Source organism: Boleophthalmus pectinirostris, unplaced genomic scaffold (assembly GCF_026225935.1).
Source record: "Boleophthalmus pectinirostris isolate CB_2022bp ecotype Guang Dong unplaced genomic scaffold, ASM2622593v1 HiC_scaffold_23, whole genome shotgun sequence".
Taxonomy (NCBI): Eukaryota; Metazoa; Chordata; class Actinopteri; order Gobiiformes; family Gobiidae; genus Boleophthalmus; species Boleophthalmus pectinirostris.
In genome coordinates, this window is record NW_026571207.1 from 18,286,427 (window position 1) to 18,547,179 (window position 260,753).

The 260,753-nt window shown below is 38.9% G+C and overlaps 15 protein-coding genes, 1 long non-coding RNA gene, 1 other non-coding gene and 1 pseudogene across 19 annotated transcripts; 13 read left to right on the top strand and 5 right to left on the bottom strand.

The window, feature by feature from the left end:
- Nucleotides 1-28,897: 28,897 nt before the first annotated feature.
- Nucleotides 28,898-39,222, top strand: xpnpep2 (X-prolyl aminopeptidase (aminopeptidase P) 2, membrane-bound). The gene is made up of 20 exons (XM_020923548.2): nucleotides 28,898-29,605; nucleotides 29,935-29,987; nucleotides 31,433-31,543; nucleotides 31,639-31,702; nucleotides 32,239-32,343; nucleotides 33,562-33,648; nucleotides 33,730-33,873; nucleotides 34,983-35,084; nucleotides 35,758-35,839; nucleotides 36,102-36,303; nucleotides 36,627-36,716; nucleotides 36,971-37,080; nucleotides 37,319-37,396; nucleotides 37,468-37,539; nucleotides 37,607-37,667; nucleotides 37,741-37,810; nucleotides 37,949-38,053; nucleotides 38,143-38,279; nucleotides 38,357-38,446; nucleotides 38,792-39,222. The coding sequence occupies exons 1-20, from the start codon at nucleotides 29,563-29,565 to the stop codon at nucleotides 38,990-38,992; spliced, it is 2,007 nt and encodes a 668-aa protein (XP_020779207.2). The 5' UTR covers nucleotides 28,898-29,562; the 3' UTR covers nucleotides 38,993-39,222.
- Nucleotides 39,223-40,527: 1,305 nt separating this feature from the next.
- On the top strand, nucleotides 40,528-46,805 carry sash3 (SAM and SH3 domain containing 3). Its single transcript, XM_020923441.2, has 8 exons — nucleotides 40,528-40,813; nucleotides 42,059-42,154; nucleotides 43,283-43,417; nucleotides 43,690-43,822; nucleotides 44,165-44,316; nucleotides 44,409-44,621; nucleotides 45,450-45,594; nucleotides 46,007-46,805. The coding sequence occupies exons 1-8, from the start codon at nucleotides 40,757-40,759 to the stop codon at nucleotides 46,264-46,266; spliced, it is 1,191 nt and encodes a 396-aa protein (XP_020779100.2). The 5' UTR covers nucleotides 40,528-40,756; the 3' UTR covers nucleotides 46,267-46,805.
- A 395-nt stretch (nucleotides 46,806-47,200) lies between these two features.
- Nucleotides 47,201-66,887, bottom strand: zdhhc9 (zinc finger DHHC-type palmitoyltransferase 9). The gene is made up of 10 exons (XM_055158982.1): nucleotides 66,828-66,887; nucleotides 66,109-66,713; nucleotides 60,374-60,534; nucleotides 57,032-57,190; nucleotides 55,002-55,139; nucleotides 53,676-53,724; nucleotides 53,223-53,325; nucleotides 49,936-50,039; nucleotides 49,769-49,850; nucleotides 47,201-49,346 (listed from the first exon to the last, which is right to left on the bottom strand). Exons 2-10 carry the CDS (start codon nucleotides 66,270-66,272, stop codon nucleotides 49,164-49,166), a joined length of 1,143 nt encoding a protein of 380 aa, XP_055014957.1. The 5' UTR covers nucleotides 66,273-66,713; nucleotides 66,828-66,887; the 3' UTR covers nucleotides 47,201-49,163.
- A 1,112-nt stretch (nucleotides 66,888-67,999) lies between these two features.
- Nucleotides 68,000-68,998, top strand: LOC129410518 (uncharacterized). The gene is made up of 3 exons (XR_008632896.1): nucleotides 68,000-68,100; nucleotides 68,638-68,725; nucleotides 68,843-68,998. It is a non-coding gene; the product is annotated as an uncharacterized LOC129410518 (long non-coding RNA).
- A 5,477-nt stretch (nucleotides 68,999-74,475) lies between these two features.
- Nucleotides 74,476-76,395, top strand: trmt12 (tRNA methyltransferase 12 homolog). The gene is made up of 7 exons (XM_020923603.2): nucleotides 74,476-74,667; nucleotides 74,782-74,950; nucleotides 75,027-75,216; nucleotides 75,284-75,434; nucleotides 75,507-75,616; nucleotides 75,691-75,848; nucleotides 75,921-76,395. The coding sequence occupies exons 1-7, from the start codon at nucleotides 74,615-74,617 to the stop codon at nucleotides 76,320-76,322; spliced, it is 1,233 nt and encodes a 410-aa protein (XP_020779262.2). The 5' UTR covers nucleotides 74,476-74,614; the 3' UTR covers nucleotides 76,323-76,395.
- Nucleotides 76,396-76,736: 341 nt separating this feature from the next.
- sytl4 (synaptotagmin-like 4) lies at nucleotides 76,737-84,772 on the top strand. The gene is made up of 19 exons (XM_055159012.1): nucleotides 76,737-76,858; nucleotides 76,947-77,022; nucleotides 78,017-78,168; nucleotides 78,328-78,546; nucleotides 78,644-78,756; nucleotides 79,225-79,339; nucleotides 79,408-79,578; nucleotides 79,665-79,672; nucleotides 79,723-79,775; nucleotides 80,807-80,891; nucleotides 80,957-81,051; nucleotides 81,160-81,255; nucleotides 81,873-82,051; nucleotides 82,731-82,833; nucleotides 83,071-83,232; nucleotides 83,587-83,686; nucleotides 83,769-83,874; nucleotides 83,956-84,164; nucleotides 84,259-84,772. The coding sequence occupies exons 3-19, from the start codon at nucleotides 78,053-78,055 to the stop codon at nucleotides 84,405-84,407; spliced, it is 2,079 nt and encodes a 692-aa protein (XP_055014987.1). The 5' UTR covers nucleotides 76,737-76,858; nucleotides 76,947-77,022; nucleotides 78,017-78,052; the 3' UTR covers nucleotides 84,408-84,772.
- Nucleotides 84,773-84,902: 130 nt separating this feature from the next.
- Nucleotides 84,903-90,483, bottom strand: srpx2 (sushi-repeat containing protein X-linked 2). Its single transcript, XM_020923517.2, has 10 exons — nucleotides 90,296-90,483; nucleotides 89,283-89,354; nucleotides 89,011-89,202; nucleotides 88,760-88,936; nucleotides 87,539-87,662; nucleotides 87,344-87,465; nucleotides 87,100-87,279; nucleotides 86,436-86,572; nucleotides 86,243-86,364; nucleotides 84,903-85,301 (listed from the first exon to the last, which is right to left on the bottom strand). The coding sequence occupies exons 1-10, from the start codon at nucleotides 90,339-90,341 to the stop codon at nucleotides 85,121-85,123; spliced, it is 1,353 nt and encodes a 450-aa protein (XP_020779176.1). The 5' UTR covers nucleotides 90,342-90,483; the 3' UTR covers nucleotides 84,903-85,120.
- A 916-nt stretch (nucleotides 90,484-91,399) lies between these two features.
- Nucleotides 91,400-95,025, top strand: tspan7 (tetraspanin 7). The gene is made up of 8 exons (XM_020923499.2): nucleotides 91,400-91,665; nucleotides 92,383-92,568; nucleotides 92,647-92,721; nucleotides 92,802-92,897; nucleotides 93,861-94,016; nucleotides 94,093-94,176; nucleotides 94,279-94,363; nucleotides 94,447-95,025. The coding sequence occupies exons 1-7, from the start codon at nucleotides 91,579-91,581 to the stop codon at nucleotides 94,345-94,347; spliced, it is 753 nt and encodes a 250-aa protein (XP_020779158.1). The 5' UTR covers nucleotides 91,400-91,578; the 3' UTR covers nucleotides 94,348-94,363; nucleotides 94,447-95,025.
- Nucleotides 95,026-95,824: 799 nt separating this feature from the next.
- On the top strand, nucleotides 95,825-97,488 carry mid1ip1l (MID1 interacting protein 1, like). The gene is made up of 2 exons (XM_055159640.1): nucleotides 95,825-95,964; nucleotides 96,336-97,488. The coding sequence occupies exon 2, from the start codon at nucleotides 96,411-96,413 to the stop codon at nucleotides 96,900-96,902; it is 492 nt and encodes a 163-aa protein (XP_055015615.1). The 5' UTR covers nucleotides 95,825-95,964; nucleotides 96,336-96,410; the 3' UTR covers nucleotides 96,903-97,488.
- A 6,604-nt stretch (nucleotides 97,489-104,092) lies between these two features.
- bcorl1 (BCL6 corepressor-like 1) lies at nucleotides 104,093-122,802 on the bottom strand. 3 transcript variants are annotated; one of them, XM_055159445.1, is made up of 12 exons: nucleotides 122,664-122,802; nucleotides 113,481-113,560; nucleotides 110,857-113,400; nucleotides 110,335-110,431; nucleotides 108,882-109,322; nucleotides 108,604-108,773; nucleotides 108,146-108,409; nucleotides 107,866-108,032; nucleotides 106,975-107,120; nucleotides 106,803-106,880; nucleotides 105,928-106,099; nucleotides 104,093-105,595 (listed from the first exon to the last, which is right to left on the bottom strand). In XM_055159445.1, exons 2-12 carry the CDS (start codon nucleotides 113,484-113,486, stop codon nucleotides 105,241-105,243), a joined length of 4,440 nt encoding a protein of 1,479 aa, XP_055015420.1. In that variant the 5' UTR covers nucleotides 113,487-113,560; nucleotides 122,664-122,802; the 3' UTR covers nucleotides 104,093-105,240. The 3 variants fall into 3 exon arrangements, with proteins under 3 accessions (XP_055015420.1, XP_055015421.1, XP_055015419.1); XM_055159446.1 differs by lacking the exon at nucleotides 122,664-122,802 and adding an exon at nucleotides 115,177-115,322 and having other exon boundaries at nucleotides 108,882-109,316; XM_055159444.1 differs by lacking the exon at nucleotides 122,664-122,802 and adding an exon at nucleotides 115,177-115,322.
- LOC129410757 (5S ribosomal RNA) lies at nucleotides 106,277-106,394 on the top strand (annotated as a pseudogene).
- trnav-uac (transfer RNA valine (anticodon UAC)) lies at nucleotides 122,207-122,279 on the top strand. Its single transcript has one exon. It is a non-coding gene; the product is annotated as a tRNA-Val (tRNA).
- Nucleotides 122,803-123,004: 202 nt separating the features above from the next.
- Nucleotides 123,005-128,556, top strand: cstf2 (cleavage stimulation factor, 3' pre-RNA, subunit 2). The gene is made up of 13 exons (XM_020923395.2): nucleotides 123,005-123,106; nucleotides 123,819-123,897; nucleotides 124,025-124,194; nucleotides 124,264-124,400; nucleotides 124,536-124,655; nucleotides 124,739-124,861; nucleotides 124,945-125,056; nucleotides 127,158-127,257; nucleotides 127,332-127,531; nucleotides 127,681-127,805; nucleotides 127,901-127,957; nucleotides 128,163-128,301; nucleotides 128,375-128,556. Exons 1-12 carry the CDS (start codon nucleotides 123,013-123,015, stop codon nucleotides 128,286-128,288), a joined length of 1,443 nt encoding a protein of 480 aa, XP_020779054.1. The 5' UTR covers nucleotides 123,005-123,012; the 3' UTR covers nucleotides 128,289-128,301; nucleotides 128,375-128,556.
- nox1 (NADPH oxidase 1) lies at nucleotides 128,281-133,637 on the bottom strand. Its single transcript, XM_020923394.2, has 13 exons — nucleotides 133,357-133,637; nucleotides 132,650-132,745; nucleotides 132,452-132,562; nucleotides 132,263-132,347; nucleotides 131,694-131,839; nucleotides 130,984-131,177; nucleotides 130,764-130,887; nucleotides 130,575-130,667; nucleotides 130,241-130,482; nucleotides 129,807-129,969; nucleotides 129,464-129,610; nucleotides 129,260-129,384; nucleotides 128,281-129,152 (listed from the first exon to the last, which is right to left on the bottom strand). The coding sequence occupies exons 1-13, from the start codon at nucleotides 133,399-133,401 to the stop codon at nucleotides 129,026-129,028; spliced, it is 1,698 nt and encodes a 565-aa protein (XP_020779053.1). The 5' UTR covers nucleotides 133,402-133,637; the 3' UTR covers nucleotides 128,281-129,025.
- Nucleotides 133,638-133,961: 324 nt separating this feature from the next.
- xkrx (XK related X-linked) lies at nucleotides 133,962-140,419 on the bottom strand. Its single transcript, XM_020923424.2, has 3 exons — nucleotides 139,519-140,419; nucleotides 135,537-135,796; nucleotides 133,962-135,395 (listed from the first exon to the last, which is right to left on the bottom strand). Exons 1-3 carry the CDS (start codon nucleotides 139,881-139,883, stop codon nucleotides 134,545-134,547), a joined length of 1,476 nt encoding a protein of 491 aa, XP_020779083.1. The 5' UTR covers nucleotides 139,884-140,419; the 3' UTR covers nucleotides 133,962-134,544.
- A 2,940-nt stretch (nucleotides 140,420-143,359) lies between these two features.
- On the top strand, nucleotides 143,360-146,841 carry arl13a (ADP-ribosylation factor-like 13A). The gene is made up of 10 exons (XM_055159474.1): nucleotides 143,360-143,403; nucleotides 144,340-144,447; nucleotides 144,591-144,661; nucleotides 144,841-145,093; nucleotides 145,256-145,361; nucleotides 145,439-145,644; nucleotides 145,731-145,839; nucleotides 145,912-146,170; nucleotides 146,251-146,367; nucleotides 146,455-146,841. Exons 1-10 carry the CDS (start codon nucleotides 143,384-143,386, stop codon nucleotides 146,511-146,513), a joined length of 1,308 nt encoding a protein of 435 aa, XP_055015449.1. The 5' UTR covers nucleotides 143,360-143,383; the 3' UTR covers nucleotides 146,514-146,841.
- A 1,763-nt stretch (nucleotides 146,842-148,604) lies between these two features.
- Nucleotides 148,605-150,675, top strand: tmem35 (transmembrane protein 35). The gene is made up of 2 exons (XM_020923552.2): nucleotides 148,605-148,842; nucleotides 149,552-150,675. The coding sequence occupies exons 1-2, from the start codon at nucleotides 148,723-148,725 to the stop codon at nucleotides 149,915-149,917; spliced, it is 486 nt and encodes a 161-aa protein (XP_020779211.1). The 5' UTR covers nucleotides 148,605-148,722; the 3' UTR covers nucleotides 149,918-150,675.
- Nucleotides 150,676-150,862: 187 nt separating this feature from the next.
- Nucleotides 150,863-158,679, top strand: cenpi (centromere protein I). The gene is made up of 20 exons (XM_020923545.2): nucleotides 150,863-151,133; nucleotides 151,528-151,665; nucleotides 151,754-151,872; nucleotides 152,573-152,680; nucleotides 152,778-152,826; nucleotides 152,898-152,944; nucleotides 153,024-153,113; nucleotides 153,201-153,317; nucleotides 153,418-153,561; nucleotides 153,939-154,059; nucleotides 154,289-154,383; nucleotides 154,459-154,576; nucleotides 154,786-154,850; nucleotides 154,953-155,062; nucleotides 155,309-155,444; nucleotides 155,529-155,653; nucleotides 155,998-156,046; nucleotides 156,654-156,872; nucleotides 157,536-157,577; nucleotides 158,135-158,679. Exons 1-20 carry the CDS (start codon nucleotides 150,965-150,967, stop codon nucleotides 158,276-158,278), a joined length of 2,205 nt encoding a protein of 734 aa, XP_020779204.2. The 5' UTR covers nucleotides 150,863-150,964; the 3' UTR covers nucleotides 158,279-158,679.
- The last annotated feature ends 102,074 nt before the right edge of the window (nucleotides 158,680-260,753 follow it).

Below are 260,753 nucleotides of genomic sequence, written 5' to 3' on the forward strand. Positions count from 1 at the left end.
AAGCTCACAGACGTCTGGCCTGATTTAACGCTGCTTAAAACGCTCTATTCCCTGGCATCATAAATAAACATTATACACAACAGTAACGTGATGCTGAGACATGCATCCATATGTAATATTGGAGTATGAGTGTTAGATCCATGTGATAACCCTGGGGTGTACATGTAGAAATGCATGTACAATGGAGGATTTCATATACACCAGCACTATATTAGATTACATGGAGGAAGCACAGAGTGCATATTTCATTTCCTGACAGCATTTTGCTCACAGTGACTTTCTGTGTGTGTAGGACTGTCACAATAACACATTTTGAAGTGCGATATACTGCTACAGAAAAACATCACAATAATATTGAAACTTTGCCACTGACATAATAACCATAAAGCCTGAGAATCCCACTTAACCCTTTTCTTAAAGTGCACTGTATCATTAAAATATGAGGAACATCACTTGGTTTCCTTGAGTACAAGGAATGATGCAGCTTTCCTATTTAAGAGAGCACAGAGAGCCAAATGCAGGAACAGTGTGAACAGAGCAGACCCAACAATGTCATTGCTGAGTGTTCTGGCATTTTATACTAACCAATTTTCTGGGTACTATTTGTGAATGTTACTTCCATAGCTCAAATCTTACCATACTACTACTACTGCTACTACTGTAAAAAAAAATCCTCACTAGTACAAAGAATCAAAAAAAAAAAAAAAAAAAGATAAATTAATATAGTAATTATTGTGTCAGGCCTATCTGTGCCTACAAAAAAATCATGATAACTTTTTCATGTGTATGTGTTATAGATCTGTTTCTTGAAAATTTGAGGAAAGCATGCCTTTGAAACATTTACTTAATTTCAATGCTTTGTTGCTGCTGATCAAAGTAAAAGTGAGCCTTGTGATGCTGAAACAGGTACGCATCACATGATGCAGCCCGGGGGCACTCTGTGAGGTGGGTGGACTCAAGTTTGGTGTGGGCCATCTGTGTGTTATTTAGTTGGGTCCCAGCAGTCATGGCTGCTTCATTCAAAAGTGTCAAAGAGTGTCATTAGGTTCAGCCATTTAAAAGCTTCATATTTCATTAATCACAGGAAGTCCACATTACCCTGCAGATTAATGTCAGCTTTTGTGGTTAAAGGCTACATTGGTGCAGAAGGCCTTCTCCTGTTTTAACAAGACATTAATAACATTATGAAGGATTTGAAAGAGTGAGACTTATAGAGATTTGCATCAACATACAATAATTGATTATGTTTTTTATTGTGCTTTATCAGATAGTTAGTTTCATGCTGTTTTCTAAAAATAACATAATTAATTGTGGGTGGTGGAGGTGACGCGTTTCAAACATATCAGGAAACCACCGGCTCACTATCTGGAGGAAGACAAAGTGCTGAGTCAAGTTGTAAAGAGATGTCCACAAAACCATTAGTCCATGAAGATGAGCCAAGTCCTCATGCCTAGTTTTTCCTCCATAACATGGGCTTTTCATGGGCCAGCAATGTCTGGCCTGTTTCCCTGAATAATTAAAATTACGTTGTGTATTTTTTTTGTCAAACTTCCATGTTCTTTGTTTAATAAAGAACAAAACGTTGTCGTCACCCTAGAATAAAGGAGACATAATGGAGCTGCGTGTAGCTGTCTCTGTAGTTTTGCTACATCATCTTGATATCTTTCCAAGGCCAGAGGCTGTGTACCCCAGAGGGGTGGCCGCTCTGTATGGAGGGGTCAGTACACCTCTGTGTTTCATCACTTCCTCATTCATCACAGTGTCAGCTCAGGCCTGTGTCAGGACGCTGTGTGCTTTACCAGGTGTGAGAGGCGTCTCTTAATCAGGAAATGATTGCAACCAGCCATGATTCATGGTGTGGTCTGGCTGTCACACTATACATGTTGGGTTCCAGAAACGCGTCTTAAGTTTGAAATGTAAACCCTGTCTTCAGAGAGCTGTACCTGTGCTGATGGGAGACCTCAGAGGCACAACTGTGAAAATGTTTGAGAGACATTTTGGACTCTTTCTGTTTCATCTTTTTTGCTTCACACAAAATGTGTGCTCTGTTATTTTTCTCTGTCAGCTTGAGGGAAGTTGGACCTTTGCAGAACAGCCCCATGGTACTGCTGTACTGCTGACTGGAGTCCAGTTTATGCATTTAACACTTTGTGTATGCCCGGAGACCAGTGTCCAGTGGGCCCTGAAATAAGCACATAATCTTTTAAGTGGCAGGGAGCCATTGCAGGTTAATGCACAGTATTGCTCAAGTGCAGCTTAGTTGATATCTGTGTGACAGCAGAGGATGTTAGCCTGTGCGCCTGCATCTAGAGGCTTTGTAAACATGCAGTTTTGAGGACAAAATAACAGAGCTAAACTTTCTAGTTATTTAGTTTCTTGTTTCCTTTGAGCACAAATGTAATTAATGAGTATTGAATATGTTCAAAGCATTATCAAATACTGTGATACTACTCAGTTGTTCTAACTTTTGGAAACAGGTACATGAATTTTGATTGTTTATTTTTTTCTACAGAATAAAAATAGCTTCATGGCTTCACTATCACTGTATTTCTTTCGAAACTTCAACCTGCACAGAGAAGGAACAGCAACTAAATAAGAGTATAAATAATGTAATTTCTGTGGAGTGGTTATTTTTATTTGATCTGCTGCAACTAGATGATGGAGTGGGAGAAGACAATGTTGTGAACAGAAAGGACCTTGACCCACTTTAAATAACAAAGCTGTGCTGTGGGAAATGAACAATGGATGGATTAAAATAGAGGTGAGAAGAAAGAAAACAGTGTAGTGCTGCTGTCTTTTTATCTTACTCCAAAGTGTCGCCAACAAGTAGTGTACTGTTCACAACAGTGGAAAATTCTAATGATGACTACGCTTAAGTGTGAAGAGCTTATTGAGTTTTCCCTGGGAGGCCTCCCCGGTGCATCGTTTGGAGCTGTGCTGTAGGCAGTCACTGTAGAGACTCCAATTACTGACCAAGTCCCACTTGGCTGCTTTCTGACTGTGACCAGCAAAACAGAAAGTGAGCGAGACATGAGAGAAGAAAGAGGTGAAAAGGCAGAACAGAAAATTTGGTAGCAGAATGATAATGGCCTACAGGAAGCCCTGAGAGACAAACATCAAGTGGAGGCCAGATAGACATGCCTTTGTGCAAGTGCTGGACAAGCTCCAAATGTCCAAATCCAGATAAGTCAGATTTATCTGCATTTCTGATTTTTAAATGTGCACTACAGAACTTTTCTGGTTAGGAGAATGTCATTTCTCACCTTCTCAAAAGACCTGGAGAATTATCTCATAAATATTTATGAACAGGTTGTGTAAAAAACACCTGTGGCATCCTGCTGCTCAGCTGTTACCAGAGGTCAATATAAGATTTCAGATACTAGTACTGAGTCAACAGTTAGGAGTACAAATGGTTTCCAGTACTCTCACACTGTCTGTTTAAAAATCAAATATTCCACATGGATTCACATGCAGCTGCTTTGAATTGAAGAAGAAAAAAAAAAAAGACAAATATCTTACTATTACAGTAACTTACTACTGTTCTGTTTCTGTTTTGACGTTGTATCACATTTCTCAAGACGAGGTAGTTTTCCAAGAGGGAGTGCCGCATTTGACATTGAAGCAAGATTCATTGGTTCCCAAGCAGATGTTAAAAGGGACAGTTTGTATGGATTTCCACTGCCTAGAAAGCAGAGCAAACAAGATGTGCCTTCATCACAACCTTGTTTTGGAACAGATATGATGATGCATGCAACAGTATAATATAGTGAAATGAAAATTTTGCCACAATTAATTGAGCAAAAGAGGATTCTAGCAAACTGTTTTGACTTATCAGTTTTTAATCTAAGTCTTTAGTAAATAGATATGATTTGTTAATGTTTGTGATCAGGGGTTATATTTTGACTTGTTTATTGTGGTAAGTATATTCTACTTAGATCTACTAAATCAAAAAGGCAATAAGTCGTGGAGGTTTTTCCTCCAGTGTATAGCAATAAAATATAGCTATAAAATGCTGTGATGCTTCTCAATGGCACGTTTGATATTATGTATTTCAACAAAATAAGCTAAAACATTAACCTGAAACACCTGTTTCAATTGAATTGAATCTAAATGTCTTTCAAACCCTTTGTCAGTATTTGTAAGAAAAGTGTGATTGTGATGTGAAGAGGCAGTATTTTTTTTACAGCAGCTACAGCAGTTTGACTGAGCTGTCAGAGCTGACCACTCTGTTGGCATGCACCTCTGATGAAAACATCCGATTGGCTCCTCATGCATGGCTGCCTCTGTAGCCTCACAGGTCTCTCACTGTGTATGAGTGTGTGCACGCATGTGTGTGTAGGTGAGTGTGCAGGTCTATGTGTGTGATAGTGTGCTCAGCATGTCAGTGATGGACTAGGAGTGACTTATGACCCCTGAAACCACCAGATTAATGGTTGGATGTGAACGGTAATAAGGACTTCCACTGCATCCATCTGCCTTGTGCAGCTGCTTCTCCAGATGTGGACACACCTGTAAAAGCCCATTGGTTTCTGGTGGTAGTATCAGCAGATTTGACCAAAAAATGACTTGCTCTGGTCCATTTTGATTTGTGCACAGTACTTTTCAGTCAAGGGCACTTGGTTATCTGAGCATTAACCATTTTCAGTGGAGTGTAAGGTAAATGCCATAAAAATTAAACTGTGTCAGAAACTGTATAATTGGAATGTAATGTTATTACTTTTTGTTTTAAAACATATTTTTATGATCAATTTAAATACTTGAATGTCAATAAATCATCCACAAAGTGACACAAATTGGTTTTACAATAACATGTCTTACATTTTACAGAATTTGCTTTTTTGGCATTTTTTCCCATAGATTATGACATTTAGCTTCTAGTATGTGTATTATCTAAATGGTTACAACTAATTCCCCTCCTTGAACCGTCACCTTATCGTGGTGGAGGGGTTTGAGTGCCCGAATGATCCCGGGAGCTATGTTGTCGGGGGCTTCATGCCCCTGGTAGGGTCACCCAAGGCAAACAGGTTCTGGGGGACAGGTCAGACGAAGAACGGTTCAGAAGCCCCACATGCGTGTAGTGAGGGTCTGTTGGGAACGTCTGGCGAAGGCAGCTGATGGGTACCTGCGGGCCAAGCGTGCTGCAGCTCGCGAGGTTGCGGAGACAAGAACTCGGAGCTGGGAGGAGTTCGGGGAGGCCATGGAGGAGGACTATCGGATGGCCTCAACGAGATTCTGGCAAACCGTCCGACGCCTCAGGAGGGGGAAGCAGTCTTTCACCAACAATGTTACAGTGTGGAAGGAGAGCTGTTGACCTCGACTGGGGACGTTGTCCGGTGGTGGAAAGAATACTTTGAGGATCTTCTCAATCCCACTGTCACGTCTTCCGAGGAGGAAGCCGAGGCTGGGGACTCAGAGGCGGGCTCGTCCATCACCCTGGCTGAAATGACTGAGGTGGTTGGCAAGCTCCTTGGTGGCAAGGCTCCGGGGGTGGATGAGATCCATCTTAAGTATCTTAAGTCTCTGGATGTTGCGGGGATGTCTCGGTTGACACGCCTCTTCAACATCACGTGGCGGTCGGGGACAGTGCCTCTGGACTGGCAAACCGGGTTGGTGGTCCCTCTGTATAAGAAGGGGGACCGGAGGGTGTGCTCCAACTACAGGGGAATCACCCTTCTCAGCCTTCCCGGTAAGGTCTATGCCAGGGTACTGGAGAGGAGAATCCGGCTGATAGTCGAACCTCGGATCCAAGAGGAGCAGTGTGGTTTTCGTCCTGGCCTTGGAACACTGGACCAGCTCTACACTCTCCGCCGGGTGCTCGACGGTTCATGGGAGTTTGCCCAACCAGTCTACATGTGCTTTGTGGATCTGGAGAAGGCATTCGACCGTGTCCCTCGTGGTGTCCTGTGGGGGGTGCTCTGGGAGTATGGGGTTCGGGGCCCTTTGCTAAGGGCTGTCCAGTCCCTGTATGACCGGAGCAGGAGCTGTGTTCACATTGCCAGCAGTAAGTCAGACCTGTTCCCGGTGCATGTTGGACTCCGCGAGGGCTGCCCTTTGTCACCAGTTCTATTCATTGTTTTTATGGACAGAATTTCTAGGTGCAGTCAGGCGCCGGAGGGGGTCCGGTTTGGGGACCACAGGATCTCATCTCTGCTGTTTGCAGACGATGTTGTCTTGTTGTCTTCTTCGAACCAGGACCTGCAATGTGCACTGGGGCAGTTTGCAGCCGAGTGTGAAGCGGCAGGGATGAGGATCAGCTCTTCCAAGACCAAGGCCATGGTTATCGACCGGAAAAAGGTGGCTTGCCTTTTCCGGGTGGGTGGAGAGTCCTTGCCTCAAGTGGAGGATTTCAAGTATCTCGGTGTCTTGTTCACGAGTGAGGGGAGGAGGGAGCATGAAATTGACAGGCGGATCAGTGCATTGTCAGCAGTAATGCGGTCGCTGTATCGGACGCTGGCGTGGCTGGGTGGCTGGGCGCCCGGAGGAAATCCATCCAGACACCCAGCCACGCCAGGGGATCGAACCCAGAACCTTCTTGCTGTGAGGCATGAGTGCTAGCCACGAGAGGAGGCAGGGAGGGAGGAGCTCGGAGTAGAGCCGTTGCCCCTCCATATCGAGAGGAGCCAGATGGCTCGGGCATCTGTTCTGGATGCCTCCGGGGTGCCTTCCTCGGGGGGTATTCCGGCATATCCCACCGGAAGGAGGCCCTGGGGACATGCTGGAGGGACTATGTCACTCGGCTGACCTGGGAACTCCTCGGGGTTCCCCTAGAGGAGCTGGAGGACGTGCCTGGGGTGAAGGAAGTCTGGGAGTCCCTGCTTAGACTGCTGCCCCCGCGACCCGGCCCCGGATAAGCGGAAGAAAATGGATGGATGGTTACGACTAATTCTTAGTTAATCATATACCTTTGGTGAAAAGCTACACAGAGGACCTGGAATGGCCCAGCTTTCTTTCCTGTATAAAATGTGGTCAAACACTGTCTATGGGTCCAGCCTCTGTGACTCTTTGTGGTTTATCCTTGTCATGCCGCAGAGGTCACTCTGTCTGGGTCATTATTAGAGAGTCTTTGGAGAAGGTCTGTACTTCATCTTCACTGTTCACTTCTGCTTCATTCGCAACTGTCAGCTTTACATCAGTGTAATGAGGCTTACTTTGTTTTCAGTCTACCTTTAAGACATTATGTTAGTGTGTAATCTTTTTTCTAATCTTAAGTATTGCATTCGTGAGTGGTCTTAATCTTTGGACCAGTTGATCCCTCTTAACTAGTTAATTGTGCAATTTTCCAAATCCACACTGCAAATAAGGAAATCTAAGTCAGCTTCTAGTAGCCATAGGACAGAATCTCCACATCCTGAACCTTAACGCTGCAGTGGTTTGCACACATCCCCATCCCATTGTAATACACAAGAGCATATTTGGCTAATGAGGCACATCATGACAAGCCCTTTTCACTCATGTATATATCCTAATATTCTAGTACCTCTGTGAGAATTTGAGAGATCTGGAGCCGATAACAAAGTGCATGTTGAAGGACTAGGATGTTAGCATTTTGGTATTTCACATTAGTATAGCCACAATAACTTTAACATTATCATTCAGAAGGTTTGAGCTCATAAAGCAGGTCATATGCAGAGGAATGGCACTGTATTAGACACTGAATGAATGAAAATGTGAGATTTCACAGTTGTTTGGTCATGGCTCATGGTGTCAATAATCGTGAATAATCTTTAAGAGGTGATGATGTTTCCTCTCACAAAACATTCAAATGATGACATCCCTACCACATGCATACAGTCCAAAGCATATAAAAAAAAGCCTAGGCAAGATCACTTTCCTTCAAACTGCCCATCTGTCTCCTGTCTGTCTGATGTGTCTCGTGTGTGGTATTCTCTCAGAAGAAAAATGTCTGGCACGGGTTTTCACATACTGCCGTGCTATAGGGTTACAGATAGCGTACAGAACCAGCATTATTGAATTTGCGCTAGTACAACAGTTTGTTTTTGTCCGTCTTTCATTTTAAAGCTGTCAGGCTGTGTGAGTTTCCCATGAAAACACTGCAAGACAACAGGGAGGACACTCAACGGCACCAGTGTTTAGGTGACAGGACCAATGCGTAACTGGCAGATCATTTTCTGTTTGTCTACGTTACCCAAACAGCACAGGAATGTTATGAGAGCAGCAGGGTCCCATCATTCAGCCTTTTATGAGAGGACCCCACAAAGGGCCGAATCACTCTTCTTCTCTGTTTCTGCTGTCACCCTCGGGAAAAGTGAGCTCACCGTAAATCACAGTGGCAGCTCTGTGTTTTGAACTGACACACTGTTCGAAGCCAGCGTCATTTTATAGGATGGTATTTCACTCCGTGTTGCAGCCCTTAAAATCATGTTCCTTGTGATGCTGATGCTTGTAGTCATGAATACATAGGAACTGGGATAAATGGAGATCGAGGTTCCCAGAGTGCAGCTAAGAACCCCTGTCCAACCTTTGTCCAGGCTCTGAACTTCATGGAATTCAGCCGATTCCTGCAGTTTGAAAAGAAGAGGCTTTAGTGCATTCTTCAGGACGTGAACCTGAACATAGCCGTGTTAACTTGCATTAACGTGTGTGCTATATACAATGAATCACTTTGTGTGCGGGCTCATACAGGAGGTTTAAGGAGGGGAAAATGTGTTTAGACCAGTCTAGGCAATGTTTTATTTTGTTTTTTATTTGAGCAGCAATAATAACACTTGTTATATGAATAAAAAAGATCTAGAGACCAGAGAAAACAGAGATCCCTTCAAAGATGAAACTACCTCCATATTTCCACATTGTCTTCTATTGTCAGATTCTTCTCGCAAGTGGCTTCAATTAGCAGACTTTCATGTGCTACTTTGTTTTGATCTATGAAGCCTGCTTTCAGGATTGCACACACAACTCAATACAATAGTAGATTCACTGTTTGGGTTTATCTTTGCAACATCAGACCACAACTTCTAAACTTTCTAGAAATGATTGATGAAAACTGGAGGTATTGAGAGGTAGAAATCAATTTTTCATGCGCTGGACTTGACTGTCAAACTTTTGAGCAGTATAGAGGCTAAGGTTCATTTTATCTTTAAAGGTGCACTATGTAACTTTTCTGGTGGGGTGTCAGCCACCTGTTTGTCTCCTTGGATATCTAATTGCTTTGCCTGGTCTGTTCTACATTATATAATTAAAATAATGTATCTTACATTTATTCAATAACAGTTGTTTCTATTTCTCATCATCATTCTGTGAGTGAGGTTGCCTCTCCACAGACCTGACCTGTAACTTGGCCTAGTGGTGTCACCTACTTATATCCATGGAGATCATGTTGATTGCTATACTTGGGAATTTGGTATATTCATGGCAAATTAATCACATCTCCATGGAGATAAGTATCTGCCAGATATCAGAGAAGTTACCCAGTGCACCTTTAATTGAAAAAGAACTAAAAACCTTTTTCATACATTGTTTCTTTTAATTATTTTAAATGTGCAATTAGACACCAGAACTGTGTAGCGTAAGTGTGCGCATACATACATGCTTAAGTCTGCACAAATCCCCTAACAGCTCCTTGTGTGCTCCCGCGAGCCGGAGTTGGATTATTTCCCCCTTATGGCCTTTGTTTGAAGACAGAGGTGTTGAGTGACAGCCCAGCACCCAGACCCTACCGAGGCAGGGTTCAGTGAGGATGCCTGACTAATGAGGTCGACTACAGGGATTATAATCAGGCTGGGAATATTAGTATGCTCCTATGTCAGTCAAGTGGGAAAAGCCTCCCAGTGTTGCAATGTCAAAGAGGGCTTTTCAGCTTCCGATTAGTTCATGTTTACTATACAGCAGTATAGAGGCATGTCGCGAAGTCCCCAGGGCGGTCCAAAGACAGCTTTGCCTCTTGACACTTAATGGAGGGAGGAGTTATGGTGGGAAATAACACCATGGGTCCAATTCTGAAGCCCCAGCAGATGCAGAGGGCAGTCGAACATACAAATTATCTCCTGTCGTGCTTTTGACCACTTAAGACCATGCCTGTCTTTAACCTCATTACCATCATTCAGCCAAAGAAACACTTCAAGTTACTCTGTGTTTATATAATACATATATATATATATATATATATATATATATATATATATATATATATATATATATATATATATATATATATATATATATATATATATTAACTAGTGCTCCGTATGACCCTCGACCACATTCACCTCACACTCCCTACACAGGTCATTTTAAAGAGCGAAACAGAGCCAGAGATGAGAGATGGAAAGAAAAACATTTTAAAGTGGAACAAGCCACTAGAGTGATACGACATTTGAAAGTCATCGTCGGGCCAAACTTGAGTTGATATGGACAGTTGTGGCCTGCTGGCACTTACTTCCCGCTGGGCAGGATGGGATTAATCCAGGACAGAGGATCCGTGGAATTGCAGATAAGAGGTGTCAGGCAGAGCAGGAGGGGACTGTGTGGTGCTGGCATACACAGAAAACAGGTGCTCTGGGGCTCAAGGCTTCAGCTGGCTTTAACACAGGCCTGTTTCTCATGTTTCTCCTTAAAACAAAAGCCTTTACACAGATAAAACATCAACACCACTTCCTCTGTCTGCAGAAGGCTGTAAATGTGAGAACCAGCCTGATACTGAGAAAAAGAACTAGGGTATGAGTTAGCCAACAGAGTGAACAATAGTTTCTTGTTTTGGGTGGTTTGTTTTCATCACAATATGCATTCATCGAAAATTATACTATTTGTTTTTACTTGTTTTTTGTATGTATTAGAATAAAAATGAATATTATGAATACTGATTTACCTTTACCCCAAAACTACAAGATGTCTGGATGAACTGTTAGCTCTGCCCACTCAGTCCCTTCTCTCGTTCTAATGTTACGCCATTATTGAGAAAAAACTGTCTCGCATATTCTAAGACAGTTTCTTGGATTTCTTTTAAACGTTTATACTTTATGGTCTTTATGGTCTAATGTATATTTTCATGGTGCTAAATATATTGCTGAACTAGAAGAAGTAAGCATACATATGACAATACTTTCACTAAGGAAAGTCTTGCCTAGTTTTTTCTAGATTTTTCATTTTGGTTTTATAATATTGTTTATCCCTAGAAACCACATGTTGCTACGTAAAAATATTTGATTTATGTGGCATGATTTATGTTTGGACCTCAGTGACAGGTTTTTGGCCAAATTAACAAACTGGACTAAAACTAAATGAAAGGCATAATTGCCGGAGGAAATTGGCGTCTCATCCTAATTTACATGTTTGTTTTGCTGTGTTCGCCTAAAGGAATTCATTAAGAGCATGTTGTTTTAGGCATCACACTTAAGCAAGGAGGTAATTTTTTCTGCCTACGTTTATACAAGCTTCATACCTTGGTTCACTGCAGATCTAATCAGCAAGTTGAATGAACTTTCCCTCAGGTGATGTTTTTTTTTTACCAAAGGCGAAATAGTAGCAGATATTTGAGTAAAGTTTTTTGAATCCTTTTAACCTCCTCTTTTTTGCTAAAATTCACAAACAACCTCATCCTGTTCCATTATTTTACTTTATTTTTTGTCTGTAAAAAAATTCATTGTAAAGCGGTAAATATTTTTATCAACCCTTTTCAGTGGACCCCTGATGTTCAACTTTGGAGCTGTATCAATCTGGAACAGCCTTTAGCGTTTCCTGCCAAACACGTATACCCAGTTGTCAATGTGCTTATGTTTGAATATTACATTCAAATGAGTGCCAATAATTAGGTTCCTTTTTGAATTTCAAACAGCACAATGAATGTAAGATTTAATTTTGTGTGACGGAGTTGCTAGCTCTCATGGGTCAACACATCTCCACATTGCCCTGGGGCCAGAAAGGTCATGACCTCTGGATTCAACACCTCACAGTCCTCCACACCTGGGATTTATTAGTGAACTGCTTCTGACAAGAGCTCGTATCTTCTCTCAAAAAACTTTCAATCAGTCGCTCCTTTTTTCTTTTTCTACCTGCATTTCGTTGTCCTCCCTGGCGCTCGTCCATCTTCACTGGTCTTGGGCTGAGGAGTGGGGGGAGTCTTTTGAGCTTGACTAATGTGGTTGAGATAGCGTGCGGTACGGCTATGGGGGAGCACCTTGATGTGGTCCATGCCTTGTTCTTTTTACTTGCTCCACTCAAAAACATATTCAAATGGAATAATGGCTGTCTGACTGCCTTTCAGCATGGTTAGCTGCAGTCAGGATCACTTGGGCTCTCACGACTTCTCACATGATCCAAGTTTACATACAAGAAGAGATTACAACTGGTACTCAACCCTCTTTTTGTGTGTTAACAAAAATATTCCCAGTTCAACATTAAATAAAAAACATGATGCAACAATGTCAAAAGATGTTTGTTATCTATTTTAGGAACATATAACTACGTTCATGACATCTAAAGAAAGTAGAAATCATCTCAGTAGTACCTACTTGCTGTGCAATTTTACCCCCTTAACAGATTGCCACATAGGCTTCCCTTTTAGAGTCCTTTTAAACCAATAGTGTCATGTGTTCTTTTTAATATTAATAGTACAAAAGACCAAATTGATCTGAAAGCAAACTAGATCAGGGGAAAAAAGAAATGTAGTTATTACACACGGATAAACTGATCACATAAACAGTGTAAGTGCGTGTGTTCCGTGACATGTTCTTCAGGATGTGCGCCTTGACATTTCTGGACATTTGCTTCATCATTTAGACATTTGTACAATCAGTGGCTTCTCTTATCCTGAGGAAGTATTTCAGCTGGAGATATCTTTATTTTAGTTTATTTGTGGTTTTGAGGCTTTTTTGTGTATTTGAAACCTAGCATTAAGAAAACATCCGCAGATTGGGAGGGATGGTTTTGCTGCGCTGAGTACAGCCTGAGGTGACACAGCACGCTGGGGTACAGTAATGGAGTCATCCATCAACAAGGTCTATTAAAACACCTTGACAAGCCAGCTGAGACCACTCCAGTGACCATGGTGACCAGTGGAAATGCTCCTGTTTGCTCTCAAAATGGATCTGGAAAAACACTTAAGATATGGTCCTGATTAAAAATTCACAGGGCAAAAAATACTGGAAGTTATTCTCAATTACTGTCCCACGAAATGTCATCTCAAAAGGTTAATTGTTGCAAAAATGTTAAATAACAAAAATTTCCTCACCAATTTGCTTTTGGTTCAGGTCACAATTAAAACTTTGAGTATTTTCCTTCCACAAACCAGTGAAAGTTTTTTAAATAATAACAGTAATAATAATAATAATAATAATAATAATAATAATAATAATAATAATAACAACAACAACTCTGGACTTCATCAAAATTAAATGTGGAAAATGTGTCATATAATTCCCCCCAAGAGATTGAGACAAAAAGGTGACTTTCAAGTGCACTATCGGAAGAATACACTTGATTTCTCTGCTTTTTGTTTAGGCCAAAAATATCCTACAGAGCTGTGCAAGACCGGTGCACCGTATAAAGGACTAAAACCTGAATGGTTTTTGTGACTCCCTGGTGTCACCACAGTTAAAATGTCTGTTTCCTGTCCTTGTTTCTGCAGAAGCCCTTCATTGTTTGCTCTCTGCCTTTTAAGCCCTTAGAGAATTCACTCAAGCCGAGATAGAGCAATTATGTGCAATTTCAGCTCTCATGCAGCCCATCTACTGCAATCACCATGGCAATATTTAAAATGTGTTTTGAATTAGGCAGCAGTGTAACATGCAGTGATCACTCCAAAAGTTGATTCAGTTTCATGACTACATTTCTGCTGCACATATTAAACTTAAGAAGCGGCTGAGATTGGATGAATCTGACATTTAAATGTAGTTTACGTATGACGGTTGAAAAGGCCCAGGCCACCCCCAGTATCTACAGTATCTGGGCTTAGTGATCAAGACCCTATTCATGAAGGCCTATCTTCTCCATCTGCAGCGTGTCGACAGGCATCCTCCAGCATTCTTCTCTCTTTGTTTTGGAGGGAGGGGAAGGACATTAACGGGTCCTCCATTCACTTCGACATCCTTGGAAAGTCCACCTCTGCCTCGCACCTGCCGTCTTCAGGACTCAAGAATCCCCTCTGCACCACTGCCGAGGATGTGCTGTTTGGAAACTATGCGGGTGACACGGAGGCGCAGCATGCAGCAAGGAAACATGAGGAATGTTTACCTGGTCATTGCAGTACATCCACCAGGAGAGCCAAGAATTCAACCATTGTTTGAGATAAACAAAGCCTTATTATCTTCATATATTGAGCACCTGTAGAGTCCATATACTTAAGGTCCATTGTGTTTCTCTTCCTTGTTTTGACTGTGATGTTGGGTCCAAGGCCAGAAGGTAACACTCTGATGGCTCGTACATGATGAATTGCTACTGTTAGACATTAGTATGGGTCTTAACGGTTCAGAAATTCCAAAGGAGAGGCTCATAAACAAGGAAGTCAAATGTCAAATGAATGAATGCCACCACTATGTTATTCCATGTTTAATCTCAGAATTCTTCCTGTTTTTGGCATTTCTGGACTACTGGCGTCCTGTCTCTCTACATGTGTATCTGATAAGAACTTGAAGCACCTTTTAAATCTATAAGTGGGTCCTCTGTTTGGATTCAGTTGCCTATAGTGGCTATGGTATATCCTTTTGAAAATATTACAGCTTTCGACACTTGCTAAAATTTTTGAAGTAAAATATAATAGTTGCACCACTGTTGATTTTTCCACTTTGCATTTCTAGTCTACAGTCTGGAAATGCATTTTAACTCCATATGTAAAATGAATAAAGGCCTCATGTTCGTGCATAATAAAATGCTACCACTTCAATGGGAGCATACTTTCCTCTGCTTTGAACATCACTCTCTGTCACGGCACACGTCCTCTGCACAAGCCAAAATCATGTTCCTCTCTGCGGGACGTCTCCGAGCTCCGCTGACAGCTCGGACATACAATCAGGAAGAGTATGAGTGAGTGGACTGTTGCAGCAGCCCAGCAGGTACAGTGTCTCAGCTCTCCCTTTTCCCCTAACCCCTCCACAGAATCTGGGGAGAGGAGCTCCTATGGCCTCCTGCCAGATATATATGAAGACCTGGCTTTGTTTGGTTAAGGCACCTCTGCTTATTTTTGATGTATTCGTAGAGACTTCAAGTTGAGATAATGAATCAACAGGCAGGCTGCAGACTGAAATGATGGGTCCTCAGAGAGTCTCTGGTCACCTGGTTTCCACATTGGGCATAGTGCATGTTTACATTGTGTTTGCAGAATGATATCAATGGCAGCAGTGGGTGTATGAAGTAGTAAGTAAAAAAATAATATTGGCTTTGATGAAAGTGTACTGCTCCAGATGAAGTGATGCCAAACTCTTAAATCCTGTATACATTCACATTTTATTGTGGGAGCTCACGCCACATACGGTACAGTCATCCAGAAGATTTATATTGTAGAACATAGTTTAACATGCATAATCTTTTATTAAGATATTCATAGTTATGATTATTGTATCGATGTGTTAGGTAAATGGAAATTAGGTTTGGTTGGGACAGCAATGTAATTGTTTGCTAAAATGTTGTTAATTTTGTCATTTATCATGATCATGATGTCAAGATTATTCCATTAGTCCCATCTGTCCTTAAAATGCCCCATGTTTCATATATGCTGGCACATCAAGGCTTATTCTGTCTTAACCTACATCAATTCTTCTGACAATGCTGCCTGTAAAACAATTATTCACAAAAAAGACTTTCTGATCCTTTTGAAATGTATCATGAATGCAGATGATTCTCTCATCGTCCCTCTCTATTCATCATACAATGATACGCTTGGCTTGTCAGACTGACAGGAGTTGACAGTTTCTTTAGGGCTAAAATAACATTTTTTCACAGCAATAAAATCTGGATGTGGGCTGGTGTAATTGCATTCGAATGTATGATAAGGGTACAGTGAAAGGCCATAATAAACAGTGCGCTGCTACAACTATAAATAGTGTTTGTCATAAGAGCCGCTGGATGGAGGTGAGTGAGGCTGGGTGACATGTGTCTGAGGTCAGAGCGTGCGTGAGGAGGAGATCTGCTGTTTTTCCATTGGCCAGTGCTGACACCCATAAAAGCCTTGCACCGCAGGGCCACAACGGCGTGGCCACAGCACACTTATGTTCGTTTGATTCCCCATCCAAGAACAGTTTTAAGATCACTGCCTCGAGAAACAGTGATGTGGACCAAATATCCTATAAATCGAAGCAGCCCACCAGAGCAAAGTAACAGCTCCAGCCAAGTGCAAGTGCAGTGATTGTACTTTTATTATTCTGTGCGAGCTCTAGCCAAAATGTGTTGGATTTCTGCTTAATGCAATGCCATTCATGAAATTACTCCACAGTTCTCTATAAGCTATTGGGCTCCTTCATGATGAGTGAGAATGCAGCCTGCCAAGCAGAAAAAGTTGGCGTTGAAAAGATTACATTCTATCCAAAATTGTTATATAAACCTTTATGTATCAAGTGTGTTCATATAGACATTAGAAACATAATCTTCCTTCCATTGTTTCACTGTTGTTTGCCGAGCATAAAGTAGTATGAGGTGGCCTTTCTGGATTCCTCATCTAGTAATGGGGTCATAGTGAGCAACACTAGAGCCCTTTACAAGTGTCAGAAGGAAAGAGGAATTTGTGGGGACAAGGGAAGGGTCTTAGCTATTGAACGTGGACAGCCTTATTCTCAGGGGTCAGGGGTCAAGTTAGGCTCCACACTAATCCTTTCAAAAGATTTTTATGAGCTCCTGACTGTGTGGACATGCAGCACACAGCGGCAGTTTAAGTCGTAAGCCAGACAAAAACTTAGATAAACTCTGAACAGACTGCACTATGCTCTGCTTTTCAAGTGGACAGCATTAAGTTCTTTGTGATTTTGAAAGAAATACTTCTTTGAATATTTTTGTTAATTATTCCCATTATTGTCCCAGTATAGGAAATTTGTCTTCTGCGTTTTCCCCACTGGGACCATCTCCTGATTGGGAGTTAGGATTTTGGTCAGGTACAGGATTAGACTGCTGGGCATGTTTTGGGTTGATGAGTTGTAAACCTTCCAGATTGCACAATGAGTGGATGTCAAATCATTAGGGCTGTTTATAGCTGAAGTGTCAAATCTAGTGAAAAGAGCATTTAACCCTGATGTCTGTTCAGTCCAGTCCAAATCTACAGATCAGGTTAGTAACTATCTTGGTGGGGTCTGTGTTAATTACAACTGTTACATGTTGGTGTTATCCAGCAGAGGTCCATGATAGAAAATGTAGCCATCTGGACAATGTTTTTGCTGTCAAGATTGTGACCGCCACCTAGATGGAATTTCCAGTCTGAAGATACTTGACTGAGAATGTTACACATGTTACATAATTCTAAGACTGACAGACTCAAAAACTGTTTCAGTGGCATGGGCAGATCTGTGTACCTCACCAAAACCTAATTTAAACCTGTGATTGTTGATCTGATACTAATGCTTGTAAATGTCCTGTGAAACTAGCGTGACTCTGCTATCTCTCTGCCTGTACCTCAGCCCATGCTCCAGTCACAACACACAAGCATTAGAGATGAAATACTGTGCCGTTCCAGAGATCCTCGCTTTGATAAATGAGCATTTGTCAAACCTGAGTCAGTATGACAAATATCATTTCAGATTTTGCTGTAAATATTCTATAAGTCATTACCTTTACACGCACTTTTCTGGAGCAAGTAAATGATAGATGCGGTTTATAGTCTATATTGGTAATGGGGCGTTTTTGGCTCTGCAATCATTGTAATCCAATCCATTACAATAAACCCAATGAAAAGCTTTGTTATAGCAGTGTAAAATGTAATGTCTCTCTGGTTCATGATTCAGCTCTTACTCGTTGCACATACTACAGTCATTTGATCCATCATTACTATAAGAACTATTGATTGTAGCCGCTTACAGCAGAAGTGCGCCTCATTAACCTAGCAGTAAGCAGATGCTTCCAGTAATTTCTAATTAGATTTTTCCCCGTTTGCTTCCAACCTGCTGTCGCTAATTTAGAAATCAAGCTCTTATCCGTGATTAGGGATTTGTTTTGGGAGTTTAATACATCCACTGCTAATCAAGCTGGTGCGCCCATTTGTTTTTCAAAACCAAATAAAGGCATGTCTGAGACTGCATTAGCCTAACTGTAGAGAACGATCAGTGGATGTAGAGTATAATACATAAAATGTTGTGTGAATATTGTATGCTATTTTGACTTTGACAAGCAATGTGAGTATGTTTTGAGCAATAGATGTAATGTTTTGCTTTATGGGTTTGAGGTCAGACTGCATATAGACTTTCTGTCTATAAAATAAAAACTATAAAACAGGGTTGAATAAAATTACATTCACATCATAATTTAAAGGTGCACTATGTAACTTTTTGGTTGGGGGGTCCGTCACTTGCTTTATTCTATGGATATGTCACCGCTCTTCCTGAAATGTTCCACAGCATGACATTAAACAGCTTTACCTTACATTTATTCAATTACATTTGGTTTTATAGCTCAAAAATACCTTGAAAAACAGGCATTCTGATTCACAGATTCATTCTGTGAGATCTAGATCTGACCTGTAACTTAGTCTGGTTTGGTCTCAATGAAGCTAGAAATACTGTGAAATATTCCAGACAAACCAATAACATCTCCATGAAGAAAAGCATTTGACAGACCCGCCACCAGAGAAGTTACACAGTGCACCTTTAAATGCCATAACAAGTTAAAATCTGATTTCAGTATGTGTAATAATAACAGCTCATATGTCCATTTATCATGCTGTCCAGTACAAAGGCATTCTTCCTCAACACTGTAACATCCTATGATGAGAATAGACTGGATTCTTAAGTGTAATACATAGAGGCATGCACGCGCAAACAGGCACCAACACAATGACAGATGAAGTGACACACAGGATATCCAGAAGTGAGGAAGCTGTTGTGAATCAATAGGAAACAGTAGCGCGAGGCGGAGTGTGACCCGGAGCTGAGCAGGCGCGGTGCACTCGACCCAGCTGCCTTCCTCTGTATATTTTTCCTGTTTATTGTGCTACCGCCTGCTTGTTTGTCTGTTTTCTTTTGGTCCCTCAAGTCAATACCTTCCTGGTCTTGGCAAAGGTCATTAACAGGCCCAGAATATCAGCCAAACGGGAAGTGAGCTGAAGTCCGCTGTACAGCATTGTTTGTGGATTCACGCTGCTTTGAACTTCTAATTGGAAATACAAATGTTAATTTATATGGCCTTGATTGTTTATTAATGGTAGTAATTGAGTGTGTTTTTATGGGACTGCGTACTACAACTTTATCTTAGCTATTGTAAGAAGGTCAAAGTCAGTTCAACTGTGAATGCACAATATACACATACATACAGTACACAGAAACAAACACGTCATATCATTTCCATGCGTCAGACCTTTAAGTTGCTCTAGCAGTTCTAATAAACTTACAGGAGGCATCCCAACAAATGTACAAAATGTGCAGGGATACTATTAGTGAACATAGAAGGATCTGCAATGATCTCTGTCAAATTCTGGATGCACCAGTTCGTCACAGGCGAGCAAGAAGGCTATGGACGAGACCTGGAGAACCAGTTGATGGCGGGACAACTTTGTGGAAAGATTGGCTGATGAAAATGCATGGTGTGATAGACTTGCTTATGACCAAAGATGCAAATGAATTCCACACACTTTTGCGTCACCGTATGTGTGCAGATTTCCTCCCCAAATTGCTCTTCTAAACGCGGAATAAAAAGTAAAGACGGAACACCACTTCTGCATCTTCTGTTCAGACCATCATCATGTAAACGTAGTGACAAGTGACTTTAACCAATCACAGTCCAGTGGGTCTAGATAGATATGGGAATGTATTTGGACATAGTAGCTCACACATCACAGTATATTATAATTACTTCCTTTAAGCTTCAAGACATTTCAGTATAAAGATACTTAAAATAAAACTGAAATGATAATCTGTCTCCCCCACTTACTCTGACTTACACAAACCATATTTTTGTTGTTTTGTTGTTACTTATTTTGTTTTTGTTGTTTTGTTGTTACCTATTTTGACTGTTGGTGTCTGCTTTGATGAGTCAGATACTAAATATCTTGCATCTGAACAATTAAGGAGAATGGCACTAATTGAAAGAGCAGTACATTATCTTTTGTGAATTTGAAATATGTATTCATTCAAAGGAGAGTTAGATGCAGTCCAGCGATCGCTGCCTTGTTGTTGAATTCATGCTGCCTTAGGTCTCAGTTATTTCTGGAGCCGCTCATCAACTGTATTCAAAGTTGTTATTTTCCACCCACGCCTTCATTGCCAAATCAAACAATGCAATTCCCAAGGACGTCCTTTAAGTTTACATTCATTTCCTCTCTCCAAAGGGCTGTGTTTGTCACTGCCACAAACTCTGAAATGTTTATGAGATCGTAAATATGATAAGTGATGTTTTTCTAGATTAATGATTTTACTAAGTGGAGACAGTTTTTTATTATAAATGGTCATAATAGCTATCAATAGCATTTTCATAAATCAAATACATGAGTTATTTTGTGGTTAAATAAATATGACTTTGTTATATGCGGGCTTCGGACCAACCTTTTCTTTGCAGAGTGAAAGTGGTGAAATTATCTTATGATGTAACTGGAACAACACCAAATTCATTAATTTATGATCTGCCGAGAAGCGTAATCATTCTGTGGTTGAATTAAACAACTTTTTTCATCAGACACACATCATTTTAAAGATTGGAAAATAATATTTTGATTTTTGATTCCAAGTTAATCACACATCTCTCAGTAATTTCACTCCAACAATTCCATTGTGTTGCGTTTATTCTCTGAATGGTTGTTTTTTATGGATTGAAGGATTTGTAGCATATGTTTAAACAATTATATAATATAAATATTCATGTTTCTTAAATGATGGGCAATAGAATTGTGTTTTGGAGTGGTGACAGTGATACCTCTCTTTTATTTTACATTTTTTTGTCACTTTATAATAATTACCTAACAACTAACTAATAATGAATTAACATTGTGTGTTTTCTAAGCAAAGGCATCGATAAAATTATAAAGGATTCTTGTGTGTTAATTGTCAAGGCATCAACAAAAATAACACACTTTCTACTCATTTAACAAATTTTCTACTCATTTGTTCAGAGTTCAGCTTTGGGCCTGTATGTGAAACCTGTGTAGGACAGCTAGAATCAGCGCTGATTGAAAAGGCGAATCTCTCATAGCTTTTACTGTCCCTTCCAGTTGTCTTCTGGTTGTAATGTGGCTCACATGTCTTTCACACTCTGATCACACACCTTTACTGTAGTAGGCCTCTTGTTCAAACTCATATCAGACACCATCAGGACATCACAGAGCACATGCCCACACACGCACACACCCAAATACACACCGCAGTATTTTCACATACCGTCGCCTCTCCCCATCACAACACAGGCTGATAACTGGGGATTAGTCAGACCCTCTGCTCTGGTCTGCTAACTGTTAACATGTCATACACTCACTACAGCCTTTATCAACACAACTGTGATGGCAGCACATCTACTGTATACTCCAGCCTTCGTCCTGGTAAAAGACGGGCTATTCCCTCAGAGCTTTGGTATTTGACACTGTATATTACATGCAAGTCTGCTCACACCACTATGTGTAAGACAAATGTACCCATCACCTTAAGAGGGAGCAGTGATGGGAAGAATACGTTGAAAATGTATTTAGTTACAGAATACCGAATACCAGCATTAAAATGTACTTTATAACATATACATGGTCCAATCAGAGTACTGTATTCTGAATATGTAAAATACTTTTACACGGAGTTGCACGTAAATTATAGTGTGAAGATGCAACATAGTGTTAAAAAAGGCTTAATGTTTGTTGCACTGTTTGTTTTGCATTTCCTATCACTAATTAGAGAAGAAGAAATTATACATGCACACCATCTAAGTTTTCTATTTTTCACTAATTCAGATTTTAGAAAAGGAACTGTATTCTGAATACCACCAAATGAAAGTAACTGCACAACTGTACCGCAATACAGTTTCTCATAATTAGTATTCAGAAACGTATTCTTGATACATGTTTTCAGTTACTTCCCAATACCAAGGGAGTGTGTCCTTGAATGATCTATCAATAAGATTTTCTGTAAAAGACAGTGCTGAAAATGTGGGTAAAAGTGATCCTCAAGTATAAGTTTGATGTAGTTTTTATCTTTAGCGGCTGTGGTTATTGTATACAGCCTCAGAATGTGCCCTGATCTCATTTCCCAAAATGGCTCCCCACATTGTGGCTGCAACAATTGTCAAACAAACCAAAATGAATGTGTTTCCAAACCAGCCTGACCACGCGATGCACCGCCGGACATGTCATGAGCTGCTCTCATATTTTATCACATACAGGCCAGGATTCTTTTTCTCATTTTATATACCATTTTTCTGTGTAACTTTTCTCATGGGAATATGCTACTTGTTTGTTCCCATGGAGATGTTACCGCTTTACCTTGACAGTTCCACAGTACAGCATTACATTTCTATATTGCATTTATTCAATTAGTGTTTTTATTGCTCAAACATACCTTGAATAGCATTCATTCTTTCTTTCAGCGGCTTCTTCTCTCCGCTGATCTGATGATTAAGATAAGTTGATGGTGTGCTCTTCATCAGAAAAATTACAGTGTACCTTTAATACCTGCAATTTTTATAGATCGACACATACTGTATAGTCATTTAGACTCTGTGGTTTGTGTGAATTGGGAAAGTGAAGCAAATTTTTTGTTGTATTGTCCTTTTTATGATGACTTTAGAAATCCTTTGTTTGATGTAATGTTCATCCAGTCCCTGATATGTTCTGGTGTAATGATAACGACAAGATGAAATGGTTGTTTAATTCTAATGTTTATAAGTTGTCATTATTTCTTTGTGAAGCCTAGAAGAAGCGGCTAGTTTGTGTAAATGAATCAGTTTGTGTTTGTAACACACATCTGGCAACTGGCCGATTGTATTTTGTTTGTGGTGTCTTATAAGCCCATGAAAGAGGTGGGTATATTTGAATGCAAGACACAATAATAAAATAAATTCATTCATTTTATAGATCAGCTTTCCCTGACGTTCAATGTTAAGTGGCATAGGATCTTTAACTTAGCAAGTCATTAAGTGTTTATTGCCCTCTGGTCTCCATCACTGTTACTTTCCTGGTTACAGCTTTGTTATTGATCATAAATGAATCATTCCTGTGTTAGTCTCATTTGTCTCAAAGGATTTTAGTGACCTTATTCTAATGCTTTAACTATTATGCGTCTTCTCCCTAGTGCTATATTTACACTGTATTCATGAGGGCCTATTGAAGTAGCAGATCGCATGTGATGGTCTTGTTAAGGAGCAGAACTTAAAGCTGTACAAATTGCCTCTGCAGTGGATGTCAGAGCCTTAGCGTCGATTACGTTATTGAAGACAGACATGAGGCATTACAGACCGGACCTTTTGCTCCCCCGAGTCCCATGCTTTGCTGTACTGTAAAACATGATACCTCTTCATTAATCCTGCTGATTGGACCAGCTCAAGTGTGGAGGTTACACTCTGGGCTACAGCTAAGTGAATCAGAGGCGCCTTCCACCTTTCAATGGGCTGGATTCAAACGACCTTCCACTTATGTTAGTATTTCTCACTTTTTCCCACTCACCCCAGCCAGACTGTCGGCATGTGACCACTGCAGCATCAAAGCAACCCCTCATTCTTGTGCAGCCGTTTGATGGACAGGTGCACTCAGAACTGTGTCACTGACCAACCTCAGACCTGACATTTCTCTATCTGCAGTTCTGCTTTAAATCCCTGCACTCAATGGGATGTCATCCTCAGATAGGTTCAGAGGCTCTCTGCTTTGGATCAGACACTTTTGGTTCCTTTGAATGTTCTTCATATTCATTTTATCAATAGACACGCAGTGGAGAGCTTCACAAAAAGTTAAAGGATTCACATTGTAATGAAACAGAAAGATTTGGGCTGGCAATCCTCACTATACAATACAATAATATCACAAGATGGTGTTATGTGATTCGGGATATATTGCACATGACATTATTATTATATTATTATTATTATTATTTTTAATTTTTTTTTTATTTTTTTTAACTATTTTTTTTATTTTATTTTTTTTTACACAACATTATACTTTTAAAAGGAACAAATGTATTTTTACAACTGTATTTCTTTGTTAAACCACCACTTGCATGTTCTGTTTATGAAATACCATACTTTTATAATCCACATTTAATAATTAAAATAACAGTGAATATGCTGATTGCATTAAATAAATATGTTTACTTTCTCTAAGCAACAAAATTGCAGTGCTGCCATAACATTGTTTTGTGAAATCTACCCAAAATATTTTTCTGGCAATATATATCCATACTTTATAAAAAATATATATGCATCACGATATATAGATTTTTTGTAACATCTCATAATCATTATTATTCAGACAAATGTATCCTTCCTGATTTGAAGGATTTTGTAAGGACTTTTCACCATTCAAAATATATGAAACATTCAGAGAATGAAAATCATGTTTGTCTCATAGCAAGAAGGTCCTGGGTTCGAATCTTGTTGTCGAGTTCGAGTCTTGTTGTAGAGTATGCATGTCCTCCCAATCCCTGTAATCTCTGGGTTGTCATATGAAGCAGAAGAATATTCTTTATCTCCCATTTCTAGCCACAGTATGCAACTTTTCTACAGTTTTTGCAAAAGCACTAAACCTATAACCCAAAGCTCAAGTAGGCGGAGCTTAGTTTCTGAAGTTACCAGCATCCTGGTGAGGAAAAGGGTCAAAAGTTGTTCATAGTGAAAGAAAACAGAAGCAAAACATTTTATATATAAATAAGTAATGACTTCACCCAACATAACCTGCCGTGAGCTATCAGTGGACCCAAAGAGCTCGGGTCAGACTATTACGCGCAGTGTCCTGAACTGCCTCTGTCCATTCAAACAAAACATCAACAAAGCACTTTTCAAAGGGGAATTTTACAGATACAGATAATTATAAGAGGAAGCTAAAAGGTGTTCCTCCCATCTAAAAGTGAATCTCTGGCTCCTGACTGAGCATTGCCTGATTTACACGTATTATCTACTGCAGCCTGTATCTCACTGAACAATCTGGTTTCGCTTGGATTCTCAGCCCCATTTAAGAGCACTCTGTCAACACATGAGAGATAGCATTACTCCCAGACAAAGCACCCAAAATTGCATATTGTGTCATAAAATTTAACAAGCGCTATTTTACCTTTCTAAGGACAAATTTCTTCAAGATGGATTTGATTGAATATTGGATTATGATGAAGTCAATGACTAAATTTTCAAGTTACAGACAATACAGACAATACTAACACAGTACAAACCACACTACAAACAATACTAATAAACTTTTGTATTATGTAGACCTTTTGTTTTGTAGAAGTACAACCACAGACCTTCATGTGTTGATTATATAACTAGTGTACCTTTATTACTACAATGACTTTGTATTTTGTAGTTTTCACAATACAAAAAAGTATAAAGCATTCATATACAATCGCAGCCTTAATTAATTGGTAAAATACTTATATGCTATATTAGACATACACTTAGACAAACTTTATTGATCTGCAAGGAAAGAAAGAAATTATTTGGACACACACAGCTCACACGTCACAATATATTATAATAGTAAAGTGCAGAAATATAAATAGTAATAATACTAAATAATAATTCAAAATAAGAGCAAAAATAACAATAGACTGGTGTCAAATAAGGCATAATTATATAAATGTATGCATACAAGTAAAAATAGAAATACAGTATATCTCTCAGCTATATACTGTACAAGAGGAGAAAACATATTGCAGCTGAGTTTTAAAAAACATGCTCTCCTTTGTCTTGAATTTTGAATTTTCGTTTGTTCAGTGGCCTTTGTATGTTGGAGAAAAAACATAACTGTTGCACTACATGACTGCAATCTCAGACGAATAGTGTGTGTGTATTGTGTAATCAGTTTGAGCTCAGCCATGCCACAGCAAACAAAGGCAGCTCAAAGATTGGAAGTGAGTGACCCCAGCATGGTCGGAGCTGTTTACTTAATACAGAAACCAACGCTTTTACTGAGTATACGTGACAGAGGGCACAGGGGCCTCCAAAACACTGCTCGACTGCTGCGAATTATCCCTGTACTACTCTTGCATACTTGTTGTCTGATCCTTTGTCTCATAGTTTCCTCATTACAATGCATCTCTCTGACTTACAGTATTGCCCTCAGAGGACCACATTACAGCAGAGAGGAGATGTCTGGGAGACGGCCTCCACTGTCTGCTGATGATCTGTACGTGATTTATACCTGCTTGATAAACCCCAAAAATCCATCGCAGGCATTAACACACTTTAAAAATATCACAGGCTCCTTGGAGATACATGGGAATGCGTGTTACGACTGCAACTCCCATCAATCCCAAACAGCACCGGGAACACCCAAGATGCACTCGCTCCATGTTTACTGAGCTATAATCCTCCACATTGTTTAAACCGTGCTGTGCAGTCATTACAATAGACCGCTTTGGTTTGAGAGTTGACTCAAAGCAAACACTGAATCTCTTCTAATCTATCTAATGATTTTATAATGAAGTGAGTGCAGATGTGGAAGGTGCCCTGCCTTTCCACTCTGACTCCCTCTTGAACGCTGTTGCTAGGGCTACCGTTTATCCATACAGGTCCATAACTGTGGCCTCTTCAGAGCGACAGCAGTGCGGCTGAAGGATGACATAGGAAATACAGCTGATTATAAACACTAGACATAAACACAGAGCTGCTTGTGAATGAATGCACTTGTAATGGACACAGCCAGAGAACAGGGTGTTCACTGAAGGAGTCACTGTGCCATGTGTTAAGCACTACTGACCCCTAGTGGTTCTGATATAGACTATATGAGAATTCTTTGCTATAGTGTCAGATGTTTGCATCTCCTCACATAATAAAAATATGAGAAAGTATGTTCAAGCTCAATTCAACACACCTCAATACAGATCAGCGGGGTGTATATATAATGTAAAATGCTGTTTTTACTATGAAGTGTGTGTAATGGCAAAAATTTACTCAGGAGACTCCCAATAATATTGTGTTTTAAAGTGTTTTTAGATTAATTCGTTGAAGTTTTTTTTGTTTTGTTTTTTCCAAGCATCAGACAAATGTAAAATGTAGATTGCTATTTCTGCACTAATTTTGCAATTTCTTTCTTTTTTCAGTCTGGAAAGATTAACAGGAGACATGAGTGTAGCAATGAAGAGCGATGAACCTGGGGACAGTTGATTCCACTGATGAGGAGATGGAGAGAAGGAGGATTGCAGGAGATTAGAAAATTTCAGTGGAGATGAGAGAAACCTTCTTTTAAATTGCCTGCAGAGCTGTGATCAGGAGATGAGATGAGGGAGGAATGACAGGCAGATATGAGCAGGCTGATCCGGGCAGGTGAGGAGGAGGTGAGACTACAGGGTGGTGGTGCTGCAGGTGGCGCTACAGGGCAATGACGAGCGTAAAGGCTGAGGCAGGAATGAGGGAGTGGACTGATGTGACGAGGGTCAAAGCTGTTACAGAGCAAAGGAGCGGTCTTCTAGATGTATTTTGGAACGATTTTTAATCTGCTCTTTTTGCAGCATTTTTAAATGACACTTTTTAATACTTGATATTCAAATGTTCCCTTTTCTTCTTCAAAACAACATTCATATTAATATTAATAATATATTCATAATACCATATTAATTTACTAAATGTTAGCAATTGCAGTTTTAACCTGCATTTCCCTTCACTGAGTAAAATTAGCTGATTAGTTGTTCAGATCATAAAGAAAGGCCTCTTGAGGCCATCATGATTGATTGCAATTATATACTAAATCTATGAGCACATGACATGACATGAATCTGTGTATAGACCAGAGGATGATTATACGATTACTAAACTAATACTAAGTTTATTTCTGTAATTGACGAGTTGTGATTAATAAACTTTTTTTTAGTTCAATAATAATATACCAAATAATGTCATTACTTTATAATTTGTGTAAAAAATATTTGAGAGTTTGCATTTGGCATATATACACATCAGGAAGGAAGTCATACAAACCTTTGTAATGTGAAGCTAAATCCTTTTCTCAAAATCTTGGTGTGGATTATTGGCACCCTTGTACCAGTGCAGCTGTTACTATCATTCAACAAATGTTTGGACAGGAACTCACATGTAGCCTACTGCAAATGTGTGTTTGGGTAGTATTAATTTAAACACACATTTTATGAAGGTGTTTTGAAACAAACTAGTATTTTTATATCTTTATTGTACATAGCCACAATCTGTGACTATAAAACACAAACACCATATGCCCTCTAGTGGTCACTCTGAGACATACATTTCATCAAATACTTCTATGGTTTTATAGATTTCACAAAAGCAATTAGCCAATATTGCATTGTTGACCAACAATATTATTGTACCATATATAATTAGTACAGCTGTCCTCTGTGTAAACATGATCAATTATTGTGTGGAACTGCTGATAAAATTATTTCTTTAATAAAGTATAAAAGTAAAAAATGATAAAATAGGACTTCCAATTATATTTATTTGCAATTAATATATATGAAGAAAAATGTGATTTTTAAATGAAGGCGAAGTAAAGAAGATGCTACTTGGTGTTTTGGCCGATTATTTGACTGTATAATTAATGAAACATCTAATCAAATTAGGTATTTAATGCAGTCATCTGTTTAAAGTCTCCAAACCTGAGAGACACAGATCCCACAGGTGTGCATGGGTGAGCTTCATAACAACAAGCCCACAGCCTCTGATTAAGCACCTGCTGTACTGGGAAACAGCTCAGATACAAGGCTGTGAGCCTCTTCTCAGAACAAGGCCTAATATTTACAATTCAATGCAATATTCAAAGAATTTCAGCATAGATCATGCAAACATGTATTCAAATATCAAATCAAATAAGCACAAGAAAAGCAAATTGTCTGACTCTTGTCTTTATCCTACAGTGCCATCTCCGTAGTTTGAATAGGAGGAGTTAAGAGCAGAGTTCACTTGAGAAGTCTGTGGTTTATGTGGTTTCTAAGATTGTCCAGCCCCCAAAATCTCTAGATGTGCAATCCATAAACAGAACTGCTTGTCAAATTTTGCCAAGGCCACATTTTAAACTCTCCTCAACGTATTAAATAGACAGACATAAAGGTCGGTGTCCAGAGCTCTTCTTTTTTTATATGCCTATTAGCCTTGGGGTCCACCTCCAAAAGCCACTTCCACTAGATGAGTATCAGGAGGCCAGTGGGAGCTTGATAGTGAGCTGCAGCTGAGGAAGAGGAGGAGGAGGAGGAGGAGAGATAGTGGGGAAGAGACAGAGAAGACAGTCATGCACTTCACAGGCAGCAGACACTGACACACTGCCACACACCCACATTATTTCTCCTATACGTCTCATCGGAGCACCTGCTACTACCACACCACGAGGACCTGGAGAACATGCTTCCTTGGCTGCTGGCTGCAACTCTTGCAGCGCTAACAGGTAAAAAGTTATACTTATCACTTAGATTTTAGATTAAGTTATTTCCTTAGCCGTTTGTACTGTGTTTGTACTTCTTAAAAGTATGCAATTGTAATTCATTGTCTTGCCGATTTTGCTTCTTAACAGATTGTGTGTAATGGATGATTTAGTTACAAATCTTATTCGTCTTCTTATTTGACATGTTCCACTTAATGTGATTAATATCCCTTCTGCCTGGTGTGCACTTACGAGCCAAGTGCCCTCTACACAATGTGAATGATAAGTGTTTCCAAGCCTTGGCATTGATTTTTAGTGGATACGTGCTCTATGAGTTTGCCTTGTGTTGGTAGGAGTCACTGCTGGCTATGGAGGCACTGAGAGGAACTGCTCCATTTCTCCACCTGTGAGTACTTTTCATTCAACATGACATTTATGGCCTGTTGTTAATGATTATAGTGCGGTGTAGACAGATAGTTGACACAGGTAGTTCTGAAAAATCTTGTTTAATTAATGCACAGAAAATAAATATAGAACCGTATATTTTTATTTTTGGTATGAATGTAAGGGTATAGATACAACAAGTTGACACATGTGGACTGATTGATTGATTCATTGATTCATTCATTTTTATTTCGAGTTTGTGCCAAGAGAGAAACGATAATCATGTATACTACATATACATTGTAAACAACAGAAAAGCACATTTCTCGAAAAGGAGTGGGAAGAAGAAAAACTTATATGAACCCACCCCTATTTATGACATAGTTTAAAAAATTATGTGGTAGTTGGACTGGTAGTTGTTTGAAAACAAGAGAGAGTAATTTTAGTTGTGTGCCATTTTCAGAGAGATTAACTAAACCTTTTACCATCTTCAGTTTTTTAAAGAAATTTAAATGTTAGGGGATTGGTAGATTAATTGAAATACTTTTTATCCCTCACCCAAAAGATGTACTTTAAGATAGAAGTACACTGTTTAAAGGTCGGGTATGTGGCCTGCGCTCTGAAACTGGGTTGCCACTGCCTTCACCTCCACATAGAGGACACGTATAGTTCTTCTCATTCTCAGTATATGGACAGGCCATGTTTCATGAGAGAGCTCAGAATTCAGTCTTGGAGCTGCAGAGGCTGCACTAGGTCTGATTCATGATTGGCTGTAGGTGCTGAGCTTTTAGTACTGCATATTAACAAGAGAGGATGTACCATGTGCTTTTCAAATGTAATAAACGTGACCTATCTCACATAAAGATACAAGGTAAACATGTTCAAATCAAACTGATAACAATTCATGGTGCTTTATTCTTAAGTACGTGATGTTCAGTTTTCTGATATTTTCATTTGGTATTTTGGTTCTTATGTGCACATAACCATGAGACATTTGGATTACCAGATCCTATGACTAAAACTAGCTGGAAATGAAAACCTAGACTCTATGAACTGAATACTCACTATCAAAATCCTGACCCCCACACTCAGTCAATCATTAATCAGTACTAGTGCAGCCTCTGCAGTTTATCCTTTAACACAAAGCATGGCCTGTCCAAATGCAAAGAAAGAGAAGTCCATATTTGTCAAATACAATTGTTAAGCAATGGCAACCAAAATTCAATTATGATTATAGTTTGTAGTTTCTTTTTTTTAACTGCTAAGAACACAGGCTACATATCTTAACTTTTTAAAATCAAACTAACCCTTTAACCTGCCCAGGGAAAAATGTGCTTATATCTATCTCTGCAATGGGCAGTATCTTAATAGGCAGTGTCCCTGTCAAATTAATAAATTAGTAAAATGTGAAGTTCCTTTACTTAACAATTTCTCACACTACTGTATTCCTTGTCTATCTTCGTGCAGTATCTCCCCAGTACAGCTGTCGATAGCACTCGTCAGTTACAGGAGCTCCGAAAGAAAATGCTCCCCTTGAAGATGAATGCGTACATTATCCCTGGCACTGACGCTCACCTGGTACACAACCCGACCAGCCTCATAATGAATTCACATGAGATCTGAGCACCTTTTTGACAAAGTGCATTAATTATATTTTTCCATTTCCATTCCAGAGTGAGTATATTGCACCACGTGACGCTCGGATGACCTTCATGACCGGTTTTAAAGGCTCATCGGGTACAGTGCTCCTCTTATTTTTCTGTCCTCCTCCTCCTCCTCTCAGTGACTCAACTCCCCACATTCAGAGCAACTTTCATCCCACATCCAAACTGCACGGGTTTCAGGTCTTTTTCTCGACGACTCTTGTCCTAAACCGCTTTCTGTGTTATAATCAGAATTAATGACCATTTTATTTCATTTCATGCATGATGGAGAAATGGTTCATTATAGAGTGAACCCAAGATAAGCTAAATGCAAAAGTTCTTCATTTGATAGAACTGTAATTATCCGTTTACATGTAGCTTCTTTTTGTGAGCTGTTAATAATTTACTGTATATGACACCAGTGTACTCTAGTGGAATGATAATATTGAAGTTAGCATGGTTTATGTAAGCACCACACATTTTTGCTGTTTTCTTCTAACCTTTCGTGCCCCCACACACATTCGTTGCACTGTTTTAGCTGCTCAGTCACGCCTCATAGCAGGACTTTGACATTTACAAGTGTTTGTGATTCACTGCCACTATTATATGCTGTCTCTCTTCTGCCCATAGGCACTGCAGTGGTAACAAACACCAAAGCTGCCCTCTGGACAGACAGCCGCTACTGGGTTCAAGCCGAGCGAGAGATGGACTGCAACTGGGAGCTGCAGAAAGATGGTGAGGGGTTCTTGCGACAACATGTGATGCACAAATGGAAGTGCCAATAGGCTATTCAGAAAATATTTAATACGGACATACCAGCGTTGGTCTCGTGATGATTAGGTAGTTGTCACACAAAGAATCTGATTGTGAAAATGATCATGAAGCACAAACTAGATAAAATTTAATGTTCTTACTGGCTACTGCTGGCAACAAAATGCATCTCAAAATCTAACCAGTTGGAGATGCACAAAGTACAAACTATAGTCACAAAGGGTTACAGGCCAAAAAATCCAGTGTGCTGCAAGCTTTAAAATAATATTTTGGCCATAAAATAGGAGGCAGAAAATGCTTAACTAACAATAAACGTATACATTTTTATTCTATCACTATGGCAAGTTAAAAGATAAAAAGCATCACTGCCTCATAACCTACAATATGTTAAATAAATATGTTACGCCCTTTAAATAGAATACAAAAATATCACCACTTGAACTTATCAGCCAGTTAAACACTGTATGCAGATGTATCTGTCATCAAACATGTTTTAATGCATCTCTTCATTCATCAAAAGCTGATTTGATTAAACTTGCTATCAAATATTCAGTCATTCTGCAATTTATTCTAAATGTGTGTACCTTTACACTAAACATAAAAGTACTTCTTTATCTCTGAATCAATCTCCTTTATAAGTTCAAACCCAGCAATTACTGTTGATGTTGCTATGTTAATAAACACAGGTTTATACGAAGGGTGGTTTAAAGTCCTGACGCTGACCTGAAGCATACAGAATGAGAATCCAGGTGCATTGTGGGAATCCAAACCATTAATTATTTATTTATGTGACAATAAAGAATCATTGAGCTCATATGTAGACTTTTGTGCCAAACTTTAGCTGCTCCGAGCTGTTTTTAATGAGTTCTCCTTATAGTCTTTGTTGATCAACCAGTCACAGCCCTTGCATTCACTGAGTAGTAACTTTCTGGCCGAGATGCACGTATGCAGCACAGCAAATACCCTAAACTTTCTGATCGACTTACATGTGCATCAGGGAGCTCTGCGCCACCTCCCCGTAGATTTCAAGGTGGACCATAAACCAACCTTAATATATATAATAGAATATCTGTACTTTTTTTATTCAGCATAAACACAAGCTCGTCAATCATCTTACACAATTTACTGCATTAGATCAGATCAACATTAAACAAATCCTTCTTGCTGTGGTCTTCTCCTCAGTATCTGTGAGCTCGATAACCGAGTGGCTCATGGCGGAGGTCCCAAAAGATGGCGTGATCGGCTTTGACCCCTTCCTCTTCTCTCTCAGTGAGTCTACTGTATAGATGACTTCTGTTTGTTAACTCTAGATTCATTGAGCGTAATCACCTGCCATTTCCCTTGTTACAGATCGTTATGAGGAGTTCTCCATTATTCTTGAATTGAACAATCGCACCCTCAAGTCGCACCCAAACAACCTGGTCGATACGGTGTGGACTAACAGACCTCCTATCCCATCAGACAAGCTGATACGGCTGCCGGACCGAATAATACGTAGGTCTATGAGTCTGAAGTGCCATGGTGCCATTTATCTTGTGGTGAAGAGTGCACACAAAGCTATAAGCCATTAAGCATCAATTTATGTTTTTACAACTCCCTTAAATATCAGATACTAACTTCGAGACGACAAGACTGCAGATATGGAAATTGCCTAGGCACCAATTTGTTTATGGTCAAAGAACAGGCAAATGGACCAAATGGAGAGCAATATGAACATAAGCAGTCAGGCAAAATGACCACTGATGAATTAAGTGAATTATTGGGGTTGTTGTTGTTCATTGTAACTGCTGTTAGTGGAGAGTTCAGAAGTGATAGGACAGTTGTTACAAGATGGGCAGAACATGCTTAATCAGAGCTCCCAACATTGAATCCTTTAAGGTACTGTTAAACGATCATGAGTGGCCCAGCTAACATGATGATGAGCAAGAGCTAAAAGCTGAAACTAATGCAAACTAAACCTACAAATCACCATGAAGCTTAAAGGTTCTGTCTAACTTTTCTATTGGAGGGTTTGGAGATGTTTCACAATATGTCATTAAACTTCCATTTTTTCCATTATGGGTGTTTAGTTGCTGATAAAAAAAAAATTAAAAGCATGTATTCATGTTGAGTGAGGTGATCCCTCTCTACAGTTCTCCCTGTAAGTTGCCCTGGTGGATGTTCTTGTCTTCATGGAAATACTTGGTAAGTTAAATGACATGCTGTGGAACATTCCAGGCTAACCAATAAAATGTCTTCAAATCACTAAAGTCACTAAAATCACTAAATGTAATGTAGTAAATAAAAACCTCCAGAAAATACCTGGTGAGTGTAATATTAGGAAATGCTTATGTGAAATATAATATACATTTGTTTTTGGAAAAAAACTTTTTTAGAGCTGCTTCAAAGCTGATATTTAATGCAGGTTTTCATAATCTACAGTGTTTTTGGATCAATAAAGAGACTTATTCCAGGCCAGACTGAAACTCCGCAAAAGTAATGGTGTTACTGGAAGTGCACTCAGTGTATTAGAAAGCCACTACTTTGCAAGCTCTTATTGGAGATGCTGGTATTGTCTGAAGATGAAACCCATATTTGTGTTAAGCCTGACTCATTGTTCACAGAAAGAACCTGGCAGGACAAAGTGGAGGACATCAGGAGGCAAATGAGAGAGACCCCAAACCAGCCCACCGCAGTGCTCCTGTCTGCGCTGGACGAGACTGCATGTGAGTGGCTCTTTGAGTTGTACAAGATGATTTAATAAAGAGGACCACTGATGGTCTTGTACAGAGAATGGCTTATGAAAAATATAAAGAAAAGACTAAGATTAAAAGCCATGTCAATGTTCCTTTCAAGTAGGATAAAGTCTGACAGGTAACACTGAATTGTCCCTATTAGGAATCAGTGAAAGTTGCCATCCATTATTTATCATTTTCAGCTGTTTTTGTATCATTGTTGGTACTAGAGCTAACTTTAAGTTTCTTATCTGAAAAATATAAAACATAAATATCTAATGATGTTATTTCATCCCCAAAAATTTGACAATGTTAGCTAATTGGTCGTACAAAGATGCGTATTATTTCACTCATGAAATGCAAAACAGATGTAAAATAAATCTCTATTATTGAATAGTGATGTCATGTGTGATGCTGTCATTTGAATGAATTTCCACATTGACAGGAAGATACCTACGGGAAGTTGGTATTTGTTTTTTCATAATTCAAAGCTGACTATTCAAAACAGGACCTGCAAATCCAAGCTTTACCGTGATTCTGAAAGGAGCATTTTTGTTGTTGCAGTGTGGTGGATAATCAGATGCTTTACAGATAGTTCTGATCATGTGAATGATAAGATGTAGTCATTCAATTGTGATAACATAATCTGTGCCTCTCTCTGTAGGGCTGTTCAATATGCGAGGCAATGACATCCCATACAATCCCTTCTTCTACTCTTACACATTTGTGACCATGAATGAAATCCGGTAAGCTTTTTTTTTCTGGATTGCAGGCAGTCCTTCAACACTACATTTATTTAATCTAATTCATCCAATCCTGAAATATTTTACATTGCTCAGATGAAAGTTATTTCAACGTCTCCCTGAGGTTTTCAAGTTTGTGTTTGTTAAATGTATCCACATTATACAATTTACAAAGACCACTTCCCAAACTCCAAATTGGTATTGGCATCGTATCCATTTGAAGTTTGAGTATTAATTTAGCTTGAGTTAAAATGGATGTCCACAGGCTGTTTTTGCACATTGAGAGGGTGACTGATGACCTGAAGAAGTACCTGGACACATCTTGCGGAGGACCACTCTGTGTGCAGCTGCTGAGCTACGATTCTGTGCTGACCGAGGTCCGCAAATATGTGACCAAGCCCCAGGTCAAAGTGTGGATCGGGACAGAGTACACCAACTACGCACTTTACGAGATTATTACACCTCAGGTACAGGACTCAGGATACACACATGTAAAACGGCCTTTTTTAAGTTATGTGTAATGCAAAATGATCACACTTCTTTTAACTAATGTTATTGTTTTTCTATCTGTCTGTGATGTTTGTGTGCAAAATGAGTTAAATCATGTAGAACCAAACCCAGTTTATGTTTTGGGATCCAGTAGGCTTGTCCTTGACTGCCCTCTTGTGGCCAAAAGTGTGTGCAGCAAGTCTTTCAGTGTAGTAGCTTTTTTATTTTATTCATGCGAATTCATTTTGGTTTCTATTTGATATAATGATGTTTTGTCAAACATCCTTATTTTCATTTTCAGGACAAGCTCCTGGTGTCCACATACTCCCCCGTGTTGACCACAAAAGCTGTAAAGGATGAGACAGAGCAGCGGGGCCTAAGAGAAGCACATGTATGTCCCATAGACGCATACACACACAAACAGTCCCATTAAATCAGTTGACTCTACAAGCTTAATGTGGACAGACGGCAAAGGCTTTTATAGATGTTTCTCATTAGCTCAAACACTTCAGTGAGCTCTTGCATTTAGAGGCAGTCATTACTTTTCTCAAAGACATCTTATGGCCTCTGTGATGTTCCAGTGCGCTGTGCTTGCTGCTGTAGTCTGTCTGACTCACTGTCGTGGGTGTGCGCGTGTGTGTGCAGGTGAGGGATGCAGTAGCTGTGATCCAGCTGCTGATGTGGCTGGAAAAGGCCGTTCCTGAAGGAAAGGAGACAGAACTGACTGCAGCTCAATATGTCAATAATTGTCGCCAGTGAGTAGACACAGTACGGACATGCAGTACATGGGGAACCCTGTATTTAACATTTGCTTGTACGTACATATAGCTTTGTATTTAACACAAGTACATTCATAAGTGGAAAAAATCTTAATTTATTGCTAATTCCACAGAGAACTCAATACTGTGACCAAAATGGCATATACGGTAGTCACAAGATCAGATGATGATTAGATTTTTGTCATACATCTCAGAGTAAAAATGTTATTTTCAGAAAACAAAAGGACAACAAAGGCCCAAGCTTTGAGACCATCTCTGCCAGTGGCCCAAATGCAGCTCTTGCTCATTACAGGTGTGTTATTGTCATCACATCAATGATCCTTTCTGGGTGCAACATTCTGAATATCTGTACCCCTATTGCAGTCCTACAAATGAAACCTGCAGGAACCTGACAGTGAAAGAGATGTACCTGGTGGACTCTGGAGGCCAGTATCTGTGAGTAAAAACACACATTCCATTTTCACTTTTTCAGTTTGACGAGTCATGTTTGTTTCCCTTTTAGAGATGGGACCACTGACATCACACGAACAGTCCACTGGGGAACACCCACAGCCATGCAAAAGGCATGAAACACAATTAACTCTGCTCACATGTCAAATACTACAATAACCCAATGTGTTATGTCTCACTCTACAGGAGGCGTACACGAGAGTGCTCATGGGGATAATTGAACTTTCTACCACCATTTTTCCATCTGGAACTAGAGGTTTGTATGAACACTCTTCACACATTCTCATGTATGGCATTTCACATCATCACCACAAGGTGGCTTTGCATCTCAAATTTAAATGAATGAATAATTTTGTATTACAAGAACATGTATATATATATTTTTTTATTTTAGGTGCAAATATGGAAATGCTGGGCCGCAAAGCATTATGGGAGGTGGGATTGAATTATGGCCATGGAACAGGTCATGGTATTGGGAACTATTTTGGAGTTCATGAGTGTAAGAATTATACTCTTATAATGTTTAACATTTGTCATTTAATTTAAAAAAAACAATCAAATGGTGTTGACGTTATTTCTTTTCTCTAGGGCCCGTTGGCTTTCAGAGCAACAACATTCCCTTCACAGCAGGCATGTTCACATCGATAGAACCTGGCTACTACAAGGACAACGATTTTGGGATTAGGATTGAAGACATTGCTGTGATTGTGCCTGCAAAAACAAAGGTGAGATGACAAACACATCCAAAATTTAATCCTGATGCAATTCTAATTTTAATGTTCTCTGCTTGTTCCTCTTTAAGTTTGGTAACAATTATCTGACATTTGAAATCGTGTCTCTGGTGCCATATGACCGCAAACTGATCGACACTTCACTTCTGAGCCCACAGCAGGTAAGACTCACTGCAGTTAGTTTACCTGAAAGTGAAGTCATTAACCAATCCCTTAAATGGATCTATTAATCTGAGAAATGACACACAGTCAACTCATTATATTTTTAATATACAACACTATTTAGCTATTGAGGAAAAACAAAATAAGTGTGCAAAAGTTGAAATTTTAACCTAAATGTTGCATTTGCATGCTATTTTTTTTTTTTTTAAACATTTGCATTAACGCTAACATTGAGACAAGAAGGAAAGCAGCAAAAAGTCATTAGTGTGCACTAATGGCATATCCCTTTCCATGGGGGCATTGATTTACATGGAGTAATCTAATGCTATGCAAACTCTCCCCAGCTCCAGTGGCTGGACACTCACTACGAAAACATTCGGAAAGTGGTGGGCCCGGAGCTGGACCGTCAGAAGCTGACTGCAGTGAAGGACTGGATGCTGAGGCAGACCGTATCAGTCAGAGGCACTGCATCTTCATTAAACATCTCTTCTTCCTCACTGCCCTTCCTCACTTTGATGTTTGCTCTGATCCAAAACTTCCTGTGAGCGCCCCCTGCCTGTTAAAGCAGATTTGCACTCCAAGCATACATCTATGCAGAGTCTGCTAAAAATGGGCAGCTACTTTCTACTTTTGATGTCTTTTCAACCTAAATAAGGATGTATGCAATAGTTTAGTGGAAGGTTTGATGTTTCTTAGTGATTTAAGACTTTTAGATGTTTTCAAACTGGATTTTTTAAAGACCCACTATTTTATTAAAGTTTTTAAAGACTTTGAAGTGTGGATCTTTTTTTTTTTTTCCTCTCACTCACTCTTTGAAAACTGTAACAGAGGATTGAGCTTTACACTTGTAGAACAACTTTTTTAAAGGGGAAAATTCAATGAGAGATGCACTTCCTCTTTTTCCCTCAGTTATCTCGTTAAAAATAAATTTGCCCGATCCATATAACTACATCAAAAATAAATGAGGGACCCCTTCATTTAGCACAAAATTGTAAACTGTGAAGAAAGACTATTTGAACCTAATCTCTTATTGTCAGTTAACTGTCCTGTCAGCACATCTGAAAGGTGTCAACCGTCCTTGGCACATACACCCCACTCATGTCCAAACTCATATTTATCTGTTTTGCATTGATGGTGCGGTCAAGAGGCCTTTCAGTAAAAGGGAAGTAAAGTCTGAGATCACTGTTTAGTGAACTGCTCTACTTCTACATATTACAGTTTTTTTTTGTCATTATCTACCTTTACAGAATTTAGAAACAAGCACAGCCTGCCCATATGTTTAACTGTGATTAAGTTAAACAAGAAATCTTACTAAATATTCAAAAGCTAAAATTTACAGATACTTCCTGTAATAATCACTGCTTTCCAGGTGGTTAGTTGCTATTAGCAGCAGTCAGTGGGTTTTGAGGTTACTATTCGTGTAAACAAATTCTCAAACTTATAGCTTTTGTCTTTTCAAGTCAAGTTTGATGCCAACCTTTATTCAGTTGACGGGAAACTAAACTGGGGCATCCTTTTATCATGTGGTTAGCTACCTCACCAAAATAACAAGCTGCTTATACTGTACTTCCCTCTTTTGCCTCTGCCGCCAATGTTTTCATCCACTCTGCATGACTACAGCTATGTTAGTCTGTGTCTAACGTTTTTTACTTTGCTTCCTTAATAAATATGATGAATCATTACAGCAACTTTATAACACACTTTAAAAACAACACAGGTTGACCAAAGTGCAACAAACACAATTTAAAACAAACAAATAAAAAACATGTATAAAAACAAACGGATGGGAAAAAAAAATAAAGTCAATCTGCTGAAATGTTAACATCTCAAACTGTGTCAATGGCCAAAGTGAACAAAGAGGCCTGTCTGATGTGCAAACACATCTTTAGCAAAATTATTGATGCAGGGTATGTAATATTATTTTGCACTGGTGTAGGTACAGCATTCAGTTTTTTAGTACACAAGAGGGAAGTACTTGAAAAAAGGTAGGTCAATGTCTAAAGTTACTCCTACAGATGTGACTTTCTGTTCATATTGCATATAGCCCTGCATGTGACAAAACTCCCTTACATGCATCATGCTACCTCAGTGTGCACCACCAAAAACAAGAGTTACTACCTCCCTGGTGTCTCTCAGACCATGTGACTTCCTCTCAGCTTCTGCTCTTCTTTCGGCTGCTTAGTCGCCAGCCGCAGCCCTCTGTTCTCTCTCACACCAAAAAGACAGTTGGGGACCAGACAAGCCTGAGTATCAGTGGAGTTTGTAAAGAAGGTTCTTTTCTGAGGTCCAGAGAACAAGGGACCAAAACGATGCTGCGCAGAAGGCCTTCTAATGCCTCTGAGAAGGAACAGGTGCAAAAGAAAAAGGTGAGTGGTGTTTTTTTATTTATTTATTTTAAGTACATATACCTTCTAGACAATATAATGAAAATTACAGTAATCATTTAAAGTGATTTGTTGTTAAGGTATTTTTCTTGCATCTGAAGGTGAACATGTTGTGCAGCTGTTGTCTTGCAGGTTCAATAAACAGGATGTGGTTAGAATTTATATAGAGTTTAAGTCAGTCATGCTGTATAAAATAACAGTTTGTGTACACATTCATATACTACTGGAGTTACTTGAACACTTGAACATGTTGTCCCCTGTGTTTCCAGTTTCTCTTTGTACATTTCATCTGTACATTTCCAACGCTTTCACCTTTGTTGGAGATCTACAGCTCTTGACAAGGATCTCTGAATACAGGCGCCTGATTGACTCAACTTGAATCATTGTGGCTTTTCGAAGTTGAGTTCTGTGCTGTGTTGTGAGTCACCAGCATTAGCCAGAATAGGTTCCCCTCGCAAGGGTTTCATAATTTTAAGAGTGCAGAGGCAGTGGCAAGAGTTGCAAAGGTGCAACAATTGGTTGACAGCAGTTGCCCAAGCTCTGCCTGTTTCCTGTGGTTTGAGTGAGAACAGTGAGATAGCAGCAGTCCTGTAAAATTTAAGTGGCAACACAGTTGCAAATTGAAGGTTTGTTTGACTCCACTGTTGCTTATAAAGCTGGAAAATTTGACACATTTCTTCTTTTTTTCACACATTTAACTTCCTTGTATAGTGCTTCTCTATACATGCAAAATCACTTAAAAGACATACTGTAGTCATTAACTCATACACATGATTATGGTAAGCATGGCTCCTGCCAGTGACCTTGACCAAGGGCACATTGGCAGTATGCACATCAATTCATGCTTGACCTTTGAGATAACTGAAAACCATATACCTGTTATTCATACCAAACAAGAACACATATAAATGCAGCATTACTGAAGTAAAACTTTACTATCGACTATCTTTTAACTTTTGAAACAAAAATCTACCTCCCTCCCTACCTTATCTCTGCTTTATGATGACAAGTAAATGGAATACATTACTTATGTTATATTTATTAACTACTATATACTGCAGCTGTACATCTGAGTCCCACCTGTGGCAGCATTTATGACCCTCACTGATGCAATCAGAGAAAGAAGGACATGCATTTTCATCTGGTCTGGTTACAGTCACCTTGTGGAGTACCAGTGTTAAATGATGTTGTCATATGTGTCCTTAATAAATGTATTTCTTGTTTCAGCTCACGTTACAAAGGTCAAACAGCTTCAAGGATTTTATGAAGCACAAACCCACGTCCCCTATTGCTCTGGACAAAGAATTCACTTTGGAGGAGTCTGTGAGTTTGATTATCTTCCTGAATAACTTTTGGTTCTGTATTTGAAAGTGCCACTTCCTACTGTTGTTGCATCAGTTTATTTACAAGGCAGGCATAATGTCTGTAGCAGAAAAGATGTGCTCTATGTCCCACCCCTCTGCACATCATGTCATTATGAGTCTATCGACAGAAGTGTGACTTCCTCTACAGGGGTGGAAGTTTTAGCTTCATATGTAAAAAGCTGAGGAAGTCAGGCATGAGGCCAGAGGACAGGACACAGGACTTCCTCTGTGTGAGGCAGTCAAGCACAGAGCCGCTGTTTGCTAATAATTACAAATACAAATACAAATCAATACACAAGACTCAAAATCACCAGCAGGGAGGAGTATTTACTGAAAGAAATACTCTTAATTGTATTCATTTGTATTGCATTTGTTTGTTTCATTTCTTTCTTTAGCTCCATGTATGCTCTCTTCTAATTATTTCTGTTCAATACTCTGGGGCCAGTATTTTAATATCTCAGTATCTTAGTCAAGTCAGTCTAAGTCTGGTGAGTTGGTCAGGCTCAGAGTTATCAATAAATAATGTGTGGATATGATCAAGCACTGATTGCAGTAGGCATGGACTCCTGATAATAAATGCTTCCTTTAGTTGGGTGGTTAAGTTCTTCTTCTACTTAAACATTTTAAGCCATTTACTACTTACATACTACATACTTGAGATAAGAGAACCTCTATTTGTCTCACAATGGGGGCATTTCAATGTTATAACACAGAGTACAAGAATAGATGCAAAATGTCTTTATTCTTGCTTACATATTCAAAAATATGACAATAGATTTAACTTTAACCATTTAACTATATGCTATTAATCACATTTTCATTGAATAGAGCCATGTACTTTCGCATTTGGCTACTATATGATCACATATTTCTCATTAGACTACACTTCCACCTGTGTGCTACAGGTTCACTTGTGCGCACTATCAGATGTGCGCTGTGCACCTGGCACGTGACTTTGTGGTTATGAGAAATGTGTGTGCCACTTTACCACAAGAACCCTGAAACGAAAGAATAAGAAAGTACATTTTCAGTCAGGGCTGTGTTGAAACCATAGATGCTCAATGTTTGTGCGTTTTTTCTGTTCCAGTCGGCAGAAGGAGCGCAGGTCGAAGATGTGGGGAAAAGCAGCATCAAACTCGGCAAAAAGTGGCGCAACGTCATTTCACGCACCATGACCCGCAAAACGTCCAAAATGGTGCAGAAGGCCCTGGCAGAGGAAGGAGTAAGGAATTATTAATGAACATGCTCTTTGTAAAGAACAGACCAAAAGTAAAGACATTCCCACAGTTTATGCAAAACCAAACGAGCTTCGAAAAGAGATACTTTGACGCTTCCTAGAGGACAAACATAGAAACTGCAATTTAAAATATTTCCTGTGCTTTTCGTTACGATTTAGCCTCGACTAAAATGCTGTTTCTTCAGGATACTGTATAGACTCATGGAGGAGGCTAATGTATGTATCAGTTATGAGGATACACATATTGTTTTGTTCAGGCTGACAGCTGTGAGGACCTGTCCCCCGTCTCTCCAGACTTTGTCCCAGATCTGAGTTTGGGACAGAGGACGTCCGTGTGCTCCACAGGATCAGAGGACACTGTACCCAGCCCCACCAGGCAGTTATCTGCCAGTGAGTCTTTATAATAATCACAATTTAGATATTCACATTCCAATACTTGGGCTCTATCTCAATTAAAGGTCCTGTATTACACAAAATTGATTCTTGTGAGCTTTAAGCCATGTCAGAGTGCTGTTACCTCCCAAAAACATACCTTTAGTTGTGTTTTGTTTCCTTAAATATGCAGGCTTTGTGTGAAAACACATGTGAATGAAACAAAACACAACTTCAGGTATGTTTGTGATGAAGAATCAACATTATAACATAGATCAGGTGGGGCCCTTTAGGCTCTACAGACTCTTTGGATATTGCTAAAAATGTCTTAATCCTTCTTGTATTTCTGTCCTCCCATAGACAGTGACAGGCAGAGCTTGGACAGTGGCTACAGTCAGAGAGACAGTATGAGACTGGAGGAGAGCTCCTATAATGGGCCTTTCTGTGGACGCGCTGTAGTGCACACTGACTTCACCCCAAGCCCCTATGACATGGAGTCACTCAAATTACAGGTGAGCTTTGGTCCATTCTTCATCCTGTTAGATTCTGTTTGTGGACTTTGTTTTTATTTGTAATATCTGATCATTGTGTTTTACTTTTGCAGAAAGGAGATATAATCCACATAATAGAGAAGCCTCCAGTGGGGACGTGGACAGGAAAGCTGAACAACAAGGTGGGATCCTTTAAGTTCATCTACGTCAACCTGCTGCCAGATGAGAGCCCCTCCACCAAAAGACGACAGCGCAACTGCAGGAAAACCAAGAGCAAAGCCAAACCCAGGAGTCTGGAAGAAATACTGGACAGCATCGGACTCACTGTGAGAAGCTCATTATTCACTATTACAAAATAAATGCTTTTCTTCTGTTGAAATGATAGGACACATTGAGTTTGAAAGGAAAGGTAAAATGGTATAGATTCTGCATTTACCTTTTCAACATTCCAACATTCTTCTGATAATCAGGCCTAAAGTAAAGCCAATCGAAATTTGTCATGTCATAGAGAATTTGATCCAGTCCAAAGCTGATTACATGGAAGTTGAAAATGCTTTTACTGGTTTCCCTTCCTAATTCAAACAAATGACCAAAACAAAATGATCGGGGTTAGGGATACAATACAGAATAATTTCTACAGGAGATGCAAGAAATTTCCCAAACTTAGAATTCATAAATGTTCAACATTAGTATTATTTGTTCAGGATTAGTTCCACAAACTTTCCATATTAATCTTATGGTTTAAAGTCCTTTCAGATGACAATAATAGAACTACTTTCCTTCTAAAGCTAATGTGAAAAAATAACTTTGACCTGTGTTTATTTGCTTTGTAAATATGATGTGACAGCCCTAAAATGTAATACACACGTGCAAACATTATATTGGCTTCCTTTTTTGTATGTGTGTTAGTCTATTCTTTTGTTATGTCTTGTTTTGTTTTGTGTTTTGTTATATTTTATTATTAATATGCTGGGTGTGCATACCCTCAAAATGATCAAAATGATACACAAAAAAACTTTGTTCATTTGTGTTGACAGAGAAAGCTTTGAAATTGCCCGCTTTGGTTTGTGGATCGGCCGATTTTTTGTACTTTTAATGTGATGTTTCGTTCCCCCATAAACTGAGATGACAGCGTGACTGTTGTGTGCCTGCAGGAGCTGAGTGCTCTGCTGTCCATGCACGGTTTCCAAAGCCTGGAGGACTTCACAGGTCTGAAAGAGTCCCACCTCAATGAGCTCAACATAACTGACCCAGAGCAGCGCAGCAAGATCCTCAACGCCACAGAGCTCTGCAGAGACTGTAAGTGCAACCCCTGGTTACATATTCTGTGTCAGGAGGTTTTATGTGTACATGATGGACAAAATATGAGAATTTGACTATTAAATAAAACATATTGTTCTAAAGAATGATCTGAAACTGATTAATAATAGAAACGGGTCCATTAATCGTAAGTGCTGAGCTGTGCGGAAGATGGAGGGTGCGAGAAATAAATGTTTGCAACACTCAAATGCAGGACAAGATAGGATTACTCAAATATGCAAGAGTAATTTGAAATACAACTTTGAGTGAGATAGGGAATCCAATTGTAATTCAATGTGTGTGATATATACACCATACACTGTGTGTGTGTCTGTAATATGAGTGTATGACTAGTGTAAGTCTGGTCTCCCTTCTTTGTCTCAATAAACACAGTCATTTTTGTTTCCTGTAGCTGATGAAGAATCAGAGGACGATGAAGAAGAATCTGTGAAGGACACGAAGGAGCCCAGAGATTCAGGTTGTTTTGAGAGCTCAGAAAACTTGGACAAACCCAAAACAAACCCAGAAGAAACAACAGAAAACTCCACAGATCAGGAGAAAGATGTGCCAGAACCAGAACCAGAACAGGAAGCCCCCACAGTGCAAGAGGAGACCAGCATAGAGGGACAGATGGAGGAGCTGACATTGAATGAAGACTCAGATCTGAACTGATTAATGAATTTAATAGACTGTGAAAGAAAGGCTCTAACCCATAAAACAAACTGATGCCTAACATTTTTAAGTTAGCGCAAATAAATATGGGACTAGAAAGTACAACGTTAACAGACTCTGTAGCACTGTACTTGTACAACTGGAAAAGAGAGCCACATCTTTACTTGATTATCAGTTAAATATATGTGTTTTTGCCTGTTAGTATTAGAAGAGGATGGATAAATCAGACCAAACCCAAGAACACAATTTTGGGACTATGAGAGGCCTGGTTGTGCTTGAAAAAAAGCATGTATTGTCATGCCAAACCGTACCATTGTACCTTTTTTGTTTATCTTATCGTTCAGAGTTGGTAAAACATGTAGCAAGGACAAATGAAAAACAGATGTCTTGTAGTTTGTAATGTGTCATTTTGGTGTCATAACTTGCAACAGGAGGGAGCTGATGAAACAACTGTAAATACCATGTCTAACAATGGATTCTTGTATTTTGAAACATTACCTTGACATTTTTTAATAAATATTCAGAAATTTGTACGTCAATATCAATAGAAGAAAAGATTTCAGCTTTAGTTCATGTGTTCTGACGTGTGTGGATAGAAATTACAGAGATATTAACCATAAACCTGCACCATTTGCATCTCCATGACAACCAAGCCACCCCTGCTGATAAAAGCAGCAATAGTTGGCGCGATCATTGGCGCCGGTTGGTTTGTAAACATTTGTTCATGTAGAAGGTGCTCTCTCCATCTGTGCTTTACACTCTAATAATAGACTGTGCTGAAAGTGACACAATATGAAAAACACAAAGGAGTTCTTCACAAGTGTTGCAGATTGTTGGATTCCACTTATGGGCTGCAGACTGTCCTCATGTTACAAAACCTTCTATTTCAGCCCCACGGTTCAAAGGATTTGGCATTCATTTACAGACACACTGATAATGTAAAAGAAGTGAATTTAATAGGATGAAGTACACAGAATCACAGTGTTGAGACTAAAGGTGGAGAGTTCAATCAACAAGTTATTATTTCAGAGTATTCGGGTTTGTTTACAACATGGTGGCACCCACACGACTGTTTACCAATCCCTTTAAATGTGCTCCAAAATATCCCTTTAACAGTGTTACATTCTTGTTTAGGTACTGACTGGTTTGGGTACCGACTTCAGTGAACAGTTTTATTCAAATGTGTTACATTTCTTGACATCACACAAACGTGAAAAATTTACAGGATATTAGAAAAGAAACTGGTTTAAAGTCTATCAGCTAAAACTGAATACAAAAAGTAAACTTGATCGATGAATGTAGAGTGACATTTTGGCTAAAATGACCAATGACAAGCATCTACACACAAAAGAAAACACAATTAAAATAAATACATTATACATTATTAATATTATTGGGAGCCATTTGCCTTTAACCAGTAGTCAGTGTCCATTCAGATACATAGCCCCGGTCATCACTCAACAATCATTAACTGTATAAATACTTATTTACATAGCATAGCTAAATACTTAGTAATTCCTCATTTTCTTTCTGGTTAGTTGGAAATTCAAATTCTTTTCAATTCTGAAGAAGTGTCAAATTGTGAAATATTTGCTGTGGTTTTGAAACTGATGCAATACTATTGACACACTGGGTTTCTACTTGATATAATACTTCACAAACACTGTCTTGCATACAAAACACAGGCACTAATACAAACTCTCTCTACCAGCTAATATCTTTATAGTCTAAGTGGCTTCTCTTGTCCCTTGTTTATCTCTGTGTGAATTCACAGCTGCTCTGCTGCGAGCTAAAGGATATCTTCCATAACTGTAGAAGGGGCTGAATGAGATGTGAAAGACATGGATGAAGAGACAGAGGTCTGTCAGGAAGATCTGCAGATGGAAGTGCACGTCAAAACTAACATCGGCTGTAAATATATCAAAACATGCGCCTATCTGTTTCACCACTCATTGGCCGAAGACTACAACTTTATAAACTATGTACAGTTTAACAATGGCTATGTTTTTGCTTTGTTTAGTCTAGATCAGTGGTTCTCAGCAGCAGTAACAGGCCACAAAGAATGCATTTTGGCATCACTGGGTTGATTTGAACATTACGATACTCAAATACTCCCAGAGAAACACAGATGTTTAACTGACTCTAACAAGATGATATCTGCCAGTTCTATTTTATAATACACCAGAGGATCCACTGGACTAAACTGTATAATGTTGCCGTTTACTCTGACTGAGCACTGGTATTGAAGGTATGAACAGGTGGTGGATCTTAGTTGCATTGGACAGTGCAACTGCAACAATAAGGCACTGTTTTAAGTGTCTGCCGTCATTTATGAAAAGTCTTCAATAACACTCCAATGGTCACCTGATTTTATATTTTTCATCAAACTGAAGTATCAAAATGGAAGGACTGTTTTGATCAGTTCGTGACAGCATTGACTGCAGCAATAACTTAAAAAGCCCCCTGCTGGACATCATTATGAATTTACCTCACTCAGCTTCCTTGTGATTTGCATAGCATGTAATATGTGCACAAAAAAACAACAACTTTGCCAATGGCTCGATTATACTTTCACAATACACATTACTATGCAATTTTAAATAATGGACAACAGTCACATGAGCTGCTCCAAAGGAGGACCTGTTTTTGTTGTATCCAGCACAGTCTTATCCATGCAGTGTTAGGAAACAGGATACAGCTCACATCCCATCATGTCCTCCATCTTTCCATAAGAGTTCATATTTGATTAAGAGGTCTCTGTAGGAACCGCTGCATTAACTCTTGTGTTACCAGGTGATTGAATGATGCGCACACCAATTGTTCAACTGTTTATTTCCTGAGTGCGCAAAATGCTGGAGGAGGTGGGGCAAGGACACAGACTCCGCCCCCTGATAAAGTTAGTGGGGCTTGTCCTTGGCGATGGATGTCTCGGCGTCAGTCTCCGGGGAGGCCAGTGGGGGCAGTTTGGCGGTGGGCGGCTGCTCCTCTTTAGGAGAGTGGCTCTTCTCTCCTGCTGAGCCAGCACTGGCCTTGGCTTCGTCAGGAGTGTGCTCATTTGGGATGAGTGGAGCTGTGGTTTTCTGTGGGCAGAGGACAGGATGCTAAGACATGGTGCTAAGAGATGCCAAGAGGAGCAAAACTGCATACCTAGGCAAAAACATGATCAGGTTGAAAGGCATGTCAATTCTATATGTAATATTAAAATTAGAGTTTGCACTGAGCTTTGGACTATAAACATTAAAACTGACAACAATGGAATACTGAATTCTGTATTCAAAACAATGTGTAAATTTAGAAATAATAAAAGGCATGGCTTCTAACAGCTGTCTTTTGCTGTTGCTGTTTTCAAGATTAAAAAAAAAAAAAAAATGTCTAAAATTACTTGCATTAATGGCCTAAAATGTATTTCCGTTCTTCTTGCACTGTTAAATATTTCAAAAGCCAGAGATCTACTAAACTTTGTCCCATAATAATCCCATTAAAAAGAGTAGATGTGGCTCACCGTAGTTTGTGGTGCAGTATCGTTGTTAGCAGAGGGAAGAGCAGCCAAATCATCCTGCATCAGACCTCTTCTGTCCAACACACTGAAGTAAAACAAGATATTAAAAGAAATGATCAATATGTGATGGTAAAAGCTACACTGTGTGGTTGTAGCATGCGCATAATTACCTAGGATAGGTGGGCCCACAGAGCACCTCACAGCAGTTTTTGATGATGTTCTTGTGACTGTATGGATTCTGGACCCGGTTCTTCCCTGACCACGACCCTTTGATCTGTGGAAAAAATGTGAATAACCTATTTACCAAAACATCTGTTATTTCACATTCAGTGTCCTTCAACCAAACAAAAAGACTCATAACTCTTTCAAATGCTTGTTTCCATATCCCACAGGCTTGGTTATGGTCGTCTACAAGCATCCAAACTGATCATTTGGAGTTTTGCATCACAATGTGTACATCAATTACAATACGCAAGGCCAATGCATCTCTACCAAACATCAGTGTTAAAGACAAAAGAGGCAGCACAGTAGCTGACACTTTGCAAATGTACTGGTGGTGAACCATAAACAGTTTTATTGTACAATTTAACAACAGGATCTTTAATTAGAGCCTGCACCAGACATGAATCCAACTTTATTTGTTTATTCTATAACAGAAACTCACAGAATCAGTCTTTAAAGATAGACTACATGATGTACGTAATGAATACAGCCGTTATTTAGCCACAACCCAAGAAACCACATGCTACCTTCAACCTTTGAACAATTTATCTTTTTCCCCTAATTTTAGCATCTCAACATTGAGAGGGGCAGATATTAAAACATGTAAATGTACATATATTACATATACATATACATGTATTTATATTTAAAATGTATATTGTGTATATTGTTTATGGTAAAAAAAACACATTAAAAGATTGTTTGGGCACATTTCTATTGGACTGACAAAATATCTTCTGATTATCATACTCGCAATAAAAGATATAGATATAGATTTGTATCAATATTGCTCACTGTTACTTGTAGACATAAATAAATAGTCAACCTGACTTTGTCACACAGCACAGACTTGTGGTTTTACGATAAACAACCTAAAACCACAATGAGATCATACAGAATGATCACAGCACACAGACTACCATCACTAGTATGACTATTACTATTATTAAGAGGTGTTTCTATGCTCAGTTCAGCCGTACAGAGTCACCTCAGAGTGCACTGAGTGACCCAGTGGCACTGGAGTGGAGAACTCACTGCAGAAAGACTTTGGTTTGTGAAATGTAGGTCAAAGCAGCTCTAGGTGCTGTAGCCTGTGTGTGAGCGGAGTACAGAGCATGTGCCATATGGAGCCCAGCAACAGCCCTCCAGGAGCCTCTTTTTAGACAGCATTTTCTGCTGCAGTTTTCCACTTCACTGTGTGTATGCTAAGCCCCTCTCCTGCCTCTCCCTCCTTGCAGTGTTTTGGCGGTGTGCCCAGCCCTGCAGATATCGACGCATCTATTATTAGTCCAATCACTAATATTGAAGCAGAGGGTCTGACAGCCATTGTGTCAACTCCTGCACCAGCGTCACACTGTGTATGCTCATCACTGAGCTTCATTACTGATTAAATGTACAAAAATGAGGCCAACATCCCACAGGACACAACCAGAGGGATTATGAATTAATCATTACAAAGTATGAGTGCATGCAGTAGCTTTCAGGCATATAGGACCAGAGCCTCCACTGCTGTTGCTTAGTGTGAGAGCCCCTGCTGTCAGACGAAAGCTCACAAATACCTCAATAAAGTACACAGGCTTTTGAAGTACTATACACAGGCTCAGAGACTTGGCATACACTGTCTATTCATCCACCTGCACAGCCTGCCTCCCATCAGGCCTCTGTCCTCAGAGCAGTGACTAAACAGTGACTCGATTCTAATGTGCTCAACAAATCAATACTTTCCCCTCATTTAGCCTCAGACGGGAAGCTCACTCCTCACACGCTCAGTGGGTTTAGACAGGAATTATTTTAGGAATAAAAGAAGCCATTTAAGCACTTTTTATAATGCAGTCTATTTCAGAGCATAAAATTGCTGCTATTAGCATTTCAAGAGAAGCTTTTCTGTTTGACAAATTATGACATAATGTACAATGTTTGGCTACATTTCTCTTGTAATTTGATTAGTTTAAGAGGACAAAAAGGCAGCTTGGGTTCAATATACTGCTCTTTGTCTGAGCAAATGTCTCATTTCTCCCCTCTGCCTCTCTCTTTAAGATAACCACAGCAAACTATCTGCTTTCTATCTGTACTTAAGTTTGTTGTGATCCTAAAATTGCTGCTTGTAACTAGAGTTCAAAATACACTGATTTTGAAATCAGCATAAACCCTCCTTTTGGTGGTTCTTATCAAAAACATGAACAGTTTTAGTTTCTTTACTCGATGTCATTGGATGGTAGTGTTGTCTTTAGTACTTAAGAAAATCACATAAATTGGAGCAAATTGTGCCTTTCGTGAATAGTTTTACAGTGGTCTTGATCTTTATCAGAGGTAGTACAAAACGGTAACATAACAATAAAACCACTATTTTCTGTCATATATTACATTATATTGTCTAAAAAATTAGCATTTTTACCATTGTGGTGTCAAAACTGGTATCAAGTACTAAGCGTTTTCCTCACTATCAAAACTGAGCTTGAAAATGTTGTAATGCTGTGACCACAGACCGTATAAAGAAGTGGACTAAGGAAGTGTGATATCACCCATGTGAAGCTCACGATGCGAACAGTTATAGGAGTGAATTTGGACCAGAGTTCCATATTTCATATTAGGAATAGTAATTTATTTACATACAATATAGAGAAATAAAAACACAAGGATCATGTAGAGCAGGTTAATACAAATATTTTAAGACCAAAATGACAAGGCTCACTGCAGCAGTTCCAGAGAGAGGGGTGACAATTTTTCACTATAAAGTCAATTGGAAAGTCAATGGAGCTGGAAACGCTCCCACGGTCACTTACTATTTGGAACATGGTGGCTTGCGGGTTGGCCATGTCCAATCATATATACAGTCTGTGATTGTGACAAAATAGGTGGGGCTCATCTTTTCAGAGCTCTTGTATATAGCGATATATTTTTATTAGTATATTTCTATATTTCATTTTTACTTGTGCATTTCTATAATTATGCCTTATTTGACACCAGTCTCTTGCTATTTCTGCTACTTATTTTCATTCATATTTTTTTTCTCTTTGTTATTATAATATGTTATGATCTGTGTCCAAATAATTTCCCTTGTGGTCCAATTAAGTTTGTCTAAGTCTAATTGTTGAAGTTTGCAGCTAAAGTCATGAGTGCATTTACTGGTACATTGAGCAGTTCATTGTTGTAGTGTTAAACCTAACCAAACAAGATGCAAAGTGGCAGAGATCAGATGTGACTATGCAACTGTTGTGAGCTGAAAAGCACTTACGTCTTCGTTGGTTGTTTGGTTCAGAGAGATTAGGTAAGTGTGGAAGCCTGTCAGTCCCACTACTGACCACAAAGTGAAGAAACACACCAACAACTCGATGACAGTGAGGAGCAGTTAAAGAAACAACAGCAGATGTTTAGCAGTTATCAATGCTATAACGTGACAACACAGAGATTAAACATTGACCAACAGAGAAAGGGAAAAAAGACAAAGAGGAGGGGCAAAGGACAGGGAAAATTATGAAGGAACAGAACATAAGTTATTCAGTGTCCACGAGTGAGGGCTTTAAGGGTCACACTACATCAAAATTATAACTGAACTCAGAAGTAAATCTGGACTAGACCAGAACTAAACTAGGACTAGTGGAGGACCAAACCAAGTCTGCACCAGGATTACACTGGGACCAACGTGAACGCACCCATAGTGTGCAATAAAACTAATATAAAAGGATATGTGCCAGGTGTTTCCTTCAGTGTGTTCAGAAAGCCACTGACCACAGAGCCTGAAAAATAAACAAGTAAAATTCAATATCAAAACATGACATTCATATTTATTTGCAAAATACATCAAATAGTAGTTTTACAACAGATTTACATATTCTTTTACCCCATACTTCTACTCATAACTTGTTTATATGGGAATGTATAGTGTGTATGTGCTTTGATGTTTCTCTAATTTTGACTTCATTTTTAATTTAACTTAATAAATTATAGTTTTACACCGATCAAGAAGCTATTTTTGAAGAAAAGTAAAAAAAAATATGTTGAAAATGACAGGAAGTAGCATGCTCTAAAACAGGGGTGCTCACACTTTTTCAGCATGCGAGCTACTTACAAAATGACCAAGTCAAAATGATCCGCTCTATGCTGTAGACCTGCTTTGTGCCAACACTGCAACACAAATTTAGACTCGTTTTTGCTTCACGTTTCGTCTTGCTCTTCTAATCAGCGCACACTGTGGAAGGGGCTTGTTTTCGCTGTACGCAGGAAGGAGCGAGAGCGTGAAAAGGCGAGGGGCGGCGTGCTGACGTGAGCCAGATGGACAGGTAGGATGTTTAGGAAGTTGAACCTGCCCTGTGATGCACGCTGGTACACGAGGGCACACGCTGTTGCAGACAAAGCCGTGCATAGGGAGCGTGTGTGTTTGTGATGTGCCGTAGAGTCTCCGCGGGTTTCAAATGAGCACACAGGCTGCACTGAGACGCCCCACACGCTCCTGCACCCCGGTACAAGTTTATTGCCAACAGCAGTGGCTGTAATGAAATATAATCGCACTTGTTGAGTGTCAGACCTTGAGTGAGAGACAAGACTGAGTCCAAACGCGAGTCCGAGACGAGACATGGCGATCTACTCACACGACCTTGGCGATCGACTGTTAGATCGCGATCGATATATTGAGCACCCCTGCTCTAAAACATCACACTGGGGGAAAATCCTATCAAAAAGTTAGACACAATTTACACAAAAAATATTTTTTCTGATACTTTAAAGACAGTTTTAAAAAATATTTGTATTTGTCAGTTAATAATTTCCATGCACATTATAGAGGGGTTATGCTGGGTAAGAGTTATGGTAATGTGATGTCACAATTTCCAGGAAGGAAGTAAAATTTCAAACCTAAAAAATGTCCAAATTGGGAAAATGAGTGAACTTTTTGCAGAAGTCTTAAATATGTTAATTTTAACTATGTTCTAGAAAAAAGAGAAGTCAAACCTGTCATAGCCCTATAGCAACATTTTCAAATCTGAACTTGCTCTGTGCTGGAGACAGTATTACTTACGCATAGCCACGTGGACAATATCGAAAGTGAAGATGTAGATGGTGAGCAGGGACAAGGAGAGTGTGAACAGGTAGAAATATCTGTAGTTCCTCTTGCCCACACAATTGCCCACCCAGGGACAGTGGTGATCAAAGCGGTCTGGTCACAAGAGACAGAACATCTGGATCAATTATACATCAGTGTTAAAAATAAAACTAAACTGCCCTGTGTGTCACTGTTGTCCAAATATAAACCTTTATGTCATTACTTCTCTGCTCTCATTTGGAAGGGACACTGATAACATCTAGACACATTCAATAAAGCCATGATTGATGATTTCTCGGCATCACACAGCTCTGCAACATAATTATATTTGTACTGTGATACGTAGACCAAAGTTGTTTTATGTAGTTGCTTGTACTGAGCTACAGTGTAAATACACTGAATCATTCACAACAGAAACACATATTAGAACATGCTGATTATATTGTATTGTTACGTATAATATTACCTTATATTGAGAAAAACAATTCAGAGGGTTTGTACTAACTTTGTCTTGAATGAAGTGAAAATTACATTCTATTAAGTTAAAATCATTATATTTCAAACAGACAACAGCTAGTTAAAAACATTTGGCTGTACTTTCATTCCCAACCTATATTATCTTATATAATCATAGTATAATCTTATATTAAAAAGTGATTGGGGAATTCTGTGACACCAGATTAAAGTGAACCTGTCGACAGCATTTGAACAAAGAAATGGCAGTCTTCAGGATGACTGAGCATTTCTCTCTGAGCTGCCTCTGTGCACTCCCATATCACCTGTCAGTCTATAAGCTTCAAACACTTTCTTTAATCACAAGCCAAATGGAGTTAGACAAAGACATTTTTAGTTTTAAAAGAATCTCTTAAAATAAAGTTAAGACATAAATAACAGCTATTTTCACCTATTTTTTCTATTTTTGGACCAAACACCTGCCTGTCTCTAAGCTTCAAATGCTTTCTATTATCAGGAGCAAAATGGAGCGTTCACACTTTACAACGACTTACTATACTTTCATTAGATTTGAACAGACTGAACTCACAATGAACAAATCGTTGTCAAGAATGATTCTGGCTTAGTAATTACTTTATTAATACTCTAACCCCTAATCTTTCTGGAGTTGGCATGTCCCTGCCTGGTTCCAAGAAAACTGGAGTTGAAAACCATCCTTCAGAACATTCTCCATGGAGATAGATATGTTTTATTAGCCAGGCTGGTGCCACCTAAGGCCTCCGCTCAATTTCCTTTTGCTCCAGCGACTAGGTCAGGAATCAGAATACACTAGATGGTTCACAAAAAACCCTGGAAGTAAGAGTTCGGGCACCAGCAAATCAAGCGAAGAGGCATACATTCTGTGTTGGCAACAATTCCCGAGACTGAGGATTAAAAGCTGGAACAAAGAGAATGTTTGAGGAATTTTATCAAGGGGAAAGACGTTATTGCCCTTCTTCCTACAGGATTTGGGAAAAACTTAATATACCAGTTAGCCCTGTTAACATAAGTCACAACCAAATAGCAGCGACTGGTTAAATTTAAAAAAAAAGTACCCGCCTACCATCAAGCGAAAAAATTCTGAGAGGTCAGGCGATTTCCACAAAGTGAAACCGGCTGATGAATCAGGCTAAGGTTTTATGCCATAATGTAGAAAATTATAGCTAAAACATTTCCATGTAAACAAGCAGGAGGAGGCGCTCTTCCAGGCCAAATAAGAGACAGGGTCGATGAGCTGGAAACCTACTCGGACTAAGTAAGGACACCTGTTTTTCTAAGTTTTCAGTGCAATAAAAACAACCAATATGAAAAAACACAATATATTTTTTTGATTAAATTACATATTGCGACTTTAAGTAGTTACTAAGCCTGAGTCATTCTTAATAAACAATTTGTTCATTATTTCAAGGGCATTTCAAGGCCCTCACTTTTCCTGCACAAGCTTTAAAAACAAGCTATTTTCTCCAGATTTTTCTCTTTATAAACAAAACTCTTGAGCCTTATTGTTTCCTCACCGACGCAGTTGTCACAGATGCTGCAGTGTGAGGCCCGCGGGGGTCTGAAGATCTTGCAGGTGTAGCAATACTTGAGTTTGACAATCTGGTTGTTGATTTGCACGTTGCGGATCCTCGGTGGGGCGCGTTGACCGGGTGGCACGTTTCCGTTGGCAGCCTCTGAATAAAACACACAAGGCACTTTTATTGTTAATACATAAAGTTCATTGTCTGAATGACTAGACTTTGGATTAGGGGAGTTACTGGGATCTTCCTCCTGCATATTTTGTGAAGAATGAGCAAGTGTTGACAATGGCTACAGAAAATGAGGTACAAATCTGAACAGGTGGACCTTGAAAACTCAATACAATATTTATGTTGGGGTCTGAGCAGAAATGGGCTACTGAAATGAATTTATGAGTGTTCATTCCTATTATACTAAACCCCACAGCGATATACACACTGCTTCTTTCTACATACATTTACCTCTTTGCCATTATGTTACTCAGCAGGGGTCTGGAGCACAGTGAGGCAAGCTAATGAAGAGCAGGCTGCAAATGTACTGTAACATACTATAGAGGGTAATCGAGGGGTTAATGGAACATAACAGTAATGTGTCTTTTTCTAGAATGGTTTCTGAGAATACAGCTCCGGAAATCCATGATACATTGAGACCTGTTTAGAGGAAACAAAATGGAGTGATTTAAAACATTAAGAACACACAATAAAACATTACATGGCAATATAAAACTGGCATGAATGTGGTATCCCACGACTCCATCCCATTGTCAATGTACATGCGAATGTGTTCTTAGATACTTATTTTATTGAAGTTACTTCAAGATTCTTGAGGGGCAAGTGTTTCACAGACAGTCATAACAAACAATAGACAGCCTCTATAAAAGTTATGGTAATATATAGTATAGTAATGTAAAGTTTATTTCAGCAAAAGATTTGAATTAATAATCTGCTGTAGTGTATAAACTTAGAACAATAGTATTTGGAAACGTTCAGTTTATCTGCGCAGTGGCTTGTGGGATACCTCAGAGCTCCTTACCACTGGTTAGAAACATGGATCTATTCAAATAAGGAACCTCCCGAGCTTACTCTGCTAAAGGAGCTCATGGTTATGGTTATCGTACAGTTAACAGCGTTAACGCAAAGATGAGTCTGACTTGATTTGTTTTATTTTTGAATGAAAAGAAGGCAATATGTATAATGTATTCCTTTATTTTAGTAAAATTATTATTTTTGTATACAGGTGCAGAAGCACTTTGTTGCTACATGAATTGTAGGAATAAACTAAGACCTAAAAATAAAAAAGACCTTGTGGAATTTGGCATATTTGTTTTTGCAGTAGTGGTGGTGGTTGTGGTGGTGGGGTATTTTTCCTGTACAGATATGGAGATATATACAGTATATATCGAGATATTGCAAAATATATAGAGATATATTTTTTGCTTCATAATGCCCAGCCCATTGTATTGCTATTAAATGATGGTTTAAATTAAGATGTATCAAAGTATTTAGTCAAATCTAAAAGTGAACTGTATCCCATGCCAGAAACTGCTGCTGAATTTGTGTCTGGAGGATTAGACAGTGCAGAATGAATGAGTCATCTTGGGGGATAATGGCTCTCTCATGGGCTGGGGGAGCAAAGTCTGCTGTGGTATTACATATTCCAGGAGGAAGCTTGTACTCACATTAACACCCCCCCATGGGACCAGTGTCTAACAGGCTACAGCCTTACAGCAGCATCCACAGTCCCTCTGCAGTCACTGTACACATGGTACCTGCCTCAGCCCTCTATTAGCTCGCCCACATCTGACTGTAGCAATAACAAAGACACTCCAGGCCTACACTTTTTAACAGCTCAGAATGAAAAGCTGGGGATGGTGAATGGTGAGATTTTTGTCATTTTTTGTTACTCCACAGAAGGCTACAAGTGACCCAGTTTAGGGCGGTGAATGATGAATGTCTGGCTATTTCAGGTTTACAGTTGTCAGGGGGAATGTAAAATATGAAACTAAAAAGGGAAGCCATGACCACTTCTGTTCAGGGAATGAGGGCCTCAGTCTAATGAACATAAAAGGTCAAGAAAAAGACAGACATAAAAACGTACTGAAAAATAGTGCTGACTAGTGAACTTGTTAAAATTCTCTTAAAATGCATTCAAACTTATAATGCAATATGAATACACAACAGATAAAGCCCACCTAAATCAACAGGGTTGTATGAATGGTATCCAGTGTAAAATACCAACATTACCAAACACATTTTTTCTTTTTTCTTTATTTTGTATATTTGAGTGTGGTCTTTTAATATCTATGGACTATGGGAGTGTCCCAAATATAGATTTAATCACAATACAACAAGGATGTAGGCCTTTTGTCTACCATTAGTCATTGTAGCTACATTATTTAATTTAGATAAGGATTTATACAGACAACAAGAGAAAGAAAAAGTGCAAATATACAATTTAGCATACTTTTCTTGTCTGGTCAGTGCATTTTGGGTCAAATATTTTGTTGGATCAGAGAGATTTTTGAGAGTTGAGAGCTTTTGCCAATTCCATGCCCCATTTAGTTCAGTAATTGGCAAGCCTTTAGCTGACCAACAAATAAAGGGTCTTGTTTTTATAACAACAAAAATATAAAATACACAAACTCATAAATCGTCTTTCAATTCATAGCAGCCAGGTATATGTTTGAGTCACTATTCTTTGCAGTAAAGCCTCAGTCTCGGTCATACGTGAGTCAGAGCTGTGATGAGAGAAGTGACTCTCAAAGGACTTCACACCCTTTTGAGATCTGCTCACCTCTGACACACACATGCACAGTGACTATAACCAGTTATATCTGATACCACAAAAGAGAGCTGGGAAGGAGGGCATAAAATACACATGAAAATAATTCTGTTTGTTTGTTTGTTTGTTTCTAGCAAATAACCATCTTTATTTCAGATTCTGACGGGTGTAGATTGTTTTATAATCCCACCTGCTCAGTACAAAATGGCAGCTTTAACTTCATATATTGTACACAAAAAGCAAAAGAAGAAATGCATTGAGGAATAGCATGTTTGCACAACTGACCCACTGAGTTCTATTGACTTCACCATTGAATAGCTGTAGATAACAGGGTGTTGCCAGGGCATTGTTATCAGCACAGACTAAACACATTTGGAGGTGAAACAGAGGCGCAATGGTAAAATCTATTCTCATAAATTATTATATAAATTGGTGGAGACATTTCAGTTCCAGTGTTTAATAACTAACTAAAGAGAAGTGTAGATATCTGGAAAGTATTTTCAATGACATTATAGTGTTTATTCCTATTGTGGAAATGCAATAATCTTGTGTCTTACCAATCTCCATCTCAATGAAGGTGGCTTCATCTGGGAGAGCCCGAGGCAGCACCCCAGGGTCACTGAAGCTGGTCCTCAGCAGCATGGCCATGACAAAGAGGAAGAGGACAGCAGCGAAAACAGGGATGGCAGGAGACAAGTGGACAGCTAGGTATGGACACCTGCAAGAAACACAAATACAAACATTTCATTAGTTACTTCAGGCAAGGCAAGCACAGTTTGTACACAAAGTAATTCAAAGTGCTTTACAGAATAAGAAATATGACATTAAAATCATAATACAAACAAATCAAAAACATAAATAATTATAAAATTAACATTAGGCAAAAACTAGTCAGCTGCACAAGTATGAAGAGCAAAAATAATTTCCGTTTACAGTTTACAGTGCACATTTTAAACACACCAAAAGCAATAGCATTTGAGAAAAGATACAATTTTAACTAAACTAATACATTTCATAAGTTCATAAGAGTTCATGTCATTCTCTAAACTAAAGAGTTAGCAGATGTTGTTGTTTGCCAAGGGCATTCCAAATAATTACAGTGATTTAATAACTGTATCCATTGAATTTGATCAGCGTTTATAACTAGAGAAATAAAAAATATAAAAAGGTCTTGTATTAAGTGCAAGGTTGTGAACTTTATTGATGGTTAAGCACAACTGAATAAGAAGCGGATTTCCACAGTCTCCTCACCTTCTTGGCGAAAGGGGAGACATTTTCTAAACCTAGGGGTCGAGTCTAAAATCACTAGGGCACAAGGGATAAACAGAGCGATAAACACTGCACAGTACAGAACAGCAGCCCTGGCTTCTGCATCCCTTAATAAATAGTTAAAACCTGACTCTGTATGATCTGCTCATATTCATAATGCATCACTAATGTCCACTGCAGACTTCATACAAATTAAACGCCAACTAAAACTTGAGATTGTATTGAGTTCTCACTTGGATGCCTATATAAATATTCACAGTACATCCATCATAATTCAAGCAATGCCTTACAGTACATAAGATATGTGCGTGGAGGCTAATTATTTTCCATTAACATCGAGAAGACATGCTTTCAAGGTTTTCCCAGAGTTAAACACTAATGTATCTGCATTCATCAGCTTGGCAGAGAAGGTTTGAGTGGCACATCCTACACAGAAAAAGCAGTGACACAAACTCATTTGTCATAGTGACACTAAAGCAGAGGTGCTATTTTCAGTATGTTCCACAATGAACCTGCTAGAGCTGATACAGTTTTCTGGGATGTATGTCATGAGCCCCATAAGCCAAGGAGTTTTAACAGTATCACATAACAACAGATGCTATAGTATTACAACACAGAGAAGTGCCTTAACAGTTTAGAATAAAGTAATATTCACATTATGACTATTATTAGTATAGCTTCTATTATTATGATTTGTGAAAATTATTTTATTTGCTTGTAGCAGACCTACATATATCCAAATATGACTGTACAGTGATATTAACCTTTTGTAGTAAAATGCTGTAGGAAGGCAAAATGCTATGACAACCTTTTGTGCAGTCATAATTCATTAAGGCTGAACACAGTAAAGACTAGGTTATTGTTCCAACTGAATTTCTGTAATAGAGCAAAGGATCATGGTCTATATTGTCTCCTATTACAAACCACACATCTAATGTACTGGCTCATACAGTACTATTCCATATACACTGTTTTTATACACATGACACAGTACAAACCACTCCTGTCTGCCTTCCCCTCCACGTGCTCCAGTCTGACAGCATACCTGTGGCCACACACACACACACACCTGCTGGAAACACACACACCTGCTCAACCCGTCTGAGCTGTTTCCTGCACTTCCTACTGCACTCTAATGGAAACAACAACCTGCAGAGTTCAGATCGATGTCAGTTTCCAGCCAACAGGCCTGTGAGTTATGTGTGCACTATTTGTGGTGCAGAGATGTCGACCAGAGAAGGAGGAAGGCAGCCTGTCGATGCAGTCTAATCCCCATAATGATGACTGCTTGGTATTTGAAGGCACACTCTATCATTTCTTCCCATCAGCCCCTTGCGTCCTTCCTGTGTGCGACCATTTCCTGAAGTGCAGAGGAACAGGGAGGTGCTGTGTGTGTGGTCATCATCACAAACTCCACTCAGTCAACTCCAGACCAAGTCCATCAGGTCAAGCAACAACAGAGCACCTTGTCCTCATTCAGTCATCTGCCTACTTCTATGATAGTTCAATTATCAAATTAAATCTAGTGTCAATAATGAAAATGTGTATTATGCTCCATAAGTGTGTTGGGACAAGCCTTTGGAAATGTAGTTACGTTTTTAGGCTGTTAGTGTTCACACAGAATGAACTGTCTTATTATGATGTCAATAGGAACCACAAGCAGTATAACGAATGCCTTAACTATTTGTTTTGAACTATTTAAAGTATGTGCACAGCAGTGGAGATTACACTTCTGAAAAAATGATCAAATGAATCAAATAGCTGAATGGTCAGCTGTTGCTTTCTGTTCCTTATAGCCACAAAAAGCTGGGTAAGAAAGTCTTTGTCCACTCAGCTCCTTTTGCCAGGAACATGTTGCAGAAAGACTGGAAATTGACCGAGCGCTTGTCCTTAAATCCTTTTAAATCGAAGGTGAAATCATCAGAGATCCCCTCAATAATGTGCATTTGTTTTCCTAACCTGTGATCCATGTAATTTTATTGTTTGTATGTATGTTGTAATTTGTAATTGCTTTATTCCCTGTTTAAATAAAGGTTAAATAAAATGTAATAAAAATAAAAAGATCACTGACTAATCCACACAGTATAAAAACAGCTTGAGCAGCTAAAGGCAAAACAGATAACATAACTGTAGGAATTGCATAAGAATGACAAATCCTTTACTCCCCTAAAAGCGTGAACAGACTTCATTTGAAAAAAAAAAAAGCACAACACTGCATTGAATTACATTAATGGCTTCCTAATGAGGTCATGGGGCTATCCGGGATTACAAGGGAATGTCATTATGACTCAGGACTTTTTCTTCAAGCTTTTTATCTTGTGATTTTATTAATACTTAAACAAATGTGAGCTGTTGTCAACCTGCACGAATCATGCCATCAATGAATTATGTACGGAAACATTTGCACTCACTGGCCTTTTTCCACCAGGTTTATGAGTACTGTAGAAAATAGAGAATTCACTTTCTTTTCAATACATTTCTGTAAAGAATACATATTGTTTTCTATGTAGTATTTTATATGATCATTATATTGTCTCTTTGATGATCTTATAACTAGAAAAACAAGCATGACGGTCTTTACACATGTGCATTCTGTTTAAAGCTAAAACATATCGTCCAGACTAAGTCACTCTTCATTATGCAACCTTTAAATACCACACAAGAGACAAAATGTCAGCAAATGTCTGTATTCTGTAACTAGGATTAAAGCTGGGATTACTGATTACATCACTCGTCACTATGTCCACATGTAGGGGGAGTCAGAATTATGAATAAACTAAATAAAACAACAAAATGGCTCTGATAGAAAAATATTAGCATTAAACAAATAATACAAATATGGACAAACTATAGAGACTGAGCTGGCCTAGTGCCTTCCACAGAACAAAGCACTGCACAAAGCTCACTGTAAATGGAGCATCTAGTCTCAGTGGGCATAAATCATGTTACCGCTTGTTTAGCTGGGACCAGGAGCTGCCCCCCATTGGCTGGTGAAGAGACAGGGTGGGAGCTGCGAGGAGCTAAGGGCCAGTGAGGCACCACATACAGCTGTAGTGCACCATCACCACATGTGCATATGTGCTCCTGCATCCTGGGCTCTTTTACTTTAGTGGCCCTTTACAGTAATCCACTCAATCCTGTTTGTTATAATAGAAGATGATTAGTCTAGCTGTAAGGTCGCTTTCCACGTAGATTTTATTTGTTCCTAATAGTTTTTTCCCGTTTATGGATCCTTGCTTCCGCTGTTTAGCACAAATTAAACCCAGCAAGAGCTCCGTTTGCTTTATGCTGATGGCTAGTGATAAAAATGATATATGAGCCAGTACAAGTACTGCCTTCTATATGATGACCAAACTACAATTAAAGTACAGAAATAGATCATTGGGCTCAACCAAAATACATGGGTATTATGAGAATTCTCAGCACCAAAACAATCAACCTTTTAAGGATAATAAAACAGTCAGCATTATTAGCTAAAGATATTGTTATAGTGATTTAGCAACCACAATTTCAAAACTTGTCAAACAAAATTCATGGCAATAATATTATGGCCTTTCAACTGACATATTTACACTAGTGAAATTGTGACCAAATTAAATCATTAAGACTAGATTTAGTCTTGATTTTATAAAAAACTCTGGTTTTGCCTAACGTGTGTCTTTAACAGAGCATTCACTCATTTAACACATCCATTAAAAATGAGACTAAACTGGGACTAAACCTGGACTAGTATAAGACCAACCAGTGAACTGGGCTGAAACTGAACAAATTTTAATGCACCCTAAATCAATCCAAAAAGCAAACCAAATCATAATGTCACACAATCATACTAGCAAACCTGCTGCTTAGATTTGAGCTCAATGGGGAGCTTGGGCCTCACAAGATGCTTTGTCAGATATGATGAACTTTGAAAAAAGAAGCCAAAGTTGACTGGTCTAATCTCGACAATAATATCATCCCTGATAGAGATAATAAGGTTCAGTTGTAATATGAACAGAGTCGACCAACAGCCTGGCAGCCATTAACCCGCACACAGCCCTGCTCGACCATGGTGCTGAATCTGAGCCGCCTCTCTCTCTCCGCTCTGGACAACAGCTACTTGTGTCTCAACTCAATAATAGTGCAGTGCAAAGAGATGGCAGGGCTTGGGTAGGGCTGAGGCTACACTGCCTTAAATCATATTGCCCTGGTATCATTTTACACACACCAGTGAAGGCCATATGTACAGTGTGGCAAGATTGTGCATCATTATATTCTGTCAATAAATCATTGTGGGTAAATGGGGCAAATAGTGCAACCAGCAATCAGTAGTGATTGAATGACCGCTTGTAATTATTGCTCCAACACATTTAATCAAAAGTTTGGATAGAAGATTATTTACAGTGCTTCTTTTCTAGTAAAAAATCATATAGGAAATTCCCTCTACTTAGGTGTAACTACTAAGGAACTAAGAACTGCTTGGCCAACAGCATAGCTAACCTTTCTGAGCAAATATGAGGCTGAACAGCTAAAGTCATTAAATATTTAACATCTCCACAAGGGATCAATCACATACATTTTCTTCTGTGGAAAGATTTGCCAGTAACTCAGCAGAGCCAGGCTTTCAGGGCAGATTTGTTACTAATATGTCACAGAGTAGGCCACAGGTCACAGGAGTCAGAAAGCACAAGCGAATGTTGATTGTACGTATCATATTACCTTTACAGATGCCATAAACGACTAATACTGATAAGGGCAGAACTCCTTTAAAGCTACAGTAAGGAGGGATCAGCAGTGTCAGTTACAGATGGGTGAAGAGTCACTGAGCAGGGGCCTAATATAACAGGCCTGTTGAAGCCTGCAATGTAGCCCTAAACTTGTTTTAAATTTGGCACATTTTAGGCCACATTTGAAATTAGGGTTAAGGGTTTGCATTTATGTAGACCCACCCATTTATTTTTGATATTTCCTATTGAGGTATACACAATTAGGCCTGTGAACAGTAAATCTTGCTGCTAGGATAAGATATGTTTATAGTACTTACTCAAATGCGAAGAAGAGAGAGCAGGTCCCCACGATGAGGAACAGGGTTAGATAGAAGACTCCCTTTTGCCGGGCCATCATCACCCTGCCGTCGCAACAGAAGCTGTTCTTGCCCGGGAGCTTCTCCCATTTGCGCACCTTCCTCGTTATCATCACCGCCGACATGATGCTGCCTCCAACGGTCGGGATGTGGAGGATGGTGTAGCCTACTGCCGCAGGATAACCAGGGGAGTGCTCAGGAAATAGAACAATGTCCTCAAGATTGAAATGACAATTAAGTGAAAACAAAGAGTCCAGTTAATAATACCGAAACAGCGTGAGCAAAATCAAGGCTGTGAACCATTTTCCTCGCGTAGTAGTGTCGCAGTCACATCATCAATTTATTTAATCCGTAGCCTAATATTCCCGGGCCGTTTCCCGTCTTACTGCAGCATGTCATTTCAACACTAATGCTCAAAAACACGGTTTCGGTCCGTCTCTGTTGAGGAGAGGCACGGAGCGAGCGCAAAATCATCCGAAAGCCTGCGACAGATGTTTCCCACAAGAGGCAGGCGAAGACTGCATGAGAGCGGACCTTGACCGGCTGACATTCATATCATCTCTAATCTGCAAAAATATGAAACAAATACTCACAGAAAATGCCCAGTAAGGTTGTCAAAACGCACGGATAAAAATGAATACAACAATAACTACAATACTTAACAAAAATAGAGAAATTACAGTGGTGAGGGCGCTTGCGCTGCTTAATGTGGTTTTTCCTGCAGATAGCAGAACTCGCTTTTAGTCAATGGCAGCAGAAAACACGCCTAGATTGAAATGTCTAATCTTAAAGGGGCAGAACAGGTTGAACAAAAACACCAACATATGACAAACCGTAAATTCATTTTTATATAGATATATTAAAACAGCTGTCTCAGTATTTAAGGGTGTAACAAAACACACAACAAATAGATTATATTACATTAACCATAAACTTTCACTTAGCTACGTGAAATAAATGTAATTTGACCAACTTCGTGATATTTTACTGTACTATGACACTGGATTAGTAATAGCCTAATATTGTTGTTAGTGCCATATGCTCCTGAACCATCTCACGCTCTGAGGACCTCAGGGGCCAGCCTCCTGCTGGTGCCCAGAGTCAAGACTAAACATGGGGAGTCAGCATTTCAGTTTTATGCAGCTGAAATCTGGAACAGTCTTCCTGAAGATGAGGGACACCTCAGCTCTGACAATGTTTAAATCTAGGTTCAAAATTGTTCTGTTTAGCTGTGCATATGACGATTTTCTTCAGCACTCGTCTCTTTTAATGTTGCCCTGCCTATTTAGACCCCATTTTAAAAGGCACTGTTTAAAGTTCACTATGTCATGTTGTGGTGGATGGTCTGTCACCTGCTTGTCTCTGGGATGTTATTGTTTTGCCTAATGTTCTATTGTAAGGCATCAATTTTGTATATTGTATTTATTCAGTTACAGGTGTATTTATTACTGAAAAATACCATGCAGAATGTGTATTCTTACTGTGAGCTCGCCTCTAAAGATCTATAACTTGGGCTGGCGGTCACCTCTACATCTCTGTTACGTGCCACGGGAGCCTAGGGGGTGGCACGGTAACTGAAAAAGGTGTTAAAATGAACCGGGTGTGGAACAAAACGGGAAGCGTGGTGAGGTGAAAAAAAAGAAGGATATTTATTACAAAAACGTAGATCGAGATAACACAAAAATAAACAACTAAAGATCACTGCAGCACAGGACCCACTCGTCCCACTTCTCGGGTTGGCTCCGGCTTTTATACCCCCGCTGATTAGTAGGACCAGGTGAGGCAGATCAGCGGGGCGGATCCGGGGTGGGTGGATCTGAGGTGGGGTGAGGCAAGGGAAAAAAAAAACGAGGACGGCATCCGTCACAATCTCCATGAGGATAGATGAGTTTAATGCCATACTGGGGAACATTTTCATGCAGATGAGTAGATAACAGCGCCTCCACCAGAAAAGTTAGTATCATCTTACTGTCGGCTCCAGTGGTGAAAAATTTAAATGCTGAGAACTTCACCTAACAGATGAAATAAATACATGATTAGACTTGAATAAAAGGTTATTTAACAATCAACTATCAACAGGATGGCTGGATCATAAAAACAGGCCTATAAGATGTGAGAATTTCCAAGTTGACATAGCTTACTTCTTGTTGAAAGCTGTTTACGGTCCATATATGGGCAGATTCATTGATTGATTGTATTTAACTGACCTTGGCTATCAACTGTTCTAGCTGTTTTTAGCCTATGGGTGTTAAAAACAAGTATGAAAAATGCATCTGATGTAGAAAAGAGCTCGTTATAAACATGCGCCATGAGTCTAACGGCAGAAGAACCTGTGTGACTCCAGAGCACTTCAGAAACGCATTTACAACTTCATGAACAGAAAAGACACATCAGCCTTAAAATAGAAGACTAGAGACAAGTCCACACAGAGTGTTCATGTCACAAGACTGCACGTGTATGTGTAAGTGTGTATTCTCTTGTCTCCTGCAGCTGTCCAGCTCCCCTGTCTGAGCCCTGGTCTGACTCCACATGTTAAAGAAGAACCCAACATCAAACAGGAGGAAGATCAGCTTCAAGTGTGAGTCTCAGACACTTTCAAATAGCAATTCTTTATTTTGTTATTGATTCTTCTTCATTTCTATTACAAATATTTAGATTGGGTTTGAAATATACAAATGTATCTTATGTTTTTCAGGTCTGTCCCAGAGTTTAGTGCAGTGAGCGTAAAGACAGAAGAGTCCCCACTGCTTCTACAAAGACAAACTGAGCAGAGAGAGAACACACAAGAACAGGACATCAGCGCAGAGACACTTGTTCATAGTGAGGACACAAAGGGAGAGACACTCAGAGATTGAGGGAGACACAGAATATGTATGTTAACATCACATATGAACAATTTGTCAGATAACTATAGCATAACCAACAGAACATAAGTTTACCAAATTCTCCATCTCACTCCAAAACACTAAATCCATTGAATCCATTGAATCCTTCATCCACTGTGTCACTTCTGAGCAACTCCACACAACTTCAAGTCAAGCTAAACATTATGATTCCTGTCGGGAGACATGGAGAAGCACTGGTTATATTTTTATAATGGAACTTTTATAAAATGGATGCGTGATTTCGGAAGCAAGTGAATTCTCAGAGTGCCAGAAGAGGAAAAAATTAGACAGGATTTGAGAAAGTTTGGTACATTTTAGAGGGTTACTGTCAATCAGAGGTGGTTTAGTCCTGGTTTAGTTCTGGGTTGAACCATAATAACTTTTGTTTTAGTCCTAGTTTGGATCTATTTTAGTGCAGCTCTTTTTAGGTTTTGTCAGTCTGCAGCGGTCAGTATCTTAAATCCTGGTTTAGTCCTGGGTTAGACCTGTTTTAGTCCTGGGTATACCCGTTTAGACCTGGTTTTGGACTAGGTTACACCTGATTTAAACCTGTTTTAGTGCTATTCTGTTCTAGTATTCTGTACCTGCAGTGGTCAGTAGGGTTTACTCCTGGTCTAGACCTGGTTCACTCCAGCTCTTGAGGGTGTTCTCAGTCAGCAGAGGTCAGTCTATATCAGAGGATCTTTAGACCTGGTTTAGACCTGAGATAGGTCTGGTTTAGACATGGTTTAGGCTTGGCTTAGGCCTGGTTTAGACCTGGTTTAGTCCTGGTTTAGACCTGGTTTAGACCTGGTTTAGTCCTGGTTGAGTCCTGGTTGAGTCCTGGTTGAGTCCTGGTTTAGACCTGGTTTAGTCCTGGTTGAGTCCTGGTTTAGACCTGGTTTAGACCTGGTTTAGTCCTGGTTGAGTCCTGGTTGAGTCCTGGTTGAGTCCTGGTTGAGTCCTGGTTTAGACCTGGTTTAGTCCTGGTTGAGTCTGGTTTGACCTGGTTTTGGTTTAGACCTGGTTTAGTCCTGGTTGAGTCCTGGTTGAGTCCTGGTTGAGTCCTGGTTTAGACCTGGTTTAGTCCTGGTTGAGTCCTGGTTTAGACCTAGTTTAGACCTGGTTTAGTCCTGGTTTAGTCCTGGTTGAGTCCTGGTTGAGTCCTGGTTTAGACCTGGTTTAGTCCTGGTTTAGTCCTGGTTTAGAGTCCTGGTTTAGACCTGGTTTAGTCCTGGTTGAGTCCTGGTTTAGTCCTGGTTTGAGTCCTGGTTTAGACCTGGTTTAGTCCTGGTTGAGTCCTGGTTTAGTCCTGGTTGAGTCCTGGTTTAGACCTGGTTGAGTCCTGGTTTAGACCTGGTTTAGACCTGGTTGAGTCCTGGTTTAGGCCTGGTTTAGACCTGGTTGAGTCCTGGTTTAGACCTGGTTCACTCCAGCTCTTGAGGGTGTTCTCAGTCAGCAGAGGTCAGTCTATATCAGAGGATCTTTAGACCTGGTTTAGACCTGAGATAGGTCTGGTTTAGACATGGTTTAGGCTTGGCTTAGGCCTGGTTTAGACCTGGTTTAGTCCTGGTTTAGACCTGGTTTTACCTGGTTTAGTCCTGGTTTGAGTCCTGGTTGAGTCCTGGTTGAGTCCTGGTTTAGACCTGGTTTAGTCCTGGTTGAGTCCTGGTTTAGACCTGGTTTAGACCTGGTTTAGTCCTGGTTGAGTCCTGGTTGAGTCCTGGTTGAGACCTGGTTTAGACCTGGTTTAGTCCTGGTTGAGTCCTGGTTTAGACCTGGTTTAGACCTGGTTTAGTCCTGGTTGAGTCCTGGTTGAGTCCTGGTTGAGTCCTGGTTTAGACCTGGTTTAGTCCTGGTTGAGTCCTGGTTTAGACCTAGTTTAGACCTGGTTTAGTCCTGGTTTAGTCCTGGTTGAGTCCTGGTTGAGTCCTGGTTTAGACCTGGTTGAGTCCTGGTTTAGTCCTGGTTGAGTCCTGGTTTAGACCTGGTTTAGTCCTGGTTTAGTCCTGGTTGAGTCCTGGTTTAGTCCTGGTTGAGTCCTGGTTTAGACCTGGTTTAGTCCTGGTTGAGTCCTGGTTTAGACCTGGTTTAGACCTGGTTGAGTCCTGGTTTAGGCCTGGTTTAGACCTGGTTGAGTCCTGGTTTAGACCTGGTTTAGTCCTGGGTTAGACCTGGTTAAGTCGTGGTTTAGGCTTGGTTTAGACCTGGTTTAGTCCTGGTTGAGTCCTGGTTTAGTCCTGGTTGAGTCCTGGTTTAGACCTAGTTTAGACCTGGTTTAGTCCTGGTTTAGTCCTGGTTGAGTCCTGGTTTAGACCTGGTTTAGACCTGGTTGAGTCCTGGTTTAGTCCTGGTTGAGTCCTGGTTTAGACCTGGTTTAGACCTGGTTTAGTCCTGGTTGAGTCCTGGTTTAGACCTGGTTTAGACCTGGTTTAGTCCTGGTTTAGTCCTGGTTGAGTCCTGGTTGAATCCTGGTTGAGTCCTGGTTTAGACCTGGTTTAGTCCTGGTTGAGTCCTGGTTTAGACCTAGTTTAGACCTGGTTTAGTCCTGGTTTAGTCTTGGTTGAGTCCTGGTTTAGACCTGGTTTAGACCTGGTTGAGTCCTGGTTTAGTCCTGGTTTAGACCTGGTTGAGTCCTGGTTTAGACCTGGTTTAGACCTGGTTGAGTCCTGGTTTAGACCTGGTTTAGACCTGGTTTAGTCCTGGGTTAGACCTGGTTAAGTCGTGGTTTAGGCTTGGTTTAGACCTGGTTTAGACCTGGTTTAGTTCAGCTCTATTGGCATTCTCCCTGTCTGCAGTGATCAGTATCGGAGGTGGTTTAAACTGGGTTTTGTACTTAATTAGTCCTAAAATAAACCGTGCTTAGACCTAGTTTAGACTTTGGTTAGTCCTGTTTTAGTCCTGCTTTAAGGCACGTCAGGGCAGTTTGTAAAGCACAGTTTGTCAATCAAAGTGCTTTACAGAATAAGAAACACATTAAAATCACAATACAAACAAATCAAAACCTAAATAACCATCATAAAATTAAAAAAGAGAGACATTAAATGAGAGAGAAGAGTCCTGCTTTAATCCTGGTTTAGCTCTACTAACACATTGCAGTGGTCAGTATGTGTTAGAGGTGCTTTGGACCCTTTTTTGTGAGTTAGTCCAGGTCTAGACTTGGTTAGACCTGGTTTAGAGCTTGGTTAGACCTCCTTTCTTACTGGATTAGACACAATTCAATTTCGGTTTAGTCTATTGTCGTATTCCTAGAGTGCAGTCGTCAGTGTCTATTTGAGCTGCTTTTAGACCTTGGGAGAAAATCATTTGTTCCCAAATACTTGTTCAAAAATTTCTGAAATTTTGCACAAAATTCCATTTTGGCATCCTGATCTAAAAGTCAATGACACCCATGTCATATTTTATGGCGTTGCCATAGCGATGACATAAACTCTCCATGTTATTCCATTGGTAAAATCTACAAATTCTGGCACAAACTTTGGCCGATTTCACTCAAATTTTAATCGTGGGTTCATAACTCGATCCTGAACAGACTGATGTAAGAAAATACAAAAATGGGTGCAATAGCGCCCCCTAGAAAATTTGAATAAAACAATAACATTTTATTTGTCATAGATACACAGAATTTGGTATCCACATTTGTGACATGGTCTCGATTAAAAAACTCAATGACGCCCAAACCCCATTTACATTGTGTTGCCATGGCAACAAGTCAAAATTCTGTCCTTGCCATTGGGACGTCCTTACATAAACTTTGGCATATTCAAACCAAATTTGGTAGCCAGATGCAAGATGGCAATAAGTACAAAAATGTATATTGTGACCATGCCCCTTTTCAAACTGTAAGTCCGCCATCTTGATTTAAAAAAAAAATAATTTAATTGCAGGGTTAGATTAAGACTTGTAGGGCTAGGCTTAGGGCTATGTTTAGGATTACGATTAGGGTAAAGTTTAAGATTAGGGTTATTAGAGTCAGTGTGAGGCGCGGCGTTTTGAGGGGCACAGCGTTTGCAGGGCGCCTGTTTGCGGGGTGCAGCAATTGCGGGGCGCGGCGTTGGCGCGCGCGAGGGCCGGTCATTGCCGCTTGCGGCTATATTTATTATTATTATTTAAAAGATGCCTAGGCCATGATGTTTAATAATGTGGACATTAACAACCACGCTAAATATCCAGTGTGCCTTATGGAATGTGGATGAGTGGAGGAGTTCAAGTATCTCGGGGTCTTGTTCACGAGTGAGGGAAGGACGGAACGTGAGATTGACAGGCGGATCGGTGCAGCTTCGGCAGTGATGCGGTCGCTGTATCGGACCGTTGTGGTGAAGAGGGAGCTGAGTCGAAAGGCGAAGCTCTCGATTTACCGGTCAGTCTTCGTTCCTACTCTCACCTATGGTCATGAGCTCTGGGTAGTGACCGAAAGGACGAGACCGCGGATACAAGCGCTCGAAATGAGTTTCCTCCGCAGGGTGGCTGGGCGCTCCCTTAGAGATAGGGTGAGGAGCTCAGTCACACGGGAGGAGCTCGGAGTAGAGCCGCTGCTCCAGTTGAGGTGGCTCGGGCATCTGTTCCGGATGCCTCCTGGGCGCCTCCCTCGGGAGGTGTTCCGGGCATGTCCCACCGGGAGGAGGCCACGGGGAAGACCCAGGACACGCTGGAGGGACTATGTCTCTCGGCTGGCCTGGGAACGCCTCGGGGTCCCCCCGGAGGAGCTGGAGGACGTGTCTGGGGTGAAGGAAGTCTGGGAGTCCCTGCTTAGGCTGCTGCCCCCGCGACCCGGCCCCGGATAAGCGGACGAAAATGGATGGATGGATGGATGGCCTTATGGAATGTTGAGAGGAGCCTAACATTCTATTGATGTTCTGGGCCTGTTGATGGTAAAGAAATCATCACAGATCCATTGATTTTGGTTGGATTTTTATATTTTTTTCTGTAGAATGAGTATACAGTTTGGTGAAAAGAATGGCATATTGGCTGATGTCAAAACTTGGGGGAATAGTTGATTGCCAATGAGGTAAAGATGAAAATATTGGAAAAAGTGAAAAAACGCGTTATTTTATTTTATTTTATTGCATTAAATTAAGACAAAATCATGTAGAAATGTGTTTTAAGAATTATTTTTTCCCTGAATGTTGTCACCACATGTGTTCTTTGCATCTGGAATGCATTTATTGACAGCTTACCCAACCCACTGAGGATTTCAGGAAATTTTTCATTTTTCAAAATTTTTTGTCAAAAAATGAAGGTTACATACACTAAAATGGCCACAATTTTTTTTTGCGATATTTCCAGAGCCTCCAATTATTGGTCCTCAGGGTCACAGTTAACAGAAAAAACACAAATAAAAAGTATGGCAGTCGATGTCAGGTTCAACCCATTTTTGAGACTTTGGCTCCCTGACTACCACGTTTGAAGCACATAAAGACAAGGAGCTGATGGCGGTTCAGTGGCGCCATCTGTTGGAAGCTGATGGCACTACAGCGTGTGCGCCGTGGAATGTGCTCCGACTTGAAACACGCTGCTGAAACAATACAGAAAGCAACACCAAATAATTATAGTACATTCCGTGGTTAATTACGTTCTCTTGAGCTCTGGATATTCTTACAAAAATGGAAAACGTACCATGTCTTCGTGTCTCGCAGTGTTGTGCACAGCAGATCAGGTAATCAAGGAGGAGTAAAGTTGCTAGCGTTGCTAAGCTTGCCGCACTAGTAACCCACACACGTTTGTAATAAGTTAATATGGTGATGGGAGGACATATCTCTTTATCTTACAGGACATATTTACAGTCTCAGCATGTTTTGGACACTAGTTTCCGTCTATGTAAAGACACAGATGAGACTATTTTGCTGCCTATCTTGCCCAGTAGTATGTCACAATTAGACACGGGACATCTCCAGTCCACTGTGGCATCTGGCAGCATATGTGAAATAGTCTGGAGCCAGGTATTTAAAACGTAATTTTTACCCACATCAAATCACCATTCCTTTGACAATGCTCTCACTTTGTGTAATTTAACAGGCTTTTAAAAATAAGAAAAAACAAACAGTTGGAAATAAATTAGAGGTAGTCCTTAAGAAGCTTTTGGAGTCAGCTGGGGAAGAATGGACAGAGGAGCTTAGGAGAGACCTCCCACGTGGGTTTGAGAGACATGGAGACCTTATACTACTTGCTGACAACTGTTTCTCGCTGTCAATATGGAAGAAATCTGGTATAACTTACACACCTGACTGTTTGTTCTTCGTAGCTGTTAAGTAACTTTTCTCTTACCCCCATAGGTTGCACTCTATGGAGCACGGTGGCAGCTGTGCTTGGAAGTGCTCGACTTGCAAAAAAGAGTTGTGTATCCAATAATGGATTTAGGTCTCCTGTTGTGACGATGCTTCATGGAGAGCACAGCTGGGTGACGCATGTTGATAATGGCATCAGGTAGCTTGCAACCTTTATTCACAATATCTAAGTAATCTATTTATTTTATACCCATTTTCCTTTTATTGTCAGGTATGATTTTGATGTCACCAGATGTATGTTTTCATCAGGGAACATTACTGAAAAACTCAGAGTTGCCAGATTTAATTGTAAAGGAGAGACTGTTGTGGATTTGTATGCCGGTAAATATCCTACAACATTTAGGCTATTTGTTGCCATTTACAGATAGATCTCTTTAACCATATGTGTACTGTAGGAATCGGGTATTTCACATTGCCCTATCTGGTTCACACTGGAGCAGCTCATGTTCATGCCTGTGAGTGGAACCCTGATGCTGTTGAAGCTTTACGTAAAAACCTAAAATTAAACAAGGTGTCTGAGCGTTGCACTATCCACCAAGGGGACAATAGACATGTAAGTCATTATATTTTTACATTTTTGTTCTCAAACTTTCAAAAGACTGATTAATTTGTGATGTTGTCTTAGCTCCAGCTGTCTGATGTTGCTGACAGAGTAAACCTGGGACTCATACCAAGCTCTGAGGATGGCTGGCTTGTTGCCTGTCGACTGCTGAAAAGATCCACTGGGGGCATTTTACACATTCATCACAATGTTACTTCTCCAATGTCCAATAGTGACACTTCCCTGGACATCCGCAGTGACACTCAGAGGTTTTCAGTGAAGAACAATGACAGAGGAGCATGGCAGGTTTGGGCTGATAGCACAGCTCAGCGCTTTAGCTCTCTCCTAAACGACACTACTGGGACAGACTGGAGGACACATGTCCAACACATAGAGCATGTGAAGTCTTATGCTCCTCACGTCCATCATGTTGTCTTGGACCTGGAGTGCAGACCATTGTTAGGGGAAAACACACAACAGAGATGAAGAATGGAAAGTGTATGACAACAGATGATTTAAAAATGAATTTAAAATAATTTATTCTGTGTAATTGGTGTCAGCTCTGCTCTCTTCTTGTGTTTTACTCACTTATTCTATTCTTATTCTTGTGCATTTCTTATTAAAAGTAAAAGTATGTTTATTATATAAATATACATTTATACATTATAAACTAAATCAAAACCATGCAACAAGTTGAGACAATAAAGTTTATACTGTACTACTGTCAATGGCCGAACCTCCACTTCCAGTTATATCATTGTACTCTCAAAAATAAAATACAAAAGAAAGGGAAATGATGAACGTGACAGTCACACTCTGTTCTTGTAGTTTGTTTTGGTTATAAATTCCCATGTCTAATCTTTGTGGAAAACTAAGGCACCTGGAAAATGTGGAGAGGATCTAGTGCCGTTTGTGCCTCAAACTTCCCTTATCTTCCGGTGCGTCGGGACCCAGAGCGCACTAAGTCAACACTTTTGGAGAGGGAGCCAAGGAGAAACATGCGGATATGCTTCTTGTCACTTGTAAGGCGATGGGACTCGGATTTCACCGTCTTTTCTCCCACAAAATACCAGCTATCGGACACTGTTATAACGATTTTGTTTTGAGCAGGATTTGGCGGTGGGCTGTGGTGCCTCGGACTGAAGAGCACTCGGAGGAGCTCAAGGAAAGCGACTCATGACAACAGGTGCGTCCCGCTTTGCTCGAGAGTCTTTAGTACAGCTCAGGGTTCAGAGCGCCTTTGTGCTGCCAAGTAAAACCGTTAATTTAGGAAAATGCTAAACTCACCTTTGATATAACCTCATCTTGTTTAATGAAAATGAATATAGGTCACCACAGCTATCTGTAGAGTGCTTTATGAAACGTTTTTCCTTTATTTAACATTCATTAATTTAATGATTATGGGCTGAGAGAGTGGCACTCAGGTCTAGTCTAGTATGCCCAAGTGCTGCCATGTAGACACAGTTAAAAGAACAAAAAGCAAACAAGCTTCAGTAAATTAAACGTAACAGTTAAACTGTACTTTCCCACGAATACCTTCAATGTTAAACTGTTTCTGCATCAAGTAAGCTTTACTGTCTATGCCATTTCCTAATAGTTAAATACTGTCTGCAGGTATTAAAGTCTTGCTAGATTAGGTTCTAGGCATTTAAACAATGAGGAAAAGGGGCCTTTTACACGCATTTCTGCTTTTTTGAGCATTAACCATGTGCACAGAACATGCTGTCTTTGAAGTAGATGAAATGAAGTGTACACTTTTAGACAGAACATGACAGATAATCCAACTTTGGACTGAAACACATGAACTCCTGATCTCCATCCGCTCTCTGTATCCTTAAAGGGTGGGAACCACACATGGCATGTTGTTTTTGCTGCTCCTACAACCTTTCACCAGGGCACTGACCTTCTGTGGGATTTTAATTCCCTCCAACTGTTTACCCTTAGTACATATTTATCAAGAGCTCCTAACAAGTAGTAATACTATTCATCATATATTATATACTTAACTCAATTAACCCTTGATGGTGTTAAGAATTGAGACAGACGAGCCTGTGTCACTGACCCCCATCATGCACCTCACTTGCATGATGCAATAGCAATGATGTGGTCAGAAAGATGACCACAGTCATAAAACCCTGAAAATTTGATCACATCTTTGATCTAATTTGATATTTCTGCAGGTTTTGTTGTACTGGTGCGTTTGACCTGAGCTTTACATGATGCTTCAGGGTGGCATAAACCTAAGCTTTCTGTCTCACTCTGAGCGGGAGCTGATCCTGGAGGTGCTGAGGCGAGATGAAGAACTGCGCCAGGCCGAGGATCAGCGCATACGGTATTCTTATTGTTTACTTGGATGGAATGTCTCCTGTTTATCTAGAAGACCACACCATAAAAAATAGCTTTGGGACAAACTTTAATAAATGCCTGTATTTAGCTAACTCAACAATTACACATGAATGATTTCTTCCAGTGCTATTTTAACTTCTTTCAGGAAGCTGAAGACTGAGTTGCTGGATATTAAGAGGAGAGGGGCCAAACGTGGCAGTGGAAAATACAGTCAGCGTGTCTGTGGTCGCTGCCTGCAGCCTCTGAGCAGACTCTTGGCCTTTTCCAGTCCATGCAGAATGTGCCATCATTATGTTTGCCACAGCTGCAGGGCTCCTGTCGGCCCAGGGGGCTCCTGGCTCTGCAGTGTGTGTGCCATGGAATCGTAAGAGCCTCCTTAGTCATACCTCTGTGAGCATTATTACTGCAGGGATGGTACAAACTGACTATTTTTGTATGCACCTCTTAATTGTTATTTACAGGGACCTAAAAAAGAGAACAGGTGATTGGTTTTATGATCAGAGGGTCAACCGCTTCTCAACAACTCCTGGACATGACCTTGTGAGAAGCTCTATGAAAATGAAAACTGCTCCAAGTAAGTACAGGAAGAGGAAGTGGGCATCAACAGTGCAACAAAAGGAACAATTTATTAGGAATGCAAACTGCACTTTAGTGTTGGAATATGCTCACCAAAGAAATGGTGCTATACACATAGACATAATAATTAAAGATCTGAAAAAAATACATATTAAACTGTATAGCCATAGACAATCAGACCTAATACCAGCCATGTTTGTGCCATTTACATTTATGTGAATACAACAACATAAAGGGGTTAAACAAACAAAATAAAGGTAGTATATTACTACAAACAAAGCAATATCAATTTTATTTACAATGTCTACCCAGATTACAGTGCACAGTTAATCAGAATTAACTGCACAGTTCATCAAAATTAGAAGCATCTCCATCCCTTTTGCCGCTACAGTGCATTTTTTCAGCTTAAAAACATACTCCGAACATCAAGTCCTGGATATAAATTTTTTGCTTTTGTTTTGTTTAGTAAAAAAGCGTGGTGAGACTACAAGTGAAGCGCTATTAAGAAGTTCAGAGGTAATTCTTGAACTTCCAGCTCCTATCTCTCAGCCAAGACTCAATGAGGAAGCCACTCACAAAAGGTTTTGTCAGTATTGCATTATTTATTTGTTGTGTTTTTTGAGTAATTCGTTCTTATTTTTTTTTCTAGTAATGCTTCGAGTGAAAAGTCTGGATCCATTGCTTCAAGGGAATCTTTTGAATTGAAGGAGGATGTTTGGAACAAATCAACCCAGAGTGACACAGAATCTGCAGAAGTTATGAGTTTGAATAGCAGTAGAATGGCAACAGAGTCTAACCACTTCACACCAGAACTGACAAGGTAAGCTCAGTAGGGAAAAGGCAAATAATAATAATGGCTTGCGTTAATTTGCAATGTGACTAATGTAAATGTTATGTCAATAAAAGGAAACTGAGTCAACCTCCACAGTCCGTTTTGGCAGAATCCAGTGTTTCTAGTCTACAGTTGCCGGTGAAATAGATATCACGGATTACAGCTCGAAAACTGAACATGACTGTGTAAGTTCAGTGTTGTTACAGGAGGTAAAATGTTGACTTATTACTAATGTTACAATATTTTACTGATGTTGCAATATTTAATCAAATACATTGCTTAAAGGTTCATTGTGTAACCTTTTGGTTGGGGGTCCATCACCGGCTTGTGTCTATGGATATGTCATTCCTCTGCCTGGAAAGTTCCACAGTATGACATTAAACAGCTCTACCTTACATTTATTCAATTACAGGTAGTTTTATAGCTCAAAAATACCTAGAAAAACAGGTATTCTGACTGGGAGCAGCGTTGCCTCCCCACAGGTCTGAACTGTAACTTAGACAGAACTGAGTAACTGTAACTAAGATAGAAAGGTTTGATACCATACTGTGAATCATTCCAGACAAAGCAGTAACATTTCCACGGAGAAAAGCATTTGACGGACCCTCCACCAGATAAGTTACACAATGCACCTTTAAGGGTTCTCACTCAGAAAGATGAAGTTTCATTCATGCATGTTCTTATGTTTGATTTTCCTTCCAAATAAATTATCGCATTTAATCTCGAAAGCTGCATGTTTTCATGTTTAGTCTTTCTCTGATCACTTGGCTCTTGAAATGAAAGTCAGTAGCTCATTGATCTACAAGCAGTCATCTTGCTAAATATAGCTGCTTCAGTTTTTGTCTCATGTGCTTCAGTCCCCACTGTAGCCAGCTCAGCATGAAGACACTAATAAAAGCATTCTTTATAGAAACTCCTATACTTTTTTCATACTTAAATCCTTAACACTTAAAAAAATTGTGATAGCAATAACAGCAATAATAATAATAATAATAATAATAATAATAATAATGCATGACACATGTACTTTCTGAATAAGATTAAAATACATCAAAATAAAAATACACAAAACACAGAAATACTCATTAAAGGCTTATAATAGAATGTGTTTATTCACAGCTGTCAGTGGCAAATTTGCAACCATTTGGAACAGTTACCAAAATGTACAAGAAAAGTGTGTGGAAAATGTTAAATATGTGTTAAACTTTTCCTCTAGGAGATCAGAGAGAGCAATTTATCTCCTGAGATGGATGTAGATCGACTTTTCAAGAAGAGTGTCAGGCGCACACAGAGGACTTCTGGTAAATTGGCACAATCTTAACAAACATAATGATAAAAGCTACATTCTCCTCTTTCTTATTTTTAGAGTATACTTCGACTTTGGACCTACGCAATGAGCCAGTTTTTCCTTCAGCCTCAGTGGTCACCAGGAGCATGTCTGTGCCAGGACTGGATGTACCAGTATGTAGCACATGTTTATGCAAGATCAAAATCTGTGTCGATAGTGTATGGTTTCATTTCACATGAGCGGAAGGTTTAGTGATCAAAATGATTATGATGATGCAACAGGAAGAAGAAGAGGAGGAGGAGGATGAAGATATTGACAGCCTGGTTAGTTTCCATAAAAGGAATATGGCTTCTAGCACCTCCAGCCTGAGTTCCAAGGTAAACTACTGTTTTGGTCTGTACCAGTACTGAAGCCTCCCACTGTGCCTCTTAAAGCAGACCATGGAATGACTTTTAATTCCATGGGTTTTCAAATGAAAAGTCTTCAATATCTCACCAACAATGGGAAGCTGAAACCCATAGATAGAAGGATATGGATAATATAAAACAGTTCTGTTTCTGTAATAGTATATTAGTGAAATATTTTTCTGAAAATATTAAAGCTTCACCTTGTAACTTTTCAGATGAATGATCTGCCATCTACTTGTCTCCACAGAGATGTTAATGCTTTTCCTAGAATGTTCCACAGTTTGTATTAATTTTGCATTTGTTGCTACAATACCTTGAAAAACACGCATGCATTAAGCAGGGTAACCTGTCCACAGATCTGACCTGTAACTTGGTCTGTTTGTTTTCATGAAGATAGAAGTTAATGCCATACAATATGAAATTCCAGGCAATACAATAGCATCACTATGGAGACAAACAGGTGGCAGTTACATAGTGCACCTTTAATGAATCTTGCACTGGAAAGATCCGTGCTAACACTACTGTAACATAAGGTTGCGTGCGCTCAAATATCCCAGTATCAATATTTGCTTTGTACCACACTTCAGGGCACACTCGGCAGCACGATGAGCATCTACAGCGAGGCAGGGGACTACGACAGCGTGGACGTGAGTGGAGACCTGGTCTTCTCCATCAGATACGACGAACACACCCAGAGCCTCCATGTCTTCATCAAGGAGTGTCACGGCCTGGCTCACGGAGACTCATCCCACCATCATTCTAACCCGTAACTATCAACTATCATGCGGTGTTAAAGAGTACATTATGCATTTTGTTTATGCAGTATTAAACTATAATATGTGTAGAGGCTTATTTTACTTTTTGTTAACTGTAAATGACAACATTGATCTAAAATGGCTCAATAATTGAAACAGGTTAATTGACTTCCTCTTCAAAACTGCAGAAGATTTTTACACATTTTGTATTTATTTATAATTGTAAATGAATACAAAGAAGTGGATGGAGACCAGGGATAGGCATAAACACAGGATTACACAAACATGATGTAATTAATTAAAATACAACTCTGGATAAGCTAATCATGAGGGAACACAGTGTAACATGGTTAAAACTGGTTAAAGTCGAAGTCTAAAGATTTTACATAAGAGTCTCTTTTAAGTGTGCGTCTTGGCTTATGAATTGTGTTTAACCAAACCACAGTAGGCAGGGGATCTTTCTGAGACTCATGTTTCTGCCTTGCATGCCCTCTGTGATGTTAACACGTCTTTGATCTGCGCTGATAGGAGCTGCTATGTTTAAACATCCTCGATAATCACATCCTAGGGGTGCTTACTCAAACTGAACAGGAAATTGCAACTCATCAGATATTTAGTCAGGAAATGTCAGACACGTATCCTGTTCACTGTTTAACATGTTCAAATTCAAAATATTATTGCCTTCCTTAGCTATGTCAAATGCTACCTTCTTCCTGAAAAATCCCGTCAGAGTAAAAGAAAAACCAGCATCAAGAGACACACAGTTAATCCAGTCTTCAATGAAACTTTGAAGGTACAAGTGCTACCATGACATTTCACACTAATTATTGACTTTACATTGTTGACTTACTGACACTCCCAGACCAGGGACCTTACGCCACTGCAAACACAGACAACACCTAGAGACTGTCCACATGGATGTTGACACTGTACATAAGATTAGATATTACGTTATATGCCCTAACAGTATGCAGCAGTAATCACCATTTACAAAACTTTGCTATCGCTTTATGCTTTCTTGTTTCTCCAGTACACCATCAGCCGAGCTCAGTTGTGCAATCGCTCTCTGCTCATATCAGTGTGGCATCATGGCCGCTTGAGCCGCAACACTTTCCTGGGTGAAGTTGAGATCGCTCTAGACTGCAGAGACTTGGACTCCCCGACAGAAGAAACCGTCATCCTCATGTCAAAGGTTATTATATATATAAAACGGAATAGGATTGACTTGCCGGTGTTGCCAAAAATGTGTGTACAGCAGTCAAGTTAGTTTTATAATATCTTTTGGCTACATCTTACCAGAGCACCTCTCATGACCAACTGATGCTCAAATTTCTAAATTTTTTCCCTGATTTCAGATTCAGATTTTTTTTTTTTAACACTAAATATTTTCAGTACAAAACACATGACCATAGAATTTTGATGTTGAATTTAATCTTTTTTTTTTTTTTTTTATCACATTTTAAAACATTTTTCACTTTCATTTTTTAATTTAAATTTTTTAGTTAAAAAAGTATTAGATGATACAGATAATATTTGTTTTTCACAGAAAACATCTTCAGTACCAGTTTTTGCTCAGTATAAAGGGGAGCTTGTAATTTCTTTAAAATACGTTACTCCTAAAACACAAACACCTGCAAAGCTAAAAGGTAAGGAGGAAGCTCGAAAAAGATAAGAAACAAATTGTGTAAAAGCCTTCATGGATTCTTATCCGTGTCCTTTTGTGTACAGGTAAAAAGGATAAGACTGAAGAGGGTGAGTTGCATGTTCTCATCAAAGAGGCAAAGAATTTAGTAGCGATCAAAATGGGAGACACAGCAGACAGCTTTGTAAAGGGGTGAGAAATACCATGACAATACAACTAATTATTAATGCTTTCTGCTAATTAGCATTAATAGCATTCTTTATTATTATCAAGGTACTTGTTACCAACTAAAGGAAAGTCAACTAAGCGGAAAACCCCAGTTGTGAAGAAAAACCTGAATCCTTATTTTGATCATACATTTGTGTACAAAGAGGTGGGTTTAGAGCAACTAAAGGAAATGTGCCTTGAGCTGACTGTGTGGGACAGAGAAGCTATGTCCAGCAATGAATTTCTGGGAGGAGTGCGCCTCAGCTCTGGAAAAGGTAAAAATGCCAAATAATCCAATTTAGTGTCTTGAAACTGATGAGTACAAGTTGAGACATGTCAATCATTTCTTTTCTTTTTTTACCTGATCAGGAACTGTAAAAATAGGAAAAGAAGAGGTACAAATGGACTCTGTTGGAGAAGAACTCAGTCTTTGGCAGAAGATGATGCAATACCCAGACTCGTGGGCAGAGGGCACTCTTCCACTGCGTTCTACAATGGGAAAGTCCAAGGAAAAATGAGATCTCTTGAACTGATGACTTGATCTTAAATTCCTTAGAGATTTTCAAGAGAACTTGGAGGGTAATATTAACATGTCAGCTGTATGTTTGTGCCATAAATACTGGCTTTGCAGGAGTGCCTTATGACAATATTAAATTGTGAACTGATTTCACTGTGGTGTTCTCAAACCAGCATCTTCAGCACTTGACAGTTTCACAATTTACACTAATTTCACCACAGGAGCTTTTGTGAACTGTACCAAAACACTAAATTGTCATTACTTTTGTACTGAAGCAAATATACAAGATTTATTTTTAAATATAGATAAATAATATTGAAATCTAGCACTTATTACTATATTCAGGCCATTTTATTTGTACATGTTTCAACGTGCTTATTGTAGATTTATGAAATTGTTTTTGTTTAACTGCTCTTAACTTTAACTCCTCTTATTTCATCTCGTGTAGTGTTACTGTAGTGCTATTGTAAAATACACAAATAATGCATGTTTTTAAATAGTTTATTCCAAAGTATATTATTAAGTATGTGCAATAAACATTTATTTGACCTGAATGCCCCACTGTCTGGCGTAATTCACACTAATGTATAAGTGCCTGTGACAGAAGAGCTGCTGATACTGAACAGAGTGCTTTAGAGAAAAATAGAATCACATTTTAATAGGATATTGTTAGTTGTTTTCAATAGTTTTATGTCTTCAGCTTTAAAATTATGACTACTGGCAGAGGTTTCTGTGTTTCTCCAATCTCTCTCTCTCCTCCTCAGTCAACACAAAGCTGTCTATGTAGGAGAAAAGCTCGTCAGATGACACAGGGGTAATGAAGCGCTCCCGGTCCAGTCCCAGCTCGTCCAGAAGCACCATGCTGAAGTACGACCTGGAAATCCGAAACGTCTGTCTGTAATAGAAAGGCAAGTGTATTACTTACCCTGGAATGATGATAAACGTAGTTAATATGATTAACTGAGATTCAGGAGCAGGACCACGCCTCAGCCGCCCTCTCCTCTCACCAGCGAACCACAACTCGCCTCGACCACACCTCTAATTTCCCAGAAGCCTATATGTAGTAGCCTTTCCCATCATCCCAGTTTGTCTCGGCGAACTCGACCCCACCCTCCCATCCCCTATTTTGTCTTTCAGTCATAAGACCCCTACAAGGGGGGGCCCGTTCCGGCTGGGCCAATTGCAGATTGAGATGGAGCCCCCACCCATAGTCTCAACCCAGCCATCTCTGCCTCGCTTCCTACATTATCAATAAACTTCTTCGTACTATGTTGTTGTTGGCGAGGTCCTAGCTAGTGAACACATATTTACTGTGTGTAAAAAAAAAAAGAAGTGAGACAAGTTGAATTGACTGCCAAAAGCAACTGATTTAAGTTAATGTATATTATTTGCATTATGTATATTATGCTTTTATTCACGTAATAGAGTTCAGTGCGTAATTTTCAACAGGACTGAAAACAATGAAAAGTTCTCAAAACGATGTTATATAACTACTGGTTAAAAATAATGCCACTTGCACATAAAAACCAACTTGCCTTTTTGGGGCAAAGTTGAGATGACCTTTTGTTTCCAAATGAGAGTATGGGTAAAAAATAAAGTTTTATTTTGAATCGTTTGAAAAAAGCCAAATACACCCAGGTCTACTATAGTGGAATATTTGCTATTTTTAGCTGTGTTTACTCTTAAACCACATTCTTTCCATTTTAAGTCAATGTGAAGGTTTTGATTTTTTTATTTGGAGACTTAGTTTTGGAGACCTGTGGCCATCTTAATGAGACACTTTTAACAGTATGTTGATTAAACTGTAGCACATGTATTCAGGAGTGATAGAGTTACCTTAAACCCTCAATGACATCATCTGTGAGCACGTCTTCTTTGATGCGGCCAGTCTCACGTGGCGGAGAACCCAGCAGCTCAACCACTGTCACATGTCTCAGGTCTAAGGCACAGTCAGAGGTCTGACAAAATATAGATCTAGTTAATTTATGCCCACAATAGGCTATTGAAAGCCACTGTATTGTCAGCTCACCTGTATCATCATATTCTGCAGCTGGTAGTCTGGGTCAGTTACGTTTGGGGCGGAGACGATGAGAAGTCTCTGCTTCTCATAGAACTGGTCCAGGAGAGAAGAGGCTGTTTTTAAATGTGAAGATTTGAAGTCTAGAGCTAAAAGGAAAGACAAAAGCAAGTACATTTTATACTGAAAATGAAAACTAATACTGAAGCATGACATACAAAGATGTAAAATGTATATAGTCTGTATATAGTCTTCTAGACCAGTGTTTCCCAACCAGGGGCTTTGAATGTTTTCTGATTTCAAAAGGTGAGACTGAATCACATTTAAAGATAAAATATTCTTTAAAGTAAAATTACTTGTTACTATTAAATGTAATAGTGGTCTAATCATTCATAGTAATAAAATAATTATTATATTACCATAATTGAAGTTAGGCGGTACTCGGAGAGTGAGAGAAAGTTTAGTTTTTTTTAAGACTACAAGTATTGGGGACCACTATTTTAGGCTTGCGAAGGGCACAGAAACTGGTGGCAAAGATGCATTGCATTGCGCAACACCAATAAATTACCTTCAGGCACTTTTGAACCAGATGCCCTACTGCATAAACCCTACCATGGCATTAACAAAACTGGTGGATGAAATATGATTGCATAGTAAGTATCCATTCTTTACTTACGGACACACTGCGCAGGCTCGCCCTCCCAGTTTTGGTTAAACTGACACACACGACTTGACACCCCTCTGAGCTCATAGCCTCCGTCACAGTGGTACTCACAAGTCGCTCCATAATTATTTCCATCAGAGGAACAGGTGAGGTAGCCGTGCAGAGGCGGAGTCAGCTCAGGACATCTCCTCACTACAGAATATATCAGTGACAATTCATGGAAAACTACATGACTGTGTGGGTTTCATTGGCTTACCTTCAACACGGACTATAAACTTGCAGGCAGCTCTGTTTTTGGCCATATCATATACTTTGTATCGGATAATGGTAGGTCCTTCTTTAAACTCAGTGCCTGGCTCTGGACCAACAAGTATAACCCTGAATAATAAGAAATATTTGCCCACTGTTTGAAGCAAATTGTGTAAGAAATGAAGAGGGAACTGTGGCATACTCAAGTGATTTATCAGCAGTATCGGAGGCCACTGGTCGATCCCAGGAGACTGTAGCCGTCAGCTTACCTGGCTGAGCAAACTTCAGTCTGGAGCGAGGACACTTGATTTTTGGAGGATCCATGTCTGCAAAGGGGAATATAAACACTGTAATAGTAATTTCAAAAGCACAGAGGAAAGTGTTTCATGTCCAAAATAAGTTAAAGGGGAATCTTTGTGTGAGCAAGACTTGGAACTGAAGAAACATATATGGATTTGATTAATGCTCAATTGCAACAGGCATGGCTGTCCTGAATGGAGCTGGGGAGGCTTCAAATGCAAATTCTCCTATCACCCCAGTACTGAAGTCTCTGCACGGGCTTCCTGTGAGCGTCAGGATAGATTTTAAAGTTCTTTTACTGGCTTATAAAGCTCATAATGGTCTTAGTCCTATTTATTTATCTGATCTGGTTTTATCATATGAACCCTCTCTGACTGTCAGGTCCTCAGGTAGTCTTCTTTTAACTGTCCCAAGAATCCAAACAAAAACTCAAGGTGAGGCGTTATTCAGCTTTTACGACCCCCGTTTGTGGAACAGTCAACCTGAGGATCTGAGGTCCACTGCTGAGTGTTCATATTTTTAAAAGCAAACCCAAAATGTATCTTTTCAATTTAGCTTTTAATTAATTAAATTACAATTCATATTTTAATAATAAAATTATTATTGTTGTTGTCATTTGTTTTAAACTAAACTTGTCATTACTATTTTACTTAGTCTTCATCTGAATTTAGCTCTCCATTGTTATTATTACTACAATCTTTTAAGAGCTTTATGTTTCTGTTTAAATTGTTGTATATATGGATGAAACAAGGGGGTGGGGTTGCTTTTAATTATTGTCATTTTTCTGTTGCATGTGAAGCACTTTATGCTACATTTCAAATGCATGAAAAGTTCTATACAAATAAAGTTTGACTGACTGACATGTACAAACTATGGCACATCCTCACGCCTGGCAAAACAGTAGTAATAAGGAGTTAATAGGAAAGTGTTAGCAAATGTTTAATTAGCAAGAGAATAAGGTTATGCAGAATAAGATATCAGTAAGTAATGGCAAGTGTACTAATTAGTAATTTGTTAGTTGCTCATAAGGGTACCCTAAAATAAAGGGTAACTGGTTAAACTGTAAGGACCCTCTCAGTATAATATGCATAACTAAAGAGCAATGGTTAAAATAGCAGTATACCTGAACAGACTGGTTGGACCCCACTCCACAGGCCAGTCTTCAGACAGGTGCGTGAGTGCTCCCCTTCGAAGCGATAGCCAGGGTTACACCTGAAGTCACACCTGGAGTCCACCATAAAGCCCTGGGTACAGGTGTATCTTCCATGATGAACAAGGGGCAAAACATGGCACCGCTTCTCTATACACATCACAATAAACACACTTACTATCACTATGTGGGTAAAAAAAAACATGTGCTTTCATAGGACTTACGGCGACAAATAGCTGTTCCAGACCAGCGGCGGTTGGCAAGGCACTGAATGGACTCCCTTCCTATAAGTCTGTATCCCGGGTCACACTTCATGTCACAGCGGGTACCAAGGGTGCTGCGGTAGGATGGTCCACGAGGAGAGCGACAAATCACCTCCCCATTGGTCAGGCCCGGAGAGTGGCACCAGTAAGGGTCTAGCCATGGCACAGATCTCTGACTGTATGTTGTTGCTTTAATTTATTTTTCAGATGTTGAAACAATTTGGATGTCATACCTTTGTAGTCGAGTTGTGGAGTATAGTCTTCCTCTACAAACTCACTGTAGCTTTCAATGGTTCCAGAGCCAACTGTAACAGCACACAGCAAGTCAAACATGTGGAGACAGTAGTCAAGTAATCTCTTCTATCTCTGCTAGCCGTGCCAACAGTTAGTGGTGTGATTTATGAGATTTAGCAGATGTTCAATATTAACAGATACTAATGCAAATAATTCCACAAATACAAGCAGATCCACACAACTATTTGCGGTTTCCTTAGTCTCAACAACATTCCTATATAAATACACCTGGATTTGTCATCAGAACATTACTAACAGCTCCTCCTGTTTTAAAGGAAGCTCTCAGTGAGAAAACATGAAAATGTGAAAGGACATTACAGCTTGTGCAATGGTCCAGATGTTGTTTATATCTTATTATGACATAATGTTTTCATTATGCTCACAGACGTAACTCTTCAAACAATAGCTGCAAAAATGTAACTTTTTGATTTGTACACTGCAACTGACAACCAGATTTTGTGGGGTTTTTTTTTTAAAAGCAGACTAAACCATTTATTTATAGAAGATATATGTAAATTACACTGCAACTTACAAGCTCTCGGTAAACCTTAACTTCATGACTGCGAGGTCACGTGATTGTCTTAAAGATTATTACTGGGCTTTAGCGCTACAAGGGGAGTCAGCAATTAACTGTAACTGTACTGTCCCCTCCTGATATTAAACTTGGTTTGGCACCTTTGATTCCATCTCACAGTAGGACGGCTGCGGCATGTTTACACAGAGGAGGAGGCCAGTCTGTATTGGCTCAGTCATCGTGAAATTAATCGCATCTGGAATTAACAGAACTGCTGAGAAGGCATTTCCATAAACAACGAAGATCCACCACAGCTCGGCTTTCCCACCATATTGTCAAAAGAAGGACATTTTCTGTCTTAAATTAATTTCGAAGTGAATCCTAGGTCATGCTAGACTAAAATGTATAGGGCATGCTTTTAAATAAGATGTTTCTCACCTCTAAAAAGTAACGTGAAAACAGTACTAATGTAGAAAAGTCCCATGTTGACATCTGTAGGTAACACCTGAGCAAAAAAACACAAAATAACTTCTGTATTCCAGAGCAAGAGTGAAAGGGTGGGCCGGTTCAGCTGGCCCCAAACGTCCGGCGTTTCGTCGTGTCGGAGGGAGCCAAATAATCCTCGTCTCTTCAGTCAGAGCAATTTCTGTTCCAAAATCTGAAGCCCCTGCCCATTTGTCCTGCGCAAGGTTAACCACTAGAGGGTGCTGTAAGGGCGTACTTAGTCTGATGCACTTGATTTCTGAGTCTAGTCTGATTCACAGTAGAACTAGTTTTGTATTTATGTATTTGGCAATGACATATTGTTCTATTAAATAGAGAGCAAACACCAAAACAATAAGCCTTTAGTTCTTATGTGCTTTATTGAACAAATGCAATGTTTGCATATTTATAAAATATTTCAAATAACATTCCTAAGCCCATTAAAGGTGTGTACTTGGTATTTCCAAATTATTGGTCTGAAATTAAGAGCATTCACTAAATGTATCATTATATGATTATCTGCTATTTAACTAATTTGTCAAACTAAAATAAATTTAAATATAAAAGTAACTAGAAAAGCACTCAGAGAGCGCAGACCTCCGCCAAGGACTACCCCCATTTTTTATATAAATTGCGATAAAATCTTCTTCTTCTGGATCAGATCCGGATCAGCCTTTGGAATATGAAAGAGGATCCCATTGTCCATCCCTGAGTCAAATTTCATGGGGTTTGGTCAATAATTTCAATTTCAATAATGAAATTTTTGGCCCCATTTACCACAATGTTAACTAAAATTTCAAAGTGATCCAAAATCCAGGATTTCTTCCGGATCACCCCCAAAATGAAATCAGTTCTTCCTTTTCACATTTCCAACAAATCCATAACTTTTTGAGTTATGTTGCTAATAGACAAACAAACAAACAAACAAACAAACAAACAAACAGACAAACGCCGGCAAAAACATAACCTCCTTGGCGGAGGTAATGCAGTGAGTAAAAGGCACTGCCCGTGCGCCATGTGACATTTTTCGTTCCTTGCTTAGGTTGTGGTTGTAGGTGGTGGCTGCGCTGGGCTGGTTTTTTTTTTTTTTTCCCTTCAGGAAAGTGAATGTGGGTTAGTGACGACACTTCCCCCCTTTCCTTGGATTCACCTCCGAAGATTTTTTTTAACCCTGCCTGCCCGAGTTTTTCGTGAAGTAAACTTTTGTTTGCCTTTTTGTCTCTGGTCTCAAAGTCACTATGCCGTCACCCTCTCGAAGGCTTCAAACGAAGCCCGTGATTACCTGCCTCAAGACTTTTCTCATCTCCTATAGCCTCATTTTCTGGGTGAGTTTGTTGTACGTGTTTTTGGAGACAACAGCCAGAGCAACAAAGGGAGAAGCGGCGATACCAAACGACTGCACTCTGTGGACAAGTGTGAACAAGGGTTTTTAACTTAGAACGAAATACGGGAAAGATGTTAGAAATGAAAACAAAGTTGACTTCAAATGTTAATCGCAGAAGGGCAGGACTTTCTATTTGGGCTGACGTGTCCCCTAAAGAAAAAAATGTATCCCATTTTACCCTTCTTATTTCGAGTCTTTGCTTGGTCTTTGTTGTTGTAGTTAAACGTAGGCCTACTAGACAATACGCATATTCCGTTTTGTAACTAATACAGTAGAGTCTGCTGCTCTGTATTAACTAGTGCCATTAATCTTTGCACTGAACCCACAGCTGCAAACACAAAGTTCAGCTCACTGCTTTTATCTGGCAATTTATGGCTCCTGGCAGCTTGTCCATATGCCTCCCCTCAAGTTAATGACTTAAGTGGACTGTGAAAAAGATGCTGGGGTAAACTACTGTAGGTCTGATCCAGGTGTGCTTTTGAAAAGGAAAGAAACATCTCTACTTTTTCTGGAATAATAAGTGTCTACATTGGCAACGGCTGGTCATGACTCTCAAAGACAATCCACAGTATAATTTCATTTCAAATGAAATGTGTAAATTAATATTGTTTGTTTGCTGTTCAGAAGATGGCCAGATTGATGTTGTTTGCTCTTCCAGTTCACTGGAGTGATCCTGTTGGCCGTTGGTGTGTCAGGGAAGGTGAGCCTGGCCTATCTGTCTCTGGCCTCAGAGGAAGGCACCAATGCACCATATGTTCTCATTGGAACTGGGGCCATCATTGTTATTTTTGGGCTTTTTGGCTGCTTTGCCACATGCCGTGGTAGTCCATGGATGCTAAAACTGGTGGGTGAACAAATGAAGCAATAAATGAAGCACTGGACCAACTTGGCTGACATTTTTCTAAATACTTTCATTTTTCAGTATGCCATGTTTCTAACTTTGGTTTTCCTCGCTGAGCTTGTGGCTGGCATTTCAGGATTCATTTTCAGACATGAAGTAAGAACTGCAGATTAACAAATTTTATCAAATGATGCAAAATATTATTCAACTGTATTTTTGTCTTTGTATTTGACAAGATTAAAGCTACTTTAGGTCGTGCCTATAGAGAAGCAGTGAAGTCCTACAACACCACAGACACCAGAAGCACTGCTGTTGATACCATCCAGAAAACTGTAAGTGCATTGTTTGTCATTACACTACTGATGTTTATTCTGGCTGTGCCCAGTGTAGGACTGAAACAAATGATTATTTTGCTAATGAATTAATCTTGATAAATCGAATAGTTATTTAAAATGAGAAAGGCTATGAATATGAGACTTTTACCAAATTCAAACAAATTCAAAAATACTGCATATACATGTTGCTCCTGTCAGTTTCATGTATTACTGCTCTGTCCAAGTTCTAAAACATCTCAGCTTATGGCATGTTTTGAATTCTCTACATAGACGAGTTGACGATTATTCAGTTACTAAATTAATTGATGATTATTTCAGTAATGGATTAATTGCAATGAATCTGTTGCAATGAGTTTGTAACAGCAGTGTAAAATTACTTTAAGGTGGCATAGTGTTTGTTAGCACTCAAGTCATATATTTAATGCCCTTAAATGGTCCATACTGTGTGGGGTTTGTGCGCTCCTCATGTGTCTGCATCTGCCTAGCGTTCCAGTCCCTCTTATTTTCTTTCGGAAAGCATGAGGGTCTTGTACCCTCTTCACCGCAATTCAAGGCTCCTAGAAAATTGGTGCAGAACCAGTCATTTATCTATTAATGCGCCATTCAATTTCTTAATCACCCCACTATCATTCAGAACTTTAACCTCCCTCAGTTCTGTTTAAAAGTATTTTGTGCTTCATCTGTTGATTTGATGCTGTTTTTACAGTTTGTGTGATTCTTATTTGTTTCAGACATTTCTTTATACTCACTGCAGACACTATGTTGTTAGAGCAGACTTAGAGAACATTTATTAATTTGGAGAATTTATTAGAGAAGCACTATCAATCCTTCCCATCAGTTGAAAAGTGCAAAATATTCACTATAACTATTGATTATTCTTATTAGAAACTAGTTATTTAAAGTTTTGACTTGTCACTTGACTGTTTGTTGTGTTTGTTGATTGATTTATTTTTTTTGCAGCTTCATTGCTGTGGTGTCGATAATTACACTGACTGGACTGACACTCCATACTTCAAAGAGAATGGCTTTCCTACAAGCTGCTGCAAAGACATCGCCAACTGCTCTGCAGAAACTCTAATGTTCCCAGACAAAGCCAAAGCTATAGTGTACAACGAGGTACGTATTACCTTTCAGATCAAAATAATACCTGCCATTAGCTACACGGGCAAATTGGGATTTTCTTTTGTCCTAGGGTTGTTTTCTGAAAGTGACCACAGCAATGGAAGCAAACCTGGGAATCATTGCAGGGATCTCTTTTGGAATTGCTTTCTTCCAGGTCTGTTTGACCCCATATCAAGTTTTCATGTTTTTACATTGTATAATCGAGCATTCTGAAAGTACTAGTAGTACAGACAGTAATTTTCTTCTCTCCCCACAGATTATAGGAATTTTTTTGGCCTGTTGTTTGTCCAGATACATAACCAATAACCAGTATGAGATGGTTTAACTGTGATCTTTGACAGGTGAGTTGTGTTTTCACATTCACGATTAGGCAGGCTATGACAATAATCAATATCAACAACCAAAAATGTTTTCATGTTGTCAGGTTGCTGTTTGGATTCAAAGAAACTCCTGTGATTTTATGCATCTGGCATTTTAGATAAAGGGATTCCTTCAGACGCTGCTTTTTAAAATACAAATTAGGGAAAGGAAAAGGTCTGGGTATTGTGAGTGAGACCAAAATGAGGGGAATTAGAGCGTTGAATTCCACAAGGGATATATTCACAAGGCATTACAATAGTATTTGTATTTTCCCCTGTTATATTTTCCAAAGTGTCTGTCTGTATTAGCTTTGCTGTCTTGTTCTTGTGGTTTATTTTGACACTATCTTAAGTTAAGTAGGTTTTGCCTTAGTTAAATCAAGCAGCACTCAATTGATTTTGTTTGAGGTGCCAGTCCAATATTGAGTGCTGCCTGTTAGAACTCATATGTGCCTTTCTGGTCTGCTCATATAGTTCAGTTATCAGTGTTAAAGCTCATTTCTTTCTTTCCTCAGCATGTAAAATACTTGAAAAATAAAAACAGACTCTGAATTAGATAATTTTGATAACCAGTGTCTGTGTGTGTGTGTGTGTGTTCCTCATTGTATATATAACCTGTTAATTAAAATAAGTTGCAACACCAATATGCTATGTTATCCTTTTGATGTACAGTGCACACACATACATGGCTAGAAAGGGTTGACAACTTAATTTCTCTCTCTTGATTATTAAATAAACCTTTGACCTTAGTATACTGATGGTTTACAGATTCTAATGTGATAACATCGTTCTCCACTGCATAGTATTTTGCCATGAAATATCTAAAATGCTTAACCTGACTATTTTTATGAGTGAGAAGACCCACCGACTTTTTGTATTTCAACAAAAATCTGCTGGCTCCATGTTTTATAATCGTTCTCATTCATGTCGTTATTACTAGGCCCAACAACACGATCAATCGTCATAAAAATAAAAAAATCAGGCAGATTTTTCTTGGTGACACCAGAGGGCAGTGTAGTACAAGAAACACACGGCCAAGACTACGGGGCAGCGGTCTTCATAATAAAACACAAGGAAAACCGTAATTTCCTAACAAACTACACATTATGCCGAAATTTGCATTGTGAAATATATATATCCACTGTTTAGACACCGTGTGGAGTTTTAATGTGCACAGGCTGACCACAGACTATATATAAATCATATATAGTCTGATGCTGACATAAAAAAGTATCGGAGCGGAAAACGTGACAAGTGCACCGGGTCCGGCTGCGGCCCTGGGTGCACCCTCCCGTACTCATATGTTTGATTGACAGCTGTGGTGATTGGTCAGCGTGGATCAGACGCTGTTAGACCCGCCTACAGGGTTTATGGTGGCCAATCAGCAGAGAGAAAACGCTGAAATGGGAGGGTCTATAGTGCGCCCCCCACCCTTGAACCGGCTGTCCTATATAAATACGATTGCGCCTGTCCGTTAGCTGGGGAAAATTTCGGCTTTCCTTCCTGGTGGGTGGTGTGAGGAGTTTGGATAAAACGGGGCTTTGAAAGCACGGAAAGATCCAACCTGTTACCTCGTGGTCCAGGTGAGTCCATATAACGTTATGTTTGTGTGTCCACTATCAATAATGCCAAAATGCTGCGTTGTACATTAACTTAAATTCTGATAAATGTTTTGAGTTCCTGTTCCTGGTTGTGAGAACCTCCTTGAATTTTGGTTAAACGCTTCAATAGCTGCAAACATTACGCATATTTAGCCTAGCTGTAAATCTACTGTGGAGAATGAAGGCTATACTTTTCTTTAGCGTGCGTTCGTGCCAATGTATTATGAAGCCTAACCCATTTCGCTCAAAATGACTGCTAGCGTTTTTTTGTTTGTTTGTTTTTTGCACTGTTTAATACATGCATATCAAATATTACAAAGTACAACTGTTGAGTTTGTTTATTCTTTGTGCAGATCAGCCACCAATCAGCTCTGCCTTAACTTCACCTGCCAGCCAAACTGTAACCAAGCGGAACTTAAGCCTTCAAAATGATGCAAATCAACAGCGACTCCGCCTGCAACAAGCACTCCCTCATCAACGTCATGCACCGCTTTATCGCAGCTGCCAATAACATGGATGAGACCATCATGGTGCCGAGCCTGCTGCGAGACGTGCCGCTGGAGGAGCAGGTGAAGAGCGAAGTGGAAACTAACAATAACGAAACACCATGTCCTAATAAGCAACGGGACATGTACGAGCACTACCTGCTGCTCAAGTCCATAAAGAACGACATGGAATGGGGTTTGCTCAAGAGGGAGATTAGCAGTGGAGCCAGCTTCCTGGAGATGGCGGTGAAACAGGAGGAGGAGCAGCAGCCAGTCATGGGAGAGCTGAATCTAGAGGTCAACGCAGACCTAGAGCACCAGTTTCATTATCACCTCAGGGGACTGTTCACAGTCTTGTCCAAGCTCACTGTACAAGCAGACCACCTCACCAACAGATACAAGCGTGAGATAGGAGGAGGAAATTTCATGAGATAATGGGCGCACCTGTCTGAACTGGTTTACACTTTGGGTTGTTGAGAAGGTGGCATTCTTCCCAACTGGTTTCAATGGACGGATAAGGACAACCACTCTGAATTTTCTAATTCAGTTGCACTCCAGACCCCCGTGCTGCTCTCCTGATTTCCCAGTAAACTCCTTTTTAAAACCAATGATGCCTGCATGGATGGTTTTGCAGCAGTATCAGTGCTTGGCAGAGGTTTGAGTCAGTCCAGATGAAGCACAGCTAAAAACAATTAGTTTAATTTCATATTTGACAAATGTCACCCTACTGTGGTCATGAATAAAAGGATCCTAATAGGAGAAAGATGAATGCTGGTTATTCGGTCCCTCCTCTTTTAAAGGTTTTAAAGCTGAGCTGATGGCTCTGAGCAGTCATTTCCACTAAGTGTTGCTGTAACATGGCGTGCCTTGACTTTTTGTATGTCATCTTCATGCCCTGTTCAGTTTCCTCCCATGTGGTTACAAATGTCTGAACTTTTAAGGTATTATCACATGTTGTTTTAAACTGTTTTATATTTTAAACACATTGCAGTTAAACTGAAATAAATAATTTGAAAACCCATTGCATCAGGTCAATGATTTTGATTGGACCGGCGTGTGCTCTAACATAGGACACCTTTGGTAATCCTAGTGCTGAAGGACTTAGGTGCTTTATTAAGGAGGGCTTTGGCTAAAGAAGGTTAAGTTGAACTAACTAAATGATCATGGAACAATTTGATTACTGAAAGACATGTAAATTCAGTTTGTCCCAAGTGAAGGTGGGGATTTAATGGTAAATGAATGACTGTTAAATGAAATCCTGATGTCACAATTAAACATGTCACACTCTGTTTTAATTTATTCCAGAGGACCATATATTCTTTATTGGTGTTATTAAGGTTTTAGGAGACTACCATTTACCTAGTAGTTAAAAAGGTTTGTATATCTGACAAAGTATTTGCCTGAGACTCCAGAACACCACTGCCCTAGCAACAGCTCCACCCCCACCAGCCAATCCGGTTGCATAGATTTTTTTTCCTATAAGAGTGATTAAGAGATCACAGTGAAGGGCATCCAGAAAGTGAATGAGGGCAAACACATTTGAACATTAAACAACTCAGAATGAGGCATATTTGCATAAATCTGCACTGTTTGCTAATATTTTTAACAATGGACCAGAGAAAAGGATGCGAAAGTGACACAGTTGGTCACTGTTGGCCCACTTTGATAAACTGGGTCAGATATATCAGGAACAGCTGGTCAGTCAATGCAGACTGGACTCTTCTGTTCTGTAAGGGGAAAATCCACAAAACTAATCCTAAATTCATTGATTCAAAGTATATTGTACTGAAGAAGTCATTTAATTTATTACAGTGAAGTGTAAAGAGTGTTAAGAAATTGTAGTTGTCTAGACCAGTGGGGTCACAAGGCATGAAGTGGGGATAGCAAGATTAGGATGAAAAAAATATGAAAATGTATTTAAACTAATGAATAGTTTGTGTTATCGGGCCAATTACAAGTAAGCCATTCTAAACCTGATTTTATATTTTATATTTTACATTTCTGCCCTTGAAACCTCAAAAGTTTGGAAACCCATAGTCTAGACTACCTTATATCACATAGATATCATAAAGTTTGTTAAACGTGCATATTTTTAATATTTGGTTTATTCTAGAGACTGACTGTGCAAATAGTTTATCAGCCTTCTGTGTGTGAGAGTACACATGTCACACTGAATATCTTGGGAGCAGTAGACTATTGCAACAGAATGTCTGATGATCTGATGTGTCTGGAGATTAAGATGTGCACAGTGTGCCACTCTTGTGCTCATAATTGCATAGCACATGCAGACATAAAGTTTAATCATTGATCCTCTCTTGATAGATATATATTTGGTGTGCATGAGCTCTGTGTGGTTGGTTTGGTCTCACGTCCTCCGGAGCATGTTGTTGTGTATGTGACCTCACCAGTGGTGGATAAGAAGTGCACTCTCCCTGCATGGGCAGTGCCCTCGCTACCACTGCTGCACTGTATGCTGCTCAAAGGCTATAAACTGTCTGTGACAGAAATAAATCTCATGACTTTGTAAGCCAGGTTGAGCTGACCTGATGCGAGTGCTGACGTGTGAGGACCAAGATCTTCTCAGATCAACTAGCTCAATACACACTCAGCCCTGGGCCACACCTTCAGCATGTTTGCTCTCACCAACCGAGAGGTGACACCTCTGTGATCCTTTAGCAAATATATGCACTGAGTACCCTTAACATTGTTTCAGTAAAGTCAAGAGAACTGAGGCGCTGTGCATCCAGGCTAACAGGAATAGGGAGGAATCATAAGTAGTGAGGAGGAGGTCTGTCTGCATTGTGCTGTGGGCTGAGGTTGCTAGGCTAACTGGTCTCATGTGGAGCTCCTTGCAGTCTGCATGAATAGTGCCTTGTACTGCAGCAGTAATAAGAACCTGCACGCTCACTCATATCATTAACATTTCTGTTTCAGTGTCTCCACAACAACAACATGTTTGCACACAGCACGGCTCAGGAACCCCTTTGGTTATACATACTGACAGTGAGCCAAGAATTATGTAAAACATCTTGGATGTTTCAATGTACAGAGTGTGCTCCTGCAATCATACTCAGTAGTTTTTACTGAACAGTACATAGTGTTATGCCATTTGCATAGGAAAGGCACAAGAACACTGCACAATTTGAACTGCCACGTTTTGTCATTTAGACAGTCTCTGCTCCAACCAGTGCAGTGTGGAAACCGCATCTGTCTGCTCTCTCTGCACTATCAGCATCAGCTCTTTTGTCTCGGTGCTGAGGAGACGGCTGGGAACACCATGTTCTCGCTCAATCTGGGAGTTTCAGCAAACATAGAGCTCCTAGTATTAAACCTCAAATTGTTTTTGAATACTGAAGCTAATCACCTTGGTGGGATAGTGACTTCTGCATGATGGACAATAGATCTTACATGTTTGAGAAACTCAAAATAACACAGTAATAAAGAAATACATGTAATACATAAATCCCTTTTTGATTTGCTTGTGCCAAAATGCCGATCATATGACCCAAACCTGCAATTATTCTTTTGTACTTTCTTTGTGCAGAGTATGAGCTGTAGGAGGAATGTATAGTACCCCTGTGAGGTTATGTAACAGGCCAGTGGGCGTGTGGTCCTGCCAGAGCAGCTTACAGCCTGACACCGAGCGTCTCCCCCCTCCCCCACACACACTGTCCCTCTCCTTTTGTGCAGATTACAATATTTAGGTCAGTCTTCTCTGGCACATACATTGTGAGAAGGCATCCGGTCATGAGGTTAGTATGGCAGCAAGGGAATCAAAACAACTGGCCAACAGCTAAGATCAGGAGCCAGATATGTGAGATTTTCTAACAGTACAGCACAACATAACAGAATAAGCTTGAGGAGCTAGTACAAGCAATACATTTTTATTTCTTTACTCACCTATATGAGAGATTTAACTACACAGCTATGGGTTTGGTGGATGGCATCAGGGGACATGTTCTCTCAATTCCCGAGATTAGATTCCCCATAAGCACATGTTCATTTTGGGTACCATAACAAGCTGCTACCAGCTGCTCCGCCACTGTGCCTCCCCTCAACTCCACCTAAATATGTATTGAATTAATTAAAGACAAAATAGTTTATATTTTATTATACTTTATAAGTAGTTAGCATCCAATCAGTAGTATGAAAATGTTTAATGTTTCAGTGTACTGTGCGTGAGCTCTTGCAATCATATTTTACATTTAACTATGAAGAAAAACATGTCCACAGTGTGCATAAACACGGACCCCTTGTGTGGGAAAAATTGTTAGAGCTTCAACTTGACTACATGAAGGTCCAAGATCAGCAGAAACACTGACCAATGTACAAGTATCAAATCCTCTCTAACAGAAACTTCTAGTGCTGAAGTGAGAGGAACCTTTGTACCTGGTGGCAAAGAAAAACAGTTTCAAGGCACTGGTTTGACTTTAATCAGAGCTGTGATACTATCAGATACTAAAAGTTACTAAAGATACTAAAGTTCTATGTTTGTGATAGGAACGTGCCCATGGCTCCATTTTATCTAATCTGCATGGTGAGGGCAGGACAATGACATTGCTGTTTAACTGCAGAACAGATCGCATTGTCTCCAGACATTGGGGGAGAGTGAGAAAGCACAGTTAAACATAATACACTTCTTTCAGTATTTGCTTTCCATTCAACATCCATTACAAAGTGATGATAATCTCACGTGTGATAAAACTAGATTAGGTTTCAAACTTGAGGCCCAAGGGCCATTTGCTGCCCATCTCCTCCATTGTTTAGCCCATGTAAATAAAAAAATTTGATTACATCTAACAATGTGACTCAAAAGCATGCTTATAAATATATATTTTATTATTATTATTTCTTGAAGACATTTTGCTAATGTATGAGAATAATCAATTTGTGGTACTTTTTGACTTGCTAATAATATCACATCTCCGTATGCAAGAGAAGAGTAAGGATTTTAGTGACCAAGGCCAAATTACGTGACTATCAATCGAAGCTTGGGGAGTTCAGATCTTAATGGCATGCTTTATCTTACCCATTACTCTCATTATGCATTTAAGCATGGAGTGGGCCAGTCTAAGCGCAAACAGGAGTAACATCACTCTTAACAGATTAGATAAGAGGTGGTTGAACTTTTAATTTCCATTCCACAATCTAAACAACAGACCATAGACTGTATGCTATAAACCATCTAACAGTATAGTTTTATTTACCAATGTTATTAAAAAGTTCAAATTGAAGCAATGTTGATTTCTATCATTGCAGGTTCCAGATTGTAACACATGTTTACAGCAGTGTTGTGAAGCAAGAGCTGTCTCCTGTAACATCCAGCTGGTATTGCCTAGCTGTTTTCTCCAAGGATATATTTAGATATGTCGAATGAGGGAGAGGCCTAGCAGCAACTTAAACATGCATGGTTCGTCTCATCTATAGAACTTAACACCAGCACTTGAACCAGATGACTTAGAAGTAAATGTATGAGGTGACTGCTGAAGAAAACAGGAAATCTCAAGAGGATGCTGGCGAAACCATAGTGTTAATTTGCTGTTCACAACAAAAGCCTCAGCTCTCAGGTCTCATAAGAGGTAAATCTGCTGTCTGATGAGCAACAATGCAGAGACTTTTGAAGACATTTCTTGGGGGATTCTAGGGATATCAAGATTATTATGGTAAAAAGCCAACTGTACAGTCCTGGCCATTTTAGAAGAAAAAATGTAGTTATTTCAATTCAGTTTAATCTCCGAAAATGTAAACCTAAATATATTGTGTTGTTTTTTTAATGTCTATTTATATCAGGTTCAACTATTTACTTTACTTTTGCATTAAGAAAAGTTTGATTTTCTAACAAAGGCCACGCAGGTGGTGGTGATTTCACTGTTTTGTTCTGTGTCAATAATGGTGTTAAATTGTGATGTTTCTTCTAGCAAAAATTATAACACTAACATTTTATATATTGTGACATCCCTACTAGTGGCACATTTTATATAATTGTTCACTTGTTTTAACATAAGAAAGGGAAGTATCTAGGCTACACTTAAGATGCAAGCGAGCAGGACATGAACGTTACATAAGCTGATTCAACTGCCATTAAGAAAACAGAAGTCCTCTCTGAACCCACACAGGTACACAAAAAAAAAGCTCATTTTAATGACTTAATTCTATTTAAGAGCTATTCCCACAAGAGAGTGTTGTGCAGGTTAGACAGGACTCATTTTTCAACAGTATGGGATGTTGTTATGGAAAATATGCCGCACCCTGCTCTTCATATTCTATCTCCATATACGAACAATGGGGAACTCCTCTAGACTGGCTGGCCTTCCTGTTTCCATGTCAGTCTGTCAGTAAACCCAGTACAGACTTGCCCTCCTTTTGGTCCAATCATGGGGGTTGGTCTGGAGCAGGAGTCCAATGAAAGGCAAGGACCCGCAGAGGCTTGGTGAAATGGGAGGGTCTTGAAAAACTGAACTTTATATTATGTAATAACTTTGATTTACTGGACACAAAGAAATATGATCCAGTAACTAACTACACTAGTTAGGCTAAAGTGACTAAGCAATATGTGGTAAATGCTGCTTATGAGTAAACTGAAATATGAATGAACTATGTTAGTTAATATATATTTAGATTGTAACCCCCTTTGAAGTGAATGAACTGCAGTAACCCAGTGCACTGTAAAAACCTGCTGCACTCTGTGACCCTCTGCCTGGTTGTCACGTCTCACAACAATAAAATAATAACCTTTCTAGGTCAATTACGGTCCATGGTTTAAATTACACATGTTCAAAATCTTAAGCTGCCAAAAAGAGTTTTCATCTCAACTTGCCACGGTTTACCCATAGGGTATTTGTTTGTCCTAACATGTCCTATTATGATGTTACCTCTTGGTATTCAATCCAGTGACTCAACCCATTTCAGTGGTTACAACAGTCTTTTAGAAACCAAGGAAATCATAATCTCTGTGCTTGTCATAGCGCTTCCATGGATTTCAGAATGATGAAATATTAGGACAAGTGCCATAACAGTTTGAAACAAATATGATCTTTTGAGAGGAAAAAAGTCCTCAAAAATGTTGCATATAGCACGAAGTTCGAGCCTATGAATATACATTGCATAAGTAACAGTAATATTACTATAATGTTACTCAGTAAGTACATGAATAGATATGAACATGTAGCAGGTGAAAGACGGTTTCCTTTTTTCCACTAGAGGGAACCATCTTTCACCTGCTACATGTTCATATCTATTCATGTACTTACTCATGTACTAAACATTTTCTTTATTTTTTTTATTCAAGCGGCAGAGTGAACCAAACATTCACATCTAAAGTTTCTCCTTTGTTAGATGATTATGGTCACATTTTGCCATAGTGCCAAGATTGGCAGGACAGGACTTGTCTGTGTGGAAGTATCAAGGTGCAACTAGCATAAAAATGATTCACTATTAATTACAACCTGCTTAAGGGTTGTGCTTACTTATATCACTAGCACGTGTTTTAATACTGTGGCATTTAGTTATATTTACCATTAAGTTTAATCCATATCTACAAAGTTAGCCTAATAATAACACTAATAGACATAGGATAAGCTTATTGGATTCACAACCATGCTTTATTCTTGTTGATTTCTTAAAAAAAAAAATCAAATAAAACTTTGCACTGTTTTTCAGTCGGCTTTTTTCTTGCTTTCTTCAGCTTAACAATATTTTCTTACATCTTTAGTCTCTTCATCTTAAATATTTAGTTTGTGACTTCAAACCAAAACTTCATTGATTGTCAACACAAAATCTTTTTCAGCACCAGTACACTAAAACTGTACTTTTAGCCTTCTTGAAATACTGTTTGAACATAGGAGCAAAGCAATTCTAAAAAGCACATTTGAAAATGAAGCACCAACCATACAAATGTCTCAATACACTTGTCAGGTATACAAGAGGTCAAATATATTAATGACTATTAAATTAAGCACAACAAACAAAGTAAAGAAACACTGCAACACAAAGCACTCCTCCTTCTCCAAACACTTGAGGAGATGAGACAGTCGTGACGGCATGTGCACTGGACTGCAGAGATCCACAGGAACTAAAGAGTTCAGAACCAGAGTGGAGGACTGTGCCACACCTCGCACCACAAACACTCACATATAATTGACTTTCACAAACGACTGCCTCTCATTCTGTAAGATGTGGACAACATAATGTTCCCTAATGTCAAGGACTTAATGAATGAGCAGGATTTAATGGAAACCATAGAGGCCAATGAGTAACCAGTTTGAATACTATGCATCACAGGCTCTTCTTGCAGGGCTCATGTCTTGAAGGTGGACAGAAAACCTCAGGTCTGCAGTTTAGCTCACCTAGCAGGCCTCTAAACAAGACTTACATCCCATCAAAAATAAAACTTTCACACAGGCCCAAACACAAGTCCAAAACAGAATCCATCCCTTGCCACAAGAATACATTTATAAAACCAAATGAGTTAACCCTGATGGCAAGATATGCATATACACTCACATGTACATAATTGTAAAAAAGGTTACCTAATGGTGTATTCAAATATACCTATAGTTAGGAACCTGAAAGCTGCTTTCCAGTACTGACCACTCCTATGTGCAGGTCCTTACGTGTTGTGATCACTTAATCACCTTCTGGCAGAGGTCAGAGGTTATAGGCGGGGGTCAAGTCATTATGGTTGGTTGGGATTAAACCAACCTTTAGCAGACAAGCTTGCTTTAAACAAGTACTTGTAAAAAATGGATGTAGTTGTCTGTTTGCTGGTTGGAGGCTACCGGCTGCGTAGTTTCCCTGTGTTAATAAATTTGTCCTCATTTGCCTCCTCCTCTTCCTCGTTGTCCTGAAGGATATAAATAGAGGAGCCTAGTAGTTTCTGAAGTTCAGGCACACACCGCACCAGATCCACATGTCCTTCCTCTTCTTCCTCCTCCTCCTCATCAGTGTCTTTGTTCTGACCTTTGTGCGATGATGCCAAAGCGGGGCTCACCTGGCTCACGGAGACCTGCTTCATGAGCTCTGCATGAGGCAAACTCACCACCTCCAAGTGTGGGAAGCGTGCCCTGAATATTCTTGCTGACATCTTCACACGTTTTAAGACATCGGTCAGGAGGAACCAGTTGCAGAAACTGATAAGAAAAAATGAAATATCAGAACATACATAAAATAGTATGGTATTAGATATTCTATTTTTCTATATCTCTCTTTGTATATTTTTATAGATTTTGATGTGAATGGATTACTCTTATTCTCACTATTACAATTACTATGTACTACTTTTTTTCCCCAATAAGTGAATAACTTAAGATGTTGCTCTTTTGAACAGGAAGTAAACCCAGGTCAAAGTTCTGCTTAGAGAAGGCTCAGTATCAAAATCCAGTTTAAAATGTATTGGATATTTGTGACATATCAAAGTACGTGTGATTAAGGCGCTGTGCCTGCAGGTGTGATGTAGACTCACCCCTGTGTTAGTGACACTTGGACGTGATAACAGGGAAGCAGAGGCTCAGAGGAGAACTCAAACACAAGGCAATCTTTGTCATGGTCCTTCTCTGTCCTCACACCCATGTCCTGTTCCAGATCCTGGTTTTGCTCCGACAGCAGGAAGTCCCAGCATGGCTCCTGCTCTGTTTCTGTGAGGAAAACAAGTTTTATTCCTATTTTACTAAGCTAGTTAAAGGCACTCTTTGGCGAATTTGCAATGATTCAAATGCAGAGCTCAAGTGCCCCCTAGTGGACATCATGCAATATTAAAAATAATGACACTATTAAAGCAGAGCTCTTAATGATAATGTAAGTTTTTATTTATTTATTTAAGCTATACCAGCTTGTCAAAGCCTGATCCCATCAGATCTCAGAAGCTAAGCAAGGCCGGGCCTGGCTAGTACTTGAATGGGAGACCACCTGGAAAATCAGGTGCCACAGTGGGGTGCCAGTCTCAAAAAAACTGTTGTTGTGTCCTTAAGCAAGGCACTTTACCCACATTGCCTAGTATGAAAGTGGTGTGTACGTGAGTGATGGTGGTGGTCGGAGGGACAGATGGTGCCAATTGGCATGGCTGCCACACTTCCGTCAGTCTGCCCCAGGGCAGCTGTGGCTACAATAGTAGCTTACCATCACTGGGTATGGAGTGAATGAATAATACTCTGGAAAGCATCTTTGTGACATATGTCTGTGAAAAGCGCTATATAAAATAAAAACTTACAAGACTTAATAATAATGCTAATAAAATAATGCTTTATATTTTTGGTTAATACACTGAGCTAACACTTTTTTTGGTCTGATTTGGACAATCAACCGCTCAAAAATGAAATAAACCAATATAGCGTTTCTTACCAAACAGAGTGCTACTGTAGAAATCCCAATGTAGACCTGGGTCGTGCTCACTTCGGCCTTGCAAATCAGTAAAGTATTCTGCATTAAAAAACAAACAAAAACAAAAAAACATGTTAGGAGGTAAGAAAATAAAATGTGTACTTCACTGTAGAAAATAGTGTTAGGCCCTTGCCTGATAGAAAAGTCTTCATGCTTGAGCTGTGTGCCAGTTTCACTGGGGTCTGGCCGGAGTAGGTGGCCAATGTTGGATCTGCTCCATGATTTAAAAGCAACCAGACGATTGCCAAGTTGTCACTTGCCACAGCATCATGGATAGGTCTGAAGAAAAACAAAGCACTTAGTACAGTAAAGAGCCCAGTAAACATTTAAGTATAAAAAAAAGAAAGGGGAAAAAAGGTCATGTTACAACCCCTAAAGTTCAGGTATACTTCATTCATTCTCAGTAATCAATCTCTACATTTCATCCAACCTATAACCAGAGCACTAGAAACCTGTCAGGAGGAGTGAGCCGCTACGGCACAACTCGCATGGACCCGTCTTGAGCTAAGTCAGGATTACTTAAGTTGGTGAATTTGACCTATGCATAGATCTACCTGTATGTGTACGTTTTAGGTTGATGGGGGAGACTGGAGTGTCCTGAGAAAACCTACCCAGACATGGGGTGCAGTATACAAATTCTGCACAGAAATTACCCTTCTAACCCTAAGCCTAACCAGGGAGAACCTCAAAACCACACAATTATATAAGAATTTTACTCTTATATCTTATTGTTATTGCTGTATTTTTCTGAAGTACATGATCATGTGTTGACAACTTACTTAAATCATTGAACTGATTGCAGCAATAGAAACTCTATTACATTATATTTATGTATATTTCAGTTTGATCTTTTAAACAGTCTTGTGTTTTATTGTACCAAGAGGAAAATGTGCAAGATCTTTGTCTTCAAATTTGTCAAATTTGTGTCGCAGGCATGTTGTTAAATTAAATTATTAAATGATCTGTGAAATATAAACTCATGTAAAACTAGTAAGGTCTATGCAACGCTTTCCAGCTGTCTTACCGTGTCCCATCCTGAGCGCTGCAGTTGACGTCAGCTCCGTTCTTAAGCAGCAATTGAACTATCTGGACCCAGCCTCGAGAAGATGCCTCATGCAGTGCTGTGTAACCGGCATTGTCTTGGCGGTTCACTTCCCGTTGGTCCTTTTCTAGACAGTATTGAACTACATCCTGAAAAATTAAAAGGACAAACAGAGCTTGATGGAAATATAATCACTGCTTCAGTATTAGTAAAGCGTTTACTCTATAAATTAATCACTTTTTTAAAATCCTGCAAAACTCACTTGATAACCCAAACGAGCAGCACGTTGCAATAAAGTCTCTCCAGCATTTTTGTTGACAATGAGCCGGCGCACCTCCGGGGGAATGGCCCTTTTGGGGGGTGACTCTGAGGCACTATGTTTTCCTGTTGAACCATTGATATTAGAAAGAGGTGATGGCAAATTTTTAGGAGATGCTGGAAGGCTGGCTGCTTTTTTAGCTTCACTGCACTCTTCATCCGCCATGCGTGAGCCACTTCTCTTTCCCAGACTACGCTTAGGATTTATCTAAAATGAAGATGTACAAGTTATAAATAGCACTTACCATGGAAATTAATTAAATGCTCGTCCATGTCATGGGAGTACGTTTCAATTACCAGTGAGCAACACTGAATGAGCTGCCCATACACAAAATATGACAGCAGTCTGGCCACAAGGGGGCACTACAAACTAAAACTTTTACAGGCTGTTGACTGGATTACCTTGTATTCATCAGTGGGACACAAGTGCTTGCTTTTGAACTTCCTCTTCCCTGAAGGTTTGTCTGTGCTCTCTGGAGAGTCCTCGCGCTCCTGGTAGCACACTGACCGAGACAGTGAAAGTCTTCGGGGTTCACGGCTGGATGGAGGAGGATTCAAACACTTCTGCAAATCTAGAAAGATTGTGTTAGTTTCAATAAGACAATACAACGGCATACTATCTTTCCAAGAGCAATTCTTATAGACAGTTGAAGCTTAGTAAAGATTCAGCAATGAGTTACCTGCTGCATTGTCATGATCTTGACTGTGCAGAACAGATTCATGTCGGTGCTCTCCATCACCCAGTTTGTCTTTGTCAGTGATGTAATCCCCAGTTTGATACCTCTTGTTTTTGCAGCGTTGCCGTTTCCTATTAACAGGACCCTCTGTCTCTGCACTGGTGTTTTTGCCTTTGCCCTGAGCCCCTCGCTGTGGCAGAGGAGTTGAGCGTGGGCGCCCTCGGGGCCGCCGAGGTGCCTGTGGTGGAGTTGGAATAGGAGAGGCTGGAGGAGGGGGTGTTGGTGGTGGAGAAGGAGTGGCAAAACCCCACAGGTCAAGTCGAGACTCATCTGTCCGCCGTCGCCCTCTCCTCAGTCTGGGAACACGCTGCTCTGTCGCTTCAGCTTCTTTATTCGCTCTGATGGGACTCTTTGCTTTTTGGAGACGGTAGTTGCCATCTAAAACTCCAAGAAAATGTTGATGTAAGCCATGGTGTGAGTACTCTTTCTTGAATATTAGAGAAAGGTGCAGTTACCCATGTGTATGCTGAATGGCAAGCAAATGGTTTTATTTACTTGGCATATACTTAACAAGAGTATTATAAATAAATATTAATAAACCTAACAGAAAAGCTGTACCATTAACATGATGTGTGCGCTCAACACACAGTATCCACCAAGTCCACAGTGTCTACATCTACATCTACAGTATCATATTCAGACATTAAAATGCCACAGATAAACAGTATATTGTATAAGCCCAGATCAGGCATTTGTTCTGGATTAGATATGGGGCAAGGGATCTGAGGATCATGAGACCAATTCATTGGTCAAACTGCCTACCTGACCTGAAGGTCAGGGGTTTGAACCTTCCTCCCACTAGTGCTACTGTCATTGTGCCCTAGGACACTTCAACTGCCTTGCTTCCAGTTAGGCCTGTGATGATAATTACTTCTGACTTTATCATTCAGTAAATGATGGATGGAATGTCTTAAAAGCTGTATATACACTCAATTCATGATGAACATGTCCAAAATTAGGTCCCCATGATGCTTATTCGATCAACATCATTTTTAGTTAAGATATGGTTTAATATAAGTTCAGCTTAGGGTTTAAGTTGAAGTTAAACAAGAAATCAGTCTTCAGGAAATTAATGCCATTAGGGACGTAATTCCAACGAGTGAGTGTGTGTGTGTGTGTGTGTGGGGGGAGGGGCTATATAAAATGAGATGACTTACCATTTAATTATTTGAGTTTGAATGTTTATGGGTGAATGCTACATGCAATGATAATATTTTGTTAATAATTCCTGCAGCTCCATGCAATGCAATGTTTACCATACTTTCAAGCTTTTAAATCAGCACAGAATATCCAATGTAAAAGTGTTTGCAATGGGACTGACATCTGGAGTGCATCTCTATAAAAGACTATAAAAGACAATTATTTTATTTATTTTTTACTCTGTAGAATTGCTTACCTGCTTTAAGGCATGGCTGTTCAAGCTTTTTGGGACTGCTCTTGACCACTGGTAAGTCATCTCCATGCTGAGAAAGTTGGTTTGCCAACAAACTTGGCTGCAACACAAGATTGCTTTGTTTTTGCATTGCAAATAACAGTATTTAAGGCTAGCAATAAAGGTGCATGTGGGAAATGCAATTTATAGTATATGTTGAACAAAGACTAATATAAGTTTCAATTTAAAATGAAAACAAAAATACAACAACAAAAACTGCCCAAAAGAAATATAGAGCTTGGCATAGGGTCATCACACATAGACTTTTCAGTTAGTCAAATGTTAAACCAATGGAGATTTTAAGATGCCAAATACTAGTTCACTCCAACGTATTCTGACACAATTATGTGATAAGTGTATTCAAATACATTGTTTTTGCTAATGTATCTCTATGGATGTTTTGCATGTCAGGCCAATTTCTAGCCAGTAATGTACAGTTTTTGACGTTCAATCCCAAGCTCTATAAGCAAATCATATAAAACGTACCTTTTTACTGGGAGAGGCTTTTATTGGCATGCCATCTGAGTGAATTTGCTTCTTAACCTTTAATGTGGCCTTCTTTGAGGAGACAACTGGTGAATTCAGTAATTTCTTGGGTCTTTGTTTCTTTGTTTTTTGTTTGATAGGTGCAGCTTTAGTTTTGATTGGAGACATATCATTGACTCCATTTGATTTATTCTCAGTGCTGCTGCCTCCCTCTTCACAGCAGCCAGTAACATTAGATGCAACAGTCCCCTCCAATTTTTCAGGAGTTGAAATATCTGGGGATCCCTTGTCTCTCTTCAGTATCTCCCCCTCCAAAACTTGGGCTAATTTACTCTCCATCCTGTTCCCAGATAATGAATTATTTTCAATGACTTTGGATTTGATAGTAGATTTTAAGATGGTCTGCTTTGTTAGTGGTGTTGTATGTTCTTCTTGACTGCTCTGTATCGCTCTGGGATCGTCCATAGTCTCAGTGGCATTTGTTAACTTTTCAAGTTTCTTTACTGCCTTGGTTACATGAGATACATCCCTTTGAGAGGTGGAGGGCCATTTCTCCACCGACCATACCGGTGGAGTCTCCAAATTATCTTTACATTGAATATCTGGATTACCTTTAAACTTTTCTAGATTGTTGGTTTTCCTAGATGTAGCAGGTGGGGATTTAGCATTTCCTTCACTTACAAACATTGCTGTATCCAAAGACTGTTGCTTTACAATAGAAGCAAGATTAGACAGAGGAGACTGAATTTTCTGCCACTTATCTTCTGAGCTGGGCAGGCTGTAATCTGCATTCTTAGATTCATCAAGGGCTGGCGGGTTCTTGCTCTTTGGGGATGCTGATGTGTTTCTTCTCTGAAGTGTCAAAGGTTGTTGTGAGAAATCTTCTGGCTGTTGCCAAGAAGGACTGACAACAGTAAGAGGGTATGGTACAGCCATTTTGCCACTTCCAGATTTAGGGATCTGTTTATTTGCAGAGCTAGATTGAGCCAAAGTCAGGGTAGCTTTGGAGAGACACTTTGCTGGGATTTTTGTGCTGGTGTTTTTGACACTCTTCAGAGAAGATGGCTTATGTTCCTCTGAGGCCATATGCTCTCCTTGGTCAATAATGGAAATAAACTCCTGCTTTGCAAAACTCTGAAATTCATCAGCAAAAGTCCCTTTGCCATCTTGGCCTCTAAGTGTTGATGCTAAAATGGGGCTTGCCACACCTACATATGTGCCTGGAATATTTTTGATGGGGTCTTGTGAAGAGCCTTTTGACCAGCAGGGTTTGGCATCCAGAATATGAGCATTCTGTGGTGCCCTTAATAGTTTTTGATGAGATCCATTTCTGTGGGTGTGAGGTAAAAGTGGATACTGCACAGGAGAACTGAACGTTGAAGAAAAAGTCCTTTTTGAACTGACAAAATTGTTTTGATTCAATTCATCTTTAAAAGTAATTGCAGGGCTTCCTGAAGGGTCTTTTATGCATTTAGGACGTTTTGACTTTGCAGATAAATCAAGTGGTACATCCCTTGACTCATTTGAGCATGAAGTCCCCTGGTCATCTGAACTCGGGGGGATACTTGAATTCATCAGGGTTATGGTTGTCATGTCTATACTGTTGCTTTTGTCTATGGAGTTCAACAGTCTGCCCTGAGAGGCGAGGTTAGCTAGTGCAGAGCCACAGCAAATTGCTGCAGTTGGGGACATAGTGTAATGGGTGGGGGCAAGAGATGTTAATGACGGATGCTGCACTGGGAGTGCAATAGCTGGTGAGGCTACCACAGAAGCTAAAGACCTGTGCTCTACTGATTTAGAGTTCTTGTTTGACAAATGGCTTGATTTTTGTTTTGAGGTGCATGCATCCACTTTTTTGTCAGACGATGAGGTCCGACCTGCAGTAAAAGGATAGGGATAGGTCCGTATTAAAGGTGTCCCACCAGAGCTTTGTGGCTGAATTTTTTTCTGAAACTGACTTGCTGTTGCTTCTCTCAAAGCAGCAATCTGACCTAGTGCTGGCGGAAGAGTAATTTTACAAAGGGAAGAAAAATTAGCAGAAGGGAGGAAGGCAACAGACTGGGTTGGTTTAAATATTGTGGAACAATGGAACCCAGGAGGAGCACTTTGAGACTGCATTTGTGTCTTTGACTGGTTACTAGATGTCATGTTGCTGTGACAGGGGCTCAGTGATTCTTCTCCATCAACTTTGACACCACTCGACCACTGAGGAGAAGAGAAAACTCCAGTGTTGTCGGCCTTAGTTTTAGGGACGTCAGTCCTTTTGTCTGTTGCAGTGAGAGCTGAGCATGCCACAGGTGCACTGTTGAGCTGTTGAAGAGAAGAAAGCCCAGTACTGTGGTTGTAAGTGTCCAAGCTAGTTTTTAATGTCTTGGCATTTTTTGCAATGGTCTTGTTCTGATGACTGAGGGTAACATCTCCTCTAAATTCAGGGGGTAGTGTCTGGGGGGGATTTCCCACCATAGTTGTGCTGACTTTATTTGGAGCACTGATCTCTCTGCTCACCGTTCCTCCATCCCCAACATTCATCAGTGTGGGATCCACCTAAGAATAAAATAAAATTAATGAAAACAATGGCATGGAGGCTAAAGATGCCAGTATTTCCAATAAATGTTAAAAATCACCTGCATAGGTATTTTTAAGACAGCATGCTTCAGAGTACAGCAGAATCATTTATGTAGGTTTTCTTCAACTTTTTCATTAACTGCACAAAAGGAAAAAGGAACAAATTGCAAACTGTAAGATTGTGTACAGTGTAAATTACACAGAATAAAAGGATTTTATTTAATATCATATAAAGTCTTAAGACCCATTTAATGCAATTGTAATTAATTTACCATCATTAACCAACTACATTTTACTTATCCGGCCTAATCACAAGATTTGTATTATCAAAAGCATAGAGGTTTTACTGAGATTTCATACTAGCATTTTTCAATTTGTTTAATGTGTTGTTCTCACTATGTCTGTAAGTTTGGTTACTTCACTGACGGATGATCAGTGAGCTAGAATACTCTTATATTTGCACTGTATTTTACCTCAAACATTTTCAAATTTTTGCCACTAAAAATCAATCTTCTAGTTGCCATTACAGTTTGTGTACACAAATTAATAAAATTATGAAACTCTTTAATGCAAACTGTAACCAATATTAGTTAGCTGATTAGAGTTTATGTGTCTCAGTACAGATACGAGATCTTAGTAAAAGAAGCCACTAACAATATGACGGACAGACAAGTAATATAGAAGCATCTAAGAAACTCCAGTGAGGCAGACAGCGATTCAGTGCAAGGCTGGCAACACATTAATACACGTGTTTGCAGCTTCTTTGGATTTAGCTGTCCCAATGAGCAGTGAGCACCACAACATTTGAATGCAGGCCTAAAATGAAGGACAAGTCTTATGCTGGCAAAACTGCCAAAACATAACCCAGTGGTCTCAACATCGCCACACCAACACTGTCCTACTGCTACACCTCCTGTTAACTGCGCGCACGAAGACCATAGACTATGAAGTCGCATTCATTTTTCCAATAATAAAAAAGTAGGTTGAAATGAAACAGGTGTTTAGGTTGAGCAAAAAGTGGACTCAACTCAAACATTTATTCATCAAAATAGTTAAGTGCTGGAAATCAGACGCACATCGACGGTTCGCGGCTCACGGTCGCAGATGCTTGGGGCTGCGACGTGATGGCCCATCGTGGTAATCCGTCACATCGCAGATAAGGTGAGTCAACAACCCCAATGTACAGAGGCACACAAACAATACACAGCACAACAATCAAGTCATGATCAAACCATCATCCTGTCACTCATGAGCCAGTAGTCTAACATGTTTTTACAGCTTTCCAAAACGGAACAATCAAACGCACTTGCAGATAGCCGATCATCATTAGTGAAACTGAAGCAGGGCGGTTTGACTTACTTGACAAATAAAAGTATTAAAATAGATCAAAGATAACAGAGGTGTGATCACAACTTATTACATGGGGTCCTCTGCGGAGAGGTCAGCACTACCACGAAAAGGGGGCAAACACAACAGTGAAGTGTTCAGTGAGCGCCCACTGCTCGGATAGCCTACTGGTCTGAGAAGCTGTCGCTACTCAACGTGTTGAGGCAGGCTACGGAGAGGCTATCTATCCCCGGCCGACCCTTTGCGAGTGCTCTGTGCCTCATTTCGGCCCTTGCTGGACTGACTTAACCACTTCGGCGTTGAAAGGCATTCACCTCCTCTTCGTTCTCTCAAATACTCCCTAGCTTCCTAAATACTGAAAAGCTAGGACAAAATAAAAGCTATGTAGTGACTGAAACAGTTACGAACCGCTCGTCCAGATGGCATGTGAACGACGCACTGCACGACTCTGATCCGACTGTGTCTGTCCAGCCTTTCGCCGCTGCCGTCCGTGGCTGCTCACTAATCTCGACGCTTTTCGGTTCTCAAAGTCCGGGGGGCGGGAGGCAGGGAGGGAGGGTACAGGAGGAGGGGAGGTGGGGGGTCGTCAAGACGGTCCGTTTCGTATCTCCAGTCTCCAGTCTGGAGGGAGCGAGAGAGCGAGGGGGGCGAGCGGTGAACGCATGGGAGATGTAGTGCTTGCCTATCCACGCCCAGGATTAGACGCTGAGGAGGCAGGGAGGGGTGAGGACTGCAGGTACCGGCATGCAACGCGAGCTCCAGCGGCTCAAGGGGAATGGGGGATCGTAACCAGAGTGTAACGGTGCGCTAAAGTGCAAAGCCTTATCGGGGTAACGAAGTAATAAACTATGTTTTTGAAAGCTGGGACGGGCCCAGTGTCAACGAACCATATTTTAGACGCCATGGAGGGTAGAGTGAGTAGGAAAGACGTTAAGCAGTTTAAAAATTAAAAAGAGCAACCCTACAATCAGTTGCATCCTGAAAACTGAGGAGCCTATACTCCATAGGACTTTAATTCATTTTTTTAATTTATTAGAAATCATAGTCTACCACACGTTTTAACAACAAACTGCTTATCATTTCACAAAGCAATTCATATGTTGACAAACAGGTCTGCACAAGCACAACTGGGGTTATATTAATGAAGGAAGCTACTTTCAGTAGCCTACTTTTTTCTTTTTTTTTTCCATTTCAAGGCCTACTCCTGTCAACACTAGAATACTAGGAGTAGGCCTTGGTTCCCCTGACACACACTTATCTTTTTACCGGTGTACTTTATGTGGTAAATCCCTTACACCAAGAAACACATTTCCTTGACTAGATGTGAGGAAATGCCCATGCTCCACGCTGCAGGTGTTGTATGAGTTTGTTTACCTCTGTGCGTGCTCTCAAGCAGCGCGAACTACAGACCTATCCATCGAGCGTACAACTACTTCGCTGCTGTCTTTCGTGGACCAGTGTGAGAGCATGCGTCCTTCGTCATGGCTGTCTGCAACGGCATCGATAGATGACAACATGTTACACAGGAAAAGGATGAAAGTTGAGGCCGGTGAACTCGTTAAACACTTTCAGGGCAAAACTGGAGGTGTGAGCGAGCGGCAACTTAAGTTGACACATTGCATTGTCTGAGCGGGGCAACCGGCCGGTGACCCTTTAGTGTAGGGGCCAGTAAGGTTTGCTCCAGTCAGTGTGTAGAGGACTAAGAGTGAATTCTCCAAAAAAAATTCTTTGTGCAATTATGTCATATAAAAAGCGCAGGGAGATCGCACCATGACAACCGCGAGAGCACAAATGAAGCCACGCACTCCCGCGTGGCTTCATATAAAAATATTGTTCTTAAACTTAGGTTGACGATGATCACCTAGATCTAGATTCTAGACACATTGGAGGTTATCAAGCCTATCTAGGCCGCCATGCTTAACGTAGACGAGTAGCCTATGTCCCGTGCAACTTGGTTGTTCACGTGGTAAATGTCCTGATTTGGGAAGAGGCACGGTGGGTGGACGGGGAAACTATAGACTACTTCTCTAATGATGTAATAAGTGATTAGTGGTGAGATCAGATATAATTAACAACGGCATGCGCTACAGCCACTGAAGCCGGGTGATGTCCTCTTTCCCAGGTGAAAGGCTCAACACATCGTCAGCTGATGAAATGCAGTGATCAAAATTCACTTGTGTGTCAGCGTCTGGACTGCCGTCTGCACCCACAGCCTATCTGCGCGGAGAACACATTAGTGTTGTCATCTTGACAGACAAGAGACAACTTGACTCCATAGCCCACATATGACACGATTCTGCACAATTCCGCGGGATTCCAGCAAGACAGCGTTCTACTACACGCGAGGCACAAATACAGATATGCAGGTCAAAGTTTGTCAGAGTTTTACTCACACTCAGGATCTGAGTGCAGTGCCCCCTTTAATGCCCCCTGCTCGCCCGTAACGCCTTTGTTATTAGTAATCGCATGGTATTGCACCGTCTTACCTTGCGCTCCGTGCTGATTTCAGTCACAGCGCATGCAAACAGAGCAACAAGCTATTGTTGTCCTCACATGGCTTGCACGCGCGGACAGGGATTGGGTTTTAAAGTAAGAAGAATTCTGAATGCAATTTTGGCTTCTCCTCGCCTTCTTTCCTTATTGCCAGTTTTCAGTCTGCAGCAGCTGGAGAAAATCGCGCACCCAGGGTCCTAGCGCCGAGGAAGCCCTACAGGTGAACAGGCTCCAAATACAGCTGCGCGGAGACTTGGAGCTTTGGACGCAGGAGGCTCCTGCATACCCCAGAAGCTCGCGCAAAAGTGACAACAGCCACAGACAACGTGAACATCCATCACCTGCAAGACATACTCGTAAAAGTACTATTTTTTATGGTCAGTGCTCACAGTCATCAAGGAGACTGCAGCAATGAACTTGGCTGCCTGACTGTCATTCGTAGCTCAATTTGTACAATGGCTTATGACATATGGTTATTGTGCAAATTAGTGCCATTTGGAAAAAAAAAAGTTGAAATAACTTAAATTGAATTAATTGTTGTAATTTTGCCATTAGTATTTTGCCAAATTCAAACAATTAAGTTTACACAGGTATTTAGTGGTATACAACTAACAATAGACTCTGAAAACATATTGATACTTTGCAGTGGCATCATGCAGGGGGTGTGCTACATGTATCTCCAATAGTGGAATGAGTTACCATGGTGACACAATTTACACATTAGTAAACACTGTCCAAAAAGTTTTAAGATTGTCTGAAAACTCAAGAAAAAACATAAACTGGATTTTAAAAACACATTTTCAGTAGCTTGTGATCAATACAAGCTTCCACAGTTGTGTAGGAATTTGACTTTCAACAAAAATGGTGAGTGCGAGTAACTGAAAAACTGTTGGCTAATGCTAGCTAACTTATGACTCAAATTTCATAATTTTTGTGAGACTTGTTTAGAAGCACAACTCAGCTCACTTGTTGTTCCAGCTAATTCAGTTATAGTCTGATTGTGTTAAAACAATGCAAAGATTAAAGTCTAATAAAGCCTCAGAGAGTGAGCAGAGCCTACAGTTAGCATTACACCCCCAGGGAATATTGATGTCTTCAGATGCAAACTATCAACAGGCTATGTCCCAACTGTAGCCAGGGGGCATAATGTGGGCTACATTCTATGTTTGTTGTGTGATGAGTTTGACTCTGCTTTCTGTTTGTCTAATTTTGGGACAATCCAATCACAGTCACTAACTTGTAGTGCATGTCTCTCAAGAAGACATCTCCTCATGAATATCCTCATAGATTTACAACAAAATGAATACATACCTCCTCCCCCACTGATTTAAAGAGTTCTTGGGCTGTAGTCGACTAAGGCTATTCCTTGTGTAGTCGACTTAAAGGGGGTGTGGTGCGAGCTCTCAAAAACAGTCAGAAAACAAAATCTGACCCAGATTGTACCTATACAATGCAATATCAATGAAATCAGAGAAGAACTCACTCCAGGCCTTCTTCTTTCTGCTGTGCCCATTATAAATCCCTGCTATAACACCAATAAAATAATTATTAATACAAACTTTTGGGCAGCATCAACTGATTAATTCACTGAACAACAAAAGTCCTACAGAAGTCAGTGCTTTAGTTGTTGATTCTGCAAAAATCAACACTGTTTCTCAGTTCTTTGGGCTGTTACACCTGTGCAACAGCACAGAGGTACTGATCCTGGCTGCACAGGAGCAGGCCCAGGGCACTCGAGCAATAGAGGCCCAGATCTACCACACCAGACAAGACCCACGGTGTAGACTGTGCAAAGAGGCTCCTGAGACAGTCCAGCACAGAACTGCAGGGTGTAAGATGCTGGCAGGGAAAGCATACATGGAGCGACATAACCAAGTGGTGGGCATAGTGTACAGAAACATCTGTGCAGAGTACGGGCTGGAGACCCCAGGATCAAGGTGATAAACACCTCCAAAGGTTGTGGAGAACGACTGAGCCAAGATCATGTGGGACTTCCAGATAAAGACTCACAGGATGATGGTGGCAAACCAACCAAATGTAGTGGTGGTGGATAAGCAACAGAGCAGAGCCGTGGTGGTGAACATTGCAATAACAAGAAATGGTAATATCAGGAAAACGGAACACGAGAAACTAGAAAAATACCAGAGACTCAAGGAGGAGCTAGAGAAAGCCTGGAAAGTGAAGATATCAGTGGTGATCGGAGTACTTGGGGCCATAACCCCCAAACTGGAAGGTGACTACAGCAGATACCGGGAAAAACAACAGACAACTCAGTCCAGAAAAGTGTAGTACTAGGAACAGCAAAGATACTGCGCAGATACTGCGCAGATACTGCACAGATACTGCACAGATACTGCGCAGAACTCTCAGACTCCCAGGCCTCTGGTAGAGGACCCAAGCTGGATGAAGGTGAGAGAGACCAACACAGTCACACAGATGGATTGAGTCAAATTTTAAAATGCCACCATCATTTTTGATCTTATATGTTCATATGTTCAGTTCAAAGGCTAGAACAAAAGGTTGCATTTGGGACTTCAGGACAGCTATAAAATCCACATATGTATATTTTTTCTACTTTCAATCTACTTATACTCTACTCATGCATGTGCAAACTGAATGACTGAATTGAAAGACTGGAGTGGAAAATATAAGCTAAATTTAGTAAAACCTAATACCGGTATATGTCATTAATTTATGGTGGAAAAAAAGGTGGACATCTACTTTACTCTCTACAGTATATATATATTTTTTACATTATAGCAACATATGGCATTAAAAATATACCATGAAATTAGATAATTTTCTAAATTAAAAGAGGGAAGTGAAAAACCTGAGCCTAACATATGTCAAAAATTCATGGTTGAAAAATATTTGATGCATTACTGTGTTTTGAATGGGAGAGCCATTTTTCTGCAGTTTATCGTTTACTTTGGATATACTTTTATGGCAAAATTGTTTTTTAATGTTAACAATATGCAAAGTATATAAATAAGTTTACACATTTCAGTGTAGAGCAGAAGTATTTAAAGAGATTTGACTTTTGAAAGTAGAAAAAAATACTAAATATATATGGATATTATGGCCATTGAAAAACGTGACAGAAGGTGAGAAAGTTTTACCGTGTTTGTGTGTGTGCGTGAGTGCGTGTGTGTGTGTGTGTGTGTGTTTGGGTTGTCTGGTTGTGTGAGGTTGGGGGTGTGGGGGTTGGGTTGGTGGGTGGGTGGATGGAAATGTGGGATTGTTTTTAATCACTGTAAAGCACTTTGTGTAACAGTTTTTTATGAAAAGCGCTTTATAAATAGAGTTTGATTTGATTTGATAGTTTTTCAAGACAGTGATGCACCATTTTTCTTCTACCATTAATTAGACATAGTAGGCTCTAAAAAATTTAGTTCAAGTTTCCCAGTCCAGTCTTTACATTTTTTTAAATATCAGAGATGTACTTTAACAACAAAATATAATATAATATAAATAAAATATGCATCAAATAAAGTCTGCACATGTATGAGTAGAGTACAAGTAGAAGTCGACCTGAGTTTGAAAGAAGAAAAAATATTACTCAGTGGATTTTATGGCCCAAAGTGATGAATTTTACCTAAATTTGATGGTAATCAGAGTTAATTGGTTAAATCCACTCATTCACTTGGTTTGAGCACAGAGCTATACAATTTGTGAATTAAGAGTAAAGCATATCGTCACAAGAATGAGATCACAATTCTATTTTTATCACAATATTGGCCAGCCCTACTAAGGGTGGAAATATGCCAAAAAAAAATTTTTTGTACTATTTTCTTAGAGCAAGCCATTTTATCATGATTTGTGTAAACTTAGTATCTTTACACTGAGTTGCAAAGGTAACTAAAGTCATCTGCTTCTCCTTCTTCTGAGAGTTCACACCTGTTTGGGACATCACACTAGATGTTTCTGCTCATTTTATTTTTACTCAGCTTCTTTTATCATAAGTTCTTAATTGTTTCACTTACAGACAATATACTCCATATTCTAATTTTCCATATCTTTGAACAGCAGTTGTGGTATTATTCAGATCTTTCTATTTTGCCCATGGCTTGAGCCAGAGAGATTCAATTTAAATGTGAGTTTTTCATAAATAAATTGTGTTCTGCTATTAAAGAAGGCACACAATGCTTTTTCAGGTATGTAGAATTAGACTATAACATAAGTTGTATAACTTCTTGGAGATAAGGGATGCAATTGAGAATCTACACGATTTATACTCAACCCAAGGTTGAGACACAATACAAAAGATGGAAAATGTTTATAGCAGGGGTCTCCTACCTGTAGCTCAGAAGCTACTGATAGCTCTCCACCCCATTCCAAGTAGCTCGCCAAGGGGTTTCTGAATCTACCCGTATTGTCCTGAATAGGTAAAATTTTATAAAATAAATGTCTATTACCATTGTACATGTATCATTCTGATGCCTAACTTTGTACACTAATAAATGGATGATGGTTTATGTTTTATAAGTATCTAATTGTACCTCATTTAAGATTCGTCGTGGCTCTTACATATGCTTAATTTCTGGTGACTCCTAAAATGAGTAGCTCTCTGGCATTTTCGTTTTCTAAAAGTAGCTTACCAGAGGAAAAAGGTTGACCAATGGACATGAGCATCCAGATTTCATTTTTTAGAAAAAGATTATAGACCATCTAAGTCACTGGATGAAACAGATGCTATTAGATTAAGCAAACAGGAATAGTTTGTTTTGGAAAAAAAATAAATAAATAAATAAAAATAATAAAAAAATAAAAAATAAGAATAATAATAACGATACAATGTTGTAATGAAAATCTTGCACTAGCGGTTTTGTGTGTGTAAAAAATGCACCCATTAATATCTCCTAGACTTACTATGAAACAATTTCTCTATCAATAATACCTGGGCTCTGAATGTCCAGACAAACACTTACTCTCTTTATTTCTTACAGGTTTCATAGTGTAGCGGTTATCACGTCTGCTTTACACGCAGAAGGTCCTGGGTTCAAACCCCAGTGAAACCAAGTTGTTTTGTAGATAATGATCTGGACTAATTCAGACGCTAAAACGGAATGACTGACCATAACAAATTCTCTTTAAAGAGCCTAACTCTAATCTTCTCTTCACAAAATAGCGTGAAAACACTTAGACACTTAGACTCACGTTGTAACTTTGGTTACTAACTAACTTAACAACTGATTGTTAATGGACAATAAACATTAACATTAGATGGTTAAGTACTTATTCAGTTTTCTAGACAATTTTTTTCTAAAAAAAAAAAAAATAAATAAAAAAGTTTGTAGTTACACCTGTGCGAGGGGTATTGTTACACCGTTCCTAAATAAACATTTAAGCTAACGATACAAATATCCTTATTTAAGAATTGCATGTTTAAGAATAAAATTTACCGTTTATGATGTGGCAGAACAAACAGAAGAAAGCGCCTCTTTTTATCTTTAGCCCATCGCGTGCCAAAAATGCTGTAAGATTACTGTAAATTAGTTATTACTCTGAACCTGCGTTAACCTTTGAGTAGCTTTCACGGACTTACATTTAACTAACGCTAGTGCAATTTTAGCTGTTTTTAAATTCGCTGACGAAGTAAAAAAAAAATATACATATTATCAACGTAATAACGCAGTAAGCAAAATAGCGCTGTCTAGTGCTCATGGTGGAAAATGTTTTCGCCGTGTGACCATTACTTTAGCGGAAATTGCTGTATGGGTTTCCTGGTGCAACATTTATTTCTGTGTCAAAATGGCGAACGTAGGCGCCGCCGCCGCCGCAGCCGCCGCCGCAGCTGCTGCTGCAAGAGACCCAGCTGTTGATCGTTCACTTCGATCAGTGTTTGGTAAGTCAGTGTTGATGCTTTATCAATGTTGATGCATTACAATGTATGTTGCGTTAAAAAAAAAAAAAAAAATCTAACACATGTGACACAATGGTCTCTTGCTTTAGCTTTAGCTAAGCTCTAGCTAGTGGATGAAAACAATCTTTACTGTTAACCAGCTGTGATGAAACCTCAAAGACAACTGGATTTGAGAAAAAATACAAGTAGACATATGTTGCTATTTAAGTTTATTATTTATGTGTAGCTGGTGGTCTGTTTACCTCAACCCGGCCACTCAGGATGCACCATGCAGAATGCACCATGCATGTGTTCTTTCATTGGCAATAAATAACAAATATCATGTGTACATATCCACATATAGTTTTAAGCAATGATATTTGCTTGATTGTACCGTGGACATTGTGGTAGCATACACCCGTGGTTGGTTTTAGTTATTTTGTTATTTATACATTGCTCAAAATGTAAAACTTGTGACATTGTATGGAGAGGGCACTATTTTGGTACTGCAAGTGTATATATTATAGAAATGGCTAGAGAAAACACTGATCAAGGCAACTAGGTTTTATGAGACACTGAATCGTGGCTTTATCCTTCTATGGAGCCCAACTGTATTTATTTAAAGTAAAATTATAACTTTGAAACTAACCTTTACCAAGCTAATCTTGTTTGTCTCTTATTTTATTTTATTGTGTTTATGGTGTGTAAATTTTAGTGGGAAACATTCCATATGAAGCTACAGAGGAACAACTGAAAGATATATTTTCTGAAGTAGGACTTGTGGTGAGTTTCAGGTAAGTTTACTCATATCTGCTGATTGTGATGATGTAATATAATGTTTTTACAGTATGGTTGGGTGCATTTACTACAGAAATTGTTATACATATTTAAATACAAAAATATTTGTTTTCAACTCTGCAGGTTAGTGTATGACAGAGAAACAGGAAAGCCAAAGGGTTATGGCTTCTGTGAGTACCAGGACCAGGAGACTGCTCTCAGTGCTATGCGCAACTTGAATGGCAGAGAATTTAGTGGTCGCGCACTTCGGGTTGACAATGCAGCAAGTGAAAAAAACAAAGAAGAGCTTAAAAGTTGGTGTTCTTCATCATTATTCCAAGATTAAAAGCTTGCACATATTTAACTGCCTTTTATGTGGACAGGCCTGGGCACAGGAGCTCCTATCATCGAGTCTCCATATGGGGATAGTGTACAGCCAGAAGAAGCCCCAGAATCCATTAGCAGAGCTGTCGCCAGTCTACCACCAGAACAAATGTTTGAACTAATGAAACAGATGAAGGTACACCAGTTTTTGTTCTTTTAACAACACACTTGTTCACTTGTTTTTGACACTGAAAAATGTTTATTATGCTGTTACATTTTACTTTTTCATACGCCCTATGAGAAGGTCTAATGTTATTGTTTTCTTTCTTAGTTGTGTGTGCAAAATAGTCCACAGGAGGCAAGAAACATGCTGCTACAGAATCCTCAGTTGGCCTATGCTTTATTGCAGGCCCAAGTTGTTATGCGCATAGTTGATCCTGAAATAGCTTTGGTAAGTTACTACCTATCTTAGTTGGTCTTGCAGATGTTTAATCTTTTATGGTTTATGGTAAGTGTTTGTTTTTTAATATGTAGAAAATGCTTCATCGTCAAACTACAGTCCAACCCCTTGTTCCAAGTGGACAAAGTGGGGCCACACCAGTGGGTAACCCGCCTCCCGCCCAGCCCAATGCTCCAGTCTCACAGCCACAGCCTGTGGTATGAGCAAAATGTCTTACACATTTGTTTATAAAATGTCACTATAATAACACATTGTTTTCCATATGTGGTTGCATGAATAGCCTGGGATGCATGTCAATGGAGCTCCTCAAATGATGCAGCCTCCTAATATGGGTGTGGTTCCTGGACCTATGCCTGGCCCTGGGCCAGGGCCTTCACCTGTCGGACCTCCAGGTGATTGTTACATTTTTGGTTTTGTTCATACATCAAAGTGGATTCTCCACCTAGAGAACAGCATTGCATATTTAACAACCTTTGACGTTTAAAGGTGCTCTGTCTGTCATCTGCTTCTCACCATGGAGATGTTGCCTGGAATGTTCCACAGTGTGAAAAGTTACATAGTGCACATTTAACAAATTATTTGACAATATTTACATTATTGGAAAAGCCGTTTCTCCACTGGTTTAATTTGGAAACAAGTCAAAATGGCCAGCAGAGGGCAGAGCACGTCTAAACAAGAGATTGATGGTTGATTCTTGGAGTAGGAGAGGATAATTTGAAGAAGGAAATTTTAAGATATTAAACGCAGGAAAACTCCCTAGTATTGTAATGCAATGCCAAGACGTTACGGTAAGCACACATGTTAGGGAGGGCCATCTGTTATGAAAGTGTATAAGAGAATTACTTGTACAGAAAGTTGTACAGCAAGGGCATCTGCAGACATCTGTAAGCATGTCAGATCTTCCGTCCCCAATTGTTCCTTCGCTACTTCTTCAGTATCTTTTGTTCTTCTCATTTTTAATGCTGGCTCAGGAAATCTACAGCATTCCCCTACGGGATCATCCAGCCCAGCTGCTATCGAGCGGCCACAAGGTATCACTGTATCCCTCACCTCTTGTGAGGTAGTAGGACAGTTGCAGGGATGAATACATGTCAGCTCAAGTTGAGTTTTACCAACTAAATGTCCTTAGCTGATTTTATCTTGCATGTTTCCATCCATAAGCTCACAGCCACACCATTTTTTCAGAGGATATGGCTGTGTATCCTCAAGAAAGGGTTTTACATAGTCAAACTGGGTTTATGCCAAAGTCAGTCCAGGTGTAGTTTGTCCCATCATTGTTGATAAATGGAGTTAACGCTGAGTTGCAGTAGAAACATACACACAAGTACAATCCTGGTCTGGACACATGTCAGTTGACTTGGCCTAAGCACACACTTATCTTAAAACACTTGTATCTACTGTCTTTTTTTGCTTGACCAACCAGTCTGTTCTACATTCTGTTTGAATCCAGAAGGGACTGGAACCAGACAATAGTGTGTGAAAATCCTCTGTCCAAACTTGACAGTCTAACCACAGATGCTAATTTGTAGCACATGTTTCAAATGTGGAAGATGTCTTCTCTTGTATCATTCAGAGCAAAATATTCTTTTATCTGAGATAAATTCGATTGTTGCTTCTGTAAAAATCCATGACGTTTTTTCACGTGTAAGCAGCCGTGTTAGTTTTTGATGCAAATGGAGTATGCGCCTCTGATTCGTTAGTCTACCTGTCAATCACGCCAGGGAGACAGGAGACAGCTCCAGATCTACATGTTTTTGTAAAGTTTTGTCAAAGTGTGTAGTTCTGGCTGATCAGGTAAACTAGCTTTTCAGGGTAGTCACGGTCAATGCCTTTCAGATGCCAGTCTTCTAGTAATTAGCCCATAAACTTCTACATTGGTGCGTTATGCTTATACAAATTGCAAAATATAAAAAAGCATATTCCTTTGTATTTTGAATGAAAAAGACAAAAAACACTTGATTGCATTTTCTGAAGACTACGTGCTTTCTTATGTGCTGTTTTGTGCTTTCCACACGCAGGCCTGTGTGGTGTCCCATTGAAACCTTTTCAGTGGTGAATTAAAAATGTACAAAAAAGTGCAGTAGAAATGGTAGGAGCTGATCCAAGCTGAAGATTGAGCTAGTTTTAGCCTAAGATTTTTCTAAACATTGAAATACATTGAAATATATGTTTGAAATCCATCAGACCTGCCTGCAAAGATCTTGGAGTAGAGTAGGTTGGGTTTCAAGTATTGCACAGAAAGGAAGGACTGACAAATTAAGAGAGCAGAAATATCACCTTTTGCCATGGCTTGGAAGATAACGCATGAAGTTTTTGTTTTGTTCATTTTAGCAACTTATTGGAGCTTGTTGAGTTTTCTTGTGATTGATTGACATGCACAACTATTCAAATTCTAACAGTTTAGATTTTTTTAATAGATGATCTATCTAGTAGTAGTACCCTCTTTTAGATAGCTATATGAGTTCTGTTGAAATACATTTTTATTGCCTTCAGGACCAGGTGGTATTCCCCCGAGAGGTCTTTTAGGAGATGGTCCCAATGACCCCAGAGGTGGAACTCTCTTGTCTGTCACTGGAGAGGTGATTGATCCCAAGTAAGACGAGCAACAAATGTTTATCAAATGACAATCCATTTTACACTAACTATATCTTCAATGTGTCAATGTAGTCGAGGTTACATGGGAGCCCCACCTCCACTCCAAGCACCCCCTGTGCACATGGGCCAGATGGGTACTGGACCTCCTCCTGATATGAGAGGGCCTCCAATGGACATGAGGGGTCCTCCTATGGGTGAACCACGAAATATGATGGGTGACCCCCGAGGGCCCCCAATGATGGAGCCTCGTGGACCTCCAATGGAGACGAGAGGTAGTTGCGCAGTTGATTTTGAATTATACCCTTCTTCTAACAAGAAGTTCTTTGTCTTATAATGACAAGGAAATTATAAGTGTGCATATTGTTTTACCTTTCTTTGGAATATCTTTCACTTTTCTCTTATTTTGGTCAACTTTCTCTAGGTCGTGACCCCCGGGCTATGGATGCTCGCGTGCCTGCGGGTAATCAGAGGGTTCCTATGGCTGGAGGAATGCCAGGTCCTGTTCCCCACAATATGGGTCCTAATGCTCCTCCACCTGTGAGACCAGTAAGGGCTGCTACTGCCTAAATAGGCTTCATCTTCATTTATATGTTAACCATCACAACCAGACACTGATGATACATCTGCTATTTTTCCCTTAGGCCGGAGGAGGTTTTAGCCCTGGACAGGGACCTGTCTCTTCTCAAGACCAAGAAAAGGTGAATGCCACTCAAATCTACACATTTACAAATATACACATGCCAAAATTTTGTTTACATTTCTTGCATGTCCTGCTCACAACCAATAACTTGTAACATTTTACAGTAATGTCCTGTGAGGAGGAAATATTCATTATTTACTGGCTCCAGTGGTGCCTCACCCTTTTTTATTGTTAATGAATAGTTTTTCCTCCATTGTCTGTAGGCTGCTCTCATTATGCAAGTGCTGCAGCTCACCCCAGAACAGATCGCCATGCTGCCCCCAGAACAGCGACAGAGCATCCTCATCCTCAAGGAACAGATTCAGAAGACGGCCAGTGGAGCACCTTGATCATACCATATAGGTATATGAAGTTTAATGAATATAGTTATACACCACATTTATAAAGCATTTACTTTATTTACATTTTTTTTCAGCCACTGAAACCTGCTGAAACATTCTGAGAAAGTTTTTGCTTATTAAGATTGTTGTAAACATTTTGTTTGTACCTGTCTGTTCTGTACAGTTGTCTAGAGCCAACATTTGTGAATTTATGGTATATCAATATTGACCTCTCCAAATACAGAATACTTTTTTCCCAATAAAAAATAAAAACACATATTTTGCTATCATTTAATATAAAAAAACAAACAAACAAACAATGGATATGTTATGTACTGGTGTTAATTTAACATTGAAGATGACATTTCCTTGTTTAACCTTGAGTGAAAATTGTATTTACACAATATCAAACTACAAAACTATTTATACCAAGGAAACTTTCTGAGTGACGTCGTTATGTCTAGTTAATTTCATTGAAATTTAACCAATTACAAACACCTAGTCAGGGATTTATTCATTTAAAAATTGCAATATCACCCACTGCTTACATAATCTGTCAAAAGCTCTTCCACACCCAGCCTAATCATAGGTTAGTGACTACCTATGCTCAAATAATCCATGTACACTGTTGACATGGGAGTGTTGTAGTGACTGATGACACTAGATAGAAGTTTGAAAAAACTACTACTGTATTCATAGGGCATCAATTGTCTGTTGTTTATGAATAGTGTAAAAGGGTGGTAGAATCAGAAGTTTTCTTTGTTGAAGTAAAACTTTGTCTTTCGAGGGTCTACATCAGAGAATTTGGCACAGTTCTTCTCTAAAACTTTGGCCAGGGCTGCTGGGCCACATAAGAATGTTCCCACCACAGACCTGAGGGCGGTAGAAAATGTTAAACCTGTTATGCTGTGCACACTGGCCTAAATATGACTTAAGGGGCAGTGAATGTAAAAATTAGACCAAAAACTATTGCTACTTACGTGGGATTCTCTTTGCGAACTTGTTCAAACTCTTTATCCCAGATGGGCCTGCCAATGTTTGTTTTTTGTTTTAGCCCAGTCACCACATCTGTGTCCTTATCAAAGTTGATGTTGAAGAAGTCAGCCTTAAGAAACATACAAAGGAAATTATAACATTCTCACAAATTGTAGTAGACATGAATAATTGTTCTTTGAACTACGCACCAGGCTTTGATCCCACCCAGTAAGGTAGAGCTTGTAAGTGAGGAAATGACCCATTCCTCTCTCCTCCATTTCTGTCTCTAGCACCTGGAGGAGGTCGGCAAACCATTCAAAGGCGTAGGTTTCCCGGCACAGCCAGTAGAAATAGATCTACACCAGGAAATAGAAGCAAACTGTCAAACAATTGTTCTTTTACAAAATAGATAGCACACCCTTTGACATGGGTGTATTGAGAAAGCACATAATACAAAAACAAAGACATGTTTTGTTCATGCTTCAAGTGCAGTGGTGTGTCAGTGTTGTGAAACAGATACATGGGTCAGGATTATGAAATCATTGTTTTAACCTTTCTGGTACGCAGCTTTGGGTCTGACTGTTTGAACTTGTACCAGATAGATTTGAGTATGGAGGCAAATGGAGTCACTCCAATCCCAGCACCAACCAACATGGCAACCTCATAGTCAAAGACATCCTCACTGGCTGTGCCAAATGGGCCATCCACACCGAGCCTAAAGAAGAAGATGGTTTTGTAAGTGTAATGATCATGAAAGATAATATTATTAATTTGAGCTGAAACAACTAAAAGTATCACATAAATCAGAAGCGAGGTTGCATTTTGCAGTGATATTTAGCAAACCAAACTAAGTTACTGGATGAAATACACAAGTAAGTGTAATGTGCTCCTCTAGCGCCCTTATAAGTAGTCCGACCCCAGAGCCTTACTAATACTTAAAGACAACAAAATCTTTGGATAATAACAGATAAGTGATGTGGACTGACTTGGGTCCCTGGGCTCCCGCTGGCATCTGCTCCATGATGTTGATGAGTTTGTTGGTCCAGTCTCCAGCCGAGCGGATGTGCACACTGAAGAAGTCCTCCTCGGGGGCAGAGGTCATGGTGAAAGGATGCCACTCGAGCTGTGAGATGGACGGGCAGTTGATGAAGACGTACTGACCCACCTCCATTTTAAATCCATTTTTCACCAGTTGAAGCTCCAGTACTTTGGAAGGTCTCATCACAATCTGAAATACAATAGGGACGTACAATATTAAAATAACAACAATACAAAAAATGCATGTTTAATGTCTTAAAACCCCACAAAAATACTAGTTACCTTTCTGTATGTGACAGTCTGGGTGTAGCGAATAAAACGAAGAAGTCGTTCACAAAGATACAAAAACATGGGCCCAATAACCCACTTCCAAGTCTAGAGAAGTCAAAAGATTCTTATATTACAGCATTGTGATATAAATGTAAAACGATAAATATATAAATGCTTGTATGTTGGACCTTTATGACAAACCTGTGGAGACCCTCCGGCGAACTGGGGGATAGGACACTCTTCCTCTCCCCAGTCGTCTATATCGTCTTTGCAGTGTGTAACATTATGAGGTGGGTCTGTTTTCTGCTGGCTTCGCACAATACGTCTGAAGGCAGATAAATGTAACATTCAAAGAAACTCCTTCCAAGCTATAATATGAACGTGCCTGATGGATATACTGTAAAAAAAAAAAAAAACTCACCCAGCTCCATGGAAAACCAGCCCAGCGAAGAAGATGACAAAGAGGTGATGCGTGTACCAGAAGACTTCGAAATAACTTCGCCGGATCACCTCCATTGAGGAAGTGATGATGAGGATGAGACACAGTGTAATAATGACCCCAGTGAGGCCAGCAATGGTTGTGAACACAAAGTAGGTTGGAATCTGTTGTGGATCCTAGAAGAAGACGTGGCAGTAATGTAAAAATGACTATCCTTTACGGGGACAATAAAGTGTACTTTAACTTAAACTTAAACATTATCTCCATGAAAAGTTACATAGTGCACCTCCCCATGTTGGTGGTCTCCATGGAGATACTATTATTGCTTTGCTTAGAATAGTCTGCATAATGGCATTAATTTTATCTCTTGTGCATTTATAAAATTCCAGGAGATTCAAAAAATACCTGGAAAAACATGCATTCTCACTGAGAGCAGACTTGTGTCATCACAGATCTGAGCTGTGGCTTAGTCAGGTGTCATCATCTGCTTGTTTCCATAGAGATTTGTTTAATACCATACTGTGGAACAATTCTAGGCAAAGCAAAAACATCTCCACCAGGAAGGTTACATAGTGTAGATTTAAAATGCATTTCCAATAATCAAATCTTACCTAGGAGAATACATCCAATCTTTATTACATACTGAAAGATAAGGTGGAGGTTGTAAATGACAATACACGTTAACTACTTACAATGTCAGTTTTCCGAATTGGGTTGAGATAAGTTGTATTCTCTGTGTCCTCCAGATTTGACAGAGCCGTGCTTAGTTCATCATAAACTCCCTGTCTGCTGTTGTTGAGCCACTCCACGTTCAGTAAATGGGCGATCATGTGAACCGCTGGGAAGGAAAAGAGAGGCAAAAAGGTGAGTTTGGCTATACTTGAGAGGATACACATTTAGTAGACAAGAAAGTTGCTAATCTATATTATGCTGTGATAAGGTCAGGGAAAACCCACCATTGAGCAATAAGTGCTCAGCAAATATAATATAATATAAAATCTATTATTTACATTCCTGAATCACCTTACCACAAAGGAATGCTTATTTTGAAAATTTTAATAAAGAGCAGAACTTATTTAAAAGTTTGACAAATGCATTTTCCAGTAATTTTGGGGTTTAATAATTGAACAATTACGATGATTGACACAAAGAGATTGTATTTTGCACAAGTGGATTCCTAATAAAACCTTTTTTGATCTTTAATAATAAATGTAATGAATAATTTTAATAAATTTGAACTAAAAGGTAAAGGATATCTCACCTGTCATCAGTGCGATCATGTAGGCAACAAGCTTATGGAAAATTAAATTCTTGTCAAGCTGCTGTCGCATCGGTCTTCCACAACACTGACAAAATAAATAATCATGTAAGATAGATAGATAATATCAGGGGGAAGCACAAAATATTCATGCCACAAAAAAAAAAAAAGGAACATTCATATGTTTCTTACCACAAAAGAGCCGCGGAGCAGAGACAGGAGGTTCCTACACACAGGGAGCAGGATCAGCATGCAGTTAAAATTGAGGACAGCAGCAGGAGCTCTGGCCCAAGCCAAAGCAGACTGTGAAAGAGACAAGAACAGTTGGTGGACACTACATATATATCCGTCAGATAGTGAGGTGTTCATTGGTGCAGAGCCTTCACTCACCCCTAAGAGATGTCTGGTGTAGAAAAATTGATCTCCCAAGTCATAAAAGAAGTAAAACCAAAGAAAGAGGAAGATGTTGATGCCCATCCACACAACCTTAAAGTTAAAGAAGGAGAAAAATACTTGATTTATTTATTTTATTCCAATATCCAATGCAATTTCAAAGTTGTTATAAGATATAAAATTATCGGCACTTTACACGTCGGTGCATTTTTGGACTGGACTGAAAATTAAGTACTAGTGATTAAGTACTTTCTATAGCCGATGATTTTAGCACATTCATGGTGACATCCTGATTTAAGGTTTTGAGTTCAAGTCCCATCTTAGAGAAAAAAAAAAAAAGCCACGAATTTCACCAGAAAAAAATAGATTTCAATGGCTTTGTCAATCGCTACTACATTTTAACCCATTAACAATTCTCAAAATCTGCGTTTATTCTTACGGGTAGAATGTACCTACTTCAATACCTCTAGACATACTTAGCCTAATTATACTTTTACTCCTACTTGGGCAACTGCCCGCCGTTGATAGTCTGGAGGCGACCCCAGAGATTTCTTTGCCTAGCGCAAGATCTGAAGATGCTCCTGACAGGTCCCCCAAGTGGCATTGAAGGATGGGTCAAATGCAGAGTACACATTTCCCTCGGATACGTCAACGCGTACCTAAACTTTACTAAACTTTATATCGAAGAGCCACTCAAAACTCACCAGTATGAATGCACTGAGTCCATTGTTGATGATCCAGTTCCCCATGTTGCTGGCGTCCACAGCTCAAGGCTCCGAGAGTCTAAGCATCTTCAGCGCCTCTGGACTTGTGATTTATATCGTTCGGGTAAAACTCCGCCCGTCTCAAGAACACTAAATCGCACACAATTATTAACAGGCACACGGAAATAAAGCCACGATGCTGTCATTTAGATTTTAAGTAGAACTACATTCCGACCTTGGGGTTGAGAAACAGGACTATTGCTGGAATGAGGAAGTTAGGAGTAGTGAACAGACAGACAAGGGTTAAAATGCTAATATCAACATATTGCATAAACTTGTACCATGTCACTAAACTTACCATCAGTGTACTTAACTATGAACTGACTAAGCTTAGATAAACACGTATGCTCACTGATTTGCTCAACTTTCATCAGATATGAAGACTGAAATAAAACAGCAGTCAATGTTTTATGCTGCTTTATGCTTGATGATTATATTTTGAAAATTAATAGAAAACAATATTTTTCAACATTGAAATATTTTTTAATTCATTTTCTATTATTACAGAAACTAGCAAATAAAACATACACATATTCATTATTCAGTTACAGGTGGACATAAGGCTTTATTTGGGTTTCAAGTAGTACAGTAGTAGTCAAGGCACTAACAAAAATATAAAAGCACATAGTGAGAGCAGCCCAGTTGGGGTTATGTTGCACCAATGTAATTGTTAAATAATTTTCAGGCACATATAATTTTTCCCATCTCTTATTAGTTTAATAATTTGAATGAGCAACACAAAATCCCATTTACAAATTTAGCCCTATAAGAATTTCAACATTTTGACCTAAAGATGATAATTTTGTTGTGAAGTGAATGAAATGTGCAAAACGGCATCCATCCGTGAAAGTCCTGAAGTTGTAAACAGGGGATGTCCACACTTGGCACCATTCCCGTACACCTGCTTGATCTACCAGGACCTCCGCTCAGGGCAGCCTTTGTGCATGGCTGCATATTTCTACACGCTACATTCTTTGGTACAGAGGCTGTGCAGGCCTTTAATGTGTGCAACTATTGCCATAACATACAATAATATTGTGTGAAATAATAATAACTTGGTATGTGCACATAAGAAAAAAATACCTGCACTCCCAAATCCCTGTTCATTTATTTTCTAGTGTTTAAAACTCAAATAGCATCCACTGAATCATCAAGGATAGCTGTCTCCTGCTCTCCCAGTAGACTGGTTGGGTCCAGGGGTTGTGAGTTGTGGCTGTCCACTGGGTCCTCTGCTATCAGCACCATAGTGGCAGCATTAGAGTATGAAGCCTTTGCCCGTCGACTCCCGGGTGAAGCCACTCTTTTTCGGAAACAGACACAGTGCAAACAGTCATGGACATTGTACTTAAAGAGGCGTCTGCATGGGTGAAAAAACTGATAAAACAAAAGCATGAAGAGAACGGCCAGACTGTAGAAGATCAACAGTTGGACCACAAGTAGTGGGGCACACACATATTCATAGAAGTCCGACTTGAAGAAGTACCAGAGAGTGATGAGGAGGAAGTTCTCCAGAAAACGGCAGCTGTAGTACAGGGCCAAACGGGCCCAACGCTGCTGCCTCTCAATGAGCTCTCGGTGAGTGAGGTCCAGTTGCACGGCAGACCAGCAGAAAATGTTGATGCAGGCATACAGTAGGGTAAACATACACAGCACCACAGTGGTGCCCAACTTTGAAAAGTTCTTCTCTATGTTCTCGGCCAGAGAGCCTTTTCTGGCCCAAAACTCAACCCAAGGCAGGAAAAAGAAAAAGAGAATGTTCAACATCCCCACTAGTATAACCCAGTGTGTGAGGGCTGTGCTAAACAGTACCAGGGCAGTGACCCGAGTGGCTATCTCCAAGCCTCTCCACACAATCAAGCATATGTAGGCAGCTGGACGTAGCCGCACCTTATAGTCGTCATATCGTATCTGAATGGCCAGGATGTTGCATACGAGAGCCCCGTATGTGATTGAAATGAGGGTAATGATCATCAGAACCACTGCGGATACAACATAATGCTGTTAGTTTATGTAATCTAACATGAGTCATATTATTCAAATTTAAGATTTAATCTTAAATTAACACAGTGAAAACAGAAAAGGCTAACCTGTTCTGTGAATAATGTAAATGCATTACTTACATCTGAGAGGCAGGATATATTTCTCCTGGATGGTGGCATACAACTGTAGGGTCAGCTGAGGGGTAGAGCCCAGAAATGCCTGAATAACAGCAGCACGTTTAAATGCGTTTCTGTGAGCAGCAAGGTTGCGTTCTGACTGGCCAATTTCCCACTCCATGGGCGTCCCTTGGCCCTTCTTCAGACTGATCCTTCTAGAAATTGTGACATATGGCTCCTCCTCCTTGCCGGCCCTGAAATACATGACCAGAGCCTCCAGACACCTGAGAAGAGAAGGAAAGAGCATAAGTAAAAACAGTTTAACCAGCAGAGGGCAGTGCAGTGCTGTGAACAATAAGTTATGGTACTACTTGAGTTTCCACACATTAGCCTCTGTGGTATATCAACTACATTACTACCCCCCCTTTCAAAAAATAGAGAAAAAAAAAAAGCTTTAATTTTAATCTTATTTGTTTGACTAAGAAGTTAAATATTGTTACTTTAAGAATTATATTACACTCAACATGGTTAAATAAAACTGTGTTATGGAAGTAAATGTACCCTTAAATTAAAGGAACTAAAGTTGCAGTTGAATACAGATTTGTACTGTAGCCACCATAGGTCAGCTTGAGGAAACTCTTTGCTGAAGCATGAATGGATCAATAGAACTGGAGGGTGTGGCTCTTAGATTTGCAAAGTAAATAATCTAAAGCGGGAGGCGTTACTTCAAGGCACACTGCTGGTACTACTACTAACAACAAACAAAGAGCCCTGTATGTTGGTAAGAGGAAAACATGAGTAGAGGGCTTGATGAAAATACATGTTTTTTTATACTGCAACTTAACACACATGAAAATAAATCAACTGCAACATTATACCATATATGCCAAAAAAAGCACAACAGGTAGCACTGGTTTTCACCACGTAATTCAATGCCTACTCTATTATGACTGCATAAAAGCTGTACTAGAACATCCTCTAACTGAAAATTAAGACCTGCCCTTAAGTTCAGGAGCTCAGAGGAGTGCACATCACATCACTCAGCTGGAATGTTATCTTTAGCTTAAACTCCAATAATTTTTCATTTCTTGCTGTACTTGAGAAAATAGTCTCAGTGTTTTTTAGGGATCCTTGTCAAGCTTAGCTCCAAGACATTCCACAGTCAGCCGTTTGACGTTTAAGGGCAGTATTGCTGCTAGGTGAGGAATTTGTGTCTAGAGAAAATGCAGCACAGAGCCAAACTGGGGTAGCTCCAGTTTTGAAAGAGCAAAGGCACATATACTAAGAGTACAGCCCCAGGCAAATTTAGTGACTGAGAAAACAAAACAGAATTTGTTGACAATGTGTCCTGAAAATTAGGCAAGAAAATGGGCTGAACTTGGCACAGTACCTCTGCCAATTCTGTATACCAATTCTGCATTCAGTCAGAGCTAAAGCAGCACCGATGTGCACTCGTTCAAAATCAATACTCTGGCTTCTACTGCAGCATATCATTTGTTAGACAGAAGCATGCTGACTAATGGTCTATAAAAGGTGTACAGTGAATTAATCATGAAAATGAGGCAACAAAGACAGACTGCTTCAACCTATATTACATTATCTCCTTCCACAACATACTTTTCAGGAAATAGTTCCCAGCCTTATCTAGCTGTTTGGTACACTCAGTGAAATCCAGCTCACCCTGACCGCTTCACTGTTTCTATATTTGACTGTGTTTGTAGCACAGAAAGAGAAACAGGACAAGTACACTTGCATGCTGCAACTGGTCCACTCAGGAGTCATGGTTAAATCTATGTGGTTAAAGGAGACATGTTGTGACAAGACCTACCCTTCAGCAAATTACTGTCTCCTTCCTATCAGTTTGAATGTTGTTTGAATGTTGCTTTTTTTGTCAACAGTCCCAAAACAACTGATGAGATAACAATGAGAATATAGTTAAAAGGAATATTGGTAGAAACAAATAAATAAATATAATCCTTGGTATGTCATGCCGATGATGTAGTAATTGACTGGCCATTATCAGATCTGCAATATCGCAGTCCCTAAGCTACACAGGAAACCTCCCATCTACAGAGAAATAGACACGCTTACAGTAACAGCAATATAGTGCTGTATAAAGGGGAAAACACAAGAAATGGAATCAAAGAGTAACTTAAGACTTTTCTATTTGGTACGCAATGCACTACAATTGTATTTTCCTTGTTCAAATGATCAACAAAATAAACATGATACATGAGTTAGTTTCATGAACTATAAAAACAGTTTACTCCAGTATATTTATTCAGCATTATGTGTCATGATGCATACAATATTGTGTCAATAATATACCATAAGTTAGAACACTCATATAGCCATCACACCCCTAATATCCATGTTCACAATATTGTAAACTCACAACACACTGTAGGGAGGTGCATATTTTGTATCAATATCAGAGTAGCTTTTTTTTTCAAACATCATTTTGTGTAATACTTGATCATGAATAACCAGACAAACAGGCACTTTTAAGCACTTTTCTGATGGATTGCTGATATTATGGATATGTTGTTATCTACCAGGAGTGCGCAACGTGGCCAAAAATAAAATCTACATTTTTTAGATCTGGTTATGATCACCAAATTGATTTTAACTGAAACCAGAGCTGGACTGCTAGTCTTTGCAACAGAGGAAGCTCTTTACATTTTCATTCTTATGCTATGCTATTATTTAAGAAATCAGTCAAGAACAAAATATATATATATTTTTTACAATATCTGTTGATTAATTGCACAGTAACCCTGCACTGCTAATAAGAAAGTCAGGAGCATATCCTCGATTTCACAATTTTGCAATTTTTTCAAAATATTGATTATTAAAAGCATGAATAAATCAAATTTGAGCTTTTTTGTCATTTGAATAATCATTATAGGACAATAAAAATTGAGAAAAAATATTACGCTCTTATATTATATCCCATATCAATTATATTTATAATATTTTTTTTCAAAAAATGAAGTCAATTTGTGAATTTAGTACAATGTAAAAAAAAAACCCAACAAACTAACAAAATAAAAAAAAAACATACTGAGCCTTCCCACAGGCACTCACAGGTTTTTGGTGGTAGATGTAAATATTTTTTTTTTTGGAACAGATGGAATTCAAAAGACCTGTTTCAGTTTAAGTCTGCTTTAAGTCACACAGATGTTATACAGATCTAAAAACCACAGTGCTGAGAAACCAGATTTGTGAGCTTCATTTAAGATAGACAAATGAGTTAAACTGATAGAGCAGGCTATTACCATGTTCAAATACAAAAGCTATAAAGAACTATGCACTACACACAAAGCAACCTCACTGGGGACATCTGATCAAATACTTTGCCTTTTAAGAAGAAACACACCCTCCAACAACTTAACTCTTGTAAAATCCACTCAGCACCAGAGGTTTACTGTTTACAAGTCAAAGTTCATGTCTGTGTAAGTAGTATCGAGTGTGCATTTGATTGTGCAATATTATGAAATAAAATTTCTGTTAACATGTTACTCTGAGTCATGGTTTGACAAACAGGTCTCTCAGGGAAGGTGTGATGCAAGGTGTTTAAGTGCAAGAAATGGTGCTTTAATTTAGATTCATAATTTGGTGCTTTCCACTTTCACATGCAACAAATGGGTCAATTGTGTTTTAAAAAATATGTATATACTTAAATTTGGCATAAACAGTATCAAATCTTTCTACACATGCATTCAGATGTCTTGTGGTTTCCTACACTGTGGTTAAGTGTGACTACAGTGTGCAAGTCTTAAGACCTGATGTGTGTGTTTACATTTAACCTCTGCTGAGGCTGACCAGAGATGAACCCATGTTTTACATCCAAACGTGTGGAGCTATGCATTATGCTCACTCACTGCCTCTAATACACCTGCCAATAATCAATATATGTATTAGATAATATAAAAAATAAAATGTCATGTTTACTGGTCATGCAGACTTAGCCCAGTATTAATGTCTCTGCAGAGTGCAAACCTACCTAATGACAGGCCCGAGCAGCAGCAGGTGCAGGAAGAGCACTAGTGGCCTGTCCCGGCCCAGGTCTCTGTGGATGAAGGTGAGGGCTAGTTGGATGAGCACAGCGGGGACCAGCATGAAGGTGAGGGTGAGGCCCATCCAGATGCTGTCATCAGTCTTATGGTACCTGCTGCACATGACAGCGGCGGTGATGAACTCTGCGCAGTAGAGCACCGTGCTGAGGACCACGCTGAAGGGCGGGCGGACACGGCTGTGGCGGACCACCAACATTAGTCCATTGTCGTCCTCTGGATGGACACACTCCTGGGGGTCAATGTCAGAGATGTCCCGCTCTTGTTCAGGCACTTCCATGGCTCCTTCACACATAGCAGTAAGTCGTTTTTAGTGTCTTATGAGTTACTTCAAACCACTGTTCTTCAAATATTTCGACTTATTGCGCCGTTTCCACCAACTTTCCGTCAAGTCCGTCATTGCTGGTTCCACATTATATAAATGACTCAGCTGAGGACAATAACCCACTGTTTCACCTATGGCCCTACATTTGGCTGCTCTAAAATACGTGGCCTTACCAAGCCTAGTTGGCCGTTCGCGGAGATTACAACAGGCTGCTGCAATGTGCAGACTCGGGAAACTTCACCGCGCGTCTCGCTGTCTCTCCGTTCACTACTCCCCGCCTAACGACGCGGCTGCCGCCATCGTCTGACTCTGTACTGAAGCTATTTCCTTTCATAAACACCCGCTGGCTTCGTGGACCCGGGTCGAGCCCTCACAGGCTGTCGAAGTCTGGGGTGGCTCCATGTGGGAACAGTGTCAGGCTACGTCGCTGCTGTCGATGGGAGGTATGTTGTGTGATTGGTTTGTGGAGCCAGTGCGACGCTTCAGCAGTGGCGTCAAGAGCCCGTGATTCAAGCAGTTACCGGAAGTGACGGTCTTGTTTCAAAGGAAGACAACCGGGAAATCAGAATTTATATATTAAATTAAACCAGGGGTCTCCAACCTGTAGCTCGGGAGCTACAAGTAGCTCTCCACCCTCTTCCAAGTAGCTCGCCCAGGGATTTCTGCATTATATATATAGAGCACTGAATAACTCAAATTTGATTGATTAAATGCCTATTTTCTTTGTAAATGTATACTTTTGATGCCTAATTTTGCGCACTGACAACTGGATAAAAGATTATGTTTTATACACCTAACTGTACCTCATCTTCAGATTACCATGGCTCTTACATTTACAAAATTTCTGGCGACCACTAAAATGAGTAGCTCTCTCACATCTTCATTTTACAAAAAGTAGCTCACAGGAGGAAAAAGGTTGGAGACTCCTGAATTAAACCAAGGATTCCAGCATCAAAACATTGTATGACAGGATATGCTAAAAATACGGATATATATTCTTTGTTTACAGAATATTTGCACGTAGCATATTAATAAACACACATGCATAGATTGTACAGTATACAGTATATGCACAAACTATGTAAATGTAGCTATTCCATAGACTGTATATGATCACTCCCTTGTTTTTCAAATGCCACGTGAAATCCTGCAATATTTTCAGGCTACCTTTCCACAATTCGCTGAGTAATCAAAGAGAGCATGCACATAATCAACTGAACACATTTTCCTGTTAGGCCTAAACAGGCTTCTATAGAACAATTAATTGTAAAGCTGAGTTTGGCATGAGTCCTAAAAGAAAGTGCAGAGGAGGCCAAGCAAAAAGAGCTGCATGTTTTCTGCTTCCATATTTAGTTCAGGCCAGTAGGCCAGACTTGTCCTTGTTGTAGTGTAGTGTGAGTGCAGTTATACAAAAACAGGTGCAACAACCCCCCCATACACACATGCTGAATCATCCTACTATTCCCAGCCTATCACACTTATGCACTGTGTTTTAGCATTGATAAGACGAGTGAGATACCTAAGAGTTTACACTGTGTCCTAATGCTAAACACAAACCCAAATGCACTGTGCATTAAAGGACCCTATTTTCTAATCTGTTATTATATTCTTTACAAGAACACACACACACACACACACACATGTTTAACACAGAAACCCCATATTTAGTTTGAATTCTTCTCTCGAACAGAAGTCACTCTGTTCCACCTTATAATGTCATTTGGTTATACAGGAAGTGCTCCACTGTGTGTTTAAACTCATATGGATAATTTCAGTCCTGGAACCACCAATCTCTACTGATCTAAAAGTAAAATGTAGCTGTTATCTCCCAGTTCTTGTAGACAGACTAATAATACAGGATTACTCAAACATGTGTGAATGAAACAAAACACAAATCAAGGTATGTTTTTGATGAGGTAACAACATTATAACATAGCTTAAAGCTTCTGTGTAATATAGGAACTTTAAACCACTGTGGGCCCATATTCACTTCCTCTTACATTTACACGTCAGATTTTATAATATACCAGCCTAAATACAGTAGTCTATTTAAACACTTCAGTGTAAAATCATTTGAAGACACCATGGCCCCACTACCTTTGATGCTGGCTTCCCTTTTATTTATAATTATATTGTTTTGTTTTTTTGTTGTTGTACACAGAGGTGTTTTAAATATCGTTACCAAATCACTGAATGTCTCAAATGTGGATGTGACCAGAAGTGCAACATCAGCAGTTGTGAAACATGTGTGCAATGTGGTGTATGTATCCAGTGCTTGGGGGTGTGGTCCCTTTTGGCCTGCATGTTTGAGTACTTGTTTGTGTCAGTGTCATCTGTCTGCTGTGGTCAGGGAGGAACTTTCATAGCAGAGCAGGGGAAAGTGGCTTTGGACACTGGCTAAATAACATAATGAGATAACTGATAGGACGATGCCTGCACGAAACAGTAGGCTAATTCTGAACCTCTGCATGTTGCCAACCAATATAGCTTAGACTATAGAGTATAGGTCACTGTTTGGTCACTCTTTAATTAGGCCTTTTTAATGTATCAATTCTACACAGTTGTTTAATAAATCTAATAATACTACAAACTGAAGATTAATGGTTGATGTTTATATGTCATAATAAAACAGAAACTTGTGTAGACTGAAAACCTTTCTTAACGTCATTGTTACATTGAATTGATATCATGTGCCTTTTATAACAGTGTGCGTCATCCACAATGCCATCTAGTGGTATTTACTGGATTGAGCTTGTGAAAATAAAAAATATGCGCGTTATACTAGGGATCATGGTCCAATATGTAAAAATAACAATAAAATTTGCTGGGATATAATATAATTTGCTACATACAATTTATCAACATATAGCTATATTTTTAAGATAACTGTTTCTCTGTTTCTGTTTTTACTGATTAGACTGTTGGAAAAGACAAATCTGATGCAGTGAGGACAAACTGGGAATAATACATAGACACACAAAGACTAGGACAGTGCCGAAAAAATATTGGTGGCAAATATCATTAAAAAGTATCTGCAAAAACCCTCCAATATCAATACCAATACTCAAACCGATATAGGTTAGTATTTTATATTTTTTCAAACATTTCAGAATTCAAAAAAACAGACAATATACAAAAACACCTTTTAATGAAAAAAGCTCTCCAAATATAACAAGCGTATTGAAATGCAATGGAAATCCCAGTGCGTCACACATCATACCACCACTAGACACATTTAGGTCTCTTGGACAAATCTGTACATCCACAGGTTGTTTTACTTAAAGCACAGCCACACTGTCCAATAGCATCAATCCACTGCTCAGTGGCCTGTGTGATTGGCTGAAAATCCAGTAGCACCTTTCCTAAGTGACTCCTCCTGCATGGGGTGACCTAGGGCTTACTGTGAGCCTGATTAGTTTAGTCGCTGATGAGTCCAGTATGTCAGGAAAGACCCGCAACAAAACAAATGCATGGCTGTAGACTTGCTTCTGTGAGTATTTATTAAACTTTGTTTCTTTAATGCCTTTTCACTCCAAAAATAGTAATGCATGAGGATAAGTTTAATATCAGCACATTGTAAATATTCATTCAAAAGAATTTAATTTAATCTACTTTATGTAAGTTTGTTAGGCTGTATTTCTTATTATACATATGACATATAATATTACGTAATATATACATTAAAACATATAATGTACACTTCTTGCCTAGAACATTAGTCTCGGTGTTGGGAAGTAACTGAATTCATGTACTGAGAATTCATATTCTGAATACAAATTTTGAATAACTGTATTCTGGTACAGTTACTCTTAAAATCAAAGGAATACATTTTAATGAGAAAATTTGAAAACACTGCCCTTGTGATAGAAATGTATAACAAACACTGAAAAAAACATAAAGCTGTTTCAATACAACTCTGTGTGAAAGTATTCTAAGTATTCGCTATACAGTACTTTGATTGAACCCTGTTTTGGAATACGTTACAAAATACATATTAATACATGTATTCTCTATTCTGCAACTAAAAACATTTTCAGTATTCTTCCCATCTCTGACTAGTCCTTATTAGTTGGGGTTATCAAACTTACAACATAATGTTGAGGTCATGTCTTTGCTTGTTGCACTTAGAAAGTTTACAATACAGTGACCTCAGAGTCTTCTTCAGTCAAAACAAAAATGGGACAGCAGCTGTTAACAATACTTGAAAGCAGGCCACTCTTAAGTGGCTTTAGCAGATTAGTGTGCCTTATCTGAGACACTACACTTTTTTATTTAGCCCAACTACATTTGACCCATCTGCTGCTTCAAATAATTGGATTATTTAAGTATAGAATGATTGTATGCATCACTGTATTATTTAGACAAAAATTATACAATACTGTACACTGTAATCGCCCCTTTATGTCATGGTGGATTATTTTCACAGACAACAGTTTCGGAAAAGATGGTGGCCTCAGTGTTCACCTCAAGTCAACATGTTCAACTTAATCACCAACTGCTGCACCTGGGTCTCCAAAATACAGGAACCAATCAGGTTGGAATTATCTGTGTTGTTTTTAAGTGTATTTTGATTTTTAAGTGTATTTTGACTTGATTTTGATCTGTTAGTTTACAATAAACCTATGAAATTGCAGGGCATTGGTATATGTTTTTGTTCATTATTTTTGGCTTTTACAGGAAATTGACTATTCTAGTGGTCGGTCTTGACAAAGCAGGAAAAACATCCTCTGTCAGGGGGATGTTAAGAGGTAACTTGAAAACCAAATATAAAGAATGTGATATAGTAGGACAATATAATTTACTGTGTTTTAGGTGTTGTTTTACCTATTGTGGCTATGTCAGTCAATGCTGTAACTGTGTTCAAATCACGTTTACCTTACTTTGTATTACTGTATTAGTGAGTGTCAGTATTTTCCTGTGCATGCAGAGGCCCATGGAGGAGATGCAGGACCCACACATGCCTGTGTACGGCATGAGTTGAAGGTGGAGAACTACCTGGTCACTCTACTGGACACGGGGGGATCTGCAGAGACCAGGAGCCGGTGGAAAGATCTCTACAGTGAAGCCCATGGGGTCATCTTTGTAGTGGACTCTTCTGACAGACAGAGGATGAAAGAGGTCAAAGAGGTTTTAGAAGAACTGCTAAAGCACCCCAGGGTGGCTGGAAAACCGTTACTAGTGTAAGAACATTCTTTTAAAGTGATAATTTGTATGTAAAATTTAAAAAAGCATTCATTTATATTTTTAACATATTGTTGTCTATTTAAGATTATTTCCTCAAATTGTGGATACGAGGAATGTTGCCAATATGAATTTGACCCTTTTTTGTTTTTGTTCTCTAGGTTGGCTAATAAGCAGGACAAAATGAGTGCTTTACTTGGAAGTGAATTAATTGAGATTTTGTCTCTTGAGAAGCTGGTTAACCAAAGCCGTTCTTTGTGCCATATTGTAAGTTTTCAAATAAAAATTCAAATGTATAGATAGACAATACATCTAAAAAAAATAACCCTTATTTCCTTTTGCAGGAACCTTGTTCGGCCTTAATGGACCTGCGGCGTTGGTCAGATAGAAAGACTCTGAGAGGCCTCCGTTGGCTGCTGCGGGCAGTTTGTATGGACTATCCAGATCTCTGTGCCAGAGTGATCCATGACAGCAGGAAGCCACTGGACTCACGAGAAAAGGAGAAAACTGCGAAGACTGAGAAAGTCCGCAAAAAATCCAAACCAGACAAGTGAGAAATTCTGACATGCTAAATACTGTTGTTTTATCTTCTCTACTAAAAGTGTATAATTAAAGGTAACATTTTGTTTACTTTAGATTAGAGTCCAGCAAGTCCAGCCTTCGTCAGGTCCACCGTCCAAGGGAAAGAGAGAAAAAAACAAAGAGTGAAGGAAAACTTCAACCAATTCGAAACATGTTGCAAAAGGTAAGAGGACACTTATCAGTAATTTTATGAGGTTTACTTTAGGTGTGTACTGACTAATGTTGTTATACGCAGGAAAAATCATTAAAAAAGAAATTAACAAAGAAGAAAAGAAAGAAACCACTAAAGCCCCAAGAAGATGTAAAAGATGAACAGACAGTGAGCAAACATGAAGCAGAGGATTGTGATGAACAAACAGTTCAGAACAGAGAGCAAGCCAGCACTGTCCTCCTCCCACCAAAGAAGAACAAACCAAAAGGCAAAACAAAGAGCAAAGAAGACCCTCTGCATGTGCCAGAGGTACCCAGCCATGAAGATAACAAAACACACAAAGGTAGAACCATTCAAATAATGCAGACCAGTTTTATAGTTTTGTTGAATTGATTGTGAATATAAATCTTATCTTTTGACCAGTCAAAGCAGAAAACAAGAAAAAGAAGAACGTTTCTAAAGTGAAAAGGAAAAACAAGATTAACACAGAAGATTTAGCTCAAACATATTCACAGCCTGTGGACCTTTCCTCAACATTTGGTAAAGTATTTTGAAATATGCAAATCTAGTAGATAGGCTGCTTGATCTCTCTCTTTTTTAAAACAAAATTTCCCGCTTTTTTGATAGATCTCTACAGAAAAGCCATATTGGCCCTGAAGGAACGTCAAGAACAAGGACAAGGATAAAATAAATGTATATATTAAATAATGTGATCCCTGAATATTTGGATTAACCAATGTGTAATGAAGGGACTTTTGTCTGTACAAAATGTGTACTGTGATATAGGACAATAGTTATAAGAACAGTGATGTGTTAGGCCAAATGCATTCTTACATTATGCTTTTGGTGCTATTTTGTAACTACATTAAAAATACCTGTATAAATATTAATGTCCATACTTTTAAATCTAAAAAAAAGTAGCTATGAGGGGTAAGTTGTACTGACTTATTTGCCTTTTGTGGCTGTGTGTCTTTTTCATTTTTTTTTTCAAAATAAATTTCTGTGATAACTTCTTATTTTTTCCTAATTCATTTGTCTTTCAACAGCACAGGTCTTATACTAAAGTTACAGGCACGTGGTCATTTTGCTTGAGAAGTTTCATTTTAAGTAGAAGTCTATGGTTCTTACTATCCTAAAAGAAATGACAAAACATTGGGTAGTAAAACATGCAGAACAAGACTAACCTGAGTACATCTGCGTGTGTGTCTAATAATCTGTTTGTTCTGTGTTTGAGTATTGTGAATCCAGAGGTCTGGTCCTTGTATTCCTTCTCCAGCAGATGGCGCCACTGCTCTGGGTGACACGGGGTACTTGGTTCATAGATTTTCCTCTGTATAGAACAGTCGTCAGATTTTCCCACATTTCATAAGTTTGTTTGAGGAACATGTTTTCTTCTAAATTCTACACACATTACAATATTCACAGATTTATGGAACAGTTTACAGATGTTCTTTTTATTCTAGCAGCAAGAGGCATTTTGGTAATGACTGACTAAATCAAACCTATAAAGATAACTTTAAAGCTACAAAATAAAAGACAGATTTAAGTTGGTACAGTCAATATATTAAAGTGCATATGGCATGTTAACAATTATATTTATGAAGATTTCTAATTGGTTGAACACTGACAGCAGATACAGAGCCAAGATACTAGTTTAAAAGTTTAGTAAAACAGTTTAGAGAGTCAGAAGAGTTAGGGTTAGAACTGTCATTTCACAAGACAAGCCCGAAACAATTTTAAAACATACACAATGGCAATATTAATATGAAATTTAACCTTTAACCCTGTAAAGTTAATACAATGCTTAAACAGAAATGTCAATGTATTTCAAACTGGTTAAAATGAACAGACCCAGTGCAAACCTGTGGAAGAGTTGGATTAGGATACTACTACTAGACTTTCAGTTTAATCTAAGGGATAGCAAGAGAGCCATCAGACTCTATAAAGTAGTCCAAATCTGGCCCACGTTCAGACCAGTTCAGACCAAACCAAATATAAAACATACACACAACCCAAAGCTCAAGTCAGTTTTCAGACCTTTTAAATTCCAAATGAAACTGTTGAAGGGTTAGTTTACAATAAGTAATTTTAGTTTCACCCAACCATAACATGTTTTACCAGCCTGTACCAATCTGACCCACATTTAGACCAGTCGAGGCACACCAAAAACACACAAGGACCCAAGCCCAAGTGCAACCTGTGGAAATTATGGTGTAAACATTTAATCTGGCCCATGTTTAGATCAGATCAGACCAAAAGAGACCAGCAGTCTCCATAAAAGTGTTCAACCAATTAGAAATTTTCATAAATATAATTGCTAACATGCCATATGCACTTTAATATATTGACTTACAAACCTGTCTTTTATCTTGTAGCTTTAAAGTTCTATTTATAGGTTTGATTTAATCAGTCATTACCAAAATGCCTCCTGCTGCTACAATAAAAAGTACATCTGTAAACTGTTCCGTAAATCTGTGAATATTGTAATGTGTGTAGAATTTAAAAAAAAAAACATGTTTCTCAAACAAAATTATGAAATATGGGGAAGTTATTACAGTGTTCCTCTGGAAATGCCTTGTGAAGGGGACGTAGCAGACATTTATTTCCACTGAGCAAAACCCCATGCTCGTGAAATTATAGATCAATGCCATGATCCATGCCCATGCCCGCCTCTCCTTATTTTCATATATACATGTTGCCCTCCCATGCCCCCTCCTCGCTAAAGGCTCCAAGTGTAGTGCAGGATTTGGAGCGAGCGGAAGCGATGTCTCCCTCTACCGGAAGCTGAAAAGGACCGCTATTTTTCACAGGCCCATCCCCCTGACGCATCTTCACTGAAACCTTCCGACTCTCACTCACATCAGGGAGAGAGCGCCTGTTCGTGTGCACAAAAACATGGCTTCGCCGAGGACAATAACCATTGTTGCCCTTTCTTTTGCGTTGGGTCTATTCTTCGTTTTTATGGGAACGATTAAATTAACACCGAGGCTAAGCAAAGACGCATATAGTGAAATGGTAAGTATTTCAAGATGGTAAACGCATGCTTGAAATGCAAGTATTTTGGTAAAAAAGCCATTGTTCTGTGATGATGCAGACGCCAAAGGCTTTCATGCTCAAATAATGTGCGGAGACGCTGACCTAAATAATGGCAGATATGGAAGATGGGCTGCTTTTTTCATTTAGACGACTGTTAAGGATTTTAATACTTTACTTACACACACAACGATATGTTTCCACAGTTAACAGCAAAACATAGGTTATACTGTACGTGGATGGTGTCCAGTGTTTTGGACTTTACAGAGAAAGGATCCATCTGTGTCCTCATAAAAAAGGATATTTGCTTGACCACCACACATTTAGAATGATCCGAAAATGGGCAAATATTAAGACACAATTGCTTTGTTCAAGTCATCAGGTTTACAAAACGCAAAAATAACTGAATGTTTGCATAATATACTTCAAAGCTTTATCCCTTTGCTACCGTATCGTTGAATCAACTTGCAGCTGACAGTAATGGCGGCCCATTCGAGCACATTCTGTGGGATGCACCTGCCGCTGGTGCTGATGTTGAACTGGACCATGGCGTGATACTGAATCATGACAAAGTGTGTCAAAGGATTTGTGTCTGCGTTCATAAGTTAAATGGGAAAATTGTGCAATATAAAGATATGTTCTCAAGACAAGTCCAAATGACTAACACTGTTTTATCTTTTTCTCTCTCCAGAAAAGAGCCTACAAGAGCTATGCCAAAGCACTTCCAGGTCTAAAGAAAATTGGCGTTAGCTCTGTCCTGCTTCGCAAAATCATTGGCTCTTTGGAGGTTGGTTGTGGTGTGGTGCTTACTCTGGTGCCTGGGAAGCCAAAGGATGTAGCTAACTTCTTGCTCCTGCTAGTTATGCTGGCAGTCCTCTTCTTTCATCAACTTGTTGGAGACCCCCTAAAAAGATATGCCCATGCTTTAGTTTTTGGTATTCTCCTCACTTGCCGACTTCTGATTGCCCGCCAAAGTGAGGACCGGCCAGAGAGAGAAGACAGCCGAGAAGAACAGTACCTCAACGACCAAGAAAGAAACAAAGTCAAGCAATCTTAAGCTTGTCTTCCACTTTGATCCAAGCCAAAATTGTGGACTGGAATAATGGGATTTTAAAAATATGTTTACAGTAAACAACTGCTTCTGAACACAAAACTTGATGCATTAAAAATCTGAACTATACTCTTTTATGCACCCAGTGAGATAATTGTTCATACATCCTCAGTGGACAATCATAGTTTAAACCAATTGCTCTTTCTGTCGGATCACTGAATTTATGCCCGCTTTTCTACCCTTTTTTTCCCCTGCTTTGTGTGTCATGATATTTAAATGGTATCCCTTTTAATGGAAAAATATATGAAGGTCTGTTAAAAGCCCACTTTGTGCTTTTATTTTGTAATGATTAAGAATATAGACCTACCACTACGTTCACGTGGCAGAGAAATAATACAAATGTTAATTTTTCAGTCTGCATGAATCTTAATTCCCCGTAGTAGGCTAATTTGGGTCTGGTTTCGAGTATAGATGTAAACTCACAGCTTGGCCTGTCTCACATTTGCTGCTAGCTTGTGCAGCAGAATCAACCAAATCTACCCTTTTACTTGTCAATGTGTGAGTCTGATCCTCCCTTGGTTTTAATTGTCTTTAATGGTATATAATTTCAATGTTTTTGTACTTTTCTTTCAGCATTCATTTTAGCATAGTAATTACATGAGACAAGCTTACACTGTCAAATTTCTAAAATACATAAAAATTTGTTTGAAGAATCAAAAATATGCTGTGAATTCTAGATTTAAAAATAAAGGATTTAAAATTAACTGACTCATCTGGCATTTCATGTGAAATCAGGATCTGTTAAAATGTGTCTACGTACATCTACATTGTACAGGTTTTGTTTTATTACCATTTTATTTTTGATTTAATCCTTTTGTTTGAATCATGTGGAACCCTTCAGCCCTTCAGTTCCGAGATGGGAACTACTATTCCCATCATGCAACGGGGAGGGGTACTACGCACGCGCAGAGTAAACGGTCGCGCGGAGGATTTGAGTTGTTTGAATGGCCGAGTGAGTCAGGTTAACGCAAAACTACTTTTAGCAATGTAGAGATGGCAGCAAAACTAAATTCGTCAGGAGCCTCGGATTCTGATCAGTCTCCAAGCGATCAGTCTTTGTCGAACCGCAGCATTTACCGAAGTCTGAGACTTGCAGAAAAAGAGAAAAGGCAAAACGAGGCGGAGAACTCATTTGGTCTCGCCCTGAAGTATTTTAGCCAAGGTAAGAGTAACCACGTAAACACGATCTATACTGGGGGCTTGTGAGCAATATAAAGTCACTATAACAGAACGGCTGCGCTTGTTTTTGTTTACCAACTGCGTTATGTAGCGGGGTACGTTTAGCACAACGTTTCTAACGCTAGCCTGTAGCTAAAGCTTTGTTTACTACGAGTAATGCAGTGGGTTTGTATGTAACAGAGCCTATACCAGTGCCTCATAAAGATGTTTGGATCCCCCTTTTATCTAATGCATTTCTTGGACAAACATTATCACTCATTGACTTTTTATGACGGTACAAGAAGCAAAAAGAATAACACTAATGTATTGTTTATTGTATTTTACGTGACACTGCGTGTCTTTGTCTTAACCGTGTCCCTTCATGTTTTCCGTATCAGTTAAAGCAGGGACCCCACTTCTGGGAAATGATGAGTTTGAAAGAAATCTCGTGTATGTGGAGAAGATGGCCTACAGTAAAGGACTCCATCCAGAGGCTGTATCTACAATGCTGGAATTTGCAATGAGCTGTCGATTGGGTAAGCTTTTCTTAAACAATGCCAAGACTGCCTCTTGTTACCACAAAAAAAAAAAAAAAACAGTTCATGAATGTAATATGTGTTTTAGGAGCATCTCCATGTGCTCGAGTACTGAAGTGCCTAATTCCCTCCAGCGTGGTGCCACAGGAGGCTGTTGTTCGGGCTGTGGTTTGGCTGGGAATTAGTAAAATATCTGTCAGCACACAGGTAATGGTAAATGGTGAATGGTCACATTTTTCTATAGCGCTTTTCCCCCTTCAAGGCTCTCAAAGCGCTTTACAACAAGGAACCACTCACCCATTCACACACACATTCACACACAGTGTACGCAGACACTGTGGGCAAGGTGGGTTAAGTGTCTTGCCCAAGGACACAACGACAGCATTCATTTGTGGGAGCTGGAATCACACCAGCCGACCTGTAATAATGACCAGATCATTTATTCATTCATTCATTTATTTGAGACAGGGACAGCGTACAATTTTTACGTTAACCTTTACAGGAGAGATGCATTGTACCAGGTCGTAGCACCCGTGCTAATTTCCATGGGCAGATTCATTGATTGATTGTATTAAACTGAACTTGGCTATCAACTGTTCTTCCTGGAGACCTATGTAGCATGTTTTGGGTTCACTTACCATACTTTTATTTTGCATAAACTTCCACAGTGGCTCACTGGTCAGAGTGCTCTTTCATCAACCCTGACCAGTGGGTTCTGTACTCATTGTACACACACTGCTGTAAGAGTGATGAATGATTGTGTGTATTTGTGAGAGTGAATGTGGGACAATGGATAGAAATTGGCATGTTTACACAAACAAACAATAAAATAATTGTATAAGTCTTTTCTAAATGCTTCTTTGAGTGGGAATGTATTTTGTACACCTCAATTATTTTTCTTGTCTAGATTCTGTTTGTGAAGTGGGTGTTGACGATGTTTGACCTGATTGATGCAAAGGATCAGCTCCGTTCTATTTATGGCTTTATCTTTAACTTTGTGACTGATGAAAATCTGGTATGGAATACATTTTGACTTTTTTAATGACCAATACAAACTATTGTATGTGTATATATTTCTCTTAATAATAATCAATAATATATTAACTTTTTAGTGTCCATTTATATGCCATCTTCTGTACCTATTGACACGAAAAGAAAGTGGTAAGTTGTACTTGTATATTTTATCTTTGTTCAATACCATGTCAGCAATGTTATGAGTATTCTTATTGCAGTGCGGGTTTTCCGAGTTCGAAAACTTTTAGAACTTCAGTCAAAATTGGTAAACGTATTATCATCATTAATTTTTTTTACAAACTTATACGTTTTTCTTTGCTTATACTTTCTCTAACCTGCTTCAGGGAAGGCAGCCTTTCCTTTTGCACTTACTTTCTCTTTATAAAGTGTTTTGCCCTGAGTTGGTGACTCTCTCCATTCCGTCACGAATGAAGGTTTGTATAAAAAGCCGAGCAGTTTGTGGATCATTATTATTTTATCATTCATTTCACATTTGAGTTGCACTCACTATTGTTTTTCAGACTGGTTTTAAAAATCACAATACTCCTTGGAAATCTGCTCTTGTTGGTGTCCAGAAGAGGAATGGCTCTGAAGTTTCCCCCGGCATTAGTCTTACAGTCTCTACATCTCGAAAAAGGGTAAAGACAGTTAGGACTGGTTATTGCCAACAGCTGTGGTCATTACAGTGACTGTGTAATTTTGTCAGCATTATTTTAGTTAATTTTGTCATTTTCCTAGAAACATGGCCACATGGACCTGCCCGTGCTGGTGCCTGCTGTCAATAAACAGACATTGCCTGAGTCTTCTCTCAGCAGAAAATTGGTCCCTTTGGTGCAAATACAGTCATTTGCTCAGCTGCTGGAAAATGTACACCAAATAGAGGTAATGAGATAGAGATGTGTAATGACTATAATTGGGTAATTTGTTTTCTAACAATGTATTGGTGCAAACGCTGTGTTGAATCCTTTAAACCACAGGGTGGTGCTGCACAACTAATTTAAGGCTTTGGTTAAGGCGTACTGGTACATATTAGCCAAAGGCTAACACAAATAATACATAAAATAATAAATCCATAGATTCAGTGACATATGAGGTTAATAAGTTCTGTATGCATTGCTTTGAAAATTGGAGTGTGCGTTAATACTCTGAGCAAAAGAAGTGTTCATATTTAATTGTTCAATTGTTCTGGAGAATTTCCTTCAGAACCATTTGTGGTGTAATAGAAATATATGCATTAACATGGTTTCTTCTGTCCCTAGTTGCCTGCCCAGATGGGTTCTTTTCTGGGCTCCAGTTTGGCTCTGCAGTATCTGGACTGTTTACAGGATGAGTCTGCCCTCCTACGCCTTAACTTCTGGCTAGGTTATGCACTCCACGAAGGTAAGGGGGAGAAAGAAAGAAAACTCCTACAACATGTCTGTGGCATCTTCTTTAAGGAGGATGTGTCCACACCAGAGCTGACCTTATGCTGAACCTGTTTACCCTGTGCTTAGAAGAAGCTCCTTTCTCAGAAGGGTTTAAACACACTCTGGAAACCTCACAGTGGAAGGATGCTCTGAATGTGAAATTGTGTTTTCTTTTTTTCTTATGTGTACCTCTTCCTTTCAAGAATTCCTATTCTTCAGTGATGGAGGAGGATCCCAGAATTCAGAAGAGGCCCAACAGTTTTTAGACAAATTACTGTCTACGCAGCACTTTCTTCAGGTAAGTCATATTTCACTCAGTAACAGTGACATCTGTTTATTTACTGTAGCAATTACTTGTAATTATCGTTGACAGGAAGGGTTTTCCAGCACCGAGGCTTTTTTGTTCAAATTTCTCAATGTTTGGGACGGAGCCTTGATGCGACCTCAAATCCTGGGTCTTATGAGTAACATTCCAGTTATACCAAGTTCACGTAAGTTACACTACCATACAGCTTTACCAAATCTCTACATTTATGTATTTTTACTTTTTTATCTTATTTTATCACACATTAATAAATATTTCTGGTACTGCACCTGCATTGGCTATACAACTAGAAAACAGCATTTGTTATTTTAAATTTGTTTGTTATTAATAGTGACTGTAACTATGTAGAAATGAAATTGTTCTATTCTTTTACAGAAATTGGGCAACTTTTATTTGAGCCTCTTATGCAGCTTTTCTTTACATCCTCACTATTTTTTAAGGTAAGTCTTTTAATAATACAGATAAGATTTATTTGATGCACACTACATTGAGTAGTTTTAATTTGTGACTTGGTGGATGTGGTTGTCACTGTCTGGGTTTAGTGTGGATTGATGGAGTGTCTCAACAATATGCTGTTAAAATGGCTGATGTGGCACTCCGTTTATGCCTTGGAGGATGACTTGGACATCAGCCTGAATAGTCATACGTCAATGTAAGTGACTTTTGTCAAATAGTCAAAATATACATCATTTACCAAAATTTTTCAAAGAGGATCATTAGTAAGTATTAGTAAAAGTAAGTATTTTTCTTCTTACCACAACCATGCTCATTTTGTCTCCTCAGTAGACTTTAATTATGTGTGCTAAATTCTTCTACAGACATTAGTATTACACAATTACTTTGTATAGTATTACTTTAACAGTTAATTGACTTTGTGTTCTTTTTTTTTTTTTTTTAGAAACATTACATTGTCAGGATTTAAGAACTCTGTGATGGAGCTTGTACATTTTGTGGGTCGGCTTGCCTCTGTAGGACTTCAGGTTGAAGGCTGTCATTCACTCTTTCTCAGCTTTGTTTTGGACTTCTATGAAACGGTAGATAACATAACAGTGTATATTTAAACACGTGAAGCTGTGATAATTGTCTAATGCTGTGCATTTTGTATCAAAATTTTGCAGGTGTGTGACATGTTTCTTAAATATGGCCTTCCTCTGGTGGTGATGCCCCCACCAGGTGTTTTTTACCCAGCACTCTTTGCAACTGACCCTGTGAGCATTGACAGACTGGCCTACATTATGTACAGGTAGATTACCTCTTTCAATCTGGGTGGCACTAGATTCTTAATGCAACCCCAGCACATTTAATGGCATATGTCATATTTATTCATTTTTAATGCTGAACAGAGCTGGAATCAAAGGGCGTGATTGCACTTACATTTAATGCATGATTTATGATAATGAGAAGCCAAGACTGAAGCTGTGCACTGCTTTTATGTCAGAATCCAACCTTACCTATAACTCTCCTAAACTCTTACCTATAATTGTACTATCCATCAACCATATACTTTCTTATAAACATGAAGTCAGTTCTACAAGTGAAATTTGGGGGGAATGCATAGTTTGATGAATTTAATTGTTTTCTGAACAGATACAAGATGAACCTGGTCTCAGCCAAGTATCAGGAGAAACGGGTGGAGGTGAGTTAACATTGTTCATTGTTTCAGCATTGTTGAACAAGTATTTTCTTCCCAATAATGTAGTTCTGCCTCTCTGAGCTCTTTGTATTCTCTTAGTGCAGAGGTGTCCCAACTACAACAGTTTTTGTTGGTCTCTTATGCGTCATGCTGAATTGGCCCCAAATGATCATAAGCAGAACTTTTAACTGCAAATGAACATACATTTTCTACTGTTGTAGTAATTTTAACTCTGTAAAATTAATGATGTCATAGTGTATTCTGACACAAAAATAATTTTTCCATGTCTTATTAAAAGGTGCAGTAGCTCTGTCATAGTTGTGTTAAATGCAGTCTGAAAGACCCAACTAATTGACTACCAATCAATCTCTGCTTCGAAAACATTAGAGATGCGATCCTCAGTGGAAAAAATTTGGACACCCCTGTTTTAGTGCATTATTAAAAAATAATGTAATACTTACAAATCAGTCTCATCAGTAGAGAATATGCCACACTGTCATTTTAAATGTCCCATTAAACACAATATACAATTAGACATTTGTTGCTTGGTAAATGCATATTACAACTGCAACTAACCAATTTTCTTTTGTTAACAATTTTCATTTTGCAGCAGGCCTTCCACATAAACCGACAGACATTTCGTGAGTTTAATCACTATGTGGTGCTGATGGTGAATTGTCTCTGGAATGCCAAGATGTTTGAACCGGGTACGTGCATTGAGCTGAGCGAGAAGCTGCTTCTCAGGAGCAATGTCCCCGACTACACAGCGAGCTTTGACCTCGCCCACCACCCTGCCTTTCTTAGCTACGCTGTGGACTTTCACCAGCAGGTAAGCACATTCACCTTAACAGAGGGTTATCTTATTCTACATTATAAGCTTGCTGGGTTTTATTTGTTAAAAAAAAGCTATGTACAAGAAATGCATGATGCTACTGAAACAGAATATGTTGTATGGGCTGGTCCTTTTACTTCGCATCAATATCTATTTTTTCCCAATGCAACACTATCCCTGTCTTATAAAATACAAAGCCATAATAAATAAATAAATAAATGTGACTTTGTGAATTGTGATGCACTTTCACTGCCACATTATACGAGCTCACTCAAAGCCCATTAATTCCTGACAAATGTAAAAAGGATTCAGATAGTTTTTTTCTTCATTTAAATGTTTATTAAAATGTATGAGACAAGTTTAATGTTGGCTGTATACCAAAAAGCCACCATCTGTAAGAATGGTTTTATCTTTCCCACTGTACACTCTGGTTAATAGACTTATACCGAAGACAAATGTGTTATTAATGTGTCTTTCATTCAAAATACATTAATACTGAAAGAGAGTGTATTATTGATGGAGGCTGCAGGAGATGGTGATTTTCATCACGTTTAATATTACACGTGCATGTCCTTTTTTGGATTCTACCAAACCTACTGCAGTGATGTTTTGAGATTTACACTGGTGAGGAAATAATTTATCAATGTTTTCTTTGTTTAGTGTTGGCCCAAGAGAAAGGATATGGACCTCAATTCCATAAAGGTACAGTTAATCTACTTACATTTCACAATTATGTGTCATAACAATAATACCAACACACATAAAAATATAGTTAAGTTTTAAGAAATGGTCCATAATGTGAAAGGTTTCAAAGGCAGTCAGCTGGACACTTTAATGATTTCCAGATCGCAGTTGAAATGTCTCAAAAAAATGTCCATGTGACTACCCTTTGAAGCCTTTCCTATCATAAAACCTGATATGTTTGCAGAAATGCCTCTAGTTCATCGTTTTAAGTTCTTTGTTACAATTTTGTCAAGATTTGGGCTCAAATGCATGCAACTGTTCTTTAGAGCATCAGCTATTGTCATAAATTGGACACATTCAGACCGTTTGTGAATAGTCTTAGAATTACATTAATCTTCATCAGAACTAGTATAAGACCACATGGGAATATCAAAGAAATTGCTAATATGTAGTGCTATCTTGGTACATAAGTCTTTAGCATGATGACAACTTTAGCCTCAGTGTATCCCATAAAAAAGCCTACAGTACTTGTTTTAAAAGCTAACATTGTCTTGACTTTTTTTTTTTTTTTAAAGCAATCTAAGGCATGGGGCTGGTACCTGGAGTTCCTCTACTCTCAGGGATTTGATGGCCTTAAACATTTTGTTGAGAGTAACATCACCTGGCAGGTGGATAGAGGCGGCACCCAGGGAGACGCAGTGACCACAGAGACGCGGTAGAGATACGACTCAGTGGAGACACAACCCACTCGAAAGACTTGTAAATTTTTCTAGCCACCTGCTATTTATCTGGACATATGTTGTAAATATTTTTTCCTCTTTTGTCTTTTTAACAATTTGTGTGATATGCTCTGCTCCCTGATTTTGTGTACATGTACAGTCACTAAAGAAGAAAAATGTATATAAATAGCAACAAAACAAATAGTTCTGTTCTGTACCTTTGTTTTTAAATGTTCTTAACCACAAAATAAATGTGACTGAAACCACTCAAACCTTTAATTTTAGCTTCCCATAACCCTGTGTTGCCTATGTAAATCTCCCTATTCATGTTTTATTGTCTCTTACACTTTTTAAATAAATAACTAAGATTTTAATGCAAATAAACATACATTTATACATTTTTCTGTGGTCAGACTCTAAAGGTTATCAGAGGTTCTACATATTTTTATTCTGAAGTACTGACTGAGGAATAACACCTTAACTCGTAAAAGCATCTACTTTTGAATTGTCCCACAATACCTTTGTTGTCTATAATTGCTTATAAAAACTGTTGCCCAGTGATATGACATGATTAGGACATCAGCCAAGGATCAAGACAAGATAGTCATTGTATTTGGGCTACTTGTTTTTGATGCTTAACTAATATTTCCCTAAAAAGGAACATGCGTTATACTTATCTCTAATACTGACATTTTATCCCCCGGGCAGTTCGTTGGCGTTGGCACACTTCCCTGCCCCCTCCTCCCACAAGCACCTCTCACTTGACGCAGCCCAAGTTTCCCTCCTCACGTCCCTCACTTCTGGGCGCATTATTTGTAGACTGTCGCTCGCACGCTCCAGATGAGACTGTTGCTGATGCAAACGCGCGGAGCCACCTTTAAGCCTCTCTCCGTGATGTAAAGCCCTCAGACGCGTTGCTGCGCTACTGAAGCCGCTGCTCTTCTCACTTTTCCTCTGCTCTTGTCATGTGTCTACCGCGTTACTGCTCGGGAGTAGCTTATTTCTGTCCCTTTATGGCGGACATCCATCCCACGTGCGAGTTTTCCACCTAGAACCTGAGGATCTGCCGCGGGAATACAAGGTAAGTCTAAACTAAATTAGTCTCGTTTACGGGGAGATGTTTTTTGTTTGTTTAACCCTGTTGGCAAGGTTCAAGACAAAATAATGGATCGACAGCGTGACATTGGTTTAAGATTTAAGTGCCCTTCCATAGTGTAATTTGATGGTATCCTGACTGCCCGCGCTGCTTTAGTTAGTTTAGAATTTTATCATCCTTTAACATGTAGTGGCGCCTTTTGATGGACTGGAGTTCTTCATGAAATAGAAGATGCTCAACTGGGAAATTCGTGTGAAATATTTGTTACAGCATTTGTTACCTTCTAGTGTCACGTGTGTTCTATAACAATTAATAAGGTTCTTAGAAATGAAATTAGCAGAAGTGGATTTAGTGACATTACGCACGGTGAGGCAGTCTGCACACACCAAAAAATACCTGCAAGTTTTCCCCAAGTCGTGATTTTCTTGTGTGATAAAGTGGTAATTTCTCTGCTTTATCACTTTCGGTGAACACTGACGTGTGACAGCAGAACCGACCGAGTAGAGCCGGATTTGTACTCCAGGTTTCGCGTGTGTAGAGGCATACTAGACAACCACCCATTCTCTCTCCCTCTCTCTCTCTTTCTCTCTCTCTCTCTCTTTTTTTATATTTTCATTTATTTATTTATTTATTTATTATTTATTTATTTATTTTTGGAAAAGAATAAGTGGTGATAGGCATAGACTATTAGAAGAAAAGTGAATAGCCCAGTATAAGGAAGTATCAATTATGGTTATGCGTTATGCGCGGTAGACTACCCAAATCCCAAATCAAGTATCTTAAATGAGGGGACTGACGGAAGGCGGACTTGGCTGATGCGCAACACCCCCCACTCCCTTCTATAGTTGTGTGGGCTCTGAACATCAAAAGCATCACTCCAGTTCCTAGTCTTGACTGTTGGTTTTGTATAGACTTAAATCTTTGATCACACAATCAGTAGCCTATCTTAGCGTTTTTAGTCTAAGGAGAAAACTGTTCTTTGGTCTCACAGTCAGGAATAAAGGGGGGTAGACATCTGAGTAGGCTTAAAAGATGTTAAAAAGAAAACTGTCATTCATCTTCTCAAATTTTGTAATGTCCACTGGCAGTGACTAGACTCCAGCCTAACTTGGATAGGCTCCTCAAGTAGCCTGTTGACTTGATCCGTTTGGAAGGAAACATACCTGTTGTAAATCAGACTACAGTAAAACATTGTTAGCTGAATAATTATTAAGCCTATGTTGTTTAAATTAGACTCTACTAGACTAGACTTGCAGATAAACAGCAAATTTGTTGTAGTTTTGTGGCTGTGTTTTCATTTAGACTCGACACAGTACTCTAACCGTGAAAGACAGGATTGGTCCTTTATTACATTGTCACTGCTTCTCTCCATCTACATGCCTGCTGGTCATGTTTTACTATGCATTTTTAGCAGTCCCACCCCCTTCGTATTGTAAATCTTTATCCCTTTTTAATTCTGTTAACAAAATGATGGCAAGTCCATCACTGAACTAAGTTTGGTGCTTTGCTCGTACTGTGTCATATGGCTTTCGAGTACTGGGTCACTTAGACCTTTCTGTCTGGAGTTTGCATGATTTGTGCTCGTGTCTGGGTTGGTTTCCTCTGGGCACTTTGACTTCCCCTGTCAAGTCAAAATATGTACCTTAGGTAAAATCCTCAGCAACAATGCTCCTGACCAAGCCTAGCAACAAGATAATGAAGATGGGTCCCTGAGTGCTGTACAGCAGTAGCTCACTGCTTCTGACAGGTAGCCCCAGCAGCACTGGTTGATGGGTCAAATGCAGAGAATGAATTTCCCTCATAAACGTATAACTTACCTCTAGTTTGTGATGGTGGAAGTATCTTAGCATGTAGAGCAGTTGTCATCATTACTGTTCACACCTCCAAGCATGTGTACATTCATTAGTTTCTGCTTATTTGCAGTTGAATGGTGTATATGTGCGCAATTACTGTCACATCTCACCTGCCTTACAGCAGAACATAGAGAAGGAACTTATTCCGCTATAACTAATCTATATTTTAGTTATACTTTTGATTCATTTTTTTTTGTTTTTTTCTACGCTAATGTGGAGATTGCAATTTTATATGAGACCCCGCCGTGGCTTTTTTCCATTCTCTTCTTTTTAATTCAGGAGAGCGATCTGGAAATGTCATTCTCTGTTAAAGTCTGCCTAGGGTCTACTGTTAACTCTAGCGTTAAGAATTAGCTGCTGCTGGAGATAGCACAGCATGTAAGAATATCCCTTTTTTGCTACAAGAAGGTGATGCCAGGTCACTGTCTGAGATTGATATTGCACTTGTGACAGTGGTAGGATCTGTGCTGTAATGGTTTTGGACAGTGGCAGAGTGTACAAGTAGTGACCTCATCAGCCCTATGGAGTGGAGTGGTCAGAGAGCAGTTATGATTTAATTACAGCTGAACCCTACACTGACCCTATTGATGTCACCTTGGACCTTCACTGAAGCAGACAGGGAGTTAGACTGTGATTTACACACACATTTTATTACACTATGTTGCCAGATTGGAAGAGGTAAGCTTTGAGATTTGACTTAATGACTTTTTGGTGCAAAGCTATTTCGTGCATATCCATGGTAACTTTTGAAATGGTTCCTTTTCCGTAGCTTTATGTGGTTTATGAGTAATACAGGTAAAAATGTTTGAAAAAACAAAGAATGAATAAAATGCACTGGAAATAAAATGTGTTCCAATAAAAGAAGCACACTGGAACACATTTTTCATTTTCATTAAAAAAAACAAACAAACTGCAAAATCCTTTTTCCCAAAAACCTTTTCTAAAGTTAGATTTTTAACCTTTTCTTGGTGGACCAGTTTTGTATAAACTGTCTCATGAAGATTGCAGCTAGTGAAGTTTCAGAACTGAAACTGTTCTGCTTCAATTTCTACCGTTTCCATAGAGGACAGCAGCTAGAGAAGTGGGCTGGGAGATACTGTACATTCAGCAAACTCTCAGAACCATAATTAATTAATCTCACTGTCTGAAGGCCAATGGAAAGGACTGTGGGCAAGTAAGATTCATGTGTGCATTTGATTACATTATTATTAATGATGAATAAATGCCCATATTGCTTAATTTCACTTTTCTGGTGGAGGGTCCACCACTTGGTTGTTTTCTTTTTAGCTTGGAATTGTCATGAAATAACACTTATGTAACACCACGAAGAGTTAGATAAGTGTTGGTGCCACACGGTCAGGTTACAGGTCAGATCTGGGGAGAAGTGACTGTAATGTATCCTTATCCAAAATATTCCTGAAATTGAATAAATCAGCAAATTTTAATGCTTTTCTGTGGGACATTCCAGGCAAAGCAATAACATCTCCAAAGAGACAAGCAGGTAGTGGATCCTCTCTCCACCAAATATTTCCATATAGTGCCCCCTTAATTGAAAGGACCTAAATAAATAAACTAGAATTTTTATAAAGGTGTTATTTTTCAACCCATGCCAGTAATGTTGTCTTTCTTCACGTCACCAAGTGAGACATTTAGCTGTCCACTTTTCCCATTTCATATGATTTCCTCCTCACTAAATTGCCAATGGTCACAGCCCAAACACCCCTAGTCCGGCTGGTATAAAAATATCTCGTGTCTCCTGTCAAGTGCCCCCACATCCTGCTCTTGCCAGGGGCCCTCGGACAGGTGTGCTCAGTCAGCCTGCATCCCCCCTCTCCTCTCCATCATCTTCGCTGTGTGTTGAGGGATGGGCCCAGGGACAAATGGGACTACAATGTGGATAGAAAAGCAATTTGCTAACTCCATAAATTCAGGTACCTATCCTTGGCTGTGGTGAGTGTGAGCTATTATTTAGAATCTGGTAACCGATGTGTGCCTATTAGCATTAAATGGGCTGGTGTCTGGCGCGTGTCTCGGCGGACATGTTTAATATCGGTTATTTACGGGCTCTGAAGGTGGACCTTGTTCTGGTGCATGCGCTAAGGGGCAGTACTATATGTTTTATATGGCCCGGTGTGGTATTAAACCTGTGTAATATGTGAAGATGCCAGGAGAGAGTGTTGGGGTATGTTATCAGCATAAGAAACTGTCGTAGATGTAAATTAAGGAGCTCTGATATTATATTATATATGAACTCTCTCTACCATTCAAAAGATATAATATTTGGGTTTGAATTGCTATGGCAACAGTGCTAATTTGTCATCACTCTGAAGCTATGGCTCTATACATTTAGAGTACCCATTTATATTTGTCAAGGTTCTGTTGTTTTGTTGTTTTGGGTTCATTGCTTTTGAAGCTGTCCTTGAAAGATAAATCTGAGTCTTGTTAGAAGCATATGCGAAGAAACTGTAAAATCAAACTGAGGTGCTTGAAGTGCTATAATGCCAACAAAGGCCCTCACCCTAAATATATGGCCCAACATATAAAGGCTTGCTCGTTTAAACCTTTAAAATGTGAGCTGGATCTAATTGTCTCATAGGGCTCTCATTTATTCAACTTTACAGGACAGATCTCCAGGAGGCCTTGGTCAATAACATTATATCAGCCTCTCCCCTTAGGAGCCATACTACCGCTAATTGAAGTTAATGGCTTTTACCCTGGCTTTCCTATTCCTCTTACTGCTAATGTTGCTCTGCTAGCTTCCCCAAGCCCTTCCTGATCAGCGTATAGGTTTTTGTTATTGTAGCATCTCGAGTCAGCTTCTGGTTAGAGTGTCAGTGCTGTGGTCACATCCCATCTGTGGACACGTGTACAAACAGCTAACGCGGTCCAATTAAACGTGACATGTCTGGATGTAGCTTTGGACGCAGTGTTATGTCTGGCACCTCGGTCACTGCGGTGTCTCTCCTCAAATTCACACTTTTTGATCTTCTGAGGAGCCTGGTTACCGTGATGGCTCCCCTCAGACATTCTTTCATATCCACATTCAAAGATGGACTTGTGGGATGATTGGCATGGAGAAATAATTGGCTGGTAATGTTACAAAGTATTTCTGATAATGAGTCATTGTGCTGCCCTTTTCTCCTTGACCTTATCTCTGTGAGTTAAATGAGATGTTTAATGTGCTTGATGTCTGTAAATGAATGTTTAGGCAGCAGAGTTCTAGGAGATTAGCTGCCAGCACTATAATGGCAGATGATATCTGTGATTTTTGTTTTGATCTTAACCAGTATAATTCTACCATAATACTAGGGCAACCAATATAATACTGCCATAAAGCTAGGGCTGGATATGCTGCCATGACATATCTATCATCTCTAAAGCTCTCACTGAAATGAGTAAATGTGGAAGAAAAGGTTACTGTAATTACTGATGCCAATTCACATTTGAAAAGAATGGCAATACAGGCCCACAGGCTTCAGTGAACCGGACAGCTGTAGCATATGATGGGTGTAGAGATGTTGGGTAAAAGTCGTGGCCAGGAGGTGAACACACGACACCAAGGTTATAACAACCACTACAATAACAGTGAACACTAGGGCTGGGTATCATTAAGAAGTCACTGACACAATACATACCTCAATACATAAGCCACAATACATATCTTGATACAGTATATCGTATCGAATTGAAAGCTCACTGTATTTCAAATAAATTTTATTCGGTTCAATAAAAATAATGGCTAAATCATGGCTGTGATAATAAAAGTTTTTATTAAACCACTTTTTGTGCAAATTCATATGAAACACACCCATTTTAATGATCAAAACAGTGAATATGTCAAATAAACAAGTTTCCATAGCACTGTAACAAAATAATTGAATAAAATCTACCAAAAAAATACTCTATATCCATATTTTGATATTTTTGCACACCCCTAGTGAGCACAATACGTAGTAATTTGACAAAAATAAATGAGTATCAAGGGACTGTAGGTAAATAGAAAAGCTATAAAATTTAATACTAATTTACCTACATAAATATAAGAAACTATTGCAATTCTACACAAATTATGTTTGTTAAAAGGTCCAACATGTATTTTGGGTAGATAAGTCTGAATAATGATTACAGCCCAAAGAAGTTCAACTTGGAGACATTTAAACTGCCCACAATGTGGTCAAACGTAGCCTCGGCGCATGACTTCTAGTTTAATCAGGAAGCATAATGAGTCTGAAAATGTCAGCTTTAAATTTCAATATTATTAGCTTATTTGCACAGGTTTCCTAAGGACATATCTAGAGCTACAAACTTAGAATATTACAGAACATAAAAATCCACATTTTTCTATTTGGCGAGCTGCTTCCCCGCAGACAGCTGTATCCACGTTCTGTTTGTAATGTGCTAAAACTTTATTCACTAAATCACATTAATAAAGGAGCAGACAGAGAAGAGATGCGCAACAGCAGTGTAATCATTGGAAGACACATTTTACCAAGCCTTATTCATTATGCAGTGAGGCGCCTTTAAGAGGCATTTTGAATATTAGATTTTACAAGCATGTAACCATTATAAATAACTGTACTGTATTGCTGGGAACAACATAATTTCATTTTGATTATAATTTCTATTCAGATACTGGTGACCGGGACCATCTAATAAATCACTGCTACCAGATGAAATTACTTGCAAACTGTTTGAGCTGATTAAAGACGCTTACATTTGGTCGTAAGTCCGCTGCTGATCACACACTAGTGCACTGATGAAAAATGCATAATTAAACTCAGTGAAAATGTATTAGCATCATTGCACATCAGAGTTCATGACCCCACAATGTACTCTTTAATATGTAATAAGGCATGCACTAACCAATTGTACAAGGTGAAAGGACTTGGCAATAACTATCTCTCTCTTGAAATGCATCTTTGAATACTTGTTCATACTAAATTTGTTGATCATATGTTAGGTAATGTAATCCCCCATTTGTCCAAGGGGTCCAAAGTTAGTAAAATGTAGTAATCTGGATGGTGTTTTTGAAATCAGGATGTTTCAAATAAAAATGGCTTGCAGGTGGCAGCTGTAATGTGTCGATTTCAAAAACATTGTCACATAACTACCTTTGAAACCTTTTTATACCTGGATCATTTGTTGCTAAATTAATATATTCTCATTTAAGTTATTTTCACAAATTAAAATTAAAGGTTAAAGCTACTACAGAAAAAGTTACAAATAGGAGTAGCAGCCACAGGAAAATACATGGCTGGATGGTAAATGATTATTGAGAAACATTTTTTAAATGTGTATTAATATCTATAGACATCTGCTTTAATAGTAGTATATTATTTTGAAGAATACCGATTTTTCTCCAACTGTGCCTGGTATTGCCTCTCAGCACCAGTAAAAATTTTTCTTTCAAAACACAGAATCTGAAAAACATTAATTGACTGTCTGCATTACTGACTCCTCCTGTTGTGAACTAATTGAGCACTGCGGGAATGCTTTCCTTTTTATTCAGTGATGAAATAGAAATATGAGTTCCCTCAGACAATAAAACATCTTTGCCCCATTTTAACTAGAAAATTCTTTGTAGTTTGTGTTGTGAGAATTGGTCAATACCACTTATATTCATTACTCAAACATAGAGTTGGCCTTTTATCATTTAGGTCCCTAATGGCAAACTATTATTAATCAAAGAGAAAAGGACAGGACAGGATGCAATTAGTTCAGTCGGATTTCATTTGGTGACACCCATGGGTGCTTCACTTCATTAGTATCACATTGTATTATATGTGTGAATTTACTACACCAGTGTAGTATTGTGCTCACCGACACGTGAATTGAGTTACAGATTACCTCTTCATTATTCCACTTGTTAGTGGGAATAACATGGCATCATTTTTATGCCATACTGTGGAATATTCTAGCCAAAGCAGTTACATGTTTGGAGAGATATGCAGATGATCTCGCTTCAAAGTAAGAAGGTTTTAAGCACCTTGCTTCATATATGCGGGTACTGTGATTTCCTTTACATCCACGTGTGTTTGGTTGAACAAGGCAAGGGTATGGAGAGGAGGTGCACATAGTTACAGTGCTGCAGTTAGTTATGAAATTATTTGTCACATAAAAAGCTAAATTGTCATCTTTCTTATCATGGTCTTTCTGATTTCTCACATCAGATTGTGATGTTTGCATGTCATGAAAATAAACCAAAACCAGGAAAAAAAACATACTTTGGTGTAAGTGTAAACAGCCAGTGATTCTGGACTAAAGCTTTTTGCAGTATTGTTGTACTATTTTATACAATAGTGTAATAAAAGTATAATGGCAGATGATAAATTTATAACTGGGTCAGAGAATCTCCTAAACTGCAGCTAATTTTAAGTGTTTTCAGTCTCCACTTGTGTCCATTTAAAAACACCAAGTGTGGTCATAATATTCGGCATAACTAGTGAAAAGTCTATTACACACATCAAGTGGGAGTTTGTGAGTAATGCAGTGCTGTATGAGAGAGTGAGTCAGTTGGCATTATGTTGAAGACTTGTTGAATTTCACTTAAGCCACCTTGACAAATAGATCATTTCCAAGGACAGATTCTGTGTTCAAAGCTGCTCTTCACTCAACAGTCAGAAAAATTAAGTGCTGTCTGACAACACAACAGCCATGCTAATTTGTCTCTCCTTTTTTCAACCCCTTTCATGTTGGAAAGATCTCACATTAGCCTGCATGCCCACAGCCATTTTATTTTCGTTTTGTCAAAGCAGCATTCATGAAGATAGTTTTATGTTTATTTTTTTTTCCATGTATTAATACTCTTGCACTTAGAGTATCTCAACAATCTGTTTTACCGCTGCTAACCCACAGACTGAGTTCCTATGGAAACAGCAGTGTTAAGAGTTCAAACTTATTGCTATGCAGAGCCATCCAATAGTTCGTGATATGTTAAGTGTCCTTGAATCTTTCTCCAGTGCTGAATTTTGCTTTTTTGGCTTTGTGCATCAAGTCATTGAACTCTCCATCGTCCAACAGGTTGACTTTTGCGGAGGATCCAAGACAAGTCTGGACCGGATTGTAACCACCGCAACTGAATATTTGATTGTTTCTTGACCTTTCTGACGTGTTCCAATCAGACCGACCTTTTTATATGCCAGTAGAAGCTAGTTCCAAGCCTGTTCCTCATGCATTAAACTCTGATGAACCCAGAATTTGTCATGCTGTGTCTCCCAAGTTTACAAAAAATAAATAAATAAAACAGCTTCCAGTCCTTCCCTCATGCATTGCCTTTGTTTCCCAGATAGGTCTTTGGACTTGGCACTGCTGTTGCCGTCTGTCTCTGTATCACAATGCAGTGTCTGGAAAGCTGAACATGTAGAGGTTTTATTTTTAGAGTTTTCTGTTGGTGCTCCAGTGTTTCCTCCGGGTTTTCTGGTTTGGCAAGAGGGGGAGAACAATATAGACCTGTATATTAAATAGATTTATTATTAATTGTAATTTTTCTTACTCTTAAATGAAAATCCCACATATCTAATATTGATTAAGGCAATTCAATTATAAAAAAAATCTTTAAAAAAATCTTAAACATGCTTTCAGAAGTTTGGGTATATTACTGTTATTTGTGGTGTGAGTTCTGAGTAAAAGCAGTAGCAGCTAAAATCAGAACAATAATTGCAAGAGTAAACCTCACTCTTTTTCCTCTCACTACTTTAGAACTATAGACCACAGTGCACACATCAATGTATCTGTCAAGCAAATGATGCTACAGACTTATTAATGTAGTATGTTTACCTGCCATTTTGTTTACTTACAAAGTGCCACTAAGCATTAATATGCATCTTATTATCATCTACAAACTTTACTTTAACTTACTCCTGAGCTGGGACAGTTTCGGCATCCATCTCTGTGGATGGGGCACCTTGCCTAGGGGAAACACTGGGGTGTGACAGTGACTCATTGTGTGATAGGAGACATAGGATTGTCTGGATTTGAAGGGTGGAAGTAGGGCTCGATGACATGAAAAAAAAGGTATTGATCGATCTCGATTTGCAAGTCGATCTTCTCCATCTTATAGAAAACATCGACAGGCATAAAGAGCAGACTGTCAGGATCAATACAGGTTTTATTTTGTGTTGATTAACACTTATATTTCTGGACGAATCCACATTTAAAGTTTGGAATGAGTTTGTACAATACATTAAACCTAAATGCACGTGGGTGTTACCACTGTCAACAGAAACACGTGCATTGTCCATGTGCTAAATCTAACATTTCTCTCATAAATATTTAGAAAATAGCTGTTTACTTTTGTAACTTGGATTAAAATGATCAGAAGCACCAGAGGAGAGGAAGAGGAGAAAAGGTGAGGAGCTTCTGCTGGATCAGAGAGAGGTAGGGGGAGTGGGTAGATGGCACCTCACACACAGAGGCAGAGAGACTGGACTTTTAGTCAGATTGTGCAGATTTACGTTTAAACTTGAAACACAAGAACACGTGAGGAGACCTAAAGAGATGTGCTGTGGCCCTGACTCAGATCTTTCACCTAAATAAAAGGCAGTGATGCCTCTTCAGCTATCTGTCGATTAAAATGCTCTTGCTTTATCATCGAGATTGACCTTAGTTTAGATTGTGATATATCAATCTTTCAATTTTTGGCTCAGCCCTAAGTGGAAGGAAGTCTTTCTCCCAGAGGTCAAGACGGAGAGAGTTCCAGAATTATTAGGCTGTAAAATGAAGGAGCTCATTTGTGACCTATCATTTAATAAATAAACCCCCATTGGCTTTCTAAGATGTGATAAGTTTTCATTATGTGCTATATAGGTAACGGCACCACAGACTGTTGTGAATCTGTTAACTAAACATTGAATTCCATAGGTTTTCCTCATTATGTCATTCAGCACTGTAGGACTGTCCTCGACTGTAGAAATACTTGGTCGACTAAAGACTGCTGATCAATTAGTCGATTAGTCGACTATGAGGGAGCATGGCAAAGTCTGTCTAACATTTCCGTGATATGCCCATGTAACTGCACTCAAAATACTACAGCTACACAACTACAACTACAGTTCTTGCAAAAACAACTAGAAAAGGACTAGGAAAAGGTGTAATTTTATGGGAAATCTAATAATCTAATTTTAAAACTAGATATTATTTTGAGCAAGTATCCATTCTGCAAAAAATCACATTAACAGGACACAATTTGAGTTTTTCTGAGCAGTTTTAGTGTGATCTTGACCTCATGCTAAGATAAAGAAAGCACTTCTACTTCTCAGTGAGGAGGCAGCGAATCATGTCAAAAACAATGAACGTGAACTGCTGAAAGCACCCATAGGAACCGTGCCTCTGTGTAGTGTTGCTCCAAACAAGATGTTGCTTTGATTACTCAACATGGAGATAGTACATAATAAGCTCATGCTATGGGACCTTTTTCTAAAGACTGACTTAGCAAAAGCTTTCTATTTGCTTAACTCAAATGTACTTGTCTTAGGTGAGCATTATTACTGCTAAACAATATTATTTTTGCTCAGATTTTTCAATGGTGTTATTGTTTGTAATAGTAAATGTACTGCCATGTTCTTCAGTGCGACGTCAATGGCTTAGTGGTTAGGGCGTTCGCCTACCAACCTGATTGTCAGCGGTTCAGTTCTTGTTCATACTGTTGTAGTGATTGTTGAAGTGAATAGTGGGTGGTGGTTAGAAAAGTAGATGGCACAGTTTGGCAGCCTTGTGTCCATCAGTCTACCCTAGGGCAGGCATGGCTACAGAGGTTGCTGAACAAATATCATAAAAATGTAAAATGATTCATTGACTGTCTGGAAAAGCACTTTAAAGAACGCTCCAAATCTTCCAGTTAAATGCTAAGGCCAGATTCTGTTGCTAATGCAAGCTATTAGAGATATATTACACTGGCTGATATTTGGACTTTTTAGCGTATTGGCTCTTAGGCTTAAATCTCCAGCACAGGCCGATATTTTGTTTTGATCGAAGTGTTGCCTGAAAATAAACACAAAGCTTTATTTTAACACTTAAATGTGAAGACATAACTGCACAAGTGAGACTGCTCAGGTTTGTGGTAAAGAAAGGGCTGTGGATGAGTTTGTAGTAAATTAAAATAACACAAATTGAGGAAAATAATCAAAATCGGCTGTACTTATTGGCCCAAAAATATCAGCAGAGCTTATTGGCCATTGGTATCTCTGGAACCTGTATCGGCATCAGACATACACAAAACAAATAAAACTATATTGGTCTAGCTCTACAAGCTAACTTTGCTTATTTTAATAAGGATTCTGCATTTTAATAAGGATTTATGACAAGCCATGCAACAAATCTGAAAAATAAATGTGGCACTGTGCTATTAATTCATCTGTAGCTCTTTGAAACTTTTACTAATAATTACTTAACTACACACTGCTGCCAATTAGCGTCCCCAAAGTCACCCATTTCCCACTTTAACCTCTTGCTTTCAACTCCCAAGTCTTTGTCTGACGGATACAAAAAGCCAAGTCAGGCTTTGAAGAGTCCATTATTCTTACATCTCAGTGTATATATATGCAAATGAGCTCTGGTCTGCAAATACGAGGGGTGAACTTCAGATTGCTGCGTCGATCAATCATGGCTGTTTAATCTGCAGAGTGGTGTGTTAACAGAAGAGGACATGATGTGGACAAAGGCAGGGCTATAAGATGACCTCAGTAGCACCTGTTTGTTTATCGTAGTGGCTGTTATTGTGAATATCAGTGTTATTTGACTCTCCTCCACACTTGATTGCATTGCTTAAACTTAAGTCTCAGCCATCTCGAAAACTTATCGCCACAATTCAGACTGACAGCCTTTATCCGTGCGTTCTTTCATGCTCTTTTGAAAAACTCCAGAGATTTTGCCAGGCTTGTTTCACTGGTGCGCTTTAATATGGTCCCCGGACGCCACGTTCAAAGACAGCAGACTGAGTTTTTCATCAGTTGGACTAATGGTTTATAGTGTGTGTTTGTGTGTGTATTTCAACTTTACAAGCGACAAAGAAAAAGACCAAGGGACAAGTGCCGTAATCATAATACATGGGCTGTTGCTTTCTGATTACAATTTAGACCAAAATAAGCTGTAATTGTTAGAAGTAAGATATGGCATTATGTAGAATAGTAAGAAATGCTAATTATACAAAATGTTTAATTTTTAAAGGATTAAACATTTATACATTGCTATGTACATGAAGAGCCCATGACAGCTCTGAAAGCAGGGTTCTGGAGGGCTATTTCGACACCTTACAGAATCCATATTTCACACTCAGGCTTAGGGCCTGCCTGCACTGCATGCGTTAGCATTTACGCGTGTAACCTCACAAAACCACAGCAGCACGTCAATGCAAAGACGGCTCCACCGGCAGCTGCAGCAGGACGTACACATGCAGCACTGGCTCTGTGTTTGTCAATGGGAAAAACAATCGAAGTTGACTGGGCGCTTTTAGTCACTATCAGGTCTACAGTGAAACTAACAGCTGAACAGACTTGTATTTACCTTCTGTACAGGCTCACCACAGCAAGGATTTCAAAAGTACATTTTAAAGCACTAATTAAGTGTCTTTCTGGACCTGGGCTCTTTCAAACGACATAGATCTGCCCCAGGAGTACTTTGTGCTGATGGTAAATTCATAAATACAACCAAAGATTCATGCTCTCTGTGTCAAAAAATAGGATGGGTACTATTTTCTGAAATCTACACACGCATGACGTGCTGCTCCATACGTGCATCTAGCGCATGCAGTAGAGCTGCCCTCATTCACTTTTCATCCATTCTAAAAGTTACGCACCCAAAAGTTGCAGTTTTTATGCTCGTGTAGGGCGAAATACGCATGCAGTGGAGCTAGGCCCTTACATTAATGAGCAACATAATTCCTTATTTTATCTTCACCACAACTAGGGATGCCGATACTGAAAACTGTGCTGGATTGGATATTGACTTCCAAACATTGGTTCATCTGATATCCTGATTGGACATACACAATAACATAATAAGACTCATAGTGGGCCCAGAAAGTTTCACAATATTTTATTTAATTGTTATTTACACAAAGCTAGCCTGTAGTTAAATAACAGCAGTCTTATTTTGTTTTTGTATAAATATTGGTTTCAGCCTCTGCATCAGTTCATATTGGTTATTGGCAAATATTTACAGATATAGTATTGGAGTTGGTATCAGAACTAAAAAAGCTCTGAGACATGGATGTAACAGTTCACATTGGGCTTTACTTCATATGAATTCTGGGTTTATCATCTACAAGCGACACATGTTCTTGCCTCATAGTAGTATCACTGGTTCAGAGCAGAGCCTAAATCCTATTGTCTTTAGTGAAAATAGAAAAGAAATGCTCCTGGCCAATGGATGACTGTCTTTATGGCTAAATTACCTTAAGTGTATGGATGTCAATGTCAATGTCACCCTTCCAAATCCTAGCTAAGGTCATCTAAGAAATACTTTGTCAGTATTTGCATGACATAAGTTTATAACTGCGTAATGTGACTCCCGTAATATTGTACAGTCTGACCACATTTGACTTGCTAATGGACCTCTGTTTGACTCAGCACAACAGCTAGCATTACAGATAAGGTCATCCCTAGTTCACATTACAATGGACGTTTGTAGCCTGCGCAAACCTGCTGCCGTTAAACATAGTCAGGATTTCAGTCTTTACACACTAGATACTCTTCATCCTTTCTGATGCTGAGTGAGGACAGTGAAGTCTAAACCAGAGGCTTGTACTGGTTTCCAAAGCCAAACACAGTGATAAATCGCACATGTTTTCACTCTGGTGCAAAGGAGGCGGAGCGGGTCTTGAGAATGGACAATTAAATGATCTGTTGGGCCCAAAGGGGAGCTCTCAGGCTACAGATGAAATGAAAAATGTCAAGGGGAATTGTGTTATTTCAGCTTTTTTCTAAAGCGTGTGCTGCTAAGTACAACAGAGGAAAGGGCACAAAGACAGACTGAACATGCTTACCTGTGTCCTATTATAAATAATTATATATGCAGTTCATGACTCATGTGTTTTGGTTTCTATGCAGATTTTTGTGATAATATAAGATAGGCCTGTCACGATAATTACTTTTTTGATTTATCGTTCAATATATGATAGATGGAACAATTATTTTGGGGGGTCAGTATTTATCGTGGGTACATTTTCTTTGTACCAGTGGAACTTTTTATTTTTATTTTTCAAGTTTTATTTTTCAAGTTTTTAAATAAGATTTTTCAAGTTTTTAAATAAGATCTGAGCTGCAGAAGGTTGAATAAATAACTTTTCTTATCAATGCAAACTAACTACTTCCTTCAGACTGTGTAACTTTTCTGGTAGAGGGCTCACCACAAGATTGTTTCCAGGAAGATATTGCTTTGCTTGAAAGATTTCACAGTACAGCATTAAACTGGTGTTTTACTGCTCAAAAATTACACACATTTCCACAGTGAGTGATAGGGATGGGCATTCGATGATATTTTCTTAATCGATCGTCGAGAGAATTAACGACCGATTAATCATTAATGTTTTTATTTTAAAATGATGATCATTATTATTACTATCTGCACTCCTAATCTGCATAACTGAATTCAACTTTACGACAAATAAACCGTAACCACTCTAGAGCCACATCAGCCCGTTTATTATAATGTGTTTAATTCAGTTTTGCGCAACTCTCACAGAAACGAAACTTAAAACCGCATCGCTAATTTGCATAAACTAAGCGAAGATAAAACTACAGCTCTTGTGTCGCTGATGCGGTCAACTTCTGTCGGATTAAAAGACATGACTCAGGTGAATACAGGTTAGTGTGACCATATTTGCGTTTGTCAAAACCAGGACACCGTACGGGGGGTGGGAGGTGGGGACTCGTCATCGACATTGCGCGACTCTCACCTGGCAAAGCTTTTTCCCACTGGACAGTGAAACATATGTGCTGCTTTGTTCACTGTGCACATGGACTCACACTTGTCCCGACCAGAACGGAAAGTGTGGAATTTCTTGTACAAATCATCGTTAAATACGCATATGCACTTCGGTACGTTGCAGGCGGACTGACTGTTTGTGTCTCGCTCCTTCTGAGTGCAGAGAGACACATGTACAGACCCCTGTTTGGTCACGCTACGCACAGCAACCTACATTCGGTTTGTCGATTAAAATTTACGTAATCGATGAAATTCTTAATGATCAATTATCGATTAATCGACTAATCATGCCCATCCCTAGTGAGTGAGTTCCTCTCTCCACAGATCTAACCTGTATCTTGGCCTGGGGGATTCTGTGGGCTTGTCTCCATGGAAATAAAGAAGTTTAATGCCATAATGTTGGACATTTTAGATAAAGCAATCACATTTCCATGAAGTCAAGCAGGTGGCGGACCCTCCACCAGAAAGTTACATACTGTACCTTTAAGTGGGCCATGTTGTTATTTATTTATCGTTCATATTTTTTATTATTATAATTTTTTTTACAGTTTTGTATTTTTGAATATTATCGTTTATCGTCTATACTTAATTTCAGCAATATATCACACTTCCACATTGCGACAGGCCTATATGTAGCTGAATTTTCTAACCTACACAGTAATCACGCTTTCATACAATAGGTGTTCTTTGCAGGGTCATCAGGATCAAGCTAAATAAAATGTCATAGTGAGCGTCTACTTGTTAAAGGGGTGCAAATCATTCACGTTTATGTTCAGGCAGATGCAAGTGCTCGATGTGATCTGCGGTCTTCTTTCTGGCAGATTTATTGTGTCAAAGTTCATCTATTGTCATTTATACCACCAGTGTTTCTATTACTGAGTGATTTAAAAGTCAGTGCTTGAAAATCCCATGTTTAATTAGCTCTTGACTGTGTAACTACAAATTGATAAGAACTCAATTAAACAGAGGAAAGTCAGGAAACTGTGGCTGTGTAGTTTTAGCAGATTTTTGTACAAAGGGAAAATATAAGTTTGGATGACTGCCAAGCTCACACTGCAGAAGCAAAAGTATGCTATCTGAAAAAGCCAAGGCCGCCTATTATTCCTTAACTATGCACTGTAAAAATGATTAAATATTATAAAAAATAAGTATGTAAAAGACAAAGCAAAACAAAAACAATAATATAACAACTTAGATCTCTTTGCAATTGCTTGGTACACCTGTTAACCTGTTGCAAAGCATGCCCAATCTATTTATGTTTAATCTAATGTCTAATGAAAACCACAGTAAAACCATAAACCATAAAGTTACGATAACAAATTTTGAAGCTCAATATATTGCTACAGAGAAATATTGCAATAATTGATAATATTGAAACAATTTCATTCCACTGAGACAAAGCAGTAAACTTATTTTTAAACATACAGTATCATTAGAAGGCCAGAGCTGCAACAAAAAATAAGAGAATGAACCAATAATTAGCCATAGAAGATCTTTATTTAACCCTCTATAGCTCAAATCTTCTCATATTGGAAAAAAATGGCTAAAATCTCCCCATTATTGCAAAGAAAATGTACAAATAATAAATACTGATCCCCAAAATATATAGTTCCAGCTTTTACTTTTACATATTGAACAATAAGTCTATATAGTAGTAATTATTGTGACAGTAAAGTAGTATGTAAAAGTAAAAGTGGCTTGCAGTACTATGTTATAGATTTATGATATAGTACAGTAATTACATAGCACTCAACGTAATCTTTCTCTACAAAACTTTGGCATGAAAAACTAGTTTATTTTAGACTTAGACAAAATTTTGATCCACACGGGAAAGTATTTGGACACAGCAGCTCACACATCACAATAAACAGAATAACAAAGCGCAAAAATATAAATAGTAATCATAAATGCAAAAAATATCAGGGAAGAAATAATTGCACCCAACTTGATACTTTGTTCTTTTCCAGTACATGTGTGGTTGAGTATTGGGCCTCCTATGGCACTAGATGAAGCTGAAGACATGTTCTATAAGTGGGGTGCATTTGCCCTTATCAAAGGCTCATCCCGGTGAGAGATGGCACTGCGATGATGTGAGTCTCCCCCAATGTGGCCTTTTCATTTATACCTCCTCATCCCTGTTCCCTCCTCCTCCTCCTCTTCCTCCTCCTTTTCTTTCTCCTCCCAGTGCGGCGTGAGTAATGAGCCCATGGCAAGTTGGGCTAATTAGACGCGACATCACACCAGAACAAGCACGCACTCTTCTGCTCAGCTCAATATAACCACACAAATATCCAAACAGGTGTGTCACGCCTGACTCCAAAACTACTACTGTAACTTTTACTTTAGGAGCAATTATAAAAACATTAGAGTGCTGCTATGTGAGATTTCACTTTAATGCCACTCAAGATTGCTGAAGGTAACTTTTCTAGATAAAGGTTTGACCACTTTCTTGTCTCCATGGTGATGTTATTGCCTTGGCTGTTCCACAATATGTCATTAAACATAACTATCTTGCAGTTCAATTACAGGTGTTTTTTTTTTTTTTTTTTTTGCACAGAAGAAATAAATTGAGAAAGATGCATTGTTCCACAGATATGACCTTTAACTTGGCCCGGTGGTGTCAGCTGCTTGTGCTCATAGAGATAGCTATGTTTAATGCCATGCTGTGGGATCTTCAAGCCAAAGAAATAACATTTTCTGATTAATTGGAGACTTACATGTTTCAATTACATAAAGTGCTATTATTTTTTTTATCATCTCTTCCCATAAAAATCCACACACACATACACTGTGTTCTTTATGATTTATTTAATCCCTTGCGTTCACTCAGACTTAGCAGGTAATGATGAATATTGCACCAGTTGTAAGCCCTATACCATTATAAATTCATATATGGCATTTATCACATAAATAGACAAAGCCTTATTGTATTAAATAAATTAACTAACAGTAATAGTACATGCTGAAGCCCTAGTAATGTGATTGCGTGTTTCATTTAGTTGCTGGATAGACAGTTGGCCCATAAGCCTTCAGTAGTATACCTTTAACAGTGCCTTGCCATAAACTAATTCTTTCAGTCGAAGTGTACCGTCCCCTGAGGCTGTAGGACCGGGGGCCTTCTCCCTTAGCTCAGCCCTATTGGAAGCAAAATCACTGCTAAAGGCTATACCGCAATGTGCATGCAAGATAAGACGTCATTATCACCCCAGAGGAAGTATAGAGGCTCCATGTGTCAAAGCGATGCTTTCAAGTTCACTCCGGTCTCAGCGGGGAGGCAGGGACTGACCGCCAGATCTTTGTCATCATGAATCCTGCATGAGTTCAATGCTTGCATATTCCATACATTATAATGTGAATGTCACCGAGTCTCAAATAAGGTGGTGAAAAGGTGGACCCCTGGGTTAGTTTAGCTGTGGACAAAGGCTAGGTGTACTGTTTAGTTTTGAATAGGTTTGTGGGTAATGGAAGAGAGTTTGTATCAAACTACATGGTGACTATTGTGCTAAATAGACATCATAGCAATCTTTCTCTTTCAATGTATAGAGCAACGTCATTTGCAGTATCTGAACTAATAATCTTAGGCTACGTTTACACTGAAACGAATCACTGTATCACTGTATCACCGCATCGGAAATGATTAGCATCCAGACACATTGTTTCTGTGTCCACAAGCCTTCCCTATCCACACAGCTTTGAGCATATTTGTTTATGTTATACAGAAACAAAATTTAAAACCACATGGCTAATTTGCATAAACTAAGCGCTCAAAAAAATTGCTTGCTCCTTGTGCCCTTACGCGGTCAGCTTCTGTCGGATTAAAAAGGACAGGACTCAGTAGAATTTATGTGTTCTTTCTTTGACAGAGAGGTGTTCTGCTAATGGTGAGTCTGTTCTGTGCTTTTATTGTATTGGAGATGGTTCATGTTAAACTTTTCAGAGATTATACATCTGCAGGTCATATGCATAGACCTATAGAACTATATTTCGCCCTTTAACGCGAAACTGCCTGAAATGCTAGTAAGTTGCAATAGCTAATTTTGAGAGGGAGATGGCAAGTGTAAAAAACAGTTTTTGTTGAGTGTGTACTAGCAAGTATTTGTAGCTATGTTGTTTCCCGTTTGTCTATGGTTGGTTTAAACTGGTTCCACAATAACGTCACTTGACCGATGTCATGAACCCAGTGAATCAGGAAGGTGCAAATCATAGTGACATGGTCCAATAAGGACCAACTAGGGCTCCTACGTCAGCATATCAACACTTTCAGGCGTCCACACAGTGCCGGATCAGATCTGTACTCAGATGAATTCGTGGGAGCTGCCGGCACCAGATCATTCCATCTCTGGAGCTGTTTTCCATTGGATTAGTGTGGACGAACACTGCATCTGCAACGAAAATGACTCAAATACGTACTAGTGTGGTTGGGGTCTTAGCAGTGATGAGTACTATTTTGTTGCTTGTCTGATAAAAATATTCTGGATTAGGGCTGTAAAATTAATCACAATCGAATCAAAATTAGCAAATTGCAAGGGCAGCAGTTTTTGAAGCTTTGCAATTTCCTCCACAAGCAACAAAACATCCTCTCTTATTCTGCATAAAATGGCCTAACGTTGTAGTTTAGATCTGTACAAAAAATGTTATGAAATGTGATTCTTGTATTAGTTTGTCTGTTCATATTTCAGTAGCAGTCTTTTTGTCAATTCTTCTGTTTTGATCAACCACATCTAACATCATGTACCTAACAGCTGAGTGGAGCTTAGTGATAACCAGCCCTCCCTCCCACTAAGTCCTTGTGTACAGTGCAGCAGGTAACAGCAGTCAATAGTCTTCAACTTCAAACTGAATAGAAAATATCAATACTACATCACAAGCATTAACATGAATTGAATTATGATCAATGTAATGACAAGGTTCAGCATCTACTTTTTAAATGAGGTTTTTTAAAAGATGGGGAAGGATTTTGCTGTTGATTTTACATTAGGTTTTCTCCTTCCCTCTGTTTTATTGACCAATTTGCTGTGTGATAAAACATCACAGTTTGTGTGATTGATTTGGAAAGTTGACTTTTTAGATAATGGATTTTGGAAGAAAAACATGAAAATCCCGTGTAACAAAGTGGTATTTATTTTAAACAGACACACTGTTTTCTCTGAAGATGTTTTTTCATGTTCCAAAATACAGGACCTTTTATCCTTTTCTCTCGTAATATTATTCTAATTTGGTACTGTTCACAGTTTTCACATCTCCTGTAATTTACTCAGGATCAATGGATCATGCTCTGAACTGTCTATTTAGCAGCTTTTACTAAAATGTTTTTGGTATAATTTTCTCCCTGTTTTCCTTTGGCAAAATAACAAGTGGTCTTAGTGAAACCACTCTAACCCTGACCTCACAGCTCATATGGTAACTCTGCATGGTCTAATCACCATTTCCAGCCTTTAAGTGCATGTAACAGGTTAGATTATCCATTTTACTAAAACTCACCTCAAATCATTATATTTTCCCGGTCTGGTTATTTTTTTAGGTTTCAAAATGTACTTCCTAGTTGTAAATCATAACATCACACTCTGTCCCTGTTACTCAGCAACCAAAACTCACCTAATGTACACAGAAATAGGCTCTATTCACGCCACGGCCATGAACAGAACCTGTCGGAAGTTGTAATTGTATCTTTCCAAACTGGTTTGTTACGTAGGTGTGAATCGAGTCTATTATGAAGGGACAAAAAGCATATAAGAAAACACCATTATTTTGTTTAAAGATGCACTATGTATCTATTTGGTTTAGGGTCCATAGTGTGAAACATTCCAACAAAAGCAATAACATCTCCATGGGAAAAAACACTTGACAGACCCTCCACCAGAAAAGCTACACAATGCACCTTTAAATAATGCTTAAAGTATCAGAAAAAATGCTTTGTGTTTTGCAAGTATAAATTGAGCCTAACTTTTGCTCCCTTGTGTGATCAATAAACAATTCTCAAAAATAAACCTAGACTACTTCCTGTAATTTTCAACAAATTTATCAGCTTTTCCTCAGAAATTGCTTCTTGATTGGTGTAAAAGTATAATTTATATTCACACAGGTATTATCCTACCAAACTGAATCAAAATTAGAGAATCATAAAAACCTGTCGTACACACTTTAAAGCATCTAAAATGAACAGCTAAAACAGTGGCACTTTCTGTGGGTGTTTCTAATGGCCAAAGAAGGTCAGAAAATGTGATGTTCTGGTGACGTTCTTCTAGTGATTTGAGGTAACTGGTGAGCATTGCGGGGAGCCGAGACACAGTTTATTCTCCCATCTCCCAGAAAGATGCCTATAATGATGCTGACAGTTTCCATCATGTCTCCATTGATTGTGAGATGTGCCATCTGCAAACTGTACGTTAGAGGTTAGAGTTGCTGTGGGCAGGACCAGACAGGATTACACGAGAGGATGTAAGGCACAGGAAATGGTTGAACGAATGGGTAAACGAAAACACTTTTTAGTTGTTTTATTGTCAAAAATATACTTGTCGTACGTTCATTCACATGTTTACTCCTACGGGTTTAAAGGGGCACTAAGTAACCTTTTGATGGATGGTCCAGCATCTGCTTGTGTCCACTAAGATAATTTGGTCATGTGTAATGTTCCACAGTATGGCATTAAACTTATTTGACAAGTAGGTGATGTCACTATGCCAAGTTACATCTTGAGAGATGAAATGACCTGGCGCTCAGTCAGAATCCATGTTTTTCAAAGTAGTTTTAACCGTTTAAACACTTGTAATTAAATAGATGCAAGGTGGATCACTTTCATGCCATACTGTGGGACATTCCAGGGAAAGAAATCTCCATAGAGACAAGTGAGTGGCAGACCTTCATCAGAAAAGTTACTTAGTGCACCTTTAATGTACAATAGCCTTTTCTTACAAATGAATCAAAGTCTTATTGTGTCTTACTGTTTTCTCTGTTTTCAGTTGTATTATGTTTGTATTGTGTTGTACTGCGATTGTCCTCGTCCATCCTGTGTTTGTGTACAGCACTTTGGCCAGCTGTAAACGCTTTAAACTGCTTTATAAGTAAACTTGGTATGGTATCTTAATATTTTAATGTACATCATTGTACATGCTGTAGCTTTTTTCATACTGGCCAAATTAAATAATGAACTAAGGCCAAGTTAAAGAAGACCTATTGTGCTTGAGCCCCCTGTCTATTTATAATCTAAGACATTGGTGGGTCATTATGTTATAATTTGCATGTTTTAAATTGCAATATTAATTTATTATCCAATGATTTCCATGTTAGAAAATAACAGTGCCCAGTGGGATCTTACGTTGCTGTAAACGTCTTCACAACAAAGAGACGTGAGGTTGTCAGCACTTCTGATGGTTAAGCTGCACACTAGCATGTACCTGATTTTTTCATTTGCACCAAAATGATTACATGAGGCTGCCAAACCCTGCGCATATCACAGATTAAGAAAATAAAACTGTTCATCAAAATAAGTGAACAGCAGTGGGTATAAACAGGAGCTGACTGGCAAAATGGCGTCTTGAAAATAAGCGATTAAAGAGTGCTGAAACATGCATGAACAACTTTGAGAGGTTAAATGAGGAAAAAACAATAGCAATCTTAAATGCTCTGAAAAGTCGATTTTACATAATAAGTCTGCTTTAATAGATTGGTCTATTGATGATTTTTAATAGATCTACATTGTAGAATTGTTGCAAGAGAGTGGCTTTCATAAGCATTGTGAAATTATATTATATTATTATTATATTATTATTATATATTATTATATATTATTAAATTATATTTGTAAAGATTTGTCCAAATAATATTCAAATTTTTTTTTGGTCCCCTGGTATTTGCCCCAAGATGATTGCCACTTTAAGTTAATATCTATTCTATTCAGGGATAGTGTTTGGGGAGGTCTGTCCCTGTGGGTGAAAGTTATTATGAAATGCCTTCTATAATCACACAGCTTATAATACACTCAATACATCTTCAGACATTTCCATCTTATCTTAACCAACTCAATATCTGCTATAACTATGTCACGCTTTGCAACAAATTGCTTCCTTTACATTTACATTAAATATAAATATCTGCCCATGTGTAAAATATCATCTGTCACTTCATGTCCACATAATGACCGCAGGCGTGTATCTTGTTGTCTTGTAAATCCGCACTGCTTCTTGGATTTTCACACATAACGGTCATCGCTATAGCAACTCTCAGTGTTCCCGTTGGGCTAGTACTATGCTGCATATAATTGAACCACAGTGAGTAGGAGGGGAAGGACTTCAAATGTTAATGAAGCTAAATGTTCTAATTACATCTCACGTTTTTGAGTACAACTGGGGCTTTTAATTACATAGAAACCGGTCCCAGTATGCACAGTCCAGAGGGAGCAGCTCTCTAGCAATTTAAAAGCAATTTCCTCCTTGCGTTCCCTCCATCTAAAAAAAAAAACCCTGAAAGAAGAGCAAAGTCATACAACAAAATTTATCTTTGAAATTTTTCCTCCTCGCTGTGACAGTTTGGCTTCAAATGTAACGAAGGATTATTCAGCATATTTTAAAAAATATTTTTTCTTGCCTTGGGTGAAGATTGCTTTGGAGTTCAATTTTCATAATCCAGGCAGCCGTGAATGTGCATAGTTGTATTTTGAAGTAGCCCAGCAAAAATAGGCCGGTTGTCCATTTTAGTATCTCAGTATATACTACCAGTCAAAAGTTTGGACACACAATCTCATTCAGTGTTTTTTCTCTTAATTTAAAAAAAATATTTTATTAATTTTCTTTCTTCATTTTATACATACAGAAGACATCAAATATATGAAGTAAGATATATGGAATGATGTAGCAAAGAAAAAAAAGGTAGACAGTCTTTGCTTTGCCTTAAAATATTTAATAGCGTTATTTCACTTTTTCTCTAGTAGATAATTCCATGTATCCTGCTTCGTATATTTGATGTCTTTGGATGTATAGAAGATGTAGAAAGCAGTAAAAATAAACAAAAAAATAGTCTTACTTGTATGCATTTTTATTTGTTGTGAGAATTTGCTTTAGGGGTGTAATCAGTCGGCGCCACAATTGACTTCATATAAACCACAGAGCTGAAAGCAAAGCAAATGAAGAGCTTGTGTTATCCTAATGTAATTACTGTTTCCAGCTCAAGCCGACGGGGATGGGTTCATTTCAGTTTCTGTTCATTATATATTAACAACAAGGACAAGTTTAATATTGGAAATGTTGCCATCTTGTAAAGAGCTGAGAAATCAAATGAACAATAAACCAATTTCAGACTCTTTAATAAACTGACAGAGATGTTGCGTGTGAGAGTCAATTAGAACAAATTTACCTGATGTACATGATTTTATTAAGTTTTTTGTATGTAATGGGTACGTGCGTCAAGGCAAATCTACAGATCTGTCCGTGCCATTTCTGAAGTAAAGATGTCTCTCTTTTTTCATTTTAATCTTCATGATTATTTATGTTTTGATTTGTTTTTATTATGATTTTAATGTATTTCTTATTCTGTAAAGCACTTTGAATTACTTTGTGTACGAATTGTGCTATACAAATAAACTTGCCTTGCCTTGCCTTGCCTAAAGATGAAATTATGGAGAAGTTTTAAATGTAAATAAATAAAAAAAAACACACACTCCGATGATCAGGGCTACACAAGTTTGGAAAACAAGAAAAGTATTTTAATTGCAATTAAAGTTGAAATTTTTGTGTAAAATGTGCTTCAGTGCTCATTGTTAACAGGGGCATTAACATTTGAGAGAAAACTAAAATAAGAACTGATAAACAAATAAAGAAATCCAATTAATTTTAATGTAGACTTCTAAAACAACAAGTAAAAAGAACTAAACACACAAGATATTTTTATTCCACACAGAGGACATTCAAAATAATTGTAGATTGTGATTTCTTTGTGCCATCTCAAATTGCAATTTTGATTTGATTGATGTATCTTGTGCAGGCCTACTGATTATTGCCTGTATTGTCTGAAAACATGGCGCCCCACACCAGCCTATCCCTGTATAAGTTGCATAGATAGTGTAACTTATTTTCAGAGACGAAACTGCCAAACAAACATGTCCTGACCTTTGCGAGGAATGAGCTGTCACTGTCAGGGCAGGACGATGAGCAATAGGTGCTGCACAAACTTTGGCAACAATGGGATGTTGAGTTATAAATTACTTGTTGTTTTGTTTGTGTGCAAAAGTTAGATTTAAAAAAAAATTTTTTTTACTTGAGTTTGCATCTGTGTAGCTTCAGTCAAAGTTGGGATTCTTAATGAGGAAAAGTATAGATGTTCAATATTCAAAGGTGTCCAATCTTTTACAAAAAAATATACAGGCTATTAAACTACTTAGTAAGATTCAAAATTGCAATTTGGGTTGGCGCTCTTCAAATCAGAAAGATGGCAATTATTTCGATAATAGAATATCCTCTGCAAATCACAAAAAATTCTCATCTTTTATAGAAAATTGTTGTTGCGACTGTAGTTTACACCTCTACGAACTTCTGAAATACATGTGATTCTTGTTTTAGTTTATCAATTCATATTTCAGTCTTCCATCAATGCTCCTGGAGTTATTTACAGTGTACAAAATGAACATAATCGTATATGTGGATGCAACTTTCCAGCTTTATCTGTTCAATACAGATGCCAATAGAGACTAAATCAAGTAAAACTATTATTTATTTCATCAAAATCTTCAATATCAACACCAATATCCAGTACCAGTATCCTATTGGAGCATTCCTAATCGTATACTTTTTAATTTGCTATTTATGTATTTATTTATTTTTATTGTGCAACCCTACTACTACTACTACTACTACTACTACTACTACTACTACTACTACTACTACTACTACTACTACACAGAATTCCAATATTGTGTACAATTTTCAAATGCAATGACACAAATATTTGCTTTATTTATATTCATCCTGTTTGTGTTAAATCGTCATCGTCTCAGTGTTGGACTTTGCCATAAGGCTTTTGCCATTAAATTTCACATTGGACAGCTCTGATAAGTTATGGCTCTGCCCTGAAGTCTTGTTCCTGACAGAATCGCCCTTCTCTCCATCATAAAACTGATGAACCTGAACTTGTCTTTCAAAGGATTTGCACAGATCTGTTCTTCTGGCTGAGACTCAAAACGTCTCCTCTCTCATCTTCTTCATTTTCTCTCTTTGACTGACAAATCCTTGGCCCTGCTCCCACCTTTCCTTTGAGCTGAAGAATCAGAATGTTCTCAGTATTGGGTTGTGGGACGTAGCCTGTGTTGCCAGCTAATTACACAAATGCTGTTAACGGCGATGACTAAAATAACTCAGTGGTACTATGGGTTTCCCTTTTTATCCTTTATTGCATGTAGAACCTAAACACAGTCCACCACAAAAAAGGAAAAAATGGAAGTAGTTCACATGGAAAAGTGGTGGTGCCTGGAGCTGTGAAATGTAGGTGATGTGCCTAATGGCTTCAAATAGCATGTGAATGTCAGAGTGGCCTGCAGAAGGGCGCAGGGCCTATGGGAGCAGCTAAAGTGTGATGGACTTGTGAAAAAGAGAGATTACACCAGGCGGAGCTGATCAGGGTGTGGTGTGAGGCTCATTGCCTTGACCATTAACACGCACTGTGAGAAGTCTTTAAAGGCTATGGACATATGGTGTGTCTATATCTAAAAAATTAATTTAAGAAACATCAGCCATTTAAAGCACTGACTGAACTCAAAAGTAAAGGCTATATTGAGAAACAAATTTAGTATCTATATTCTGACAATGAAGTTATCTAAACTAAAACAGAAGGGGCTGTTGTTGCTTGTGTTATGGACACTCATTAAAGTTGCACTATGTAACTTTTCGGTTGGGGGGGTCCGTCACCTGCTTGTATGGATATGCCACTGTTCTGCCTGCAATGTTCCACAGTATTAAACAACTCTGCCTTACATTCATTTATTCATATAGAGGTGGTTTTATAGTTCAAAAATACCTAGAAAAACATTCTGACTGTGTGTAGGGTTTCCTGTAACTTGGTCTGGTCTCTATGAAGATAGAAATGTTTAATGCCATACTGTGACACATTCCAGACAAAGCAATAACATCTCCATGGAGAAAAGCATCTGGCGGACCCTCCACTTTAAAAGTCACTCAATGCACTTTTGACCTGCACGGTCCCAAATAAACACATAATAATAATAGAAAACTAGGGGTGTAACGGTACATGTATTCATGCAGAAACGTTTTGGTACGGGACGTGCGGTTAGGTGCAGGGCTGTGCACAAGTGAATTTGCGTAATTTGTGTGTGCTTATATTCCGCCACTACATGTGCAGCTACACGGAAGCTCAGCTCTTTAATATTCACGAGGGAACTCGTCCGTGATTGGGGTGGCAGTGTTTCCTGCAGCGCAGGCCTTGACTACGTCCCTCCGAACCACGTGAATCCTCACAAAACTACGGTCATCATGCTGTGGTCCTCAGTTCCGCTTTTCGCTGGCACCTTCCCCCAGCAAAACTGCACTTACTACAGACATCGTGGACAAGTTGTTTTTTTTGGCCAAAAATTTGAAGATTGAGTAAAACTTGATGCTAGAACTGTTAGTGCTGCACTTTACTTTTTAAAATGTTTTGTTTACTGTTTACAAGGAATTAATTTTTTTTAATAATATTTCATACATTTGTTGCTTATTTGAGAATATTTTATGTAACTTATTACTATTACCAAGCAGCACTTTGTATTTATTTAATTTTTTCTTTTGTAAAGTTAAAACAAACCTCCAATCACAGCATCACAGCAGGGGTCTGTATATGGAGGCTTGCACACACACACACACAGGGATCTAATGACATGACCAGATTTATGGCAATAGAAACATTTTCTTTGGTCTTTTGGCCTTTTCACTTTCAGTGATATGGATGAAACAGGGAAATGTGAGGAACATTTAGGCGGAGTCACAGAGAAGTTGCTTTTGTGAATCAAAATAAACTCATCTGCTAATATGGCAGCTTCAGAAAGGGTTTGGACCCTTTTCTCATTCAAATACAAAACGAATAGGCAAACACTGCTTAAAATCCTCCAACAAGATGAGCTCACAGAGTGCACTGAAATCAGAAACCTTACAGGAAGTGCACCATTTATCAAAGAGATTCCCCTTCTCTCTAGCAAACTGGGAGTAGATATGACTCGGGACTTTGGAGTGCTGTCTAAATTTTTGCCGGTAGGCCTCAGGTACCAATTGGTAGACACTCAAAATGGCAGCTTTCACAGTGTCGTAACACAAACTTTTCTCAACTGGTAAATTAGCAACGGCTTCTTGAGCTTTACTAGTGAGTTTACATAGTAACAAAATTGGCCAAACATCGCGAGGCCATTTTAAGGCTGTTGCGATGCGTTCAAAGACTGCAAGATAGGAGTCTACATCACATTCCCCAAATGTGGGAAATGTGAAATGTTTGTACTTACGTCAAAAGGTGCAGTAGACTGGAAGGTGGAAGGCAAGTCAGTGGCAGTAGTAGAACCAGAGCTGATTAACAGATGGGCCTGAGACTCAAGCTCAAGCTGTTTGAGCTTAAAAGCTGTCTCAGCCTCAGTCTTGAGCTTTCGGATTCGAAGTTCAAGCTGAGCCTTACGCGCTCTCTCCTTGGCCTCAGTCTCCATTTTGAGGCGAGCCAGGCGCACTTTGAGCCGAGCTCCGTCCCTGGGAGAACAGGAGGACGAGAGGGGCTGGCGTAGAGGAAGACTGTCCGGAGTGTTAGACCGCACAGCAACCTCCACAGCACCCACAGGAGTGACAAGCTCAGAATCCACACACACATTAGGCAATTCGGAACCAAACACAGGTGAGACACAGAAATTACGTTCCACCAACCTGTCCACCATCACCGACACCATTGTAGAACAAAAACAATAAAACAATCCAATTAAACAATTTTTACAACTTCAGTATTCCAGGAAGGGTTAGAAATATCCCGGAGGAGCCCCCGGTTGTTACGACCCAGCTCTGCTAGGGACAGGGGGAAGTAACAAAATAACCAAGATTGTAAAATGGTAAACTAAAGTTGTGTTTTATTTAAAAGAACTGTTAAGGTGAAGCTAACTAAAGGAGGATATTTACTAAAATTAACAAAAAGAGGCTCTAAACAGAGTGGCTAAATGTATAACTAAAAGTAGGGTAACAAAAACAGAGTATATACAGTAAATGACAATAACAGAAAAACAAGCCAGTCTCAAAACAAGTCACAAAGCCAAAAGGACTACTAGGCTGCGTTCAGACTGCAGCCTGAAGTGACCCAAATCTGATTTTTTGGCTTCTATGTGACCTGTATCCGATCTTTTAATGACAGTCTGAACGGCACAGATCCGAATTTTTCAAATGCGACCCAGGCCACTTGGATATGTGGTCCTGAATCCGATACATATCCGATCTTTTGACATGCGACTTCAGTCTGAACGGCCAAAGCGCATCCATCCGACCTACACGTCATTAACAAGCGACAAACGTCAGTATTCTGCGCTGAAGCAGGTGGAAACCGGAACTGTAAAATCGCCAGGTGCTCAATGCTCGCGACCATATTTGGACAACTTCCGTAAACACAGAGCACGCTCGCTGCGGTTGACGCATGGGGTTGACGTCATCGTGTCCTCCAGTACACATGCGGGACACTTTCGGGCCGTTTACCGTTCACACTGAAGTCACAGACAAGTCGCATTTAATTGGAAATGTGAACGACCTCGCAAAAACATCGGATTTCACAAAAAAATCGGAATTGAGCATTAAGCCCCGCAGTCTGAACGTAGCCCTAGTGTCTCTAGGTTCACAAAACTAATTAGAGCACAGACAAAGAGACACAGCAAAAGTGGCATGCAGTCCACAGCAGAACAGCAGCCATGAGTGGCAGGGGCGGGTCCTTTTATCGGGCCGGAGCTCCAGGTGTAGGCCCGGGATTGCCCAGGTGTTTCGGGTTCCACCAATCAGCGGGAGGGGCTCCAGATGCCATCTTAAATTGATTCCTCCAATCACAGCATCACAGCAGGGGTGTGTATATGGAGGCTTGCACACACACAGGGATCTAAGCAGATATGGCCAGAGGAGGATATGGAGGCCGTAACACACCCCTATAGAATACCCTAGCCCATCTTTTACAATTCTTCCAAGTACTGAACTGCAAAATACAACACAGTCAAATATACTCCTTGTTATCTACAGTCCCAGCATTTTGGTGTTGCTTTAATATTTGTATCTGACAATAGCACTGTATTTCTAAAAACTACTGTATCTCCATCTCTACATGTGCATACACTTCTCACTGACCTATTGCTGACCTTTTTCTCAGAAGATGCTCACAAAAATAAACCACACTTTATATGAAAGGCATTAAAACTTGTGTGCAGTAGTAAAAACACAACATCGTCCAATCACCAGAAAATGGCATAAACATCAGAGTAAAGCTGAGTTAAACAGTTTGTGGCTATAGTTTAAAAAGGGCCATTAATCGTCACTGTAGCAGATGCTTGTAAACCCGGTGATGGTGTTTGGATATGGCGTTTCGTCCTGGAACACAAATTCATTACTTCACGTTGTTGCATTTAACAATAAGTCGTCAACTGCAAAGGACAATGCTTTAATTTCCAAAATGGGGACATAAAAACATTGGCCTTTATAGATGTTGGCCTTTCTATGTTTTATGATTGCCATCTCAAGTCATCTGCAGTGTTATCTTCAAATTTATACTCTATATAGTCTCAGAGGTCTAAATTTTGATTATTTTCCAATAACAGTAAAAGCCTTTATTGGACCACTGTACTTGACTACCTTACTTTTAGATGAAGTTGATTATTTTAAATGCACTTTGGTGAATCAGTATTGGATTTACTTGTATTTTTCAAAATCTGCATTATCTTTAGTTTAACTTTTGTTGTACAAGACTGTAAACAGAACAGCTTTACTTCCAAAGAACAGCTGTCATATATCGGAGATTTAAGGTGCTCACACTGAGAAGGAAAGTGGTGATAGTTATTATTGATGGTGTAATTTCAAAACTCCACAGGATCTAACTTTCTAACCGTACAATGCAGAACCCCTGCATGGTTTCCTGAAAGAGACCTAAATGTAGAACTCAATGAACAAATGTGTCTTTTTAACAGGAAGGGATTTCAGACTCAATACCACCACATTTTCCACCTGTTTCAGTCTCTAATTGAAATGCTAATTTTATCGCATCCACGTAGGTTAAAGATGGTTCATAGGCCCCATGTAGGTCAGCTATATGAGAAGCAGTGGCTGACAAGAAGCCCAGGTCAGTAATTTAATCCCCCCCTACTCTCTTGCACATGCTGTCACTGTGCTCTTGAGCAGGACATTCAGCTTTTATTGACAATTCATTGCATTGACACAGAGAAATAATGTGTGCGGTTGTGCTGTCACTCATACCTGGCCAGCCAGAGCCACATGCTTTGACAAAACTTTACAAAGACGAGTTGGTCTGGAGCCGCATCCTGTCTCCCCAACAGACAGATGAACCAATCCAAGAGACGCATGGTTCATTGTGTCAAAACAAATATGGCGCTTGGACGTAAATCAGAATCAGAATTTCTGAGACACAGCACAGATTTCTCTAGACTCAACAATTGAAGCACAAAGCTGTTCTTTATCTTAGGGAAAAGTATAAAGTTATTTTGTCCTGAATGATACAAGGATTTTCAAGAGGATTCGTCTTCCAGATTTGAGAGACACATGTTACAATTAGTGGCTGTGGTCAGACCATCATCATGTTTTTGAGTTTTTTCAGCCTCTTCTGGATTCAAGCAAAATGTAGAAGGGACTGGCTGGTCAGGCAACTGTACCTCATGAATACTTAAGTAAACATAACTGCTATGTGTGACTGTCAACCACACTTTTGTCTGTCGACTTCAGGGCAGCTGTGGCTAGAGAAGTAGCTTACCACCACCAAACAGTGACTGAATAAAACATGGAATTTGAAAGCAACTTTGCATGTCTGGATAATAAATAATGCAGCTGACATGTTTTTATGTCATGAATTAGGTATAGATAAGGTAAAGTAATCCCTGCATCAGTGTACAACATATAGATTTTTAAATATGCAAGGAAACCATAACGTATGTATACAAAAGTACACAGTATTCCCCCATCTGACCCTAAGCATGTCTAAAACCAGTTAGTATAGTTCTACATCTCCTCAGTAGTTAGTTAGTTGATTTCTGGCTCTCACTGTGGACATAACGAGTCCCTGGTGCTCAGTTACTGCGCGCGGGTGACACAGGAGGCGCTGTGGAGCAGAAGATGATTTCCCCAAGTGCCTTTTAATTGAACCATCCTCCTCTGTCTCCGGACACGTTACTCGAGTCTGCGCTCCAGCAGTTCAGATGATGACGCCAGGAAACATTAAGAGCCTTTTCCAGATGTGAAATCTTCATCAAAATGGCAGCCGATTCTCAAGCAGATCCCCCAAAGCCAATGAGGTGAAATGCTTGATTTGATTTACAGCACTCTGACTCAATAATCCATCTCATTTTCACTCACATGAAGCAATAAAACAGGCTCTCATTCAGCAGTAGTTTTTTTTATCCTTCAATAAAAGCCTGAGTGGAACATGGAAATGAAGTGGTCCATTGACAGGAGTGGAGTGGGGGGCGACAGGGGCTGACAGGTGCATGGCTGTAGAGCCATTGTGGTGCGTCATGTTTAATTGACCTAATGACAAATAATACTCTAACTGAAGTGTAGGGAGAAGGTCTTGTTAAAACCTCTGAATGTGAGTATATTGTTTAGAGTGTGGGATTGGTTTTGGTTTTTAATAATAGGATATCAACAAAAAGTAGTTTGTATTGTAATATTTTATGTGTGTGAATATTGTGAGTATTTTATTTGAATTGCATTACATTTGAGAATATGACATCCAAGAAAAACTGGAAAATCTACAGAAATGGAATGTTCATCAACCATAGAAACCACTGATGAATTATTTATTACATTACATTTTTTGCGTCCTCTTCTGTGGTCCTTGTCAGTAGGACTCTGCAATTAATCAAAATAGAGATTCAATCATTTATGCATTTATGCATATTATGCTTTTTTAAAAGAGCAATCCTCCATCTCTAAAAGCATGTGGTTTTGGTCAGATTTCAGATTGTGGAGGAGGAAATTACACCATGTTTTGTGTTAAAAAAACAAAAAAAACAAAAAAAAAGTTTGGTTTTGGTCATATTGTGTAGCCTTGCCAATTACAAAATCAATGACCATGGCATTTTTGTAGAGATAATTCAAGTCCACATCTATTTTTGCATGTAAGTTGCATTTGGGACATTGATAATAAGGGATATGGACAAAATGTGGTTTCTCATATCTGAAGACAGTGCCTGTGTCACTGGGCTTTCAGAATGGTTTATCAGTGCTGTGCAAAGCGTCTGTGTGAAATGTGCTGTGCAGGCTTTTCTCAATCGGAAGTGGAAGGAGTCTATTCTTCTGGAGATGTCTGGCTTATGGCCAGAGTTTTCTACAATTGGTTCCCAACTTGCTCTGTATTACTTATTTTAATGAAAAGGGCCATTGATGTGGATCTCTAAGACAGTGAATGGGGGATCCACGGCTTATGTCTATCTGCCTCCTCAATGATATTGGATTTAAATGTGCGATATTAATGGTTAAGAGTACCACCAGTCCTCTTTAAGCACAGTATTCTAAACTCTGTGAAGGAAATATGGGTCATTGAAGTAATAATTATCTCTTTTCTTGGTCATCTCTTGGTTAATATTTTATGGATATAAGTTAAAGCTCCCATTACTCAAAGGTTGCTCATTCTGTCCCAATGTTCTGTATAGCACCCATGACTGGCAATTATACACTGTCTCAGTGCAAATCAAGGCCTGTGTGTTTCTGAATCTGAAAGGAAGTTCTGACCTGAGCTGTCCTCATAAGACAGATGGAAGAGAGTATTGTACATCAGATCTGCAAATCAAACCAGTTTTCCCCAAAGATGGAGTGAAAAGCTCTAACGAGTTTATGAGATCAAATCACTTAAAATGATCCTGTTGGGTGAATGACATTAATCTGGTTGTATACATTATTTCATAATAAAAAAATCTAAAAAGTAGAATACACAAGTTTAGTTTAACACTCAGAGCTGATCCTAGTCATAAGACTCTATAGGTTTGTTTAAAATCAAAATCACATGAATTCCACAGCTAGATTAGATACAAGTAAATCTAAACAAGTATTGACAATGTTACTGCTCAGGTCAAACAAGTGCTGAATAATAAATATGAGTTTCAATGCTTCTGTGTGTGTGACATACTTAAATTGTTATGCACCTCTATACTGTGTATGATTTTATGACAGGAAGTAATGATTTTCTCAAGTCCTTGGCAGTAACCTAGAGACCTCATGCCCTGTATACTGTGTACGTATAGTCATCTCAGCCTGCAGTACACCACAAAAGAGCTCAGTAAATAAAAATATTACTATAGTTTGCTCATATTATTTATTCTAGTTGAACTCAAATCTATACCTTAATGTGCAGATTTTTTTCTTGTCAACTTCTCACAGTTTTTTGTTACGTAATAATAAAACGTTAAGATTATGGGCAATTGGATCCTTTGGTGTTTTATGTTGTGTTTTATAGTGTTCACAGTTTATTTCAAAGCTGTAACATTCTGTCCTGTCAATCACTTTCTCATCTTTACACTGTTTTCTCCTTACGACCTTTTGTATATCGCTGAGAGATACTATATTTCTATTTTTGACTTTTTCTTTTTTTTTACTTGTACATATATGTTTATATAATTATACCTTATTTGACACCAGTCTCTTGTCATTTGTGCTACTTATTTTGAATTTATTATTATATGTATTATTACATTTATATTTTTGCCCTTTGTTATTATACTTTATCGTGATGTGCGAGCTACTGTGTCCAAATAATTTCCCTTGTGGACCAAGAATGTTTGTCTTAGTCTAATAACTGATCACATTTTCATCTCCCAACACTGCAAATCTCATTAGCGCCCACTGTCTACTGCCTTAACCTTGATTTGAAGATTTCCTCACTGTCGTCTTTGGTTAGCATTACCATTTGATTAGCTGATGGCGCATCCCTGTTTCACTCTCTTCCCATAGAAACTAAATTACACGGGGTCCAGTGATTGACGAGGACAGGTAGTCATTTTCCAGTGGATGCTCCTCTGTTCCTCTCACTAGACACCATTGACAGGTCTTTTTTTCTCCTTGCTCTGGGCCTGAAGACTTGAGGCATTTGGACAAAAACTCAACCTATGTGGAAAAAGCACACACTTACCCCAGAGTCCAACAATAGCCCGTGCAAAATGGCGGCATTGTTGTAAAGCATAAAAGCCGCGCATTGCTCACTGCTGTATACCGCCTTATTTATGGTCTTTATTGCTTCCAATCGATCCAAGCACGCCCATTTTCCAGCTAAAAATCAATATCCCGATTGCATTTGTTTTTTTTCCCCCACTAACCTCGGCTAATTCCATTGCTCAGAATAAAGCCTAAATATCATTCATCTCAAAATGTCATGTTGGAGGCAGAAGGTATACGGTGTAAATATAACTGTAGCATTTAGACAAACGCAGCCATGGCATCTATTGAACTATTGACATTTCAGTGACTGGATGCACACTGGAAGGAGTAAAGCCAGTGATGGAAGAAGTATTTCAATTTTGTTACCTAAGTAAAAGTACAGATACAAGGGCAAAGAAAATACTCAAGTTAAATTATCACATGAAAAAATCTACTTAAAGGTGATCTCCATAATGTCTCTGGTGGGCATTATCTGCTTGTTTCCATGGAGATGTTATTGCTTTGCCTAGAATATTCCATGGTATGACATTAAACATATCCATCTAGCATTTATTCATTACGAGTATTTCTCTTGCTCAGAATTACAATAATTCCTTCAGTGAATAGGGGCGACTCTCCACAGATCTGAACTGTAATGTAGCGTAATGCTGTAACCTGCTTGTCTCCCTCATGATAGATATTTAATCTATACTGTGGAACATTCTAGACAAAGCAATAACATCCCCATGGAGACAAAAAGGTAGTAGACCCTCCACCAGGAAAGTTGTGCAGTGCACCTTTAAGTAAAAGTATTAAAGTACCTGTTTAAAAATGTACTTGACAAGTGAAAAAGTGACAGTATTTTGCGCAGATGTATTCAAGCTTGAAATGTAATGATTTTGATCAAGATTTGTGCTGAATTTAGTTCACCATCTGTAATTTTGTTAGCTGAAGAACTGAACTGAAGAAGCAGCTTGGATGAGCTGCAAAACGTACTTGACCACATAAACTTTTGTCCAGTCGACAAATTGAATTTCTACTCTGCCATGGATTCTACCTGGATGACTGAGGGATTTTTCACACAGTTTTTATTTGTATATTATTGTTTACTACATAGCCTTTTCAGCAGGTTTCAAACTATCATAAAAAATACTTTTACTTTTCAGTCCTGTTCAAAATTTTTGTGGAATAGAAAGTACAGATACCTTCTCTCAAATGTAGTTAAGAAAAAGTAAAAAAGTATCCACTTTAAATTCTACTAAAGTAAATTACATATACCTGAAATTTAAACTTAAGTACAATATTTTAATTTTACTTCACTACATTTCACCACTGCGTAAAGAATATGACAAACATAGGTGAACAAGGCAGTGACTTGGGAGAAAAAGTCCACAGGAAGGCAGAGTGTTAGAGTATGAGGAAGGGCAGGGCCTAGCCAGCATCTGTTAGTGCTCAGCCAGACTCCGGACACTTCCAGGTGGGGGGTAGACTCCACTGCTTTTACTCAGCATGACTGCCATGATTGAATTTGAGTGGTCGATAGCATTAGCAATGGAAAAGCTGTGAGTGAATTTTCTAATGTGGTTCTGAAACATGATGAAAAACTTTTACTGTAATTGTAGTATCTACCATATCAGCCGATAAAGGATTTTGTGCCATATTAGTTGTTTGGTTCAGTAGGTAAAATCCTCCAGCTAAAGTAGACCTGGCCAAGCCTATCTGCCTATTTTGAGATGGGCCCCTTGATATTTTCAGGTTGCCCCCATTAGCATTGAAGGATGGGTCTAATGCAGGGTACAAATTTCTCATGGGGACAATACAGTGTATATTAACATTAGTAGTATTTAAGTGTCCATCTGATGACTTAAAGTTCAACTATCCTGCGAGGCAGCCTCTAGTAAGAAAATGACCCATTCCAGAAAGCTTTTATTAAAAAAACAATGTTATATATTTCAGGTATAGAAAACACTATTGACTTTCTGTTAAACCCGATAAAATTATTTTAAGTATATTTTTTAAAATAATTGTACTGTCAAATTTACCTAAAAGCTAAACCATCTAATGTGAATCTAATGTGAATCATCAAGCACATGGCAGCATCATTTGTTCTTATTTGCAGAAACAGTGGGTTACATTAGGACATGGGATTGATAAGAGTGTGGGTGTGTGCGGCTTTATTTGCCATTAGCTCACTGTGTTTAGCATCGTCTTCGTGCCCTTGTCAGCTGAGGAGGAGGCTGGATCTGGCCCGTTTTCATACACCATAGCAACAGAAACTCTGTCCACATTTGTGCTGACATTTATTCCACGTTTTGGACGTGGAGGATGATGGATATTATTCACAAACTAATTTCTAGAACACGGATGAGCTTTTCATACGTTCTTTTTATTCTTTGCAGGCCTCAAGGATGCCCATGTGTCCTGAATCAAACAGATTCTATGGCCATGTGTATCCATTAAGTATATGCTGATCTGCTGTATATGCCACATGGTAGTGCACTGTAAAAAAGGAGACTTATTGGCAAGAAAGTATAATTTTAAACAATAAGTGCTTTGGCGACATATTTTTACTGCATATGTGGGTGATTCAGTTAATACTGGAGTGGTGCTGGAGCAGTGTGAAGTATAAGAACTGTGCAGATGGTTTGGCACCACTGAAGCCTCTCTCCTCCTTCACAGCTAATGGTTTATGTTATAACACAAGATGCAATAGAGTGTGGAGTTTGCTGTGAAATGAAGCTATGAAATTAAATTAGATTTACAATTTAAGCAAACAGCTGACGTAGCAGTTTTCTCTGAAAATACCATACCAACTACATTTTCTACTACACAGGTAATATACTGTATGTTACATACACAATCAGTTTCATATATATCTTTAACTGTGTTCAGATATTTATAGGGGGCTCGAGCTTGTAGAGAGCCTGGGCAATGGCCTGGTCTGTCTACCTTTTTTGGCTTAAGGTGACTTGACTTATGCTTGCATGAAATATTTTGTTTTAAATGAACCTTTAATGATTGTTTAGTTTTTATTCATTGGCTTTTTGGAGAAATTGTGTTTCAAAGGCAGTAGGACTAGGTATTAATAATAACACCTGTGACCAAAAGAAAAATAGTAATATATACAAATGGCACAATTGGTGTTGCTACTAGCAACAGACTGCAAAAACTAAGGCAAAGTAAAGAAGCAAGAAATGTCCAGGTCTCTCATTACTCCTCCTCTGCTTTAAAGATGCACCATGGTGGAGGATCTGTCACCTACTTGTATTGTAAAAATATCTCCATGGAGATTGCTTAGTTTGATGCCATTCTGTGGAACATTCCAGACAAAACAATATCATCTCCGAGGAGAATAGAAAGCATTCAACTGTCCACCTAAAACCACACATAGTGCCACTTTAACCAGCTGAGAGAACATTTGCCCAGTGCAGCACTTGAATCATCAGTCTCTGCATACTCACTGTGGCTGTTATTTGGTTGTGAGCACATGCCATCTTGCCTGTAGCGATGCTGGAGAGAAGTGTCTGCTGCTCATGTAAATGAGCTTTAAAACAGAACTGTACCATGGTGACGTATATGAAGAAGCAATGTTCCTTTGGACAGAGCAGATACACCGAGTCACACATCACTTATGGTTTAAGACGTCAACACACACACATGTTTAAAGCACAGTGGAGTGCTCCTGTGTTCACCAGGTCCTCTCAGGAGAATTACACACTTAGTGGATTTATGGATTTGCTCTTAGTTGTGAGGTTTCACAAATAACACTACATAGCGCCATGAAAACTAAAACCCAGCTATTGAATTTTCATAGTTTTCTGCTGTCTATTGCTGATGAATGATGCAGAGTGACAGAAATGTAGAAACCTTAAAGGTGCACTGTGTAATATTTCTAGTCAAGGGTTTGCCACCAGCTTCTCTCCATGGAAATGTTATTATTTTGTCTCGAATCACAGTATAGATTAAACCCATCTATCACTAACGAGACAAGCAGGTTACAGCACTATGCTACATTACAGTTCAGATCTATGAAGAGTCGCCTCTATTCACAGAAGGATATTGTATTTTTGAGCAATCGAAACACCCGTAATGAATAAATGCTAGATGAATATGTTTAATGTCAAACCATGGAACTTTATAGGCAAAGCAATCACATCTCCATGGAGACAAGCGGGTAGCGGACTCTCCACCACCTTTAACCTTTTAGATCAATATTGAAGTTTAAAATGATGATACATGTTGTAGTTTAACACAAAATGTGAAGAAGACCATGTTTTCTTTAATTGTGATCTAAATGTTGCATTATTTTGCTTTTCTATATGTCCACACTAGCTTCAAAAGGTCATTGTTCCATCTCCACCGTTCTGTACACAACACATATCCACAGATTAACCCTTCCCTCTCACTTCGATATTACTCTGAGATGAGACCGCCTGCTGTAGCCCCTCCACCAGACTGCGATGACAATCTCACAGAGTCAACAGAAAGCCCATTACTGCCACATGGAGCACAGATAACAACACCAGATAATAGGAGCCTTAGGAAGAGGAGAGGTGCCTTTTCTCCTTCTAAGTGATGGTCAGGGCATGGCTTCAGGCTGACCAAGGGCTAATAAAACCAGGGTGACCTTCTGTAAGATCAGCAGGGTCCAGCATTGATTATAAAAGCTTTATGGTCAAGCTTCATTATAATAGTTACTGTGTTTGGTCTTATAGCTCAAAGAATGTAAGAAAAATTTTGATATTTGAACACTGCAAAGGTGTGTTTTGAAAGAGCCTCCAAAGACCTCGGAGATGTTCCCACTGATTTTTAATGGAGAGATTCGGAGCCCAGGGTATCATCTCAACATTTATAAGAGCAGCCTGACACACATAAAAGCACAAATTCTCACCTGGAGGGTCACAAAGCAGAGCAATGCATAACAAGTCCCAGAATGGAGTGGTTTAAGCGTAGGTTAAAAAAAGGTGACGCTGAATTCAGCTGATACACACAACTGTACACTCGGCAATTTTACTTTATGGTTAAGTACAGGTTGTGTCAGGGGTACAGTACAAATACACTAAATAGAGATTTTTAGAGCCAACAGAATTGCAATGAAGTACTTTGTTGTACATAGTGGGCTCTAGGGGTGTACAAAAATATTAAAACATTCATTATTGCGGCTATATGAGTATTTTTTTTGTTCTTTAAAGGGCCACTAAACACCAAGATCACTTTTTTCTACTTATGAGCTGTGTAAATGGGTTTACTAAAATAGAAATGTATACCTATCCCTAGCCTTATTTTGGCATTTTACTGCATATTTGTTAAAAATCTTACTTTTGGGTCAAAAGTCATATATGTAACAACCTCTTTAGGTCAACTGCGGGCAATACATTTGAATTTTCAGGTTGGACTAATGGCTGCCAATGAGTCAGATGCAGGGTTATTACGTGACAAGCACAGCCACTGGCGTCTACGGGTGAGACGTGAGGAGCCCCTCTCAGCTCTGTCTCTACCTGGCACTGCTGATCGCTGTGATGTCCTGTGTCTGGAGAAAAGGGAAATGGTGTGATCCAAGCACAAATGTCCACTCTGTTTCAAAGTCGGGAGCGCACCAGTCCATGCCGTGCTGGTTTGTTGTGGCTGTCATTCAGCTCTCAATCATCGCTCCAGAGCACGCCCCACACCCGCTCCACCCAACCTGCCTGGCAACGCCCACTCTGGAGGATTTTTCAGATTTTGCTTAGGGGCGGAGTAAAGCTTCGGGAGGGTGTTTAATGGCTTTTTAAATCACTGCTTTAGTGACTGCACTACAAATTTGTTGCTTATTTAGTGGAACAAATCTTGTTTATACAATACAGTGTTGACATGTAGTGGTTTAACAAAGAAATGTTGTTGCTAAAATATATTTGTTTTTTAAAAGTATCATGTGCAAGATATCGATCATTGCATGTACTGCCATTTCTTATCATTGCCGTGATAATATTGGATCATGAGCCGTGGATCGTATCGAATCATGAGGGATCCCGTGAGTCCCAGCCCTTGTAACCACTGCGCAAAATGTATTGTTTGTATAGTTTGATCAAATGGAAGAATTGCTGAACAGATCCAGGTCAGACAAACACCAAAAATCATGGTGGCATTTACTAACATTGCCATTTAAACACACATTGTTTTAGATAAGGTGACAGCAAGACCAACAAACTAATATGTGCAACTCCATAACCTTTCTGGCAGTCTGAATTTAATCATTGTGTCAAATCAACGCATTGGGGGATTCAGGAGCATAATGAAAAAAACAAAAAAACAAAAACAAAAGAAGAAATTTGATGATTTTATGCCAAGAAATAATATAAAGCAAGTGTGACAGTGGTATTTTATGTGCGTGCGGGTGGACAGCTGTTTATCATGTTGTGGGGACTAAAATCTGTACACTCTTTTCACAAGGACCTGCTTCCTTTTTTATGGGAACAAAAATCAGATCCTCTAGACGTAAATGCTTTTATTATTAGATGAACAACAGCAAATAAAGATGAACTAGCCCAAGCTGGACTCACATGATTTTTTTGATTTTTTTTATTTATTCCAAAAAGCAATAATGCTTTATGAGATGTGCTTTTACAGCTGCATCTGAATATCAGGACAGGCTTCATTACCAGAGAAGAAGGCGTGTGAGTTATCTCCACACTTAACCCTCCAGAGACCCCCCGGTCACTGAGCAGGGCCACATCTTCACGGCTGGCTGCGTTCATGGATAAGCCTCTCGTTTGGAAACACAGATCCTTCAGAGTGGTGAGCTGGTGCCACGGCCCGGTCAGTTAATTCACATGTCGCAATCTTTCATTTACCCCTGTGGCCTGCATCTTTTCCAACCCACCCAAATGGAAAAGTCTATGGCCTAGAATGTTCTCTAGTCGTCTCACATGCAGAAAAGATGAGGAGAAATCAATCGTAGACAATGAAATGAATGTAAATGAAAAAAAAAAAAAAGACAACAGCCAAACATACTGATATTGATACATACAGAGCTGCCATGTCCGCTTCTTTATAGCGACTTCCTCGGCTTCTTTTTTTGGAGAGTTGCTTCAAATTTTGACAGTCGAGGCTTGCATTTTTGGGGCTTCCTCTTGAGAGGCACTTTCACGTCATAAAAGAGATTATTTTTAGCCTTTTTCTGTCTTTCTGTTTCACATTTTTAGACCTAGACCAAAGAACTGAAATACAGACAGGTAGCATTTTAAAGCTGTTATTGATGTTATTAAAATATGCACATCTCATTAGTGCTCCTTCAGCAGCGACAGACATTCTTTTTGGACTTGTTTTTGTACGGCTTGGTTTGCCAGTTTTGGGCTTTTTTCAAAGGCTTTCTTGCTGTTCTCTGAAAATCTGCCAACACTTGCATTTTTTCATGATACTAAAATTTCAAACACAATTTCAATACCAAGAAACAGACACAATACTCGACACTCCATGATTCTGATACCACCATGATAATTAAAAATGCTTTTTCTTTGGACAATAGAATGTGCTTTTCACATGGGTGTGTCTTCAGCTCCATCCACTCTGGCTCCAATTCAATTTCTATTGAAAAAAAAACATCACCCCTCTTTGTAACTTTGTAACTTTGTAACTTTATAACTAAAATGTTTGTATTAACCTGCACTACATGATCCTGGGTTTTTTATTTAGCTGCTAGTGTTAGAAAGGGGTTTGATTTTGATAGCATTGTTAAGCTCCCTGTTAAACCAACGGTTCACCTTCAACACCTTTACTGCTGATTGTTTCTTTGGTTTCTGTGATGTGATGTGATGGAATTTCAAATACGGAACTATGCTCCGAGTGACCCGCTGTAACCGCTAGCCTCGACTGGCTTCATTTGGCTGGAGCCGAACACTATGGGTGATGTCACACTCTTAATCTACTTCTTTATAGTCTATGGATTGTCAACTTTAAATTGGAACATTTTCATTTATATTACCATGTGGCCTTATACCTGTGTAATCCCTCAATTGTCTATTTAAGTGTCCCATGGGCATGTACTACTCTGTGTGGTCTTATACTCAAGATTCAGGAAAGATTCTTATCTGTCCTATGAATGTGACTGTGAGTTAATATTGATACCTGCTTTAATGAGTACTTAGTTTAAGTATCAATTGCTATCTGATTTTCAATACTTTTGACAACCCTACAACCCTGGCTACATATTTAAAAAAAGGTATTGCAAATATTACTCTTCACATCATGGGGCTGTACATGCAGTTAATCAAAAGCAGTAAGACAGTTTCAAGTAAGCACATGTCTGTAATGAGTACAGTCCAATCAGGCCCACAGTTTGCTTGTTCCTCATCCACTCGGATGAAGTGAGGATTCCAGCTGCGTATGCCCTGCATCTAAATTACTGTTAGTTTTGCTGTGCCCAGCGTGTGGAGTTAGCACTTGTCAAAACAACTTATAATCAACAGATGCAGCAAATGCAGGTACACATCGATCAAAGTACATGCGAGTGACTGATTACAAAATATGGTAATTTGTTTGATTAGTTTGAATAAGATTGGGGAACAGTTTCATAATATCCTTGAGTTAGTTTCCATCTGAATTTACAAATGTATTTTTGTAAAAGTTGGATTAAGTAATTAGAATATCTGAGGTAGAATTTCAGTGATAACTATTGTGATGGTAATTAAAGTAGCTGGTGCAGTTGTGCTTTTGTAATCTAGAAGATCTGGTCGTAATATCGGTGGCAAGTATTTTGATCAGCCTTTTTTCTTCAATAATTTAAATTATTCAATTATTATTAATTAAAATAAGTGTATTTTTTCAGCTGATATATAGTATTTTTCTTGCTGTTGTGGCTGATAACCAACATTTGCACATGTCATCATGTCAGTAACAATATTTTAAAATCTGTAGTGAAGTTCACAAATGAACTGTATCTGTATCTTTGGATATACTGTAATTGGTTTGATTTTTCATGATTGTGTGAACATACACAAGCTTTTGTGGCAACAATAGTAGCTTATAACCATACCGCCACAGAGTCTGGACTGAATGTATGACTGCAGTGTAGCACTTTGAGGGGCTTCCACAAGCTTTTAAAGCGCATTACAAGTTTATATTAACCACCATTTCCATACTGGCGGGTCCAGTACCTGCTTATGATCATGGTGATGTTATTGCCTTGCCTCGAGTCGTCAACAGTATGACATTATACTGTATATCTATCTCCGTAGAAATATCACCAGGCTTGGTTACAGAACAGATATGTTTTCAAAGGTATTTAAAAATGATAAACCTGCATTGAATAAATGCAAGATATGCATATAAATTTGTATTGGGAAGTCCGCTACATATCAATAGTAGATTCCCAACAAGAAAAGTATGAGATGGTGAAAGTCTAAGGTTAGGCTGTATAACTTTGCTGATTTTGTTATACCTGGATTTAGTAAGTCCACCCTTCCCTCTCACTTTCCCTCAGCTCTGGCTTCAAGGACGAGACCTGGAGTGCACTGTTCGCCTCCTCTTCTCTCTCCGAGTTCGGATACACTCTTCTTGTCTTTACCTTTTCTTCAAATCTGGCTGGTACTCCTGAATGAATAATGTAGCGTGAGGCTTTTCAGATTCGGGGTGGTAGCAAGGACGCGACGATGGAGAGGACAAGCTCACGGACCCTCTGCGTACGTGCCTGTCTCTCCGTCTCCTCTCTAATGTCGGAGTGGCTATAGATTCACCGTGTCAGGAAAGGTGATGGAAACAGACGAGCATACATTTAACTTTGAAGCATCCTGTCAATTTGATTTATTATAGCGCAACCTGACAGTGTCCCTTTGCAGCAGGATGTCCAAATGTTTAAGATGTGGAGAGAATGGCTACAAGTTAAGAAAATCTGATAGCTGTGATCAAGAATGTTAACAATATCTGTACCATTCACACACCAAAATGTTTCAAATGTTTTTTTCATGTCTGAACTCTGCTCTAAAACACAAGCTTTTATAGGGTGCATATTACTTTTGATCTATGTTGTAATGTTGTTTCCTCATCAAAAACAAACCGGGAGTTGTTGTTTGTTTCATTCTCACAGGTTTCACACACAAACACTGCATATTTAGGCTGAATAATACAGGAGTATTACCACATGACATCACAAGGTGGATGTCATGTCCACTGTATTTAAACTCCATACACCTTCACTAGAATAATTTGGATAATCTAAACAAGTGTGAATAAAACATGTGTGAATGAAACAAAGCACAACTCCAGGGATGTTTTTAGGATGTGACAACATTCTAACATAGCTTAAAACTCATAAGTGTTAAGTGTTTTTTGTAATATAGGACCTTTAAAAGACTCAAATTGATTATTCATGATTGTGAGCAAAGATGTTCATTCAGTTTGAAAATATGATCATTTGCACAGCCAAAACGAAAACAGAGGAAGCAGTGGTTGTATTTTAACATACACTATACACTTAAATGCCACTAGAACTTGATTCACACTTGGAAAGGGCACCTGAGGTAAAAATCCCAAGAAGATGATTGGTTGTGTGGACCCCCATAAAATAAAGTAGATGACAGGAAGCACAACAACAGCAAGATTTCACCTTGTTTGCCTCGAAGGCTTTTAAGAGATATTGCTGACTTCACCTTGAAAGTAACGTCGGCATGTAAATCTTCTTAATGCCATGCTTCAATAAACAGCACTATTTAGGTATTGCATGAATATTCCCCTTGCCTCTTGAGTACACTGGAGTTTTATGGAGATTCAGCATATGTAACAGACTGGATGAATTGTAAATGTATGCCTAAAATCTAAACAGAGATGCAAATTATATGGAATGTGAAGGGCACGCTTATTTCTCATATTGAGTACTAAGACAAATATTAAAATGTATGTTTTATTTACTGGCTTATTTCTTTACCAATTCAAGTATGAATCAAGAATACAAAACAAAACCTTCAGCCAACCACTAAACAATATTTATTCCTGAATGGAGTTTACATCACTGGCCTTATCTTGCAATGGTGTGCAAGGAACCTTTACATGTTCACATCCATGGGTTTCAGAATGATAATAATAACGATCTTGCCTGGTAAATCCAGAATGATATCTTTCTGTATTTATTTTAGAGATTTATGTCAGTATGTTCCCCATATCATTTGTTGTGTCTCAAGACCGGCCATACGTAATCTTACCATCAAATAATTATTATTTTTTTCAGTGACACATGTAATAGAAGGAGCTCATTACACACCTATGATTGACAAATAAAATCAAATGTATCTTACCTCAGATTAACAGAGTTTACTGCTTTGCTACATTAATTCAACAGAAATCCATATTTTTGTTTTCAGTCCATTGTGATATTTTTTTCTTTTTCCAATATGAAGCAACCATGTGCATCCCCGATTGGCTAATGCACCTGCCAGTCACGCCCATTTGAAAACTGGGAGATTCACTGATGATCAGACTCACATTTTCCTACAGTATTGAAGAAGTGTTTATTCTGGATCCCAGGCAAATAGGAATCAACAATTTAAAAGAAAATATTATATAATTTGAATTGGAAAAAATCATCAAAATGCACAGAAGAGGAAGCTGAAACCCATGAATAGTTAGTCATCTGTAGTCCAAGCATGCTACACACCTAAAACACAACTGTCACACTTGCTTTACATTACTTCTTGACATTATATTCCCAAATTACCCTGTTTGATATTCTGCTCCTGGATCCTTTGGTGCGTTGGTTTCACACAACATTTAAATTCTGTGTGCAGAGATTTGTTGGAGTTCAAGAGCATTAGCTGGAGCAGGCACTGATGCTGAGCGATACTGCTGGCCCCGCAGTTGTTGTCCCAAATTATCCCCCAATGTGTTAAATGGGTTTGATTACTGGGCTTTTTTATGCGTACAAGCTTGTTTTCAACTTCAATAGCACTTCTAGCTTAAACCGCTGAAATCACTCTAAATATCCTTGTATAGATTAGCATTCCTAATTGTTGTATTGAAAAGATTACCACTAAATTGATCTGAAATGAGTAAATGTAAGGTTAGAAAATGGCTGGCACTAACGTTATCTCCACGAACCCAAATTGCAGTCAAATGCTTTTTAAAGGTCAACTCAGCAGAAGTACCGGTTTATTGTCGTAGAAGGGTAAACACAGAGAAGTCAAGTACTCTTAAGCGCTGTTAAAAGTCCACCGGATCAGGGCACCAGCTGTTTGTATTTTTTTATCCCAACAGCTTCCAACTGTGACATTGCTGTGAAGTGACTTGGTGTGACAGGAGGTCCCCACTCAGCCCCGAACACCTCAATCTAATGGAAAGAGGTGGACTGGGAATGTTACAGCTTTCCAGAAACCACCCAGAGTTTGGATTTACCATCTCAGAAAACTAGGGGTGTGTATATACATATATATGTGTGTGTGTGTGTGTATATATATGTGTATATATATTTCTATCAGTTGTCATTAGAATTTACTTAATTATTTTCTGATCTATGTTATAATGTTGCTTCCTCATCACAGACAAACCTGGAGTTATGTTTTGTTTCATTCACACCTGTTTAACACACAAACGCTGCATATTTATGTGAATTATTCTCTGAAACGTAAAACACAGAACATTCACAGAATCATTTGTACAATTTGTAGCCCTGGAATTGTCAATCTCAACTGAACTAAAAATAAAAGGTAGTTGTTAACTTGAGAATTACCACTTCATGACACCTTAAAATGGAGCCGAGCATTTTGAGCTTTTGAGATGTAGCCAGACTAATAAACCAGGATTCTTCAGACATGTGCGAATGAAGCAAAATTCAACTCCAGGTATGTTTTTTGAGGCGGTAACAACATTCTAACATGGCTTAAAGCTCTTTAATCTTCAATTTGTGTTCAGTGTTTTTGTTCTATTGTTGAAACACGCACGCTCCTCTTTCACACTTCTCTACGAATGTCTTGAATTTAGATGTAATTTAGCCTACTTATGATTACATCATTGTTCTTGTGAGCCGTTCCATTCTCCTTAACTATGCTATTGTCATTACTGAAGAGTTTAATTGTGAGCCTGCTCCAATCACTTCGACTGAATTAAGCCCTTTATGTATCTCCACTGAAAACCTCCATCAGGAAAAACATTTTGAGCGACACTAACAGATAAACTGTGTAACCCAGATTAGCTCATTGCCACAGTGATGGTTAGTGGGATACAAATAGAAAGCATTATTGTTGTCTTCAACTGCAGAATGGTCATGTGTTTTGAGCCAGATTTGAACATATTTTGAATGTGTTTGAGAAGTTTTGGTTGATCTGCAGTTATGTTGGGGTGACTGGAGTGACCAGTATGGAAAGTTGATTCCAATTAAAGAATCTGAAGATTGGATTAAGTTGAGAATGATCTTTAATGGTGGCAGCAGAAAATATATGTATATGTGTGTGCGTGTGCGTGTGTGTGTGGTCTGGAACACAGAAAACTATGGGTATATGAATGCAAACTTAAAATACATCAAATAAAAACACACACACACACACACACACACACACACACATACACACACACACACACACACATATACATATATATATATATATATATATATATATATATATATATATATATATATATATACACATTACATTGCTTAAACAGATAGTTCAAAATTTTGGACATAAGGCCTCATTCCCTAGTGAGCCAGAGTGTTGGAGATGTGTGGAGACATTTCTTTCAAAATTCCATCCAGTCCAGTATTTGGAGAGGTCCCTGGTACTGGGTATGGTTAGCCTGCCACTATGAAATCTTACCCACTCCACAAAGCACCCGAAGCAAATCTATTATTACGCCAGACTGTCGATGTAAATGTCTGTGTTGATAGAATAATGTTTGAAATAAAACTAACCTTGCCTCATTGCATGTTGAGGGACTATTTTCTCATATATCAGTCCGCCGCTGCCAAACTTTCTATCAGGAAGTACAACTCGCTGCTGCTGCTCAGACATAAATCCTTCAAATGCAAGGTTGGTTTTACTTCTAAAATTATTCTGTCGGCACAGACTTTACATTGACAGTCTGGTGTAATAATAGATTTGCTTCAGGTGTTTTGTGGAGTGGGTAAGACTGTTTTTAGTGGCAGGCTAACTATGGACATTAACATGCACTAGCCTAGCACCAGCGACCTCTGCTAATACAAAGACTGATGAAAAAAGTTTCTCCACATGTTTCCAACACTCTGGCTCACTAGGAAATGAGGTCTTATGTCCAAAATGCCGAACTGTTCCTTTAATACTGACAGTGACCTATATTACTTCTATAATTGGTTGTAAATTAGCAACTATTTAACAATAAAAATACTCACTTTTAGATCAATAACGCATTCCAAAAACGAAGCTGACAAAACCATTAGCAACTGTAACGAGGTGCGTATGGAAATGTGGAACTGAAACACTGGTTCCCCCACAGCCTCTCCGACAATGTCCAAGATGCTGAACCGGTGACAGACAGGTGATGTAAGGCGGGCTCGTGCATGTGGTCAGATTCTTTACCGCAAACTGTAAATACAAACTGAAAGGTGATGGATAGAGAGCATCCCAGTTATATTTGGGGCTGTTGTTTATATATCGATCTAGATTTAAATGACAGATACAATTCAATTTACTTTTGTACAGCCCAAAATCACAACAGCTGTCAGCTCTCAGGGCTTAACAAAACTGTTGACTTAAGAGAAAGTTAGAAAATCAAACAGTGTAACAGTCTGCCTGTCTGTTAAGCAGATTAACCAACATTCACAGGAAGCAAGAAAATACATAACTGTTCTAGAGCGCCCCCTGTCTTTAGATCCTCCTTCTCGGCAAGAAAAAAATGTTTATTGCTAGTGTCATCTTTTGCCTGCTCTTGAAATTTAATTCTTAAACAAAAAAATCAAATTCAAAACCTGATTTGGTAGTGTACTGATATCCATTTAACCATGTCATGTCATTGCGAGCATCACCAATCAGATTTCAATCTCCAGTCTGTTCCAATAAGTTTGATTCAATAATGCCCTCTCAACCCCTTTCCCATTGCCTTCCAATCAAAACCTATTTCATGCTTGTGAAATACACTTTTCTGAATGAACGCCCACAGCCCTCTGCGATGACAAAACTCCTGCGCTTTTGACCGCTTTCAAAGTGACAGGAGGGGTTAGCGGTGGGGATGATGAATTGCGATGCACCATTGAAGTGCACTCCAGTGAGCTGTCCTATTTAAATGACAAGACGCCTTTGCAGCTATATGACTAAGTTCTTATGGCTACACACTGCAGGGAGAGGAGGAGGAGAGAGCTGGCAGAAAAAACACGTGAAAATCTCTGCCGGTGATGTCTTAGCCCTCATCCACCCTGGAGATTCGAGCAAATCGGCCAACCTGGACAATGATATAAAAGCGTTGTATCTTTTTGAAATGTGTTGTTGGAGGCGTTGGAGTCCCTAGGGTCAGTGGGCGGCCACAAGGGGGAGCGATGAGGAAATGCGGCGTAAATGCTAGCGTTCAGTAATACATCATGTCCGTGTCAGAAGAGGCCACGGCTCTGACAGCGTTGCACTTAAGCTCGCCTCTGTCTCAGTTTGTTTGTCCTGCTCTCCGGGCACATGCATCTGTCAGGGACTGGCATTTAGATGGCACTGTTACTGAAGGGAGTCATTTGTGGAATAAGAATAAGTCTGTATCCCCTGTTACTATGCACAGTAAACAATAAGGCCGAAGTATGAAAGCTCTGGTGGATCAAATGAACAATGGACTTTTCCTGGCAACAAAAACTACTGTGCCTTTTACATGTATTACTTTGGCACAGGTTTTGCATCAGATGCCCTTCCTATTGCAACTTTTCAGGCATGTGATTATCAAGCAGAGATAGACTGATGTTTGGAGTACAGGCTGATATTTCATTTTGGTGTTTTAACTGCCTAGAAAAATACACACAAAGCTTTATTTTAACACCTTAATGGGAACAGATAATTGCTGAAAACATGACTATATTGCTCTCTTAAAGGATTGTGGTAAAAAAGGGCCATGGGTGGGTTTATAGTAAATTTAAATTACATAATTTGGGGAAAACAATCACAATCAGCCCTACATATCAGCCCCAAAATATCGACAGACCTTACCAATAATCGGTCATGAAAAAACAACAACAACGTATCAGTCAATCTCTAGTATTAAGCGTCATTCCATAACTTTCTGTGACGGTATGGTAAAACAAAATGCCCTGATTTAGTTTTGATACACAGACATTGTATATAAACAGTGCGCCCTGGATCCCCATGTCTCTATGATGCATGGCTAACTGTATGAATAATCCATTATTTTAATTGTGCCTGGATTGTTTCTCCGCCTTATGTAATGCCATTATGAGGTTAGTGTTCTTAATGACTGCGCTCAAATCCCAGTAGGTGGCCTTATTTTGGGTTCGACTCAGCGGCTGTGGGCAGATGTTCTTTTATTGGACCACTTACACGGACATGCTCTTTCTGCATGTGTCCCATGTTGAACACTTTTAGCTCACTTTCTCTCATGTCCCACTTTGAATCCACCAAATATAAATAATTTCTAAGTTACGTTGAAGTCTGTGAACCTTATGCAGATTTCAATTATAGAGTATACAGTACCATTTTATTCTTATGTTAAACCAAAGCCACAGGGAGAACGTTACATTATCTAATAATAACTAGTTAAATTTATAGCAGAAATGACTTTATTGTTAGTTGTGCCCTCTCATAGTCGGGAGTTGTCTGGAGACTCTATGGTGTGGTTTATGGGACACATATTTAATGAATGAACATAAGTAGCTTGGCCATTTGGGGCAGTTCTACAGTAAAGAGCTGATGATGGATGGGCTGTAACACAACTGATGTGTATGCAATAAATTCTTTATAAAAGGACCGTCCTGAGTGCTGTTTAAGCTTCAGGAACAGTGCCTAGAAAAGTTTTTAAGTGAAAGAGTGAAGATAAATACTAATTACACTAATAATACTAATTAAACTGATAGATTGAAATTGTAATGCTAATCTTTTCTTCAAGTTATGCTAAAAAATAAGACGTTAATAACTATGGTAAATTAAAGGCTTCCTACTCCTATTTCTATTCCTATCAACATTCAAAAACAGTATCAGATTGGCTGTGTTTTTGACTCAGGCCGACTTGCTGAACTACCCACACTAAATTAAACTAAATTAGCATGGGACATATTCCATGTTTTCATTGGTTAAAAACTCCCTCTTGAAAAAACTACTAATATTTTGCATTCACCACCTATACCTCCCTACTGTGTCAATATAAAACTGTTCATCAAATCTCATTAAAAGATGGAAAAACAAGCCTAAATAATGAATGCCAAGGTGCTTATGAGGCACTGCCTGATCCTCAAACTCCATATTAACTGAACCAATAGTACACAGAGATGCTGCTCAAGGGACCTGTTTATTGAATGATTAATAAAAGGCCAAAAGCAAAGTCCTTGGTAAGTCAGTGAAATTCAGAGAACGCACATCTGAGGCTCAGTGCACCTGACACTTGTTTTGTTTGCTCCTCTACTAGCTACAAAGCAGATACACATTTTGCATTTGGAGTAGGGGAGTAAGTTGTACCTCTTTGGAAAACTAAATCAACCTCCTATTGGCTCTTTAGGTAGAACAGTCTCAGTATTAAATCTAGCTGATCTAGCAAAATGTATTGAAGTATTAAGTGTTCCTAGGGGTTATCACTGCAAATTAATTTACAGTAAAACAACTATTTTGGCTCTGACCCAAAGAATACGCCGCCTTTTTCTCTTCTGGCTAGATTCCTTAAACGCAAGGATACTCAAGAGAAAATAAACACTATATCAGGTCAATTTAGTGATACTTCAACCAATTCTGCAGTACTGCTTACTTTTTTGTTTCTATTTTAAAGTTTTCAACGTGATGATAAAACTCGGACCGTTGTCGCGTCTTTTGACATTTTAGAGCTAAATATTACATCTTTTGAAATGGCAAGCACACTTAATTGTCTGCATAATTTGTCCTCTGCGTTTGACTCAGCCTTCAGTGCCGCTGGGTCAACCTGTCAGGAGCAGTGGACGCCGCAGTGCAGTACCCAGGGACTGATTTCCAGATAGGTCTGATCAGGACTGCCTTAACTGGAGGAATTTACCTGTTGTGCATGTTTTGGAGAGAGAAATAAGTTATAGCAATTACCACCATGTTTATATGTGGAAATAACAGCATATTGAACAGTGTAATTTAGCTGTTTTGCTCCCACGTCTGTATTTGTATTCTGCCTGCTCTGTCAGATGGATTGGCTCTTAGTATTGTATTTGCCACATTCAGCACTTCCCTGTTCCTCTCCTTCAGTGGCTGCTGTTCATTGTGGTTTGATGGTGTCTTTCCCTGGAGTAGATCTATCAGTTCTGTGGTTGTGGTTTTCATTTGTGTTTCCTGTCAGCCCATGTAAAGATGACACTACGCTGTGGCTTGTTCGGGGATTCATTTCACGTTGCATATTTCTAGTTTGTGTTGTGTTAATGTAGGCCACATGATAGTTTTTTTAGCCAATAGAGGAACAAACAAAACAAGCACTCATTATTTACCTTTGGACAGTGGTGGAAGAAGTTGTTATTTCAGTAAAAGTAGAGATACTGAAGTAAAAAATACTCAAGTAGAAGTAAATCTATCACATGAAAAAATCTACTTTAGTGAAAGTATTAAAAGTACCTGTTTAAAAATGTACTTAAAGAGTAAAAAGTAAAAATATTTCGCTCAGATTTGTGTGATAATAAAGCTTCAAATGTAGTGATTTTGATAAAGAATTTTGTAAAACAGAAACAGTTGAATTAATTTTTTGTTTTCCTAACAAAATGCTGTGGAGTAGAAAATACAAATACCTGCTCTCAAATGTACTGAAGTAAAATACAGATACCTAACATTTTTACTTAAGTGCAGTACTTTACTTTACTTTACTTTACTTTATTTAACTTTTACTTTATGGTACTTAACTTTGTAAATTATTATTTCTTATTTTTCACCTATGTCTCAGGCCAAGCTAAATGTTTTTAACCTGTTGTTCTGTGTATCTCGGTTGTTTTGAAAGGCCTCTATGAATAAAATGTTAGTTTTAAACATTATTATGAAACATGCAAGAGCCATGATGCAGTCAGATCTGTTTATTTCACCGACAAATGGGAAACAAAAAAGCTCACTGAAGATCTCTTATTTAGAACAAAACTTCTCTCACCTCAGATTAACACTGTTAAATGCTTCAGTCACTGATTCTGCTGAAGTGTTTTTCAGTCCTGTGTCTTTGTTTTTTATTGTCCTATGAAACATGTGCATTTCTTGGCTAACCAGGCAAGTCATTATCCTCCATTACTAGCACCATTAAATATGTGTTTTATTGGTATTGTTAAAGGGAACATCTTACACTGTTTTCTGATATATGTTAGATTCCACAACAAAAACATGCCCAGAGTTGTGTGCTGTTTCATTCACACATGTTTAAAACCCAAACCCTGCATATTTAGACGGAGTTCTGCTCTGTTTTCAAAGAGTAAACATTCCAGCTTCCACCTTGTGATGTCATGTGGTAATACAGCAACTCTGTCTATCTTTTTGATGAGTTAACCACGTTCTAACAGAGCCAAAAGCTCAGAGAGTAATGGGTTTGGGTAATATAGGACCTTTCATGGATTTATGCAGTCTGAATTATTGTATGCTATGGCTAAATATACTCTAGTTTTTTGTGTGTAAAAATACACTGAAAACATGTATGAATGAAACATATAGGGTTGGAAATGAGGCCATCAGGGTCTAGTATGCTCTAGCTGAATCCCCATCACTCCAAATGTCCTTCATTTGCTGTATACTATATACAGACTTGGTTTAATAGTGTTATTGCCTTGGAGGAAGCTTTTTTTAGGAAATCTAAATTAGAGTCCTTAAAATACACCCATTTTGCTTTTTTACATCTGCCAGTTACACTCTTTCGAATTTAGCATCTTGAGTCAATTAAAGCAATGCACTTTCCTGTCACTCATAGAACACATGTAAACACAGGAGGCTTGAGCATGACTGACATGAGGGCTCTGTCTCTTCAACTGCCACCTCCGAATATTAGACAGCATCAGGAAGACAATAACACACTAATATAAAAAACTCTAATGTGAATTATGAATGTCTCTTTACCACTCTGAAAATAGTTCTTCTCATTCCCTTACTGCCTGCTGCCTTCTGCCAGCTTGGCATTAAACTTTTATATGTGTTTTGAACTGTTAGGGAGTGCTCTCTTTAGCTGTCAACCTCTGCGCTGCACCCCTCTAGATTTATTGGATATGTGACGCTCCGTATTTCTCTGCAGCCCTAGTTACCGGGGCCTGGGTGGTGCGTATCAAAGTGGATTGTACACGCTTACAGTGGTGTCTAATCCTCTTAAAGGCCCTATATTACGCAATATTAAGTCTTGTGAGCCTTAAGCCGTGTTAGAATGTTGTTCCCTTCTCAAAAACATACCTGGAGTTGTGTTTTGTTTCATTCACACATGTTTGAGTAATCCTTTAATAGTCTGTATTACCACATGACATCACAAAGTGGAACTGAGTGTTTTCTGTCTGAGGGAAGATATCAGCCTAAATATGCAGGTTTTGTGTGTTTAAACATGAGTGAATGAAACAAAACACAATTTTGGCTATGTTTTTAAAGAGTAAACATTATAGGGCCCTTTAATGTGAGGAGCTTTTGATGGCCGCTGATCAGGAGTTAACATGGCTCCAGACCCGAGGCCAGGATATAGAGGTGCTTTGTACTGCTGTGTTGTGGCAGAGCTGGAATAGAGGAGCTGGACCCTCATTGGCATTCAGCCCACATGGTCCCAGCCATGAAACCCCCCAGCGCCCACTGTCCCCGAGCGCCTATCCAAGCCCCGTGCTGCTGTCTGCTGATAATAAACAGCCCCTCACTGGGACACGGTCATAGGGCTACACCAACTTGTGTCTGTGCCAGGGCTTGGAGGAGGTCTTTACTTTGTGCTTAGTGTCATGTCTTTCAAACTGTCACCAACACTGGCATGTTTTGAAAGTCTGGTGTCACCATAGCAGGAACATGGCTCTTTATGTAAGCTTTTCAATGCATGAATTATGCTGCCTGACCAGCCAGTCCCTTCTACATTCTGTTTGAATCTAAAAGGATCTGGAATTGGACCACAGAGCATGAAAAACTCTCCAAACTTGAGACGATCCAACCACAGCAGCTAATTTGTGGCATGTGTCTCTCAAATGCGGAAGACATGTCCTCTTGAAAATTCTCGTAACACTCAGAACAAAATGTAACTTCTTTTACCTGAAATAAATAATAGCTTGGTGCTTCGAATGTTAATTCTGAGAAAATCCATGTTCTCTCTCAGTCAATTATGTATTTTTTTCTCTCTTTTTTAAAATATGTGAAATCAGGGAGATAGGAGACCGCTCCAGATCCACTCATCTTTGTAAAGTTTTGTCAAAGTGTGAGGTTCTGACTGGCCAGGTAATAAGTCACGCACATGGAGCCTTAATTTTGGAAATTATAAAATAATTACTACCCCAAATTACACAGCTAATGATGGTGGCAGTAGTAGTAATAGTAACAATAACATTTGTGGCAATGGTGAGAGTATCTTAGGGAAGTGCATCTGATGGAAAAGTCTGAAATCATTGCACATCCCTGTATGAAATTGACTGTATTATAAATCACAAATTCTACCGAGCACATTTAATTTGATTTTTTGGCTGGAATTCAAATTCACCAATCACTGTCAGAGTATGCCTAAGATGAAATGTAATAAAACCTGAACATCTTTAATGCTGTCTACTTTGAGAAAAAGCTAATTATTTTTTGCCAAGCCAACTTAAACTCTCATATTCTTTAAAAGCTCTGATGTTTTTGGAATTTATCACAAAATATGACTTTCTCTGTTTTTTATATCTCACATCCTAAATTAATAGAAATGACAGGTCCTATATTGTACAAAATTGACTCTTGTGACTTTTAAGCCATGGTATAGTGTTGTTACCTCTCTAAAAACATACCTGTAGTTGTTTTTGTTTCATTCACACATGTTTGAGTAATCCTTTATCACACTGTCACTCTATGTCTCTCTGTCTACATCTCCAAAGCTCAAAATAATAGTAATAACCATTACATCACCAGGTCAGTTTTAAATGAGGAAACAACATCATAACAGATCAGAAAATAGTGTAATATGAGCCCTTTAAATAAAATGTGCAATACTACTCAGACATCGGTACAAACTGTCTTCTCTTTCTTGCAGGTTTCAATTTGCGTGAGGAGACCGTTGCGACGTCTGTTCACATCCAGGGCCCTCTCCCGCAGGTTGACCCCCCCACCCCCTCCGCCCTCCCTCCTGTGGGGCAGGGGCCGCCACAGAAGCATTGGCTCGTTTCCAGGGAGACTCCGATCCTGCAGCCACTTCAATCACGACTTCACCGCTGGGTAAAGTGCAGACCATACAATACGTGACTGTCTGTTTTTAAAATGAGGCCAATAGATTTAAGACATAATGCTTTCTATTTGGGGGTTTGTTGTTTTACGCTCATTTTGCTACGTCTTTGGGCATTCATGTGTCTCTTGGAGAATAGGCATTTTGTCCAGTCAAGCGTGCAGCATACTCAAATGAAGTTGCCAGAGGGTTCAAAAAGGATTATTTTGGAGTTGATAATGTCTGAGATTTTGTTGCACTCTAGCTCCAGGTACCGTGTCAAACTCCATAACGTATTTTTAAAGAATTCTGTCACTCAGGCAAAGACAGGTTCACATAATCGTGCTGTTCACATCATTCAAATTTCACTAAAGTGCTCTACTTCTACACTAATGTGCCCTCATATAACATTTAGGCTGAGTTTGGTGATACTCAGAGATGCATGGGTACTTTTTCTCAAATCATTCATAGCACATTTGAAGCAAACTAGTACACTCAATATGCCAGACCCACCCAAGGAGAACATGTAACACCTATGCCAAATCTGCTGTGCACCATGACAGAGAAAGGAAGGAGACTCTGAATGAAAGCAATTTTTTGAACTTGCTACACGAATACATAACAGCAGTACTTTTGCATAGTAGTAGAATTTGGTGGCAACATAATATCAGTGGTTCTAATAGTAAAGTTCAGCACTGCAGGGTAGTAATTTTCAGCTCTTTCCATAACCAAATGCTATAGCCCTATATTTCTTATTCATTGTACTCCTGTAGCCAACACCGCCCTGAGCTGTGCTGTTCAATCTGTACTTATGGCCCCTTCGACCATAACTAATCACATACTCATAGGAACACATTCAAACATTGGTAAGGTGGGTGAAGTGCCTTGCTCAAGGGCAGAATGACAGAATGCAGTACTGGGTGGAGGTAGGATTGAACCCCCTCAACATTCAGTTTTGGGGCAAATGTTCTACCACTGAGGCTATGTCGCATCCTGATATGGAGTGATTTATATTACGTTAATGTCCAACTACATTAGCTTGCAGTTAATAGTAGCTGTTGCAGTAGTAGTGTTTTAGTAGTATGACGTAAAGCTCACTGATATTTGTGAAGTATTAATTAGTTACAGATTTTTCTCCCACCACTTCCGGCATTTTTGGACTTATGTAACAAATTTCCTAGTGTCTGCCTCATCCATTTTTAGAATTCCTATTCATTTGAAGTATTCCCGTCTGTAGCCTTATTTAACGCGCTTGGAGTCACCTTTTCATCTGTTTATTCCGTCTCCTTCCCACACATGAATCACTCACATGATCTAGTGACTCTTTTGTTTCTCGTGCTGTTCTCCCCTCCAGTGCATTTTATCAGCGCGTCCACCCACTCGCTGCTCCTCGCTCTTAAATAAATACATCCAGGGCTTTTTGTACAGCGACTGTCATTTAGGTGTATTTGACCCTGTGAGCCAATTCAATCACTGTCTCCCCACAAGTAATATCCTCTGCCTGGTCTTATCGCCAAATGACTCAGCTGCAGACGAGCGCCACATCACAAGAAAGCCCCGCGACATCAAGACGGCTTAGAGAAGGTCATAAACACTTGCTGTACGACACAATCAGACTTACAGGGCCCAGACCCGTGTCCAAATTATGGAAGTGCCAAGGGAAATTAGCCTCAAAGCTATAGCGCTAACTCCACCAACTGTTGTGCCATACGGGAACACTGTGCCTCGTCACAACTGCAGCATATAAGCAGATCAGGTTTGAAGTTGCAGTCTGTTAAAGTGTTATCTCGCTCCAAGACATCTGGGTTTACTACTGTGGCAGCCGGGGATCGTGCCTCCATCACTTTTGTGCTTATCTGAAGGCTGCTATGACACGCACACTATGGCTGGGTCTTTATTGTTTTGATAAGAGCCTACATCTAAAAGTTTCAAAATATAAACTATTTTTCCAACTGTACTACTGTTCTTTCCTCCGAGAACTTTTATTAAGAAGACCTATTGCTTGTGTCTGCTATATAGCTATAATCTATAACACCCATGGATCATTATATTTTAATTTGCACTTTTTAAATTGTAATACTCATCTAAAATGACTTAATTAATAAACAATGCCACTGACTTTCATGTTGGATAACTGTGGTGCCCAATGGGAACTGATACCGACGTAAACATCATCACAGCAAAGAGTCGGCACCTCCAGTGGATAGCTGCACATCACGGTAGATAGCAGTGGATTTTTTTTTTCCATTTGCACCAAAATGCTGAAGTCCTGCCAAATCCTACACGTATCAAAGTCTAAGAAAATAAAATTGGTGATCAAAGTTAGTACAGAGGAGTGGGCATTTGCCCATGGTGGTTTAAAGAGGAATTGATCGGCAATGCTGTGTCTTAAAAATAAGTGACTCAAGATTGTTCAAATGTGCATCACTCCAAATACAACTTAGGGTGAGTAAATGAAGGGAAACAACTATAACATGGTCAAAAGCTCTAAAAAGTCAATTTTGCATAATGGGTTTGCTTTCAAGACGCACTATATAACTTTTCTAAGAAGGGTTTGCCTACTACTTGACTCCATGGAGATGTTATTGCTTTGCCCAGACCCCCCCTGTAAAGTGACATAGTGCACCTTTAAGTTCTCAATGAACACACCAAGTCGGCTCTCCCTGACTAAAGTTCTAGTGCGGTTGCCCCAAATGAGTAGGTATAGAGATCATGTGTTACACACTTCACCTGCCGGTGTGGTCATAATGTAATCGCTGATTAGGGTTTATATTTGTTATGTATTCTTTCAGAGTACATTGGCTCATGGCATCTGTGTCATATTACATTCAACAACATAACACGAGTACTATAGCTGTCTCTGACATGTTTCCCCATTCTCTGCTCTCAACTCTTCCATAAGTACTGTTTTGTATGCATCACCATAACATTTGAATAATATGATACTTATTATAATGATTACATGGTTCAGTGGAAGAGCATGCACACATCAAATACTGATCACCACTTTTATATAGAAGTAAACAAATATGAAGGCAGCTAATATAATCTATATGGCCATAGTCCATAATAACACTGCATATGTTTTGTGGCAATGAGACACAGGCAACAGGCTGCTGTCAATTGTGTTACTCATTCAAGGGCAATAACTAATGTACAACATAATAATATAATGAGCAATATTGTGACTAAGTGAGAGATCTTACTAATCTTTGACAGAATCTGCTTTTAGGCTTGTTAATACAAATGTATACCTATATGTACATGAACACTGCAGGGAGCCAAGGTGTGCAGTATCTTGCTCAGTGCCCTTGGACAGTGGAGACTGAACAGCCAACCTTTAGATTAGTTGGCAAATGTTCTGCTGCTGAATCACTGCTGCATCCAGATTTGCACATGGTAGCTCTCTGATGCTTTACATCTATGCGCTTTTGTATGTTAAAACAAAATTAAGAATAGTTTTGTGTCTGGTTGATTGATGTTGTGCCTGAACAAGAAACCATGACATGTTTTTGTTGAAGGATACTTACTGTAGATAAAAAAAAAAAAAAAAAAAAAACATTGACAAACAAGCCTGTGAACGCATGCATTTTATCACCCGTACTTAAAATGGCATTGATCTTATGCAGCTCTATTCACCAGACGCAGCCCAGTGAATTTAAACAGAAGTACATTAGTCAGTTTTGTCACCCTCTGCGGATATACTACTACTACGACTGACTGAGGATAAGTACTTCACATTACCACACTTCAAACAATGGGAAGTCCTCCTTTAACATCCTGCCTGTGTCTCTGAGCTCCAGTAATCTATGTTGAAGACAGCTTTACCCCTCTGCCCACCCCAGACGCCCCAAAGAGCCTGCAGTGTCAAAGCCTCCACTTCATGTTCCACATCACGTCCACTCACTTCTCCACCACGGCTCTTTCTACTCTCAATCGGCTCCAGTTGTTCAGTTTGGTGCCAACTTGAATTAAAAGGGGTGGGTTCACACTGCTCTGGTCCTGGTTTGAGCCCAGTCTTTACACAGACTTGTTTTAGTCATGTTCTTATCCTGAATTCATCCTGACCTAGTGCAGGTTAAAGGAGGACTATGTAACTTTTCTAGGGATGGTGGCGGTGGGAATGGGTGACATTAAAGGCATGTATTCTCCATTTATTAATTTACAGGTGTTTTTATTCCTCTAAAATATTTCCATCTGCATCTTTGAGTGGCGTGGACTAAGAGAGTGTGACGTCACCTATAGCTTTCAGCTCCATTCAAACGAAGCTTACAGGTTTAGGAACGAATTTGGAGATATTAGGAATAGGAATTTATTAACAGACAAAATAGCAAAACTCTAAACACCAACTCATCATGTAATATAAACATTTTAAGACCAAAGTGGCTCACTGTGACAGTTACAGAGAGAAGAGTGACAATTTTTCAGTGTAAAGTGAATTGGAACCAGAGTTGACAGAGCTGGAAGCTTCTCCATGAACACTTCCCATTTGGGACATGGCTCGTAGTGGGTTAGCTATGTCCATTTATATATACAGTCTATGATATTGCCCCTGTTTGGATGCAGTGTGCATGTAAGTGAGCCTGAAGAAAATAAACTTCACAGACTAGTTCTCTGTACTACAGCTCAGTACTGCAATTTTACTGATAGTACTCCTACTTGAGTGCCATTTTGGGAATGCTGCCTGTGGGTGTCATCAAAGATATGTTGTCTGAACTTTTGTCACACACTGACAAGCTTTGCTTTTTACTTGAGGCCACTTTTATGTGTTTAAATGTGTATTTGTTATCTGAAGTTTATTTGAAGTTTGAGAGATGGGTAGAGATTATGCTGCAATCTCCTTTTTTTATCAGAATAAAAAAAAAAATCTCATTTTTTTACCATTATAATTCATGTATATTAATCTCCCCTGTTCTTTCACATTTGAATGCTTATGGATGGAGATTTTTGACTATACGGAGAAATACAGCCAGCGGTAGTATTTGTTTTGGAGACGTGGATGTATGCCTGTGTGCGTTCATGAGTAAATAGCCCGTCATTTGTCTCTTAAAGCCCTATTGGACTGTGCGCATGGGCTGTGAGCTTGTGAGGTTGTTTATGTTTCTGCATTTCAATGTTATTCGAGGAAACGGGAATTTATGTGCTCAGACAGGCTTATGGTGGTGACTTGTGGGTCAGGGCCATGATAAAAGATGACGGTGGATAGGCGCTCTTTTGCAAATGTAGGTCCTTCATGCAAATATATAGCCTCATACAGTCTGTGCACTCACGCAACCAGCCCACATGGACTGTAAAAATTAAACCCACGTCAGCAGGCCCCCATTCACATAAGATTAACAGGAGCTGACATTTGCTTGGTTGGAGACAGATGCTCTACACTCCTCTCTTCTGCATCTCTCTCTCTGCTCCAAATTACATTTCATCTGTGTCTGAGGATATTCCCTTTTCATGGCCAGCTTGCCCATAGACAGCTCCCACCCTTCATTTTCAGTTAGATCATATTTTATTAGTTTGGATACAAGCTTGTTTTTCACTATACTGGAGGCAATTAAGTGCACATAAATGTTTTCACCTCAATGGGCAGATGGCTGTTAATGTCATGTAGGCATCTTATAATCACTGCCTGTAACGGGACAATATAAAGTATGGTGAGGTTGCTGTAAAAATGTACTTAGTTTTGTTTGGTTAAACCAGTGGACTTTGGAATTGAGCTTGTATTCTGGTGTTTGACAATGCTATGAAAATGTATTTGAAAATGTACTTACATTATATTACAGTGTAAATTAAAAAAAGTTTTTTATGCATTTATTTATCACTCATTAAATGGATAAACCACATATGGACTGCTACAAGTTTTAAATTGTGCAATAAAGTACTGTTATGCATTACTTTGATTTTAGGAAAGTATTGTAAATACAACCAAATCAAACAGTAACTGTACTGGCATACAGTTATTCAAAATTTGTATTCTGAATACAATTTCCATGTAGTTAGTTACGAACACTAGCTGCTGTTACATGCACTCACTTTTTTTGAGTTATAAAACCATTAAAATAACATGCAATCAACAACATCTTCAGACTGCTTTCTGATCATGTCCCTCTGATCACTCATTTATGTAATGATCTGTCATTTATGTAATCTTAAATGTCCAGAAATCAGATTATAATGAGATTTTGGTGTCTAAGGCCACTGTTAGGTAACAAATGCTGAATTTAACTAAAAGTTTTAAGGACCAATGTCCCCTAAAAGGGCATTGTGTTTTGAACAACAAAACACTCACATGGTAGGCATCCTTCAGAACTAATCATAACAAATAAAAAAAATAAAGCATGTTCCTTCATATTAAACATTGTTCGTTTATGTAAATTATAGCTCTTGGCCAGTACAAGGTTTTATTTTTCTGAGCATAGAGCCAAGCTCTGCAGATTTGAATGCTCATTTAACCTTTATCAAATCCATATTGAAACAAAAAGATGGTATAAATTGAACTGCTTTTGATAAATTGAGCTGCATTTGAAAGAAAAACATAAGCTTGTCTCATTTTAAACAGAATCAAAGCCTCAAGATGGTTTCAGTAAAGATAACTGTGTTTTAAAGGAACCTAAACAAAATATATTCTCTCACTACTAATTTCATTTAATGAATGCAATACAATGCTCTAAATCTTATCTTTTTCTTGCATAATATTTTAATAAGCAAGCTACACTTTCCAATCCTGACTTGAAAAAAAGGTGTAATAAATGAACTATTCATTTTACTCATGTATGATGGATGTCCCACTGAATCATGCAGCGCTGTCAATTAACTTTAAATTACAATATTATGACTTTGGTTTTGCTTGATTTGATTTGACAGATGATTTCTATTATGTTACAGAACAGCTTCAGAGCGTACTGTCATTGGATGAAATATAAGTGAGTTTGACACATTTTGCACTTTATAAACACGTGTAATGTTCAGTAGAATAATTAGAGGCTCGTGCTGTGGAAGTGGGTTACAGAGATATGACTTATACATTAGCTTTGAGAGTCTCAGGTTTTCAGCTCACAGAGAATGAGGTGATCACGTATGCATATGTGTGCTGGTACCAGAGTGCACCATAAAGTCAGAACATCAGGAGTGTTGAACAATCTCATGCTTTTCTTTGTTTTCATTTGTGTTCAACCAACTAGGTCACTCACCAGGTGCACTGAATACCCCAGTTTGGTAGTTTAATTCAAGGTGAAAAGCATAGATTATGTAAATCCATGCATAGTGAAATATAAATGTGTGATAATTAAGGTGATTATATAACTGTAGATAAGTATATTTTGTACTAAAAGGCAGATACAAATTGAGTCCTAACACCAAAAATGTGCTTTAAGTGGAAGAAGGAACAGGAAGACAAGGAAGGAATCAAAACACTCCAGAAACAATTAGATTATTTACATTTATATGGAACAATAACATAACTGAGATGTATATGTAAAAAAGGCAGATTAAACCCATTATTCACTAGTTGAAGTTGTCTTTATATTAATGCATTGTTTCATAGCACTTTTTTCTGCATAAATAGTTGTTTTTTGATGAAGTCCTGTGCAGTTGTAATTTTATGAGTGCAGTTTCGGTCAGATACATAGATTTAAGTAATAGTTTTTAGAGTTTTTGCCACACCCCTTTTTCGTCGACCAATCGATCGGTAGGACATGTCTTTAATTAATCAATCATTTCTTTAACTCACCACGGACCTACTACAGAGAGTCCACCTGGAAATGGCCCACCTATATTTGAGAATTGAACCTGGGACCTTCTTGCTGTGAGACTGAAAAGTGAACTGCTATTCCATCCACCGCCAGTGTCTATCAGTCTTTAAGAAGCTCTTTTCTCTCTCATCTTAGATTGTTTCTTTTTCAATTTGATCCATTGTTATGTAGATGATTGTGTGTGCATTGTGTGAACACCATTTTAACTCCAGTAAATATATGCCTGATCAAGCAAATTGTCGTCTCCTCTGTGTGAAGGAACAGGGATTTGTACTTGAGTGTAAATTTGCTGGCAGCTCTATTCCCATGTGCTGCGTGTGCATGCGACTCAGAACTGCCTCATGCCACTATCATGTTACACCCATTAGCGCTGTAGGGAAGTCAATGATCTTTTGTGTAGCGTTAGCAGTTTTCGGTGTCTATCGTAGCCTGAATAGCTGCAGACGTCAGGAGATGTGTTTAGGTTTATTGTTGCTCTTTCTGCATTCTGTGGATGTTCTCCAAAGGCTCTTATCACCTCTGGAGCTAATCTTGCACAGCGTTAATTGTGTGGTTCAGGGCAACAGGGTCCTCTGGCTATAGTCCTGTACCAGCGGCTTCATTAGAGGAGGTAATCCCTGCTTAGACCAGAGGAGGCAGGACCACATCCACACACTCATTAATCTCAGAGGCAGCAGGAGCATTTGGGCCTTGACATACAAACCATTTTTACATATAAGTGGAAGTGTTCTATATACATGTTAATTTTTCATCTCCATGAAGATAGAAACGTTTAATACCATGCTTCCAGACAAAGCAATAACATCTCTGTGGAGAAAAGCATTTGACAGATGCTTCACCAGAAAAGTAACACAATGCACCTTTAAACTGAAAATGTCAAGAAAAAAGTGAATGGGAATTTTGCTTTCAGAGCCAGGAGTCGTTGGTCTGTGGGCATTTCCATAGTCAGCAGAAATCAGATTAGATCCGATTTTTGATGCGTCGTTACATGCACAAAAGATCTAGCCTGATTCATCAGCCGGTTTCACTCCGTGGAAACTGTCTGAACTCGGAGCATTAGGATTTGTTCGCTTGACAGTAGGTGGGTACTTTTTTATTTAACCAATCACTACTATTTGGTCATGACGTATGTAATGCGCCGCTAACGGGGCTAACTGGTATATTAAGGTTTTCCCAAATCCCTTTGGAAGAAGGGCAATAACGTCTTTCCCCTTGATAAAATTCACCAAACATTCTCTTTATTCCGGCTTTAAATCCTCGATCTCGGGAATTCGTTGCCAACACAGAATGTCTGATTGGCTGGTGCCCGGACTCGCACTTTTGTGTTTCTTGAAAACCGTCTAGTGTATTCCGATTACTGACCTATTTGCTGGAGAGAAATGAAATTGAGCGGAGACACTAGGTGATGCCCCTCTGGATACAAAAGATCATCTGATCATCAAAAATACCTGGTGATGTGTGTCAGTAACTCAGTTGATTTTTAGAATAAATGTTGTATTTGGAAGACAAGGTGCAATATACTTTAAATAAATATATAAACCTTAAAAATATTCTCTTTTATTCTGTGTCTTTGCCCCTTCAGCTTGCCTTTTTTTGCATAGTATTTGTCAGAATAATACATTTGAAGTGTATAAAGCGTTTATTTTCTGTACAGCCAAGGTTATGAATGGCGTCTCCCTGCACTTGTCCATACTGTGCAGAACTTAAGCGCACCAGCTGAGTTATAAATTACACAGCTTTTGCGGGGCAACATCTCACCTTGACTTGCTCCTCTGTCTGATTGAACGCCTCAGCATGCGAGTGAAGGATCGCATGTAAATAACTGGCTGCAAAACCTGTAAATTGCCTCACAGTTCTGTCTTCACATTGTCAGCAGAAATATGTGGCAACGCAGTCTTCTGTTTCTGTGAATGGATGACGAGACACATCCCAGCATCAAACAGGAAATACAGATCATAGTGGGAGCAGTATGGCTTTGAGAAGAGCAGAAAAAATGTTAGCATGTGCGATGACAGAAGGAGTTATGTGGCCCTGTGAAATTGAACAAACAAGTTAATAAAATCTCCTGGCTATTCGTTACCTCGGTGTGTGCGGGAGTTGACAAGCGTGCTCTGAAATGTGTGCTGCTGCTTGTTATTTGTGGAGGACAAGTTAGGCCCTCAGGCTTCACGCTAAAACAGCCCCCTGCCACTGCCCAAATCTCAAGATTATTTTTTGGGGGGTTTATTTTTTAATTAATCCGGTCAAGTCACTACATTTATATGCACAGAGAGATCAGAGTTCAACAACCAAATTCAGATCATCTTTGCCCCAAAACTGGTCAGACCTGTCTTGGACTCTACATGCAGGCCAAAGGTTCTAAGAGATGTTCATGGGTGTCTATGTCTAGTCATCTAAAGGTTGTATAGAGGATTTTCCAAGGAATGAGAAATCCAGCGTCTGTTTGTCATTTTTCAAATGTTGCGCATGCGTGAAACCACCCCCCCTCCCCCACAGCTCCCTACGTAGAAACGCCTCCTCCCGCCTCCTCCTTACGCCAGAAACAGGTTTGTTTCTAGAAAACAAGTACTCATCGCTGCAAATGACTTGTAAACAACTAACTACAGTGTTGGTTAGGCAAGGCGGAGAAGTGAGGAGCGGGGGGAGGGGGGGCGCGGAGATTCCATGCGCGGACGAGAAGTGAGGAGCAGGGGGAAGAGCGGAACGGGGAGCGAGGAGAGGAGAGAGGAGCGGTGCAGAGAAGGGTGCGCGGAGATTCTGTGCGAATGAACTAGCTAAAACACGCAGCAGCAATTGGGCTCTTTCTTTGCATTGAAAATTACGTTTTCAGACATAGGATATCGCATTCGTGTCCTGAAAAACATTTGTCTAGCTCTTGGAAATAAAGTACTTTTTCATAATAAGCAGAAGTGACCTGTCCAGGAGTAATTTGGCGACCAATGCGTCAGTCTTTAGACCATTCGTCTGCTTCAGTTGCGCCATCGCTGGAATGAATCTCCAATAATCACCTTAGTTTGGCTTCGCTGCTTTTCCCCTTGTCTTCTTCTTTCAGCGACCTCAAAAACAGACTTTCTTTTGTGGCGAACTGCTCCTGGATTCTTGTCTGCCATTGCAACAAACTTTGTGCTAACTGCGAGGAAGATATAGGTCAAAAAACCGCTAAGAACTGTTGCGTTGGTGGAGTAAACAGCGTCCGTGCGTCTGTGGACTGCGTGACAGGCGTACGTAAACCACGTAATGGCGGCGCGCAGGCAAGTCAGTTACGCTAGAAACGTAGGGAGTTTGATTGACAGCCTGTCAGCTAACAGATAACGAGGAAGTGTCGTTATTTATTGGCAAATGTTTAGCTGGCCCCACCACGTCCAGAGTTGATGAATTTTTATTCTCTTTTTTTTGGTCATCATAATTACAAGGCTACTGCATCTCTATAATGCTATCATTGACAATATGAAACAAAAAAAAATCCTCTATACAACCTTTAACATTAGCTCTAAAATTTGCTGCTACAATTGTTAAAAAAAAAAGGCTAGCATACAGTACATATAATCACACTTTTGGTAGACCTAGATAAGTAACATTTCATTTACTCACTTACTTATTTAACTTTCAGACATGACAAGAACTGCATTTCTCAGATTGGAGCTTTGGTAGTTTTTACTTTCACCAGACCAAAACAATAAAACAACACAAGCTAGTCTGGTGGAGGGAGCATCGTTTGTCAACCCCGTTTATCTAAAATAAGTGAATACACGTCCAAACGCATCAAATTTTTTCCTGTCTGTTTCTTACCTTGTGCAGTTGAATTAGAGTGACTAGAAAAACTGGGACATCACCATTGTTTTGGTGGTTGGTATATAATAATAAAATTGTGAAACGAGCGTGTAATTAAGGAAAAACATTTTGCAGAGACCATTCATAACGAACATGAGTCAGTATAATCACATTTTCTTTGTGTTTTGGTCATTTTTAAGCAGCTTTTCTGTATTTTACTTAAACAAATGACAGTTTATGCCTCTCTTTACTCATGGGAGGGATCAGATTGGTCAAGAATTGGGACACCTGGGACATTTTTTATACAAAACCGGGACAAATCACTGGTTTTGTATAAATCTGCTGGGACACGGGACACAGGGCTCAAAATTGGGACTTCTTGTCACCCTGAATTGAATGCCTCTTTTTGTCTGAACCTCACGTGATGGGACTGCACTGTTACATGTAGAGGGCATCTGGTGTTTTCCTAATGTGTTACTGAGATCTAGGAAATTTGAACCATGGCACCTTCTGAGTTTAAATGCATTGAATTTGAACTAGGCCCATGTGATCTTCTCTGGAGCATGGGTCTGGTTGTTTAGTTGGAGCAGAGGGTGGGGGGCGGTGGAGGGGCAGACGTAGTGAGGTGCTGTGATTGAGAGGGTTGTCACAGCACCTGCGGTCACAGCCTCACACTCCTTTGGGCATGAATAATGTACACAGTTGGCTTGAGTGATGGGTGGGGTAATAATAGCAGGTGGAGTAGCACCAGCACACACCCAGAGACAGTCAATGTCTTAACCACATATCAGCAACACACTGGACCCTCCCAAACACACACTGCTATTTGTTCACATGTACCTGTTTTCAATTAATTTTCTGCACTAGATTAATGATTTTAGACTTCCATATTTTTGAGGAAATAATCTTAGAAGTGTTTTGCCAAAGAACACAACAACATTATTAGGGATGCATCAGTCCAGATCAGTGCAGGGACAGGAAACAGCACTTATTTCATCACGTTTACTATGCTTTTTTAGTAATTGCTGGTGGTTTAATTTCATATTGTTTATAAGAGCTGTATAGTCTGTCCTTTCCAATGGGATCTTTCATTTACCAGCTGTTCTATCCAAACATGTATAGGCCTATATAGGTGACCCTGACATCATTTCACTGTGCTGGGAGCAAGCAGTGCTATGATTATTGGTAAATCAGCTATAGAGGCAGGTTGATGATTGCAGAGTCTGTGAGCTGGAAAAGCAGACAAAGGAGCCATTCAGAAGGTGGTGAGCAGTGTGCTATCTCTGACCGGGTTCGATAAATAGAATAAAAGATGCAGAAATGGTTTAAGCACGGTGCAGGTGATTGTTTCATTAAAGTGACTGATACAGCGTTCAAAATAAGGCCGTGGAGCTGCACCGTGTCACTCAGTTGGCTGTAAACTGTCATTAATTTGTGACGAGTGGAGCAGAATGAAGTGTGATTTAATGCAATAAACCAACTGTACCCAGGCCAAGGCGCGTGGAGAGGCCAGGACATGTTTGGCAGCTCTCAGGCAGCACATGCACTGCCTATTAGAGCAGTGCGATCTCCACTTCAATGGGATTTCTCATGTTGAAACACAAAAATCTGTGGTCAAAGATGGCCAAAGGCCTTTTGACTGCTACGGGAATGTAATTTTTTTGTTTTGTTTTTTTTTTAGGAAAGAAGCACAAGGTTGTTACTCTTTTATCCACCTGTATGAAGTTGACCTCATGATCCAGAGAGATGTTTTAAGATTTTTTGTGCTTTGATATATACAATTTATTTTCTACTCTAATGCAAACATGCAACTGTTGGTAATTCTTTCATAAGGGCTATGCGTTGAAAGGTTTTTGGCTGGGTTATGAAGAGGTCACATGGGTAGCCATCTGATTTTGTTATTATATTCCATGCAGAAAAGCCTGGTCCAGCGCCATAAAAGCTCAACACAAAAACTCAGAATGGCAACCATATTGGACTGACCTTTAGATCTATCCCTAAATCAGCTGATAAAACAAGATAATAAAAAGTGGTTGTACACTGGTCAATGAAATGGACACAATTTCTCATGAAAAACTACAATATAAAGAGAGAACCAAACTTTGAATTAAAGCATGGTAGAAATTATCCTGATGTGGATTCCTTGAATATGAGAAAATTCTAAAACAAACATCATCAAAGTGAAATAACTGATATGTAAGAGAAACAAAAAATTTACTCTGTGTTTATGATTCCTACGTTCATATATAGCAGCATATAACAAGCCAGCTTCTGTTTTCTATCTCTGAATCCCTCATCTCTCCATAAGCTTTAAAGTGTTTTTCTAAGCTGTTCAATTTCCTGGAAACCTCTGTCTGCTTCCTTCAGAGACTGCGCATCCTCCAGTGGGGCCTGCCCTCGTTGATTAGCGTTAAGCTCTTTCCTTCACATCCTCTCAGTTTTTCCTTATGAACTATCCCTGGGCTCCACCGCTGCCACATTTCTCCACGTTTTCTTCTGCATCTCACAATTTTTCATCTGAGCAGCAAACATTCAGAGTCAGGTACTTTGTGACAGTTTGTGGAGGCTAATGGGAATACACAGGATATAGAAGATGCACCATTTCTCTGAGTGTTTTGAGGCAACCAATGAATGAAAGAGTATATACAGCAGTGTAGATTACTGGTAAATGAGGCCATCTTCACATTAGTTGTTGATAAGTCACCAAACACCAAGATACTTTACTGAGATATACTGTCTTTAATGTGTTCCCTCTTGTGCAGTTTTCTCACAAGAGAGACTGTACTGTGCATTAGCTTTAGGCATAAATAGTTGTAGATTCCAAACTTTCGATGCAGCCAATATCTTACAGACCTATACATGCACACAGATGATTTAAAATTCTGTCTTATGTTCCGAACATCTTCAGAAAGTAAGTTGGAGTGAGTCAATGCCGTTTAACCATCTACATGTGTAATGTGTAGAGGATTTATGTATTAATCATGCCTATCTTACTGTGCATATAAATAATAATCACTTTGAAAAGCATTAGTATCCAAGGAAACCATAAGTTCCACCTGTAATTTTTCATCTGATACCTTATAATTAAACCTTTAGGGAGTGTTTTATGATAACAACCACATTCTCGACATCTGCATAATAGTTAAGGCAGTAAAAAGATGAATTATGTTTTTTTAATGTTGCAAATGTGACTGTAAATGTTTTCTTGGATAACTTTCTAACTGCTATATATGTGAAACTACCATAAATTGTGGACTATAAGCCGCTACTTTTTTCTCACACTTTGAACCCTGCGGCTAATAAAACGATGTGGCTAATATATGGACAGATTCTTTGTTTGGCACATTGTCCATTCATATCTATGGTCTATGATTTGGCGGATACGCGCAGCCTGAGTGCAGAAAACGCCACTGTCTGTACAGGTAACACATGGATCTAGGGTTAACATGAGGTTGCTACTAGGGATGGGCATGATTAGTCAATTAATCGATAATTGATCATTAAGAATTTCGTCGATTATGTTCATTTTTAATTGACAAACCCAATATAGGTTGCTGTGCATAGTGTAGGGTGATCAAACGTCAGTTTTTCCCCAGACATGTCCATTTTCCACGTCCTGTCCTGGTCGTCCGGGCTTTTTTTATAAAGTGATGCAGATGTCCAGGTTTTCATTTCCTTTCATTGAGCCATTAAACTGAGTGTCTCTCTTAGCTCTATGCACTCAGAAGGAGCGAGCAGACACAAACAGTCAGTCAGTCTGTAACATGCTGAAGCACAAATGCGCATTTAACGATGACTTGTACCAGAAATTCCCTGCTTTTCGTCCTGGTTGAGACAAGTGAGAGGCCATGTGCACAGTGTACAAAGCAGCACATATGTTTTGGTGTCCAGTGTGTCAGGGACCTCAAAGCACCAGGACACCGAAAAGCTTTGCCAGGTGAGAGTAGCTCAATGTTGATGATGAGGCCCCACTTCCCACCCCTCGTACGGTGTCCTGGTTTTGACAAACGCAAATATGATCACTCTAACCTGTATTCCACTGAGTCATGTCCTTTAGTGCGAGAGAAGTTGAACCGCATCAGCATAAGAGCTGTTTTTTCTTTGCTTAGTTTATGCAAATTAGCCCTGCGGTTTTAAGTTTTGTTTCTGAGAGACTGCATTAAACACAATATAATGTCAAACGGGCTGATGTGGCTCTATAGGAGTTATGTTTATATGTCGTAAAGTTGAATTTATTTATGCAGATTAGTAGTAATAATAATGATGATCATTTTAATATAAAAATATTAATAATTAATCAATAATCAATCGTTAATTCTCCCAACGATCGATTAATGAAATTTCATCTAATGCCCATCCCTAGTTGCTACACTAGCTAGCAATATTGTCAGCGCACTCAAATATCGCTGTGTGATAAAATAAGTTATAATGCTAAATTAACATTAGGAGGGGGATGCATCTTACCCGTATGTGTAAATGACGAGAAGAAACGTCTCAAACTTCAGTAGCCGGACATCCACTCATACCTGATTAATAGAACTAGCCCCGCCCCCGAGAGAGTCTGAAATCTGCTGAAATCCTACAAGACACTGACATGATACAGATGGGAGAGCGGCTCTATCTGCAGGAGTCATGTGCCATAGAGCCTGGGGAGAGACAGAGGTGATGCGCTGAGAAAGATGCCTGTTTGATTGTGTTTTGAACAGTTGTTTTGCGCTTCATACACACCCCCTCCTCATGGAAAACACACGAAGAAATGCAGATGATGCAGCTTTTAAGTTAACAGCGATTGATGTGGCTGTGGAAGAAGGAAATCGAGCTGCTGCATGTGAACTCGGCATCAGTGAGTCGATGGTGAGATTTTGGCGATGGCAGCATGATGAACTGACTCAATGCAAAAAGACAACAAAAGCTTTCAAAGGCGATAAAAGCAGACGGCCAGAACTTGAAAACATTCTTGAGGGCGTGGACACCTGCGGCATATATTCAGATGCATCCTACAATTTACAATTTACATGTACAATTTAAAAATTTTGTTAAAATTTAGTTGATGCGGCTTACATTCAGGTGCGCTCAATAGTCCGGAAAATACGGTAAATGTTTTGCGTCAATTGACCTGCTTCACTGATGCATCCAGTTTCTACCTGATGTATCCATCTACAGTGGTCTTTGACACTTCTTTGAGAGAGTGACTAAGTTAGCCTTTAGCACTCTTCACCTCACAGCAAATATGTACATTTTCAGCAGATCTGGTGGGTTAGGGTTTCTTCTGGATAATCAACAAAAAAACTATAGGCTAATCATCCAGCTTAGTAGCCCTGACCAAACCTACAGATGTCAACTCCAATGTGGTCACATGGCTCTTGACAGGTTTCCCCAGCGGCTGTAAGGCAAACCTTCAGAGACAGGTGCATGACTGCTGCCATGTACAAAGACCTGAGAACAGTCACACATATTACTTTGGTTTGTTTGAACGTTAAACGTTCAGGTGCACTCAGATCATACAGGAAACAGCAGGTAGTCAAAATAATGTTAAGTGCCATGATTTTGGAGGTTTAAACTGAAACGAAATCAGTCACAAGCAAAAACAGATCAGACTTGTTCCATTCTTACCAAAGCTCAAGTTGAAATTGCTCAGGGCTTTTACCATTGTTCTAAACTTTTGCTGAGAGAGTTCATTTTATGAAAAAGTGCAAAATGCTACTGTATGAGATGCTAATAAAATCTTTCCATCAGACTAAGTAGTTGCAAAAAATCATCCAAGGAAAAACAACTTTGCCAACTCCTGTATTAAAACTGTATCTGTGCCCATGCAGGTGTAAAAACAAAGTGCTCTTATTTGTAGGAGAATTAGTCATGAAACAATAGCAGCAGTTACATATAATTAATGAATACAGGCACCACACTGACTTGATTAGAATGACTGATAGGGATGTGTGGATACAAATGTTAATGGCATGCGTGTTCTTCTAATATCTTAATTCGGTGTGAAGGCAGAGTGATGGCATTGTTTACTCAGCAAGGAGCCAGCGGGGCCCTTCCAGATGCTTTATGAGTCTCCTTAGACAGTTGATTAAGGGCCCGCTCTCCTCTGGGGCCTCACCCTCACTGGAGCTGGAACAGTCAGCTCCATCATTTGCCTGGTTCTGTGTGGCACCTCAAATATTTATAAGACAGACATTAACCTGGAATGGAAAAGTTGTGCTGTTTAAGTGTAAATAAATCACCTGGTGCTTGATCAGGGGCCCCCGTCTTTAAGGCAGAATTTGGCTCATTGTTGTGGTGTCGACAGACACTTTTATTGGTTTCCAAACCAATATATAATGTAGATACAACTTTTAACAGCATTAAACCGTGTAAAATGGATTTCACTTCTCATTTTCCCACTCAAGTTGTAATTAGGGTGGTGCTTGTTTATGGAAGCTTTAGTCTCCTGTCTTCAAGAAGTTGTTGCTCAGAAAACCCTTGTTTGACCACCTGACCAACTCATAGGCACAGTACTTTATTTATTTTGTGCTTGATTCAAATTTTTTATCCATTGTCTTTTTGAAATAACTTTGACCAAGCATTATATTTGTTGGTGAGGCTGAGAGGCCAAAGGGGTGAGCTACACAGGAAGCAGCTACAGATTGTACTGTGATTTCAAAGACTAAAACCTGGAGCTAATCAAACCTGCCATTGTGCATTACAGTTCTGCAGTGTATAGGTACCATGGACAAGGTCAGTGGAACTCTCAGACACAATGAGGACATTCATATAAGTCTGCTCAAGTCCTCCATACAACTGTAACCCACACAGCAAGGCGTGGCTTTGTGTTAAACTTCGGATGACGGTTCTCTATAAATCATTTCCTCCAAACCCACCACAACACATCACCACCAGCGGTGAAGAATACTGCTTTGTCTCCTGCTCTTTTCTGGAGCCTTAAATGTCAGGACAGTCCCTCCCTCGTCATCCTACTGTCTTTTAATCAAAGGACACAGTGTGTACAAGTGTATCCTCTCTGCTGTTCCCTGCATAAGACTTTAAAACAGGATCTCCTCGGGGTGAAATTACCAGAATGAACAGCGCTTAAATTGAGGGCATCTTGAAGGTTAAAAGGAATTGTGCGTATGTTAATGTGGGTCTCTGCAGATGAGTTCCAGCTTTTTTTTTTTACTTCATCCCTTCATTTGTGCTCCTTAGCTTTATTTAATGGAAACAAATGGTTCTTTCATTCTATGACCTACAACTATTCAGCCATACACTGCACCTTTGATTGATTTTACTCACGACTAGTTATTTAGGTTAAGATCAGAGATAAGCAGGGCATAAGTCTCTCATTCCCTTTTACTTTTTCTACTACTGCAGTTCTGGTGGATGCTTGTAAGTGATTTGAGAAACACATTATTTATCTCTTCATTTGTGTTCATTGAGAGGCAAACAGATCCCAGTGACCCTGTTTACACAATGACTTTCTGCCTGTCCTAATTGCATACTTATTAAAGTTTATGTCCCAGTCACACTAGCACAGCATCAATGTGGCATTTTCTATTTCAGTTGAACATTCCCTCAATCTCAATATCCCTTGTGTCCTCCCCCTCCCTCTTCACTTTGAAAAGGAGAGACTGCACTCCAGTAGGGCATTTACCCCACAACTTAAAGGATGACAGATTAGACTTTCACTAAAACATGGTTAATAATATCCTTATTTATTGATTAATAATGAATTATTTATTATTCTTTGTATACTATGTTTTCACCTTTTTAAAATTTATTTTGGTGAATTATATAACTTTACTGCATGGTTGAACACGGGCAGCAGATTTGACACTTGAATTTAATTTCACTACTGTTTCTTAGCAACTACACATAATGTTAACAAGAGTCTAAATTACACAATAGTTGAATAAAAATAAATGGCAACATTTTATTTTGTTAAATCAATCTTTAGTCTGTCAGAAACACGTGTTCCTTACATATTCCTTTCAACCTTTCTAACTGGCACTGGTGTACAACTATGATAAGCATTTAAAGGTACTATCCCACCAAAACCAAGTATCCATACATCCATACATCCATTTATCCATTTTCTTCTGATTGTCCGGACCGGACAATCAGGGACTCCCAGACTTCCCTCACCCTGGACACTTCCTCCAGACCCCAAGGCATTTCCAGGCCAGCCGAGAGACAAAGGGCCTCCTTCCTTCACGCCCAGAAGAGTCATCCAGAACAGATGCCTGAGCCACCTCAACTGGCTCCTCTTGATGTGGAGGAGCAGCAGCTCTACTCTGAGCTCCTCCTGTATAACAGAGTTCCTCACACTATGTCTAAGGGAGCGCCCAGCCACCCTGCTGAGGAAACTAATTTTGACTGCTTGTATCCGCACTTTTGTTCTTTTGATTGACCGGTAAATCGAGAGCTTTGCCAAACCAAATAATAAAGAAAAAACATGAAAACCTGTTATATGCATTTTAAGCTATTGTTCAGTCCATATACATTGGCACTGCACCCATTTTTCTCAACCACCAACTCTGATTTATTCCATTACTCTCTCCACCTCTTTCTTCCCCCTCTCTCAATTTCTTTTAGTTGCAAAAATGTTCTGCACTATTCATTGTCACCTTTTTAATGGACGGAATGCTGTCACCCAGATTCCTGTCTCTTGGAATTTCAATGTCTCCCACGGCAAATCTGAAGTGACAAGGTTGACAGGCCCGAGAGGGTGGGCCGGTGAGCTGAGAGCCAAATGTCACTGTGCTCTCTGTCAGAAACCTTTTGTTGCTTTTATAATGACATCCGTGCTTCAAACGAGCTTCAATAGACTGGCGAATTCATTAAAGCCTGTTCCATACTGCGTCTATTACACTGGAGGTTCATCATTAGCACGGAGCATACATCACACTGCACTCTATAGGCTAATTATCTCTCATTTCCCCCACATATGTCTAGCTTTTAGCACTTTCCTGGTTAATGCAGTGTGCTCTGTGATGTTTCCTAACGTATATATGACATTTATAGTGGTAACCTTCTCATGGAGGTGTAGGAACACACTTTATGCTGTAAGGTCAATTGTACGATGAGGATTACCTTCTCTCGGATGTAACCTGCGATTGATTGTGGACTGTAACTGATTCAAAGTATGACTGGGTGACATGCTAAAAAATTTATCTAAATTTTTTTTTCTTCACATATTGATTAGGGATGCATCGATGCCACTTTTTCAAAATACATGTACATACAGTACATTTTGAGTACTTGCCAATACCAAGTACTGATACCAGACATTATTTTGACAGGTGTTTGATTATTTTGGTAAATCTAATTCATTTCATAAGATTTTTATAGTACGGCCTACTTTTTCATCTTAAAATACTTATTTGAGAGACTGTTTTGAAGGTGCACTGTGCAACTTCTCTGGTCTGTCACCTGCTTGTCTCCATGGAGATGTTATTACTTTCCCTGGAATATTACACAGTATAAATTAGCATCTATCTAGCATTTTTTCATTGTGTGTCTTTTAATAACATTCAAACATGTGTCGCGTCTTCACAGATCTGACCAGTAAATTGGCCCGTGATGTCTCTATGATGATACAAGTTTTTGTTTTTTTTACCATACTGTAGTAGAACATTCCCGTCCAAAGCAATAATATCGCCATAAAAGCAGGTGGTTAATAATTCCAGGATAATTTATTTGGATAACCACCTGGATTTAAAGGGACTGTCCGGAATTTTGGATGTAGTACCTCATTTCCTAATGAGCCAGAGTATTGGAGACATGTGGAGACACTTTTTTTAATATTCCATCCAGTCCTTGTATTTGCAGAGGTCGCTGGTGCTAGGCTAGTGCATGTCAATGGCCATAGTTAGCCTGCCACTAAAAACAGTCTTACACACTCCACAAAACACCAGAAGCAAATCTATTATTACGCTAGAGTGTCGATATAACTGTCTGTTTTAGTAGAATAATTTTAGAAGTAAAACCAACCTTGCATTTGAAGGAATTATGTCTGAGCAGCAGCAGCGAGTTGTAAGTCCTAATAGAAAGCTTGGCAGCTCCTGACTGATATCACCTAGCACCTATCTTACCGGCAAAGTAAAATTACGCTGTTGCTGAAAAAATAGTCCCTCAACATGCGATGATTCATGTGATGCAAGGTTAGTTAGGCTGTTTTTAGTGGCAGGCTACCTATGGCCATTGACATGCGCTAGCCTAGCGACCTCTGCAAATACAAAGACTGGATGGAATATTTTAAAAAGTGTCTCCACACGTCTCTAACACTCTGGCTCACTAGGAAATGAGATCCTATAGCCAAAATTCCGGACTGTCCCTTTAATATTTACCACTATGTCTTTTCAGATTGTGCTGCTATGGAGCCACTTTTAGCTACAATATTCAGCTCCAACATATAATATTAATTAATTCAATATTAATCAACTGGACATAAATAATAAAGACTATAAAAGTGTTACTATTTAACACAAACCATTTCTTCTGAACTGTGGTCCAAACCTAAACCACATGCTTTTATTGCCAGAGAATTGTCTGTGGATCTCTTGATTAAAAACGTACCAGCAGATCACTGACGGAAAGAAATGACAAAATCTTGATTAAGTCCAGTTCTAATTAATTGACTAATTGCACAGCCCTACTTCAAAGCCTTTTATAACCGCTTTAATGAGCTCTTTGGTCTGTTTTAATGCAAGCATTAGTCACTATTGCAAGCAAAAAGGCCCCCTCATATCACTTGTGTTTCAGATATCAACTTATCATTCAATATATAAAAGCTGGAAGAATATTTTTTGGGATCAGTATTTATTCATGAGAAATTTTTAGCTATTTTTTGGCTATACATTAAGATTTGAGCTGTAAAAGGTTGATTACAGATGCAAACTAAGAACTTAAGTGCTTCATTCTGTTGTATATCTGTTATCTATTTAGGTTTCTTGTGTTAGTGCCATAAATTTGTTTCAGTATTAAAGTTTATCATATTTATTTACTTCAGCAATATATTGTATTTCAAAATGTGTTTTTGTGACAGGTCTAGTCTATAACATATAAACCAATCTAGATGAACTGTCCTAATCTAAACTGATGAATATTCATGCACAAAACCTGTATTTGCTCAATGGCATTTTTGAGCTGTGGCCCAGCTATTAGAGCACACAAACAGCCCTCATTAGCTGAAATGGGCAGTTCACATTTGTTGGATGCGAAACAGGTTGTATGATGGGTGTTCAGGTTAGGCAAGGTCGGCATCAGCTACTCTGTAAAAATGCAATTACCATAATGTATGTAAGAGCAGTACATCACGTTTTCCTCTCACCAGTATTAAAGTCCATTATTTTTGTATTCATTTTAGATGCACTGACTGCTCTAATACCTCATTATGCTCCCTGCAAACAGAATATTTCCTCTTCTGTGTTGTTACTTGTCTTAATTAGGAGGGATTTCACTGGGGCTTTGGTAAATTGCCTTTTTCTGAAGCAGGCGTTCCACTGCACACACCGCTGCAGTGTTACACACTGCGAGAGATGATAAGGGCACTTTTTTCCCGCCATTGCCTATGTATGTTTATTTGTGCTAGTTTACTTTAATTAACTTGTATGTAAATATGTCTTAAACCTTTATTCTTTAATGATACACGTGGGACCGCATTATGATGATCAAATTATTGTGGGCAATAGCTTTGTTGGAATTAGAAGAATAGTTTTTAATACAGTTTGCACTTTTGTAAGTATTTCATTTCATCACCCATGCTGCTTTTGGTGAGGATTTTGATTTGGCCTACAGGTGAAATGACTCAGCTCCAGCAGCTCAGTAATTCTTTCTTGTGTAAGTGGTAATTCAAAGTCCTGTAGCTTTATGACTTTAAATGGTAACTGATTCATAAAAGGGCCACGTTACTTTGTGCCCTCTGCTTGTGCAAAACTTTATTTTTCAAAAAGCATCAGAACCAGTGTAGAATTTGGTAACAATGTTTGAAACCAAAGCTATCCACAAACCAGATTAGAGAAAGACAGGTGTATTGGTTGGCCAGTTTATCCGTCTGATATTTTGACTTTTTAGAATATTTTCAGGCTTAAATCTCCAGCATAGTCCAGTATTTTGTTTTGGTCAACCTGCTGTATGCCTAAAAAATACATACAAAGGTAACACTATGAAAATATGGAAAAAATACTTCACAAAACATGACTACACAGACTACTATGGTAAAAAAAGGGCTGTGGGTGAGTTTGAAGTAAATTTAATTGACAGAACTTGGGGAAAATAATCAAAATCGACCCCAAAAAATCTGCATAGTTTACTGGACATCTGTTTCTTTGGATTCTAAACAATCAGTGTTTGGTCATGAAAAAAAAACAAAAAACAAAAACATACCTGTCAATCTCTAAACCAGATCTTCTGTTTCAATCGAAATGAAGCAAGAATTAAAAATAGTGGGTTGAATGATGAATTATTTAGGTATTAGAGGCAAAACGCAGCATCTGGTTATCAGTGGTTGCATTTATTTAGAGATATTTGGAGATATTTAGAGATGTATGATTTCTAAAAGGTAATTCCCATATTTGTCTACATCCTTGTGATTTATTGTAAGATTTAGGGAAAAAGTACAATAACTAGTTTGGCAAGAATTCAGTGAGAAGTCATGAGATCATTGAGCTGACTTACTAGTGCTGTAGCAGTGGGTTTCACAAATTCACAATGTCTTCTCTTGATGTCATCTCTCTCTTCTGTATTACAGAAGTTATAAGAGTTCAGTTCACAGGGAAGACTGCCTGTAGGTATGGGTTAATGTCAGCCAAGCTTTTATTTCACTCCTTGGCTTTATTTTTGTCTTGTTTCTTAAAAGCATCTTGTAAACGTAAATAAAGTGTGCAAATGGCGTGCATGCTCTTGGGCAAATTACTTCTCACTGTATAGATAATAAAGAGTAAGACTAATGAAATGTCTGTTTGGAGGCCATAACTGTACCAGGATGACGGCAATGCAGCTCTATGAGAATAAAGGATGAAGGGATCAGCTTTTTAAATGAGTGCGTACAAATCAGATGGCACTCAAACAGTTGGAGACAGACAAGCTGGGTCATTATAATCATCAAAAAGCAGATCTGAATCAAGTAGATAAAAAAGTAATAAAATCAAATTAATGCATCATAATGTATTGTTGTTCTGGAGATATTCAAAGTTAGAATATCAAGTATATTGTCTATAATTAAAACTATTAATGACAGTCAAACAAGCTCATTAAAGAAGTAATGAACAGAAAAGTCTTGTCAATAAAACAGAGGTATTGTTTGATATCTCTTCACTTTTGTGGTTAACTTTATGTTCATTTCATGTCTTGTGTGATATTTGAACCTGATTTAAGATTAGAGATGCACCAATCCGATACAGGTATTGGATATCAGAATAAATACCAGCTAGATAATACATTTGGTTCAGTTTTGCCTTATTTGGTTCAGTTTTGTCTTTTTAAAATTTTTGTTTTAAGGAAATAAACGTTCTTTTCAGTCTCTGCGCTGGTATCAGTTGATATTGGGCATCAGCAGATACTTAAAGCTATAGTGGAACTTTCAGTAGTGGAACTGAAAAAGCTGGATCAGTGTATCCCTAACCAAGACATTGACATATTTTTTGAATATTGTCTGAATTAAATATTAAGAAGCATTTTGTCAATATAGTTTAGTTTAGTCATTACTTTCAGAAACAATGTACAGACATTAAGCTCATATAAAACGATGTTCTGCACCAGATTGTAGCTAAATAACTATTTTCCATCTGTAGCTCCTGATTTACAGTAATAAATTATACAATGCAGTTAGTCAACAGTAAGAACAATTCACACTGTCCACTCTCACACACACTCACACCATATCACACATTAACAGAGCAAAGCATTAGGTAATTAGGTATTCTCACCCATTGTACGTGACAAGTCGAATCCTAAGCAACACTGACTCAGAATTTGCAAACTTGGAACCAGCTCCAAACTCAAAATTCTTGTTTGGTACATGAAGTCTATGAACCAGCTGGTCCATTCTTGGCGTTAGTTGGTTCTTTTGGATGGTGCACAATGGGTTTTTTATCACTTGAGTTAAGTGTTGTAATTGTGGGTGTAAAAGCATTACAAATGGCAGTTGGCGTGGCTGGCAGACAGAAGGATGTATTCACAATTACAGAACAGAATTAGATCTATCTCAGTGCAATTTGTCCATCTGTCGCAGCTGATGTGTGTGGAGCTGTGGTTTCCTTACACAAACACTATGCCCCCTTTGGCGGCTCTTCTTTATGTTTTCCTCTTCCTTTGTCTTATAATTAAGTCTAATATTAGTAAAATGATCATTGGATGTGTTCCATTTATATTCATTAGTGAGGAACACAGCCTGTTCTGTTCAGTCTGCTGAATGATCTTATTAATATACAGTAGTTCAGGCAGTATCAGTGTTAAGGACTTGTCTGTAGAGTATTTCAGTGTCAGCAGCCTTCCACTTAGGTTAGGTTAGGTTAGTTTATTTGCCATTTTTAGTTTAAAAATGCATTGGAAAAATGTGTGCATGAAGGTCAAAGTGCACCATGAGACATGAAAAACAACCACATGAACACACAATAGACAATCATACATTTTAGACATACTGACATAAGAGACAAGACGAGATTGATCTTCTATCCCCATTATATTATTTAACATTATGTATAAGAGCAAAATAAATGCTACTTATACATAATACACAGATTGTATATATTAGCACTCATATCAAAATGCATATTAATGTTGAGTTGAATAATCCACAATGTGCTCCTCTCTGTTTTTAAAGTTGAGGTACCAGTGCTCAAGTTGAGAATATTTCTTGCATATAATAAGGTCCGGGTGGTATGACAAAAAACATTTATAATGATTTTTTTTTCCATGTACTGATCAATCATGATTTTTTATTTGATTTAAATATTTATCTTATTAAAACAAATGCAAAATACTTTTAATATTAATTTCACAGACTCATAGCCATTTAATACAAAAACAAATTTCCTCTTCCAAAATCACACACATTTATTGAGGATTGTGAACTAGAAATGCCCAAATCACTATGCTGAAATTCGATTAACTGCACAGTCCATCTTCTAACTACATATTGCAATTTATTAGCCTTTTTGTAACTGCTTTACTGTAAGACTAAAGCATGATTCTTTATAAGACACTTAAACTCGATTACCTGGAAGAAACTCTGCTGTGAGGTGAAAGAGCTCACTAGGGCTACACCAGCTGATATTGGATATTTGCAATGATATTGAAACAAATATTGGATCTGCTTCTAAATATTGGTTTGTCCGATATCCTGGTTGGACATATAAATCATTGTAATAAGACTATTTACTGGTCATTACTGGCCCAGAAAGCCTCATCATATTTGAATTTTTATTTATACAGAGCTGTTCAGCAGTGGGATAAATAATAGCTCCATAACACATTTGGATCAGTTCTGTCTTTTTTGTTAAAAGGAAACCAGTGCTGTTTTCAGTCTCTGCTCTGTTATTGGTTGATTCAATTCAGTTCTATTCATTTGAAGTTTATTTATATTGCACATTTAAAACAACTTCATCTGACCAAAGTGCTTCACATAAAAGTCAACAAAAACAGAAGAAACTGTTACATAAATGTATATTCAGTTAACAAGGGTTGGGTGGTATTCAAATTTTGATAACGTTAAACCTCTGGGGTATTACCGTATTACCAACATGCTTTAGTAAGACTTTGGTAAGCTACAAAGCCGCACTGCTGTATGGTCTATGTGTATGACCTGCAGACTTACAATCTCTGAAAAGTTTCACATGAACCATCTCGGTCATCTTGGTCACTCTTATGAGAGTCACGTGACAATGGAATGAAAATAATTGAATGTCATCTCCTCCCGCAGTTCAAAGAAACATTATAGATACTATTAGTTTTAAATCGTGATAGCATTAAATTGAAAATACAACCACACATTTGTTTGTGCTGAGCAAACAAATTTATGTAGCAATAAATTATAATATTATAATAGGTCTTCATGTGCTGCAGATTTTTTTAATGGCGGTAATGAAACTAATATTGTTGCTACTTTTTGATACCGCAGGATACTGTAATACCATATTACCGCCCAACCCTACAGATAACATGTGAAAACAATAAAAAACATCAAGATAACTAGCTCGTACTGAATGCCAGGGAGAAGAGCCGGTTGATTACCAAATACTTAAATCCTTAGTATCAGAATCGTGCATCTCTAGTGCTAACCATCCGTGTCTTGTGTCACCTGTCTGTCTACCTTCAAAATCACATCAGTTTTGCAGGAGAATATGAAACCTCTTCTCTGTGTTGCGTTGTCAAACTATGTATTGCATGATTATTTCTAGAGAGACTGTCCTTATTTCACTCTTTCACTCTCATTTCCATCTTGTCTGTTCATCTGTTAAAATAACCTTTCTCCTCCCTGCTATGCCTCCTCTTTGCCTGCGCTGTTACTTGTTATGCCTCTTGCCAACCCTTATTAATTGTCTGTACACCAGACTGAAGCTCAGCTGAAAGAATGCCATTGTATTGACCATATTCCATTGGTGACTCTCTTGTACTGGGGTAAGTGTTTGTGGGTGGGCGCAGATGGCCTTCGCGTTTGCAGTGCTGGCATTCAAACGTTGGGGTCATGTTGATTTGAGGACAGACCACAGCTTTGACCAAGATTTCCTCAGTAAGTCCACATTTCCTTTGTCCTCCTCATCTTTCTGCGAGCGGTTTAAGGTACGTACTTCGCATTATCGAGAGTAGCGTTGGTAATGAGACAAAATCCTTTACCATATCTACTGGCGGATATCTTTGCTCTCATCTTGATGGCTCAGAGATTAGCATCAGCGGTGCGTTGACATAGCGTATCAGTATGCGTCTTTGATCCACTCATCTTTTATCTTAAACGGCTTTGATTTCAAATTCACATATCGCCCACAAAATGTCCTTCTTGTATCAGCTCAAGTGGACCGAAAAATGAGTAAAAGCTGTATGAGGCGTGCATGCATTGTTCGGATAGTTTATAAGTTTTTATATGAAAGTATAAAAGTGCTGTAGTCATTGCAGTGGAGTGTTGTGTTGTGTGGTATGCCAGGGAAATATATATACTGTTTTTACATTGTTGGCTCACTTGGCTGAACAATGCCAAGTTTGCTACAGGTGGTAAATAAAGCGTGTTTAGGGCTTGGCTTGAGGGAAGTGGAAAGCTAGTAGACAGTAACAGGCGCCCTTTGTGTAATACACAATTCAATCAGTGTGTTTTTTGTTTGCAGTTTCATATCTTTCTACTGGACTATGCTTGCTAAAGTCATAGCGCATGGAAATAGAGGACTTTACTATTATGAGCTTTACAGACTTTTTTTTTTTTTTTCCAATTTAAAGTGCCCATATTAGTCTATTTTTTGATCGCTGTTATAATGTTGTTTCCTCATCATTAACATATCTGGAGTTGCGTTTCGTTTCATTCACACACGTTTAACGCACAAACCCTGCATGTTTAGGCTGAGTTCTTCTCTCAAACAGAACATTTTTAAACTCCACACACCTTCACTAGAATCTTTTGAATAATTTCAACTGAACTAAAGGTAAAAGGAGCTGTTAACTTTAAATTACCGCTACATAACATCACAAGGTGGAACAGAGTGAGAGAGTGAACAAATGTAGACAAACTAATAACTAGGGGTGTGCAAAAATATCGGAATATTGATATATCGTATCGTTTAACGTGATGATACAGTATCGATATCGTGGGCTACTGTATCGATATTTCACCAAGAGTATTTTTAGGTGTGTTTTACTAAATTATTTTGTTACAGTGCTACAGTTTTGTTGCTTGTGGAGTGAAAGGAAGCTCATTTATGTGACACATTTGACATTTTTACTGTTTTGAGGATTAAAATGTTTGTGTTTCATATGAACTTTGCACAAGAAGTGATTTAACAAAGCCTTTTAGTATCACAGCCATGATTTAGCCTTTATTTTTTATTGAACTGTATCGAATCGATTTGAAATATATCATATCGAATCGAAAGTGCACTGTATCGAGATATGTATCGCATCGTGACCTATGTATCGAGGTACATATTGTATCGGCAACTCCTTAATGATACCCAGCTCTACTAATAACTACTAACAAAATAATAAAGGATTTACTCAAACATGTGTGAATGAAACAAAACACAACTCTGGGTTTGTTTTTGAGGAGGCAGCGACATTATAACATGACTAAAAGCTCACGTGAGTTAATTTTGTGATATATAGGACATTTAATCTAAACATTAATTAAGGTATTGGCGCTATTGCAGTGGTAAACTACACTCATTTTGTGGTGTAGCTGGTACATCCACAGGGCACACTCTGGGCAGCTCTGCATCAGGAATTTGAAAATGGCTCAGACACAGTGTATTTCCTGCTGTACAGTCCTAATGAACAGTTGTTGGGCAGGAGTATTTTATTTAGCAACAATTCAGAATTCTTAACTTTAACTGCTAAATCCATACTGACGCATCTAAGTCCAATTTTTTTATAAATAAACAAATAAGACAAAATTCAAGCATGATTTAAAAATACTTTTACAGCAACTTTTATTCTCTAGAGGCATTTACAATGTGGGTGACTTTTCTTTGTTGAATCAAAGTACAGTTGCAGGGAGCGCACCCTGCTGACATGACTTCTATTCAGGAAATTTATATTAAAAACATTATTTATTTGTTTTTAACCAGATAAATAAAGTAGAATCAACTGTAAAGATCATTCAACCTGAGGACCAAAATCTTTTTTTTTGTCCTATCGCCCTGAATACTATGCTCTGTCTGTGTTGCTGTGCTTATTGGGTCCTCTCTCAACTACTCAACTCTGTTTTAACACTCATATTGATTCAACTTCATTTCACATTCATTTTCAAACAAACTCCACTGCCATTTTACTCTTAAACATGTGCCTGTCATGTAAAACTTCCATCTGGGTTTGATTCATCCTTAAATGCTCTGGTGCAATGGGGCTCAGTGCTCCGTCACACACAGGATGCTGCTGGTGTGGATGGAAGGAGATGGAGCTTACATGCGCTGAAGGAAGCAGTCTGAGGAAAGGAAACGAGGAGATAAGGAGAGAGGAGACAGAAGCAAAGCCAAAGAGATGCTGATGATTCACTGAGGGGAGAGAGAGCCCAGTGCAGTCTGAGGAGGTCTAAACTAGAAAGGTGCAGCGAGACGAGCCAACATGCAGGAAATAAATGGACAGGAAGATAAGGCTAGGATGCGGGAGAAAGTTTAATAGTTTTCTTGGTGAAGTTTTGCGCTCTGATGTTGTGTTGGAAAGTTTCTTCGACAATTCTCATCTGATTGTCAGAAGGAGGTTTCAAGGTTGTGCTTAGTCTTGTCAAAACACAATATATGCTAAAATCTGTTGAATTTCAAATATTTATCTTGATTTGAGTCGTTTTCAAATGTAAAGAGAAAATATTTTGTGGGGATTAAGAAATGTTCACATAAAATCAGTGAAAACATTCTATTCATTGGACAATTTTACTTGAAGGTCCTATATTAAACAAAATGGACTCTTATTAACTTTAAGCCATGTTGGAATGTTGTTACCTCCTCAAAAACCTCAAAATATCTGGAGTTGTGTTTTGTTTCATTCACACATGTTTGAGTAATCCTGCATTATCAGTCTGTCTACATCACCAAACTGAAAATGCTCTGTTTCCACCTTGTAATGTCAAGTAGCAGTTGTTTTCAAGAGAACAGCTCCTTTGATTTTTTTTCTGCAGAAATGGGCAATTCCAGGGCTGAAATCATCCAAAGGATTCTAGTGAAGGTGTGTGTAGTTTACAAACACAGTGGAGCACTTCCTGTATTACCACACAATGTCAAGGTGGAACAGAGTGTGCATGGTTTGTGAATGAAACCAAACACAACTGAAGGTAGGTTTTTGATCATGAAACCACATTATAACATAGATCAGAAAATAACGTAATATCAGCCCTTTAAAAATCAGAAAACAAATACCTTGACAAAATGTAGACATATTAAATAAATAGTTCTGAACTATTATCTAAACTGCTAAAATAAAACTTGGCTTTCCTCTACTGACTGTTGAAGTTTAAAGAAATGTTACCCATGATTACCTATGATAACACCGTGTATGCCGTTAATGCTATTTATATAATAGGATGAAAACAGTAAAACAGTGGTTGAAGGCAAAATGTGCACAGTTTGTCCCAAGTGGTTTTCAAAGAGTAGATCCAAGTTAGTGCTTTTTATTCAAGTCTAGTGATCACATACATAATTTAATCTTCTTTGATCTTGACTCACACACAGAAGATTTCATCAGTTTCAACAAAAGAGTTAAAAGTTCAGAGAGACTGGTTGGTTTACAGATTCAACATTTTTTTTAAATAAAACATACAATGAGCTTTGCCTTACAGTTATTCAGCCATAACAGAACTGAGTATGTACGTTTATTTCTGACCAGCCTCTGCACGGTTCTCACAAACCTAGTCCCCTAGTTATTAATTTTTCCTTATTTCAACACATTTATTAATCTGTGTTATTTTATGTTATTTTAGTCAGGCCTGTGGGTACATAGTGAGTTTTCAAAGCAAATTCATCTTAACAGACACTGCAAATGAAAATCTCTCAAAACTAGGTAGGTGATATGTGGTGAACTTGTAAAGTGGCACAAATGAATAGCACAGACTCAGAAATGAGCATCTGACATGACTAAAAAGACTAGATTCAGACCAAAACCTGGAACAGCTCACTCTGCCCCCAAACCATCTGTGCGGTGCCTTCACGTGTGTGCTCTTTCAGCCTGATATTTTTCCTCCAGGTTCATGGGAGGATTGCACCTCCTCAAATCTACAGTCTAAATACTTTTTTACTGAAACACACTAAAACTCCAGCTTTGTGTCTGGGCTGATTTAATGATTGAGAATAATGGGATCAAATGTGTAGTGTGTCAGATTTGAGGTCTCCGTCTCTCAAACAAGGCGCCTTATTCATTATTTACTTCTGGTGTTCATGATTTATTGACTGATTGTTTTGTTTAGCTGACTTGGCAGTGTGTTTTGGGCTTTACTATAATAAAGACTACATTGTGCAGGAGTGATATTTGTACTGCCGTTTTTTATGACAAATGACACATCTTGTGCTGCTGATAAGGTTGCATTTGACAGCTCTGAAATTTACTTTTCTCTGTTTTGTCAGCAGCAGAGTGTTTATGTACTATGACTTTTTGGCATTTGCTTTCTACAGTAACATGTCACATTACACAGATCATGGACTGTACTAGCATGTCTAACGTGTCTGTGTCCCCACAGCTGCGGGGCGGCCCTCGTGGCCGGGATGCCACTGTGTGCCTTGCCAGTCCACAGTGGACGGTGAGGGCCAGGAGGAGGCGACAGAGAGCAGGAGACTGAGAGGGGGCGGTCCCCACCAATCAGGAGACATGAACCTGTGCTGGAATGAGATCAAACGCAAGTCCCACAACATACGGTAAGCTCCACAACTCTGCATATGTTATCGACTCTGGTGGGCAGGGGTATGGCTGAATCTCACTAAAAGGCTCCAAAGAATATGGATATGAATTTGATGGTGGTAAAATCTATTATATGCTCAATAAACAGTTTTATTTCTAAATCTCCAGTCAATACAATGCTGTGGTATTGCTGTTGTAAACCAGAACTTGCTTTGTATATGTTGAGCCACATCATTTGTCAACAGTAAACCTTTATACATAGATAGGCTGCTTTACCAGTGGGAGCTATATTACACAAAATGGATTCTTGTGAGCTTTAAATATTATTATAATGTTGTCACCTCATCAGAAACATGTCCAGAGTTGTGTTTTATCATTAGCGCATGTTTGAGTAGTCTTTTATTATTAGTCAGTTTACATCCCCAAGGCCCAAAATGCTCTGCTCCACACTGTGATGTCATGTTCTTGTAGTGAAGTCACCAGCTACCTTTTACCTTTGATTCACGAGAGATTGGTAATTCCAGGACTGAAATCATCAAAATGATTCTAGTGTAGGCATATGGAGTTTAAAAACACAGTGGAGCACTTCCTGTATCACCACATGACATCACCAGGTTTTCTGTTTGAGAGAAGAACTCTAAATATGCATAATTTGTGTGTTAAACTTGTGTGAATGAAACAAAACACAACTCTAGACCTGTGTTTAATGAAGAAACGACACTATAACATTGATCAGAAAATGGACCCTTTAAGGTTACAGCCCTATTGGATATTTCTGCCTTTGCGATGGCAACATGTGACTTCTAGACTACATAATGTACACCCGGCCCAGCGGTTGTCTGGCTAAACCCATTAGTAAGACTTATTTAATGATGGCAGCAGCGCAAGTGCACCATGGAAGTTAAACACTAAGCCTAATAATGTATTCAGTCTCTGGCTTTTCATTTTAAACACTCCTCTATTGATTTAAATGCGTTGTCCATTATTGTGGCAAATTCAAACAATATTTCAGGAGTTAATTCTATTCGTTACACTTGAGTGCATTTGTCTGGGTAAAACAATTAGCATTTGCGCTCTCCTTAGAAGCCTAATTGGAAAAAGTCTGTGCTTGCTTTTTCTTTCCTCTCCAGCATGCTTCCCTGTTCAGTCTACTGGCCCCTTTAATTGCTTACTTGACCCTGATGTATTATGGGAGGGGTGAAGTTAAGGAAGGATAGTTGTGAAATTGGTTAAGACATTTCCCCCGCAGCCTTGTGTAATGAGATCACTATGAATGGCCCGCAGTGGCTGTTTGTTGTCTGTTGCTCCCTGACCTCATCAAGGAAGGAGAGAGGGGGGATTCTGAAAGTAGAGAGGCAGCTGGTATTAAATCATCGCAGCAGAGGGGAGAGGGGAGGGGGGAGAGGGGAGAGGATACAGGTGGGGCGGGAGAGGAAGAATGATTGAAAAGAAAGACTGTCCAACCTTGAGGGTGAATGCGGTCCTGGAGAAAATGTCTGGACAAGCGCAGACGCCGGGCTCTATAATGGTCTGTCTGGCATTGAGTGACAGCTGGATTAGACGCCTCTCCAATAAAAGTCACGGCCGACTCTTCTATCCTTTAAACTGGTCTACCCATGACAGGCAGGATTATGGCAGATGGTTGAAGATATAAGGTACCCACCCACTCACATGAGGTAAAGCACCTCAAAATACACAGATCAGGTATTTGATTACAACAGCTGAAATGAATAGCTATCTCTTGCTGTAGCTTTTGGACCAGGAATTCCTTAAAAAAATTGGAAAAAACTAATTTCATTGTTAACTAATTTAAAGAAAGAGAAAGCTTATATGCATTGAGCCATAAATTAGGGCTGGGAATCACGAGATTGATACAATACATGACTCACGATACGATATTACTACAGTGTGGCAATGAGCACGATAATTGATATTTTGCACATGATATTCTATTGCTGTTTTTCAAGAACCAAATACATTTTAGCAACAATATTTCTTTGTTAAACCACTACCATGTGCAAAGTTAATATGAAATACATCTATTCTAATCATCAAAGCTATGTACAGTGTTTTGCATAAACAAGTTTCCTTCCACTAAGCACGCAACAAAATTGTAGTGTGGTCACAAAAAACATTGCTTAAAGGTGCACTGTGTAACTTTTCTATTGGGGATCCACAATCTATTTGTCTCCATGGAGATGTTAATGCTTTGGTCGAATAGTCCACCTTGTAAAACTAATATGTCCTCCATTTATTCAACTGCAGGTGTTAGTTTATGGTGATATTGTGGAACACTCTAGGCACATCTCCATGGAGACAAGCAGGCGATGGACCCTCCAGTAGACACAAGTTCAACAGTGCACCTTTAAAGAACCAATAATAAAAGAACTCTTGTTGATATATTAATACAGCAGCCCCCGATAACAATGCTGTATCACCAAATTTAATAGCACGAATAAAGATGGGACTGTATGAATTTTTCACAGTATGATCACTGTGACAAATAACACAGTATGATGATATACTGTGGAGTTGTGTAATTTATAATACTTAACAAGAACAATGGACATTTTAAGTTTAAAAAAGTGTTAGTATATTGCTGATATATTATATGGTGCTTCTTGATTATGTTCTACTTTGGTGTGTAGAGATGTGGTGAAACACAGATCAGTCAAGGTAAAGATACTCTAGGATAGGCACACATACAAGTATTATTAAATAAAATATTATTGGAAAAATACTGTAGGCTTTTGATATATAGTTGACCAAATATAATTATAGAATCAAAATATTTTATTAGTAATTTTAGCCAGTAATGTGCCGCTGCTTATCAATTACCTGTGTGGGTTTACATCAATATGATGTAATGCCATTCATGTCCCCGTCATGCAGCTCTGCTGGTTTGTGCATGTGGCAGTGTAGGCGGCCAAACAAAGTGAATATAAGAGCAACATTTCCTCCTCTGAGCCGTTTGGACAAAGTTAAAAAAACGTGCAGAAGAAAACAGGGAGGACGATGGTGTGACGTGTCCAAGCTGACAACAGATAAATCATGTTTTTTTGAACAATCTTTGCCTGTTTTTTCAATTGTCTCTCCTCTCACATTTGTTCTGCTTTTGTGTTGGCTGACGAGTTTGTAGTTATTTGTGAAATTGTGAATCCAGTTGGTGATTTTTATTTTCATGTCTTGGCTCTTATTCTACATAGTTACAGCTGCCATATGCAGCTCCTTCTGCATTCGCTTTTGCTTCATTGCTTTCTTTCTCAGTAGCTGTTCATATGCATGTGTGGCCTTTAGTTCAATTAGTCGAACAGCATTCCAGCCAATGCAAGTTTTCTTCACAGCTCAAGAAATGTCTGTTTTTAGTCCACTGATGAAGTAGTTACTCATCCGTGATTACTGCTGCTGCTGTAGAAGGGCACATGCTTCTAACCTGCAGAATATTTTTTGTGAACCTGTGAAAAATACACAAGAAAATAATTCAACTTTTGCAACAATAAATTCATCTTAATAAACCAGGATGTAAAAATAGTACATAATACATTTGTAAAAATGTGGTCTGATTGTATATTCATGGCTTCATCAGCTTCCCGTTATATGTGACATTTTGAGAACTCAGCAGATATAATATTTAATATGATTACATTTACATCGCTAATTGCTATAACAACAGTACTGATGTTTAATTAAAGCCGTTTATGTGGATGGGTATATATATATATATATATATATTTTGCACACCCTTAGTTTGAATGTGTTTAAATCTGTCCCTGAACCTTGGTTATTGCAAACACAGTCACAGAACAGACTAAGAATACTAACAGCAGGTTTCAGAGTGATTACTATTCTGACATATTGAATACAAACACTGAATCATTTATAGCATGCTTTCCATGTGTTGGCCATGAGTTTGTCTATAACTGACCACATGAGATAAATAAGGAGATATTTTGAGCAGCATATTGAGTGGAATTCAGCCATCTGTGACTTGTCTATAAAAATGTGTGGTCGTGGGAGGAGGACTTTTAATCTTTAAGCTTCCAGCATTTGACACGACAATGAAGCAATTACTTAAAGCCATCTTGTACAAAAATACATATTGCACTCATGATGGCTGCTTTAAATCACACCCTGACAGATAAAGTGGTCTAATTGCGCTTTTGTTACCCATAATTTGCCCAGGGGCGTTAATTGCTTCAGATTTCTTTTCACTTTCATTCTTGCCAGTGCTAAGAGATGTGTTAATAGCTTCTGTTTGTGTTGGATCAGTAAACTTCTGTAGTGTCCGCAATGCCTGCTGTCAAATACAAATAGAAAAGCTCATTAATCATCAGTTGCAGTCTTCATACACCTGTGAACTGTTTGACTCTCTCTTTGTTTTGTCCCCAGTGTTATATGCTTTTCAGATTCGATTCTCTCACACTTCAAACAATGGTATGGAAATAGACTTCATAATTGTCTGAGTGGGTCATTTCACCATCTCGGAGATCTTTTGCTCAAGTTTATATTTTGAGCTATTATAGAAATAGGAACCATAGATAAAAAGATTAAAGTATGTTCATTCTTACTGTATTGCTCTGTAGAACTAGCCTGATTCATCAGCCAGTTTCACTTGCAGTGTTAGAATTCGTTCGCTTGATGGTAGGTGGGTACTTTTTTTCATTTAACCAGTCGCTGCTAGTTGGTCGTGACGTATGTAATGCACCACTAATGGAGCTAACTGGTTTATTAAGCTTTTCCCAAATCCCGTAGGAAGAAGGGCAATAACGTCTTTCCCCTTGATAAAATTCACTGAACATTCTCTTTGTTACGGCTTTGAATCCTCGATCTTGGGAATCGTTGCCAACACACAATGTACGGCTCTTCACTGATTGGCAGGTGCTCTGAACTCACACTTCCGGACCTAGTCGCTGGAGAGAAATGAAATTGAGCCGAGGCAGTAGCCTGGCTACTTTAGAATTGAATAACACAACAATTGCTTCATTTAAAAATCTAAATTGTATTCCATCATCCTCAACTTACTTTGATCTAATTTAATTTTAGTAATCCTGTATTGTCCTACGATTAAGGTTTTTGTGCACTCATAAAATGTCTATTTTCACCCACTCGCTATCCCTGCACACTGCTCTGTTCTTTACAGCGATTATTAAAAAACTGTGGTTGCAAGCTCTGAAGAGTCGATTTTACATTGGGGTACGCTTTAACAAAATGTAAATGTAAAATTGTATCTTATAGTTTATTAGTAAATACCAACAAAAAAAGCCTTCATTAATGTCACAATCCTATATATAATATATATAGAGAGAGAGCCTTCTAATTGTCTCCACTGGACCACAGAGGAGCTGTGGGAGGCTCTGTGGAATGCTACAAATGTATTAGCTGCATGTCTTAGATAACTGCAGAGCCGAGCGCCCACTCCGCTGTCTGTCTGTGGGAGCTCACTTCAACAGTCCTCTTTGTTTGTAAACTTCCACTGTTCTGCCCATTCATGCCATACACCTGGACGCAAGAGCCGAATCACCACAATAAAAAAAAAAATTATATAAGCAATTCATGTTTGTCCTAGCGTTATCTGTACTGCAGTCTGATTTCTCCAGGACAGTATCCCAGGTCCTTGAAAGCTGATAGGCTCCTCTTCCCTGTGGGCCCTTTTCCAGATCTCAGTAGCCTCTGTAATCCAACGTTTGTTGTGTTTGTTGTCCTCGATCCTAATTATTCTTGTGTTTTCCCAGTCTATGATATGTCTCTCTCTCCCGCAGTGATCTGTGATGGACAATTTGAGGTTCTCCTGTTCTAATTTTTCTCTGTGTAGCTCTTGTACTTGCCCTTATTGTTTCTTCTTGCATTCTGCTTTGTGTTCTTTTTGTCTATGCTGAAAGCTCTCTCTGTTTCACCTATATATGGTTTACAAACTGGTCTATCAAAATTAACCTTTATTTGGGTATTTATTTGGCTATTTATTATTTAACTTACCTACATCCTTAATGCACATTTTTGTTCACTGTAAATTGCAAGATTGATTTACAACAGTTACACTAGAATCAGGTTTTCTGATTTCCTGCTCAAAACTGCTGAACTCCAAGCGGCAAGTTTTCATGTATTCTTTATTGTTGAAAAAACATTTGCTGAACATTACATACCACACTATATTTTTTCTGCCAGATCCATGTTGTGTGCACTATCCCACTGATTTCAAATAATTCTTCACAACAGTTTAACTATCACATATCAGTTTAGTCATCCTTCCTCCAAGCTCCCCCACCTGTGCTCTCCATACTGGCCTTTGGTGCATCTTTGCCCTACTTTCTCTACCTATCCTTAGGCCTGTTCCACTTGACTTCCCTCGGGTCTGTGTGATTTTAATTACATGTTAATGACCAGGCCATAGGCTGAACACCACAGCGTCAGAGGTAACAGTACAATGTGAGGTGTGTATGTGCATCTGTTTATATATGGCCAACTGTAGCTATCAATCTTCATACTCTCCAACAAATTGCTTTTCCTTGCAGCTGCCCGAAAATCACTTTGATATTCAATAGTGGTTTAGTGCAAAGTGAAAAAGCCTGCATTTGTTGTGAAGAGACCTATATTTTCACAGCTTTTCACCATGGGCCAATTCACTGTACATTTGGGTTTCACCTGTGAGGCTGGAGGTTAATTGGTTTGAATGGCCTGTAGGCATTGATGTTAGCCGCTGTGTGTTGCCGTGCTGGTCGTGGCACCATTAACAGTGGAGCAGAAATAGAAAAAAATATTTTACAACAAGTAAAAAAGAGTCTAATGTACTCAACTATACATGGGTTGAAAAATGTGATGAAAAATGAGCACAGTTGTCATAACAATTAATAATTAAAATGTGCATTGTGGTTTGAATGGTGAAAAGTCCTCAAAGTGCTGCCTACTGGAAGCTCATATTACGCTATTTTCTGATTTATGTTAGAATGTTTCATCATCAAAACCATAGCTGGAGTTGTTGTTTCATTCACACAATGTTTACACAAACTGTGCATATTTAAGCTTTCTTCTAGAAGTTTTTTCTCTCAGACAGAACGAACTCCTTGTGATGTCATCTCCGTAATACAAAAAGTGCTCCACTGTGTTTTTAAACTCCACACACCTTCACTGGAATCATTTGGATAATTCAGCTCTGGAATTGCCCGTCTCTACAGAACTAAAGTTAAAACAGAGCTGTTAACTTGAAAAGTATAGCTTCATGACATCACAACGTGGAACAGAGCATTCTGAGCTTTAGAGATGTGGACATAGGATTACTCAAACATGTGAATGAAACAAAACACAACTCCAGGCATGTTTCTGACGTTCTGACATGACTTAAAGCTCACAAGAGTAAATTTTGCATTATAAAGGACCTTTAAGCCATGAATAGAGTTAGGAGGAGAAAATTTTGTTTATTTTTTCAGTTAATTAAAAGTATATTGTTCATGTTCATGAAATCAATACTAGGAGCCATTTTGTCTTTTGAAATGACTATATGAGGAAAAAAATCTTCTTTTCTCATATCGTCCAGCCCTAAGTATAGTTATTGTTACATTTTCATGATGCTTTCTCAAATACAATTGGATTTTTCCCCTTGATAAACTTTTTTTTTTTTTGTATGTAGACAAAGCCAAAGCTCTAGAAAGAAAACAAATCAACAAATGAAAAACACTTGCTAATATTCTTGTTTTTGAGCTGGCACACAATTAACTATTATCAAAAGCCATTAGTTTGATGTGGAAAATTATTATGCCAAAAAATCCCACCATAGTCGGGGTGCAAGAAAGATCTTGAAATTACTCCTCTGTGAAAATCCATCAAAAATTGTTTATTACAGTGACTGCAAGTGAGCTCATCAGGGCCTAATTTGATCAAATTTTACGTTTTTTGCACACTGTATCCATTTATGTTAGAATCCATTATCCGTTACAGTGCTGTCCATTAGTCCTGCACAAAGGTCAGAGAGATACAGGTCCTTTAAGCACATTGGCCTACGCGCATAGTGGAATTCAGATGGAAAAATCAAAGCAAATATGAATTAAAAAAAAAAATAAATATATATATATATATATATATATATATATACATATACATATATGAAATTTGTCAATAAAGTGTAGCAAAATAGTTGTATGATTAGTAGCAGGAGTTGTTAAAAAAAGTAGTCTTTAAGGATTTGTCATAGACCTATTGCTGCTTTATTATAGTATAGATTATAATAATTGTAAAATTGTATGGATAGATTAGACCTGCTCCATCCACTGGTCATCTGCAGCACAAAAGTGAGTGATAAGTGGATTTGACCAATCACAGTAAAGCATGAATTTTCTTAAGAAGCAGATGACCTCTTGAGATACCTCTTCAGGTCAATATAAAGATTTACATGAATTGTGATCAAATTGAAATTGAGATCTGGCTCTAAGAAAATCATGATATAAGTTTTTTGGTACATCGCCCAATGCCCACCCATAACCATGTATTTGGTTGACTTGAGCAATGTTATTTTGCTGTAACAGTTATAAATTATTTGTTATAATCTTGTAAAAATCATGTCTGCTTGCAGTAAAATCCATCTCTTTCTAAGAATTTCCAAACACACCATGTGAACTCGCTCAGTACACAAAAGAACACTGTCTTCTACCTGGCTGTGGACTGCACTCATTATTAATATTGCATACCAGCACCACTTCACTTATTTAGGTATGTATCACAGGGCATGCATAAAATAGAAACAAAGAGCCATTCGGATTTGATAACAATGCATTAATTCCATCTCCTATGTGACTGTTCTTTACAGCTCACAGGGACTTGATCCGTTTCCAAAAGTCGAGAACAATTGTGCCTTGGCTTCTGACCAGTGAAGGAATAGGCGAATAGGGCAGGCCATTTATATTTCAGGGAGGGCATTTTCAGACTTGTTTTATAGGGTCAAATAAAGTTTTTATGGATGAGGATGAGCTGGTTTACACAAAGTGCTACAGCAGAGTGTTAACTGGACATCCCTGTAGGAAAAGGACAAGATAAGTGGATGTTTTAAACCTATATCTAAAATAAAGATTGTAAAGTAATATGTATGTTTTTAAAATACCATAGCAAAAAGGTTTCAAAGGGATTATCTGGACAAATGAGATGTTTTGACTGCAAATGTAGAGGGCAACGCGCAAAATTGACTTTCTGAGCCATGAATGTTTTTACCTCATCAAAAAATACCTGGAGTTGAAAGTGTTTTGCTTCATTCACATATGCTTGAGTAACCATTATTAGTTTGTCTTCATCTCCAGAGCTGAAAATGAATGATCTCCTCCACTTTTGTGATGTCATGTAGTTTTCAAGTTAACAGCCACATTTGACCTTAAATTATAGAAATAATTCTAGTGAAGGTGTTTCGAGTTTAGGGGTGTGCAAAAATATGGAAATATCGATATATCGTATTGTTTAATGTGATGATACAGTATCGATATTGTGAGCTGCTGTATCGATGTATCACCAAGAGTATTTTTTGGTGCATTTTACAAAATTATTTTGTTACAGTGGTACGATTTTGTTGCTTGTTTAGAGAAAGGAAACTTGTTTATTTGACATATTCATTGTTTTGATGATTAAAATGTGTGTGTTTCCTATGAACTTTGCACAAGAAATGGTTTAACAAAGACTATCTAGTATCTCAGTCATGATTTAGCTATTATTTTTTATTGAATTGTATTGAATCGATTTGAAACATATTGTATATCGAATCGAAAATGCACTGTATCTAGATGTATCATACCGTGGCCTGTATATTGAGATATGTATTGTATCGGCAACTTCTTAATGATACCCTGCCCT

Excerpts from the sequence above, each read along its gene's own strand:
- bcorl1 (XM_055159445.1), bottom strand. Across the intron at positions 109,323-110,334 it reads ACAGCCATGCCTTAAAGCAG|TTTTAGATGGCAACTACCGT; the intron begins GTAAGCAATTCT and ends ATTTTCTTGGAG. Across the intron at positions 106,881-106,974 it reads CATGAAGACTTTTCTATCAG|AATACTTTACTGATTTGCAA; the intron begins GCAAGGGCCTAA and ends TTTTTAATGCAG.
- sytl4 (XM_055159012.1), top strand. The coding sequence starts at position 78,053 with ATGATGCTTCAGGGTGGCATAAACCTAAGCTTTCTGTCTCACTCTGAG. Across the intron at positions 78,169-78,327 it reads GCCGAGGATCAGCGCATACG|GAAGCTGAAGACTGAGTTGC; the intron begins GTATTCTTATTG and ends AACTTCTTTCAG. Across the intron at positions 81,052-81,159 it reads TGCCAGGACTGGATGTACCA|GAAGAAGAAGAGGAGGAGGA; the intron begins GTATGTAGCACA and ends ATGATGCAACAG.
- xpnpep2 (XM_020923548.2), top strand. The coding sequence starts at position 29,563 with ATGCTTCCTTGGCTGCTGGCTGCAACTCTTGCAGCGCTAACAG. Across the intron at positions 31,544-31,638 it reads CTGGCACTGACGCTCACCTG|AGTGAGTATATTGCACCACG; the intron begins GTACACAACCCG and ends TTTCCATTCCAG. Across the intron at positions 35,840-36,101 it reads GTGACCATGAATGAAATCCG|GCTGTTTTTGCACATTGAGA; the intron begins GTAAGCTTTTTT and ends GGATGTCCACAG.
- sash3 (XM_020923441.2), top strand. The coding sequence starts at position 40,757 with ATGCTGCGCAGAAGGCCTTCTAATGCCTCTGAGAAGGAACAGGTGCAA. Across the intron at positions 43,823-44,164 it reads CACCAGGCAGTTATCTGCCA|ACAGTGACAGGCAGAGCTTG; the intron begins GTGAGTCTTTAT and ends GTCCTCCCATAG. Across the intron at positions 45,595-46,006 it reads CACAGAGCTCTGCAGAGACT|CTGATGAAGAATCAGAGGAC; the intron begins GTAAGTGCAACC and ends TGTTTCCTGTAG.
- tmem35 (XM_020923552.2), top strand. The coding sequence starts at position 148,723 with ATGGCTTCGCCGAGGACAATAACCATTGTTGCCCTTTCTTTTGCGTTG. Across the intron at positions 148,843-149,551 it reads AAGACGCATATAGTGAAATG|AAAAGAGCCTACAAGAGCTA; the intron begins GTAAGTATTTCA and ends TTCTCTCTCCAG.
- xkrx (XM_020923424.2), bottom strand. The coding sequence starts at position 139,883 with ATGTGTGAAGGAGCCATGGAAGTGCCTGAACAAGAGCGGGACATCTCT. Across the intron at positions 135,797-139,518 it reads CTGCTCGGGCCTGTCATTAG|GTGTCTGGAGGCTCTGGTCA; the intron begins GTAGGTTTGCAC and ends TTCTCTTCTCAG. Across the intron at positions 135,396-135,536 it reads ATATATCCTGCCTCTCAGAT|TGGTTCTGATGATCATTACC; the intron begins GTAAGTAATGCA and ends TTGTATCCGCAG.
- mid1ip1l (XM_055159640.1), top strand. The coding sequence starts at position 96,411 with ATGATGCAAATCAACAGCGACTCCGCCTGCAACAAGCACTCCCTCATC.
- cenpi (XM_020923545.2), top strand. The coding sequence starts at position 150,965 with ATGGCAGCAAAACTAAATTCGTCAGGAGCCTCGGATTCTGATCAGTCT. Across the intron at positions 152,681-152,777 it reads TTGTGACTGATGAAAATCTG|TGTCCATTTATATGCCATCT; the intron begins GTATGGAATACA and ends TTAACTTTTTAG. Across the intron at positions 155,063-155,308 it reads CTGAATAGTCATACGTCAAT|AAACATTACATTGTCAGGAT; the intron begins GTAAGTGACTTT and ends TTTTTTTTTTAG.
- arl13a (XM_055159474.1), top strand. The coding sequence starts at position 143,384 with ATGGCTGTAGACTTGCTTCT. Across the intron at positions 145,094-145,255 it reads GCTGGAAAACCGTTACTAGT|GTTGGCTAATAAGCAGGACA; the intron begins GTAAGAACATTC and ends TTTGTTCTCTAG. Across the intron at positions 145,362-145,438 it reads GCCGTTCTTTGTGCCATATT|GAACCTTGTTCGGCCTTAAT; the intron begins GTAAGTTTTCAA and ends TTCCTTTTGCAG.
- zdhhc9 (XM_055158982.1), bottom strand. The coding sequence starts at position 66,272 with ATGTCGGCGGTGATGATAACGAGGAAGGTGCGCAAATGGGAGAAGCTC. Across the intron at positions 60,535-66,108 it reads TCTCTCTTCTTCGCATTTGA|GTGTCCATACCTAGCTGTCC; the intron begins GTAAGTACTATA and ends TGTTTCTTGCAG. Across the intron at positions 49,851-49,935 it reads TGTGGGCCCACCTATCCTAG|TGTGTTGGACAGAAGAGGTC; the intron begins GTAATTATGCGC and ends GTTTTACTTCAG.
- cstf2 (XM_020923395.2), top strand. The coding sequence starts at position 123,013 with ATGGCGAACGTAGGCGCCGCCGCCGCCGCAGCCGCCGCCGCAGCTGCT. Across the intron at positions 124,401-124,535 it reads AACTAATGAAACAGATGAAG|TTGTGTGTGCAAAATAGTCC; the intron begins GTACACCAGTTT and ends TTTCTTTCTTAG. Across the intron at positions 124,656-124,738 it reads TTGATCCTGAAATAGCTTTG|AAAATGCTTCATCGTCAAAC; the intron begins GTAAGTTACTAC and ends TTTAATATGTAG.
- tspan7 (XM_020923499.2), top strand. The coding sequence starts at position 91,579 with ATGCCGTCACCCTCTCGAAGGCTTCAAACGAAGCCCGTGATTACCTGC. Across the intron at positions 92,569-92,646 it reads GTCCATGGATGCTAAAACTG|TATGCCATGTTTCTAACTTT; the intron begins GTGGGTGAACAA and ends TTCATTTTTCAG. Across the intron at positions 92,722-92,801 it reads GATTCATTTTCAGACATGAA|ATTAAAGCTACTTTAGGTCG; the intron begins GTAAGAACTGCA and ends GTATTTGACAAG.
- nox1 (XM_020923394.2), bottom strand. The coding sequence starts at position 133,401 with ATGGGGAACTGGATCATCAACAATGGACTCAGTGCATTCATACTG. Across the intron at positions 132,746-133,356 it reads GACTCAGTGCATTCATACTG|GTTGTGTGGATGGGCATCAA; the intron begins GTGAGTTTTGAG and ends TTTAACTTTAAG. Across the intron at positions 129,153-129,259 it reads GTTCGCAAAGAGAATCCCAC|GTCTGTGGTGGGAACATTCT; the intron begins GTAAGTAGCAAT and ends TACCGCCCTCAG.
- trmt12 (XM_020923603.2), top strand. The coding sequence starts at position 74,615 with ATGGAAAACGTACCATGTCTTCGTGTCTCGCAGTGTTGTGCACAGCAG. Across the intron at positions 74,951-75,026 it reads GTGAAATAGTCTGGAGCCAG|GCTTTTAAAAATAAGAAAAA; the intron begins GTATTTAAAACG and ends GTAATTTAACAG. Across the intron at positions 75,217-75,283 it reads GTCAATATGGAAGAAATCTG|GTTGCACTCTATGGAGCACG; the intron begins GTATAACTTACA and ends TTACCCCCATAG.
- srpx2 (XM_020923517.2), bottom strand. The coding sequence starts at position 90,341 with ATGGGACTTTTCTACATTAGTACTGTTTTCACGTTACTTTTTAGAG. Across the intron at positions 89,355-90,295 it reads TTTCACGTTACTTTTTAGAG|TTGGCTCTGGAACCATTGAA; the intron begins GTGAGAAACATC and ends GTGCTGTTACAG. Across the intron at positions 85,302-86,242 it reads GATGTCATTGAGGGTTTAAG|ACAGACGTTTCGGATTTCCA; the intron begins GTAACTCTATCA and ends TTTCTATTACAG.